This window comes from Syngnathus acus, chromosome 10 (assembly GCF_901709675.1).
Source record: "Syngnathus acus chromosome 10, fSynAcu1.2, whole genome shotgun sequence".
NCBI lineage: Eukaryota > Metazoa > Chordata > Actinopteri > Syngnathiformes > Syngnathidae > Syngnathus > Syngnathus acus.
Genome location: NC_051095.1, coordinates 25,324,802 through 25,613,159, shown reverse-complemented (window position 1 = coordinate 25,613,159; position 288,358 = coordinate 25,324,802). Strand labels below are relative to the sequence as shown.

Sequence of the window (288,358 nt, the reverse complement as noted above, 5' to 3'; positions counted from 1 at the left end):
CAGACCTCGGGGCATGCGTCGCCAATATGGAACTGTGTGTGCTAAGCGGCACTGATCGCCACCACCTGTCCTGTGTTATCCGTTGAATAGGGCGTGTATATAGACGCCGTTCACTGGTCAGTCCTCACCGTTTCGTCTGTTTTGACACACGCAGGCCTGCCACGTGGTACCCGTTTGCCTGATTCGCTGTGTAGCGTTACGCCTGGCTGGTTGTCTGCCTTGACACACGCACGCCTACATCTGATTTCCGTTTGCCTGATCCGCTGTGTACCGTGATGCAACTACGACGCAGGACGCGAGCTCGCTGACCGGTTCGTCAGTTGCCTCGGGCACCTGCTCTGCTGGTATTCCAGCCTCCCTATTCCTCTTTTCATCTTTTTGCATCCCCTAAATCAGGGGTCTCAAACTCCAGTCCTCGGGGGCCGCATTCCTACATGTTTTCCAAGTTTCCCTCATTAAACACACCTGATTGAATTATCAGGCTCCTGCAGAACGTGAGGATGAACTGATCATTTGAATCAGGTGTGTTTAACGAGGGAAACTTCGACCCCTGCCCTAAATAAACAGTCCATGTTGCACATGGTTGTCCTGCCTTGTTCATGACAGGCTGGCTGCTGCGCTTCCCGCGCTTGTCCATAGTGACACACATTGCTCAGAGGCAAGCCCCGCACTATCAGCATGTATTTAAACGCCGTTCTCCCATCACTTATAAACCCGCGAAGTAGCGCATTCGTGAAAGGTGAAGCGCGAAGTGGGGAGGGATACTTGTACTTGTTTTAGTCAAATTTCCAAAGTGCCGCGTTAGACTTTGGAGGCCCTACTGTGGTGATAAATGTACTTACCGTAATTTTCGGACTATAAGTCGCGGTTTTTTTCATAGTTTGGGTGGGGGGGCGACTTATATATGTTTTTTTTCACAAATTTTTACTTGATCATTAACACATCACTTATAGTTGACCACTTCACATGTTATTTTTAGTATAGTTGATCACTTCACATGCTTTGATATCTTTATCTTGAACATATTCAAAACATGAAAAATAGAGAGAAAAAATCAAATAAAGTAATTAACACTTTAAAGCGCCATATCCTCTGGACATGTCCTCTGTCACCAGGATGACATAAAGGACGAGAAATTTGATCGATGGATTTAATGATTTGGAGTGACACAAATGGTTTGATAATATTGTTGTTTATGTGATAGTTATTTAAAATATAGTTTATATATCGTTGTATGGGCCTGTGGAATAATTTGAACTGCGGCGCGGCACACGGCATTGTTGACAAAGGACGATCGATGGATTTAATGAATTGGAGTGACACAGATGGTTTTATAAACGTGTTATTTATGTGATAGTTTTTTTTAAATAACTGAATGTTACGTCAAGCCCGTTCTCAGCTCCTCGAGTCGTTTGTGTTTGTCACGTTAGCATACCGTATCGTTTAGCCTGTTGTTGCTCGTTCATGTCTGCTCTTGGTGTTGGATTTTGTCGAATAAATTGCCCCCCAAAATGCGACTTATACTCCGGAGCGACTTATATATGTTTTTTTTCACATTTTTGGGCATTTTATGGCTGGTGCGACTTATAATCCGGAGCGATTTATAGTCCGAAAATTACGGTAAATAGGTCAAGTGTATTGTACAACGAGAGCTGTGTGCAGTAGAACATGGAAGGGGTCAAGACATCATAAAGCCAATTGCTTCTGCTTTTACTGTCTGTCCGCTTCGTTATTTGGCCTTTATCCAGTGAATTTGTGTTGCAATGTAGCTGTCCAAACTGTTGGCAGTAAAACATTGATTCTGTCCTAAGGGAAAAATTAATGATTTCAGTGGGCACAGATGGGCTTGTAATTTATGTGCCCATTCAATAAGGGCAAGTAGAATGGGAGCAGTCACAAGAAAATCGAGGATCTGCTTTTTCCAAGGCACTGGCTTGATCTAGTTGAGGCACTGTTACTTGCTGGACCAGAACCAATCAGATGCATTGCTTTCACACCCTCTCTTTTGTTCACCCAAAATCCTGGTCTGGGTTCACTTCCTCTACCCTTTTCACAGCGATTAAAAATCAAAGACCATAAGGCTGACTACACCCATCAGATGCTTTTAATGCTGCCTTGGTGACTGTTCGAGAAAAGTGCATGGCTGGCTGAGTGGGATGAGCTGTGACAGCACAAGGTTGCACAATTTGATCTGTGAATTAGGGGCGTGAGCATTCTACAAAATTAAACAGCTCAGTTTCATACAGGCTGTCAGCCACCGTTAGCATGATCTTACTCCTAACGCACTCAAGCACATGCACACGCACAAACACGTTTACTGTGTTACACATACACATACACTTGGGATTGTCCGATGTGATAGAAATTCATTCCACTCAAAAATTAATCAGCAGAAAAAGATTAACCTTTAATAGAAAGATATGAGGGACAGTGTGGCGGCATAAAAGCCGACCTGACTTACGCAAACAACAAATACAGTATGTGTACGCTTTGAATTGAGAGTCAAGTGTGCTCTGATATACATGACATGACCAACATTAAGAAACACAGGCACACTGTTTAAAATTATGCAATTCTGTCATTAGTCTTTAGGATGACATTGTGTGAGAAATGTGGAAATGTGTTTTTATCACCAGTACTGTGTTTATAGTTAACAAGTTTTTTTTTTTAGTTCTGTCAATGAATTGCAATTAGTATTAATTTAGCGTATTGTGCAAAGTTCTTGGACTACTACTCTGCTCCTAAAAGGTCATTTCCACAGCAGGCATTTTGACAACTGTCAATAATATTGTCAGCCTGAGGCTGCACAGGGTACCACAGCTGTGGAAGACGTCCTGCGTGGTACCGGTGCCCAAGTCATCTCGCCCCAGTGACTTCAACCACTACCGGCCGGTGGCCCTGACATCCCACCTGGCGAAGACCCTGGAGAGGCTGGTCCTCCACCACCTGCGCCCCCTGGTGAGCTCCTCCGCCGACCCCCTGCAGTTCGCCTACCGGCCGAGCATCGGGGTTGAGGACGCCGTCATCTTCCTCATGCAGAGGTCTCTGGCCCACCTGGAGCGGGCTGGAAGCACTGTGAGGATCATGTTTTATGATTTCTCCAGTGCCTTCAACACCATCCAGCCAGAACTGCTGGGGAACAAACTGCACCATGCTGGAGCCTGCCAGCAGCTGACATCATGGGTCCTGGACTTCCTCACAAACAGGCCACAGTTTGTGAGGACAGGAGGCCGTGTGTCTGACACGGTGGTCTGCAACACAGGAGCTCCACAGGGGACCGTCCTGGCCCCCCTTCTCTTCACCATCTACACAGCTGACTTCACCCACCACACATCAACCTGCCACCTCCAGAGGTTCTCGGACGACTCCGCCATCGGCGGTCTCATTAACGACTGAGACGAGACGGAGTACCGAGGACTGAATCACAGATTCGTGGACTGGTGCCAGCGGAACCGCCTCCAGATTAACTCCGGAAAAACAAAGGAGCTGGTGGTGGACTTCCGCCGGCGCAAAGTCCCCCCCTCGCCGGTGAACATCCAGGGAACGGACGTAGAGATTGTGGACTCTTACAAGTACCTGTTGTTTTCTTCTTTTGCACAATTTTTTTATCTAATACTTTTTTTTATCTCCACTGTATATTGTGTATTGTGTATATACTGCCCATATATTTTTTTTATTTATATATATCTCTTACTTTTTTTAAATCTTTTATCCCCTTCCCCGCATGCGTGTGTGTGTATATGTTAAGTGTACTGCTGCTTACACAGGAGTTTCCCCATTGAGGGAATAATAAAGGATTATCTTATGTTATTTTATCTTATTGCAGTCGCATTTTGAGCATTATTGTCTCAGAATTTGTTTTCATGTATTGGACCGGGTTTAGGCTGCATGTCCAAGTTCTGATTTAATGCCTGCATCAAATTTATTTGACTGTCTCTGAGTATTGAATAGTTCAGGATTTACTGAATATTTCAGGTGACATATATCTGATATGGCTGTTTTAACATTCATTAAACCACAAGCTTGTGCAGTTTATATACTATGACAACAATACCATATTATACAGTAAACAATGTAATGTATAAATAGCAAACCAATCCCCATTTAGTTGGCCTGCACTGATTCTTAACCAGTGGTTTCTGTGCACAGTAGCTCATGATGTATCCCAGGTGGAAAATATGGAGGCGTACAAGCTTCCGGCTTGCGTTTATTCCAAGCGACTAAGACGCCCCCTGGAGGTAAAATAACTTCTCTTTAAAATTGTGTTCACATGGGCTTTGTGTAATAGACTTATTCTATTGCTGGAAGCTGGTTGCTATTCAAAGTAGAAATGTCGTCCTCTGTCCATTTGGGGATGTGTCTGGTCTGGCCCTACTGTTATTTGCTCGGAACGTTTGAGGAAGCTAGAGAGGCAACGCTTTGTTGGGGCTGTCTTACTTTGTTGGGGCTCCTCCCACACTTCTACTTGTTACAATAGTTTCATACTGACTACTGACCACTGTAACACCCTGATGTCCTTTTTTGACAATAAAATAGCCACCATCCACCAGCAACTGACCCCTTACTCATGTAGCTATCCATCTCCTTTCTTCCCCCATCCCCCCCCCCCCCCCCCTCTTTCCTGCTTCAAATTTCCCTCTGCTTCTGACCTATTTAAACTCATCCGGAATTCAAAAGTGATTAACGGCGACACAAGGCTTCATCTTGTGGTGCAATGGGGAACTGAACAGGAAGTGGAGCATGTACATGTACTGTATACTTGACCCACTTGCTTTCTTCCTTGGTCATAGCTTCTCTCCCCTCTCTGCTGCCCCTGATTACTGCCATCATCCATTCTTCACTCACCTCTGGCTCTGTCCCTTTATCTTTCAAATCTGCTGCTGTTACACCAACTCTTAAGAAACCCGGCTCAGACCTCAACATCCTCAGTAACTTTCGCCCCATCTCCAACCTGCCATTTCTCTCCAAAATTCTCGAAAAAATTGTTGCATCACATATCCACACTCACCTCACTAGTAATAATTTATATGAACAGTTCCAATCCGGTTTCTGCCCCCGTCACAGTACAGAAACAGCCCTCATTAAAATCACAAATGATCTCCTTATTGCAGCCGACTCTGGTCTATTATCCATTCTCATTCTCCTTGATTTAAGCGCAGCTTTTGACAACATTTCTCACTCCATTCTCCTTGACCGACTAGCCCAGGGGTGGGCAAACTACGGCCCGCGGGCCACATCCGGCCCACGGGACCGTTTAATCCGGCCCGCCAACCCTGAATTAATTGTATTATTAAACTTTTTTTTTGGTCATTTTGCCTGCAATGACTGCGTTTCCCCAGTAGATGGGGAACCGCTCGCCTGCGCATTTACTACCGGAAGCCGTGTCAGAAAGCTCGGTGCACACTCACAAGTGCGTGTACGTACGTACTCAGTAGTACGGACATGGCGCACTCGCGCTCTATTTGTATCAGTCCCGAATTTAGAGCGTGGGCTGTGACGACAGCATTCTTGTAATTCGCTCGCTGAGCTTTCAGATACAGTTTTACGCTAAAGCCCCCCACAAACCTTCCCCTGGAATCCTTCCATTAAAATGAGTGGCCCGAAGAAAAGAAGTGAGTGCCGAATGTTAAAAGAGTGTCCAATTTGGCTCGACGTACGCGACGTGACGTTCAGCCACATCAACCCGTCACAGATCGAGGTAAACGGATCTCTCCTAAGAATTGCCACAACAAATTTTACTCCAGACTATGATGCACTAGCAAAAAAGAGAGACCAACAACACTGTTCCCACTGAAAATGAAGGGGAGGCTCTCAAGTTTGTTGTAAAAAAATGCATTTTGAATATGATTTGTACACATAGCAGGTATTGAAACTAGCGACCATTCTCATTTTGAAACAATGCAGGATGCTCAAGGACATTGATGCACCACCTGCTTGCGACTAATCTTAACCTGTAAAGTTCTTAAGGCTTACTTTAAGGAAGTGTTTCCCGTTTCCTCACCTCTGTTACCAGGTGTTTGTGAGTTAAAACTCTGCTCTGATGTTCAGATACCCCTCACCGTGTTGCCGTTTTGATTACTTTATTTGGATGTATGCTTTCACCGATTCTTCAAGACGATATATTTGGTCAGAATGTTTGCTGTTTGATGTGATCTCATAAGATAAACATCTTTCATTAATCTGACCTGCAGGCACTGAAGTGATGGAGACTGTTATTCATAATAACAGTGTCGTATTTTATGAGAATCACTGATAGCAGTTTTTTAGTGAATTATTTTTATTTTTTTTAATGCTGTTAATAAATGCATTTGTTTTAAAAAAAACTTGTTTGGAATATCCATGCTTTACTACCTACTAAAGGCCAAAATCTTTTATGCAATGACCTTTACAGGTCGCTTATATTACTTCACACAAACACTACATCCATCTGCTCCTGGTTCGGCCCTCCGGTACAAATTTAGAACCCAGTTCGGCCCGCGAGTCAAAAAGTTTGCCCACCCCTGGACTAGCCTCTATTGGACTGTCAGACACACCCCTGCACTGGTTCCACTCATATCTCTCCGGCTGCTCTCAATTTATCCAGTTAAAATCATTCACATCTCATCCCTCCCCCCTGTCCTCTGGTGTTCCCTAGGGTTCTGTCCTTGGTCCAATCTTATTTATCATTTACCTCCTCCCACTTGGTTTGATTTTCCGAAAACATAATATCAACTTTCACTGCTACGCGGACGACACCCGGCTCTATGTCTCCTCCAAACGCCCTTCCACTCTCCCACCCTCCTCCCTCTGTGCGTGCCTTCAAGAAATTAAATCCTGGTTCACCTCAAACTTCCTTAAACTCAACTGTGACAAAACTGAGGTAGTCCTCATTGGTTCCAAATCGTCCCTCAACAAACAGCCCAGTTTTATGTTCACCATTGACAACTCCTCGGTTTCCCTTCCCCTCAGGCTAAGAGCCTGGGTGTCGTCCTCGACAGCCCCTTATCATTTAGCACCCACATCAACAACATCATCCGTTCCTACTATTTCCACATCTGTAACATCAACCGCCTCCGTCCATCACTCACTCCGAACAGCACTGCTATCCTGGTCCACTCTCTCGTTACATCTCGTCTGGATTATTGCAACTCCATCCTTGTCGGCCTCCCCCACAAACTCCTCCATAAACTGCAACTGGTTCAAAATGCTGCTGCTCACATCATCACCAGAACCCCTGTCCATCATCACATCACTCCTGTTCTGCACCAACTTCACTGGCTTCCTATAAAACAGCGCATTAACTATAAAATTCCCCTCCACATATTCAAGGCCATCCATAACCTTGCCCCTCCATACCTGTCAGACCTCCTCCACATTAACATTCCCACCCGGTCTCTAAGGTCTGCCTCCACTATCACCCTCACTGTCCCCCAATTCCGTCTGTCAACTATGGGGGCTAGAGCCTTCAGTTGCTCTGCCCCTCGCCTCTGGAACTCTCTCCCCCCTGACATTAGAAACATTGACTCCATTCTTCAGTTCACCTCAAAACCCACCTGTTTAGGCAGGCATATACGTATTTGAACCCATCATTCTGCTGCAGATGTTTCCTTGCTTTTATACTGTTTTTATATTTAATTGTGTATGCTATTTTATCTCTGTACGGCGGCGACCTTGAGTGCCTTGAAAGGCGCCTTACAAATAAGATGTATTATTATTATTTTTTTTTATTGTTTGGTTATGTTTATATCAGAATTGTGTTATACTGTACTAATTAAGTTGAATGGAGCATGGATTTGGATGATCAATATAAATCTGAATATGGTGCATCCATGATAATGAGTTACTGATCATTTCCATGTTTCCATATTCATCCCCACCCCTTTTTTAATTAAGGGATTCATTTTAACTCGATTCACTTTTACTCTATTCGTTTTACTTTTGTACCGTGAAAAGATCCTATATAAAAAAGATAAATCCACTTTTCCTAACCCCAACTCCCACCCTAACCTGACCCTACTAGGTGACCCTGGTCTTTGCCCCAACCCCAACCCTACTTCCTGACCCCAATCCTAATACTGTTCCGACCCTAGCCCAACCTTAACCCCACATTATTCATGTAATATATCTTGCATAGTCTATTCATTACTACTAATTAATAATCATTTTATTTATTATATCTATTTGTACCAATTAATTACGTGGTTTGATTCAATTTCATTTTGTATGACTTTTTTATTTTTATTTTACGTGGTTATTTTGTATATATTGATTTTTTTGGTTATTTTCTCATTAATATTTATTTATTTATTTATTTACTTTTCTCTCGGTGGACACATCTGTTACTATATTACTGTATACCCTAGTTGGGACCCACAATGCAACAGTGACATTATCTTGCACGTTTAATTTTTTTTCAACTTTACATGGTAGAAATTATTAAAGATTAAAGTCCCAATGATCGTCACACACACACCTGGGTGTGGTGAAATTTGTCCTCTGCATTTAACCCATCCCCGTGTGATTTTAATCCATCCCCTGGGGGAGAGGGGAGCAGTGAGCAGCAGCGGTGCCGCGCTCGGGAATCAGTTGGTGATCTAACCCCCCAATTCCAACCCTTAATGCTGAGTGCCAAGCAGGGAGGCAATGGGTCCCATTTTTATAGTCTTTGGTATGACCCGGCCGGGGTTTGAACCCACAACCTTCCAGTCTCAGGGCGGACACTCTACCACTAGGCCACTGAGCGTTATCACGTTATATATCATCACGATTGGTAGACCGCCGCCTACCAGCCCATACTATTTTTTTTTTTTTTTTAATTATTTTCTAATATTTTTAGTAGACACCTCAACTTCCTACCGCTCATCATGACCTTCCTGAGGGTGAGTGTAGTCTGTTAATCCAAATACAATCAAACCTCGGTTTTCGAACGTCCCGGTTCTCGAACAAATCGGAATTTGAACGAAAAATTAGAGATTTCTTTGCATCGGTTGTCGAACAAAATTTGGAGATCGAACCTCACGAGATGAGCCGAAAGGACCCGAGAAAACCCGACCGCGCGGCCCGGATACCGACTGACTCCTTTCGTGATTGTATTTTCGTTAATTTGAGGATTGTATTAACCCCTAATCGTGCCTACAAAGAAAGCAAGTGGGAGCAGTAAAGCCATCCTAAAACACAAAGACGTTCTTAAAGCAATGCGACAGTGAGCGACAGTGAGCGCCCGGCGCGCTGCTGTTGCGCGATCGGACCAAATTAAGCTCCCTGCGCACTGAGGTCCACTTAAATTTTGGAACGTACATCAGAAGTTTAAAAATATTTTCTAAATTTCAGCGACGGCTCTGTCACAATAATGCGACCAGCGCGGTGCAGTTGCGCGGTCGGCGGCGCGCTACGGTTGCGCGTTCGGCGGTGCGTTGCAGTTGCGCGATCGGACGAAAATGCGCAAATGAAAAACAACTTAAAAAAGGCGGTTTTTTTTAGTCTTGAAACGGATTAATTTCTTTTCATTATTTGTAATGGGAAAAATAGATTCGGAATTCGACCGTTTCACTTCTTGAACCACCTTCTGGAACGGATTGTGGTCGAAAACCGAGGTTTGACTGTAGAGGTCATTCAAGGTCACTGTACAAGTAAATTGTCGTCACAGTTTTTCTTAGCTTAGTGACATTTCAAAGTCAAAGTCCAAAGTTGCTGGGGTCGTGCAGTGTTTGGGTTACAGAAAATTGCTGTTGGGAGTAATATGGGAGTTTATTGGGGCTCTCCGGAGGTATGTGCTAGCACGGCGTTTCGGACCTTCTCCCACTGGGATGCTTGGGGCAGTCACGCGTCTGGAGTGGCCAGTCCCTGGTTTCCTTGGGGGATGCTCTCTTTGGCCGGGGGTGGCAGAATGCCGGGGGAGGCTGGAGAGGCAACGCTTTGTTGGGGCTGGCTGCAGTGTCCTGTTTCTTGGAGGAGTGGGGAAGGCTCCTGGAGGGGTGAGGAAGGCAGCACTTGGTCGCGGCTGGTCCCTGCGCTATCCGTTTGAAGGAATCTCTGGCCTGGACTTTTTTGCTTCTGGATCGGACCATTTGGAGGAACTTGAGACGCAATGCTTGATCGGGGCTGGCTCTAGTGTCCTCCATCCCATGTAGGATGGGTGGGGAAAGCAGCGCCCGGTCGCAGCTGGCCCCCGCTTTGTCCTGTTTGGGAATGCTTCTGGTCTGGGGATCGTGGATGTAGTGTTAGTTTTCTTAAGCTGTACGCCATAATCAGCAGTATTAAAATAATAAAAGGCTTGCAATATTTCAGTTGCTTTGTTATAATCCAGAATGTATGACATTTTTGATTTTTTAATGCATTACAGAAAATAAAGAACTTTATCACAATATGTAAATTTTCTGAGACAGTCCTGTATATATACTATATATATATATATGAGAGAGAGAGAGAGTTATATATTTATATTTCCCAAGTGCCTCACTTCAAGATTATTATTCACATCTGAAAACACAAAGCATGAAGAATTGAAGCAAACTTAATAGCCACATGTAACATGCTACATTCTGCTTCAAATCAAACCATCTAGTGTAGTGCTGCCATTCATAACCCTACCCAAGCGCTGCCAAGTGTTGCCAACTTGGCAACTCACCCTTTTTAGCTTCTTTTGAGAGCTAGTCTTCCCACAAAAAAAAGCAGAGATTCTCACAACAGAGCATCTGGTAAACCCTCTATCCCGCTGAGGGTAGAACAATTTCGAGTGTTTCCCAGGCAGCGAATATTGCATCAGGGTTCGTTCAAGGTTGAAAATGTTCATTTGTAGGGGTGTACGAATGTCCTGGGAGCATAAATGTAGGGCACTCAAACTAGCCACAATGCAGTGACCATCAGTGTTTACGGAAACTGACCACAATGCATTGCGAGCAGGAAAACAACCTGGCTCAAGAGGGAATATCAAAGTTGTGAGGTTTCATGGCAGAGTTGAGGACCCAAATGCAAGAAAGCAGTGCAGGATGAGTAATTTAATTTAAAAAAAAACTGAAACAAGGTACTGAGATAAATCAACACAAGCTTAACAGGCATCAAAAACAAGAGGAAAACAAAGTATAAAAATAAACACAGGCATGAACAGACTTGACGAGTCAACAAGACGTGTCGTCGACACTACATTGCACACTGCACTCGACAAAGGACAGCTGACAATGAACTAACAGACTGAACAGAAAGGAGGGAACTAAATATAAACAAATTGAAGAGATAACAAAAACATTTGGACTTGACACAAGTGGCTGAGGGAGCTGATTGGAAGACACAAGGAGGTGGGGCTAACGAGGATAAGTGGGAACAATTACTTGATAAGACAGACATTGAAGATGAGGAACAGTCAAAATCCAAATAAACAAAGATCATGACAAAAGTGGTGTTTTAAATACATATTTTAATTGAAATTTTTAATTGAAAGGAAAAAATGTGAATTTCTGAACACGCCCCTCAGATAAAGAATGAACAACGTGCACTTTAAATGACAGTGAGAGGCAAGTGAGGGAGGAGCGAGTTTGGCTTTGGCTAATTGTCATTACAACGTTCAACTGCTCCCTAGTGATGTGTGGTAAATTCTTTCTCAAGAGCGACTGTGTGTGTGATATTTGTTGGCCCTCTCCCTCTGGGAGCCCCTGCTGGCTCTGTGGCTACAAGCAATTGCCCGGTTTGCCAAATGGGATGCTACACGCCTCTGGACACAATGCACAGCAGTCAGTCATTTTTTATACAACTTCAGGATAACTTTAAAAATGGCAGCTAGCATGATTTTTTTTTCAATTCATATCACCCATATTTAAAACATTTATAAGGTCAAATCCTCTCTTGACTGTTTTACCACAGACCTACTTAATTTATCATCAAACACAGTTACAGATAGAATAAAACAAAAATCTCAATCATTAATGTTCTACATTTACACAACAAAAACACTTCTTTGAGATTGTAACCGTCATTTTTTGAGGAACGACTGTCTGAACACAGCATGTAAGCGACTAACTGAAATCCAAGCATGATTCCCATTTACACATTACTAAAATGTGTTACATTATTGGAGGTCTGGCAAATAAATCAAACAAGATACAGAACAAAGCTACAACAGTCCTTGGGGAGCATATTTCCACAGCCGATGGTAGTGGATAAAAAGCTCAACGATGCCGTTTCAGTCGAGCCTTATAAAACAACAGCTCCTGTTTATTACAAAGGGTGTGCAAAGCTCAATGATGCTGTTTCAGTAGAGCCTTTTAAAAGAACAGCTCCTGTTTATTACAAAGGGTGTGCAAATCTCTTGTGCTGTTTGTGTGCTTTCTGGGTCATTCTTTCTTGTATATCAAAGCAGGTTGGTGAAAGATATAAAAAAAGCAGTAACTTGTCGCTTTTGCCCTCATCGTTTCAGTTCTGCTGTCATCCAGAGGTGCAATGTGTCCTATCTCGCTAACGCCTCAGATGTGTGCCATCGGTTGCTGGAGGTAGCAGCATTGAGGCTCCCATGTTGGTAGGATGATCACAGGAGGATAACAAGTAAAATAGTTGTCTGTTGCTGTCACGGAAACAAGCTTTGTGGCTCTGCTCATGCTTTTCCCGTTTTTCAGGAGATATTTTCTTTTTTTCTGCCTCTTTGCAAGTCACTAGAAAGTTTGTGCTCAGGATTGATAGGTTTTTACAGTGTCAACAGCAAAACCACCACTGATCCAGAAACAATGACTTTTGTATGTCACGGAGATGTCCTACCCTTCCTTCCTTGCTGGGTCCCTCCCACATTCCAAAAACATCTTACTTTGCACAAGTTTTTGAAGTTTGAAGTGTACATTGTTAGAATAGGCCTCTTTGGCATATGTGATTAGCTAAGTACCTTAAGCTATGCCATTATCTTGCTGCGACCCTTCTCTTGCTTTCACTGGCCTTCTCTTCTCGATGACACTCTTTGCACAAACATATTACAGTAATCCCTCGCTACTTCGCGGTTCACCTATCACAGCCTCGGTGTATTGCGGGTTTTTCTGAAAACAAATATTGCACATATATTTGGTGCATCGCGGCTTTTTGCGGGGTCACTTGGAGCGCGGGGCTTTGTCTGCCCATATGTATTTACAGCACACTATTGGCTGGTAGGAGACCAATGGGAACATGTTGATCTGGATCCTTGCCAATGATTGGCTAGAGCTGTAAGAGCAACTTTAACCAGGCTTTATCTCAATCTCCTGTTACGTATCCACTCCTCCACTTTGTTTGTGTCAGCAGAATCAGCAGCATCTCTGATTTGTACTTCGTTTTGTTGTCACAAATGAGGCACGACATCCAAATGCAACATGGGCTCTTTATTTGGGGAAGGTTAAGGTAAACAAGGAGATCTGGAATGCAGGTAAGCTGACGAGCCGGTCAGCGAGCTCAAGTCGTGTGCCATCGAACCGGAAGGGCATAGCAAGCTTCTTAAAGCTATTTAAAAAGTATTTAAAGTCATAGGGCTGTGGACTCGGTCGGATTTTTGCACCGAGTCCGAGTCCGGCCTCTTGACCACGAGTCAGAGTCCGAGTCCGGCTGTCCATTTATTCCTGTTAATTCATGTGACTGCTTAGTCTTTATTCAAGGCTAATTTAGATCAAAATCTAAATAATTACAACAGTTTTGTGATGGCTTTGTCTTTATTAAACATATAAACGAATACAATAAACAGATACTTTCAAGTTTTAATCATTAATTACACCATTATAGCTCAGACATATATCTAAACACAAATAATTAGTGACGACCCCACAACTATCGAAACACATCAATGATATAAGCTGGGTGACATAATCGTCCTTGACATTGGTACATAATGTAAACATTAGCCTAAGTGCAACTCAACGTGGCCGCATTGATCGTAACTTACGCTCCGTTGGCTCCGTTGGTGTGTTGTCTAGAGCAGTGGTCCAAAGTCAAAGTCTGCTTTATTGTCAAACTCTTCACATGCCAAGACACACAAAGAAATCGAAATTACGTTTCCATATATACGATATACATACAAGTAAACAACACAAAATAAAAACAAGAAGGCACAAACAATGAATAATAAGAGTGATGAATAAATAATAAATACCGTAATTTTCGGACTATAAGTCGCGTTTTTTTTCATAGTTTGGGTGGGGGGGCGACTTATAATAAGGAGCGACTGATGTGTTTTTTTTCAAAAGTTTTCAAAAAAACAAAAAAAAAAGTGAAACCGCGATAAACGAACCGCAATGTAGCAAGGGATTACTGTAATTTGAATTTCAAGTGACGTCAGCAGCGCGACGTCGCGTCAGCGGCGTGGCGCGGCGGTTGTTTACATGAAGGACAAAGATTGACTCGACGGAGCTCTCTTTCACTTCCGTGGATTGAAGTCGGGGGCCGCGCTCGGCCGGGTGGCTGTCCAGGGACGGTGGATGGGGCTCGGACAATGCTTTTACGCACGCCCGGTCCTACTCTACCGAGCTGTCTTTCACCTCCGTGGATGGAAGTCGAGGGCCGGCGCTCGGCCGGGTGGCTGTCCGGGGACGGTGGATGGGGCTCGGTCATGGCTTTTACGCACGCCCGGTCCTATGCTATGGAGCTCTCTTCCACTTCCGTGGCTGGAAGTCCACGCCGCCACACGCCTGGAAGTTTGTTTTCTTAAATAAAGAGCCGTTTACCAAACCCACGTCTTTCCTTGAACTTTGTTAACGCTACAACATAGTTATATAGTAGATCTGTGGAATAACGACGAGGCTGACGTCAGGGCGCACGCGCGGCGTTGTTGACCAAGGACGGGGAATTTAAAGTTAAAGTTAAAGTCCCAATGATCATCACACACACATCTGGGTGTGGTGAAATTTGTCTTCTGCATTTAACCCATCCCCGTGTGATTTTAATCCATCCCCTGGGGGAGAGGGGAGCAGTGAGCAGCAGCGGTGCCGCGCTCGGGAATCAGTTGGTGATCTAACCCCCCAATTCCAACCCTTAATGCTGAGTGCCAAGCAGGGAGGCAATGGGTCCCATTTTTATAGTCTTTGGTATGACCCGGCCGGGGTTTGAACCCACAACCTTCCAGTCTCAGGGCGGACACTCTACCACTAGGCCACTGAGCTGAGCTTGATCGATGGATTTAATGATTTAGAGTGCACAGATGGTTTGATAACATTATTGCTTATATAATAGTTATTTGATATATAATTTATATATCGTTATATGGGCCTGTGGAATATTTTGAAGTGCAAGAGCCGTCAGCGGCGCGCACGCATTGTTGACAAAGGACGATTGATGGATTTAATGAATTGGAGTGACACAGATGGTTTTATTAACGTGTTATTTATGTAATAGTTTTTTGAATAACTCTGAATTTTACGTCAGGGCCGTTCTCAGCTCTTAGTTTGTGTTTATGTCACGTTAGCATACCTATCGTTAAGCCTGTTGTTGCTCGTTCATGACTGTTCTTGTTGTTGGATTTTGTCGAATAAATTGCCCCCCAAAATGCGACTTATACTCCGGCGCGACTTATATATGTTTTTTTTCACATTTTTGGGCATTTTATGGCTGAGACGACTTATACTCCGGAGCGACTTATAGTCCGAAAATTACGGTAAACAAATAACACAATAAATAAGAGGAGCAAAACGGAGCAAGTGTGCACACAGCAGAGAGTCAGAATATAGCGCAAAAGTACAGGACGCTACGCAGAAGGGGGGAGAGAGTTCAGGATCCTAACAGCCTGGAGTATGAAGCTGTTGGTGAAGCTGTTGGTGAGTCTGGTGGTGCGGGAGCGCAGGCTCCTGTACCTCCTCCCAGAGGGCAGAAGTTCGAACAAAGAGTGAGCGGGGTGACTCACATCACTCACAATGTGAGGCCCAACCTTTTTTGCGCCACGGACAGATTACGTGTCAGAAATATTTTTGTGGACCGGCCTTTATATATATATATAAATAATACATTCATAGAAATAATACATTCATAATAAAATATATAAATACGATGAAATAAAATGATACGACTGACATAAAAACAAATATAAACCACACGAAAATAAAACTCATCTTTACGTTGAATTAGTGGGAGCACTGAGATTGTTTCTCAGAAACGAGCCGGTCCCATCTAGGCTTAATCGGAGACGATGTCGTTCTTGTTCACGTTTTTTTCTTTCAAAAAATTCCAAAGGTTTGTCTTTTAATGCAGGATGCTTGGTTTCCATGTGCCGAAGCAGTTTTGAAGACTTCATTGCCTCGTTAGCTAGCCCGTCGCCACATATTATGCAGAGTGGGCTTGGCGGGTCAGAGTCACCTGTGGCGATAAATCCATATTTTAAGTAGGACTCCTGAGATTTTCTTTTAAATGCAGCTTTCCTTTTCTTAGAAGTCGTAGCCTCTTCTTCCATCTCCTCATTGGGCTTTTTTCCCTTTCCGAAGAAGCTTTCCAAACATCTGTTTCTTGCTCATTTTTGCTTCCTTCACGGGCTCGACTAGGGTGACATGTCGCGTGACCGGGACGAGCGTCGTTACCTGAATTAACCTGTGTCAAGAAACACAGATGCACCAACAGATGTAATTGGGAGAGAATTGCCAATTTTTTCATATTTTTGAAAATAAATTCTTACTAATTTTTGCTAGCTTTGCAGGCTCGACTGGGGAAATGTGACCGGGACGAGCGTCTTGACCTGAATGAATTGATCGTCGATAAAAAATATATATGTATATATATATATATATTTTTTTTTTTGTGCGGCTTGGTGGCCCGGTACCGGTCCCTGTGGTTGGGGACCACTGGTCTAGAGTATATCATCTATAGTTATTGGAGTATAGTGGAGCAGTTACGTCTAGTCAGTTATGTCATGTATGCCATCTAGCAATGTGTGACGTCAGAAGTCGAGCGTTGTGACTTACGTGCTGTATTTCTGTCTGTTGCAGAATCACACACACACACACACACACACACACACACACACACACACACACACACCAACGCACACAACCACACTAACACACACACACATAAGAACCACATACACACACCCAAACTAACACACACGCACCCATGTACACTACACACCTTTGCTCATGACCCACATCCACGTGCTCTCACATCCGTACGCCATCTCGTGTGCCTATGCCCCTTTTTGCCAGTTTGCCTGTATGCCCATATGAGCCACAGTGCCTGTTCCTTGTTTGCCAATTATCCATTAAAACAACCCAAACTGAACTACGTCTTCAGTCCTGTGTTCTGACCGACACCCGGGGGCGAAAAGAGCATAACCTTCCGAACCAACCCCCCTATACAGTCCTCAGGCTCCCCAACACATCTCTATCGCCACCATCAGATTAAGGCAGTGGTCTCCAAGTCACCGCCCGCGAGACGATAGTTTGTGGCCCTCCCTTAATATGAAAGTTTAGTGTGACCCGCGATTTTGAAACAAATGGTTGTGTGCAGTGCTGATTTGAATGTGTCTTTTTTGTGTGAAAAGCTCTTTTCAACATTGAACTTCAGTAAATCCAGGTACAGGCCCAGACTTACTGATGAGCAACTTCAAGCCCTACTGTCTCAACTGCTTCCTTCCTCATGCCAAATGTGGCTCAGCTATGCGAGAAGAATCCGTCAGGTTTCTATCAGCAAGAAGTAGGTAGAAGCCATGTTCAGAACAATGTTCCTTCCAAGGTTAAAGAACTGTTGATAGACATGTGAATGTGAATAATAATTTCTCTAGTCAGCAATTTTTATGGTTTTATGGTTACTTCAGTTTTCTATAGCTGCTGTATTATTATTGTTCTCATTATTATTATTGAATTTATTTCTGTTTGATGATTGATTATTTTTCTTACATTTGATAACATCAAGAATTTTTATCTAAGCCTAAAAATAACAATGCAGCCCAGCCTCACCCCAGACTCTCCCTCCAGTGGCCCTAAATTGAGTTTGAGACCCCTGGATTAAGGTGTGTACACACCAGCTCCTGCAATATGAATGGTTAACAAACCAATGTGGCTTGTGTGTGAAAAAAGTTCATATTATTTAGTGGGTTCGGTGTGCCCAGTACACCAAAATTGTAGTAGCCTTTAAAACTACGAAAAGTGAATGCTCTAGAACAAGGGTCGGGGACCTTTTTGGCAGACCGAGCCATAAATTCCCATTTTTAAAAATAATTTCCCATGAGACCCATACCATTTAAAAAAAAAACTATAGTTTAAATACAATTAAATGCATGTATTTTAATTAAAACCAACGATTTTTTTAGTGTACTACTGTATTCTTTTTAATAACGTTTTTAACATCGCCAAAAAAGCCATATCTGGCTCGCGAGCCATAGGTTCCCGACCCATGCTCTAGAACAGGGGTCACCAACTCCGGTCCTCAAGGGCGCCAATCCAGCCTGTTTTAGGTGCAGCCCTACAACAACACACCTGATTCAAATGATCAGCTCATCAGCAAGCTCTATTAAGGCTGATAGCGATCCTGATTATTTGAATCAGGTGTGTTGTTGTAGGGCTGCACCTAAAACAGGCTGGATTGGCGCCCTTGAGGACCGGAGTTGGTGACCCCTGCTCTAGAACATCCAACATGGTGCTCACGGGCACTATAGCTCACATGAGTAGCCTGCGGACCCGTTCTAAAAATAACTCACCAGTGTTGGAACAGACTTACAAGGATCATTGTAGAAGTTATCATTTAAAAATTATTAGGATCAAGTGTTGCGCAGTTTTCTCTCTTGACAAAACATTATGGATACCATAATTTCTGTACTATAAAACACACCTGATTATAATATGCACCAGCTAAAATTAGGGGAAAATCTTATTTTGTTCATATATAAGCCACACCGGTCTATAAGTCCCAGGTGTTTTAATGTTTAATTACCATTTGTAAGACAATATATAGAAAGAGGTTTGCGAGGAAAGAGATGGTTCTTTGGGGATGCATACTTTTTATCAACAACGTTTATTGAAACATATGAAGGAGCTCTGCAAACATAGAAACAGTGACGACCATAATGAACTTAATGTGCAGGGAACACTAGCAACACACAACTAATAACAAATAAAATGGGACCACTTACAGGGGTAAAGTTGACAATGCGATACGAGCTAGACGTAAATCTCCGACAAGACATGACCCGGAAAACAAATACTGAAAAGGGTTGAAGTGGGAGAAACAGCAATGTGTACATATTCTGTTAGGTTTGACAAACTCATATATTACTTTTTCATGTTCATATATGAGTAAATCCTCTTATTATTTTATATAAACATGACTGCTCAATCAAAAGCACGGACACAACTCACACACACACAGGGCGGTGACTTTCCAATACACATAGATGCCAAATGGTCAGGTGACGGTTTCAAGATTCAAGAGCTTTTATTCGCCATGTTTGAGCGTGCCAAACAAGGAGTTTGACTTCTGACCAAATTCATCATCTTGAAGAATCAGTGAAAGAATACATCTAAATAAAGTAATAAAGAAATCAAGAGTATTGTTGGTTTCCCTTTTTTGCTAGTGCATCATAGTCTGGAGTAAAATTTGTTGTGGTAATTCTTAGGATAGAGCCGAGGTGTCGGTCCGTTAACCTAGATCTGTGACGGGCTTTGTTGACGTTCATGTGGCTGAACGTCTTCTCACACACGTAGGTCGAGCCAAATTGTCCACTCTTTTTTAACATTCGGTCCACCTTTTTTTTTCTTCGGGCCACTCATTTTAATGGAAGGATTCCAGGGGAAGGTTTGTGGGTGGCATTAGCGTAAAACTGTATCTGAAAACTCAGCGCGCGAATTACGAGAATATTGACGTCACAGCCGACACTCGAAATTCGGCACTGATAGATGTAATAACTACGTACTACTGAGTACGCACACGCACTTGTGAGTGTGCACCGAGCTTTCTGACACGGCTCCCGGGAGTAAATGCGCGGACATTATACTCTTTCATCACAGCAACATCTTCAGTACAAATCAAACAGACACACTTTCTGTTGATTTATTTGAAGAAATACTCATTTTCCCAACGTGTTTGAAATATTCTACACTCACTTGCTATTTTGCGTTTCTTCGGTGCAGCCATTTCTGGGGACTCGCGGTAAAAGTTTTTCTTCACTTGATTTCATTTGTGTGGCGGGCTCCATCTAGTGTTGAAACCGAGAAGTGCAACAGAGTTGAGCTCAAGCTTCTTGTGCGGGCCATATTCAATTATGTTTTCAGAATTTGCTGCGGGCCAATAAAAACTGGGCCCGCGGGCCGTAGTTGTGACAACCCTGCGCTAGATGGTGCTGTGCTAAAGGGAATGTCAACCCAGTCAATGAGGTCAAGTCCACCTCCCATTCTGTATGAAAGTGATACGGTTTAGCTTGTTACTTGGTCCAGCAACCCCACTAATTTTTGATGATCATAAACTTTCTTTAGTTTAAAAGACAAAAGCGAGTGCGTGCGTTGATGCGTAATGCGTTGATTAGCTTGTTAGCTTTGGTGCCGGGTTTGTGTATGCGCAGCCAAACTTGCTGCGGTTCACTGTGATTGCCTCCCGACAGGCTTAACTGTATGTCAATCAAGCGATGGGATGGAGTCTAGCCTATAGAAAGAATGTTTTTTTTTTAAATGTCATTCGATCAACCAGTAGCAGCTTACTTCGGTGATGCCCCTGACCACGGTTGCCGTAATGCTGAAAGCGATGCGACCTTGTAATTTACTAGTCGTACTGAAACGTACTGAAACATTTTGGCAGAGCACTGTGTACAACCAGTATTCCACCCCTCACCATCCTCAGCAATGCTATTCCCACCACACACACCTTCAAGTTCCTGGGATCTGTGCTTGTCTTGATCGGCCTCCAAACAAGACAAGCACAGACTGCAACGGACAATCAGGACTGCAGAAAAGATCATTGGAATCAACCTCCCATCTTTCCAAGACTTGTACCTGTCCAGGATCAGGAAACGTGAGAGAACATCTCTACAGACCCTTCTCACCCAGGTTGCAGTCTGTTTGAACTACTCCCCTCCGGACGGCGTTATAGAGCTCTGTACGCCAAAACCAGCAGACACAGAGACAGCTTCTTCCCCCAGGCTGTTGCTCTGATGAACTCACACCACTCTTAGAGTCTCAGAGTCATTACTGTCCTGCTCTCCACACCTTTTTTGAATTGTCTACACTGTTTGTACTATGTGTCTTCTCTGCATCCATTGCAGCCTGGTCATCCTGGAAGAGGGACCCTCCCATCTGTGGTCTCTTCTCAAGGTTTCTCATTTCCCCTAGCTGGAATTTTGAGTTTTTCCTTGCCCTCTTGGGAGTTTAAGATCAGGGGATGTTTGAGAATATTTGCCATTTTTCACATGTCCTGAGTGTTGTTAGTCACCTAAATGTTGAACAGAGGCTGTGATTTACCGAAGTCAAATTCCTTGTTTGGCACGCTCAAACATGGCGAATAAAAAACTCTTGAATCTTGAATCCACAATCTCCCGGGACCTGAAATGGACCAGCCACATAGACTCTGTCCAGAATAAGGCCCATCAGAGGTTGTACTTTCCGAGACAGCTCAGGAGGTTCAACCTGCCTCAGGAGCTGCTGAAGACCTTCAACACTGCCATCATCCAGTCTATCCTCTTCACCTCCATCACTGTCTGGTTTGGATCGGCCACCAAACAAGACAAGCACAGACTACAACGGACAATCAGGTCTGCGGAAAAGATAATCGGGACCAACCTCCCATCTATCCAAGACTTGTACCTATCCAGGACCAGGAAACGTGCAAGTAACATCTCTACAGACCCTTCTCAACCAGGTCACAGTCTGTTCAAACTACTCCCCTCTGGACGGCGTTACAGAGCGCTGTACGCCAAAACCAGCAGACACAGACACAGCTTCTTCCCCCAGGCCGTCGCTCTGATGAACTCACACCACTCATAGAGATTTAGAGACATCACTGTGCAATAACATCCTGCTCTCGCCACTTAAATGTTGTTAGCTGCCTGAATATTGTCAGTCACTTAAATGTCGTACAGAGGCTGAGAGTCAAATTCCCCTGTTTGGCATGCCAAAGTTGGTCAATAAAGCTGATTCTGATTCTCGTGAGAACGTTAACAATTTCTTAAACACAGCAACACACATCATTCAGGCAATGGCTCACACTGCATGCACAACAGACATATACATTTGCCTTCCAACATAATAGGGTAGCCTGGATAATGTAACGCTAACACTTGAAAATTTACATCTTATCACCAAGCTGTTCTGTAAATTGTGTTATTCAGGCAGTACAAATGGGCCAGATAATTTTAACTAACTAGCTCCCAATTATGCTAAAACAAAACTCTGATGCAAACACAGGCCCTTGATTCTTTGTATATAGTGGGGTGGGGAAACTCAATGCTAGACACCAAAGGTGCATCACACGGCTGTGCTTTTTTGTTTTAATCACATATCTACAGCAATTATATTGAATGGGCGGATGTTTTTTTATTGCATTGCTATTTTGTGATATGTTTTGTAAAGCACTTTGTTACAGCGACAGCTGTTGTGAAAACACGACCGTATTTTTCGGACTATAAGTCGCGTTTTTTTTCATAGTTTGGGTGGGGGGGCGACTTATACTGAGGAGCGACTTATATGTGAATTCTTTCACAAATTTTCAAAATTCCCCCCAAAAAAAAAGTGAAAAATAAACGAACCGCGATGTAGCAAGGGATTACTGTAATTTGAACTGCAAGTACGTCAGCGGCGCGGCGCAGCGGTTGTTTGCATAAAGGACAAAGATTGATCACGGGATGACGAAGATGACGAAGGGCCCCACGTACTACTGGCATCATTAGCGGCTTTGTTTGTAAGCGACACGGAGGACGAAGAGTTTGAAGGATTTAATGATTTGGAGTGACAGAAGGTTTGAAAAACTATTATGGCTTTTACGCACGCCCGGTCCTACTCTACGGAGCGCTCTTTCACCTCCATGGATGGAAGTCGGGGGCCGGCACTCGGCCGGGTGGCTGTCCGAGGACGGTGGATGGGACTCGGACATGGCTTTTATGCACCCCCGGTCCTATTCTACGGAGCTCTCTTCCACCTCCGTGGATGGAGTCGGGGGCCGGCACTCGGCCGGGTGGCTGTCCGGGGACAGTGGACGGGGCTCGGACACTGCTCTTACGCACGCCCAGTCCTACTCTACGTAGGTCCCAGCCACCTCCATGGCTGGAAGTGCCACCTCCGAGGATGGAAGTCCACGCTGCCACACGCCTGGAAGTCGACGCCGGTGCTTGGGGCCGTGTGGCGGTGAACTATTTATGTTATAGTTAGGGGTGTAACGATTCATCGATACACATCGATTAATCGATATAATGCTCTACGATTTATTGGCATCGATGCTAAACGTAAACATCGATTTATATCGCCGTGTTTGACCTCGGACATTAGACGCGACTTTATTTTGAAATCCAGTTCATTGTTGCTTGCTTCCTCTTTCCGGGAGCAGTACGCGGCGTGTTGTGTTGTGAGCAGAGCAGGCACGTGAAAGGGGAGCCGACAACTACGCGGCTCCTGGGCTGGTGCTATGGCTAGTGTCCAAGAAGACGAGGAAATTCGCTCCCCTTTGGGCTTCAAGTCATTCGTTTGGAAGCACTTTGGATTCCAAAGAAAAGATGGCTCAACGGACAATTAAAATTATTGGAAATAAATAATTCAGTAATGCACTTTAAAGTGTAAGAATATTCATTTTTCTTTACTTATATGAGAAAAAATATAGGAATTTGATAAAGTTCAGTGTTAAAATAAGCACTTTGTATACTACAATACTCTTCTAATTTCCTAAATAAAGAGTTTGCAGTACCTTGTTGATTTTGCGTATGAATTGTTATAAATCAGGATATTGTTCTGTATTTTTTATTTAGAAAAAAATATATATATATCGATCGTGGAGCACTATATCGTGATGTATCGTGAATGAATCACAGCAGGCTTTAAGATATCGGCAAATATCGTATCGTGATTCTTTGTATCGATATTATATCGTATCGTGACAAAACCCGCGATTTACACCCCTAGTTATAGTTATTTGATATATTTTATTTCGTGTCGCAACTTGTATATGTTTTTATCGTTACAGTTCAGTAGTTGTTGGCTCATTGAACTCTTGTTTTGTTAAATAAAGAGCCGTTTACCAAACCCACGTCTTTCCTGGTACTTTGTTAATGCTTCTCCAGTTGTTTTTGGGTGTCCCTCTGCTCCCTCTGCTTCTTTTGACTTGTGGGTTCCATGTTAACGCCTGTTTGGTTATAGCCGTGTTGTTTTTTCTCAGGGTATGTCCTATCCAGCTCCACTTCCTCCTCAAAACCTGTATCTCTATTGTTTCTTGTTTGGTGCAGTCCGTTGCTGATGCGGTAGGGCCAGAAGATCCTGAGGATGCGTCTTAGGCAGTGGTTTGTGAAGGTTTGCAGTTTAGCGGTGATGTGTTTGGTGGTCCTCCATGTTTCTGATCCATATAGCAGCACTGTTTTGACGTTGGAGTTGAAGATTTTGAGTTTAGTATTGAGTGAAATGGTTTTGGTTTTCCAGATCTTATCTAATATGTTGAATGCTGTTCTTGCTTTCCCTAGTCTTGATTCCACATCTTCCTCCGTTCCACTGCAATTACACTTCCTAGGTATGTGAATTTGTCTACCTCTTCCAGTGGGCAGCCCCTGAGGTTAATGGGGTTTGTGTTTTTGTTGTTTACTCGCATTACTTTGGTTTTTGCTCCGTTTATTTTTAGTCCCAGTCCTGCTGCTGTTTTTTCGAGTAGTTGAGTTTTCTCCTGTATCTGTTGGTGGCTGTGTGAGAGTAGAGCAATATCGTCAGCAAAGTCCAGGTCTTCTAGTTGTTCTGTCAAAGTCCATTGGATGCCTGTCTTTTTATTGTGGGTAGTTTGTTTCATGATCCAGTCAATGCATAGGAGGAATAGAAAGGGGGAATGTAGACATCCCTGTTTCACTCCAGTGAGCACGGTGAATGTTTTCTGTGTTGGTCCCTGGTGCAGCACTTGGCACTGCATGTCCTGATATGAGCTTTTGATGATGTTGATGAATTTATGGGGTGTTCCGTAATGTGCCGTTAAGCTTCATAATAGCTTCTGGTCTACGCTGTCAAACGCCTTTTCAAAGTCGATGAAATTTACGTAAGCCAGGGTGTTCCATTCTCTCGATTGTTCTATAATGATCCTAAGGGTAGCAATTTGGTCAATACATGATCTTCCATTTCTGAAACCAGCTTGATTTTCTCTGAGCTCGTCAACCCCTTTCCGTAGTCTTTCTAAGATGATGCGGCTTAGCACTTTGCTCGGTGTTGATAGCATCATGATGCCTCTGTAGTTGTTGCAGTCTCTAAGGCAGGGGTGGCCAACCGGTCAGAGACTAAGAGCCACATTTTTTTACTGTGTACCGCAAAGAGCCACATCTCCCAACAACTCGAGCAAAGAGCTTACCGGTAATGCTGAGTAGGGAGATGCCACGGTAGTTGTTACAGTCACTCCTGTCTCCCTTGTTTTTGTACAAGGTGACGATGTTAGCATTTCTCATGTCCTGTGGGACAGAGCCTTCTTTCCAGCACAGGCATAAAAGCTTGTGCAGTCTATGCAGAAGAGCAGGCTTCCCACACTTGAGGACTTCGGCTGTTATCCCATCGGTGCCTGGAGCTTTTCCGCTGGGCAGGCTGTTAATTGCTTTGCTTAGCTCCTCAGTTGTTGGTTCCATGTCGAGCTCTTCCATAACAGGTAGGTGCCCTACATGCCTGAGGGCTGCATCAGAGACACTGTTGTCCCTGGCATAGAGCTCTGAGTAGTGTTCCACCCAGCGGTCCAGCTGCTTAGAGCGTTCAGCGATGGTTTCTCCCGAAGCTGATTTCAATGGGACAATTTTGCGGGGTGATGGTCCAAGTGCCTTTTTGATGCCATCGAACATGAGTCTGATGTTGCCTGTGTCAGCAGCTGCTTGAATGTTGCTGCAGAGCTGTAGCCAATAGTCATTGGCACAACGTCTAGCGGCTTGTTGGAGTTTCCCCCTAGAAGATCGGAGGGTCTGTAGAGTTTTGGTGTTTGGAGTGCGCTTGTAATTTGTGAGTGCGACGCGTTTTTCTTCAAGAATTGGTGCCAATGTTGTTAAATTGGCATTGAACCAGTCATTTGGTTTTCCCTGCTTTTTGCCAAAGACCGACAGGGCCGTGCTGTGTATGGCATCCCTCAAGCCATCCCAGTACCGCTGAGCGGAGCTGGACTGGGGTGGGCCGTGGAGGGAGACTTCTAAGGCACAGAGGAAGGCTGTAGCTTTGGTTGGGTCGGTTGTTTTGCTGCTGTCGATGCGTGGGGCTCCCTTTGATTTGGATCTGTGTAGGTTTTTTGCCTGTAGCTTGACTCTACAGAGCACAAGGGAGTGGTCTGTGTCGCAGACTGCACTGTGGAGACTGCGTGTTTGAAGGATGCCTCTGAGATCAGAAGTGCGTGTTATGATCAGGTCTAACTGGTGCCAGTGACCTGAGCGTGGATGTCTCCAAGAGACTTTGCGAATGGGTTTGGTCTGGAAGTATGTGTTGGTGATGCAGAGGTGGTGATATGTGCAGAACTCCAGAAGTCTCTGCCCATTTTCATTCAGCTTACCGATGCCATGGTGTCCCAAGCAGGATGGCCAGGAGTCACGATCGGCTCCGACTCTAGCATTAAAGTCACCAAGTAGGTAGAGCTGTTCACGGCTGGGAATGTTTTTAAGAGTCGCTTCGAGTTCATCATAAAACCTTTCTTTTATTTCCTGGGGGGAGCTAAGTGTTGGAGCGTACACACTCACTAGGTGGACAGGTCCCATAGATGTATTGAGGCAGAGAGCCAGGATTCTCTCAGAGCCACCTGTGGGTGGTACCACTGCTCCCAGGAGTGTGTTCCTGACAGCGAACCCTACTCCGTGTTCCCTGGTTTCCTCAGGGGGCTTCCCCCGCCAAAAGAAGGTATAGTTCTTTTCCTTGAGTGAGCCAGATCCATGGAGTCGTGTTTCCTGGAGGGTCGAGATGTCAATTCTGAGCTTCAGGAGTTCGTTGTTGATAACTGCAGTTTTACGGACATCACTAATTTATTGTAGGTTGTCGCTGAGCCCGGGTGTCATAGTCCTGACATTCCAGCACCCCAGGCGTAGTGCTGGAATCTTCGGTAATTTCCTTTTGTTGCTTGGTGCGTGAATTTACAGCCCACTTGTTAGGATAAATCCCTGAGCTCCAAGCACCCAATGAAGCAGGCAGGCTGTGGCGGGAAAGCACCTTATTGGCTGGGGGCTGCCCAGCTTGAGGCGGGCGGTAGCTGTCCAATGAGACCGAACATCTCTCCCACCGTCGGAGGTAGCCCCTGGCACCCATACTCTACGCCAATAAGAAAGGGCTTATAACCGGTAACTGCTAACCTCCCGTGTTGTGTCTCCACTGGTTAGTGGAGCTGAAGTTTCCTCTCCAGTGCGCAAGAAGCCTGGGCAAGTTTTATGGAAGCCTTGAGTTTCCCAGGCATCAGGGCTTCCCTCTCGGCCTTCCTGTTGTCATCCAAAGGAACGGTGAACCGATACGTTTGGCATCAGGTTGGCTGCAGGAGTTGCCAGAACAATGCCTTTTTTCTTTTAAAGCATGAGTCTGCCTAACGGAGTCCAAGCCGGGTTTCCTGTCGGGGTTTGCTCCCTTAGCCTTTTCGTTCCAGACGATACCCACAAGGCAGCGGGGGTGCTATTTCCCCCATAGCTGGGACAGTGGTTAGCGGGCGCCAGGACATCCACGCGCCGGTGGGCCTGTACGTCACGCCTAGGGGCCCACTGTTGCTCCCCCGATCGATCCCCTGCAATTTAGCCTGGAGCCGTGAGGCACCCAGTTACCATGTGTGGCCACGAGGAGGCATGCAGAAGTCTTGACGGTGGAGAGGCTATGTACCGGCTGAGGAGACTTACGCACTCGGCTCCTCTTTTCGCCCCCGGAAACAGGGGGCTAGCCGGCGGCAGTGGCTGAAAGCAGAAGGTAGCAAGCAGGAAGAAGCATGCAACATGCACTAACTACGAGCACTACTACTCCAACACCACTGCACTTCGCATCACAACGCCCTGTGTGCAAGCACACACACACACATTTAGAACTGCAACTCGCGACGAGTCCGACGTCAGCGGCACGGCGCATACGCGGCATCGTTTACATAAAGGACGATCGATGGATTTAATGAATTGGAGTGACACAGATGGTTTTATAAACGTGTTATTTATGTAATAGTTATTTGAATAACTCTGAATGTTACGTCAGGCCCATTCTCAGCTCTTCGTTTGTGTTTATGTCACGTTAGCATACCTATCGTTTAGCCTGTTGTTGCTCGTTCATGTCTGTTCTTGGTGTTGGATTTTGTCGAATAAATTTCCCCCAAAATGCGACTTATACTCCGGAGCGACTTATATATGTTTTTTTCACTTTATTGTGCATTTTATGGCGAATGCGACGTATATTCCGGAGCGACTTTTAGTCCGAAAAATACGGTATATAAATAAAAAAGTATCGTAATAAAAAGTGTATTAAAATGGTGGTCCTTACCTAACCCATACATCCCCCATTTATTGTGGCAGTCTGTCTACATATCCAAACATCTGCCTATGCATAGTATCACAGTTTCACCTTCTTCATCAGGTCATTGTGATCAGCGGGTCTATGTTCCTTCATTTGACTTCAGTATTAAGGCTTTTCGTATGTCCTTTGGTTTTAATGTGCCAGTAGAAAAAAAGTGGAGAACACTATGCAAGCATAAGATTCATTTAATCTTATGTAGATGTGAAGATTAGGGAATACACCACTGGTCAATCAGCCTTTCTGAAAGACCACAGTCATATCAGCACCTAATTTGCCTTCATCTTGTAGTACTTGTAATGTCTCTAACCTCCTTACTTATCTATTTTGCTTCAAATTGGACAGTTTTGTTCTTTATCAGTTTTCACTTTCTCCCGTGGGGATCATTAGGGTTTGTTTTGCCATGACTGGCAAATATCATGTAGCGCAACATTGCCCCCTTTAGGTAAAATATATCACTACAGTGCATGTCAACTGCAATACTGGAGGCCATATCACTCTAAACAACTGGTATAATATCCACTAGACACACAGAAGAGACAGAAGTAAGGAAAACATTTGTATATGTATTAACATGTTTAATTATGCAAACTATAAAATTTCTGACAATACTTTGGTACACGTGCTGTGATCAGACTGAAATGCAACAGACCAGAAACAAAAAGTGGAGTTGGAAAATCTATCCTTAATATCTATCTATAATTTTCTATACTGCTCATCTTGTTCAAAAATTGGGATGTGAACTGGCAAACTTGTGATATTCAGTTAGTGTGTGAGTGTGTGACAGGGTGGAACTGGTATGTTAACAAAATTCGTGTGGCTTCTATTATTATTATTTTTAGCTTTTTGTGAACAGGGATCATTTCAACGTTGCTCTAGGGCAGTGTTTTTCAACCGGGGTGCCGCGGCACACTGGTGTGCCGCAAAATATTGTCAGGGGTGCCGTGGGAAATTCTCCAATTTGTGCGCCTGTGCGGTGTAGCGCCCGGCAGAGTAATCATATCTTCCATATCAGAAGGTGGCAGCAACAGGTAGCGATTTGCCTTGTGCTTGCAGACGAGAAAATTGGTGACGCATGGATGCAGCGGCAGGTATATGGGATGCCCATGCAGGTAGCATTGACAGCGACGTTGTCATTGTGGATAGCGAGGTGAGTCGATAGTGACAGTGATGGAGAAGTTTTTTAAGAGAAAAAATGCTGACACTGTACTCAGCACACACCGGTGTGCCGTGAGAGACGTTCAGCTGTGCCGTGGGATTGTCAAATATTAATTACGGAGCGCATTGTAAACAGGATCGCCAAACCAATGGTCAGTTCGCGCAAGGCCTGGTCAGCCACTTGCTAATCGTGCATGCGTGGAGAATCGGAGAATCTTGAGATTTCATATTGTGTCGGTCTGATTGTATTGCATCGGCACATATTCAGTTTATGTGTGTGTTGCTGTGTGCTTTTGCTAACAGTGACAGACACTATGACGGTTGTGGTGCGTTTGTGGTCCAATGGAAATCAGAGCATGGAGTTCAACCGGAGAACCTGGATTGGTTATTTTTCACATACATAAAATAAACAGTCAAGTCGAGACACCTCGACTGTGATAGCCACTCAGCTGCTGTCAGAACAGCAGAGCGTCTTTAAAAGTGACTTTGTTCTTATTGTTGCAATATTTATAGACCTAGTCTAAAACAGTAAACAAAATCACATTGATTCTTTTATTTTAATCACAATCACTTTAAATAGTTTATTTCTTACACCGTCTAAAGCCTTTTTAAAAAACTGTCACTTTTATTTAAAAAAAGGAATACAATTTAAAGAATATTTAGTATTTATTTCTATTAAATTATTCGACTCTCCATACATATATATAGGAATAGGACTTTACGTCTTTCGTTGTAATATAACTGATTTTAATATAGGAGCATAACAGATTTTTGTTGGCGGTGTGCCGCAAGATTTTGTCCAATGAAAAGGTGTGCCGTGAATGAAAAAAGGTTGGGAAACACTGCTCTAGGGAGCATATGACAATGATAATGTTTTATTGTTTAGAGAGAATTGTACGGTATAAGTTAATTTAAAACATATTTGTTTCATTATGTTTAATAAATGAGCATACAGGAGGGCTGTTATGTCTTATTGTCATATTCTAAACCAGAACAAACTACAGCCCGCGGGCCACATCCGGCCCACGGGGCCGTTTAATCCGGCCCGCCAACACTGAATAAATTGTATTATTAAACATTTGTTTTTCGGTCATTTTCCCTGCAATGACTGCGTATACCCAGTAGATGGGGAACTGCCCACCCACGCATTTATTACCGGAAGCCGTGTCAGAAAGCTCGGTGCACACTCGCAAGTGCGTGTACGTACTCTATTTCTGTAGGGGATATGCACGTGACGTCACTGACCGGCTGACGGTTTGTTTGGGTGGCAAAAAGCGGCGAACGCTAATAGGGTGTGGTGAACTGTCTTTGTTGCTCCGCTGGTCTCCAAAAGAACACTTGGTGGAAGATGGCTGGCTCAGAGGAGGAAAACTTCAGTGACACACGGCTGATTGGGAAAAGATTTTATTCAACCGATGTCAGAGTGGAGTTTCTCCAAATATTCGAGTGGCCCAAAAGCAAAGATGTTAGCTGCTCTCCTTTTTTTCCATCTGCCAGGCATCGCATCTCTTATACCTGGCGAGACTCATGATCTCATCGCTTTGAGTAACAGCTGCGGTTCGAGTCTCAGTATACTTGTTGTTTTCGTCGTCCCTAAAAGGCCATCTACTCGGTTCTTTTCTGGTCACGGACAACTGGCCCTTCTATATTCTAAGTACCTATACATTACTGAAACTAAACCTCCCTGTCCAGCACAAATAACTCATGCGCAATCCCACTGCGCCGGCCTGGCCTTTTAGGGCAACATACAGAGACACATGCAGGTCAAAATTTACAACAAGGGCCAAGGCTGAATTGAGCTTTAGAGATACGTGTACTGGGGCAGATCGTGGCAGAGTTGTTACGGTGCAACTTTGACCATGGTTGACCAAGTTGTTGTGCCATAGGATGTGCCTATCGCTTCCAAAAAGGCTGTAGAAGAAGCTGTATCAGTTCCCTGCGGACCAGACCAGAAAGGATAGCTGGGTGGCGGCGCTTCGTAGGGCGGAACATGGCCGCAACAGCTCCAAGCTTTGGAAGCCAACTATCCATTCTTACATCTGCTCAGATCACTTTGTGGGAAGTACGTAAGTTTGTTTCATTGACGTCAACATTCATCTGTGAGGTATACTGGATGTAGTGCTATAAGGTACACATCCACCATCAGAGGACGCTGGCACGAGTGCCTCTCATAACATTTGAAATATACTCTTTATTTATTTTAATATATGTGATTTTTGTTTTTTACCGTGTGGGCCAAGAGCCTGTAATAAAGTTTATTATTATTGCTCGGATATTCCCTTTTTCTTCCTGCTGCTCGGCCATGACCTAAGGAATGCATAATTACATAGCTTCATTACAGTATGTTTGTCCAATTGCTAGTTTCTAATAATTAAATTGTTCACATATCTACAATTACAATATATTATTATTATATTATGTACTGCCATGGCTGGCATCTTCTCCGTTTCGCTCCACCAGCTGTGACTCAACGGAATGGACATAACCAGCAGTCAGGTAACGATATCGTTGCAAACTCTTGTAGGCTCTGAGGTCTTCCTTGGTATATAGACTTGAACAATCTATCAAATAATTGTAAATGTCTGGATAAGTTACTGGCGGAAAAGTCGCCTTATCAGAGGACCAAACGCTTGCTGTCCCAGCTCCTGCTACGCTTGAGCTGGTGGCGTTCTTGGTTTCCACAGCGGATCAACACGAATGTTATATTTTTCCAACTTTTCAATGTATCTCTTGTGGCTTTCTTGGTCCAACTGGACGAAATAATCACTCACGACACCCACCCAGGCCGCCATCCTCACGAGTCTAGTGGCAGCGGACGAGGCTTTTTGCCACCCAAACAATAATGGCCGCCCCGATCTGTGACGTCAGTGCATATCCTCTATCAGTGTCGAATTCAGAGTGTGGGCTGTGACATCAGCATTCTCGTAATTCGCGCGGTGAGCTTTCAGTTACAGTTTTACGCTAAAGCCACCCACAAACCTTCCCCTGGAATCCTTCCATTAAAATGACTGGCCCAAGGAAAAGAAAGGCGTACACTGAGTGCTGAGTGTTTAAAAAAGAGCGGGCGATTTCGCTCGACCTACGCGACGTGACGTTCAGCCACATGAACATCAACATCAATCCGTCACAGATCTAGGTTAACAGACCAACACCTCGGCTCTATCCTAAGAATTGTCACAACAAATTTTACTCCAGCCTATGATGCACTAGCAAAAAAACTGAGACCAAAAACACTGTTCCCGCTGAAAATGAAGGGGAGTTTCTCAAGTTTATTGTGAAAAAAATGCATTTTGAATATAATTTGTACAAATAACAGTCATTGAAACTACCGATCAATCTCATTTTCAAACAATGCAGGATGCTCAAGGACATTGATGCACCACCTGTTTGCGACTAATCTTAACTTTTAAAGTTCTTAAGGCCGACTTTAAAGAAGTGTTTCCCGTTTCCTCACCTCTGTCACCAGGTGTTTGTGAGTTAAAGCTCTGCTTTGATTTTCAGATATCCGTCACCGTGTTGCCGTTTTGATTTCTTTATTACTTTATTTAGATGTTTTCCTTCACTGATTCTTCAAGATGATGTATTTGGTCAGAATGTTTGCCGTTTGATGTGATTTCGCCTCATAAGATAAACATCTATCATAAATCTCACCTGCAGGCGCTGAAAAGATGGAAACTGTTTCAGGGCTGTGGACGGGACTCGGACTCGGACTCGGGGACTCGGTCGGACTTGGTCATTTTTGCCGGACTCGGACTCAGACTCGGTACTGATTTTGACCGAGTCCACCGAGTCCGACAATAAAAAAAATACGTTCAATTTTATTTTCATCATGCTGCTGAGAATGCGCGTAGGAATACTGTCCACAGCCCTGCTTACGATCAATGCGGCCGAGGTTGATGGCTCCACATCGACGGAGGAGGATGAGTTTGAAAAAGAACTTGACAGCATTGAGCGCCGCCGGCGTTTGTCGGCCGCCACCTCGCCAACCGACATAGATGAAGAAATTGGGGCAATGTTGGCACTTGGTCGAATGAAAGAGAGCCCATTTGTTACAGCTGATCGTTATCCGTCCGGCCTCAAGGCAGCGACTCGGACACTAACAGCAATGCCAATCAGCCAAGTCAGCGTAGAGCGCCTGTTTTCCGGGCTCAAGTTTATCATGTCTGATCAGCGCGGCACGATGAAGGCTGACTTGGTTGAGGCGATTTTGTTCCTAAGAACAAACTCAAGTCGTTGAATTGAAACTTGAAAGTATCTGTTTATTGTATTCGTTTATACGTTTAATAAAGACAAAGCCATCACAAAACTGTTGTAATTATTTAGATTTTGATCTAAATTAGCCTTGAATAAAGACTAAGCAGTCACATGAATTAACAGAAAAAATGGACAGCCGGACTCGGACTCGGACTCGGTGCAAAAATCCGACCGAGTCCACAGCCCTGTTCATAATAACAGTGTCGTATTTAATGAGAATCACTGATAGCAGTTTTTTTGGTGAAATATCTTTTTAATGCTGTTAATAAATGCATTTGTTTTCAAAAAGCTTTTTTTGAATATCTATGCTTTACTACCTACTAAAGGCCAAAACCTTTTTTGCAATGACCTTTACATGTCGTTTATATTGCTTCACACAAACACTACATCCATCTGCTCCTGGTTTGGTCCCCCGATCAACATTTAGAACCCAATTCGGCCCGCAAGTCAAAAGGTTTGCGCACCCCTGGTGTAGTCGCTGTAATGGCGGCAGCTCGGGGCTTGTGTTTTCTCTGGGCCTCTGCGCTGCATCGCGTTTCGGCTGCACAAACTCCAGTCGAGAGCCTGCATCGCCAGCTCGGGAGGTCCAGAGCATGCATCTCCCAGCTGTTGGTGTCAATGATGAACTCTCTGAGGGAAGCTTTCAGGCCATCTTTAAAGCGTTTCTTCTGTCCTCCCACTGTCCTAGCTAGTCCTAGCTGTCCTGGCACACCTCGCTGTACAACAGCTGTTTCAGCAGTCGGCTATCAGGCATCCTCACCACGTAACCAGCCCATCTGAGCTGTGCTTTCTGTAAGAGGAGGTAGACGCTGGGCATGCCGGCTCACTCAAGGACCTCCATGTCAGGGATTTTGTCCTGCCATCTGATGCGGAAGAGTGTGCGGAGGCAACTCAGGTGGAGATGCGTGGTAAGAACAACTGCGCAGGTGTGCAGTGTTGGGAAAGTTAAAGCTACATGAACTAGTTCCAAGTTTAGTACACAACTTTTAAAATGAACTACTTCAGATCATAGTTCATTATTGAAAATGTATTAACTAAATTCATCGTTCAAAAATGAAAAGTTCATAGTTCTTCCCCCCAATCAAAAAAAGGATGCCGAGAGCTGTTACCCTCTCGCATATTGGCAATAAGTAGCATTATATTTGCTTTCACTAATTTTTAATTTATAGTAAATGTATTGTTAGGGTGATGCTCACTCTAACTTATTTTGCAAGAACCACACGGGAGACAAGTAAGTCCTTTTTGACACCTGCAGGTGGAGAGTCCATTCGTCGCTGTGTGTACAGCGATGATCGAATGAGGTCTGACTCTGGCCTCATACAGGAGCATTTTTATTGAGAGAAACAGAGTGGGGTTGAGAGTGGGGGTGTGGGTGGACAGGATGGGGTTGAATCCCCTGGCCTGCTGATAAAAGCATAGCAGGGGGTCTTTTACGACGTTGTGTAAACAAAGCAACTTTGATTGCTTCCTCTGCAGCAGCCGTGGCCAACCCGCGGCTCGCGAGCCGCATGCGGCTCTTTGGCTAGTTTCATGCGGCTCTTTTACGTTCATATCAACATTTGTGTTTATTTTTCGTGCGTATTTGCTTCGCTTGAGTTCAATATGGTATTTTGGTCAAACGCGCATGCGCGTGAGGGGAAATCCCGCAAAGGAGGAGGGACAAACAGAGCGATATGTTTTGCTGGCTTTTTAATGAATGGCGACTGTGACTACGGGGGCCCATTAGGTCCAGAAAAGCTGACAAGACGCTTGCCAAAATGGCAAGGAAAAAATGCACAGCTAAACGAATATATGACGATGAACACAGGACGTTTTTAACAGAGTTAAAGTTGTTTTTTGTTGAACGCTATGGCAAGCCATTCTGCCTGATATGTCGGACGTCATTGGCGCATTTAAAAGCTTCAAATGGTCAGCGCCACTTCAGCTCACTTCATGCCAATATCGATAAGGACTTTGCAAAAGGGACTGAATTTCGCAAGCACAAGTTTGGAGACTTTGAAAAGTCAGGCAGAAAAATAGGTACAGTTTTTCAAAAAAATTACGAAGCACTCAGAGACTGTCACACTTGCATTGTTTCAACTGGCTTGGAACATTGCACGGGCTAAAAAGCCATACAATGAAGTGGAGTTCGTTAAAATATGCCTCAGTGACGTTATTGAAATCTTGTCTCCTGAAAACGACGAACTCAAACGAATGGTCTGTCCCGCCACACATAGTAAGTGAAAAAACTTACGTTTTTGTTTGTGGAATTTGTTGAACTGAGAGTTTGTCTGTGTGAGACAATGCACACAATGTTCATTGTTGAAAATGTGGTCTTTGGTCTGTGGTTTTAGTACTGTAGGAGTCAATTTGTCATTATCATGTTGGTGCGTGACATAATAATGTCACACAATAAATTTGGCTGAGCAGAGGGGTGTGTGTGTGTGTGTGTGTGTGTGTGTGTGTGTGTGTGTGTGTGTGTGTGTGTGTGTGTGTGTGTGTGTGCGCGCGCGTGCGTGTTTGTGTGCGTGTGTGTGTGTGTGTGTGTGGGGGGGGTGTTCATGTGTGCTCATGTGTATGATGTGGCTCTTTGCGATGACACAGTAAAAAATGTGGCTCTTAGTCTCTGACTGGTTGGCCACCCCTGCTCTGCAGCTAGTCAATAAGTTCAAAAGATCTTAGCACTTTGGTCTACTACTTTTGTTAAGACAGGACAAGCTAGGTAAATTATTACAGGTTACATTCCAACATAATCATACGATGAAGATAATCTGTAAACCCTAACATGTATTATTTCTTAACTTGTTTGCGCAAAGAAGAAGAAAATAATTTGGGACATAAAATTGCAAACCTCAAATAAATTACTAAAATAACAAAAAACAATGTCATTAAGAGTAATTTGCGGTTCAACGCCATTCAGAGCACTACAACTTCTAAAATTCATGAATGCTCTCACAGGTTGATACCTTACCGTTGCCGTTTGACAAGAAAGGGTGAGTGGGGAGCGGGGATGCTCGTCGCGCGACACGAGTTTTTGGATGGAGCATCTGTTATTGCGCTTTCATCGCATTTTGATGTGACGCTGTTCTAAAATGTAGGAACATAGTGGCGTAAAGCCTGCATTGAATGAGCTGTTCTTGATACTCAAATGATGTCAATTCTGTCAGGGTCCGGGGTGGTGTACTTCTTTTTTCCACAGGGAGCAACCATGAGCAGAGTGGCGGAGGGCTCAGGTGCGGCTCATCAGGCTCATTAAAGGAGGGCTCTTAAGGAGCGTGCTGTCAACTGCTCGTCGCCTGAGTGTCCCTACCAGTGTGATCATCTCCACGGTTGTGCCTCTAGCTCCTCGATCTTGCTCCTAGTTCTCGCCTTGCTCATCCACGCCACGTTCTCCTGATCTTCCGGTCTGCAGTAAGATCTCCGCCACAGCCACGTTGAATTCTCTGACCAAGTCTTGTATTCCGCCCGTAGATTCCCTCCACGGATCATCGGCAAGATCCATCCCATCCTGGCTGAACTCCACACGCTCCGCCATTGCTGCTCTCACTCCTTGCTCCTGGCTCAGATCCTCCCGCTCTACCTCCATCGCATCTCCTCCAATAAACACTCATCACTCAGGACAGGAGGGGCAGGAGGGATGAGCTGTTCAGAGTCCGGGTCACGCGGATGCGTGACATGGTCCCACTCACAATTATAGTTTGTATTGACCTGAGTTTTGTGTGTCTTCAAAGTCAAAGTCAAAATCTGCTTTATTGTCAATCTCTTCACATGCCAAGACACACAAAGAAATCGAAATTATGTTTCCACTATCCCACGGTGACAAGACATAGTACACGACATACATACAAGCAAACAACACAAAATAAAAACAAGAAGGCACAAACAATGAATAATAAGAGTGACTTATAGCTAACACTGTAGGTAATAAATCCCTTCTTGGCCACCACAGTCAAAGGCCACAAATCTCGGATCAAAAGTCAATTGATAGACTCATACGAAATGATTTCCATCTGGCAGGGGAGGTCCAAGGGGAGCAAGCCATTTTCTCCTGTTTATATATTGGTCAATAAATTAAGCAACCAGCACGCACGAATGAAGGTTGTTTAATTTCTGAAAAAAATACCACATTTACCACGTGGTTGTTGACCACTCAACTGGCACCACGTCAGCGTTCCGGGCAGTCCAGCCGGCAGCCCCGCTGACAGATCCACCTGCCCTATACACCTCAGCCAACCCCGCTGGCATATCCACAGCCTCAAGGTTCACCACAGCTCTTCCCCTCAACCGCACAGCAGCAGCGTTATCCTCCATATGTCCAGCATCAGGCCACCGCTCACCTTGGACCACCGCTAGGATTTCAACCTGCTTCATTTAACCAACAAATCATAAGACCAAACCCTCGTGCTTTCCCCTCTTATCAGACACCTACTGATCCAAGAGCAGCCTGTTCACCTATACCGACTGGAAATCCTCCTGCAGTTCCATCGTAACTATACCAGTCTGGATCTCAGTCAGCTGCACACTACCCACAGTTTACAACCATGGCTGCCCCACCAGGAGCACTAGGATACATTTCCCCCCACAACAATTCTGCAACTCTCACCATGAAAGAAATGGCTATCGCTGCCTCATGTGGTATTCCAAAGCCCAAGCTGCCTCTCTTCAGTTATGGATGGGAGACTGATTTCATCATGTTGAAAAGGGGACTGAATAGCTTACTTGGTCCACACCACCACTTAACGGAAGATTATAAATACCAAGTATCACTTGATCACCTCAAGCTGCCTAGTGCCTACCACAGGGGTGGGCAAACTTTTTGACTCGCGGGCCGAACTGGGTTCTAAATTTGGACCGGAGGGCCGAACCAGGAGCAGATGGACGTAGTGTTTGTGTGAAGTAATATAAGCGACCTGTAAAGGTCATTGCATAAAAGATTTTGGCCTTTAGTAGGTAGTAAAGCATGGATATTCCAAACAAGTTTTTTGAAAACAAATGCATTTAACAGCATTAAAAAAAAAATCATTAAAAAACTGCTATCAGTGATTCTCATAAAATACGACACTATTATTATGAATAACAGTCTCCATCACTTCAGTGCCTGCAGGTCAGATTAATGAAAAATGTTTATCTTATGAGATCACATCAAACAGCAAACATTCTGACCAAATATATCATCTTGAAGAATCGGTGAAAGCATACATCCAAATAAAGTAATCAAAACGGCAACACGGTAAGGGGTATCTGAACATCAGAGCAGAGTTTTAACTCACAAACACCTGGTAACAGAGGTGAGGAAACGGGAAACACTTCCTTAAAGTAAGCCGTAAGAACTTTACAGGTTAAGATTAGTCGCAAACAGGTGGTGCATCAATGTCCTTGAGCATCCTGCATTGTTTGAAAATGAGAATGGTCGCTAGTTTCAATCCCTGCTATGTGTACAAATCATATTCAAAATGCATTTTTTTACAACAAACTTGAGAGCCTCCCCTTCATTTTCAGTGGGAACAGTGTTGTTGGTCTCCCTTTTTTGCTAGTGCATCATAGTCTGGAGTAAAATTTGTTGTGGCAATTCTTAGGAGAGATCCGTTTACCTCGATCTGTGACGGGTTGATGTGGCTGAACGTCACGTCGCGTACGTCGAGCCAAATTGGCCACTCCTTTAACATTCGGCACTCACTTCTTTTCTTCGGGCCACTCATTTTAATGGAAGGATTCCAGGGGAAGGTTTGTGGGTGGCTTTAGCGTAAAACTGTATCTGAAAGCTCAGCGAGCGAATTACAAGAATGCTGTCGTCACAGCCCACGCTCTAAATTCGGGACTGATACAAATAGAGCGCGAGTGCGCCATGTCCGTACTACTGAGTACGTACGTACAGGCACTTGTGAGTGTGCACCGAGCTTTCTGACACGGCTTCCGGTAGTAAATGCGCAGGCGAGCGGTTCCCCATCTACTGGGGAAACGCAGTCATTGCAGGCAAAATGACAAAAAAAAAAAAGTTTAATAATACAATTAATTCAGGTTTGGCGGGCCGGATTAAACGGTCCCGTGGGCCGGATGTGGCCCGCGGGCCGTAGTTTGCCCACCCCTGGCCTACCAAATAGCCAAGAGATACATACATGACCCTACAGTACACCATACACCAGCGCAATGAACGCACTGCAGCAACGATATGGACAGCCAAGACAGCTGGTCCAGGGAGAATTAAGGACCATACTGAGCTTCCCCCCAGTGAAACCTGGCAACACCAAGGCTTTCGAAGATTTCTCTTCAGCAGTAAACACTCTGGTGGGCATGTTAAGCCGCATGGATAGTCCAGCCCAGTCTGAGCTGCGGTGTGGCTATCACGTCGACACCCTCTTCGGTAAGCTGCCTGGAAACTATAGGGATGGCTTTGCTGAATTCTGTATTACGAGAGGCATTATCTGCAGTGGAAGCGACCAGACATACACCTTACCTGACCTCGCTGAATGGCTGGACAGGAAGGTCCAGGTGTTTCAGGTGTCTCAACGCGCAGCATAACCCAACCCAGCTGAGTCCAGTCGCGTCACAGAGAAAGCGAGTAAAACAGATAAATCACAGTGGGTCAAACCACCGACTCCACAACAGTCAAGCACCAGCAGACTCCTCCACAGCGACAACGGACCTTTGACCTTTTAATTTGAGCCGGGCTCAAATTAAGACCAACCTGCAGGCAAAAGGAGGGAGTGATTTAAACCCTATTGTCCATATTGCACAACCATCCAGGATCATTACCTCAACGGCTACCCTGAGTTTGAGAAAATTACTACAGAGGAGAAAGCCGTCTGGATTAAAGACAAAGGAAAATGTTGGAGATGTGGGCGTGGTCATTCACCAGAGAGCTGTACTCTAAAGAAACTCTGCTCCACTTGCAACAAACAACACCTGCTGATACTCCATGACGTCATGGCCCAAGACTCACAGCTAAACATCCTCACTGTTAGCAACCCAACCAATTTAATGTACCTGGATCACACCAACGACTCAGGACACGTCATGTTAAGGGTGGTACTAGTGCTGCTCCACCATGGCAAGAGAACACTAAACACACATGCGGTGTTAGATGATGGCTCTGGGCGTACTGTGATTCTGGCTGTTGCAGTCAAACACCTCGGGGTGTGCGGAGAAGTGAAGTCACTTAAACTGAAGACTACGTATCAGATCAGACGTATTAAAGTTCCAGGGAATGGCTGTGCCCTTTAGGTGTTGGCTAACACCCAGCCACGCACCTATCACTCCAGGGGTGCGTCCTCTCCCCAATGCTCTTCTCTCTCTACACTAACGATTGCTCCTCAGGCGACTCTTCTGTGAAGCTCCTGAAGTATGCAGACGACACCACTCTCATCGGACTGATCCGTGACGGTGACGAGACTGCGTACAGACAGGAGGTGGAGCGGCTGGTCCACTGGTACAGCCAAAACCACCTGGAGCTGAACCTGCTCAAGACCGTGGAGATGACAGTGGATTTCAGGCGAGACCCTTCACCACTTTCACCCATCACTATCCGCAGTAATACTATTCTCTCCACAGACACCTTCAAGTTCCTGGGATCCACAGTCTCTCGGGACCTGAAATGGACCAGCCACATAGACTCTGTCCGGAAGAAGGCCCAGCAGAGGTTGTACTTTCTGAGACAGCTCAGGAAGTTCAATCTGCCACAGGAGCTGCTGAAGACCTTCTATACTGCCATCATCCAGTCCATCCTCTGCACCTCCATCACTGTCTGGTTTGGATCGGCCTCCAAACAAGACAAGCACAGACTGCAACGGACAATCAGGACTGCAGAAAAGATAATTGGAATCAACCTCCCATCTATCTATGAGTCTGCCTACAGGGACGAAGTGGTCCAGCTATCGGAGTGGTGCGGAGAGAACAATCTGCTCCTAAACACGGCTAAAACCCAAGAACTGGTCATTGATTTTAGGAGGAAAAATAAAACGGACATTCCACCAGTTATCATCAATGGGGTCTGTGTGGAGAGGGTGTCCTCCTTCCGCTACCTGGGAGTCCACATCGAGGAGGACTTCACCTGGAGCGTGAACACCTCTGAGCTGCTAAAAAAGGCCCAGCAGAGACTCTACTTCCTAAGGGTGCTTAGGGGGTACAGCATTACACAAAGACTGCTGGTGTCCTTCTATCGCTGCTCCATAGAAAGCACTTTAACGTACTGTATATGTTTGGTACTCCAGCTGCACTGCAGCTCAGAGGAAAAAGCTCCAAGGGGTCATCAACACAGCACAGAAGATCGTCGGCTGCCCTCTCCCCACACTGGAAGACCTACACAGAACCCGCTGTCTCAAAAAAACATTCTGAAGGACACTTCCCACCCTGGCCACTCCCTTTTCGAACTGTTGCCATCAGGCACACGCTACAGATCAATTCGGTCAAGGACTAGCAGATTCGCAGACAGTTTTTACCCTACAGCGGTAGTCACATTAAATGCCGCTAAAAAAAATGATTATGTCTGTGTATGTTCTTCTGTGGGTTTTTAGCTTGTATTTTTTTATCTTTTTATTCTATTTATTTTTTATTTTATGCCCTGATCGGTTGGCACTTTTTAAATTTCGTTGTACATGTGTGACAATGACAATAAAGATCTATTCTATTCTATCTATTCTATTCTATTCTATCCAGGACTTGTACCTGTCTAGGACCAGGAAACGTGCAAGTAACATCTCTACAGACCCTTCTCACCCAGGTTGCAGTCTGTTCGAACTACTCCCCGCCGGACGGCGTTACAGAGCTCTATACGCCCAAACCAGCAGACACAGAGACAGCTTCTTCCCCCAGGCTGTCGCTCTGATGAACTCACACCACTCTTAGAGTCTCAGAGTCATTGCTGTGCAATAACATCCTGCTCTCAACGCTTTATTTTGAATTGTCTGTATTATGTGTACTATGTGTCCACTCTGCATCCATTGCCTAGAAGAGAGATTCTCCCATCTGTGGTCTCTTCTCAAGGTTTCTCATTTCCCCTAGTAGGATTTTGAGTTTTTCCTTGCCCTCCTGGGAGTTTAAGATCAGGGGATGTTTGAGAATATTTGTCAATTTTCGCACATGTCCTGAGTGTTGTTAGTCACCTAAATGTTGAACAGAGGCTGAGATGTACCGAAGTCAAATTCTTTGTTTGGCATGCTCAAACATGGCCAATAAAAATCTTGAATCTTGAATTTACCAAGCGTTCACTGCCACTGAGCTCCAACTGGCCGAGCAGTCATGTCCAGGAGACAAACTAGGGATGAAATTCAATCACCTGAAAGAAGTCCCCCTGCACACATTCACTAAAGTGCAGCCATTACTATTTAATGGATCTGACCACCCTCACCTAATCACCCCGATCTATCCAATACGGGCAGGACCTATAGGAGCACCAGTAGGAATCTGCACCCGACTCGGCTGGACGGTGCAAAGACCCACTAAGTTTTTTCAACATCCACCCGTTGAAAGTTCATTCCATCACCTATCAGTTGATACATCCTGTTCCGAATTGCACAAGGATGTTCAACGCTGTGGCAGCTTGACGTTTTGCCATATAAAAGTGAACGGGAGGTGACGCGATCCAGCCAAGACCAAGCAGCCCTCACCATGCTGAAGGAAATGTGCACCACTGTAATGGATGGCGTCACAAGATATGCAACACCCCTCCTTCAAAAGAGGACAGTAGCTCTGCCCTGCGCATCACCTGCTCCACAGAACGGCGTCTAATGGCCAACCCTGAGCTTGCTAAAGTTTACAACCAGGAAATCAACATGCTGGTGGAGGCAGGCTATGTTGATCAGATCACTAGCGAGAAGGCTAACAGCCCCACTGAATCCTGATATATTCCTTACCACTTAGTGTATCACAACGGAAAGGCAAGGGTGGTGTTTAACTGCTCCTTTTGCTACCAGGAGACCGCTCTGGACAATGACCTGCTACCAGGACCCTCTCTCGGACTATGACTACTGGGAGTTCTGGTCAGGTTCCGAGAACATGTAGTCGCTATCAGCGGAGACAGGGCTATCAGGGCTATGTTTCACCAGATCAGACTCCTTCCTGAGGACTGCCCACTCTTCCGCTTCCTCTGGCGCGACATGGACAGAGACAGACCACCGGACATCTCTGCATGGGTCCTGCCATTAGGTACAATTTGAGGTCCATGTTGTGCTATATACGCTGTGCAACGTCACGTTCGAGACCACCAGAGGACCACGGAGGATCTGTTAGAGACGGTATTCACCTCATTCTACATAGACAACTGTCTGAAATCACTCCGCTCACCACAGCAGGCAAAGGATCTCTTGGACCGCCTGAGAGCCCTCCTTGCATAGGGTGGATTTGAGATCAGGCAGTGGGCAGCCAACAGGACAGATGTAATCGCTCACCTCCCAACCGAGGCGCAATCAACAACATCGGAGCTGTAGCTAACTGATGAAGGAGCTGACCCGATGGAGTCCACTCTCCGCCTGATTTGGTATTGCATGACAGACACACTGGGGTTCAAATGTCAGCCTGTTTCACCTAAACAGCCAACCATGAGGAACGTGTACCGGGTGCTGGCATCACAATATGACCCGCTTGGATACATCATCCCCTTTACAACTTGGGCCAAGGTCCTGGTCCAGGCTTTGCGGGCCACAGAAAGACAGTAGGACGAGCCCAGACTTAGACGAGCCACTTCCAATGTGGCAGGCATGTGAAAGTGAGCTCCCTCAGTTGCATCACATTGTTTTACCTCGTTGTTATGCTTCAGCAGCCGTCGACAACGATTCATCAGTGAGGCAGATCCACATCTTTCGTGATGCTTCTGAGAAGGTGTACGGCTCAGTGGCCTACCTGCAAGTGGAGGATCCAGATGGACACATAACCATGTCATTCATTATGGCCAGGTAACGTGTCGCATCCAAACGACAACAAACAATGCCCCAACTGGAATTATGTGCCACACTCACAGGAGCACAGCTGGCCAAGGTTATGCAGACGGAACTGACCTTGTCCATCCAGTCCATCGTGCTGTGGTCTGACTCAACAACCGTACTGCACTGGATACAGTCGGAGACCAACAAGGTATTCGTCGGTACAAGAGTTATTGAAATACTGGACCTCACCAAACCTGAATCATGGAGATACATTAATACTGACTTGAACCCGGCGGATGATATCACATGAGGCAAGACCCTCAGCGAACTATCTCAGCCAAACCGATGGAGTCAAGGGCCCTCGTTCCTATATCAATCCTCTCAGATCACTGGCCAGTGAACCGTTCATCGTACACGGAGGAACCTGACGAGTTGACAGCCCAAACCTTCTGTGATCACATCTCCACTACCAGCAGTGAGGAGCCTGATCCTGCTAAATACAACATGGGTCGAACTTCTACAGGCTACATATCAGTCTCTTCACGGGGCGGCTGCTTCAGCAATGACCGCCGCTGAACGTATTGATATGGACACTACTCTCCCATAAACACTGTGCAGAATGCTGCTCGTGGCGGAACAAACCCGTGACACCAATAATGGCTGATCTGCCTGCTGCTTGGCTCCGGATCAACAAACCCCCATTCTGGTCTACTGGTGTCGACTGCTTCAGGCCTTATACTGTAAAGATTGGAAGAAGACATGAAAACGGTGGGGTATTATATTTAAATGTCTCACCTCGAGATGTGTCCACCTCGATCTGCTGCCACACATGGACACAGGCTCATTCTTACTGGCTCTGCGTCGATTTATCTCACGACGAGGCAAGTCATACGAGATCTTATGTGACCAAGACACCAACTTCAGAGAAGGAGAGCGAAAACTCAAAGAAGCTCTGGAAAATGTCAATCCCTCATGGAAGCGACAGTTGGCAAGCCAAAGCATTACGTTCAAGGTCAACCCTCCTCTTTCACCCCATTTTGGTGGCACATGGGAGAGGGAGGTAAGATCGGTTAAAGCCTCTCTCCAAGTTGTGCTGTGGGATCAAGTCATATCCGAGGAGGTGCTGTCAACTGTCCTCGCAGAGGTAGAATCAAAGTCAATCTTTATTTGCCAAGTTTGAGCATGCCAAACAAGGAATTTGACTGCGGTAGATCATTTAGGTAGCTAACAACATTCAGGACAGCATGTGCAAAATTGACAATTATTCTCAAACATCCCCTGATCTTAAACTCCCAGGAGGGCAAGAAAAAACTCAAAACTCCTACTAGGGGAAATGAGAAACCTTGAGAAGAGACCACAGATGGGAGGATCCCTCTTCCAGGATGACCAGGCTGCAATGGATGCAGAGAGGACACATAGTACACATAATATGGATAATCCAAAGGTAAAGCATCGGGAGCAGGATTTTATTGCACAGCAATGACTCTGAGACTCTAAGAGTGGTGTGAGTTCATCAGAGCGACAGCCTGGGGGAAGAAGCTGTGTCTGTGTCTGCTGGTTTTGGCGTACAGTGCTCTGTAACGCCGTCCGGAGAGGAGTAGTTCGAAGAGACTGCGACCTGGGTAAGAAGGGTCTGTAGAGATGTTACTTGCACGTTTCCTGGTCCTGGACAGATACAAGTCCTGGATAGATGGGAGGTTGGTCCCGATTATCTTTTCTGCAGTCCTGATTGTCCGTTGCAGTCTGTGCTTGTCTTGTTGGGTGGCCGATCCAAACCAGACAGTGATGGAGGTGCAGAGGATAGACTGGATGATGGCAGTATAGAAGGTCTTCAGCAGCTCCTGTGGCAGGTTGAACTTCCTGAGCTGTCTCAGAAAGTATAGCCTCTGCTGGACCTTCTTCCGGACAGAGTCTATGTGGCTGGTCCATTTCAGATCCCGAGAGATTGTGGATCCCAGGAATTTGAAGGTGTCTGTGGAGAGAATAGAATTACTGTGGATAGTGAGGGGTGGAAGTGGTGAAGGGTCTCTCCTGAAGTCCACGGTCATCTCCACGGTCTTGAGCGGGTTCAGCTCCAGGTGGTTTTGGCTGCACCAGTGGACCAGCCGCTCCACCTCCTGTCTGTACGCAGTCTTGTCACCGTCCCGGATCAGTCCCATGAGAATGGGGTCATCCACATACTTCAGGAGCTTCACAGAAGAGTCGCCTGAGGAGCAATCGTTAGTGTAGAGAGAGAAGAGCAGTGGGGAGAGGACGCACCCCTGGGGGGCGCCAGTATTGGTGGTCTGGGTGTCAAATGTGATGGTCCCCAGCCTCACATGCTCTGTTGGACAGGAAGCTGGTGATCTACTGACAGATGGAGGCAGGCACCGCGAGCTGGATGAGCTTCTGATGGAGGATGTCAGGAGCCATGGTATTGAACGCCGAGCTGAAGTCCACAAACAGGATCCTGGCGTATGTCCCTGGGGTGTCCAGGTGGTGCAGGATGTAGTGCAGTCCCATGTTGACCGCATAGTCCACCGACCTGTTTGCCCGGTAGGTAAACTGCAGGGGGTCGAGCAGGGGGCCCGTGATGACCTTCAGGTGGTTCAACACTAACCTCTCGAAAGATTTCATGACCACAGATTTCAGGGCGACATCTGTGGTCATAAGGGTATACTTAACTCAAAGCCCCTGGGATACTTCTCCTCCGACCTGGCTGACCTTGATCCTGTAACATCTAACTTACTGTTGATGGGTCGGCATGACGCATCGCTTCACCAAGCCGCATATGGTTCTAGTGACCTTCTAGGCCGCCACCGTTGGAGGCATAGCCAGGTCCTGGCAGACCCGTCAGTACCTTTCGGACCTTCAGCGCCGCCTTAAGTGGAGGACCCCTACAGCTGGCCTCACTGCTGACCAAGTGGTAATGGTGGTGGATCCCCAGCTTCTAAGGGCACTCTAGCCCATAGGAAAGGTCACCAAAGTTCATCCCAGCCATGAAGGGACTACTCGTTCAGCGGACGTCAGCATTAAAGGGACAGTCTACACTCGCCAAGCTGGTACCACTCCCCAAAATACCAGATGATGATACACACACCGGGGATCCTTAACAGCAGTAGGGACTTGTACTCCTTCTCCACATCCATGACTGAATGTGGGGGCGGCTGTTGTGAATTCCCTGCTGCAAGGAGCACACATCACCAAATCCTACTTTACACAGTAACTGATGGTCTATTTGCGCATGCGCAGTCTAGGCAATCAAACCTCGCCATGCAGTTACGTGGTCGAGTTGGTCCTCTGACTATCGGCGCTCGTTTTCACCCCCCATTGTACTGTATGACAGTGTGCGTCAGTGATAAAGTGAGTTAGGTTGTGATGTTCCCTGTGTTATACGATCTAATACAGTGGTCTCAGACCCGCGGCCCGCGGGCCAATTGCGGCCCTCAGGACAATGTTTTGTGGCCCCCTGCCTGAAATCAAATCTTTGTGTTAGTGCGGCCCGCGCATTTTTTCTCACATGCATCTGGGGGTTTTATATTTTTTAACACCTGTGGGCTCCCGTAGCTCAGGCTCGTGACAACAGCGCGAATTAGCAATTGGTCACTTTAACATGTTTGGATGAACAAGTGGAGGGAAAATATATCTTGTCACCTAGTGCTATACAGTTTTTGTCAGCCCCAGTCATGTCTTTTTCAAAACCTGTCGTGAAGAGAAAAATTGGCGATGAGCACAGACAACTTCAGGAGAAGTGGGAGACGGAATATTTTTTTGTTGAGCACAGGGGCATCCCAACGTGTCTAATATGCATGGATAAAGTTGCGGTGCACAAGGAGTATAACATCAGACGTCATTACTCAACTAAACATGCTGAGGAGTATGGAAAATACCTGGGAGATGAGCGAGAGGACCGGGTCGCCAAACTTAAAACATGTCTACTGAAATCTACAAGATTTTTTCAAAAAAGCAAGCAAAGAGAGTGAAGCGGCTATCAAAGCTAGCTACGTGGTGAGTGAGATGATTGCTAAAGCAGGGAAGCCATTCAAAGACGGCGAGTTCATCAAACAGTGCATGTTACAGGCTGCAAGTATAGTCTGCCCGGAAAAAAAGGCTCAGTTTAGTAACATCAGCATTTCAGCCAACACAGTGGCAGAGCGCATTTCTGACATGCCAGGCAACATTTATGATCAACTGCGTGAGAAAGCTAAACATTTCCATTCATACTCACTTGCTCTTGATGAGAGCACAGACGTCACTGACACGGCGCAGCTCGCAATATACGTATGTCCGTGGCGTTGATAACAATTTTGAAGTTACGGAGGAGTTGCTCTCAGTGATTGCAATGCATGGCCAGACCACTGCCCAGGAGATATTCCGCCAGATCTGTGATTCTATTTAGGATGCCGGCTTACAATGGAAGCGTTTGGCTGGAATAACTACCGACGGAGCGCCGTCAATGACAGGGAGGAAAAACGGACTTGTGGCACTTGTTCAAACGAAACTGGAAGAGGAGGGTGTGGAAGATGCCATTGCTCTGCACTGCATTATCCACCAGCAGGCCCTTTGCAGCAAGATCATAAGGTTTGACAATGTGATGTCTGACGTTGTGAAAATCATCAACCATATCAGATCCAGGGCTTTAAAGCATCGGCAGTTCCGCGGCTTTTTGGCGGAAATAGTCAGAATACGAGGACGTGCTCTACTTCACCGAGGTACGTTGACTCAGCAGGGGGAAGGTCTTGAAGAGGTTTTTTGAGTTAAGAGCAGAAGTGAAAGCCTTCATGAAGAAGGATGGGATGACTGTTCCTGTGCTAAATGATCCTAAATGTCTAATGGACTTAGCTTTTCTTGTTGACGTCACACAGGAGCTGAATGTACTGAACAAGAAGTTACAAGGTCAGGACCAGCTTGTCAGTGCTGCATATGACAATGTCAGAGCATTCTCCAAAAAACTTGTTATGGAAAGCCCAGCTTTTCCAGACAAACCTCTGCCATTTCCCAGCATGCAAGGCACTCATGGATTCAGGCACAACATTCAGTAGTGAGAAGTATGCTGATACCATTGGAAAGCTACAGGAAGAATTTGATCAGAGGTTTGCAGACTTCAAGACACACAGAGCCACTTTTCAGATTTTTGCTGACCCCTTCTCCTTTGATGTGGAGGATGCCCCACCTGTCCTGCAGATGGAGCTAATTGACCTGCAGTGCAATACTGACCTCAAATCCAAGTTCAGGGAGGTGAGTGGAAAAACAGTGGAGCTTGGACAATTTTTGAGAAAACTGCCCCCCACCTTCCCTGAGCTTTCCAGGATGTTCAAGCGGACCATGTGCCTTTTTGGCAGCACCTATCTGTGTGAAAAGCTCTTCTCCACAATGAACTTCAATAAGTCAAAGTTCAGGTCCAGACTTAAAGATGAGCACCTTAAAGCCATACTGAGGGTCTCAGTTGCCTCCTCCCTCAAGCCAAATGTGGCTCAGCTGTGTGAGAGGAAGTGCTGCCAAGTCTCTGGCAGCAAGGATTAGGAGGAAGTAAATGAAGCCTATGTTCTAAAGAACTGTTCATGTTCTGCATGTTCTGACTTGTTAAGATTGAGAAGATTGGTTCAGTTGACCTTTTTTTTGAATACTTGAAGCCTTTTTTTTTGTGGAATACTTGCTGCGGCCCAGCCTCACCCAGACTCTACCTCCAGCGGCCCCGAGGTAAGTTGAGTTTGAGACCCCTGATCTAATAACTCTAGTAAGATAATAAGCTCATTTGGTTGCTAGTTTAGCATGTAGCATTTCTTACTGAAGTGGGTGAAACAGCAACGTGTACATATTTTGTTAAGTTAGACAAACTCATACGTTTTCATGTTCATATGTGTGCAAATCTTCTCATTATTTTATACAAACATAACTGATCAATCAGAACACGGATACAGCACACAGAACAGTGTAACCTTCCAGTGACCGGCTCGTCATTTTAAAGTGTAAATGTGCAACGGCTCCGCTCTGCTCTTGCCATGCTGACCGTCTGACACGCCCCCGCTGCCCAGTGCGAGGGCATCCGCACAAGACTTTTATAATTTTGTGATGGGCGAACAGGACGATCCGATCAGGAGTGACAAGCAGACACGCAGTTCTAATCCACTTGGCGATCGAGGGGCGGAGACGTGACAGTCTGTGTGTGTCTGAGGTGCTGCCAATATGTTGACACCAGTGACGTGCGGTGAGGTTCATGACTGGGGAGGCACTGACGTCAACCCGGGAAAATTTGTCCGGCACCTAACCGTGTCACAAAAAAGGTTGGGGAACGCTGCTCTAGTGTGGCTTATTCATTATTTAATTTGAACTATTTTAATTAAAATCTCATATCAGCAGTCTTCACACATAAAAACACTCAATAAAGCACATGGAATAGAAAACTTGTTTTCGATCGTGCGCACCACTCCGTTTGAAAAGACATGCTCCGAAGTCCCGTTGTCCGAATCAAACCTTTTAACTCCGGAGTTGCTCTTCCTTTACTGATGACCTCCTGCTTCGACCGAAAATCCATCGTTGAAAATCGTTTGGATATGTAATCCTCCATTGTTAAACGAAATGTAAAAACGGAGAAAAAAAAAAAAAACGAATGTAAAACGAAACAAATGGACGACTGCTCCTCAGTTGTTCACTGTAAATTTGAACTGGAGATCTCTTATTCTACAGGTAGGTGCATGAAGCATCCCAGGATCACTAGCACCCCCTGCCTTTTTTCGTAGCCTCCGTAAGATCTCGTTTCAAAGCAGTTTTGTTAATCTAAAGCAGAGGTGCGCAATACGTCGATCGCGATCGACCGGTCGATCGCCAAGCCACTATTGGCACTTGACGCGTGTACAAACAACGGCGCTAACAACACAACACAAACACGCTAGCTCGCGAGTTCCCTCCAATTGTCAGAACCCTGTTTTTTCTCTTAAACTTAAGAAAGGGTATAAAAATGAGTGGGGCAGCTGGCCCTCGTAAGAAGTATCACTTTCATAGGGAATGGGAGTAGGACTTTTTTTTCACGATGACATATATATATATATATTTTTTTAGTGGGTAGATCTTTGTGACTTGGTCATTTCAAAAGTAGCTCGCGAGCTGAAAAAGTTTGGGCACCCCTGATCTAAAGAAACATGACATTACAGACAGATGACAAAAAACACAAGATATTATATGCACCAGCTTAACTACGGAAATTAGTTAATATAGCGACAGTGTTTGAACACTTAAACAGCGACATAAAGACAGAGAGCAGTTCAGTCTAACTGCATAGCCTGTCAACATAGGCAGCCGTGTGTTTCCGCAATCCTCAGAGGAGGCTAGACAGAAAGTTGGCTCCTCCAAGCGAATCGTCTACGGTTTTAAAATAAATATAAAAATTCACCGATTTTGGTTAAAAGGAAAATGACTTTATAATAAAAACTATTGAATTTGTTTTTCCCCTTTTCATGATGGCAGGGGAGGCGTAGGCGTGTTAGAACTGCTAAGCCAATTAGCTGCAAGGACACAGTTCATCATATTCCCATTGGCCATTAGTGTCATATGGGCAGACAAAGCCCTGCTCTCCAAGCTCCAAGTGTCGCCGCAAAAAGCTGCGACCATCGGGGAGTCGCTGATGGTGTAGGGGTGCACTTGCCTGTCTTGTGTGCTTCATTGCATATGACGGTGTGTGTGTGTGTGTGTGTGTACGTGCGTGCGTGCGTGTGTGTGTGCGTGTGTCGACGGGATTACCACCTTATCGTGGTGAGGCACTTTGCGCGTCTCAATGACCCCGAGAGCTATGTCGGCTGGAGTCTTGCACTCCTGGCAGGGTCACCCAAGCCGAACAGGTCGAAGGGTAGAGACCAGACTAAGAGTGATCCCAAACCTACACCTGGGGACAGGCATAGGCGGAGTCCAATAGACCCTAGTGCTAGTGATAGTGCTAGTGCTAACACCACCACCAGACCTCAACGGCAGAGCAGGTGGAAGACGGTGGGTGTGAGAACCACCACAACGGCAGAAGAAGGCACCCCACAGCCATGTGGGTTAAACTGGGAGGCAGTATGGCTACGGGAGTAAACCCCAAAAGAAAAATCTGTGCTCCGGGGACACACACATTGGCAGGTTTCCAGCAGACCGGATCTCTGGCTGACTGGATCTCTGGCAGTCCCCCTGAAACTGCACTCACCTGAAGGTCGTCTCGAGTTTCTCTCGTGCCACTGGAATATGGTGGGTGCGGCCAAGATTGTGGGGGAAGAAACTGCGCGCGCCATCCCTCACTCAAAACCACTCTTTGCACAGGCTTCAGCTTCTTCTGAAAAGTCCTCTGGTGACAGGATAAAGCAACGGGTCAGGTCAAGGATGTGACTGGAAGCTACTAGCTTGAGTCCTGCACAGAGGCGGCATGGGTGTGATGGTCGTTGTGAAGATTGGGATCAGGAACATGATTGTCCTTCGGCAGCTGCCCATGTGACTGAGCAGCCCTATTTAGGGTCCGCACCGCTCACCCCAAATTAGGGAAGGGTCTGGAAAAGGTGACCCAAAAATTGTCTGTTCCTCACAGCTGGGTGGCAAACCGCAGCCACCAAGGCTTCCCCTACTGCGGTCGAAAACATAACAAAGGAAAGCATATGGCTATACACCTGGCTACCTGGAATGTCCGCACCCTCCTTGACACGCAGGATAGGACGGAGAGACCTCATAGACGGACGGCGCTGATTGCACATGAGCTCAAGAGGTACAATGTCGACATCGCAGCACTCAGCAAAACTCGGCTGTCGGGTGAAGACTCCCTGACAGAAGTCGGTGAAGGCTATACCTTCTTCTGGAAGGGTCTCCCGGAAGGCAAACGTAGGCTCCATGGAGTTGGTTTTGCTGTAAAAAGCAAACTACTCAATAACATCCCAGAGTCCCCCCAAGGCATCAGTGAACGGCTCATGACCTGGCGTATCCCCCTGGTGAAAGGCCGGTTTGCTACGCTACTCCGTGCGTATGACCCTACCCTGGATGCTGATAGTAACATCAAAGATGCCTTCTACGAGTCTCTTGCGGCTGCCCTATCCAGAGTCCCTAAGTCCGATAAGCTTGTCCTCATAGGTGACTTCGATGCCCGAGTTGGCACAGATGCGAAGCTCTGGACTAAAATAATCGGGCCTCATAGATCTGGGAAAATAAACAACAACGGTATTTGACTCCTCTCTCTGTGCTCTGAGCACCAACTTCTCATCATTAACAAAATGTTTCAGTTAAAAAAGAAATACATAACATCTTGGATGCACCCACGGTCCAAACATTGGCACCTGCTGGACTATATAATCACATGGCAACAAGATCGACAAGATGTCTGCATAACCAAGGCCCTGCGTGGGGCTGAATGCTGGACTGACCACCGGCTGATTGGATCCAAGATGAGGATGAAAATCCGCCCCCCGCACAGGAAACAGCAGCCAAGAAAGAGACTGAACTGCAGGGCCCTAGATTCTCCAGAGTGCATATCTCACTACCGCAGCAAGCTGGCTGCGGGGCTTTCCACCTTGGAGGACTACGGCACCACCTGTGACATGGACAGTGAGTGGGCAAAACTGAGGTCAACATTACACCAAGCTCCCTCTGAAACCATCGGCTTTACTCAGAAGGACTATCGAGACTGGTTCGACAACAGCTCCGTAGAAATACAGGAGCTGCTGGACGCCAAGCGTAAAGCCCATGCTGCCCTGCTCTCCAACCCTCACTCTCCATCACTCCTCCACCATTATAAAACAATCAGAGCTGAGACACAGAAACAACTGTGGCTCATGGAAAATGAGTGGTGGCTCAAAAAAGCCCAGGTGATCCATGGATATGCAGGTGCTAATAACACCTACGCATTCTACGCTGCTGCAAAATCCATCTATGGCCCACAAAAGCGAAGCATCACTCCAGTAAAATCTGCAGACGGGCACGTGTTATTCAAGGATAAACAACAAATTCTTGAGCGTTGGGCTGAGCACTTCGACTCACTGCTCAATAAAATAAACCCCTCTGATCCATTAGTGCAGGGGTGGCCAACCAGTCAGAGACTAAGAGCCACATTTTTTTACTGTGTACCGCAAATAGCCACAGTTGACCGTGATCTGCTCTGGAGCATCCTCAGAAGGTTTGGTGTCCCCCCCAAATTTCTCAGCATTCTAAAACAGTTTCACGATGGGTGTACTTGTAGGCAGTGAACAGTCCCCCTCTTTCCCCGTGAAAGTAGGGGTGAAACAGGGGTGTGTGCTGGCCCCAGCGATCTTCAATCTTTTCCTGGCAGCAGCCACACTCCTATTCCGCCAGTCCATCACGAAGGATTTCACCTGGATGGGAGCCTATTCAACATCCGGTGCCTACAGGCAAAGACGAAGATGACAGACACCAACATCCAGGAGCTGCAATATGCAGACGACTGCGCACTCGTCGCCCCCACACTCCTGATGCCATGCAGCATGCACTAGACACCACCGCTCACTAGGTCTGGTGATCAACACCCAGAAAACAAAGGTTCTCATCCAGGAGAGGTCCCCATCCCCTACACCCCCTGTCTTTACCATCAGCGGCACACCCCTCAAGGTCGTTGAGCAGTTTTGCTACCTCGGCAGTACTCTGACCCCAACATGCCAGATCGATGATGACATCCAGGCTCGTATCAACTCAGCCTCCTCTGCCTTTGGAAGACTGCGCTCTCAGGTGTTTGAAAACAACAACCTTTGAACCTCAAAGAAAGTGTCAGTCTACAGGGCGGTGTGTGTTTCAACTCTGCTGTATGGGTCAGAAGCCTGGACAATATACCGCAGACACATCCGCTGCCTTGATGCATTTAACTTCAGACGTCTCCAACGCATCCTTGGCATCACATGGCAGGACTGAGTCCCTCATACGGACATCTTACAGCGCACTGAGTCCATAAGCATAGAGGCAACACTGGCACAGTGCCAACTCCGGTGGGTTGGTTACACAATCCGGATGCCAGGACTCTGATTGCCTCGTCAGATGCTTTATGGTCAGCTCCTGTCAGCCAGCAGAAAGCCCGGAGGACAAAAGCTGCGGTACAAAGACCAACTGAAAGGGATATTGATGAGGTGCAACATCAAACCCAACGAACTAGAGACAGCTGCAGCCAATCGATCGCTGTGCCGTTCGCTGTGCCATGACGGGGTCATGTACCTGGAGGAGTGTCGGAACCAACACCGGAGGGAACAGCGGAGGCGAAGACACCACCCTGCAATTCCAGAACCATCCCAGCCCCCTGATCCAGGCCTGACATGTCCCCACTGTGGCAGGACGTGTGGTTCCAGGATCGGACTTCATAGTCATATGGCGTGGCATCGTCACCAGCAACGATAGCCACCGACCAGAGCAACAAAATGGAAGCTACGTCATCTTTGACTACAATGGACCGCCTAAGCAAACAAGTAAGCAAGCGTGTGCGTGTGTGTGTGTGTGTGTGTGTGTGTGTGTGTGTGTGTGTGTGTGTGTGTGTGTGTGTGTGTGTGTGTGTGTGTGTGTGTGTGTGTGTGTGTGTGTGTGTGTGTGTGTGTGTGTGTGAGACCGCAATGCCCCGAATCTATCGGCAATATTTGTTTAAATAAAAAAATATCGCGATAGGTGAAACACAAAGAAGCGAGTATAGCCATTGTTTGAAACTGTGATTTCTGTATATCATTACTAGCGTGTCAAATTAGCTGTATAGGTAGCCAACGGAGCCGTATCAGCCTAGCTTGGTCACATGACTTACCTGCTGCGCCAGGCTATAGTGTTTAATGATCCTACACTACGCCCTAGCGGTCAGTTCTAATACTACATGCTATTACGTCTATAGCAGTGGTTCTTGTTGGCGGTACCAAACCCCACCAGTTTCATATGTGCATTCACCAAAGCCCTCTTTGGCGAAACATTTTATTATTTTTTTCAAATTCAAGACATACATGTATTTTACTGGTGCACAAAATGAGCCGTGCATGATAATCACCTTGTTCAAAGAACAAAACCAACACAATGCATGAACTCACAACAAATTACATACCTGCAAATTAGTGTGACTTCTGCTCTTGCCTTTGCGAGACCAGTTCAGATATGCCTCATCACAAATTTATATGATAAATCAGGTGTGTTCAGACCTCCGCAGTGGAGGCTCCCTGCGAGCATTTTGACGTCTAATAGACGTCTATTAGATTAGACGTCTATAGCATAGACGCGTCTAATAGACGTCTATTAGACGTCTATACTATAGACGTCTACGGGATAGACGTCTATTAGACCAGTGGTCCCCAACCTTTTTTGCGCCACGGACCGGTTACGTGTCAGAAATATTTTCGTGGACCGGCCTTTATATAAATAAATAATACATTTATATAAATAATACAGTCATAATAAAATATATAAATACGATGAAATAAATTGCTACGACTGGCATAAAAACAAGTATAAACGACATAAAATTAAAACTCACCATTACGTTGAATTAGTGGGAGCACTGAGCTTGTTTCTCAGAAACGAGCCAGTCCCATCTAGGCGTAATCGGAGACAATGACACCCGAAGTGGTTAAAGTTTGTCTTTTAATGCAGGATACTTGGTCTCCATGTGCCGAAGCAGTTTTGAAGGCTTCATTGCCTCGTTAGCTAGCCTGTCGCCACATATTATGCAGAGTGGGCTTGGCGCGTCAGAGTCACCTGTGGCGATAAATCCATATTTTAAGTAGGACTCCAGAAATGTTCTTTTAAATGCAGCTTTCCTTTTCTTAGAAGTCGTAGCCTCTTCTTTTTCCGTGTCATTGGGCTTTTTTTCCCTTTCCGAAGAAGCTTTCCAAACATCTCTGTTTCTTGCTCGCCTCCAAATTTTGTGAGCTCGCATGTGGCGCGTCCTCGAAAAAAGGGTGGGGGTGTCGCCCTCATCTCAAATTCCGAGCTTAGATTTAGGCCTCGTTCGATCAACGTATTTAAAACATTTGAAGTTCTCACTGTCCGATCCACCGCTTTACCGTCATTTTATCTTGCTGTTATTTACCGTCCACCCGGGGCTTACACTGGCTTCCTGGATGAATTTTCAGAATTCGTGGCTGATCTAGTGACAAATGCGGATAATATAATTATCATGGGCGATTTTAACATCCACATGAATTTACCGTCAGAGCTACTTACTTCGGCGTTTCAGACTTTAACTGATACGTTTGGTTTTACGCAAGCCGTACAGGCAGCAACGCATAAGAATGGAAATACCTTAGACCTGGTATTATCCCAAGGACTTGCAACCTCAAATATAGCAGTACTGCCATACACTACTGTTCTGTCTGGTCATTACTTAATAAAATTTGAAATTTCAGTTCCTTGTCAAAGACAAGAGAGCAATCAGAATTATAGGAGCCGTAATTTTAACTCCATGACTGCAACTGCGCTATCTGAGTTACTGTTGCCGGCAACCGCCATATTTCCCGCATACATCGGCTCTATTGATAATCTTAATTCAATGCGACATTGTTAAATGCCATCGACTCTGTGGCACCGCGACGTCTGGAAACTCGCCGTAGATTGCCTACTCTGTGGTTCACAGATGAAACACGTACGCTTAAGCAATTATGTAGAAAGCATGAGCGCAGATGGCGTTTAACCAAACTTGAGGTTTTCCATCAGGACAGTCTCCTGAAATCTTAGCAAAAACTCGTTATTTTTCGCAAGTTATTAATCTCAATAAAAACAATCCTAAACACCTATTTATTACAGTGGCAAAGCTGACACTACGCCAGCCGACCCCCGATAGTTCCTTCCACTCAGCTGACGAGTTCATGAAATTTTTTGCTCAAAAGATTGAATCCATTAGGGACGAGATCAAGAATACCATTCCAATCGCCCAGTCGAGACCGCCGTTTTCCAGCGCTGATGATCATGCAATAACCCTCTCAAATTTTAAAAGCGTGTCCCTTGAAAGGCTTACACAATTGGTTAGTGCGGCTAAACAAACAACATGTTTACTCGACCCTCTTCCAGCCAAACTACTTAAAGAATTATTTCAAATTTTGGGACCGTCCGTCTTAAATATAATCAATCTGTCTGTCTCCTCTGGGATAGTGCCAACAGCCTTTTAAACCGCTATCATTAAACCATTACTGAAGCGACCAAATCTTGACCCGGACTGTCTCAGTAATTATAGGCCAGTTTCAAACCTCCCATTCATAGCAAAGCTTCTTGAAAAAGTAGTAGCGCAGCAGCTTATTGATTACATGGTCGCCAATAATCGATATGACTCTTTTCAGTCTGGTTTTAGAGCTAATCATTCCACTGAGACAGCACTTGCTAAAGTGACTAATGATCTCCTCATAGCTATGGATTCAAACACTTCATCTGTATTGTTACTACTCGAACTTAGTGCTGCCTTCGACACTGTAGACTTCGATATTTTATTAGGGCGTCTTAAAAGTTGTGTTGGTATTTCAGGGTCAGCACTAGGCTGGTTCCATTCCTATCTATCAGACAGGACGCACCGAGTGGTCCATGGCAATACGTCCTCTGAGCTCTATAATGTTACGTGTGGTGTCCCACAGGGATCGGTATTCGGACCAATTCTATTTAATATTTATATGATTCCGCTTGGGGACATAATACTAATTTTCAATGCTACGCGGATGACACCCAATTATATATGCCGCTATCGATGACAGATCCGCGGGATTGTTGTAATCTTGAGGCGTGCCTTGCGGAGATCAAGCAATGGATGTCTCTCAACTTCCTTCGTCTTAACCCAGATAAAACTGAGATGTTGATAATTGGTCCAACTCGTTATCAACACTTATTTAAGGAAACCACTATAACTATAGATAACCGTACTATCACTCAGAGCGATACTGTAACTAATCTCGGGGTAATATTTGACCAAACGCTCTCCTTTCAAAAGCACATTAAGAATATAACCAGAATTGCGTTTTTTCACCTTCGTAATATTGCAAAGATTCGTCTGATCCTCTCGACCGGTGATGCGGAAACTATTATACATGCGTTCGTCACGTCGCGCCTGGACTACTGTAATGTATTATTCTCTGGTCTTCCTAAGTCCCGCATCAAAAGTCTACAGTTAGTACAAAATGCTGCTGCAAGGCTGCTCTCAGGGACAAGAAAATCTGATCACATAACCCAATATTAGCCAACTTATATTGGCTCCCGGTCCATTTAAGATGTGACTTCAAGGTTCTTCTATTAACCTATAAATCACTGCATGGCTTAGCGCCTTCATATCTCGTCGACCTAGTTGTTCCTTATGTTCCGTCTCGTAACCTTCGTTCGCAAAACGCTAGTCTTTTAGCGACACCGAGGGCCAAGAAAATGTCTGCAGGGTCAAGAGCAGTGGTCCCCAACCTTTTTTGCGCCACGGACCGGTTACATGTCAGAAATATTTTCGCGGACCGGCATTTATATAAATAAATAATACATTTATATACATAAATAAATAATACATTTATAATAAATATATAAATACGATGAAATAAAATGATACGACTGACATAAAAACAAGTACAAATGACAAAAATAAAACTCACCATTACGTTGAATTAGTGGGAGCACTGAGTTTGTTTCTCAGAAACGAGCCGGTCCCATCTAGACGTAATCGGAGACAATGACACCCGAAGTGATTAAGGTTTGTCTTTTATTGCAGGATGCTTGGTCTCCATGTGTTGAAGCAGTTTTGAATGCTTCATTGCCTGGTTAGTTAGCCTGTCGCCACATATTAGCTTTGCGGGCTCGACTGGGGAAACATGTCACGTGACCGGGACGAGTGTCTTGACCTGAATTAATTGATCGTCGATAAAAAATGTTTTTTTCTGTACGGCTTGGCGGCCCGGTACCAAGTGACCCACGGACCGGTACCGGTCCGCGGCCCGGTGGTTGGGGACCACTGGTCTAGAGCATTTTCTATTCGGGCTCCAGAGCTTTGGAATGCCCTACCAATGGATATTAGAACTGCTACCTCAGTAGAAACATTTAAGACACGTTTAAAGACACATTTCTATGATATGGCCTTTAATTAACCTGTAGTGGCCGATTCGGCTGGAGTTTGTTTTCGGTCCCTACACATAGACCTAAAATAGACGACAAAATTAAATCTATTAAATATGAAATATTAAACCCAAAACCATTTTGTAAGTTGTATACATAATGTAAAGAAGTTGTGATGGTTTGTTTTGAACAACCATTGATCCGTGTGAAGTGTGGTTATTTATATTTCTGTAACCTGAGGCCAATATTAAATCCATCCATCCATCCATCCATCCATCCATCCATCCATCCATCCATCCATCCATCCATCCATCCATCCATCCATCCATCCATCCATTTCCTATACCGCTTGTCCCCACCATCAAATATGAAATATTAAATCCTAAACCAGCTATAAGTTGTATAAAATTTATTTCTTTATTTCCTTCTTTTCTCCTTTTTCTTTCTGTCTTTTTGTCCATTCGGCGATGCTGGTGCCTTCTACCGCACCTCGGTATCTTTTCGGATCGGATATTTATTTTTTTTCTTCCTGGGACCGGGATCATCGGTCGAGACCGGCGTAACTCTACGACGGCTTCCTGCTTATCCGGCCAGTGATGACCGGGTCCCTCGCCTTGGCCTTGCAGCCGCAACCCCTGTGGGGAGTCCGCTCCCTCGTGCTCGTCGGAACCAACGACTTTCGCCATGCTAGCCCCGTGGTGACCATCTGCACGTGCCCCGACTGGGTGCCCAGGACGCTGCTCACACATTTGCCTGCTTTGTGATGTTTTCACCGATTCACGACCACGGTCCATTGGGCGCCGTTGACCTGGACTGCCCTTACACCTGTCTATGGACCCCGTGGAGGCTATTTTGTGTGTTTTGGGGTGTTCTCTTGTATTGAGGGGTGCTGGTTGGCCGCTGTTACTTTTTTTTTCCTTTGTCTTTTAGCTTTGATTTGCTTTGATGGCTTTTATCTTGAGCACTTTCTGACTTTCTTTGTGGCGCCGTTGTGTGGCAGCCTTATGAGAGCTCATTGAGTTGCGCTCATGCCATCTGTGTCTTTTGTATACCCACTCTGTGGTATGGCTACTGCTGGGGCCTGAATTTCCCCACCCCTGGGGATCAATAAATATTCAATCAATCAATCAATCAATCAATCAAATAATGTACAGAAGTTGTATTGCATTGTTTTAAACAACCAATGATCCGTGTGAAGTGTGGTTATTTCTGTAACCTGATATAGAAGTCTATATTAGGTTATTCCATAGACGTTATATAAATGCCAAAATTAAATCCATCAAATATGAAATATTGAACCCTGAACAAGCTGTAATTTGTACGAACAATGTTGTATTGCGTCATTCGAAACGCTAGGGGCAGACACGTGCATAAATTGTGCGATACCGTAAAAAATAAATAAATAAATACATTAGTACCGTAATTTTCGGACTATAAGTCGCGGTTTTTTTCATAGTTTGGGTGGGGGGGCGACTTATACTGAGGAGCGACTTATATATGAATTATTTCAAAAATGTTCAAAAAACAGGCGGCAGCAGTTCATTAGGTTTTAACCAGGTCTCGCAAAGACCAAAAACGTTTAGATCAGGGGTCACCAACTCCGGTCCTCAAGGGCGCCAATCCAGCCTGTTTTAGATGTATCCCCCCTGCAACACACCTGATTCAAATAATCAGGATCGCTATCAGCCTTAATAGAGCTTGCTGATGAGCTGATCATTTGAATCAGGTGTGTTGTTGCAGGGCTGCACCTAAAACAGGCTGGATTGGCGCCCTTGAGGACCGGAGTTGGTGACCCCTGGTTTAGATTATGTTCCGTGATGAGGTCATTAATGAGAACTGCTTTCGTATGAAGCGATCTAATATTCATAAAACCGAGTTTAAGTGTAATCGGTCGATCAGGGTGCGTATCTATCGAAGGATTTTTAAACGAGATGCGAGTAAGGTTGTGTTCTCTAGGCCTGACATCACCTCTCAAATGTTTATTAGCGCGGTGGGACGATACGACCGTGGGAATTTGATACTAAATATTTGTTACACATGTAAAATTATCTGAAACAGGCACCGTTTCATCAGCAAAACCGGTCGGGGTGGGGTGATTGGATTTGTCTACTACCCCAGTAGAAATTGTGTTTATGTGTACTGTAGCACTATTCAAACTGTCACGCTCTAGTCTACACAAGGAGCTATGTGCATGCTGGATCTAGCCTAGCGCTAGTTAACTTTAGCTTAACAGACTCCAAACCCATCCTAACAGGTGGTCTAATCACCTGTGCCCCGGCCTGCTCTAAAGTGACCTGTCATGAGTGGCTCAAACAGTAATCTATATTCCTAGAAAGAGTGAAGGCGCCTTCACGGTTAGGGCGAAGGCCGTCCTTCCTCAGCAGGTCGGGGCGGCCCCAGAAGGAGGGCCAGTTATCTATAAAATACAGTCCCTGCTTTTTACAGAACCCAGCCATCCATCGATTAAGGGAGACTAATCTACTAAACCTCTCATCAGTGCCTCTCCCAGGCAGGGGGCCAGAGACAAATACTCGATGCTGACTCATCTTTCTGGCGAGATCACAAGTCCTCGCTATCTTTTTCTTTGTGATCTCTGATTGTCTCATCCAAATATCATTGGAGCCGACGTGTATCACTATGTCCGAGTAGCTAGTGTTGTTGGAACTACGCTGTTGACTAGACCTATTGCGAGTCAGCTCCCTAAGATTAGCTTCTATGTCGGGTGCTCTGCCCCCAGGAATACACATTACCGTGGCTGGATTTTTAAGCGTAATATTTCGGGTAATGGAGTCACCTATGACCAAAGTGCGAGGGCCAGTAGACCGAGATGACTTTGGACGGCTATGCGTCTTACCTGGCTCATCACGATTAGCAAGCCGCTTGGGGCTAATGCTAACTGGGCTAGCGGGCTGACTACAGTCCGCGTCTGTGTCCGCCACATCTACTGTTATCGCGCAATTCTGCTAACTGGCGGACACGTCCCTCTAGCAGGGACAACCTCTCTAAGAGAAGGGTGCAGTTGGTGCACGAAGCCGTACAAACCTCTTGATCCGCAGCCATACTTTGTGTCCGATGATCGACGGTAGACAAACGGCCACGAAGCCTCAGCTCTCCACATTTACCAAATTATGATTGGGAGTATTCAGTTTTGTCGCTGATAGTGTGGGGTACACTCGCCTGCCTTTAAGTGCGGACAGAGTGGGATCAATTTCTGCCCATGACGGTGTGCGTATGGCTTATTGTGGCGACCAGTTAATGGGGTATTTGGCCTTTTGTCGATTAGCTGGGATAGTATGGAAGTAAATCTGTGCCATTAGACTTTGAATCTCAATATGCCAGCAGGGCACAGCGACGCAATGACCCACAGTTTTGTTTTAGTGTCTTATTCTTGTCCTAAAAACTGAAGAAATAAAACGAGCACGCAGTGAGTGAATTGGATAACAGGTGATTAGCTGGGGCTCTTGCCGTGAGGCGCGGATAGTGCGCTTCCCAAATTGTGGACCAAATCCAACAATCTTTTTTCAAAAAAACCCCTACAAATTCAAGCTTATTAAACATGCCTGACTATGCCCAAAATATTAATAATTTATTTTGAACTTTCAGCTCTACAAACAAGATGAAGCAAGATAAAAACATGCAAAATAAAACCCTCTGGAATTTAATAATAAATCAGCTATGGACATATTGGTTTCAGCATAACATATTTGTCCTATTGCGTGAGAAAGAACCCGAATCTGGGCAAATGCAGGAAGAAATACAAAAGTATGTAGTGAGAGGCTAAGCAGGTGATCTCCCAGAACGGCCCCACGTGAACGCATTGGCCGAGCTTGTTACACTTGCTAATGCAGCTCCAGCGAGCCATTTTTCACAGGCACCACTTAAATAAGAGTTTAGCGTAGCAGCTTTTTAATAAATCGGTCATTGTCCAAGTAATAACTACTTTTCAAACTTATGAACAGAAACTGCAAATGGAGCAAACAGATTCACCGCATCGCCTCGTATTAACAGACATGACGTCGTGATGTTGTTTAGCGCGGTCGGGCGTTGCGTTGCAGTGGTCCAGCACCTCATATGGATCCGGACACACTCTGCAACTTTTTGGAACGACCATTCATCCATCCATCCGGGGTCGGGTCGCAGGGGCAGCAGCTTTAGGAGGGACGCCCAGACCTCCCTCTCCCCAGCCACTTCGTCCAGCTCAGTGGGCCTAGTGGTAGAGTGTCCGCCCTGAGACTGGAAGGTTGTGGGTTCCAACCCCAGCCGGGTCATACAAAAGACTATGAAAATGGGACCCATTGCCTCCCTGCTTGGCACTCAGCATTAAGGGTTTGAATTGGGGGGTTAGATCACCAAATGATTCCCGAGCGCGGCACCGCTGCTGCTCACTGCTCCCCTCTCCCCCAGGGGATGGATTAAAATCACATGGGGATGGGTTAAATGCAGAGGACAAACTTCGCCACACCCAGATGTGTGTGTGACAATCATTGGGACTTTAATCTTTTAATCTTTAATCATCCCAAGGGATCCCCAAGGCGTTCCCAGGCCAGCTGGGAGACAGTCTCTCCAGCGCGTCCTGGGTCGTCCACGGGTTCTCCTGCCGGTGGGGTATGCCCGGAACACCTCTCCGGGGAGGCATCTTGATGAGATGCCCGAGCCACCTCATCTGGCTCCTCTCAACGTGGAAGAGCAGAGCTGGAGATCATGGTAGTACGTCATATACATTTTTTGGATGTAAGTGATATATCACTTACGTCCAAAACATGTAATTTGTACTTTGTTCATTGTTGTATACCAATGCTGTATACTTGCTTCAGCTATATTAGTGTTTTATTTTTATTTTTTTAAAGCGTTGCAGTGACACGTGACCAGTGGAGCAAAACTTGATTGGTTGGAAATTACTTGAACAGAGACTGGGATCCTATTGCTTCTCCTTGGGTGCCTGAACGTTGTTTCTGAATTTTGCAGCTGATTTTTTTTTTTTTGCAGGCGAATTTTTTCAAGCTGAATTTTTTAAGCTGATTTTTTTTTGGCAGACGAATTTTTTTTAAGCTACATTTTTGCGACAATTTTTTTTGCAGTAGAATTTTTAAAAGCTGAATTTTTTCTTAAATGTTGAATATCGATGGTAAGAAAAATCAGTGTTGGGAATTTCAGTCTTATAAATTCAGATTCAAAGTACATATTCAGATTCAAAATCTGATGGCACAGATTTCCTTTCATAGCTCCAGCATCACCCGTGACGTGGAACAGGATAAAAGGTGTTGAAATGAATTTTCAGCCTGATGGCAGCAGGATACATTTTCATTTCTTTTGTAATTGTTTAGGGTTGAAACGGTGTTAGTTTGTGAAAACTTCTCAGAATATCAGCACAAGCTCTTAGTAGAATGCAGTGAACACAAATCCCCCATTATACACATAAATTTGGCTTGTTTTCTGTTTTTCATTTGCCAATTTTTAATTAAACGACAAACGGGAGATGACTCACTCTAATTCAATGGAGACAGAAATACTGCCTTCTTGCGGACGGACGAGGGATGGCCTTTCAACACAAATATCTGAGCCTGTATTCTCTTGAAACTGCGTGATGTCTGTGTTAAAATAAATGCGTGTACGTTATGCCACAAACTCATATTTGACAATTCACACACAGAATTAAACATTTACATATCATACATGGTCACGTAATAAAAATAACTGTAAATTCACAAATGTATTTGTGGATCTCAAAAAACGTGAAGATTGCAGATGTGTTTTTATGAATAATTTTACCAGTCTCTCGCCATACGTATACAATACTTAATTGTGTTAAATCTAAAAAAAAGAAAACTGTACTAGTTGGCATGATCATGTTTTTTATGAAATCCAGGAAGAAAAAGAATAACAAATTCCACCTGTTATTCATGATTTATTTGCGAAGTGCATTATTGACAAAAATAAAATGCAAACACATTGCTCATATGACATTTTTATGAATTACAATTTCTTGAGCAAAAAAACAAATTAAAGATGCCAAAAATAAATACCTGGTTCAAGTGGGTTTATACAGATAACACCAGACTGAGTGGGTATATCAGTTATTTGTTTGTTGAATAATCATTGTGACAGTGTTTTTAAACAACCCATGAGTGAACACCCATCATTAGGTTTATGTGTGCTCACACTACTGAAAATCTGTCCCCTACGCAAAACGCAAGCTATTACTTTTCGAGCGTGGCAAAGGAAATTATTTGATACTTTTTAATGGAAGTGTCCTTCTTTTTAGTCAGACGGTAAGCCTATGGAGCTTGGGTTGTTCCTAACCCCACTGCATTTGCATAAGCAGACAACAAACTGACCACCTGCCTGGTTTCCAGAGTAAGTCTGGCTTCATTCAGCCAGTCCTCCGCCACTCTCCGAGCCTCTCCTGTCAGTTGGTTCACCAATTTAGCGGCTAACTCCAGATCACCGTGCTCTATGCAGTAGGTGGCATACGAAAGGAGCTTGAAAGGGTCTAAATCTTCAGCGCTTAGGTGGGCAGGCGGGGCTTGCTGTTTTGCCTCAAGCAGAAGTGCTGCTTGCAGGTAGGAGAGGAAATACTGGTACAAGGAGTTGTGAGACTCATCAATAAGGGCAACCCTGCGAAGGAGTGAGTGCAAACCATGGAAGCGGGCTCGGAGAGAGGCCTCGCTGTACACGCCACGCTGCAGCGATTCTTGTGGAAGGGCTGAAGCAAGAGCCAAAGCAAATTCATTGTCATGGCAGCTGTCTCGCACAGCCTGAGCAGCGCCTTCCAATGGCTTAGTGGGCGAACCGGCATCAGCGGTTTTTAAAGTGTAGTTGAGCGCTTCCACAGAGAGCCACAGCTGATGAGCTTTTCGAGCCTCCTCCTCTGCAACCACATGGCCTGCACAGATGACAAATGTCAGTGCAGGTGCAACAAAGGCTGACACTAACATCAGAGGCTCCTGAAATGCAATTAAGTATATAGCAGACAACTTAGTAAAGATGTAGAGGCAAGCTCAAACAATATAGATGTTTAGACCAGGATTTTTAAATCTGGCCCACTGACCTTGTGAATAAAAAAAAAATCATTCAATCATTTCATATTGTCCGTGCAAATCTTGCGTTGAGAGAATCTTACTGTCTATGGCCTCCTCCACTCCCTTCAGTCTTGCATAGGCAGTATTCATATCCAGAATAAAGTTATCCAGTTGCTCCTGACTCAGTTGACGGTATTGGGTCTCTTGTTCTAGCAGCTTACTGCTTAGGACCTAAAAGGACAACACAAGGGCATTTAGGACTGACATGGAGACAAGGAGCAATATAAGCAAAAACAACAATGATATTGCCAAACCCGCCTTTGTGACAGGTTAGGGCCGCTATGGGCAAACTACGGCCCGCGGGCCACATCCGGCCCACGGGACCGTTTAATCCGGCCCGCCAACCATGAATAAATTGTATTATTAAACATTTTCTTTGGTCATTTTGCCTGCAATGACTTCCCCAGTAGATGGGGAACCGCTCGCCTGCGCATTTACTACCGGAAGCCGTGTCAGAAAGCTCGGTGCACACTCACAAGTGCGTGTACGTACTCAGTAGTACGGACATGGCGCACTCGCGCTCTATTTGTATCAGTGCCGATTTTAGAGCATGGGCTGTGACGACAGCATTCTTGTAATTCGCGCGCTGAGCTTTCAGATACAGTTTTATGCTAAAGCCACCCACAAACCTTCCCCTGGAATCCTTCCATTAAAATGAGTCGCCCAAGGAAAAGCAAGGTGGACACAGTGCCGAGTGTTTAAAAAAGAGAGGCAAATTTGGCTCGACGTACGCGACGTGACGTTCAGCCACATGAACATCAACCCGTCACAGATCTAGGTAAACGGACCAACACCTCGGATCTCTCCTAAGAATTGCCACAACAAATTTTACTCCAGACTATGACGCACTAGCAAAAAAGTGGGAGACCAACAACACTGTTCCCACTGAAAATGAAGGGGAGGCTCTCAAGTTTGTTGTAAAAAAATGCATTTTGAATATGATTTGTACAAATAGCAGGGATTGAAACTAGCGACCATTGTCATTTTCAAACAATGCAGGATGCTCAAGGACATTGATGCACCACCTGTTTGCGACTAATCTTAACCTGTAAAGTTCTTAAGGCTTACTTTAAGGAAGTCTGTCCCGTTTCCTCACCTCTGTTACCAGGTGTTTGTGAGTTAAAACTCTGCTCTGATTTTCAGATACCCCTCACCGTGTTGCCGTTTTGCTTACTTTATTTGGATGTATGCTTTCACCGATTCTTCAAGATGATATATTTGGTCAGAATGTTTGCAGTTTGATGTGATCTCATAAGATAAACATCTTTCATTAATCTGACCTGCAGGCACTGAAGTGATGGAGACTGTTATTCATAATAACAGTGTCGTATTTTATGAGAATCACTGATAGCAGTTTTTTAGTGAATTTTTTTTTTTTTTTTAATGCTGTTAATAAATGCATTTGTTTTCAAAAAACTTTTTTTGAATATCCATGCTTTACTACCTACTAAAGGCCAAAACCTTTTATGCAATGACCTTTACAGGTCGTTTATATTACTTCACACAAACACTACATCCATCTGCTCCTGGTTCGGCCCTCCGGTCCAAATTTAGAACCCAGTTCGGCCCGCAAGTCAAAAAGTTTGCCCACCCCTGGGTTAGGGCCATGGAGAATACAGGATTAGAGAATTAACACCATCACGTTGCTGTCATTTTGATGTTAAACAAGTGTAATTTAAAGGGTGAAGCAATTAATCGACGACTAATGGCTTATCAAAATATAATCAATAACCTTTGGTAATCAATCAATCAATCAATCAATCAATCAATCAATCAATCAATCAATCAATCGTATTCATTTTTAATTTAAAAAATTTCCAAATCATTGGACTTTAAGCTTCAGTAAACATGATCAGATTTCTGTGGCCTACATGAAAAAAGGCTGATTAGCTTCTTCAATCATCTGTCCTTACTCGTGAAAAGCATCAATAAACATCCGTGCTTATTTTCTGACATGTTACAAACCAAACTGGTAATTGAATCATAATGCTTGTACATTTTCTGCACTTTTTAATTGTCAATCTGAAATTATGTTCTAATTCTTACTAAAGGGATGGAAATTAACACGTTTTGATGTATCCGCTTCATGGATTAATCAACAAAATAATTGATGATTAAAAGAATCGTTAAATGCACCCCTAGAATAGTCACAGCAGATGTGTGTGTGTGTGTGTGTGTGTGTGTGTGTGTGTGTGTGTGTGTGTGTGTGTGTGTGCGCGTGCGTGCGTGCGTGCGAATGGATATAACCCCTGCTCAAACATCAGGTTTTTGTGATGACAAAATTCATTTCAAAACTTCTCCCCTCGATTAAAAAAAAACAAAAACATTTTCAAGAGTCAAAGTAAAAATAAACTGAAATAACATTGTTGCGCGCCCTTTTTTTAACTGGGGAGGTTAATTGGTGTTAGATCAGAGTCAGCACACACCCGAGAATAGTTTAAGTGTTAAATTTCTAAGCAAATCATGTGTTGGGCTCAATAACCTGCTCAGCTTCTGCTTTCAGTTCCTGCTCCTGCACTTTGAGGACATCCTGAACATGGTCTGTGTGAGCAGCTGCCTGACGCCGAAGTTGAGTCCTCATCTCTGCTTCCATCACTTCCCTCAATTCTGACAGCTAAAGAAACAGACAATTATTTACTGCAATCCATCCATTTCTGATGATGGCCAAAGAACGCAGAAGCAGTCTCTTGGTACCTTCCTCTCCTGCTCAAGTCGCGCGTCCTCCTTGATGTGCTGCAAGGATGTGTTTACAGTTGCCTCCTGCACTCTCAGGTGCTCCAATTTCTGCTGCTCCAGAGCTGCATCAATATGGATCTGCTCCCTGACTCTCTGCTCAGCCAGCTCTCGGTTCAGCTGGTCAATGCGACGATGTGCATGGGCAATTAGAGCATTCAGGTCATCTGTTGACAGCTTACCAGCTAACACACACACACATATACAAAAACACGTTATTTTTTATATTTGGATCCTTGTACTGTGTATAACAATCTTTCTAGTAATAGCAAGGGTCCTAAAAGGTTGACAACTTTGAAAACCTAAATAAAACATGTTGAAAAACCCTGCATCGCTAAATTTATTCATGAAAAACATCTTAACCGGGAATCTGGAATTTGTAACCCCAATGTATATTTCCCATAGTCTAGCTTTATAGTGACTGGGTTTTAAATGTGTTACTCAAATCATGTGACTCATCTTAGCGAATACAGCTAAGCCTCGATTTTACGTGGACTTTGGGGTCCAGAATTTGGGAAGCGCGTTAACCCTTAAACCACGTTATAGAGAAAGGTCAGAGTCACGCATATGAGTGTATCGGGAAATTTCCAAATCCCAAAAGTCGTTTTTAATTTCCATGTTTAAAATAGTCCATGATGCCCTTTTGCTTTACAGCTTTAGTCTGTTGCTTCCTTGCGAAATCCAGGATTTCTCAAAGATGCATCACTTTAGTCCACATCCTGAGTTTCTAACCATTTGGGATAGTGATCATGTAGGGACGTTCTCTTCTATTAGCATAAGCAGCCCTTACCGATCACCGTCTCTGTGGTGGTTGCGTGTTGTTTTCTAAATCTTTTAAGGTTAGCAGTAAAATGTATTTACAACAAAAAAAATTGTGGTCAATGACGAAACCACGTTAGACAGAAAGTCACGTAAAAGTGAGGCTTAACTGTACTATCATTCCATCTTCATTTTAAATTAATTTTATTTGCATGCATTAAATCATCTTTTTCTTATTTTTTAACACAGTATAAAACCTGCTTTCATACATTTGGTGATACATTTTGTTTACGTTCCTTTAGCAATATTGCAATAATACTGAAATTATAATATGGTCATCAAATTACTACAGTTATCAGATTGGGTGGCTTACTGAGTCCTTTCCAGTTGGCCTGAATCTCTGGAGTAAGGCTGCTCACTTCTCTTTGGAATTGCAGTTTGGCTTCATTTACCAGTTCACCATACTGTGAGACGATCTTAGCTTCTGACTCTGCAGACTGTACCTATCCAATAGTCAAAAGCACAAGGAAGAGAATGGTAGGATAAATATAGGGAAACAAAAGAAAAAAAAAAAGTTAGAGGGAAACTTGAGGGGACAAAAACTACGGTTTTTTTCCATGTATAATGCGCAAAATTTAACTAATTTATTGTCCTAAAATCTGGCGTGCGCATTGTACATGGGTAAATTTTTTTTTTTTTTAAAGAAAATCTCCCTCGAAATAAGACTTGAAATCACCTTTCTTCTTGTTTGTTGTCAATCGCGCATCGCATTCAGCCATCCTGCCCAACACACTTAGTCAGTAAAATTCATAATTGACGACACATCGTTTGATGCGATGGTGCAATCCTTGATGGTGTGTTATTGTCAAATATTGTTTGTTTTTTAATCTCCATCGCAGACCGGATATATAAAGAGCGAGAGTTCAGTTCTCTACCTATTAGTTTCAATTCACAGTTTAATTAGCAGTTTCAATCAGCAAATAACAAAATGCGTATTACAGGTAATATTTTATTTCACAACACTTTGCCTTGTTCCTTTCTTCTCTGCTGTTCACTTCAAACACGCTCCATACGAACGCAATGCTCTCGTATCAGACGCTTGCTCGATCACCTGCTCGTTTGCTGTCACAATGTACCCTACACAAATCCGAAACATTTGTTGCGGCGACGAGGGGCAAGTTTTGGTTTCCAAGGGTGTTTTTATTCCTCTTCAACTTCTCTCCCATACAGAGCCGCCTTTTTCACATGTCCGCACGTCACTTTCCTCTCTTTTCATTTTAACCTAACTGATCGCGGTGGTGCCTTTCTGGGCAGTCGGAGAAATCAACGCCAACAAAACAAATATACATCCAGCCTAGTTAAGAAATCACCAGAAAGATCACCATGACAATTGTGAATAATAAATAAATAATTATTATATATATTATTATTATAATAATAAATAATTGTGATAAATAACTGGAACATCACTCAAATATTGGTGATCCCGTTGAGAGTCTCACATATTTCTTCGCTATCGAGTTTGCTACTGCATGCGCAGTGATACTGACCGGCAGAATAACATCCGGTTGTTCCCAAAGATGATCTTTTTTCTGAAATAATTTTACGTTTACGGACTTAAGTAGGAGTCAAAATTTGGGTGCGTATTATACATGGGTACAGGCTTTTTTCCAGCATCCACATGCCATTTTTAGGGTGCGTATTATACATGGAGGCGCATTATACATGGAAAAACGGTATACATTCAATATTAGGATTCCCTAAAGTTTAGATAGTTGAACTGGCAACTTCCATCTATTTTATTAGTTTTGGGAAAAAACACTTCCAAATTGTTCATCTCATTGAAATAGGTGATTAGGATTGATCATTTTTTAATTCAAATGGGAATTGAAAAAGGCAGCTGTAGTTGCATGTGTACGTGTATGTGCATGATTATCTAATCTCTTACCTTTAGCACAATGGCGATTCATTTTTTTTAATGAAATATTTTGTGGCTACTTTTCTAACTCAGAATAAGAGGTTGAGTTCACTACAACCACTCCGCTGTGTTCACACGTCAGTAGACTTGAGGTGTGTTCAAGACCACTCACAAAGTAAGACATCCCAGAATTACGTGGAAATAAAGCTCATATAGTGAGTGAATGAAGCAGCACCTGTTTGGAATGATTTTGGTAAGGAATTAGCGCAAAAAAAAGCACAAAAAAGCAAAATAATAATAATTTAGTATGATATGGCCAACTAAAGACTTCCAATTAACTTGAGGTTTAAATTTATGATGAATGATTTGTAACGTATTGGCAATCTGTCCAGGTTTTACTCTGTCTCACAGCCTACATGCACTAAAATTAGTTGGGATAGACTCAAGAAATTGAATGTTGCTTATAATATCAAGCAGATAATTTAATATTGAATAAGGTGGTAACTTAAATTGCAATTCCATCAAGGTGTGTATGTTAGTACTTGACTGACTAACGTCTGAACAGATATCCTTACCTTGTTGACCACTTTATCCAAGTCCACCACCATTTTAAAGAGATTCTCTTCTGCGGCTAACGTGAGGGGCCGGACAGCAGGGACATTCAGCTCCTTGGATTTGTCAATGACAGACTTGAGATTGTCCAAGGCCTCGCTACGATAAGAGAGGAATAGTAAGACTGGTAAAATCTCACAAAATCATAATAACTCATTTTAAACTAAATTATTAAGTGTCCTATGTTATCTTTATTAAATTAATAATGTAAAAAAACAGAACACTTATATTAACATATGGATAAGCTGGTAAATTACTATGTAAACAACTCAAGTTGTCAAAAGAGATACAATTTGAAAACAGTGAATCGCTGCAATGCTGCTGTTCAGTGTTTGTTTTTCTTCCTCTGGAATGCACCTAACTGCACAGTACAATATAGAAAATTAAAATGCAATGGAAAGTCAATGAGTATATAAAATAATGGTAATTTAAGAAGACTCACTGTCTTTTTAATCTCTTGTGCTCGGATTAGCTACTTGTATTGTAATATCATGTATTCTCAGATGGAACACTCTTTGGCGATATTCACACCGCAGTTCTTTATGCTCAATTTGGGTTTTGTGTGACTGTGGTCCCATTGAAAAACATTGGATATGAATCTGATCCAGGACTACATATAAAAATGGCCTAGTTCAGATTTGAAAAAGAAAATACATAAACCAACATTGGAATTGAGACGGTCAGACTGTCTTAAAGGGAGGGTAAAGCGAGGATGGTTGATTTTTCACGAGCCCAGTTCATGTATTTCTTCTAATCAGGAAAATGAAAAAAGTTTGCATTTTCTATTTTATCCATTCATTTTGGAGCAATAATGAAACAATGAAAACACTGAATGCCCCACTGTTCCCCCTCCATGTCTTGGTTGATGACGTCATGGAAGGAAGCGATCACAATTTCCCCATTGGAAATCATTGTAAAGACTATCATTTAAAATGTACAAAAACAGCTATCAATTGGCATCAAAATTTACATGGGCATCTGAACATATGACTAGTTCAACATATCACAAGGATTAACCTCTTTGTGACTGATTTAAGAGCAATAAATGAGCAGGTTCTCTGCAGCTGAAATGCCCTGGCACGTCTGTCTATTGCCTTTCACCAGTCACCAATAGACGCAAACACGACGCGTTCCGAGGGGCTTTTTGTGAGCCAAATTGTTCATGTGTCATCATTCCTTCCGTGATGAAGTCAGGCTGATGTGTCAAATCAAGCAAACTCCACCCAAAAAGTGGGCGTCAGTAAGTGTACCACCCTTGTGTTCCAAAATGCCGTTAAATTTCTTCTCTGAGTTTTTTTTCATGGGGGAATTGTAGCACTGACATCGTTTATTAATACAGTTCTATCACATAAGTGCCAATGTTGGCTCGCTTTATCGTCCCTTTAATAAAAAAAAAATCTGATATGGGTTGCATATGGGCAAAAAAGCTGCAGTGTGAACAAAGCTTTTTTTTTTTTCCATTTTAAGATCGACGATGACACCAACTGTCTTCCATCTTACAAGGCTTCAGATAGGGAGCTTAAACACCACAGGAAAATTCTGATAATTCAGGGGGGAAAAAATCAATCAAGGTTATATATTTTAATCATTTGATAATTTGATGCGGCAAAATACGTCTGTGCAAAACTGGCCCGAGGTGCATACAATATACCGTATTTTCCGCCCTAAAAGGCGCACCGGGTTATAAGGCGCACCTTCAATGAACGGCCCATTTTAAAACTTTGTCCATATATAAGGCGCACCGGATTATAAGGCGCATAAAATAGAAGCTATACTGCAACAAACTGAGGTTGACTAGGGTTGCGGTATGCATCCACTAGCCAATAACCAACGAGCCCTCTGTAAACAATCGCGTTTCTCAAACGATCTCCTATAAAATGATCGGAACTGACTAAAGTTCAATCTAACGCATTGGTACTACTTACCTATGTTTCCCTTCCATATCGATCCGTAGATTTACTCGAAACATTAACAGAGCAGCCTATTTTGACATGAAATAGCCTGGTACGTATAGCAGCTATCGTCATAGCATTAGCCATCCGCATAGTCCCACGAGCCTCAGCTCGCAATCTCCCATGAGCCTCAGCAAAGTGTAAACAATCGCGTTTCTCAAACGATCTCCTATAAAATGATCGGAACTGACTAAAGTTCGATTTAACGCATTGGTACTACTTACCTATGTTTCCCTTCCATATCGATCCGTAGATTTACTCGAAACATTAACAGAGCAGCCTATTTTCACATGAAATAGCCTGGTACGTATAGCAGCTATCGTCATAGCATTAGCCATCCGCATAGTCCCACGAGCCTCAGCTCGCAATCTCCCATGAGCCTCAGCAAAGTGTAAACAATCGCGTTTCTCAAACGATCTCCTATAAAATGATCGGAACTGACTAAAGTTCGATCTAACGCATTGGTACTACTTACCTATGTTTCCCTTCCATATCGATCCGTAGATTTACTCGAAACATTAACAGAGCAGCCTATTTTCACATGAAATAGCCTGGTACGTATAGCAGCTATCGTCATAGCATTAGCCATCCGCATAGTCCCACGAGCCTCAGCTCGCAATCTCCCATGAGCCTCAGCAAAGTGTAAACAATCGCGTTTCTCAAACGATCTCCTATAAAATGATCAGAACTGACTAAAGTTCGATCTAACGCATTGGTACTACTTACCTATGTTTCCCTTCCATATCGATCCGTAGATTTACTCGAAACATTGACAGAGCAGCCTATTTTTAAATGAAATAGCCTCGCGGGTACAACAGCTATTCGGTGACGCCCCCTGACTACAGTTACCGTAATTTTGGGAAGCGATGCGACCTTGTAATTTACTAGTCGTACTAAAACGTACTGAAACATTTTGGCAGAGCACTGTGTACAACCAGTATGGATCAACAAATTCATCAATTGATCCATATATAAGGCGCACTGGCCTATAAGGCGCACTGTCGGCTTTTGAGAAAATTTTAGGGTTTTAGGTGCGCCTTTTAGGGCGGAAAATACGGTAAGTGTTTTAATAAGTTTAAATGTGTTTATACAAGTGGGAACTATAAGTGGGGAATTATAAGTCTGTTGTTAAAAAATTTGGTCTCTATGTCACAGTTTCACTTATTGCAAGTGGATCTGCACGGCATCCTTGTGACAAGGGTTCACTTCACTCTATCACACCTGGACATCAAGTAAACCAAACAAAGACACAAAAAAAACAAAATATACTACAATTCAAAATAAGCATTGGCATAAGCGGAACTTGTAGCTTTGGCCTATACCAATGACAAAACCGAACCGAAATTATAGGACAAATACAATTAGCCGTGGTTTTTCCAAATAGCTTGTTCGATGGTCAAACAAAATTGCTTACTTAGCTTTCTGCAGAGCTGTCCCCGCATCGCTTACTGCAGCTGCTCTATTTGCAAGACAAGCTTCAAGATCTTTCCACTGGGCTGACTTCTCCTGTGGCGGAACCTGAATAAGAGAACAGCTGTTACTGTGATGTTTCGGGGCATCAACAACTGGCCTTTTTTCGGGAGAGCAACCCAGTAACCGCCCCCCCCCCCCTCAGAAACTACACTTGCGTTTAAATGACTAACAGATAAATTGTTGAATTCTTGGAGAATTTTATAGTCATTGTACAGATATGAACCATCTTGGGATCAATAAATGCATCAGGAGCCACTGGTTGCAGTTATTGCTCAAGAGTACTTTGAAAAGGTAACCGGGGAAACCTTTTAACTGGGCCCCTAAACTCATTTGTAATACCGTATTGGCCCGAATATAAGACGACCCTGATTATAAGACGACCCCCTCTTTTTCAAGACTCAAGTTTGAAAAAAGACTTTTTGAACACCAAATTTAATTCTTATACAGGAAATGATTACATCTGAAACAAATGATTATAACAATATATTCGAGAGAAAAAGCATGTTATTTTGCCTCATTCAAATCATGCAAAAACTGTCTATCACATCTTAATGTATGAACATTTAAATATGTAAACTAAAGTGCAATCACATTTGTAAATGAATGGCTTCTGGTTTTTGAAATGTAAATAAACCAATCTACTGTGATAAAACAACAAAATTGCAATAGCTGCATTAACCATCAAAGTGAAGTCTAACTGTAACTGTAGTCTTGAAACAAATCTGAATAAGGAAAAACATTGCAATAAAATAATGCAAACTGCTACCGCTATTGTTGGGGAGCCTGAGGACCGTATAGGGCACAGGTGTCAAACGCAAGGCCCGGGGGCCAGATACGGCCCGCCACATCATTTTATGTGGCCCGCGAAGACAAATTGTGCATCAAATTCGTGTGTCATTACTGGAATTGCAAATTGTCTTCACTTTTAATAACATCTTTTTTTTAACATTTGACCAGTTTTTACTTGTCTGATTTGAAAATGAGTTATTTGTCTGTTTGTTTTGTAGCTTCTACTGTATATAATATGAGGTGCTCATACATTTATTTGGGTTGACAGTCATAATGGCCCTACGAAAGAAGCTATGACTACAATGCGGGCCGCGAAAAAAATGAGTTTGACACCCCTGGTATAGGGGGTTGGCTCGGATGGTTATGCTCTTTTCGCCCCCGGGTGTCGGTCAGAACACAGGAGGGAAGACGGGGTTCAGTTTTGATTGCTTTACTGAATTATTGGCAAAAAAGTAACAGGCACTGTGGCTCATAGGGGCATACAGGCAAACTGTCAAAAGGGTATAGGCACACGTTTGGTCGTAAGGATGTGAGAGCAGGTGTGTGCAGTGTACAGGGGTGAGTCTTTGGGTGTGTGAATGTAATTCTTGTGTGTGTGATTATTGTATGAAGTGTGTGGAGGGTGTGTGGGGTGTGTGTGTGTGTGGTTCTGCAACAGACAGAAATACAGCACGTAAGTCAACGCTCAACTTCTGACGTCACACAACACTACTAGACGGCACACATTACATAACTAACTGCGCGTAACTGTTCCGCTATACTAAATAACCATAATGAAATACTCTCGGCAACACACCATACCTAAGTCATCGAAACAACAAAATACATTTGCTGGCGACCGATAGTCGCCGTGCCGCTGCGTAACGGCTGTAGTCATGCATGTACGCTGCTCGTACGATGCGAGGCAAACTTAAAGGAGCGCGCCGGACCTGTCAATCAAATGGCGTGCACACGAAGCAAACCGCAATCGGACAAACGGCACAACAGTGGACAGTAGTAACAATGAAATGTATATACTCACTTTGTGTCAAAGACTCACACGATCACAGCAACATACTCAGTCGATACCAGCAACCTTTAACTTACCGCTGCGAATGGGTATAATGTCGAGACCCCGAATGTAAGACGACCCCCTCTTTTTCAGTCTTATTTCAATGCAAAAACATCATCTTATATTAGGGCCAATACGCTATATGAATCCACTGGCTGATGTGTGACGCGACAACCAAGGTCTTACCATGAAGTTATTTTTTTCTGTATCAATGCGATGTAGTGCTTGAAATTTTAGAGACTCAGCTAAAGCTCAGATTCTAAATCGGATGCAGAGGCAATCGATGCACCCAAAATACTCAAATTCAAACCACAGTCTTATAAACAGTGTACCTCGGCTTCCATAGCTTCCTTCAGTTTTTGAGTGTGTCGCGCAATGGCCTGCAAGGCTGCCTCCTGAGCTCCAATGGCCTGCAGCGTGGCTTGCGCTGAGCTGGCCAATGAGTCGTCCAGGTTTCCTGACACAGCTGAACAACACAAGACAAAGAAATGGAAGTAAAGTATTGTGTATGATACTGTATGTTGTGCAGCCATAGCATGAAAGAGGCATGATTTAATTTGTAATTTTGTGTACACTGTGCTCCTCTAGCTTACAGGCCAGGATTTCCTGCTCTTCTAGGTCTTGTTGAGCAAGTCGAGCTGTCACCTCTTCTACTGGACGCTCTTTGAGTGGTTCTTGTGCTACAGGCTTTATTTCAGGGGAAACTGCGGCTGTCTCTGCAGTTACATTATGGTGATGACACTCCTTGCACTCCTCTAGACAGAAACAAGCACACAATTATGGAGCCGACAGAGCGTCGGCGTGGACTATATCATACATACAATACAAATTTATTTATATCGCGTATTTTACAGCTGCTCTAACAAAGCACCTCACATATAGCAATGAGACAACCATAAAGAGAAGTAGATCTAGATGGTACTACCTTTGACCGGCATCACCTCGGTGTCGCATGGAGCAGGGACTGATGGTACTTCACTGATGGCTGAGATTATGTGAGTTGCCTCAATTGACGCCTCTGGATGGAACACAATGAAGACTACAAAATGTAGGAATGCCTGTATAAAACCTGCTACTGTATACGTATTTAGAATACAGGGGGTCCTGGGTAGTGATGGAAAATGAAGCTTCGATACTGCTTCATGAACCGTTTGTTGTATTTTTTTTCTCCTCTGGATGGCATAGTTGGCTTAAAGAAAGAAGTTTTAGAAATGGAGGGTCAATGTACTTTCAGACCCATGGTTGAACATAAAGTTCTATAGAAGTCAACAAAGACAACTGGTTCATGAAGCAAAATTGAATCTTCACTTTGCCATTACTAGTCCTCTGTTTGTAAGGGGCGTGCGTCTGCTATGGTGGAAAGTGCACTCCAATAAAAAGCACCACAGTCAGATACTACCTCTTTTCTTTTCACCTTAACCGTATCCAGCGGTAGCCACAGGAAATCATTCTCTTCCATCTCTTCATGCCCTGAGCATCTTTTGCTTTAACACCCCAGTAATCTGAGTCTTCCCTTGCATCACACATCCATGAATCCTGTTTGGTCTTCCTCTTTGCCTTCTACTTGGCAGTTCCATTTCAAGCACCCTGTGCTCAATTCCATAGTATCTAAACCTGGCCACTCAATCTTTGTCTCCAAATCTTCCAGACTGTGCTGTGCCTCTGAGCTAATTCCTTCTATTGGGATGTTTAATGCCCGACACCCTTCCTGATGCAACCTTACGTTTTATCTTATCCGGGCTTGGTTCTGGCACTCGAAATATAACGGTGGCTCATTCTGACCAGATACATTAGTATGGCTAACAATACTAGTCCATGTACAGTACACAAAGCATTGAAAAAAAATAATTACAATGATAACTGAGCACACTTTATTCCGTGTGGCAGAATGTATTGGGTCAATACTAGGGATACAACATCAAAATCTCACTGTACTGTACAATACCCTCACAGTACCAAAGCTACGGTATGGGATTGTTGCCGGGATGGTATGATTTAAGGTAATGGTAATAATACTATCAAAAAATTTTACCACTTAAAATATCCAGAATATTGCCAAACTAAATCTAGTGACGTGACTTCTCTATTATTTGTCTTCTCATGCTGCTGCCCTCATTTTTCGTTCTGATATCAGTGCATGCTATTTTTAAGGTTTTAGGTTCTGATACACGATAAAATATATAATGGCTTACTGTGCAGGTTGCTGGTGGATTACAAAGAAGATAATGACACCAGCCTAGCAACAAGAGAAATAAGACTTATGTAGCCTGCTGTAGAATGCCTTGTGGCGTGATTTTTAAGTCGTTTCACTTTTCAGACGGGCAGTGTCTGATATGCAACTGCAAAATTTGGAACCGAGGTAGCGCAATATTTACAATACCAGTGTATTCATAGCCGCTACGCACTAGCTCATTGCGCGCCATCGTAATCTCATAACCGGACCCTCTTCATATAAAAGTGTGGAGGGAAACAGGACTAAATGCTACTAATTATTTAAAGCCAACAACAATTTTCCAAAAAGCAATGAGACTTTATTATCCTATGCCCAGGCCGAGATTACAGGATACTGAAATTGAATTACAAATTAAACTCAATCCAAGGCTTGCCACTCTAAATCTGTTTACCGGGTACACTCTATATCAATACTATGTCTACATCAATTACAGATGGATCATCTGCATTTATAATAACAGACAAAAGAACATTAACCAAAATGTTGAAAAGAAGTACTACACCTACTACAGCATAGAGTCTTTATTCACTATTTACAGGCAAACTAAGACTACATTATATTTCCTAAAAAGGGAAACCGTTTTCCCAACATGTCAGATTAATTGAACCACGGATGATATCTTACCCTCAGAGATGTCAATGATTGCTTGGAAACAGAGGGCAAATGGATATTTACATTATAAAAACAATTCAAATATAATACCAATGTACATTTGTTTTCTAAATTGTCAGGGATCCATCTTGCGTTGGACGTTTCAAACTTTCAATCAAAATTAATAAAAGTAATGAGACGCGGCAGTTCTGAATGTGTCATAAGTAAACCCCACTGATAAATCAATAGTGTGCAAAATTTCAATGAGATGTTTCACACAATCTGTTGGACTAACCACCTTAAACAGAGAGACAGTGGATTTACATCTCTTATTAGAATTCTAGCCATAAAAAGATCATTTGTGGTGTACAGATTTGTGCTTTTTCTCTTTATCCCACACCTCAAAATGTGCGACTGGAATCTGAGGGAGGGTTTTGAAATATTTAAATAACTTACTTCTGATGTAAGCAATACTGCCTTGTCTTGTCTTCATGTCAAGCACTATGTCTCCAGGCCAATTCAACTGCATGTTTATTAATCAGTTGTTGTTTTTCCATTTTGTCTATAATTCTTTGAATTATGTAACTTGCACCCAATATTGTTTTCAATCAGATTGATATTAAGATATAATAGAAACAGTAAGGTGGAACATCATATTGCGACTGTTGGGCTATTTTGTGTGTCTGACTTCATAAGACCAAGACTTTATAAGACCAAGTCGGGTTGTTGTGATGCGTCTAGTGTGTTGGTGGAGTGCCCAGTGCACGTCACTTCTCACTGTCAACCCTCACCGCCGGCTAGCAGTATGCGAACGGGAGAGCCGAGTGCGTAAGTCTCTCCCTGCCAGTACATAGCCTCTCTAACAGCAAGCCCTATGTAGTGCCTCCACGCGGCGACACATGGTAACTGGGTACAACATGGACCCAGGCTAAACTACAAGGGACTCGGAGGAGGTTTGGCCCCTAGACGTGCGGCACGCAGGCCCACCGGTGTGTGGACACGCCCTGGTGCCCACGAACCAGCCCCCAACTATGGGTTAAATAGTACCACTGCCCAGTGGGCTCCTCGGGAGAGGAATGGGCTAAGGGAGTCAACCCCTACAGAAAATCAATGGCTAAAATTGATGGGAAGATGGATGGAGCCAAATACAGGACCATTCTGGAAGAAAACCTGTTGGAGTCTGCAAAAGACCTGAGACTGGGACGGAGATTTATCTTCCAACAGGACAATGATCCAAAACATAAAGCCAAATCTACAATGGAATGGTTCACAAATAGACGTATCCAGGTGTTAGAATGGCCAAGTCAAAGTCCAGACCTGAATCCAATCGAGAATCTGTGGAAAGAGCTGAAGACTGCTGTTCACAAACGGTCTCCATCCAACCTCACTGAGCTCGATGTGTTTTGCAAGGAAGAATGGGCAAGAATTCCAGTCTCTCGATGTGCAAAACTGATAGACATACCCCAAGCGACTTGCAGCTGTAATTGCAGCAAAAGGTGGCGCTACAAAGTATTAGCGCAAGGGGGCCGAATAATATTGCACGCCCCACTTTTCAGTTTTTTATTTGTTAAAAAAGTTTAAATTATCCAATAAATTTCGTTCCACTTCACGATTGTGTCCCACTTGTTGATTCTTGACAAAAAATTTAAATTTTATATCTTTATGTTTGAAGCCTGAAATGTGGCGAAATGTTGAAAGGTTCAAGGGGGCCGAATACTTTCGCAAGGCACTGTATATATATATATATATTTTTTTTTTGCTTCGGATGTCGGACGAAATTTCGGTTGTCGAACCTCGCGAGATGAGCCGAGAGCACCCGTATGGCAACTGACTCCGTTCGTTATTACATTCTTAATAGAAGGCAGAAACAAGTTACACTTGATAGGGTCTTTGCAAAAAGGAAAGAACACCCAATGGAAGAGTCTTCCCAACTGAAGAGATTTGCGAGAGAGACAACACCTACAGACGAGTTTCCCGATGTTTTTATGGGAGGGGACCAATAAACTTTTTTTTTTGGGTGAAAATACGTGCTGTACGTAAGAAAATGTTTTTGCTGTTTTTGCTCCACACGAACTTTGATACAGTAAGTATGTTGTATGTTGTCTTTCATCAGAATTTCTGCTGTTTTTTTTTGTTTTTAGAAATTAAGAAAGAAAATGTTTTTGCTGTTTTTGCTGCACACGAACTTTGATACAGTACGTATACTGTATGTTATCTTTCATTAGGGGGGGAGCGATCCAGGGCGCTTGCTTATAGCACTGTGTTGGCTCATATGTTGATTTATTTATTGATTTATTTATACATGTCTGTTGGCGCTGCGGTAGTGGCGACACGTTTGCAGCAGCTCCGTCGACTCGTCTGTATATTGTCTCGTTTTTATATGTTTTTTGGACTATTTTTTCTTTTTTCTCAGTCCTGTGTTTTCTTTTTTTACCGGGCAGAAACATGTTTGCAAAAACAGTGAGGCTGGCCCTTTTATTTTTCCTATTTTTCACCTGGTTCATCACCCCAGCAACCACCGAAGCAGGGAGTAAACGCTCCATTGTTTACACCCGTGGTCAGCTGTTAGCCCTCTGTAGCCAAGGGAAGCTAACCGGCTACAAGCCCGATGTTTCCCCCGAGCTTAAGAGGAGGAAAAGAGGACAACGCTCGGGTGTTATGTGCCGGAAAAAGAAACGCCGCTTCAAGCCCACACTCCCTACCATCATCACCGGGAATGTGAGATCCATCTGTAATAAGATGGATGAGCTAACGGCGCTGGCACGGCACCAACGGGAATACAGGGAATGCAGCATGCTGCTGTTCACGGAGACCTGGCTAACGGAGCAAACACCGGACTCTGCCGTCGCTCTGGACGGATTTAACCTGATAAGGGCAGACAGGACACGAGAGAGCGGTAAGAGGAAAGGAGGGGGGCTTGCTGTGTTTGTGAACGATAGATGGTGTAACCCTGGGCACATCACTATCAAAGAGCAACTCTGCAGCGCGGACATTGAGCTGCTAGCCGTTAGCTTGAGGCCACACTACCTGCCGCGGGAACTCTCGCACGTTATCGCGATAACTGCGTATGTTCCCCCAAATGCTAATGTCGACGCAGCCCGCGATGTCCTGCACAGCAGTGTAAGCAGGCTGCAAACACAGCATCCACATGCCCTCCTCCTTACTACCGGGGACTTCAATCATGCCTCTCCTTCATCCACACTTCCAACTTTCAGCCAATATGTCACCTGCAGCACCAGAGGAAATAAAACACTGGACCTTTTTTATGCCAACCTTAAGGAGGCATATAAATCATCCCCCCTCCCCCCCCCTTTGGAAGATCTGATCACGATCTGATCCACCTTCTCCCCCTGTATCAGCCTTTGGTGCACAGGCAACCAGCAGTCACCCACACCAGACAGATCTGGTCTTAAGAATCTCTGGAGACTCTTCAGGACTGTTTTGAGACCACGGTGTGGGACGTGTTCTGTGAGGACTACGGGGACGACATCGACGGTCTCACCAGCTGTGTCACAGACTACATTAACTTTTGTGTAGACTCCACCATACCCACCAAAACAGTCAGAGTTTTTGCAAACAGCAAACCTTGGATCACCCCTGAGATTAAAGACCTGCTCAGGGACAAAAGGAGGGTCTTTAAATCAGGAGACAGGGACCTGCTGAAGACGGTGCAGAGGGACTTGAAGAAGAAGATCAGGGAGGGGAAGAGCAACTACAGGAGGAGGATGGAAGACCAACTGCAGCGGGACGACGTCAGCGGGGTCTGGAGGAGCCTGAACACCATCTCAGGACGTAGCAACTCCAGACCTGCGCTGGACAGGGATCAGGAGTGGGTGAATGACCTGAACCGGTTCTTCAACCGGTTTGAACAACCATCCACTCCTCCCCCCACCCACCCAGCCCTGCTGCAACTTCCCCCGACTGGAGCCTCTTCTGCTCCGAGGACTCTCACCTCAACCCCGCCCCCTGCTACCTCCCCTCCAAAACCCCCCAGCCCACTCTCAACTCCACCGAACCCACCAACCATCCCCCCTGCAACCCACCCCACCCCCCCTCACCCAGCATGTTGCTCTCCACAGCCCAGGTGGAGAGAGGACTGGCCAGGCTCAAGGTGAAGAAGGCGACGGGTCCAGATGGCATCACCTCCAGGCTGCTCAGATCCTGCTCCGGGCAACTGTGCAGGATTGTGGAGCACATATTCAACATGAGACTGAGGCTGCACAGGGTACCACAGCTGTGGAAGACGTCCTGCGTGGTACCGGTGCCCAAGTCATCTCGCCCCAGTGACTTCAACCACTACCGGCCGGTGGCCCTGACATCCCACCTGCCGAAGACCCTGGAGAGGCTGGTCCTCCACCACCTGCGCCCCCTGGTGAGCTCCTCCGCCGACCCCCTGCAGTTCGCCTACCGGCCGAGCATCGGGGTTGAGGACGCCGTCATCTTCCTCATGCAGAGGTCCCTGGCCCACCTGGAGCGGGCTGGAAGCACTGTGAGGATCATGTTTTATGATTTCTCCAGTGCCTTCAACACCATCCAGCCAGAACTGCTGGGGAACAAACTGCACCATGCTGGAGCCTGCCAGCAGCTGACATCATGGGTCCTGGACTTCCTCACAAACAGACCACAGTTTGTGAGGACAGGAGGCCGTGTGTCTGACACGGTGGTCTGAAACACAGGAGCTCCACAGGGGACCGTCCTGGCCCCCCTTCTCTTCACCATCTACACAGCTGACTTCACCCACCACACATCAACCTGCCACCTCCAGAGGTTCTCTGACGACTCCGCCATCGTCGGTCTCATTAACGACGGAGACGAGACGGAGTACCGAGGACTGAATCACAGATTCGTGGACTGATGCCAGCGGAACCGCCTCCAGATTAACTCTGGAAAAACAAAGGAGCTGGTGGTGGACTTCCGCCGGCGCAAAGTCCCCTCCTCGCCGGTGAACATCCAGGGAACGGACGTAGAGATTGTGGACTCTTACAAGTACCTGGGTGTTCACCTGAACAATAAACTGGACTGGACTGGTAACACTCAGGCCCTATACAAGAAGGGCCAGAGCAGACTCCACCTGCTGCGCAGACTGAGGTCCTTCGGAGTGAGGGACGGCCTCCTAAGGACCTTCTACGACTCTGTGGTGGCGTCCGCCATTTTTTATGGGGTGGTCTGCTGGAGCAGCGGCATCACTGCAGCGGAGAGGAAGAGGCTGGACAAGGTGGTGAAGAAAGCCGGCTCTGCCCTGGGCTGCAGTCTGGACCGGGTGGAGGTGGTGGGGGAGAGGAGGATGGTGGCTAAGCTGTCCTCCATCATGGACGTCTCCCACCCCCTTCATGAGACTGTCAGGGCCCTGGAGAGCTCCATCAGTGACCGGCTTCGTCACCCACGATGCACCACCGAGAGGCATCGCAGGTCCTTCCTCCCTGCTGCCATCAGACTGTATAACCAGGCTAATCACTGTAGCTAACGGACAATAATTACGTGCAATAATAACGTGCAATAACCAAATGTGCAATCATATGTGCAATATCTGTCTACCTCATACTCTTTTTACCTGCTTTTTTTGCACTGTTTTTTTTTTTCTTCTTTTGCACTATTTTTTTATCTAATGCTTTTTTTATCTCCACTGTATATTGTGTATTGTGTATATACTGTCCATATTTTTTTAAATTATATATATCTCTTGCTTTTTTAAAATCTTTTATCCCCTTCCCCGCATGCGTGTGTGTGTATGTTAAGTGTACTGCTGCTTACACAGGAGTTTCCCCATTGAGGGAATAATAAAGGATTATCTTATTTTATAAAATAAAGAGCCGGTTACCAAACCCACGTATTGCCTGGTACTTTGGTAACGCTGCAATATAGTTATATACGTAGATCTGTGGAATAATTGGAGCCGCAACTGACGACGAAGCTGACGTCAACAGCTGTTTTTTTTGTTTTTTTAAGTGACACAGTGGATGAAGATTCTGATGGATTTAATGATTTGGAGTGACACGGATGGTTCGTTAAAATCGTTGTTTATATTACATTTATTTGATATATCTAGTCTGACGTCAACAGCTGTTTTTTTTAAGTGACACAAGAAGAATGATTCCGATGGATTTAATGATTTGGAGGGACACAGATGGTTCGATAAAATTGTTGTTTATATTATTGTTAATTGATATATAGTTTATTATATTGTTTTATGGGCCTGTGGAATAATTTAAACTGCAACTGACGACGAGTCTGACGTCAGCGGCGCGCCGCACACGCGCCGTTATTTACATTAAGGACGAACAATTCGATCGATGGATTTAATGATTTGGAGTGATACAGATGGTTTGATAAAATTGTTATTTATATTATCGTTATATGGGCCTGTGGAATAATTTTAACTGCAACTGACGACAAGTCCGACGTCAGCGGCGCGTTGCACACGCGCCGTTGTTTACATAAAGGACGAAGAATTCAATTGATGGATTTAATGATTTGGAGTGACAAAGATGGTTTGATAAAATTGTTGTTTATATTGTGGAATAATTTGAACTGCAACTGACAATGAGTCCGACGTCAGCGGCGCGCTGCACACGCGGCGTTTACATAAAGGATGAAGTCGATCAATAGATTCATTGATTTGGAGTGACACAGATGGTTTGATAAAATTGTTGTTTATATTATAGTTATTATAATTATATATATCTCTTACTTTTTTAAAATCTTTTATCCCCTTCCCCGCATGCGTGTGTGTGTATGTTAAGTGTACTGCTGTTTACACAGGAGTTTCCCCATTGAGGGAATAATAAAGGATTATCTTATTTTATAAAATAAAGAGCCGGTTACCAAACCCACGTATTGCCTGGTACTTTGGTAACGCTGCAATATAGTTATATATTGTAGTGTCTGACACTTATTATTAGTATATATAGTTCATATATCGTTATATGGGCCTGTGGAATAATTTGAACTGCAACTGATGACGAGTCCGACGTCAGCGGTGCGCCGCACACGCGGCGTTATTTACAGAAAGGACGAAGAATTTGAGCGATGGATTCAATGATTTGGAGTGACACAGATGGTTTGATAAATGTATTATTTATGTTATAGTTGTGTGAATAACTGTTAATGTTACGTCAGGCCCGTTCTCAGCTCCTCGTTTGTGTTTATGTCACGTTAGCATACCGTATCGTTTAGCCTGTTTTTGCTGGTTCATGTCTGTACTTGGTGTTGGATTTTGTCAAATAAATTTCCCCCAAAATGCGACTTAAATTCCGGTGCGACTTGTTTTTTTCCCCTTTATTGTGCATTTTATGGCTGATGCGACTTGCACTCCGGAGCGACTTTTAATCCGAAAAATACAGTGTGTGTGTGTGTGTGTGTGCGTGTGTGCGTGTGTGTGTGTGTGTGTGTGTGTGTGTGTATATGTATGTATGTATGTATGTATGTATGTACGTACGCACGCACGCACGCACGCACGCACGCACGCACACACAATTCAATTGATGAAAGACACATTATTATTAGTATATATATTATATTATGTACATTATAACCATGTTTAACGGGAATGCGACAATTATTAATAATAAAAACACCAACAACCACCACCTTCAACTCACAATGGATCATGTACACTTTGAATTGTGCTTCCGGGGATTAATTACTGCCTTACCCTCAAGGCTCTGTGCGGGCTGTGCCGGGAGTAGTTTAGCCACTTCTGTGGGGCTCTCTGCAGACTCCTTCACTTTTTTATCTTGCTTGGCTTTAGTCACCTTCATTGTTTTTTCCAACATTGAGGGAGGTAGGACCAACTCAGTCTACATAACAGAAAGTGATGCCAATTAAGATGTGAGAATTTGTAAATGTCAGGATGATACAAAATAACACCATATTATGAGATCCAATATTAAAAATCGCCTCAACAATTCCGTCTACATAGATGTTTTTGTTTTGGATGTTCGAAATAAAGATATCAATCAATCAATCAATCAATCAATCAATGTTAAGATTTTGAGTATTCCAGTCAACTTTGGGTGGTAGGCAATCAATTAACTTACAATAATTTAATTTCCCAAGATGTTCTGACACTTATTTAAAAAACATCTTCAACACATTTTTTGGGAATATGACCTGACCTGCTTTTTAGCAGAAAGACCAACTTCTCGGGGAGCAGGTCCCAATGCCAACTCCAGCAGCTGATCTGAATAAGGAACAATTTTCTCCACAGTTTCTCTGAACTTGTGGTCCCATTTGGCATAGAGTATCGTTCCTCCAATGCCACCGCCGACTGTCATCAAGCCAGCAGTGACAACTTTGGCAGCGCCACTGATGGGTGGAAAAAATGAGAATTGCATTTCTTGCTCCACACTGCATTTGCATTTGTCTGTGTATTACCTGCTTTCCCCAGCTGTGTAGTGTCTGCACGGCTGCAGACTGTTTCGTGGAGTTCGCCCATAGGTTTTCTAAGACGCAAAAGTAAATTATGTTAATCTGCTTTTAAGGAGTGTGTAGTGTTTGTAGCTGGAGAAGATGCACAGAACACTTAGGGTGGAGGAAGACTGATTAGACCCCCAAAGTGGGACTGGTGTCAAACTCGAGGTCTGGTCCAACTCTTTGAAACACGTTATGTAATATAAGTCTTTTTGTATTCCTGATCCTTGTTGAACGGGGATTGTTAATTTTTTCTTCACTTTTGACAGAAACGTTGTTTTTTCCACCAAACAGTTAAGAAAAACGGAACAATAATACGTTGTATTTTTACATATCTACGTGCACAACTCCCCATGACCTGTGATTTCAAATGAACTGATCACAAACTATGACAAACTACAGGAGCAATTTTGTCTATAATATCCTGGTTGCAGTAGTTTAATATAGTGTAGTTTTCAGTCATAACTGTGTGCGTACGTGTGTGAGGGGAGCCTAGAATAAGCAAGTATAACTCACGTGCACAACCTCTGCTGTTTTTTTACGTTTAAAATATAGATTAATATAAATCCGCGAGTTAGGTTGTGGGTCACTGAATGACAACTCCCCTAACTAGCATGCTAATGCTACTCGTGGAATTTGTGTAACGTCTTGTGGTGGAAAAGCAGCAACTGTAGCAGTGTCGAAGTCTTACCCGGAGTGTAGAATTCGCACCTCTGACACAAGCCCTTAGCATGGTCCTCAACACCCTTTTGTCCTTAAATCAAACCGATTTTAATCTGCACTGAAGCCGTGACTCTTTCCCCTTGCCCTCTGTTAAGTTCTTCTTGAGGAGAAAATAATGTATTTGCCGAGGGAAAAAAATATCAGCGCCACCACCTGGATGGAGAACAGTTGATACCCCTCTCCCCAAGTTCACAAAAAAAAATTAATGGATCTATCTTAAATCCAATCAAAGCAATGATTAGTAAATTATCTAGTCCCTTCTAAAAGAAAATATAGGAATAAAAACATTGCTTTGTTGTGGATGTTTTTCAATGCTTGTAAAAAAAAAGCCCTGCAATTTTAGTACCATTTGTTTTGTTTGTGTCATTATTTTTCACGTACAATTCGTATTTTTTCACTTCCGGTCATTTTTTATAGCAAATTACACATGCATTGGCGAGGTTGTAATCCATCCATCCATTTTCCGAACCGCTTAGTCCCCACGGGGGTCGCGGGCGTGCTGGAGCCTATCCCAGCCGTCATCAGGCAGTAGGCGGGGGACACCCTGAACCGGTTGCCAGCCAACTGCAGGGCACACAGAGACAAACAACCATTTGCACACGCACTCACACCTAGGGACAATTTGGAGTCTTCAATCGGCCTACCAAGCATGTTTTTGGGATGTGGGAGGAAACCGGAGTGCCCGGAGAAAACCCACGCGGGCCCGGGGAGAACATGCAAACTCCGCACAGGGAGGGCCGGAGGTGGCATTGAACCCGCACCCTCCTAACTGAGAGGCGGACATGCTACCCAGTGCGCCACCGAGCCGCCTGGCGAGGTTGTAATAATACATTAAAAATAAAATTACCTATTTACATTATTAGAGCACTGCAAATGGTAATTGAGCTGTGGGGGTTTAACGTTAGGCAAGGCTGTTTGTATAGCGATGGCAACTCAGTCAGCTTGGATAGGCTTCAGTACATCCATGATGAAAATGTAATAATAAATATTGATTTTTGACCAGATTGTTGCCTAAGTTAAAGCGGTATTGCCATTTGTTTCACCAAACTTCTTAACATCTTAAGCCCGATTAACTAATGTAAAATGCATGATTAGTGGAGCCTGCATGGACCGAGGCGGTGCTCGGATGTCAAATTAAAATTCTTTTCATCGTGGTACCACAAACTAGCTGTTTTATTTATTTATTTATTACAAATAAAGCAAACATTTCAACGCATTCAATTTCTCTTATAAAAAAGAAAACAGACAAATGTCCTTCCCACTTTTAAAAGTATACAATGAAATCAAGCTTTACAACAGTGATCCATTAAAAGGAACATATTTGTATTACATTTATCTGCAACAGTTCACCATCGTATGTATGTTTCAAGTGAATCTTTAAACAGCAACACATAAGCCAATTAAACTCTTATAATACTGAAAAAAACAAAAGAAAACAATCCCTGAGTCATTCGTAATTTTAGTAAGGCACTGCTTAGAGTGCATGTGTCGTGGGTTATACCTGGAGGATCCAAAGGATTGCATTTAAGAAAAAAAAAAAATCAAATAAATATTGTTGGAGGAGTGAATGTAAAATATTAAACTAGTATGAACATTTAACAACAGGACAAGCAATCAGCTATGCCATGTCAAACTCTGCTGTGGTGTCTGTCTTCTGCATTTTGACAGGAGTTCCAGCACAGTCATCATCCTGGAACAGATAACATTCAATTAAAAACTTCATGCGGGAACGTTGCGCCATCTATATTTTATCAATATGAACTATGTACTATGTGTCATTGTCAAAAGTTGCTGTGACAGTCCTCAATTCATGATTATGAATTCATGGAGTCAATGCAATGAAACTCAATGTTATCTTGTAATTTTCTAAAATGGATATTGTGTGATGTAATAAAATACAGTATAGAGCCAGTAAACTTTACACAGATCTGATCAGCTGATATTTTGCATTTTATGCATGTTTTTTAATTGACCGTAATGTCTTTAATTAAATAAAACCTTACGGCTGCAGTGTTTCCCGCATGCACATATAAATTTTGGCTACTACTAAAAGATTTTGGCACTACCTGTAAATATGCAATTCTTGCAATAAAGTTCATTGGGCCACAGAAGCCACTCTGCTGCTCATGTGGTCCCTGTGTGAGTCTGCTAATTGATACAGATTTCCTCTGTGGTATAATACAGCAAATACAGTACCTCAAACGACTGAAGCATTAGCTGTATGTACCGTAATTTTCGGACTATAAGTCGTGTTTTTTTTCATAGTTTGGGTGGGGGGGTGACTTATAATGAGGAGCGACTTATATGTAGATTTGTTCAAAAATTTTCAAAAAAATAAAGAAATAAGTGAAACCGCGATAAATGAACCGCGATGTAGCAAGGGATTCCTGTAATTTGGATTTCAAGTGACGTCAGCAGCGTGGCGCAGCGGTTGTTTTCAAAAAGGACAAAGATTGATCACGGGATGACGAAGGGCCCCACGTACTACCGGCATCATTAGCGGCTTTGTTTCTAAGTGACACGGAGGACGAAGAGTTTGAAGGATTTAAGGATTTGGAGTGACACAGAAGGTTTGAAAAACTATTTTGGCTTTTACGCACGCCCGGTCCTACTCTACGGAGCTCTCTTTCACCTCCGTGGATAGAAGTCGGGGGCCGGCGCTCGGCCGGGTGGCTGTCCGGGGATGGTGGATGGGGCTCGGTCATGGCTTTTACGCACGCCCAGTCCTATTCTATGGATCTCTCTTCCACCTCCGTGGCTGGAAGTCCACGCCGCCACACGCCTGGAAGTTTGTTTTGTTAAATAAAGAGCCGTTTACCTAACCCACGTCTTTCCTTGTACTTTGTTAACGCTACAATATAGTTATATACTAGATCTGTGGAATAACGACGAGGCTGACGTCAGAGCGCACGCGCGGCGTTGTTGACAAAGGACGAGGAATTCGATCGATGGATTTAATGATATAGAGTGCACAGATGGTTTGATAATATTATTGCTTATATAATAGTTATTTGATATCTAATTTATATATCGTTATATGGGCCTGTGGAATATTTTGAAGTGCAAGCGCCGTCAGCGACGCGCACCCATTGTTGACAAAGGACGATCGATGGATTTAATGAATTGGAGTGACACAGATGGTTTTATAAACGTGTTATTTATGTCATAGTTTTTTTTTAATAACTCTGAATGTTACGTCAGGCCCGTTCTCAGCTCTTCGTTTGTGTTTATGTCACGTTACCATACCTATCGTTTAGCCTGTTGCTCGTTCATGTCTGTTCTTGGTGTTGGATTTTGTCGAATAAATTTCCCTCCAAAATGCGACTTATACTCCGGAGCGACTTATATATGTTTTTTTTCACGTTATTGTGCATTTTATGGCTAATGCGACCTATATTCCGGAGCGACTTTTAGTCCGAAAATTACGGTATTTGTTAGCATGTTAACCCATCAACATGGCCAGATGTTCAGCAATAGTTTTTTTTTTTCTTGGGAATTTCTCACATGTTGAAATGCCCTTGCAGCAAGAAATGTCCAGGTCTGTCTATTCACGACCTTGAACGAACCCTGTTGAGAGCCCAACATTCACTACCTTCAAAAACACTTGCAACTGTTTGCAGCTCAGTTCGATTGGGACTTTGAAAAACATTCCCTTTTTAATCCATAGCGTTTAATATGTTAGTCCCTCTTTGCAGTTCTACCAGCTTAAACTCTTTTGAAGGGTTTCTACAACTTTTACAGGAATTTCAAAGTTTCTTCAAGAGGTGCATTTTAGAGTGCTCACATTGACGTCAATGAGACAGAACACATTTGGGATGAGTAGAGTGGAGACTAAGGGCTCCATTTCAATTTATTGTTTACCCATGTGCAACCATTATCAGATTTTTAAAAACTGTTTTTAAATCAGACTCGGGTCACTTTCATACGATGTGGTCTTAGATCAAATACGTACCCAATGTTCGCAATGTCTCCCGCTGTCTGAACGGCCAGGTTTATCAGACCTAGACATCATGCAAGTAACAGTATTTACTTAATATTTGACTTTTATTTAATCTCGCTTGAAATATGAAGAATCAAGTTTACATTTATAATGTTAGTAACAGCTATGTACGTTTATTCGGCGGGGTAATGGTGCGACGTCATGTTTAGTGACGTCCATGAAATGCGGCTCCATCATCGTTGACACAAATTATTTATAAGCTATTTTATAAGCTCTGCACCACTGACATTCATACCATTGACCAAAACAACAACAGAATTAAGTGACAAACCACATTTACAAAAACTCTCATTTCTGACTTTTGCCCAATGGCACTCCATACATTTGGCACAGTGCCAGTATATTTGCCGCTGTGCCATGTGTACTTTCACATAGAAGAGCTTCTTCACCCACTCACCTCCAGTGACCGACTGTGAGTGCTGAAGGAGCAAGTACCATTGCCAGCATCAGATAGTATGGGAAAGTCCAGCTCAATGTCCATGACGTCTTCAAGACGGAGTTCCTCACTGCAACAGCAGAGCACAAAGCATGTCAAAAGACTATGAATAGTTTAGGCCTGGTAAAATAAAGTGAATCATTTGCTTACACATCATTGGCATCTCCTCCCTCTTCTGCTGGGGGGTCCCACGCATGTAGTTTGACCTTCCATAATTTGATCTGCTGGTCCCAGGACCGCCGACTGTATTTCCTGAACTTATTAGGAGTTTTTGGATGAACACCTGGCTGTCGCAAGTGCCTGCAAAAGGTAGACAAAGTCGTTCAGACAAGGTTCCAGCTGCAGTTTTTTCCCTCTACGTTATATTTCCAGCAGTAAACTTACTACACAGCTATAACACTAAAGTGTGTGCGTGTGTGTCTTTGCTATGTACCTACTTGGGAACCTCTTTGATGTATCGATCATAGGCCAGTGTATTCTTGCCATAGTTGATCTGTTTTTGTCGTCGTACCAACACAGCCTCGTCCATTTCAATGTTTTCCCCCTCTTTGGAGTCACAGCTGCAGAATCATTGCGAAAAATTAAGTACCGTATTTGCCGCACTATGAGGCGCACTTAAAAACTTAAAATTTACTCAAAACATCACAGTGCGTCTTATAATGCAGAGCGCCTTAGATATGGATCAATTGAGGAATTTGTTGATCCATACTGGTTGTTGCTCTGCCAAAATGTTTCAGTACGACTAGTAAATTACAAGGTCGCACCGCTTCCCAGCATTACGGCAACCGTGGTCAGGGGGTGTCACTGAATAGCTGTTGTACCCGCGAGGCGATTTCATTTCAAAATAGGCTGTTCCGTTAATGTTTTCGAGTAGGTTTACGGATCAATATCCAACGGAATCATGCATAAGCAGCACCAATGTGTTAAATCAGTCTTTAGACGGTTCCGATCACTTTTATGGAAGAGAGTTTGAGAAACGTGATTGTTTACAGGGGGGCTGCCATGACACTTTGCTGAGCCTCATGGGAGTCTGCGAGCTGAGCCTCATGGGAGTTTGTGGGTGGCTAATGCTATAATGATAGCTGCTATACGCACGAGGCTATTTCATTTCAAAATAGGCTGCTCCGTTAATGTTTCGAGTAAATTTACGGATCGATATGGAAGGGAACCATAAGTAAGCAGTACCAATGTGTTAGATCGAACATTAGTAGGTTCCGATCATTATATAGGAGTTACTTTGAGAAACGCGATTGTTTACAGGGGGCTCATTGGTTATTGGCTAGCGGATGCATACCGCAATCCTAGTCAACCTCAGTTTGTTGCAGTATAGCTTCCATTTCATGCGCCTTTTAATTCGGTGCGGCCCATATATGAAATAATTTCTAAAATAAAAAATTCAATGAGGGTGCGCCTTATGGAGCGAAAAATACGTTAATGATAGTCCAAGATGCATACAAAAAAAGTTTTTTTTAACTGTTGGCAATCACAAATCTCAGTATTTATATTGCAAAAATTGTATCACAAATCATTCAGACTGAATGCAAAGAATGTAAAAGAAACACAAATAGAGAGGTACAACACCTGCTAGAAGAGCCAGACGATGTCTTTCTCTCTCTTTGGGTGACTTCTGCAGCAAGTATCCTCCTCCTGTAACTGAACAGTGAACACACAGTGGATTAGAAATGACCAAGTATACCATTCATAAACATTTTACTGTACATTAGTGCATCAAAATTATTGCATTGAAATTTCAGTTATTCAAATTTTGAGACCAGGATAGAAGTGTGACATGAATTCATTTACTCAATGTATTAATCAGATTTGGCAACTTCGGTGTAGTTGATGGCAATCTATAGTTCTTAAAGCAAATAGGAGTTCAACATAAAAGTCAGTCTTCATTTGCTTTTTTGATTATGCCATCCAGTGTTGATGGATTGGATTTGATATGCAATTGAAGATTTTTCAATGCATCTTTTTATTGCTTGTGTCCAATATTGCTGCTGATGTATGCTTTAGTGACGTTTCGACTTTGGCTTAGGTCTGCGGCGGCTGTGTGTAGCAGTTTGTCATCTACATCTTCCTTTCATTTTGTGATAACGCTATTTACAGAATTTTTTTTCCCTGCCCAGGAGGAAATAAATATGCTCTATAGATTCCAAATGCAAAGCCAACGTTTGCCCCCACGTCATGAGTAGGCATGTTAGCTTTCCAGCCGTAGCTTGTTGGTTAGCAGAGACACCAAGGATTCCCCAATACAAACAACAGAAAGCAGCAAGGTGAACTGTATATAACAACTTAAATAAACTTTATTTCACAGAGATATATTCATCCCCACTTTATTTTGGGGCTGGCCATACATTGATGGCATTTATGTCACATTGAGCAGTGGCACATGGAAGGGGATACAAATCAATATGCATTACCGCAATATGTCGCTTGGGTCCAGATCTCTACCTTTGGGCAAATTCACCACGACATCAATTGAATATACTGTCTCTACCGCGCATCCCCGTGTCAGAGATAATGTCACAGAGAAGGAGAAGCAGTATATTACCGCTGCATGTCTCTCTGCACATCTCTCCTCATCTTGTCGTCCTCCTCCACCCGGCTGCCCCAATCAGTGTGTAGCATTGCAATGCGAGACGCTGGGCGTCTGCTTTCTGGAGTGGTAAAACTGGCACAGAAAACCAAAGGGAACCATAAAACGTTACAATACAAACTTATCAACCAACACTTCTATTTAAATACCAGTGAGCAAGGCTGTTAGGATCCTTAACTCTCTCCCCCCTTCTGCGTAGCGTCCTGTACTTTTTCGCTATATTCTGACTGTCTGCTGTATGCACACTTGCTCCATTTTTGCTCCTCTTATTTGTTATGTTATTTGTTTATTTATTATTTATTCATCACTCTTATTTATTCATTGTTTGTGCCTTCTTGTTTTTACTTTTTGTGTTGTTTACTTGTATGTATATATTGTGTACTATGTCTTGTCACCGTGGGATAGTGGGAACGTAATTCCGATCTCTTTGTGTGTCTTGACGTGAAGAAATTGACAATCAAGCAGACTTTGACTTTGAGGTGCACTGACATCTCGTTTGGTTGCATGTCATGGGGACAAATACAGGTGGGGGAAATTTCCGATTCTTAGATTAATCGTGATTCGGCCGTGGAAGAATCGAGAACGATTCGCAAACATCCAAATTCCGATTATTTAAAAATGGCAAGTAAAGTGGAACTAAAATACAGTAAACGCATTCTCCGAGACACTATGCCGAGAGCACAGCGGCACACTCCGCACACTTCCGCAGTACACTCCTCCAGAAAAAAAAAAAAAAAAACATGGCTGATCCTGAGATATTCAACCCACTTCGCCGAGAGATCAGACCTGCTCCTAAAAATTTTACAGCAGACGTGTGGAATAATTTTGGATTCTACAATGTTGACGGAGGAAATGAATTGGACAAAAGCTACGTTGTATGCAAGATTTGTCGCGCTAAAATAAAATACTTTGGCAACACAACGAATATGAGAAGTCACACAGCACGATTCCACCCTACAGAGGAGGTGGGAAAGCCGGCTGCTGCTGTTTAAAAAGCAAAAAAACACTTTTATGAGCCGTTTGTACTGAAGTAGTAGTACACATTGTCTTTCAGTTAAGCCCGAGAGCACTTTTGAGTGGTTAAAAACAATATTTTTTTACAAAATGCTACCATTTATTTTATTGAAAATTTAATGTACTGTTAAGCTGCTGATACAAAATGAGAGTTGTTTTTTGTTTACTGTTTTGAGTTGTTGGTACTGAAGTAGTCGCTCATTTAAGCCTGAGAGCACTTTTGAGTGGTTAAAAACAATATTTTTCTACAAAATGCTACCATTTATTTGGTTGAAAATTGAATGTACTGTTAAGCTGCTGATACAAAATGTTTTTGTTTCCTGTTTTGAGCTGTTGGTACTGAAGTAGTCGCTCATTTAAGCCTGAGAGCACTTTTGTTTTATTTGTAACACATGAAACACAAAAAGCACCTTGAGCTGTACACTAGAGTTCAAATGTTCATGCATTTCCATTCCAATGGATATTTCTAATATGGTTAATAAAATATAATGGAAATTAATTCAACTCTTTGTTTCTTATTACAAATGCAGTTTTTTTAACTGCAAGTGATGAATGCTCATTCAGTGAGACAAAAAGAAATGTGGGAAAAGTGCATCATATACATAAATTAAAAATGCATTAATAATCGTTTTATAATCGTAATCGAATCGTGAGGTGCCTCAAGATTCCCACCCCGAGTGACAAACACAATGTGTGTGTGGGGATCAGACCTGCAAGTCGAGTTATTATAATATATGATTATTAAAAATACCCAAAGACCGGTGGGATAGCTCCAGCACGCACCCGCAAACCACGTGAGGATAAAGCAGTTCGGACAACGGATGGATGTTATTCAGATTTATTCATTCTTCATTTATTTATTCTATTTTTTCTTCATCTTGCATTTCAAAAGTTACATTTATTGAGTATAACAAGTAATTAGAATGAAGGGAACTGTGTGGGGATTGCAATAGCGTAAGACATGATAATTGCCCCCAAAATGAAAAATTATATTAATATTTAAAAAATGAGAACGTCAACTTTGCTTAATTTCACTTGTTGCTGACGTTTTTTGGAAGACAAGGATAAATGAGAAAACACCATGACTACTCTGTATTTATTTTTTTATTTTTTTTTAAAAAGCTCTGGAATGTTCACGCAGCATCCGTCTTGTGCACTTTTCTACACTGTCAATTGTGACAAAGGGATGAGAATTTTGGAACGTTTTTAAATCAGATTAGTTAAATGACAAAATAATCGACAAATTAAGTTAAAGTTAAAGTCCCAATGATCGTCACACACACATCTGGGTGTGGTGAAATTTGTCCTCTGCATTTAACCCATCCCCGTGTGATTTTGATCCATCCCCTGGGGGAGAGGGGAGCAGTGAGCAGCAGCGGTGCCGCGCTCGGGAATCATTTGGCGATCTAACCCCCCAATTCCAACCCTTAATGCTGAGTGCCAAGCAGGGAGGCAATGGGTCCCATTTTTATAGTCTTTGGTATGACCCGGCCGGGGTTTGAATCCACAACCTTCCAGTCTCAGGGCGGACACTCTACCACTAGGCCACTGAGCCTTGAAATAATAGATGCAGTCCTAGTACAGAAACATGCATACCTGGCATTTCTGTTGTTCGTGCGAGTGTCATCTTCACGATCGTCATCATCATCTCTCCTGGAGCGCAAGCTACCATCAATGCCTCGTTTCCTGCAGTGGGACCACCGTGATGGGCCATGAGACCTACACATTGTGGGGCGGGGAGGGGAAACATTTGATTGTCTGGCAACCAGTTTGGCGTCTACTGCCCTAAAATGGTTGGGTTTGACCCTAGCATGCCCGCAACCCTTTTGAGGATAAACCTTTCGGATAATGAACGGAAGAACAGATGGATTCCCTCAACATATCTCAACAGGATGTACATTTGTCAAATCAACTTCAAATCAAATAAATTTTTATTTGCCATGTTTGAGCATGTCAAACAAGGAATTTGACTCCGATACATCTTGTTCTTTGTACAACATTTAGGTAGCTAACAACATTCAGGACATGTGCAAAAATTGACAATTATTGTCAAACTTCCCCTGATCTTAAACATTCATGTCATGATTAATAAACCTAAACAGTAAAATGTTGAGGTATTACAGTGTGTATTTTCCTACTTCTAGATTTTTTGGGGGATATTTACCAAACAAGTGTTTTGCATAATCAAGTCAATTTTAATATGTCACAAAGTCAACTCTTGGCTTTTCCAATACGTTATAGCTGTGGTTAATTACCAATCTGTTCATAATTTCCTACACAGGATCACATTGGGATGACTAGTAATTGTGCAACATTTTTTTTGCAATCAGGCCCGTTTTTGTATAATATTGGTGCTGCTAGACTGTCTGCAAGAAGAGTTGGATCATGCACAAGGAATGGAATCACATAGCACCATAGAAACTGACTCAGCCACAGTGAACTTAAGTTATTTGCTGGCAGGTTGGGTATGCTAAATCCTACTGATCGCTTCCCACCTGAAGCAAACATGGCTTTTTCATTTCTGCGCAATCCCATCGATAATGAGGCACAACTACATCAAAAATGCCCTGAAATGGTTCACAAACTACCTCGCCAACAGAGAACAATATGTATGTATAAATGGTTGTTCTTCCAACAGATCTAAAATACTATTTGGGGTGCCGCAGGGCTCAATATTGGGTCCTCTATTATTTTTGGTGTACATAAATGATTTCTCCATGTCTTGTTCTAATTTTCTCCCTCTGTTATTTGCGGACGATACCAACCTCATTGCCACCCATGATGATTTTAATTCCCTCATTGCAAGTGTGAATGCTGAGTTGTCCGCTGTTACAAAATGGTTCAAAACAAATAAGTTGACACTCAATATAAAAAAATGTAACTTCATGATCTTCTGCAATATAAATAAATCTTACCCCAAAGAACAGACCAAAATTTACATAAACAATAACGAAATCCAACAAGTCACTAGCACCAAATTCCTAGGAGTTATAGTAGACGAACACTTAAACTGGTCTGAACATATTGATTTGGTTTGCAAAAGATCTATGAAAATGCTAGGTATTTCACGAAACGTTTGTCCCTTGGTCCATCCTTCTGCTCATCTCACTCTGTATTATAGCTTCCTGTTTCTTTTACTCAATTACTGCAACATAGTCTGGGCAGCCACATTTCCAACATACCTCAACAAATTACTCATCATACAAAAGAAGTTCCTAAGGATGATCTCATTTTCAAATAGACATGAACCATCGGCACCACTGTTTAGAAATTATTCACTACTGTCAATTGATGAAGTAAATATTCATCAAACCTGTCTACTCATCCATAAATACATATATAGGAAACACCGTCTTCCGGCCACTTTTCATAATTTCTTCACATTTGTATCAGACATTCATTCATATCCAACAAGACAGAGGGACAATCTCCACCCACCTTCCTGTCGAACATAACGCCATCAATATAATATCCACTTTAGAGAGCCATCACTCTGGAATGAGCTACCAATCCATATCCGATCCATATCTTCACAGGCTGCTTTTAGAAAGCACCTGAAACACCACCTTCTCCACTCATGATCCTACCAGTCCATAATTACTACTTACTCCACTGCACTCAGCTGATCCATACTAAGAACATCAACTTAAACCACAATTTATACTCTGATTCTTCCTTGTTTTGTTATTTTCTGTTTGCAGTTCTTCTGTTCCCTTTTAGCTATTCCTACCTGGTGTCTGTTTGATTGCTTCAACATCGCTAAGTGTTTATTTTGTTTCGCTTGTTTCTTATTTTGTATAGTGTATCTGTTTATGTACTATGTATACATACACATTTGTATATATGCATATATAAATATGATGAATATTAATATTTAGCTGGTTATGCTTTTGTTTATCTACTTATATTTTTCAAACACTTGAGTGACATTTGACTACACAGCACTTTGTTTGTTTGCACTTTGTTTGTATATATATATAACAGGAGTGGAGCTCTCTACAAGCCCTAGGCTTCGTCTCCCTCCTTGCACTGTTATTGCTGTAATAATATGTGCGAAACAATATTAAAAAAAAATTTAAAAAAATTTATATGGTGAGGAAAATGCCAGGGAACAACTAAGGTGCTTATACCAGGTATGAGTGTGTGGGGCGAGGACATCGCGATATTTGAGCTCTCACATTTAAACCGCGCGTATTTGTTTATCTAGTAGTCAACTCAATCGTATATCGTGCCTTTTGTTCAAGAAGAGAGGCCATTTGTTTCTCCCGCCATTTGCTTTCTACTTCCGCCTTTACTGGGTTCACCCAGCCATGTTGAGCGTCAAGATAACCCACATAATCAATTCCACGAACAGAATGAAATACACAAAATACAATTAGCTCAGAGGACATGTTTTAACACGCATAAAGACCAGCCAGCTCAAGTAGCGCCGCAAATATTGCCATCAAAGTAGACAAAAAGCTACATCAAAAGCTATACAATGAGTGAACAAAAGAGCACGGAAACGACAGTCTAGCAAACGTCGCATTACAAGTGTACTCGATAAACACTAATAGAGTGATTTAGGCAGAATCATTAAATGTAATTAAATCAATCTGTAAATGCCCATATTTTTCAAACACACGACAATTTAGGCCGACTCAATATGGTTACCTGTCCCCTAGTTCGGTGTTATCATCCAATCTTCTACCTCTGGTCAGGTCAGACATGTTTTTTATTTATAAGTGACGGCAGCGATAAGTAGGATAACAGTGTCACAATAAAACGTGAGGCAAACCTTCCCCGAGTCTGGCAGTCAACAAACACCCGCCAACAAAAGAAGACGCGCGGAACAAACTATCCTAAACGTCACATGACCGGAAAGGGCGGTTCCAAGGCCCACGTTTTTTTTAATCGTTAAAAGGAAAATCTTTATTTGGGTTGTGGTTTAATTTATGAACATTTAAGGGCCATTTATGTCGTTAACGCTGCATTTTGTCGTGTTGTAAAATCATCACGCCGCACAAGGGCTAGTTTTATGTGCCTTGACTACGCCGCTTTATCACTGCAGTGTCCAGTGGGAGTTGCTGCTGGTGTCGGCAGTGGAACGCTTCCCTATCTTGTGTGCCGACACCGTGAATTCGATTCCTGCATATAACGGTGTGAATGTGTGTGAGCAAACAGATATTGCAAGTTTTTGTTTTTTTTTTCAAACTTTTAATTCAACTTTTTGGGGTATTATGGTGATTTCGCATCGTTATGATCCTCTTCTGCAGAGAAGGTAATTTCTTTTGTAAATTTAATGACACCGTGCATCAACTATCCTGTCTGTTACCTTATATTTATGTCTTTGTAATACATTTCTTGATTAGTCCCTGCAATGTGCCTTGCGTTAATGCATGTTTTCAGCATAAATGCCGTGTGACTATATTTGTGGTTTGAGCTAATATTATGCTAAAAACTCACTTTGTTCTGTTACTTTCAGTCTGAACACTAGTTATATAGCTCTCAGGTACTCTCTCAAGGGCAGCCAAAAATAATAATAATAATCATAATACCTAAAAGTAACTTATAAACATAACAATTGGTCTTTAAGTGGAAAGATTAGCAAGAATATATTAGTACCATAACAATAATATGTTGAGGGTTAGTTTAAGAAAAATAAGAAATAAATACATGAAATGAATTTGCTTTTGCAGTTGTAACATGGATTCAACAGATGGCAGCAGGGTAGCTTTGACAGACGGTAAACTATGAAGAAGAAGAAAAAGTAAACACGGAAGCCTTTGTGTTTTCCATGACAACAGAGAAGCAAACGCCTGCATGGATTGGCTACTGTCTTCGTTCTAGTCTCGCGATCAAGCGCTTTTTTTTTTAACACCCGCGAGGATTAACAAATACACGGATGGACATTTCTCAAACCTGATTGTTGTCCAACATGCCACTGCAGGATTATTGCGGTCTGTTTCAGGACTACGGATATAAAGATGATATTTGCTGCTTTGCCCAAATCTGTCGTTCTCGGACTAGTGTCATCTGGTTGTGGCGTTAGCTCTTTCCACGATGAATACATGTTTTTGATCCAACGACTTGGTCATGTTACTAAGGATGGACCAGACTTGGACCTAAAGGAGCATTTTCTCGGGGTGATTCAGAAAGATGTAAGGTTTAAGGCTTCAACTCTCCAGTTTGTAAAACACACATTGCTAAATGGCAGACGTTAATTACATAGCAGATTAGATAGATAAACTAACTATATAATCAAACCCATTTCATGTTTTCTGCCATTTGACTTAAATGAAGTGCTTGATCATTGTGAATGTAAATTATTCTAAATCCACGGAAGTTACTTTTCTTTTTCCACTTTGCACTACGTTATATATTTATTTCAACATATAAATACACAGAAGACAGAATCATATGCTTTCTTTTCAGACGAAGCTGATACTGCAATGGATGAAAACAATTTCGATATCTTGAAAGACCGTGCTGGAAAGCCTGGTCTAACAGGTGATCTTGACATAAACGCACGATCAATATACCACCTACTTACTGCTGTTCATGTACAAGTATTTGGTGTTGCCTTCCAAGGTCGTCTTACAAAGTGCAGGTTAAAATACAAAACAAAAGTCCCATTGAAACAATAAAAGAACAGCAGAAACAAGTAATGTACAAATGACCTTAAACAAGTCCTATATATGCATTATACCTTATAAAGTGTACAGACAGAAACAAGTATTGTACAAGTGACCGTATAAACAAGTAGTATATCTGAATTATACTTTCTAAAGTACACTCAAGTGTAAATACTATATAATAACGTAGTAGTATATAAAATGTACTCTGAACTATGTACTTGTAGTATCTGTTTGTCTATCTAATCTTTTTTAACACAGCAATATTACCAAGCTATTTCTGTCATGGTCCAGTCTTTCTTGCAGAGCCATAGGGATAATATAATGACAATTAACCTAAATTATTACCAAGTGAATCCACTTGTTCTGCAGGCCTATAGCTATTCCACGCTATACCCCAAAATAGTTGGGCTTGTGAAGTGTCCTCTCCGTAACCAATTTCATAAGTTGTTTAGCTAATCAATAAACAACTGGATTGATCACTGGCTGACCAATCCTTTGGTTAATCTAATTGTGTTAACCACAGATTTATAGGGGGACTCAGTGTTGGTCATCATGTTTGTACTTGGAGCGCTCAGTTTTTTTTAAGTGATATTTTGTTGTTAAAGATCTGGAAACCACTGTGGTAAAATGTAAGGTCCATGCATTGACATGCAATTTATCAAATTTCTGAATATTTTCACGACCCACCATCACAGAATTTCATGAAAGAAAATCTAGTAGAAAGATAGAAAAAAAAAAAATCAAGTTTCCACTGTCAATGGTTTTTGTCAAGAAGGGAGCAGAACGATCAAATGCGACACAAACAAGATTTATTGGTATTGGGGAAAAGGGAGATGGAAGACTGGAACACGCTGGGAGGCAGAAGTCTACATCGTCCAGGAACAGGAAATGGTACTGACCGTGGGGTGAGCAGGCAAACTTTGTGGGAGCCGAGGGAGCAGAAAGCAGAGACGTGGTCGAGGACGGGCAAAAGGTCGGACCAGGCGGCGTTCAGAACAAGTCACCTAAACAGGCATGTAGGGCCAGTGAGTGAGCGAGCAGCATCACAGACGATCCGACAATGAATGGCAACTTAAGGTGTTTTAAAATAGGGGACTGAATGGCCAGATAATGAGGAGCAAGTGACAGGCAATGAGTGTTGATTAGCGTGTGTGTCATGGAAGAGTACTGGCTGAGAGGAGAATGTGTGGCAGAATAGAGCTGTCCCTATTACTGATGGTGCGGACATTTGACAGACTTCACATGAAAAATCATTGAATAGATGATAATTTAGATCAGTGGTTCCCAAACTTTTGCAGGCTGGCGCCCCCTTTGGCTCCCCAGTGAATTCCTAGCGCCCCCCCCCCCCCCCCAAGGCATTTATATAAATAAATAATACATTTATATAAATAAATAAATAATACATTAATAATATCATTACCAATACGTTGAATTAGTGGGAGCACTGAGTTTGTTTCTCAGAAACGAGCCGGTCCCATCTAGACGTAATCGGAGACAATGACACACGAAGTGATTTAAGGTTTGTCTTTTATTGCAGGATGCTTGGTCTCCATGTGTTGAAGCAGTTTTGAATGCTTCACTGCCTGGTTAGTTAGCCTGTCGCCACATATTAGCTTTGCGGGCTCGACTGGGGAAACATGTCACGTGACCGGGACGAGTGTCTTGACCTGAATTAATTGATCGTCGATAAAAAAAAAAATTCTGTGCGGCTTGGCGGCCCGGTACCAAGTGACCCACGGACCGGTACCGGTCCGCGGCCCGGTGGTTGGGGACCACTGCCCTAACCAGCTCAACACAACACAACACGGCGCGTTCTGGCGAGTCCCCAATTTCATGTTGACTTGAACTCAAGATGATGTTGACCGCCAGAATGCGGTTTTTATTATAAGATAAAATTCTGAACATTACAAGCTTGAAATTACAAACCTGAGCTTTTACTTTTGTAGTCTATGCTGTCGGATCTGACTGGGCCAGAGCGGCGTGTTGTGTACAAATCGACTGCCGCCCCCCTACCGCCCCCCTACCGCCCCTTTCTTCCTCACCGCCCCCCCAGATCTTTCCACCGCCCCCAGGGGGGCGGTACCGCCCACTTTGGGAACCACTGATTTAGATGGTGTTTGGTATCATACACTGAAAACCCATTTTTAAACAGTATGACAAAATGTGCAGATTTCAATATTCTGACATGTTTTTTCATGTTTTAAGACTGCTTTCAGAATGTTCAACTCCCCATTCAATGACTTATTGCCTTTGTAAATAGAACTGTTGTTAATTTTAATGCTTTGGTAAGGCTATGTTTAGCAGTAGCATCTAGTCACAGGTATAAGTCTTTGAATACTAGTAAAAAAAAAAAGGAAAAAAAGAATTGCCCTGCTGTGATGTTTACTAGTAGACCACAGGTGTCAAAGGCCCATCATACAATTTTAAGCAAACTTCCATGATCCTCACTAAAATCTGTACCAATATTTCAAATTGACATGTGAAATAAATCACAATAACCTTGAGATTTTTTGTTACACTTTTGACAGTAATTTGAACAATAATTTCACAAACTGATATTGCTGATTTCAATACTCAATCAATTTGTTGTGTATATGCAATAGTACGACGAGACAATTTAACAATTTATTTGATATAACCGTCAAGCCGTAACTGTAGGGTGGCCCGTACCAAAAGGAGTTTGAGACCCCTGTTAGACTCTTAAGACATGCAGTACCAAAAACAGCCACAAACCCCCCAATAACAGGATTTCAACAAATCACTGCGACGGAATGTGGCAAAGCACCCTCCCAATTTTTAAATATGTATTTTAAAAGAATATATCAGTCAAATAAAGTAAGTTTGGAGTTGATAGTCAGTATTTTTTAAATTGCAGTGAATGTTATGACTTCCTTTTTGGGCCTTAATATCTGTGAAACTGATCAACTCAGAGAAATAATATTTTGGAGGTTATTAGTAGTAGCAGATATTGACAGTAGAAATTCTGAAGGCTATAGATGAGATCGTTTTCCAGATTTTGCTTTTTTTTTTTTAAATGATCACAAAAACTGTAAAAATGACCCTATATTTAATATATTTTCCTAAGTAAAGTATTGAAAATAGAGACCTAATATTTGATTTTTTTCCATATAACAAGTGCGTCTTTTGACTAGATGTTTTACGGGACATTCTGAGATGGTCAGGTGGGAGGGAGGCATTTGATGATATGACATGGATTGACCGATACCGTAAGTGAAGTGTTTCAAATGTATTTTAAACAAAGAAACAATTTTGATAGAGAACACTTTTTGTCCGATCGCCAAGGGGCACTGAAATGGGCGATCATATGTATATTTTCCTTATGTAGTATGCAATACCTGCATCTCACTGGTGTTCTTAACACTAGAACAGCGGCTGTTTTGATCTAACTCAGGGGTCTCAAACTCCAGTCCTCGGGGGCCGCATTCCTACATGTTTTCCAAGTTTCCCTCGTTAAACACACCTGATTCAAATGATCAGTTCATCCTCACGTTCTGCAGGAGCCTGATAATTGAATCAGGTGTGTTTAACGAGGGAAACTTGGAAACCATGTAGGAATGCGGCCCCCGAGGACTGGAGTTTGAGACCCCTGATCTAACTCAAACAGCGGGGTGCGTCAATTGACGCTCCATCGATGAGACACGTTACCATCGCACATCACATGTTGCGCACGTCATGTTATCGCGATCGTCTTGTTCGAGCGCACGCCCCGATAACGTAATTGTGTGAGGATATTGTAGCGGAGTGACGAGTGTAATTGTATCATAGTTTATGGAGAAAAACTATTTAAAAGGGACATTCGACGTGCTGTCAAATCAGTCATATTTAAACTTGCGCAATGACGTCGGCATGCGGTCGCGGAGGAAAACGTAAGTTTTGGGGGTGAATTTTTAGCAGCATGGGCGATAATTAGAGGTATCAATGTTTTTTATTTATGTCATCGCGAAGACACACTGGGCGATTATTAGAATATGGGCGATAATTAGAATAAATACGTAATTTGGTTATAAAAGCTGACTTTTTATTTTCTCAATTACATATACAATATGTCAAAATAGTAGCAGCGTCTCGAACGAATATACGAAATGAAATGTCATAATCGTAAAACAAGTTCAACTAAAACTTTCTGGGAAAATATACTTCAAATGTGAAACAGATTTGAAAAGAATGATCATGATTGCTGCTATGGGGAATCTGTGAAATAATTTTTTTGAGACTTCAGCTCATTCAACCATTGATGGTAAAGATGAAAAATTGATACCATCGAAAAGATGATTATTAAATATGAATATTATTACTGTAATATTATTTAATTAATTAATCCCTCGTTTATCACGGATAAGTGGTTCCAAGACCACCCGGTGAAAATCCGCGATGTAGAGGAAATATATTGTTACAATGTCCATAAAAGGCTTTTATAAACGTTTATTGTACAGTGATCCCTCGCTACTTCGCAATTCGTTTATCGCGGCTTCACTACATCGCAGATTCTTTTCAACCCAAAAAAAAAAAGATTAAAAATTGAGCAATTTTGGCACGAAAGTTGCCCGCATGCCAGCAGAAGGCAGGGAGTGCCCACACAATCGCTGATTTTTCAAAATAAATAAATGCATAAAATAAAAAATAAAAAACATTCAAAAAAATAATAATTTGCAATTATGGCATGGAAGTTGCCCGCACGCCACAGAAAGCAGGGAGTGCCCACACAATCAAAGTTTAAAGGAATTACCGTTTTTTCCATGTATAATGCGCCCCCATGTATAATACGCACCCTAAAAATGGCATGTCAATGCTGGAAAAAAGCCTGTACCCATGTATAATACGCACCCAAATTTTGACTTTTTTTTTTTTTTTTTTTTAAGTCCCAATGATCGTCACACACGCATCTGGGTGTGGTGAAATTTGTCCTCTGCATTTGACCCATCCCCGTGTGATTTTGATCCATCCCCTGGGGGAGAGGGGAGCAGTGAGTAGCAGCGGCGCCGCGCTCGGGAATCATTTGGTGATCTAACCCCCCAATTCCAACCCTTAATGCTGAGTGCCAAACAGGGAGGCAATGGGTCCCATTTTTATAGTCTTTGGTATGGTCTTAACTAGGCCGGATGTATTTTTTTTGTTGGCGTTGATTTCTCCGACTGCCCATAAAGGCACCACCGCGATCAGTTAGGTTAAAATGAAAAGAGAGGAAAGTGATGTGCGGACATGTGAAAAAGGCGGCTCTGTATGGGAGAGAAGTTGAAGAGGAATAAAAACACCCTTGGAAACCAAAACTTGCCCCTCGTCGTGACTCAGAGCCGCAACAAATGTTTCGGATTTGTGTAGGGTACATTGTGACAGCAAACGAGCAGGTGATCGAGCAAGCGTCTGATACGAGAGCATTGCGTTCGTATGGAGCGTGTTTGAAGTGAACAGTAGAGACGAAAGGAACAAGGCAAAGTGTTGTGAAATAAAATATTACCTGTAATACGTATTTTGTTATTTGCTGATTGTATGTATTAAACTATCACATTCATTGTCAGCCAAGAAGAGAAGAGGACTATTCGCATCGGATCCATAGTGCGCATGCGCAGTGATACTGCCTCCGTATGACGTCCAGTCCGCGATGGAGATTAAAAAACAAACAATATTTGACAATAACACAGGTTTCTGTTCCTGTCTTTGGTAATGTCCCCCTGTCTTTTTGTTCCACGTCTTTGTCGGTCAGTCCTGTTGTTGGTTTTGTTAGAGAGTTATGTTAGTTTACCAAGTCTGTGTTTTGAGTTCCTCCAATGAACCCTGGTTCAAGCTGCACTTGGTCGCCCTCTTCCTTTCCACACTCCATCCGTGACAAGATTTTCTTCAAATCTTCAAATCAAATTATGCCAGTCGTTTTTCTTCTTCAAAAAAAAAATAAAAAATTTAAAAAAAAAAAAGAAAATTTAAAAAAAATTGGACCCATGTATAATGCGCACCCAGGATTTTAGGACAATAAATTAGTTAAATTTTGCGCATTATACATGGAAAAAAACGGTAATAATAATAATTCAAAAAGAATTACAAAAGTTGCCCACACGCCAGCAGAAGGCAGCGAGTGCCCAGACAATTCAAAATCCACGTCTCTGATCATCCATCTCACCATTCGATATCGCTCCCGCAAGCTGATTGGCGCAGACGTTAGCCCCACCTTCGCTCTTTTCACTTGAGTGCTCGCGCCTTTGAAAATCGCTCCTAAACGTCCTTCATCCTCGAAATCCTCCGGTGAGCCAAAGAAAAAGAGAAAAATGATGACGGTGATCGAAAAAGTCAAATTATTGGACATGCTTCAGGTGGGCTGTAGCTATGCCTCTGTTGTGCGCCATTATGATTTGAACGAATCGACGGTCCGCTATATGAAAAAGGAGGAAGTGAAGATCCGCAAAACTGCCTCGATGTCTTTCGTTTAGGACACGAAGCAAGTTGTGACTTATTGCAATAAGCAAATTGTGAAAATGGAGAACGCTTTATCAGTGTGGATATCGGACTGTCGGGAAAAGAAGGTTAGTCTCGATACCAATATGTTTCGGACTAAAGCCAAAGCCCTTATGATAGTCTCGTTCCCAAAGGAGAATTGAACGAAGATTATGATGGATGACGATGACGAAAATGAACCTCAGCCTAGCACCAGTGCCTCGAGTGATCCTACCTCACAAGAAAAATGTGGTTTTGTTGTCAGCTGGTTTGAAAAATTCAAGAAGAGATTCGGACTTCGCAGCTTTCTTTTGTATGGGGAGGCTTCCTCGGCAGACCACGAGGCAGCTCTTCGTTATGTCAAGGAAGAGTTTCCAAAGATAATTGATGAGGGTGGTTATCTCCCGGAGCAGGTATTTAACATGGATGAGACTGGCCTCTTCTGAACGAGGATGCCGTGCCAGACATTCCTTTATAAGGACGAATTGAAGAGGCCAGGGTTCAAGGCCCACAAAGATCAGGTGACTCTCGTCATGTGTGGGAATGCTGTGGGCTTCATGCTCAAGCCCGGCTTAGTTTACAAGTCCCTGAATCCTCAGGCTTTGAAAAACAAAAACAAAGCCTTGCTGCCCGTCTACTGGATGCACAACAAAAAGGCATGGACAACAAAAGCCCTCACACTCAACTGGTTCGTGAACTGCTTTATCCCGCAGGTGAAGCTGTACCTCGCTGAAAAAGGGCTTCATGGACTGTGCAGGAGGACATGCAACCAATCTCCATTATGACGGGGTCCAAGTGGAGTTCCTGCCCCCCAACACCACTTCCCTTGTACAACCCATGGATCAGGGGGTCATTCGAGCCTTCAAGGCCCTCCACACGAGGTCCAAAATGGAGGGCCTCATCTCCTTCATCGACGAGAACAACGTGGCCTTCAGCCTGAAGAACAATTGGCGGGGATACAACATTGCAACGTGCCTGGTCAACATTCAGACGGCTCTTAATGAGATGAGAGAGCAGACACCGATTGCAAGTTGGAGGAAATTGTGGCCAAAAAATGTCACCCATGACTATGAGGGATTTACGCTTGACGAAGTTCACCACTCCTCCGTAGATAAGACTGTGAGGGTGGCTCGGTTGGTAGCCACTGATGGGTTCTCGGACATGAACAGAAGACGTGACCACACTGATCGACTGCCACTCGAAGCCCCTAACTGACGAGGAACTAGTCGAAATGACAAGATTGGCGAGTGAGGAAGAAGAGGAGGTAGCTGAGGACAATGAAGCTGAAGAACATGGCCTCACCTGGAAAATCTGCAAGAGCTCTGCAACATAGCACAGACCCTGCAACAAATGGCCCAAGAAATCGATGACAACATGATCAGAAATGTAGAATTCAGCAACCGTATTGACCGTGTCATGGAGTTGTACAAGAACATCTTTGCTCTAAAGAAAAAACAACGCTTACAACTCCCCATCACAATGTTCCTTGTACCCCGAAAACGTTGTGCCTCCACGCCATCTCCTACAAGTACCCCAGCTCCATCCGAAGTTGCCTGCGATGATCCACCTGAAGATGAGGTGTCATCTGAGGAGCAGTAAAGCTCTCACTAACTTTAAAATTTGTTATAATAAAAGTTCTAAAAAGACATTTACCACATGTTCACTTGTTTTAAATAATGTTATAATAAAATAGTTCTAAAACATATTTGCAGTGTTGTACTTGGTTATAAAAGAAGTTGTCACAAAATCATATTTACCATGTGTGTACTTTAGCTACATCTACATATATGTTACACACACGTATAATATTTATACAATATTTTCTGTATGTTATTTATATTATTAATGTATTATTTACATTTTTTAAACTATTTAATGTTCTAAAAATAACATGCACTGAAATGGTTTCATATACTACATTTATTGACAAAACATTTACATACGAGAGGGTGACACTACGCGGATTTTCACTTATCGCGGGTGGTCTTGGAACCAATTCTCCGTAATAAATGAGAGATTACTGTATTTTTAAACAGGGCGGCTCGGTGGGGCACTGGGTAGCACGTCCGCCTCACAGTTAGGAGGGTGCGGGTTCGATTCCACCTCCGGCCCTCCCTGTGTGGAGTTTGCATGTTCTCCCCGGGCCCGCGTGGGTTTTCTCCGGGCACTCCAGTTTCCTCCCTCATCCCAGAAACATGCTTGGTAGGCCGATTGGGCACTCCAAATTGTCCCTAGGTGTGAGTGCGAGTGCGTATGGTTGTTTGTCTCTGTGTGCCCTGCGATTGGCTGGCAACCGGTTCAGGGTGTCCCCCGCCTACTGCCCGATGACGGCTGGGATAGGCTCCAGCACGCCCGCGACCCCCGTGGGGACTAAGCGGTACAGAAAATGGATTTTGGTAAATGGTATTTTTAAACACTGTATTGTACTTTTAAATGCTTTTTTTGTATTTTTAAACACTTGTGTTAACATTTTAAAGTCAAACTGATTTTCATAAACATTCTCCTTTATTTAAATAAATAAGAAAATAAAGAAAATAAATAAGAGCAAATATATTGTTTCAATATCCACACAAGACCTTTATGAACCTTTATTATAGTTTTATATACACTTGATTGTTTTTTAAACACGTTTTTGTATTTTTAAACACCTTTGTAAAAATTTTAACGTCAAACTGACTTTCAGAAACATTCTCATTTATTTAAATAAATAAGAAAATAAATAAGAGTAGATATATTGTTACAATATCAACACAAGACTTTTATTAACCTTTTTTGAAGTGTAAACGTGTCTGGCTCCTCTCTGGTCTTGTCTGTTGGCCGACTGACGCACCCCTGTGGCCCAGCGCGAGGTTGTCCATACAAGCCTTTTATCATTTTACTTTTATACACTCTATTAAACTTTTAAATACGTTATTGTATTTTAAACACTTTTTTAAACATTTTAAAGTGTAAAGGTGTCACGGCTCCGCTCTGCTCTTGCCGTGCTGACCGGCTGACGCGCCCCTGTGGCCCAGCGCGAGGGCATCCACACATTGTTCAGACCCACGCCCTGCGCTATTCGTGCTCATTGCCGGCCGCTGTCCCAAATCCTGGACGGCAGTGCTTTTTTCCTACGCCGCTTGTCCTCAGTGCACGCCCCGCGCTATCAGCGCTCATTGCCGTTGTCCCAACTGTTTCTGCACGGCGGTGCATTTTTCCTTTGTGCGCAGGTGTGTCACATCGCCGCTCAAATCCCTACTGGCCGGCTCACGCGCCCTCCGCACTCGACCTCTGAGGCATGCGTCGCCAACTGTCAGTCTTCACCGCTTTGTCTGCTTTGACGCGCTGACAAGGATTTGTGATATAAACGAATGACATAATTTAAAATGTTGGCTATGGAAATAGTCTCTTTTTTTAATACAAAAATAAACTGAACAATTTGTGACACTGAAAAGTCACAAATTGTTTGCCTGACCCGCTGTGTAACGAGATGCCCGCACGACGCGAGCTCGCTGACCGGCTCGTCAGCTTGCCTCATCATCCTGCTCTGCCGGCATTCCAGCCCTCCTTGTTTCTTTTAAAATTTCCCCAAATAAAGAGCCCGTGTTGCATTTGGTTGTCCTGCCTTGTTTGTGACAACAAAACAAAGCACGAATCAGAGATGCTGCTGATTCTGCTGACACAAACGAAGTGGAGTGGATACGTAGCAGGAGATTGAGACAAAGCCTGGTTAGAGCTGCTCTTACAGCTCTAAGCCAATCATCGGCAAGGATACAGATCAACATGTTCCCATTAATCCCCTCTTGGCCAGTAGTGTTCTGTAGTCATATGGGCAGACAAAGCACCGCGCTCCAAGTGATGCCGCAAAAAGCCGCGATGCACCGAATATATCCGCAATATTTGTTTTCATATAAACCCACGATGTACTGAGGCCGAGATAAATGTAGCGAGGGATGTTAGGGATATTACTAGTCAATGCAAAATGTAGTAATCCCAACACACCTATGATAGACTATCTGTATTTACATTCACATTGACAAGATCCTATGCAGTACAAATACACTTTTGCTGTGTGTTATCAAAATAAACACAGTGGGGGGAACACATTCATTGTATACACATTTGTATTTGTTTATATAATCCATATAATAAACACTTACAGTCAAACCTCGGTTTTCGACTACAATCCGTTCCAAAAGGCGGTTCGAGAAGTGAATCGTTCGAATTCCGAATCTATTTTTCCCCATTACAACTAATGGAAAAAAGTTTAATCCGTTCCAAAAAAAACAAAAGCGCCTTTTTTAAGCATTTTTCCATTTGGGCATTTTTGTCCGATTGCGCAACTGCAGCGCACCACCCAACGCGCAACCGTGGCGCGCCGCCGACCGCGCAACTGCACCGCGCTGGTCACATTATTGTGACAGAGCCGTTGCTGAAATTTAGAAAATATTTTTAGAGTCCTGATGTACTTTCCAAAATGTAAGTGGACCTCAGTGCGCAGGGAGCTTAATTTGGTCCGATCGTGCAACCGCAGTGCGCCGGGCGCTCACTGTCGCATTGCTTTAAGAGCGTCTTTGTGTTTTCGGATGGCTTTACTGCTCCCACTTGCTTTCTTTGGAGGCATGATTAGGAGTTAATACAATCCTCAAAGTAACGAAAATATAATAACAACGAACAGAGTCAGTCGGCATCCGGGCCGTGCGGTCGGGTTTTCTCGCGTCCTTTCGGCTCATCTCACGAGGTTCGACCTCCGAATTTTTGTTCAACAACCGAAGCAAAAAAATCTCAAATTGTTTGTTAGAATTCCGATTTGTTCGAGAACCGGGACGTTCGAAAACCGAGGTTTGACTGTATTTGTATTGCACTACCCTACATGTTTCACTTCCACTTAAGATTAATTTTCTGTGCATTTCTTTTCTTCTCCCTTTCAGAAAAGTCTGGATCATTCACTTCAGAAGAGGAGAAGGTTGGTTGTTTTTTGGAAAAGAAATACGTAAATGTGAAAAGCCTTTGAGATATTGTAATTATTTTTACGTCTTGACAATAAAGTGAGCCCAACATTGATAGGAGTTTAATTTAATGACAGTACGACAATTCCCCCTGGAAAAAAACTCAGAAGTGATTTAACGGTATTTTAGAACAGAGTGGCGGTATACTTACTAACGCCCACTTTTTAGATTGAATTTGCTTGATTTGACACATCAGCCTGACTACTTCACGGAAGGAAGAGATCATGATTTTTCCATTGGAAATCATTGTCAAGACTATTGCTTAAAGCGTCCAAGTCAGCTATCAGTTGGCACCAACATTTACATGGACATCTATACTTGTGACTACTTCGACGTATCACAAGGATTAGTCTTTCTGTGGCTGATTTAAGAGCAAGGGCTATCCTTCAGTGCAAAATAGAATAATATTCCACCAAAGCAGTGGTTCCCGAGGTGCTTCTTGGTTATAATGGTGGTCCCTTGGACTAAACCAGTTGAAAACCCCTGCTGTATGTCATTGTTGGAGATACTCAGGGAAGGATCGCTAAATTGGAGGCACAAATTTGTGTTACAACCTTTCCTGTGAAACGGTAGAAACATTTTTCATCTTTCTGAAGACACTAATTTTGATTACCCTCACGATCTTGCAGAAGGCGTGCGTATCCTGTACGACAGAAGATCTGAACACGAATGGTACAGTGTGAACATGTGCTAAATGTACTAACATACCCTGTTTGAAATTAGGCTTTTTTTTTTTTTTTACCTGTCTGAACCGCTTATCCTCATGAGGGTCATGGTCATGCTAAACCCATTGAAGAAACATGTTCATAAATCAGAGAAAGCAAATTTTGGAATTGGGTGTGAAGGTTGAGAGGCTAAGGTGGCTCGGTGGCGTACTGGTTAGCACGTCCACCTCACAGTTAGGAGGGTGCGAATTTGATTCCACCTCCGACCCTCCCTGTGTGGAGTTTGCATGTTCTCCCCTTGCCCGCGTCTGTTTTCTCCGGGCACTCCGGTTTCCTCCCGCATCCCAAAAACATGCTTAATAGGCCGATTGAGCACTCCAAATTGCCCCTAGGTGTGAGTGCGAGTGCGGACGGTTGTTTGTCTCTGTGTGCCCTGCGATTGGCTAGCAACCGGTTCAGGGTGTCCCCCCCGCCTACTGCCTGATGACAGCTGGGATAGGCTCCAGCATGCCCGCAACCCCTGTGGGGACAAAGCGGTACAGAAAATGGATGGATGGATGGATGGATGGATGGATGGATGGATGGATGGATGGATGGATGGATGGATGGATGGATGGATGGATGGATGGATGGATGGATGGACGGATGGATGGATGGATGGATGGATGGATGGGCTGAGAGGCTAAATGAAATGGAATTATATTGAATGACAGACTGATATACCTGTACAAAACACGTGGAAGGTGTGAACCAGTAAAAAAAAAAAATCCAAATAAAGGACAAAACATCTTAAATTCTGGCTTTTGTTTTGGAATTTTGGAAAACATATATAGGTGAACAGTTTAATGATGTAATGATTTGAATCAGTCAAAAAAATTGAAGGAGAAAAAATAAATAGTAATATTTGGCTTATATTTTAAAACGTTTAAAAATATGCAGAAATGGAAACGAAATCAAGAAAGCTAGTAACTAGTAGTAGTATTACTACAAGTAGTACTCGCACTACTTGTACTGTATTGGTCCGAATATAAGACGGTGTTTTTTGCATTGAAATAAGACTGAAAAAGTGAGGGTCGTCTTACATTCGGGGTCTAGACATACCCATTCACAACGCTAGATGGTGCCAGATATCTTTAAAGCGAATGCTGAACTTAACTCCCCAGGCCAAAGCAAAACCCTGTCACGAAGAAGAAAAATAAAAATAGCGGTAGCACGAAGAAGAAAAATAAAAAATAGCGGTGAGGAAGAAAAGCAAAGAAAATAAGAGAAGAAATAACAGAAAATGGAGAAACGTAGCGACAATTTGGAGAAAAGTGGGTTGAAGATCGGCCAGGTTAACCGGCAGCTGAGGAGAAGTTATGATGACATTTTCAAGATGATGGTGATAAATGAGGCAGAGTCTTCAAACAATTGCAAAGCGGCTGTGAAATATGGTGTCACAGAGTGTAATGTGCGGAGATGGAGAGCTCAAAAAGATCGCCTAAAAAGTGCTAACAATCAGAGAAAAGCTTTCCGTGGTCCTCAGAGCAGCCGCTTTCAAGAGCTCAACAGGATGGTGTGCGCGTACGTGGACGAGAAACGAAAAGACGGGATGCCCATCAGCAGAGCTGTCATTCAGCTCAAGGCCGTGGGAATAGCCAAAGAGCTAAACATGCCCACCGCTGACTTCAAAGCAAGCCTCGGCTGGTGTAAAAGAATGATACGGCGTAACGGACTAACGCTGCGACGCAGAACAAGTCCAGCCCAGTGTTCAGATATTAAGAAGATTTGAATGAGGCAAAATAACATGCTTTTTCTCTCGAATATATTGTTATAATAATTTGTTTCAGATGTACTGTAATTATTTTCTGTATAAAAATTAAATTTGGTGTTCAAAAAGTATTTTTTCAAACTTGAGTCTTGAAAAAGAGAGGGTCGTCTTATAATCAGTCGTAGTCGTAGCTGTCATACTTTGTAGTCAAAATTAGTAGTAGTAGGAGTATAGTACATACCGTAATTTTCGGACTATAAGTCGCAGTTTTTTTCATAGTTTGGGTGGGGGGGCGACTTATAATGAGGAGCGACTTATATGTCAATTTTTTCAACGATTTTCAAAAAAAAGTGAAACCGCGATAAACGAACCGCGATGTAGCAAGGGATTACTGTAATTTGAATTTCAAGTGACGTCAGCAGCGCGGCGCGGCGTGGCGCTGCGGTTGTTTACGAAAAGGACAAAGATTGATCACGGGATGACGAAGATGACGAAGGGCCCCACGTACTACCGGCATCATTAGCGGCTTTGTTTCTAAGTGAAACGGAGGACGAAGAGTTTGAAGGATTTAAGGATTTGGAGTGACACAGAAGGTTTGAAAAACTATTATGGCTTTTACGCACGCCCGGTCCGACTCTACGGAGCTCTCTTTCCCCTCCGTGGATTGAAGTTGGGGGCCGGCGCTCAGCCGGGTGGCTGTCCGGGGACGGTGGATGGGGCTCGGACATGGCTTTTATGCACGCCCGGTCCTACTCTACGGAGCTCTCTTTCACCTCCGTGGATGGAAGTCGAGGGCCGGCGCTCGGCCGGGTGGCTGTCCGGGGACGGTGGATGGGGCTCGGTCATGGCTTTTACGCACGCCCGGTCCTATTCTATGGATCTCTCTTCCACCTCCGTGGCTGGAAGTCCACGCCGCCACACGCCTGGAAGTTTGTTTTGTTAAATAAAGAGCCGTTTACCAAACCCACGTCTTTCCTTGGACTTTGTTAACGCTACAATATAGTTATATAGTAGATCTGTGGAATAACGACAAGGCTGACGTCAGGGCGCACGCGCGGTGTTGTTGACAAAGGATGAGGAATTTGATCGATGGATTTCATGATTTGGAGTGACACAGATGGTTTGATAATATGATTGCTTATATAATAGTTATTTCAAAGTCAAAGTCAGCTTTATTGTCAATCCCTTCATATGTCAAGACACACAAAGAAACCGAAATTCCGTTTCCTCCATCCCACGGTGACGAGACATACAAGTAGGCGACACAAAACAAAAACAAGAAGGCACAAACCATAAATAATAAATAATAAATAAAATAAAATGAGCGATGAATAAAAACAGACCAATAACCCATTGAATATGAGGGGCAAAACCGAGCCAGTGAGCATACAGCAAGAACAGGACGCTACGCTGAAAGGGGGAGCGAGTTCAGGATCCTAACAGCCTGGAGTACGAAGCTGTTGGAAAGTCTGGTGGTGCGGGAGCGCAGGCTCCTGTACCGCCTCCCAGAGGGCAGAAGTTCAAACAAAGAGTGAGCGGGGTGACTCACATCACTCACAATCTTGGTCGCCTTGCGAGTGAGATGGGAGGTGTAAATGTCCTTCAAGGAGGGGAGAGAAGCACCAATAGTCTTACTAGCCGTTTTCACAATGCGCTGCAGGGCCTTCAAGTCTTGGTCAGTGCAGCTGCCACCCCAGACAGCAATACAGCTGGAGAGGACGCTCTCAATGGTGCCGCGGTAAAAAGTAGTCATGATGGCCGGAGGAGTCCCCGCTCGCCTGAGTTTCCGAAGGAAGTACAGGCGGCGCTGGGCCTTCTTCGCCAGCGACGCGGTGTTGGTGGACCAGGAGAGATCCTCACTGATGTGCACCCCCAGGAACCTGGCGCTGCTCACTCTCTCCACCACAGCACCGTCGATGGTCAGCGGCAGGTGTTGGGCGTGACCCTTCCGGAAGTCAACGACAATCTCCTTGGTCTTGTCGACGTTCAGCAGGAGGTTGTTGTCCCTGCACCACGCGGTCAGAAGGTCAACCTCCAGCCTGTATGGAGTCTCGTCTCCCTTGGTGATGAGACCCACCAGAGTCGTGTCGTCAGCAAACTTCACTATGCGGTTGCCGCTGCAGGTGGCAGCGCAGTCATGCGTCAGGAGGGTGAAGAGCAGCGGACTGAGCACGCAGCCTTGGGGGGCCCCTGTGCTCAGCGTGATGCTGGCGGAGATCTTGTCGCCAACACGTACCACCTGTGGCCTCTGACAGAGGAAGTCCAGTAGCCAGTTGCAGAGGCCGGTACTGAGGCCCAGCTTGTCAAGTTTGCTGATGAGACGCTGCGGCACAATGGTGTTGAAGGCAGAACTGAAGTCCACAAACAGCAACCTCACATACGAGTCCTTCCCCTCCAGGTGGGTGAGGGCCGAGTGGAGGGCAGAGCAGATGGCATCCTCAGAGGACCGTTTGGCTCGGTACGCAAACTGGAAGGGGTCAATGGTGGGAGGGAGAACTGACCGGATGTGCTCCAAGACAAGCCGCTCAAAGCACTTCATGACGATGGGCGTAAGTGCCACGGGGCGGTAGTCATTGAAGCAGGACGGAGCAGGCTTCTTCGGCACAGGTACGATGGTGGCTGCTTTGAAACTCGACGGGACGATGGCCTGCTGCAGGGAAGTGTTAAAGATGTCCGTGAAGACACCCGTCAGCTCACCAGCGCAGTCCTTCAGCGCTCGACCCGGGATGTTGTCCGGGCCCGCCGCCTTACGGATGTCGATAGCGGCAAGCGTCCTCCTCACGCTGTCGGCGGAGAGGCACAGGGGCAGCTCGTTATTTGTTATATGTTATTTGATATATAATTTATATATCGTTATATGGGCCTGTGGAATATTTTGAAGTGCAAGCGCCGTCAGCGGCGCGCACCCATTGTTGACATAAAGGACGATCGATGGATTTAATTAATTGGAGTGACACAGATGGTTTTATAAACGTGGTATTTATGTACCGTTTTTTTCCGTGTATAATACGCAAAATTTAACTAATTTATTGTCCTAAAATCTGGGGTGCGCATTATACATGGGTACAATTCTTTTTTAATTTTTTTTTTTTAATTAAATTTTTTTTTTTTTTTTTTTTTAAGAAAATCATGGTACTGGTACGAGTATTGATTTATGTATTGTTCTCTTCTTGTCATGTTGTGAAAGAATGTGGGTTGAATAAATACCGAAAGAACAATAGTGTGTTTGTACTGTGCTCTGGTCATTTCGTCAAAGAAGGGATAATAGTCCTCTTCTCTTCTTGACTGACAATGAATGTGATAGTTTAATACAATCAGCAAATAACAAAATGCGTATTACAGGTAATATTTTATTTCACAACACTTTGCCTTGTTCCTTTCGTCTCTGCTGTTCACTTCAAACACGCTCCATACGAACGCAATGCTCTCGTATCAGACGCTTGCTCGATCACCTGCTCGTTTACTGTCACAATGTACCCTACACAAATCCGAAACATTTGTTGCGGCTCCGAGTCACGACGAGGGGCAAGTTTTGGTTTCCAAGGGTGTTTTTATTCCTCTTCAACGTCTCTCCCATACAGAGCCGCCTTTTTCACATGTCCGCACGTCACTTTCCTCTCTTTTCATCTGATCGCGGTGGTGCCTTTACGGGCAGTCGGAGAAATCAATGCCAACAAAAAAAATACATCCAGCCTAGTTAAGACCATACCAAAGACTATAAAAATGGGACCCATTGCCTCCCTGCGTGTGTGACGATCATTGGGACTTAAAAAAAAGAGAAAAAAAAAAAAAATTTAAAAAAAAAAAAAAAAAATTGGGTGCGTATTATACATGGGTACAGGCTTTTTTCCAGCATCAACATGCCATTGTTAGGGTGCGTATTATACATGGGGGCGTATTATACACGGAAAAAAACGGTAATCGTTTTTTGAATAACTCTGAATGTTACGTCAGGCCCGTTCTCAGCTCTTCTGTGTCACTTAGTAGTAGAAGTACTTATAAGAAGTAGTTAGTAGTAGTAATAGTACTTAAAAGCAGGGCTGTGGACTCGGTCGGGTTTTTGCACCGAGTCCGAGTCCGGCCTCTTGACCACGAGTCCGAGTCCGGCTGTCCATTTTTTCTGTTAATTCATGTGACTGCTTAGTCTTTATTCAAGGCTAATTTAGATCAAAATCTAAATAATTACAACAGTTTTGTGATGGCTTTGTCTTTATTAAACATATAAACGAATACAATAAACAGATACTTTCAAGTTTTAATCATTAATTACACCATTATAGCTCAGACATTTATCTAAACACAAATAATTAGTGACGACCCCACAACTATCGAAACACATCAATGATATAAGCTGGGTGACATAATCGTCCTTGACATTGGTACATAATGTAAACATTAGCCTAAGTGCAACTCAACGTGGCCGCATTGATCGTAACTTACGCTCCGTTTCCCCCCCAAATCTAGAGGCAAAACATTGTTCTCTCGCTACTCCCGGGTTCTTCCATCTTGGCTGCGCGCAGGGCATTGTGGGTCTTGTACGTGCACGCACGCAGGCAGGCAGGCGCGGGCGCGCACGCAACAACTAAATTTGTCTTCATAACAAGCAAGCAGGGCTGTGGACAGTATTCCTACGCGCATTCTCAGCAGCATGATGAAAATAAAATTCAATAACGTCACTGAGGCATATTTTAACGAACTCCACTTCATTGTATGGCTTTTTAGCCCGTGCAATGTTCCAAGCCAGTTGAAACAATGCAAGTGTGACAGTCTCTGAGTTCTTCGTAATTTTTTTGAAAAACTGTACCTATTTTTCTGCCTGACTTTTCAAAGTCTCCAAACTTGTGCTTGCGAAATTCAGTCCCTTTTGCAAAGTCCTTATCGATATTGGCATGAAGTGAGCTGAAGTGGCGCTGACCATTTGAAGCTTTTAAATGCGCCAATGACGTCCGACATATCAGGCAGAATGGCTTGCCATAGCGTTCAACAAAAAACAACTTTAACTCTGTTAAAAACGTCCTGTGTTCATCGTCATATATTCGTTTAGCTGTGCATTTTTTCCTTGCCATTTGGCAAGCGTCTTGTCAGCTTTTCTGGACCTAATGGGCCCCCGTAGTCACAGCCGGCGGCGCTCAATGCTGTCAAGTTCTTTTTCAAACTTGATCGTAAGCAGGGCTGTGGACAGTATTCCTACGCACATTCTCAGCAGCATGATGAAAATAAAATTTAACGTATTTTTTTTATTGTCGGACTCGGTGGACTCGGTCAAAATCAGCACCGAGTCCGAGTCCGGCAAAAATGACCGAGTCCGACCGAGTCCGAGTCCCCGAGTCCGAGCCCACAGCCCTGCTTAAAAGTAGTAGTAGTACTTAGTACTAGTACTTGGCAGTAGTAGAAGTAGTTAGTAGTAGTACAGCTAAGTGTTGATTTTACACGGACATTATTATAATTCCGAAAGCTTATCATTAAGAACAGCTATATCCAAAACCTGGCCCGCGGGCCAAATCCGGCCCCCGGTCAGATTTCATACGGCCCGCAACTTCGGTCTTATAACGTATTATTTATGGCCAGCCTGCACTGTCAAAGTGAATTAAAAAAAAAAAATCATGAAACTTGAAACTGTAATTCATCCTTTTACCAAAAGGTGGCAGCATCACTTTAATAATCTCAGTCTGCATCCATGCTGCGAACCCCTCTCCGCTCATTTCTGCCATGGCGACTGCAAAGAAAACGAGGAAAGTTGACATTGAGGGCCGTCGCTTTCAAGAGAGATGGGAATTACAATACTTCCTCGCTGAAAATCAAGGCAATTGTGGTTGTCTAATTTCTAAAGAGAGTTGCCTTGTTTAAGGATTTCAACCTAAAGAGACACTATCAGACTAAACATGCTAACACATACGACAAGCTAACAGGGAGTGACCGTGCTGATAAAGTGAAGCAGCTCCAAGTTGAACTGGCATCACAACAGCGATTCTTCACGCGGGGTTGTGAGTCAAAAGTAAATATTACTAAAGCAAGCTACAAAGTGGCCATGTTAATACTGTTGATGTTATAAACCTGTAGACGTGACACAAACTATTACTTTCTGAAAGATATTGTAAATGACAAGACCAAAATTCAGTTGTTTTAAGTTTTATTAATAACAGACAACTTTGCATTACTTATAACTAGGGCTGTGGACTCGGTCGGATTTTTGCACCGAGTCCGAGTCCGAGTCCGGCCTCTTGACCATGAGTCCGAGTCCGGGCCCGAGTCCGGCTGTCCATTTTTCCTGTTAATTCATGTGACTGCTTAGTCTTTATTCAAGGCTAATTTAGATCAAAATCTAAATAATTACAACAGTTTTGTGATGGCTTTGTCTTTATTAAACATATAAACGAATACAATAAACAGATACTTTCAAGTTTTAATCATTAATTACACCATTATAGCTCAGACATTTATCTAAACACAAATAATTAGTGACGACCCCTTATTTGGAAAGCGAAAAACCCATGTCGTACGGCGTCAGCACTATGTTGTTTTCAATAAAAACATGAAGAACTCACGTTTGCGTCAGTCAATTTTAATTTTTATAAAGGATTATTCTCATTTGATGTCTTTAAATTCATCCGCGTTCTGCCATTGAAGCGGGGTGCATTCAAAGACCAGTCGTACAGACGGAACACTCATTCACTTCACCAAAATGCAACAATATAATTACGTGAGCTCTTTGCATAAACCTCGATGCAAAGAAACTCCTCTTTTTGGGTACAGGCTACAAGGAGTATATATTACAAAGGAGACTTTATACTTAATTGTGATCATCATTCATCCATCCATCCATTTTATTTTATTACTCAGGCATTTTCAAAGCAAATTAATATTGTTGCATTTATTAATTTGCTTTAACATGACAGCGCAATATAATTAAAAGCTGACACGATAGCAATGTCAAACGTGTTCATTTAAGAAAAAGCCACACACGTTTTGTGATCAAATCTTTCATAACGAGAATGATTTGAGTGAATTGATTTTACAATTTTTATCCCCCCTCCCCACCATCTGTCACTTTGCTTGGGACAAAAGGAGCCTTCAGAACTGAAATTTCTTCTCAATTATTCATTCAAATCAATTCACTCAAATCATTCTCGTTATGAAAGATTTGATCACAAAACGTTTCCGTCTGTACGACTGGTCTTTGAATGCACCCCGCTTCAATGGCAGAACGCGGATGAATTTAAAGACATCAAATGAGAATAATCCTTTATAAAAATTAAAATTGACTGACGCAAACGTGAGTTCTTCATGTTTTTATTGAAAACAACAGTGTTGACGCCGTACGACGCCGTACGACATCGGTTTTTCGCTATAATTCGGTATAATTCGAGGTAGTCCACCCTCACCCAAAGTTAAGGTTTCATGGGAATATTATTGTCATAATTGTCTGGAGTCTGGACCATATATGATAATTGTTTAATGGCAGTTATTGATAGATCTTGAAGATGTCAAGTTATAGGTGCATAAGACTATGTTGTTCATGCATATAGCACGTTCATTGTAAGAGGGGAAGAGATGTTGTGTATTTTGGGCTAACTCAAATTCCGTAGTAGAAAAACCCCGGAAGTGGGATGGGCATTCTGTGTTGTTCTGGTACGCCCTGTGAACGCACTGTGAGTAAGGAATAAAGCAGTTATCATTCACGTCGTTGTCCGACCTATTCTTGCTATCTAAGAACCTGGAAAATAGTAAGGATATAACATATATCACGGGTCATTACGACGAGTTTGGTGGAGTTTTTACTGCTTCTTCCAACTCCTACCGCGCTGACTGTAACCTGACACTCTCTGGCTGCGTCTTTTCTCTTTTTTTTATTGTCGGACTCGGTGGACTCGGTCAACATCAGCACCGAGTCCGAGTCCGGCAAAAATGACCGAGTCCGACCGAGTCCGAGTCCCCGAGTCCGAACCGAGTCCACAGCCCTACTTATAATTCCTGTTTAAAATGTTCATGAGGCAAAAATGATTTTAAACTCATGTAAATTTGAGGTATTTCATACAGTTTGTTCAATGTTATCTGACTTCAGATATGAATGAAAGGCAGAATTTGTGTTTTTAGAGTTTTTCACATCTGCCTGAGTGGCTTGTATTTGGTTATTTTGTCATTTGAAAAATAAAGACAATTGTGACAATGAAAATTGTTTTATAACAGTGTGTATTTGCATGAATTTTTCTAGTTAAAAAATGTCTGAAAAAACTATTGGCCCCCGGGCCCCTTCACTTTATCAAATCTGGCCCTCCTTGCAAAAAGTTTGGACACCCCTGATCTAGAAAGTCTTGGAAGAAGAAAAAAATTCAGAGCCATGCATACGAGTGGATCGAGAAATTACCATAAGGAAATACGTCGATGCACGTGTTTGCATTTGGGGAATAACATCATTGTTCTGGGTAAAAATTAATGATACAATTCACCATGTAGTTTTTGTTGGGTCGTTACCCTGTCTCTGCTTACTGCTTGTGTGTGTGTTTGATTGTGCTAATGTAGAACCTTTATGTTATTGCTGCGGTCTATTTAAGAGCGATGGACAAGGGGTTGACGGGAGTGAGGAACGCGGAAGAAGAAAAAGAACAACACGCCTTTGCGTCGTCAAAAGTAGAAACTGCCTCTTGTCTTTTTGCACTGTAATTTCTACGGTATCATCGATTTAAAATATGACAAACAAATTGGGGTCCATGACCAAACCGCGTTAGACAGAAAGTCTTGTCATAATAATACTAATAATACATTTTATTTATAAGGCGCTTTTCAAGGCACTCAAGGTCGCCGTACAGACATAAAATAGCATAAAAAATTACCGGAATCAATGTAGAATCAAAGCGCGTAAAATCGAGGCTTAGCTGTTTTAATAGTACGTAAAAGTAGTACTTAGTAGTAGAAATAGTATAGATGTAGTAGTAGTAGGAGGAATAGTACAGTAAAATCGCTACTTAGGAACTTAATTTGTTCCGTGATTGGGTTCGTAGGTAGAAAGGTTTGTAAGAAGTGATTCCCCCCAAGCGATTACCGTGTTTTTCCATGCATAATGCGCAAAATCTAACTAATTTATTGTCCTAAAATCTGGGGTGCGCATTATGCATTGGTACAACAATTTTTGAAGAAAATCTCCCTCGAAATAAAACTTGAAATCACACCTTTCTTCTTGTTTGTTGTCAATCGCGCATCGCATTCAGCCATCCTGCCCAACACACTTAGTCAGTAAAATTCATAATTGACGACACATCGTTTGATGCGATGATGCAATCCTTGATGGTGTGTTATTGTCAAATATTGTTTGTTTTTTAATCTCCATCGCAGACCGGATATCATATGGAGGCCGCCATTACAGTATGCGCAGAACGGATGCGGAAGACACGTCAGCTATATAAAGAGCGAGAGTTCAGTTCTCTACCTATTCGTTTCAATTCACAGTTTAATTAGCAGTTTCAATCAGCAAATAACAAAATGCGTATTACAGGTAATATTTAATTTCACAACACTTTGCCTTGTTCCTTTCTTCTCTGCTGTTCACTTCAAACACGCTCCATACGAACACAATGCTCTCGTATCAGACGCTTGCTCGATCACCTGCTCGTTTGCTGTCACAATGTACCCTACACAAATCCGAAACATTTCTTCGCTATCGAGTTTGCTACCGCATGCGCAGTGATACTGACCGGCAGAATAACATCCGGTTGTTCCCAAAGATGATCTTTTTTCTGAAATAGTTTTACGTTTACGGACTTAAGTAAGAGTCAAAATTTGGGTGCGTATTATACATGGGTACAGGCTTTTTTCCAGCGTCGACATGCCATTTTTAGGGTGCGTATTATGTACGGGGGCGCATTACGCATGGAAAAACACGGTATTACAAAACCTCATGACAAACTACGAAGGAACTTATCAATACAGTATGCTGACACGCCGAGACGAACACAGGAAGTGGCTGAGCGAAGGGTGGAGATAAAAATAAATTACTCAGTCACCTCACGGGTCATTTTTTAAATTGATCAACTTCGGAAATCAAATTTCATTCGTAAGATAAGGCAAAAAAAATCTTGGGCCTCCAGTTTGTGTCTCACAAAGTTTGTAAGTTGAGACGTTCTCAAGAGGTTTTACTGCAGTAGTAGTAGTACGTTGTAATAGTAGTACTTAATATCAGCAGTAGTACTTAATATTAGTAGTACTTAGTATACCAAGTTCTGTAGTATTATATAGTATATATATATAATATATATTATATAGTTTTGTATTACTATAGTAGTTGTAGTATTTATAGTTGTAGTTGTAGCAGTATTTGTAATCGTAATAGTATTTAGCTGCTGACTTAGTAGTATTACCAAAAGTAATGATAGTATTATTTAGTACTAGTAGTAGTCTGAGTAGGCCTCAGCCTTCACACAGCAATGTTTATTTCTGTACAATGTTTAATAAACAATAAAGAGGCCTACCGCTGTTTAAATAGAATAGGACCAGCATATTGGTATTTCGAAAAACAACTTTATTGCAGAAGCCTTTACTTAACCTTTATTTGCCAATCATTTACTTCCTTATTTCTTTTTTGTATTTGCTCCCTTTAGGGTCGTGGTCACAGAGGACCATCTGTCATTTACTCAGAAGCACCTTCAATCCTCGTATGAAATGGTTATTACCTGACCATAGTCAAGATGATTATGAAGAAGGAGAAGAAAATTTTGTCGTGGCCTGCAACTTAGTGTCCAGATCTTCTGCTCGTATCCTGCGTTTGCAACATGTTCTTACAAGTGTGTCAATGCAGTGGCAGCCTTTCAGCGGGGCACAAATGGGTTCTCCCAAGGTGAGCTGCTGGAGCAATATTCATTGTTATTTGGTTTGTACAAAGGCCATGCGGCTAGCTTTTATGTATGTATGTATGTATGTATGTATGTATGTATTTATTTATTTATTTCACTTACGAGCGCTGTGTGGTGCCAGTAAACTTAATTTAATTTACTTCACAAGCAGCCGTTTGGCATATATTGAACAATTTGTGACAGACTCTTGGACCAGGCCGTACATGTGAAAAACAAAAAAATACCGTATTTTTTGGACTAAAGGTTGCTCCGGAATATAGGTCGCATTAGCCATAAAATGCACAATAACGTGAAAAAAAAACATATATAAGTCGCTCCGGAGTATAAGTCGCATTTTGGGGGAACATTTATTCGACAAAATCCAACACCAAGAACAGACATGAACGAGCAACAACAGGCTAAACGATAGGTAAGCTAACGTGACATAACACAAACGAAGAGCTGAGAATGGGCCTGACGTAACATTCAGAGTTATTCAAATAACTATTACGTAAATAACACGTTTATAAAACCATCTGTGTCACTCCAATTCATTAAATCCATCGATCGTCCTTTATGTCAACAATGGGTGCGCGCCGCTGACGGCGCTTGCACTTCAAAATATTCCACAGACCCATATAACGATATATAAATTATATATCAAACAACTATTATATAAGCAATAATATTTTCAAACCATCTGTGTCACTCCAAATCATTAAATCCATCGATCAAATTCCTCGTCCTTTGTCAACAACGCCGCGCGTGCGCCCTGACGTCAGCCTCGTCGTTATTCCACAGATCGAGTATATAACTAGATTGTAGCGTTAACAAAGTACAAGGAAAGACGTGGGTTTGGTAAACGGCTCTTTATTTAACAAAACAAGAGTTCAACGAGCCAACAACTACTGAACTGTAACGATAAAAACATATACAAGTTGCTACACGAAATAAAATATATCAAATAACTATAACATAAATAGTTCACCGCAACACAGCCCCAAGCACCGGCGTTGACTTCCAGGCGTGTGGCGGTGTGGACTTCCATCCCCGGAGGTGCCACTTCCAGCCACGGAGGTGGAAGAGAGCTCCATAGAATAGGACCGGGCATGCGTAAAAGCCATGTCCGAGCCCCATCCACCGTCCCTGGACAGCCACCCGGCCGAGCACCGGCTCCCGACTTCCATCCACGGAGGTGAAAGAGAGCTCCGTAGAGTAGGACCGGGCGTGTGTAAAAGCCATGTCCGAGCCCCATCCACCATCCTCGGACAGCCACCCGGCCAAGCGCCGGCCCCTGACTTTCATCCACGGAAGTGAAAGAGAGCTCCGTAGAGTAGGACCGGGCGTGCGTAAAAGCCATAATAGTTTTTCAAACCTTCTGTGTCACTCCAAATCATTAAATCCTTCAAACTCTTCGTCCTCCGTGTCACTTACAAACAAAGCCGCTAATGATGCCGGTAGTACGTGGGGCCCTTCGTCATCCCGTGATCGAATCTTTGTCCTTTATGTAAACAACCGCCGCGCCGCGCTGCTGACGTCACTTGGAATTCAAATTACAGTAATCGCGGTTCGTTTATCGCGGTTTCACTTTTTATTTTTTAATTTTGAAATTTTTTGAAAAAATTCACATATAAGTCGCTCCTCAGTATAAGTCGCCCCCCCCCCACCCAAACTATGAAAAAAAACGCGACTTATAGTCCGAAAATTATTACAATCTTTTTATCCAAGGCTGAAAAATTTGTGATTTTTAAAAGAGACCAGATTTTCTCCATCACATCTGTCTGTGACTGACTCTTGACGCATGTCACGTTATCGCGGTCACGACACTGGTATTGAATTCACAAGCTAGCAAGATGAGTAAACTTAACAGACATACCGTATTGGCCTGAATATAAGACGACCCCAATTATAAGATGACCCCCTCTTTTTCAAGACTCAAGTTTGAAATAAGACTTTTTGAACACCAAATTAAATTTTTATACAGAAAATAATTACATCTGAAACAAATGATTATAACAATATATTCGAGAGAAAGAGCATGTTATTTTGCCTAATTCAAATCATGCAAAAACTGTCTCACATCTTAATATCTGAAGATTTAAATATGTAAACTAAAGTGCAATCACATTTGTAAATGAATGGCTTCTGGTTTTTGAAATGTAAATAAACCAATCTACTGTGATAAAACAACAAAATTGCGATAACTGCATTAACCATCAAAGTGAAGTCTAACTGTAGTCTTGAAACAAATCTTAAGGAAAAACATTGCAATAAAATAATGCGAACCGCTACCTCTATTGTTGGGGAGCCTGAGGACTGTATAGGGGGTTGGCTCGGATGGTTATGCTCTTTTCGCCCCCGGGTGTCGGTCAGAACACAGGAGGGAAGACGTGGTTCAGTTTTGATTGCTTTACTGAATTATTGGCAAAATAAAAAAAACAAAATACATTTGCTGGCAACCGTTAGTCGCCGTGCCGCTGCGTAACGGCTACTCGTAGGACGCGAGGCAAATTTAAAGGAGCGCGCCAGAGCTGTCAATCAAACGGCGCACACACGAAGCAAACCGCGATCGGACAAACGGCACAACAGTGGACAATAGTAACAACGAAATGCATATACTCACTTTGTGTCAAAGATGCACACGATCACAGCAACATACTCAGTCGATTATGAGCGAGCCGGAGCTGTCAATCAAATGGCGCGCATACGAAGCAAACCGCGATCGGACAAACGGCACAACAGTGGACAGTGTAACATCCATCCATCCATCCATTTTCTGAACCGCTTAGTCCCCACGATAATATATATACTCACTTTGTGTCAAAGACGCACATGATCACAGCAACATACTCAGTCGATACCAGCAACCTTTAACTTACCGCTGCGCACAAGTGAAAATGGGTATAATGTCTAGACCCCGAATATAAGACGACCCCCACTTTTTCAGTCTTATTTCAATGCAAAAAACATCCTCTTATATTCGGGCCGATACGGTATTTAACAACATTCTTTGAAATGGGAAAAAGGCCCAGGAGAGCCAATGCCCAAGAAGAAAAAGAAAGATTCATTTCACAGAAAATACCAGACGACCTACTATGGATTTATGGTGACTGGTGATTCCTACGCACCAAGTCAATGAAGCCTTCAAAACTGATTTGTAAGCTAGCGTAGTATAAGTGCTTTGAGGGCTTCATATTTGGTGGCTAACTCCTTTGCTAATGCTAAAAGGCCATTCAATATAGGTGGGAACAAAAAAAACGAGTGGATTTTGGTTTGTTATAGCATTTCAATACCCCCCAACCCGCAAATGGTATGAATAGATTTGGATGAAACATTGTGCAGCGAAAAAAAGGTTGGGGCCACTGACTTACAGTAGTAGAAGGAAGAATTTGTGTGTATACAACCTCCCGGTGGCCATAGTGGGCACACTAGTAGGAGCAACACAATGACTTGAACTGCAACAGAAATCAATGATATGCATACTGTTAGGTTCTTTCCATTCAATTTAATTATAGTATTATTTTTGTACGTCAATAGAGTGCAGTATTGTCGAGTTATATATTTGCTTATTAAAAACACAATCGTAAAAAGTTATTAATGGGAAGGGCCTGCAAAGGTTGAATGGCATTTCCATTACTTTCAGTAGTGAAAGATGATACATATGTGATGTGAAAGTTTTGCTTTAAGATCGTGATGACAGAATGAAACACGCCTTCCAACAAATCAATTATGTCCTAGACACCTTTGGCTCCGAATGCTATTTTTTTACTTGGCATGTTTTCTTCATTTAATGTATAGTTGTTGGGGCTTCCCTTTTGTATAGTGATGAATTAAAACCAAAATACAATACATTCACAATTACAAAGTAAAACTGATGAAATGGGCATGGATTTAAGCCAGGTGTCACGTGCTTGTTTTCTGACTTGGACTAAATCCTTGTTTTCTCCCATAATCCTCGTCAAGATCTGTGTCAAGGGCAGGACTGTGTTAGGTGATAGTGTTCTCCTCGTGCCCGCTTCAGCCTTCCTGAATAAGCATTACCAAGCTCTGTGGAAGCTCTTGGAGCAGAGATCACTGCTGCTCTTCATCCACGAGTACACCAGGAGGGCTCATTTAACTACTGCGTACATCTCAAAAGTGGGCCACCTGCTTGAGGATCACTTGAGGAAGTCACACCTCTCATCTAACCTGGTATGTACAAAAGGTACACCGTCTGTTGTCTTCCGGGTTAGAGCACGCTGGCGTCAGATTTGTTGACTGCCGCTTCTGTCCCGTTACTTGTTTTTCGTTTTCCCGTTTTCAGTGCACCCGTCTCTTTTTATTTTTCTCGTGTTGTCTTCCGTCCACCTCGCATCCCCACAGCTCCGCTCTCACCTATCTGTTTCCCTCGGACTACCAGCTACGTTAGCCAGCTAGCCAACAGCCAACTGGCCAAAACCACCACCGGACCCTCCTGCCTCCCGACTCGGAGCCTGTGGCCGCCTGCTGTGGACTCGACGGCAGCTCTGGCCCGGCTCTCTGGCCTTCCGTCCGGCGTCCCCGGGGGACGGGCTCCACTCCCTGCGGGCTCGCCAACCGTGGCTCGGCTGTGTGCCGCCGTGGTGCGTTGGGGCCTGCCGTTCGAGCGGGTGCAGTCGAGGTCGACCGGCATCACCACCTGGTCCACTGCTGCTTCCACACGAGACTGGGATCCTTCGCCGTCGCCGCTACATCTGGACCGGCATTTCCCCGATGGCTCACCCATCTCCTCTTTTTGGACTACCAACCCCCCGTCACCCCCACCTCCCGTACTGGCAACCTCAACAACCTCCGCTCCCGCCCCTCCTGCTCCTCCATCCATCTCCTTCGCACTGCTGACCGATGTCCTGTTAACTATAACCTATTGTCTCCCCCCCCCCTTTTTTATTCCCTGTAAAGCGTCTTTGGGTCATTGAAAAGCGCTATATAAATTGAATGAATTATTATTATTATTACAAGAACAATATTATGTTAAAGTTTTAGTTTGACAAACCACACTAAGATAAGCATATTATTGGAACTGTATGCTTTCACAAAGATAGTGTCACAAAAAGGCAAAGCAAGGCAGCTTTATTTACATATACATTGATCCCTCGTTTATTGTGGGAGATGCTTTCTAGAACCACCCGCAATAAATGAAAATATGCGAAGTAGAACCGGTATATGTATTCATTAGGAATTTAAATACCACTGTATTGAAATTTCCAACGCTTAGTGTTTCTTGTTGGCTGCAAGTGGGCTTGGGTGTATTGCAAGTTCATTTGAAGTTTGGTTTACCTTGCCAAGAAATGCCAAGTGTCCACCTTCAGGATTAACAAACGGCACTAACCCGAGGGACATGATGCATAGCGAAACCATAGTGAGTCACAGTTGCGCATGAATCTCCTGTTGCATTGTGGTCCTATACACAATATTAAGGCTTTGTAAACCCTCCCCAATACTTTTACGCAACATATACGTACCTTTCCCATTCCCTTAACAACCATTCCCACACTGTTCTGTGCATGTATTGTACTTTTACAGTAAATAAAAGAACAAAGACGTAATATTATGTCCGGCTCCTCCTGCACTAGTTGGTGCTGTACGGTCGCACGTGGCCGGCTGTCGGCCTCATGTGCTTGTCCTCAGTCACATATGCAGTGATTCACATTGCTCAGAGGCATGCTCATTGCTCAGAGGCATGCCCTGTGCTGTCAGCGCTATTGCCATTGTCCCAACTGCTTCTGCACCGCGCTGGTGTTTTTTTCCTTTGAGTGCGGCTGTTTCACGTCTCCGCTCCATTCTCGCCCTGCTGACACGCCCTCCGCGCTAGACCTTGGGGGCGCGCGTCGCCAATGCGGAACTGCGCGTGCTAATCGGCGCTGATCGGCGTCGTCTGTCCAGTGTTACCCGCTGATTAGGGCATGTATATAGACGTAGATTAATCTAAGATTTGGATAAAACCATTTTAATATCCATTCCTGCACAATCATGTTCTTGTCACGTGCCTGCGCCACCTGCCAACCGGTAAAATTCCATTGACGTCAATTGTTCTCAGCCACGCCCACGTCAGCTAATCACTGACACCTGTTCCCGCATGTTACCGGCCCTACTTAAACTCTGGACTCCCAGTCACATTCTGTCAGTTTGTCCTGTTCTCCTGCCCGTATTGCTTCCAGTTGGTCTGCAATGTACGCATGTTGCCGACCTTTCCTGTAACAATTACAGATCAGATTAGCCCTGAACGTCCCCCATCCTGGCCAACTGCCCATCCCTGACCACGCTTTGAACGTCGCCCATCTTGACCAACTGCTTGCCCCCGACTCCGCTCTGAACACCGCCTGCTTTGAGCAACTGCTTGCCCCCAACCACTTTTGCACGCGGCTTCCCGCTGCGCTCCCCACCTGCTCTGCTTTTCTCTCTTCCAAGTTGCTTCCTGTGGCCAGCCGGCTTGTCCTCCCACGGCCAACTACCAGACGAGGAAGCCTCCAGCCAGCCATGGGTCACCAATCATCCACTCAGTCACTCCAGTCTGTCCAGCCACTCAGCCATCCACTTTCCCTATCCCTACATTCAATACCCCGGCCGGGTCATACCAAAGACTATAAAAAAATGGGACCCATTGCCTCCCTGCTTGGCACTCAGCATTAAGGGTTGGAATTGGGGGGTTAGATCACCAACTGATTCCCGAGCGCGGCACCGCTGCTGCTCACTGCTCCCCTCTCCCCCAGGGGATGGATTAAAATCACACGGGGATGGGTTAAATGCAGAGGACAAATTTCACCACACCCAGATGTGTGTGTGACGATCATTGGGACTTTAACTTTTTTTTTAACTTTAACTTTTAAAGTCTGTGTCGTGCTGCACTTGGTTGGTCTGCCTCGTTTATCACAGTACAAACTGACCAACAACATGCAGACAGCGCACGACCAGAACACATTGACCCGTCTGGAGAGAACCAAGGGAGCCATCAATAGCTTGTCGGAGGACATCCGCACCCTCGTGCGAGTAGGCCAATGGCAACAGCAGCAGCTCCAGCAGCAATAGCTCCAGTAGCAGCAGCAGGAGATGGCCCAGATCCTCCCTGCCATCCTCCACCCCGGTGCTACTGTGTCTGTTATGTGGGGGCGAGAGTCATCAAGTGCCCGTTAAATGTGCCCGTTAAAAGGCCAGAGCTCACATGATGACAGGGGATCTGCGTAAGTTCAAACAAGTTCCCCTGCACACAATAAAACTCTACTCCATGCTCGCAACCTGCTCTTGAACAGGACCATGACAGTGGCAGCTTTGGTGGACTCCGGGGCAGAGGCCAACATCATGGACATTGACCTCGCTCAGCAGTGGGGCATCGAGCGTCTCCCTTTGTCACCACTAATGGTTGATCGGCGAGGTGATCTCCGTCACGGAACCTGTCACGCTGCTGCTCTCAGGTAATCATCGGGAGGAGATCCAATTCCACCTGGTGTCTGTTCCAGGTCAACCCCTTATCCTGGGCCACCCATGGTGGCGACAACAAAACCCCGTGATGGATTGGGAGACGGGCACAGTGCGGGAGCGGAGTGAACGCCATCAACACTGCTTAAAAGAGGCATCTTACCTTTCTCGGAGCCACACTTCCAGCCCGCCAACCGACATCTCCAACGTTCCCACTCGCTACCACGGGTTCAAGGAAGCGTTCAATAAAACCAAGCCCACCTCTCTCCCTCCTCATTGGCCTTACAATTGTGCCATCGATCTCCTGCCCGGCACCTCCCCACCAAAGGTCCGCCTCTATTTCTTGTCCAGTTCAAAACGGCAGGCTATGGAAGAATATATCCAAGAATCACTGGCGGCCGGTATCATTCGCCCATCATCCTTGCCCACGGGGGTGGGCTTCTTTTTTGTCGGGAAGAAGTTTAGCTCACTCCACCCGTGCATAGACTTGGGGACTCAACGTGATCACCATGAAGAGCTGCTACGCACTTCCCCCCCTCTCGTCTGCATTCGAGAGCCTCCAAGGGGGCGGGCCACTGTCTTCACCAAACTGGACCTTTGGAACACGTACCACCTGGTGCACGTCAGGCAAGGAGACAAGTGGAAGACGGCATTCAATACCCCTAGCGGCTGTCAAGTGGCATGGTGGTACAAGATGGTGTATAATTGGGTGTCAAATTTGGCCCGGGCACATTGGCTATCCTAAAATATGTAGTAGTTCCAAAATTTCACCAGGAGATGGTGTTAAAGCTTGACTAGGGGTGACCTGATGGAAACTAACAAATCTAATAAATTAAATTGTTAGCAATTGGGAGGACACGACCTGTTCAAACACGTAGCAACACAATTTTGGAATATGATTTTGCTATGCCATAATTTTAATCTGTAACAGCTTGAGCTATATCAATATATATGTTAACGTTAGAAGAACCCAATATTATGGCTAAGTATGATGATTATCAGAGTCAGAGAGTCAGAGTCAGAGTCATTATGTGTTAAGTTGATAATTACTGGACAAGATATATGTGTTATTAATGTTGCAATGTTTTATCCAACCTGTATTTAACATTGTTGTTCCATCTATACATAAATGTATTGAGTTGAGAGGAGACATCAAGGGTTAATAGTGATATTAAGTGGTGGAAGACTGTGATCCCACGCATGAGCCTGACCCAGAGGTCACCTCATCCGGTCGAGGATGCAGCTGCAGTCTAGTTTTAGTAAAAAATATAGGTGTAGGATTTATGGGGACCTATAATGGCCTATAGGGAAATCCCCATCACGTGCAGGGAGACCTATAGGGGAAGTCACGTAGATGGGAAGCCTATAAATATGTCGTCCTGACAGAGCGAGGCTGCTCTTCCTGGTCTGGGCGATGGCCCTGACGCTACCTGGAGTAAAGAACGCCGTTTAGACGAAGATGGATTTTTCATTCTTTCTGAGATTGGACCGAAATCTACTAAAATGAATTTCCAGAGTCTTCGAATTGGACTTTGTCAAATTTTAAGCTTCGAATTGGACATTGTCAAATTTTAAGCTTTGAGGAAGGCAGAGGAGACAGCCGCTTCTGGCAGAAAGGGGAAGACGCCAATGTAACGGCGTTGGCTAATCTCATCGGCAGACCTTTCCTCTTTTTAAACAGAATTCGGATTTTGGAACAAAGGAGAACTGATCACTCCACTTGTTCAATCAAATAGCATTTTAGACCTTTAGTCTCCTCTTTTGTTCTGAGATTGGTGAGTGGAATTATTGTTGTTTGTTCGACTTGTAATTATTTTTCTTGCTTATTCATTAAATTTCTTCTTAATCCTTAATTCGGTTATCGATTATTCACATTAACTATGTTGAGCATGGTTTAATATGCAGTAATTAGAACTTTAAATTTCCCTATCACAGTCATTCTTTAAATCCGTTCAATTCTTTTTAAAATGAAGACAGCTTTAATCCTTAACATCAGGTATTGTCAGATCTAGTTCGAAATAGTTATCTTAAGCTCAGCTAGGGCGAATGCGAGCTAGTGTAAATAACGAATCCCTGAGGTCTTAACAAAGACATCTAAATGTATCCGAGATTTAACAAAAGCCCCAAATCAGAAGAGAGCTGCCAGTAGGGCGCGGTCATTCTGACGACGTGTCTTGACCGTAGTTACTCTGCACGAGCGTCGCTTGATTTTAACGGGATTGGCGTCATAAAGAGATTAGATTGATTTCTTCAGAATTAATTTAATAAAGGTGGTTAGCAACTCGGACGAGTCTCTTCACCCCCGACTCATTTAACCCTTTAATGAAAAGCCGGTCGCTTAAATATAATAAGTGCAGATTTGACAGTTTAATATCAAATTTCACTCGTGACTCCAAGAGAACCTGTGTGGAGTTAATTCATTTTTTTTCTTCCCGAAAGCTGTTAGGATTCCACTCATTGATTGATATCATGTCAGACGGCCTTGAGTTGAGTCTCTTTAAGGAATAGAGTTTCCTAGAAAGGAACCTTGAATCTTGAATCTTGAATCTTTTGTACCACGGAAGGACTAGAACTGTTTTGTGTCATCATAACGGTGGCCAGTACCCCTCACCTCAAAGCTTTCAAATATGATTGATGATCAGTTTCATGTGAACTGGTTAATTTTTGCAGAACTGAGAGTAATGTTTTTGGTTATGCGGAAAACACAAGAGGTGCATCCCGCCGTGGAGGGAACCACCTAGCGAGGCGTGGGTCCTCGAGTTGATGTTCCTGTGTGAGTAGAGTCGACGCAAAATATGCCGTCGAGTAACTAAGATGCTGCCATCCCAGCCCCGAAGTACAAGGGGGGGCTTTGGAAATGAACAGCTTCGACCTACAACTAAGCGTTCTCCCATTCAGGAGACCGGTTTGTGTAATACTTTTTGGAGACGGTGTGTGAAGCTAGCCTCCGGACTGGGCTGAATACGTTGTAGAGCTAGCGTGGAAGCGGTGCCTTGTTGCAGCGTGTGTGCGCTTTTTGGGGAAGGAAAAATAGAGAAGGAAAAAAAGAGAAAGGAAAAAGAGGAAGCGCAAATCAGGCCGTTTGCCCGGTGGGGGCTGAGTGTGATTGAGGAGGATATTAAAGGGACAGTCTATGTTTCCCACAGAGTGTTTGAAGCGGGGAGAGGACAACGTTTGCGCTGCGTTGCTTGTGTGTGTGTATGTTGTCTGTCGGTGTTATGTGTTGTAAAGACTAAATTTGCTATAATGGTGCGCTAAAGAATTTGCTAGACTGTAATCCAGTGGTTCTTAACCTTTTTCCTTGTTTGCACCCCATTCAATTCACCAACCAGTTCTCGCACCCCTAACCCTAAATAATTATTATAATAATAATTGGTTTACTTTACAGCTATAAGGCTTAATTAGCACCCCCGGTTAAGAACCACTGCTGTAGTCTGTCTGGTTTGCACCGCAAAACAAAACAAAAAAAGAGTGGGATTTGTTGTTGACGGAAACTGGTCCAGACTGGTGATCAAGACGCTAGAAGAAAATAATCCAGAGGGTGAGCAGTTGAAACCATTGCCAGCTGACCCGAGCTAAGAAGTAACCAACCAACCAGGTCGCAGCTGACAACTTAGCTGTCCCCGCATTGGTGTGTTTGGTTATCATACGGAGAACATAGAACTGAAAAATGGCCGGTCGGGCCCTGGACCTGCTGAGAAGAGCCACACGGGGCTGTCCCCTTAGGCGACGTGACTCTTTTTATTGGAACAGGGACGACGAAACACCGTGTGAGCATCTGTGAGCATCGTTGTCAAGTGGAAGAAGTCTAAAGCAAAGACCCAGGCCTCCAGGAGGAAGACGACGTCGGTGCTTCGGAGACATGACACGTGGACTGACTTTTTGACGACTTTGCCTTGGACATTGGTCCGGTGACGGTTTCTTCTTCAAGCCATCGCTGAGGCGGCCGACAACGTCGATGACAACGTCGATGACAACGACGATGACGTCGATGACAACGTTGGGGACGGCAACGTCGACGGCAACGTCGACGGCAACGTCGACGGCAACGTCGACGGCAACCGTCGACGGCAACCGTCGACGGCAACGTCGACGGCAACGTCGACGGCAACGTCGACGGCAACGTCGATGACAACGTCGGCAACAATGGCAACGGCAGCGACGACGACATCAGCGTCCGTCGCGGCGGCGTGTTCATTCAGGACCGTGTGGAGCGCTTGCTTCGGACCCTGGAGTGACTTGCGGGAAAGGGCTGTTTCAGCCCGCCCGACGGACTGGTCCCTGATTCCTCTACCAGGGAAGTTGTGGACATTTTTTGACTCTGAGGACGAGATGCCAATGTGGCTCCCGACTCTGGTGGAGGGCAAGGCAGTTCTGTTGCCTGTCCGAAAATTCGAGGAGGGGGTGTCAAGTGGCATGGTGGTACAAGATGGTGTATAGAAGAGAGCCACCAGTAGGGCGCGGTCATTCTGACGACGTGTCTCGACCTTGGTTTTCATGCACGAGCGTCGCTTGACTTTAACAGGATTGGCGTCATAAAGAGATTAGATTGATTCCTTCAGAATTAATTTAATAAAGGTGGTTAGCAACTCGGACGAGTCTCTTCACCCCCGGCTTATTCACCCCTTTAAATATAATCAGTGCAGATTTGACACGGCCAATATGAGTATCTGGTGGTTCCGTTTGCACTCACCAATGCTCCGGCCGTGTTTCAAGCATTGGTCAACAATGTGCTTCACAACATGCTGAATGACTTCGTGTTCGTCTACCCTGATGACATCCAGATCTTCTCCCGAACGCTCGCGGAACACATCAACCATTTCCAGGCAGTGCTACACCGCCTGTTGGAAAACTCTCTATGTCAAGGCGGTGAACTGCGAATTCCACGCCAAGTCTGTAAAGTTCCTGCGCTACGTCGTCAGAGAGGGCATGGTCGAGATGGACCCATAAAAAGTGAAAGCAGTCACTTGTCATCCTGGCCGAACAGTTCCTCAGCTTCACCGACTTATACCGGCAATTCATTCACGGGTATAGCACCGTAGTCGTGCCGCTCAACGCCCTCACCAGCCCTGCCTCACCTTTTCAGTGGTGGCCCGAGTGTTCAGGCGTTCAGGGAGCTGAAGAAGCGTTTTACCTCTGCCCCCATCCTCAGGATGCCCGACCTGGAGCGGCAATTCATTGTGGAGGTCGACACATCGGATGTGGGGGTGGGAGCCGTGCTGTCTCAGTGAAGCAGCCAGGACGGCAAGCTCCATCCTTGTGCCGCCCATCATTCTCTCCCGAGTTCTGCCACAGAGATGTCCCAGTTCCACTGTGTGTTCGGGTATTAGCCAACGCTTTTCACCTGGCAGGAGAAAGACACAGCCTGCCCGTCAGCACTCGTGTTTGTTCGTTGATGTCACCGAGCCAGGGCCCGGACCAACCTCCTCTGAGCCTGCTATTCACGCAAGGCGAACAAGCATTGCATATCAACCCGACCTATTGGGTCGGTATGGTTGTTGGCAAAGGACCTCCAGCTACGTGTAGACTCCCGCAAGCTGGCCCCATGGTTCGTGGGTCCGTTTCCCATCCGCAAGGTGAACAACCCGTCCGCTGTCTGTCTTGGTCTTTGGCGCTCCATGAAGGTCCAAATCACCTTCTACGTCACGGGTCAAGCCTACCCTCAAAAACCCGCTGGTGCCTGCCTCTGCCTCCCTGGCTCATTCAAGGCGGTCCTGTGTACACTGTTCAGAGCCTGCTCATGTCCCGTCGTCGTAGCGGAGGCATCCAATACTTCGTTGATTAGTGGGAGGGATTATCCCTGAACGCCGCCCATCCTGACCAACTGCCCGGACCTGACTACGCTTTGAACGTCGCCCATCCTGACCAACTGCTTGCCCCCGACTCTGCTCTGAACGCCGCCTGCCCTAACCAACTACTTGCCCCCCGGACCACGCTTACACGCAGCTTCGCACTGCGCTCCGCACCTGCTGTGATTTTCTCTCTGCTGGCCGGCTTGTCGTCCCACGGCCAGTTACCGGACGAGGATGCCTTCCAGCCAGCCGTGGGTCACCAATCATCCTCCCAGTCACTCAAGTCCGGCCAGCCACTCAGCCATCCACTTCCACTCTCCATACATTTAATAAAGCCTGTGTCGTGCCGCACTTGGTTGCTCTGCCCCGTTTGTCTCAACTCCAATAAGTTACTTCCTTTAGTTACGACATAAGGATGAAAATATTGGACGCATATTTCTACACTAAGCAGTGTAATTCTAGAATCACAGTAATCAACATGCATTTTATCATATACATTCAATGTAAATCAGACACTAGGTATCCCAAAAGTTTGGTTTGTAAAGGTTCATACTGTCTTCTTAAGTTCACTATTTAAACAGTTCTTTTAGTCAGACAGGGAAGATAATTTACCTGTTTTACATGTTTCGGCTACTTCCTCAGAAGCGTCACAAAAGTTTGTTAGGTGAAATGCAGTGAATAATCAACACTGAGCATAACCTTTGTAGATGATAAGATTTATTATTCACTATTTGATGAGGTAGATTCTGATGTAATATGTTGAATTGATTTTCATTTAACATTTCTTCTGTCCTCTGCAGATGCCACACCTCTGCTCATCAGCCAAGGTGCATCTTGTCTCCTTGTGCCAGGAGTTTCGCATTCATCTCAACCACTGGTCTTGTCTTTATGCAAAAGTCCAGTCTGACCTCTACCTCAGGCGTGCCCTGGCCCAGCAGAACAAGTTGCTGGAAGAAATTAGACGAACTCTTGACTTGCTTGGCCTGCAAGTGCTCGTTGTAATGGAACGTTATGTCCATGCTGTTCTGTTTGCCATGGCGCAATCTGATTCAGACCACACACCAAGGGAAGTCATGGCAGATGTTTTAGCTTGCACAGAGCTGTATAACAAGGCACTGGATGAGCAGAGAATACAGTACAGCACCACCCATCTGAGGACTAAATTATTACAACAGATTTGTTACACCACGCTGACAAACAGTCTGAGACATCAACCTGCTGCTGTCTCATTTAAAGACCTGCTGAGTATTATGGCAGCACATCACGCAAATACGGCAGCCAATCAACTCCATTTGTGGACCGCACGGCAATGTGTTTGTGAATCTCATGCAAAGCCGGGAATTTCTGCCCTCTTGCTGTCCAGATCCCCTTCAATGTTAACTTGGGAGCTGTTACAGGATACGTTCTTAAACTCTTGCTCCTCCTTTCACACCTGCCATCTTCACACCCCCAAACTTCACTTGGAAAACACTGACAATGAAAATAATCAGCATCATTTGGATTCAGAAAAGGCCACATTTTCCCTCATCAAAAATACCCACAGGAAGAACTTATCCTTTCAGTGCCAAATATGTACCTCCAACAATGTCACAGTACGGACAGATGTAGACCATAACAACCCTTTAAGAAACTTTCAACATTTGCAGGAGTCAAATCAACCCACCATTTACTACCATTTGTCAACTAGCCCATTGTCAGACTTTTGCCAGCAGGACCAGTCCAAAGTTGAGCTTCTATTTCATGTGCTTGTTTCCTCTGGTGACTTGCTCGGTCCACTGCTATCACAGCCTTTGACACCTATTATACAACTATTTCCTCACACTGTAACAATAGAGGAGCTACCACCAAATGGGAAGGCTGATACCAACCAAAGAATCAGGGACTGCGGTATGGAGGGAACTTACCAAGACATTGTTGAACTGGACATAACCACCAGGCAAGCAGTCAATCCCAGGTAATAATTTCAAACATGTAGGGCTGCTCAATTAATCAAATTTCGATCACAATCACAATTTTGGCTCCAGACGAGCTCAAAATCCATATAGTTAAGGACAAACGATTATTTGGTGTTGCCAAAATTTCACTGCTCAATACAGAGTGTGTTGCAATAATTTTTCCATCCATCCATCCATCCATCCATCCATCTTCTTCCGCTTATCCGGGGTCGGGTCGCAGGGGCAGCAGCTTTAGGAGGGACTCCCAGACTTCCCTCTCCCCAGCCACTTCGTCCGTTCCCAGGCCAGCTGAGAGACATAGTCTCTTCAGTGCGTCCTGGGTAGTCCACGGGGTCTCCTACCAGTGGGACATCCCCGGAACACCTCCCCAGGGAGGCGTCCAGTAGGCATCCTGGTGAGATGCCCGAGTCACCTCATCTGGCTCCTCTCAACGTGGAGGAGCAGCGGCTCTAGTCCGAGTCTCTCCCGGATGACCGAGCTTCTCACCCTATCTCTAAGGGAGAGGCTGGACACCCTGCGGAGGAAACAAATTTCGGCCACTTGTATCCGGGATCTTGTTCTTTCGGTCACGACCATAGGTGAGGGTAGGAGCATAGATCAACCAGTAAATTGAGAGCTTTGCCTTTTGGCTCAGCTCTCTCTTCACCACGACGGACCGGTACAGAGTCCGCATTAAAGCCGACGCTGCACCGATCCGCCTGTCGATCTCCCATCCATCCTGCCCTCACTCGTGAACAAGACCCCAAGATACTTGAACTCCTCCACTTGGGGCAGGATCTCATCCCCGATCTGGAGAGGGCATTCCACCCTTTTCCGACTGAGGACCATGGACTCAGATTTGGAGGTGCTGATGCTCATCCCAACCGCTTCACACTCGGCTGCGAACCGCTCCAGTGAGAGCTGGAGATCACGGCTTGAAGAAGCCAACAGCACCACGTCGTCTGTAAAAAGCAGAGATGCAATGCTGAGGTCCCTAAACCGGAAACCCTCAACACCTTGGCTGCGCCTAGGAATTCTGTCCATAAAAGTTATGAACAGAATCGGTGACAAAGGGCAGCCTTGGCGGAGTCCAACCCTCACTGGGAACGAATCCGACTTACTGCCGGAAATGTGGACCAAACTCTGGCATCAATGATACAGGGATCGAACCGCCCTTATCAGTTGGCTCGCCACTCCGTACTCCCGAAGCACCCTACACAGAACTTCCCGAGGGACACGGTCGAACGCCTTCTCCAAGTCCACAAAACACATGTGGACTGGATGAGCGAACTCCCATGCACCCTCGAGGATGCTGCCGAGGGTATAGAGCTGGTCCACTGTTCCACGGCCAGGACGAAAACCACACTGCTCCTCCTGAATCCGAGATTCGACTTCCCGACTTCCTCTCCACCATCCCTGAATGGACCTTACCAGGCAGGCTGAGGAGTGTGATTCCTCTGTAGTTGGAACACTTCCTCTGGTCCCCCTTCATAAAGAGGGGAACCACCACCCCAGTCTGCCAATCCAGAGGCACCGTCCCCGATGTCCACGCAATGCTGTAGAGGCGTGTCAGCCAGAACAGCCCCACAACATCCAGAGCCTTTAAAAACTCCGGGCGGATGTCATCCTCCCCCGGGGCCTTTTCCCCGAGGAGTTTTTTAACTACTTCGGTGACTTCGACCCCAGAGATTGGAGAGTCCACCTCAGAGTCTCCAGACCCTGCTTCCACAATGGAAGGCGTGTCGGTGGAATTGAGGTCTTCGAAGTAGTCTCCCCACCGACTCACGACGTCCCGAGTTGAGGTCAGCAGCACGCCATCTCCACTGTAAACAGTGTTGACGGTGCACTGCTTCCCCACTCCTGAGACGCCGGATGATTGACCAGAATTTCCTTGAAACCATCCGCTTTTCTTCTCCATGGCCTCGCCAAACTCCTCCCACACCCGGGTTTTTGCCTCAGCAACCGCCGCGTTCCGCTTGGCCACCCTGTACCTGTCGGCTGCCTCCAGAGTCCCACAGGCCAAAACAGCCTGATAGGACTCCTTCTTCAGCTTGACAGCATCTCTTACCGCCGGTGTCCACCAGCGGGTTCGGTGGTTGCCGCCACGACAGGCACTGACCACCTTACGGCCTCAGCTCCGGTCGGCTACCTCAACAATGGAGGCACGGAACATGATCACTCGGACTCAATGTCCCCCGCCTCATTCGGGACGTGGGAAAAGCTCTGGTGGGAGTTGAAGCATTTTCTGACATGGGATTCTGCCAGACGTTCCCAGCAGACCCTCACGGTTTGCCAGGTCAGACCGGCATCTTCCCCCACCATCGGAGCCAACCCACCAGGTGGTGATCAGTTGACAGCTCCGCCCCTCTCTTCACCCAAGTGTCCGAAACATGCGGCCGCAAATCCGATGACACAACTATAAAGTCGATCATCGAACTGCGGCCTAGGGTGTCCTGTTGCCAAGTGCACACATGGACACCCTTATGTTTGAGCATGGTGTTCATTATTAACAATCCGTGTCGAGCACAGAAGTCCAATAATAGAACACCGCTCGGGTTCAGATCAGCGGGGCCGTTCGTCCCAATCACGCCCTTCCAGGTCTCACTGTCATTGCCCACGTACGTGAGCATTGAAGTCCCCCTGTAGAACGATGGAGTCCCCAGAAGGAGCGCTCTCCAGCACTTCTTCCAAAGACTCCAAAAAGGGTGGGTACTCTGAGCTGCCGTTTGGTTCATAGACACAAACAACGGTCAGGACCCGTCCACCCACCCGAAGGCGGAGGGAGGCTACCCTCTTATTCACCGGGGTGAACCTCAATGTGCAGGTGCCCAGCCGGTGGGCAATAAGTATACCCACACCTGCTCTACGCCTCTCACCGTGGGCAACTCCAGAGTGGAAGAGAGTCCAGCCCCTCTCGAGAGGGCTTGTACCAGAACCCAAACTGTGTGTGGAGGCAAGTCCGACTATGTCTAGTCGGAACTTTTATGCCTCGCACACCAGCTCGGGCTCCTTTCCAGCCAGAGAGGTGACATTCCATGTCCCAAGAACCAACTTCTCCAGCCGGGGATCGGACCGCCAAGGTCCCCGCCTTTGGCCGCCGCCTAGCTCTCTTTGCACCCGACCCCTTTGGCCCTCCTACAGGTGTTGAGCTCATGGGAAGGGGGACCCACGTTTCCTTTTTGGGCTGTGCCGGGCCGCATGGGCGAAGGCCTGGCCACCAGACGCTCGCCTTCGAGCCCCAACTCCAGGCCTGGCTCCAGAGTGGGGCCCCGGTGACCCGCGTCCGGGCGAGGGAAAACGAAGTCCATCTATATTTTTCTTGATAAGGGCCGTGCTTTGTCTGGCCCCTCACCTAGGACTTTTTTGCCATGGGTGACCCTACCAGGGGCATGAAGCCCCAGACAACATGGCTCCTAGGATCATTGGGACACGTAAACCCCTCCACCACGATAAGGTGACGACTCACGGAGGGGTGCAATCATTTTTGTTTCTGGAATTTCAAAAATGTTTACATTAGCGGAAATGAGCTGTCCTCAATGTCGCTCACAAAGGTGAGTAATTCCTGGTAGCAGGTGCAACTCAGGATATAGCAATTTTGCACAGCAAGGTTGCAAGGCTTCAAAGTGATCTTTTCATCACTTTTTGTGACCCTTAGGACATCGTATAGGATTTGCCTGGGAAAGCATTGGCAAGGTATAGAGTTTACATGCCTAACTCAGTGCAGATTGTTCTGAGCAAGGTGCATGGCGATGCTGGGTGTGTGTGTCTGGTAAAAAATTTCAACATAGGGCATGCTGTCTTCCCAGCAGTGTTGGGAATTTTCATTTTCTAAATGAACTAGTTCAAAGTTCAGTTCACAACTTTTAAAATGAACTAGTTTAGTTCATAATTGAAAATTTATGAACAAAGTTCATCGTTTCAAAAATGGAAAGTTCATAGTTCTTTTTCTCCAATAATCAAAAAAAGGTTGCTGAGAGCTGTTACCCTCCAGCATACTGGCATTTTCTCATTGTTTTCACCCATTCCGTTCACACTAGTATCCAGGTGCTGCTATCACCCTACAATCTGAAATACAGGAGAAAAATGCTTGAATTGTATTTTTCTCTAATAAATTGAAACAAAAACAAGACTGTAGTCCAGAATGTGCAAACACAATCAATCTGCTGTAGGTGGCAGTCTGAGGTAGGAAACAAAAGATATACAAATGAAATACAAAATATTTAAACTAACATTATATTTGCTTTAACCATCTTTAACCATTTTTAGTGAATGTATTATTCCTTAACTTGTTTGCCTTAAAAAACAGAAAACATTTATAATTTGATACATAAAAAGTGCAAAGGTAAATGTGCAAAGCCCAAATAAATTACAAAAATAATAAAAAACAATCTCATTAAGAGTAATTTGTGGTTCTACGCCAGGGGTGGGCAAACCTTTTGACTTGCGGACCGAAATGGCTTCTAAATTTTCACCGGGGGGCCGAACCAGGAGCAGATGGATGTAGTGTTTGTGGGAAGTAATATAAACGACATGTAAAGGTCATTGTATAAATGGTTTGGGCCTTTAGTAGGGGAATAAAGCATGGATATAAAAAAAAAACGCTTTTTGGAACAAATGCATTTATTAAGAGCATTAAAAAAATATTTAACCAAAAAACTACTATCGGTGATTCTCACTAAATAAGACACTGCTATTATGAACAACAGTTTCCATCACTTCAGCGCCTGCAGGTCAGACTTATGAAAGATGTTTATCTAATGAGGTGAAATCACATCAAACGGCAAAAATTCTGACCTTATACATCATCTTGAAGAATCAGTGAAAGAATAGATCTAAACAAAGTACTAATATAGAAATTACTAATAAAGAAATCAAAAAGGCAGGACGGTGACAGATGTACTGAAAATCAGAGCTTTAACTCACAAACACCTGGTGACAGAGGTGAGGAAACGGGAAACACTTCCTTAAAGTCGGCCTTAAAAACTTTAGAAGTTAAGATTAGTCGAAAATAGATGGTACATCATAAACTTGCCCCTGTACTTGACTTTTGATCCGCAGTTTGTCGGTGAAAAAAGTTTTGCTGAGTCTTCAAATTAGCTGTCAACCTCTCCACTGTAGCCACTCGTTCATGTGTTGACTCCTAGCATAGTCGTAGCAAAGTGACGGTTAATATTGTACTCCTTGCAACTATTTCTTGGAATATCAGACATAACGGCATTGATCGGACTTCAGCGAAAAAATATTTTGTTGTCAACTCTTTTTTAAACACTCGGCACTCAGTGTCCACCTTTCTTTTCCCTGGGCCACTCATTTTGATGGAGGGATTCCAGGGGAAGATTTGGGGGTGGCTTTGGCGTAAAACTGTATCTGAAAGCTCAGTGCGCGAATTACGAGAATGCTGACGTCACAGCCCATACTCGAAATTCGGCACTGATGGAAATAGCGTGGAGTGCGCCGGGTCCGTACTACTTAGTACGTACACGCACTTGTGAGTGTGCACCGAGCTTTTTTACATGGCATCCGGGAGTAAATGCGTGGGCGGGCGCTACTGGGGAAACATAGTAATTGCAGGGAAAATGACCCAAAACAATGTATAATAATACAATTTATTCAGGTTTAGCGGGCCGGATTAAACGGCCCCACGGGCCGCATCCGGCCCGCGGGGGCGTAGTTTGCCCATGTCTGTTCTACACACTACAACTTATAAAATTCCTGAATGTTCTCACAGGATGATATCTTATCGTTACTCTTTGACAAGAAAGGCCGAGTGGAGACTGGGAATACTCGTCGTGTGACATGAATTTTCATTAAATAGAGCGTCTGTTATCGCGCTTTTGTCACGTTTTGATGACGCACACGCTGTGCGACTGTTTGTGGTCGGGTTTGCCAAATCCCCCTCGCCTATTTAAACCTCGTTTACAGTGTGTTTAGCGTGGTTTTATTTTGAAGTCTAAGAAGAGAAAACCTGGCATCCTTGAACGAAAGTGAACTGCCATTCAAAACCATTCATAAGTCCCAGAATGAGCGTGTTCCCAAAAAATATTCACAAAGCAAAAATGCGCTACGTTTAGTTCATGTTCATCCAAATTATGAACGAATTCATGTACTTTTGTTCATTGAACACGTTCAGGTACAACACTGATGTGGATACTCAGGATCAGATGCGAAAGGCCTCGACGGGTTTGAATGTGCCCCACATCGGGCGTTCAGGTTTACGAGCCATACACTGATACAGGAAGACACAGTTCCATGTATACTGCTGCTTTGATGGAAATGGTGAAGTTCCTGCTCTGAAAGATCCTGTAGCTAAGCCTACCAAAAGGAGCAGAGGCCAGGCTGATGTTAATGTTGTCATAGATGTTGTAGAAGGGTTAAAGAATGCTGCCTTGGTATGTAGATGAAATATAGGATGACAACAAGGGGATGAGCATCGAGGCAAAAGATGGGCTCCTATAAATTGTTCTATAAAGTTTTTAGACTAATGGTCTGCAGCATTGGTTATAGGATGGAACCACACTTAGTGCACTGTAATGAGCCGTTTGTGACTCTTTTCATTCGTGACTAGAATAAATTGTGATGAGAATTAATTGTCATAGGATATAATATGCCAATGTTTCTCATACACAACATTCTCTTGATGTCCTGACAGAAGTCTGTTGTTTTTGCCTTTTTGTTTATAGCTCAGGCTCTGGACAGCCAAGTCCCAAAAAGGCTGCTGAAGATGGTCAAAACGATAAGGATGGCTGTGCTTATCATCCTCGCTCCGTTCAGTGGTTGGACCTCAGTCAGTCAATGCTGTTTGATGATCTGTTTGGAGAGTACCGCACACTGCTGTGGGCTCGCTGCAGCAAAGCATTGTGGCTCCAGATGCATGTACCACATGGAGCAAGAAGTACAGGGAGCATCAATCTCCATGACAATCACAGGATCTTCCAAGTTCTTCAGATTTTCAGACAGGTTTCAACCACAGGTGAGAAGATAACTACTGTGCAGGGTACGTATATTATAGTCAACTGCTACAAGCATCCTGAAAATTGTCAGGTTATGCTATTGTTGATAAGACCACTTCACAATAAAATGCTGTTGTGAGTCATTTTCAATTGCACGAGTATTCAAGCATTGCTCCCACTACTGGTGAAAAAATTTAATGTTTGTTTTACGAAGGAACGCTTTTACTTCTCATACTCAAAGCAAAGTATTTGCAAGATTTTAGACACAAAATAGTGACTCGCTCTGCTGTCATGCTGCGGCTGACGAAAGAGGCTTTCACACTGCAGTAACCAATTCAGGAACCTCCCCATCTATCTGGGTAGTTTGTGTACTTCCCTTGTTCACACACAGTATTGGAAGGTTCCCCCAGGGTCTATGAGCCACTGGGTTCTTCATCTACCTACTCGGAATGTTTGAGGGAGCATGCTGTCGGCGTGCTGTGCTGACGAATGCTGTTTGGTTGCATTAACTTGGGAGTGTGTTTTTGGTTTGTGTTGTTCTATGCCTACGCTGCAGATGTCGGCTAGTCGGCCACTGCCATTACGTGACTCAGAGTTAGTTGCAGTAGGGTTGGGCATCAATAACCAGGACGATCCATCGTTCAAATTTTAGAATGTTGAATTTAGATTTCTACTTAGCTGCGTCTTCACTGGCTGCTGCTCTCAACAAGCACGACCCTAGTGTGCAGTTAGTTTCAGTCTCACTGTAGCAATAATTTCACCATTGCAATATTAAAGGAAGGGAGAAAAAGAAATTGACAGGTTGAACAGATGGAGGTACAGGCTTTCCTCTGCAATACCCCCTCCCCTACTGACACATCATCCATACAATTTGAATAAACTACCTCGCCCACTGTTGCTCGGTGTGAACGCAAACTAGCAGGCGCACACGCACACACACGCACACACACACACACACACACACACACACACACACACACACACACACACACACACACACACAGAAAATTCCTGCTATCAGGAACTTCTGCTACCAGTAACTCAAAGTTCTTGGGCTGTTTTGACAGTGGTTTAGGACAGGCATTTACAAATGGCAGGCGACGGCTCAGGTCGGGTTAGCGAATTACTGTCAAAGATTAAGGATATGAAGAGTTGGACGATTTTGGAAAAATAATGCATGGCCGATTGACCATTGCAAATTGTCCATAGGTGTGATTGTGTGTGTGAATGGTTGTTTGTCTACATGTGCCCTGCGATGGGCTGGAAACATGTTCCGGATTGTACCCTACAACCCTGGAGAGGATAAGTGGTAGAGAAAATGGATAGATGGAGCAGGAGACTGCAGGCAAAACAAGCCAAAAATGTATTGTCAAAAAGAGGAAAAAAAAAAAAAGAAAAATAGGTATCAGGAACAAAAATGAAACACAAGAAAATGAGTGCACCGCTGGCCTTATCTTAAAAAGTCTGGGGTAATCGGCCTCTAGGTGTGGCAGATCGGAGCTAATTAGCTGGACGAAGGTGAGGCAAGGCCAATAGTTTTACAGAAAACGGCCTAGGGCCTTATCGGGAATGGAAATTTAAACATTTCCCAACTGATTCATCAAGTAATTGACAAAATAATCAACAGATTTGTCATTTATTAAATCATCAGTTGAAGCCCAGATGTACACGATAAAACAGGGGACGGGAACCTTTTTGGCGGACAGAGCCATAAATGCCCATTTTTTAAAAATAATTTCCCGTGAGAGCCATACCATTTAAAAAAAAAAACAATGGGGCTAAATACAATTAAATGCATGCATTTTAATTAAGACCAACGATTTTTTGAGTGTACTAATGTATTCTTTTTAAATAACGTTTTTATATTGAAGCCTAGAAAAAAAAACTCACCATTAATGAGACTTCTGGGGCTGCATCGTTTAGCTGATGGCTTTGTAGTCCGGTTGATATGCGGTGAGGTTGAGCTTCAATTTTGTCATTGCATATGAGGCACGTAGCAGAGCCTCCTCTCTCCACAAATGCGAATTCTTTGGTCCACTCACTCTGAAATGTTCGGTAATCGTCATCTTTTTTTCTCTTCGCCATCTTTCTTGCTTGCCTGGCACACACCAGCTAGCTAGCTGAAATTTTAAATAAAGCGGATGGAATTTTACCTCTCACGACTCCGTAGGCACCGTATTGTCCAATAAAAATCACGCTTTTTTTGTCCGACCTGGTGTCACCCTTCTGTACACCGAAGGGCAGCTGGGATTGGCTGATATGACGCAACCGTGGATTTGAGCGGTAGAAAACAGATGGGATGGATTGCAAACGTGATCATGTTTTATATTTTGAAAGCTAATTTAACATTTTGATTTCAATAGGTCTATTTTTTACTTTGATAATATAACAAAATTATTTATGACCTCAATTGTGTAAACAAATGTCAGATTTGTCCGCGAGCCAGACGCAGTCACCAAGAGAGCCATATATGGCTCGTGAGCCATAGGTTCCCGACCCCTGCTATAAAACATATTAACTCCAGATGGATTCTGCTTTTCTGATTTATTGTGTCCGAGGTGAATGGATTGAGACAAGTTCATTAGTAGAGCTGTAATAGGTCAACAAATGGATCTCTTCTGCACATTGGTCAAACATTGGAGTGATTTATACTCTTATTTGATTAAGTTACCGTATTTTTCGCTCCATAAGGCGCACTGGATTATAAGGCACACCCTCATTGAATTTTTTATTTTGGAAATTATTTCATATATAAGGATTAAAAGGCGCATAAAATAGAAGCTATACCGCAACAAACTGAGGTTGACTAGGGTTGCAGTATGCATCCACCAGCCAATAACCAATGAGCCCTCAGTAACCTATCGCGTTTCTCAAACTATCTCCTATAAAAGTGATCGGAACAGACTAAAGTTCGATCTAACACATTGGTACTGCTTACTTGTGTTTCCCTTCCATATCGATCCGTAAATTTACTCGAAACATTAACGGAGCAGCCTATTTTGAAATGAAATAGCCTCGTGTGTATAGCAGCTATCATTATAGCATTAGCCACCCGCAAACTCCCATGAGCCTCAGCTCGCAGACTCCCATTAGCCTCAGCAAAGTGTAAACAATCACGTTTCTCAAACGATCTCCTATAAAATGATCGGAACTGACTAAAGTTCGATCTAACACATTGGTACTGCTTACTAAGTGTCATGGCGGCCCCCTGTAAACAATCACGTTTCTCAAACTCTCCCCCATAAAAGTGATCGAAACTACTAAAGACTGATCTAACACATTGGTGCTGCTTCTTTATGATTCCGTTGGACATTGATCCGTAAACGTACTCGAAAACATTAATGGAACAGCCTATTTTGAAATGAAATAGCCTCGCGGGTACAACAGCTATTCAGTGACGCCCCCTGACCACGGTTGCCGTAATGCTGGGAAGTGATGTGACCTTGTAATTTACTAGTCGTACTAAAACGTACTGAAACATTTTGGCAGAGCGCTGTGTCCAACCAGTATGGATCAACAAATTCATCAATTGATCCATATATAAGGTGCTCTGCATTATAAGGCGCACTGTAGTTTTTTGAGTAAATTTTAAGTTTTTAAGTGCGCCTAATAGTGCGGAAAATACGGTATTTCTATTTAGTAGGTGTCAAGAATAGTTTGTATTCAAAAGCCATTTTTATTGTGTCTAAATGACATTTTTATTTATTGCAGATATACATCCAAAGGAGTGCAAAGCCATGCTGGAGGAGTTCAATGTAAATATGTTGGTCAGTGCAGCACATGCTCAGTGGGACTCTGGTTAGTGTCTAAAACAAACACACACATACACACACACAAAAGACAAAAGGCTAGATTTCATTAGCAATCGAAAGTGAGGGAATCTATACTGTTTGGCGTTTACATATTAGTTTTGATGCTAAGTAAATCATTTGGGGTTACGTACATTTGACTTTCGCTTTTTCTTTTACTATGGGTGGTAAATCATACTTGCTGAACATTCTCATGTCTCTTTTAGTATCGATGAAAAGAACACCCTGTCTATGTCTTTTCTATTGAGGTTAAGGCTAATGATCCTTCTTGTTGATTGGGGAACACATTCATACTAAGAATAGACACATTATCAGATTTGACAAGTTAAATGTCACTACAAGCACTCTTTATTGCAATAGGAAATCTAGTGAAGTCAATAAATTGAAGTGTAATTAAGTCAATAAAATAAAAGCTCGTTGTGTACCTCAAGTATATTTTTTGTAATATGTGTAGACCGTACCATCCCCTCATGTTGTCCTTCGCTCATCATTTGTCTTTTCTCAGTGGTGTGCCAAGGTTTGGGAGCAGCTGAAAAAGACAAGTGTCTTCTGACAGCCAGAAAGCAACACAGCAGGTCTTTCGCACCTTCATCAAATCAAGATGACAGTGTGATGATGTCTGAGACCGCAGAGTACTTGATAAAGCTCACTCAGCCTCTGCTGTCCTCTCTTTCTTACTGCAATGCACCAGGTAAACTTGACTTGGTCAATACCAGTGTCTCAGCCTGTCGCTGATGTCTAAATGTACCTTGGATTGATGAGTGACAACAATTTTAGATCTTTGCTCAGGACAACATATCATGGAAAATCCACTTTTTTTGCTTTCATATTCATTTTATCGTGCACTTGGAGTCTCCAAAATAGTAGAAAAGTGTGATCTATCCCTCCAGGTGTTGCAGAGATACTTTTATGATCTGTTCGGGTGCTATTTTTCACTCCGTTCAGTTTTCTCCATTTTCTACGTATTTTTATCTAACACGTCACAGTCTTTGGGGCGGGACTACCAAACAAGCTAATGGATGTTGCCAAACGGTTTCGCAAATCTGCCATTAATCACGGCGACTTTTGTATTCCAAAGTCAATATGCCAAAAGTACAAGTGGAAAAATCAAAATCTTTCGTTAATCTTCACAATTGTTACACCATACCCCAGCATCAGAACCTCAACGAGCCTGTGGACTACAGTTAACTAAGATCCATATTGTGGTAACGCGGGGTTGATCGGTGAGACTGAAACAGTAAAAAGTGAAACAGTAAAAAAAAAGCTCCGTCGTGTTCAGTGTCCTCTCGCTCTGGGTCAGAACATGTATGGTTTTGTGGATAAGTCTTCTTTTGACATCTTTTAATCAATTAAAAAGTTTATGCTACAACGCAAGATAACTGTACCTAACTGTAACACACTACAAATATGTCCGACCGGAGAAGACACGCCCACCCCGTGGCCTGGAGGGGTTGGGGTGTGAACTATCTCATTTGCATTTAAAGAGACTGCACCAAAAACAGCTTGCTCGGAGCCGCACCTCAGAACAAGTATAAAAGAGAGACTTGTGATGCTATCAAAATGAGGAATTCAGACAAAAGCATCGCTGTTCCACTTTATACAGACCACAACTGAATGAGTAAAATGGAAGAATAAATGTGATTTGTAAGCTTTAAAAACTTTCAACCAAACAAGCAACTTCAACAGAAGTGAATAAACGTGTAACAGTAGGTTAGATTTTGAATAATAAGAAACAAAAAGGTTTGAAGCCAGTCACAGATCCTGTTGAATACAACTCAAAGGGGAAGTCAAATAAAAAAAATCCTTACAATATACTTTATGCACCCCCACGAGACTTGATGTGCGATATGATTTAAGCAGAAAACTCTACCTGTTTCTGTCCTCAGGGATCTGACATTTTGCCTTGTATTGCTACTTCTTTTTGACCAAAATTACGTCACAGTGCCTCAGCTCGCTAACATCACACGAACAAACCCACAAAACAAGTGGAGCCCTTGGGCACCGTGACACAATGTTATGGGCTTTTCAAACTACACATTTTTGTCATTCATGAAAGTCGCACTGTTCGACTATGAGATAAACGTCATTCTGTGTCTTAAACTGGGCGAAACGTCACCGACCAGACCCCGCCCAATTGTCGCGTGCTTCTGTCAAGATTCAGTCCATTGGTGCAGGTCCCAGGGGGGACAGGACAAGGAATTGTTAAAGTCATGTCGACAGAGGCACTCTGTGCGTGTGCGTTCTCTGCTCAGAAAAGCAAAAGAAAGAAACTATGGACACCATCCCGAATGATGGGGTGAGTGTAGTATGGTCTATTTCTTGAATTACACCACATATGCTAATCAGCTTTGCAGTTAACGTAGCCCGAGTTGTGACATGACTGAGGACTCAGGCGTAGAGATGAGCAGCAATTTATTTAAACAAAAGATTAACATCTTGTAGAGACGGGAAAAAAACAGGGGCTGCAAAAAGTTCAACAAAAAGTGCTCCAAATGGGAGGGTTCTTAACAAAAGGAATAAACAAATGATGACTATGAAAAGTATCAACAAAAAGGTTCTCTCTGTGGCATGTGGATGCTATAGTTATCATGGGGAAAATTTTGGCACAAGACAGGGGCGATGCAGACAATTTAACACATGATGATGATTGGAAACAGGTGGACACAATTAGGAATCAGAAAGGAGTCTGACGGCATATTAGGAAAAGCAAGTGACTTGGAATGAGGAGAATCAGGACTTCAAAATAAAACAGGAACAAGGAAAACAAGGAAAAGTCTGAATCAACACTAATTAAAAAAAGGACATGACAGACAGGACATGACAAATTGACAGATGGACATAATTAGGAATCAGGAAGGAGTCTGACGACACATTAGGAAGAGCAAGTGACTTGGAATGAGGGGAATCAGGATTTCAAAATAAAACAGGAACGAGGGAAACAAGGAAAAGTCTGAATCAAAGCTAATTCAAAAAGGACATGACAGACAGGACATGACAAATTGAAGTGCTGCATATCTTTTTCCTGTTCATTTTTTGACCATTAATTTTTGTGCATGTTACATCCAGTCTCTTGTTATAAGGAGGGCTCACTCTTCCTATTGGTCAATGCCAAAGAACCAATCGAAAGACGACGTAGTACCGTATTTTCCGGACTATAAGTCGCTCCGGTGTACAAGTCGCACCAGCCATAAAATACGTACTAAACAAGAAAAAAACATATGTCGCACCGGAGTACAAGTCACATTTTTGGGGGAACTTTATTTGACAGAATCCAACACCAAGAACAGACATGAATAGGCAACAATAGGCTAAACAATACGGTATGCTAACGTTACATAAACACAAACGAGGAACAGAGAACGTGCCTGACGTAACATATTAACAGTTATCCAAATAACTATAACATAAATAACAAGTTTATCAAACCATCCGTGTCACTCCAAATCATTAAATCCATCGAAATCTTCGTCCTTTGTGTCACACACAAATCACAATTATATAACTGCGACATAACTGATACATTTCTACTACCGGCCTCTTAGACACTTTACAACTCCAGCACAGTTGTTAGCTTCTTTTGCTGTTTCAGCTACTTTGAGCTAGCTCTTTTTCTGTTTCAGGTACTTTGAGCTTCTTCCCAACAAGGCTCCCTTTCCACAGGTTGACTGTTAGCTTGACATTAGCTACATTGCAATTGTCCACAGTGTGGGTCATGTCAAAGGCCTACCAGTTCCTCTCCTCTTGGAGCCTCAACAAGTTCTTACTCATCACACAAGGAGACCTCAAAGTAAGCTGTCAAATGAAAAACAATATATTGTCGCACAATATACTATACATTTATCAAAAGTCTTGTCAAAAGAGTGCTCCAGAGGTCACTGACATTGAATGAATGGGCCAGGCTGTGTCTGCGTTCCTTTGAAAATGTTTGATGGGTTAGCGCAAAGGTTCTGAACAGTCATTTTCCACAATATCTTGTCGTACTGAAAGCATTGAGATGAGGTGTCAAAGTAATTTTCATCATGGGCCATATTTTATTTATGGCTTCCCTCTCAAGGGTGTTATGACAGAAACTCTCAAAAGCATACAGTATAATCACCACACTTACATGATTGCCCGTATATCATTGTGATTATAATGTACCGTATTTTCCGCCCTAAAAGGCGCACCTAAAAACCTAAAAATTTCTCAAAAGCCGACAGTGCGCCTTATAGGCCAGTGCGCCTTATATATGGATCAATTGATGAATTTGTTGATCCATACTGGTTGTACACAGTGCTCTGCCAAAATGTTTCAGTACGTTTTAGTACGACTAGTAAATTACAAGGTCGCATCGCTTCCCAACATTACGGCAACTGGAGTCAGGGGGCGTCACCGAATAGCTGTTGTACCCGCGAGGCTATTTCATTTAAAAATAGGCTGCTCTGTTAATGTTTCGAGTAAATCTACGGATCGATATGGAAGGGAAACATAGGTAAGTAGTACCAATGCGTTAGATCGAACTTTAGTCAGTTCCGATCATTTTATAGGAGATCGTTTGAGAAACGCGATTGTTTACACTTTGCTGAGGCTCATGGGAGATTGCGAGCTGAGGCTCGTGAGACTTTGCGGATGGCTAATGCTATTGCGATAGCTGCTATACGTACCAGGCTATTTCATGTCAAAATAGGCTGCTCTGTTAATGTTTCGAGTAAATCTACGGATCGATATGGAAGGGAAACATAGGTAAGTAGTACCAATGCGTTAGATCGAACTTTAGTCAGTTCTGATCATTTTATAGGAAATCGTTTGAGAAACGCGATTGTTTACAGAGGGCTCGTCGGTTATTGGCTAGTGGATGCATACCGCAACCCTAGTCAACCTCAGTTTGATGCAGTATAGCTTCTATTTTATGCGCCTTATAATCCGGTGCGCCTTATATATGGACAAAGTTTTAAAATGGGCCGTTCATTGAAGGTGCGCCTTATAACCCGGTGCGCCTTTTAGGGCGGAAAATACGGTATGTATTTATGTTTAACAAATTTAGTTTGAACTCAAACGTTATGGAAAGATTTGGTATAAAAAAAATACTTGAAAGATCTGCAGATTGGTATAAAAAAAATACTTGAAGGATCTGCAGATTGGTATAAAAAAAACTTAAAAGATTTGCAGAAAGCGAAGAAAAATAATTGTAGTGCCTCATTTATGCCATATATTTTATGACAAAATGAACAAAGCAAATTCATTTAGCAACAAGCGTGCAGTAGATGCAATTTATTGACTTTTGTGGGCTACTAAATATGATGACTCAGGCGTAGCTTACATATTTTACCGTTTTTTTCCATGTATAATGCGCAAAATGTAACTAATTTATTGCCCTAAAATCTTGGGTGCGTATTATACATGGGTACAACAATTTTTGAAGAAAATCTCCCTCGAAATAAAACTTGAAATCACCTTTCTTCTTGTTTGTTGTCAATCGCGCATCGCATTCAGCCATCCTGCCCAACACACTTAGTCAGTAAAATTCATAATTGACGACACATCGTTTGATGCGATGATGCAATCCTTGATGGTGTGTTATTGTCAAATATTGTTTGTTTTTTAATCTCCATCGCAGACCGGATATCATACGGAGGCCGCCATGACAGTATGCGCAGAACGGATGCGCAAGACACGTCAGCTATATAAAGAGCGAGAGTTCAGTTCTCTACCAATTGGTTTCAATTCACAGTTTAATTAGCAGTTTCAATCAGCAAATAACAAAATGCGTATTACAGGTAATATTTTATTTCACAACACTTTGCCTTGTTCCTTTCTTCTCTGCTGTTCACTTCAAACACGCTCCATACGAACACAATGCTCTCGTATCAGACGCTTGCTCGATCACCTGCTCGTTTGCTGTCACAATGTACCCTACACAAATCCGAAACATTTCTCCGCTATCAAGTTTGCTAGCGCATGCGCAGTGATACTGACCGGCAGAATAACATCCGGTTGTTCCCAAAGATGATCTTTTTTCTGAAATAATTTTACGTTTACGGACTTAAGTAGGAGTCAAAATTTGGGTGCGTATTATACATGGGTACAGGCTTTTTTCCAGCATCGACATGCCATTTTTAGGGTGCGCATTATACATGAAAAAAACGGTATGTCGCTTCCACGCTGATATGAATTTTATTGACAACACAATGACAAATGTCTCTTTGCTGTCCTGTATTTCATACCATCTATTTCAACAAGTTGTGCAGTGTTAAATCTCATGTTTTAATTTATTTTCCTATGCGTGTTTTGTGTGCAGCATTCTTTAGGGTTAATTTTGTTGTACATCAATTGTAAAATGACAATAGTCATTCTGTTCTATTCTATTCTAAAAAACAATAAGACACTATTTTTCTACATAAACGTAGCTGTGTTTACTCCTGTCTTCCGTCCTGTTGCCTCCAATGTCATTTTCTTTTGCCTCCAATTAACACCGTGATGTCATGTAGGCCATGAAGGGGTCTATACATTCAACTAGCATTAATTAGTAAATAAGAGTCAACCCAATAATATGTCAGTAACTACCAAGAAAAAAAATCAAATCTTTATTTTCCATAGGTGTTGAAAGAGTCATTGGACAATTTGGTGAAGCAGACAAAATCTTTGACGATGAGCTCAGAGAGTAATTGTCTTTCCACTCTTCATATCCATAATCAACTTGGACTGAAGCAGGAGCTCCACAAGGTTGATGTAGCTATCTGCGACCTTCAGGTAACAAGCTTTTTCCTTTGTAGTTGAGATGTACAGTAATCCCTCGCTACTTCGCGCTTCACCTATCGCGGCCTCGCTCTATCGCGGATTTTTTTTTCGAAACAAATATTCCGGATAGATTCGGTGCATCGGGGATTTTTTTTTTTTTAAATTATTTATTTATTTATTTATTTATTTACCTACCGTATTTTTGCGACCAAAGGGCGCACCGTACTAAAAGGCGCAGTCTCAGTTATGTGTGCCATTACTGTATTTAACACACACATAGGGTGCACCGCATCATAAGGCACATGCATGCCATGCTTTATGGTAAAGAAAAAAAAACATCACGGGAGCAAGAAAGTGAGTTCGGTTGTACTTTATTCTACTGTTTAACCATGCACTCTACTCACATTATTGTTGATCGATATTCATATGCAAATCCGTCCAAGTCCTCATCTTCTTTATCCAAATTAAACAGTTGGGCAAATTCGCCATCTGACATGCCAATTTCCCTCGTCATTGTCTCGTCGTTGTCACGTTGCTCTTCGGCAATGATCCCGGCTTTCCAGGAAGCTTGAATTGTGCCCCATAAGCATGTCTCTTCGCCTATGCCATTTTAGAGGGTCCAAATGCTGTTTTCTTTGCACAAACAATTGTATTTAATTATCAATGGCGGCGGAGGTACGTACTCTACGTGTTACGTGAAGTCCTCTGATTGGTTTTCTGCCCCAATCTACGTAAAACATAATGTCCGCTGATTGGTTCATCGGGGGACTTAGATTTCCCTCGCCCAGACACGGGTCACCGGGGCCCCCCTCTGGAGCCAGGCCTGGAGGTGGGGCTCGAAGGCGAGCGTCTAGTGGCCGGGCCTTCGCCTATGGGGCCCGGCCGGGCACAGCTCGAAAAGGAAACGTGGGTCCCCCTTTCCATGGGCTCACCACATGTGGGAGGGGCCAAAGGGGTCGGGTGCATTGTGAGCTGGGCAGCGGCCAAAGGCAGGGACCTTGGCGGTCCGATCCCCGGCTGCAGAAGATGGCTCTTGGGACATGGAATGTCACCTCTCTGGCTGGAAAGGAGCCCGAACTGGTGTGCGAGGCAGAAAGGTTCCGACTAGATATAGTCGGACTTGCCTCCACACACAGTTTGGGTTCCAGTACTAGCCCTTTCGAGAGGGGCTGGACTCTCTTCCACTCTGGAGTTGCCCACAGTGAGAGGCGTCGAGCAGGTGTGGGTATACTTATTGCCCCCCAGCTGGGCGCCTGCACATTGGGGTTCACCCCGGTGAACGAGAGGGTAGCCTCCCTCCGCCTTCGGGTGGGGGGATGGGTCCTGACTGTTGTTTGTGTCTATGCACCAAACAGCAGCTCAGAGTACCCACGCTTCTTGGGGTCCCTAGAGGAAGTGCTGGAGAGCGCTCCTTCTGGGCACTCCATTGTTCTACTGGGTGACTTCAATACTCACGTGGGCAATGACAGTGAGACCTGGAAGGGCGTGATTGGGAGGAACGGCCCCCTCCGATCTGAACCCGAGCGGTGTTCTATTATTGGACTTCTGTGCTCGACACGGATTTTCTATAATGAACACCATGTTCAAACATAAGGGTGTCCATGTGTGCACTTGGCACCAGGACACCCTAGGCCGCAGTTCGATGATCGACTTTGTAGTTGTGTCATCGTATTTGCGGCCGCATGTTTTGGACACTCGGGCGAAGAGAGGGGCGGAGCTGTCAACTGATCACCACCTGGTGGTGGGTTGGCTCCGATGGTGGGGGAAGATGCCGGTCCGACCTGGCAGACCCAAACGCTCTGTGAGGGTCTGCTCGGAACGTCTGGCAGAATCCCTGTCAGGAAGAGCTTCAATTCCCACCTCCGGCAGAGCTTTTCCCACGTCCCGGGGGAGGCCGGGGACATTGAGTCCGAGTGGACCATGTTCCGCGCCTCCATTGTTGAGGCGGCCGACCGGAGCTGTGGCCGTAAGGTCGTTGGTGCCTGTCGTGGCGGCAATCCCCGAACCCGCTGGTGGACACCGGCAGTAAGGGATGCCGTCAAGCTGAAGAAGGAGTCCTATCGGGCCGTTTTGGCCTGCGGGACTCCGGAGGCAGCTGACAGGTACCGGATGGCCAAGCGGAACGCGGCTTCGGCGGTTGCTGAGGCAAAAACCCGGGCGTGGGAAGAGTTTGGCGAGGCCATGGAGAATAACTTCCGGACGGCTTCGAGGAAATTCTGGTCCACCATCCGGCGTCTCAGGAGGGGGAAGCAGTGCACCGTCAACACTGTTTACAGTGGGGATGGCGTGCTGCTGACCTCGACTCGGGACGTCGTGAGTCGGTGGGGAGAATACTTAGAAGACCTCCTCAATTCCACCTACACGCCTTCCATTGTGGAAGCAGGGCCTGAAGACTCTGAGGCGGACTCTCCAATCTCTGGGGTCGAAGTCACTGAGGTAGTTAAAAAATTCCTCGGTGGCAAGGCCCCAGGGGTGGATTAGATCCGCCCGGAGTTCTTAAAGGCTCTGGATGTTGTGGGGCTGTCATGGCTGACATGCCTCTACAACATTGCGTGGACATCGGGGACAGTGCCTCTGGATTGGCAGACTCGGGTGGTGGTTCCCCTCTTTAAGAAGGGGTACCGGACGGTGTGTTCCAATTAAAGGGGAATCACACTCCTCAGCCTCCCTGGTAAGGTCTATTCAGGGATGCTGGAGAGGAGGGTCCGTCGGGAGGTCGAACCTCGGATTCAGGAGGAGCAATGTGGCTTTTGTCCTGGCCGTGGAACAGTGGACCAGCTCTACACCCTCGGCAGGATCCTCGAGGGTGCATGGGAGTTCGCCCAACCAGTCCACATGTATTTTGTGGACTTGGAGAAGGGATGAGCTGGATGAAGTGGCTGGGGAGAGGGAAGTCTGGGAGTCCCTCCTAAAGCTGCTGCCCCCGCGACCCGACCCCGGATAAGCGGAAGAAGATGGATGGATGGATGGTTCATCGGGTCTACATATTACACCTGTTTATTACGTCTCTGTGTGGCGGAAGCCACACAAAACAACTTTACAGATTTGCACAAACGGTAGTATTTATTTATCAATGGCGGCAGAGGTACGTACTTTGCTCAAACGATAGTATTTATTTACCAATGGCGGCGGCGGTACGTACTCTTCTACGTGTTACATCCAGTCGTCTGATTGGTTTACCGCCCCGATCGACGTAAAATGTAATGTCCTCTGATTGGTTCATCGGGTGCCTGTATAATATGTCTCTATGTGGCGGAAGCCACACAAAACAATGGCGGCGAAGGTATGTACTCCTTTACGAAACACGTCTAGCCCTGTGAATTTTTTTTTCTTTTTGTCCCGATCTACGTGGCGGAAGCCACACAAAACAATGGCGGCGAAGGTACGTACTCCTGTACGTGTTACGTCTAGTCCTGTGATTGTTTTTTTTTGGTCCCGATCTATGTCTACGCCTGTATATTACGGAAGCCACACAAAACAACTTTACAGATTTTTGAATTTGGTTCACACAAAAGGCGCACCGTCTTAAAAGGCGTACCTTCGTTTTTTGAGAAAATTAAAGGCGTTTATGTGCGCCCTATGGTTGTGAAATTACGGTATTTATTTTTATGTCTCACTCACACACATTCACATCGTCATATGCAGGAATGAAGGACATAAGACAGGCAAGTGCACCCCTCCACCATCAGCGACCTCCGGCGTCACTTGGCGCTTGGAGCGCGCGAGTTTGTCTGACCATGGCCTAATGGCCAATAGGAACATGTTGAGCTGCGTCCTTGCAGCTGATTGGCTTAGCAGTTCTAACAACAATTTAGCTCAGCCTACCGCACTGTCTGTGCCAACATATCAGACTTGCGCTTCATCACGGAAGTTTTTTTTTACTTCGAGACTTTAGTGAAAATGTTTACAAAAGTGTTTCAGTAGTTAGTTAGTAAATAAGAATGTCTCTGAAAGTCAGCTTGTCTTTAAAATGTTCACAAAAGTGTTTAGTAAATAGTTAGTAAACAAGAATATTTCTTGACTTTAAGATGTTTGCAAAAGTGTTTAAAAATGCAAACAAAAGTGCTTAATGTATTGTAACAATATATTTACTCTTTTATTTTCTTTATTTTCTTTATTTAAATGAATAAGAATATTTCTAAATGTCAATTTTGTCATGTCTCGTCCCCAGTTTTGTTAGGTGTTCAGGTTGCCATGGTTTCTGTTCGGGTTCTGTCATGTCTCGTCCCCCCTTTTGCTATGTGACCCTGATCATGTCCATAGTTTGTCAGTGTGTCTGTGTGCTCGCCCCTCCCTTCCTGTGTACCCATGATCAGTGTAATCACACTCACCTGCCTCGTTACCTGTGTTGTATTTAAGTTCTGTTTGTGTGTCACTCTATGTCGGAGCATTGCTTGAGATGTGTGGACAATGCATGTCTCACTGTCACGCGGTTTGTTTTGTTCCTGTCTTTTGTTTCACGTTTTGGGCGGTTAGTTTGTTGTTTAGCCACGTCAGCTTGCCGAGTCTGTCCTTTTGGTTTTGCTTAGTCACGTCAGTTTGCCGGGTTTGTATTTTGGTTTCTGCAATAAACCCGGGTCCAAGCTGCATTTGGTCGTCCTCGCTCCATTCCTCCACCCCGAAGCCTGACAAATTTGACTTTAAAATATTTACAATAGTGTTTAAAAATACAAAAAATGTTTAAAAGTACATAAAAGTGTTTAAAAATGAAATAAAAGTTCATAAAATCCTTGTGTGGATATTGTAATAATGTATGTTCTCTACTTCGCGGTATTTCACCTATCGCGGGTGGGCGTGGAACCAATTAACCGCGATAAACGAGGGATTACTGCAATGTGTTTCCCCGTAGGAACATGTACTGAATGTCATCTTAACAAACACAAAATATTTGCAACATTAACAAATAGCTGCCTGGAGTTGGGGCTTGAAGGCGAGCATCTGGTGGCCGGGCCTTCGCCCATGGGGCCCGGCTGGGCACAGCCGTGGGAAACGTGGGTCCCTCTTCCCATGGGCTCACCACCTGTGGGAGGGGCCAAAGGGGTCGGGTGCGAAGTGAGCTGTGCGGCGGCCAAGGGCGGGGACCTTGGCGGTCCAATCCTCGGCTGCAGAAGGCTGCAGAAGCTGGCTCTCTCTCATGGAATGTCACCTCTCTGGTAGGAAAGGAGCCCGAGCTGGTGTGCGAGGCAGAAAAGTTCTGACTTGCCTCCACACACAGTTTGGGTTCTGGTACAAGTCCTCTTGAGAGGGGCTGGACTCTCTTCCACTCTGTAGTTACCCTCGGTGAGAGGCGTCAAGCAGGTGTGGGCATACTTATTGCCCCCCGGCTGGGCGCCTGCACATTGGGGTTCACCCCAGTGAACAAGAGGGTAGCCTCCCTCCGCCTTCGGGTGGGGGGACGGATCCTGACTGTTGTTTGTGTCTATGCACCAAACAGCAGCTCAGAGTACCCACCTTGTTTGGAGTCCTTGGAAGAAGTGCTGGAGAGCTGGGGACTCCATCGTTCTGCTGGGTGACTTCAATGCTCACGTGGGCAATGACAGTGAGACCTGGAAGGACTTGATTGGGAGAAACGCCCCCCCCCTGATCTGAACCCGAGCGGTGTTCTAATATTGGACTTCTGTGCTCGACACGGATTGTCCATAATGAACACCATGTTCAAACATAAGGGTGTCCATGTCGGCACTTAGCACCAGGACACCCGAGGCCGCAGTTCAATGATCGACTTTATAGTTGTTTCATCGGATTTGCGGCCGCATGTTTTGGACACTCGGGCGAAGAGAGGGGCGGAGCTGTCAACTGATCACCACCTGGTGGTGTGTTGGCTCCAATGGTGGGGGAAGATGCCGTTCCGACCTGGCAGACCCAAACGCACTGTGAGGGTCTGCTGGGAACGTCTGGCAGAATCCCCTGTCAGAGCTTTTCCCACGTCCCGGAGGAGGCGGGGGACATTAAGTCTGAGTGGACCATGTTCCATGCCTCCATTCTTGAGGCAACCGACCGGAGCTGTGGTCGTAAGGGACGCCGGCGGTAAGGGATGCCGTCAAGCTAAAGGAATCCTATCAGGTTGCTCTGGCCTGTGGGACTCCGGAGGCAACCGACAGGTACCGGATGGCGAAGCTGAATGCGGCTATGGCAGTTGCTGAGGCAAAAATCCTGGCGTGGGAGAAGTTTGGTGAGGCCATGGAGAATGACTTCCGGACGTCTTCGAGGAAATTCTGGTCCATCATCCGGCGTCTCAGGTGGGGGAAGCAGTGCACCGTCAACACTGTTTACAGTGGAGATGGCGTGCTGCTGACCTCGACTCGGGACGTCGTGAGACGGTGGGGAGAATACTTCAAAGACCTCCTCAATTCCACCGACACGCCTTCCATTGTGGAAACAGGGCCTGGAGGCTCTGAGGTGGACTCGCCAATCTCTGGGGTCAAAGTCACCAAGGTAGTTAAAAAACTCCTCGGGACAAGATGAGATCCGCCTGGAGTTCTTAAAGGCTCTGGATGTTATAGGGCTGTCCTTGCTGACACGCCTCTACAACATTGCGTGGACATCGGGGACGATGCCTCTGGATTGGCAGACTGGGGTGGGTCCCCGTTTTTAAGAAGGGGGACCGGAGGGTGTGTTCCAACTACAGAGGAATCACACTCCTCAGCCAGGTCTATTCAGGGGTGCTGGAGAGGAGGGTCCGTCGGGAGGTCGAATCTCGGATTCAGGAGGAGCAGTGTGGTTTTCGTCTTGGCCGTGGAACAGCTCTATACCCTTGGCAGGATCCTCGAGGGTGCATGGGAATTCGCTCAACCAGTCCACATGTGTTTTGTGGACTTGGAGAAGGCGTTCGACCGTGTCCCTCGGGAAGTTCTGTGGAGGGTGCTTCAGGTGTATGGGGTGCCGAACCAACTGATAAGGGAGGTTCGGTCCCTGTATCATCGATGCCAGAGTTCGGTCCGCATTTCCGGCAGTAAGTCGGATTCATTCCCAGTGAGGGTTGGACTCCGCCAAGGCTGCCCTTTGTCACCGATTCTGTTCATAACTCTTATGGACAGAATATCTAGGCGCAGCCGAAGCGTTGAGGGTGTCCAGTTTGGGGACCTCAGCATTGCATCTCTGCTTTTTGCAGACGACGTGGTGCTGTTGGCTTCTTCAAGCCGTGATCTCCAGCTCTCACTGGAGCGGTTTGCAGCCGAGTGTGAAGCGGTCAGGATGAGGGTTAGCTCCTCCAAATCTGAGACCATGGTCCTCAGTCGGAAAAGGGTGGAATGCCCTTTCTGGATCGGGGATGAGATCCTGCCCCAAGTGGAGGAGTTCAAGTATCTTGGGGTCTTGTTCACGAGCGAGGGCAGGATGGGTGGGAGATTGACAGGCGGATCGGTGCAGCGTCGGCTTTAATGCGGACTCTGTACCGGTCCATCGTGGTGAAGAGAGAGCTGAGTCAAAACGCAAAGCTCTCAATTTACTGGTTGATCTATGCTCCTACCCTCACCTATGGTCGTGACCGAAAGAACAAGATCCCGGATACAAGTGGGCGAAATTAGTTTCCTCCGCAGGGTGTCCGGGCTCTCCCTTAGAGATAGGGTGAGAAGCTCGGCCATCCGGGAGAGACTCGGACTAGAGCCACTGCTCCTCCACGTTGAGAGGAGCCAGATGAGGTGACTCGGGCATCTCACCAGGATGCCTACTGGACGCCTCCCTGGGGAGGTGTTCCGGGCATGTCCCTCTGGTAGGAGAGCCCGTGGACTACCCAGGACGCACTGAAGAGACTATGTCTCTCAGCTGGCCTGGGAACGGACGAAGTGACTGGGCAGAGGGAAGTCTGGGAGTCCCTCCTAAAGCTGCTGCCCCTGCAACCCGACCCCGGATAAGCGGAAGAAGATGGATGGATGGATGGATGGATGGAAAAATTATTGCAACATACTCTGTAGTGAGCAGTGAAATTTTGGCAACACCAAATAATCGTTTGTCCTTAACTATATGGATTTTGAGATCGTCTGGAGCCAAAATTGTGATTGTGTTCGAAATTTGATTAATTGAGCAGCCCTACATGTTTGAAATTATTACCTGGGATTGACTGCTTGCCTGGTGGTTATGTCCAGTTCAACAATGTCTTGGTAAGTTCCCTCCATACCGCAGTCCCTGATTCTTTGGTTGGTATCAGCCTTCCCATTTGGTGGTAGCTGCTCTATTGTTACAGTGTGAGGAAATAGTTGTATAATAGGTGTCAAAGGATGTGATAGCAGTGGACCGAGCAAGTCACCAGAGGAAACAAGCACATGAAATAGAAGCTCAACTTTGGACTGGTCCTGCTGGCAAAAGTCTGACAATGGGCTAGTTGACAAATGGTAGTAAATGGTGGGTTGATTTGACTCCTGCAAATGTTGAAAGTTTCTTAAAGGGTTGTTATGGTCTACATCTGTCCGTACTGTGCCATTGTTGGAGGTACATATTTGGCACGGAAAGGATAAGTTCTTCCTGTGGGTATTTTTGATGAGGGAAAATGTGTTCAAGTATCTTGGGGTCTTGTTCACGAGCGAGGGCATGATGGCGCGTGAAATCGGCGGGCGGATCGATGCAGCGTCGGCCGTGATGCGGACTCTGTACTGGTCCATCGTGGTGAAGAGAGAGCTGAGCCAGCATGCGCTGGAGAGACTATGAGCTGGTCTGGGAAACGCCTTAGGATCCCCCGAGGTGAGCTGGACGAAGTGGCTGGGGAGAGGGAGGTCTGGGCATCCCTCCTAAAGCTGCTGCCCCCGTGACCCAACCCCGGATAAGCGGAAGAAGATGGATGGATGGACAAATAGCTGCAATAGGACAGATGCTATGAATTGGTCTAAAGTGATTTTTTTACGGAGTTGGTACATATTGATGAGCAGACATACTTTAGGTGTTGTTACCTTCGTTCCATTTCAATTCAAACATCCTTAGTGTACCAATAACCAACCCACACACGGACACTGAAGATACTGATGTGTTCTTCTTGAATTAGGCTTTTTCTTCTCTGGTGCTAAAAAACTTTTCCGATGACTGCAAAAGGATGTCTGCCCATCTCTTTGAGCAGACCATGCCCTCTGCTGGACACTGGAGACTCAACCCCAGGCCAGGTACAGTACTGCCATATCATGTGCAATCATTTTTTTTAGCTCTTATCCATGTTAAAATGCTAATTCCTCACCCAAAACACTCCCCAAGTGGTGTTTTCCTCCAATCACTCATCTTGGAGCATTCCTGCTCATTCTTCTTCTCTCAGAATTAGCCCCGCCCGATTCAAGAATCCGTACTTTGACATCACTAAACACGCGCCCAGTTTCTCAGAACAGCTGTGGCTGTTTTGATTTTGGTGCATCAAATAATTTGTCAAATGTATGCAGTGTGAATGCATTGAATGAGTTTTTTCTATGTAGTTTTGAGATGTCCTACTTTATGAGTGCTCACTGAACACACTTCGAGTGTAATGACGAGCCTGTGTGAGTACAGTGTAGGTGGGGTTTTAGTGACCCAGTTGCAATGTTCCCTCTAAGCTGCGCGCGTGCGCAATCGCGCACTGCCCGCACGTTCTCAGCGCACAAGAAATCTATCCAGCGCATAAACATCCCCCGCCCCCCGAAGCGAAACGAACACGCTGCGTTGGACGTCCCATTTGCAACCCCCCCCCCCCCCCCCCCCCCCCCCCCGCGAAGCGACCTGATGTTGCTCACTGTAGTCCTCAGTTTGCTCAGGGAGCGTGTGTCTATGCCCAGATACATGAAAAATTAGAGGGAACATTGCCCAGTTATCTTGCTTCCAGGTTAGGAAAATCCCCACCAAAATAACTTGTTTCATCAGAAATTTAATTGCTATTGTCCCAGAGGTAATATTGTCTATAATTGACTGTGGAAAAGTTAAAGAAGCATGATACAGCTTCTTTAATATGATGCAAAGCCACAGAAAAAATCCCCCTTGTGTTCAAGTATTTCACACATTACTGTATCCTTTCTTCTAACTTAGTCCAGAGGATATGAATTGTAAAATGAAACTAAAAATGATGAATTTTCACGATATGCTGGCACTGTAGTTGTGCTGAATGTGAAACTAAAATGTTTGTTTTGATGACGTTTTAACTGCTCTCATAAGCAAGTATTTTATGGCATTATGCCTCAGAGTTTTTAGATTGGCTGTCTGGCGAATGATATTTTTATAATTATTCCCCCTCAGTCAGAATCGTTGACATATCCCTCAATAGCTGCCATGTCTAATAAATAGAAAACATTGTTTTACTCCATATTTATACATACATACATACATACATACATACATACATACATACATATAGACAGACAGACAGACAGACAGACAGACAGACAGACAGACAGACAGACAGACAGACAGACAGACAGACAGACAGACAGACAGACAGACATGATTTTTTTTCTTATTGGAAGGGCTGCATGGAGTACAAAATTGTTCCCATTTTCTAGAGCTTCACTGGTTCCTGCAACGATTATACTCTTTACAATGAAAAGTCAGAGGTTGGGTGTTGTCCGATTGTGTCATGATTCTGAGCAGATGGGGTTTTGGTGCCTTTATGCTTTACCTTTGGATTGTCCATATTACGTGTACTGTGTCCTCTCTGCATACATTGCAGCCTGGTCATCCTGGAAGAGGGATCCTCCCATCTGTGGTCTCTTCTCAAGGTTTCTCATTTCCCCTAGTAGGAGTTTTGAGTTTTTCCTTGCCCTCCTGGGAGTTTAAGATCAGGGGATGTTTTAGAATAATTGTCCATTTTTGCACATGTTGTCCTGAATGTTGTTACCTACCCAAATCTTGTACAGAGGCCGAGATGTACCGGAATCAAATTCCTTGTTTGGCATGCTCAAACTTGGCAAATAAAGATTGATTCTGATTATTTCTCAAGACCAGTGGTCGGAATTCTCAGTCATTCCATATGCCAGTCAGTATAATTTGATACAGACTGGCTGGCATATCCAGTTTCTAAAAGGTTATTCACAGAACATGAAGAACCGTGCGTGATTAGCTGGAGGCAGAAATTTAACCGATAGAAGGCACTTAGGTTAGAACATCCACCGCCCAAATAATCCTCATGAATTATATTTTGTATGACGGCAGTCTCTTCTATTATGAAATACTTTCCATTCAGATGGGTGGCTGTGAATTGAATTGACACTTTCTTTTGGTCACCAGGCTTTCCTATTACTCCCAGTGAGTATGCATCAGAAGCTGCTCAGAATGTGATTGGTCAGGTTTTGGAGGGTGTGGCATTACTGTCTGATGATGTCCGCGTGCAGGCTCTAAGTTTAACTATGACGGCTTTTATGGAGGCATGGATGGAACACATCCTGAAACAACGGATAAAATTCAGGTATATTCCTCTGACAATCAGGTTACCAACCTAAAAAGAATATACACTAAATAATATATGTATCATGTATTTTACTTCCTCCTTAGTGTACAGGGAGCGCTTCAACTGAAGCATGACTTTGACTCTATCAGAGAATTTATCTCCTCTGACAGATATGGCCTGCCAGAGGAACTCCTTCAGCAACTACTCAGCCTTAGGTAACCTCATGCCTTGGTGTAACTTAACTTTTACAAACTAGTGTGCCAACCACCTTTAACAATAGGAAGGATTTGCCAGGTTGCCCCATATTCTAGACCAGAAGTCAGCAAACTTTATGAAACTGAGAGCTCATCTTTGGGGTACTGATTAATGCAAAGACATATTGGTTTGATACTCACAATTAGAGCAAATTTGCTCTAGTTTGGAGGTAGATTAGCCCCTCATTCTTGTTTCTCCTGCTAACATTTCTTCATGAACGCTATGATTTGGTCATTCGCAGAAATGCTTTTGATCTATACTATTTTTCCTACCCCAAATATTCCAAACACATTTATACTAATGCAAGTATGATTAAAAAATAGCACCAAAATAAGATTTGATACAGCTTACTGGCAACTGACTGGAGGTATTCTTAGTGACAGCCCACGAGCTACTCAAGTGATCCTTGGGGGCTACCTGGTGTCCACATACCACATTGGTGACACCTGTTCTAGACCTTAATTGAGATGATTTAACTATACCCGAGCTAATAATTTAAAAGTTTAATTATTTTTGTTCGACTCACTTTAACACCTGTACAACTCATTATCAAATTTTAAGAAAGTATCACATATGTATAATGAATCAGTATGTGAAACTGGACTGATGTTTCTGAAACAGTTTTGATGAGTAGGTTGGTTATTTCCCTTGTCTTTCTACAGAGTATTTCAACAAGTGGACTCTGCGGTATTATGTCTACTTCAGCAGCCACAGGTCAGACCATATCTGCAGAGCAGTACCTGGGAGCCTTTCATACGCTGCTGTGAGTTGGGTACTATCAAGTATTGTCATGTCTTTGTTTTATAGTCTGTGATCATTGTTACGATACTCTAGTAAAAATCTACTGGCCCTTTAAGAGTAGGTCACGTGACTAGAATCAGGAAGTAAGCGGGGCAGTAAGCATACGTTTCAGCACGGTGTTGAAAGCGAACACTGCTTGTTCCATTTTCTCCTGCAGTTCGGCAAATCTACTGCCTACATTTTGTGTTATACAAGGCATCGTTGGTATGTACCTTTGTTTTAAGTTATGTATCAAAATACATCTTTTGAGTTTTGAAATTATAGTTTCCTGTGATGTTAGACGATCTGTTGGGAAAGCTAACGTCATGTTGGTTAGCCAGTCTCCTGTCGCCCTATAGTGGCCATAGTCAATGTGTTCATGTGTAATAAATATATAAATAATGATTCACTAATTCATAGTTTAAACAGACAAATACAATTAATAAACACAGTGATTGTGTTACTATACAGTGATTCATAAGATAACAGTTCGTTTGTTACAGTCACATGATACATATTTCATATTGTGAATGTTAAAGGCATCATTGAGATTTCATATTGATTTAATTCATTTAGTTCATATGACTGATTATACAAGGTGGTTTGTATTCCCCCAGTTTCACCCTTTCCCTTGTTATTAAACCTGGAGTCAACCTTCAACCTGGGCTTCAAGAGTCTTGATGAGTGAAAGTGGTTGAGCTTACTGTCTTCGGATATTCAACATATTTGGATGGCAGGATAGTGAAACGTCTTCATCGCAGAAGGGAACAAAGTTAAACGCCAAACTCAGACTATGGATGGACAAAAAGAACAGTCACTGAAGTCTAAATCTTACAAATCATGTTCTACAAAAGCATCCTCTGGCAATGTTGCTGCCATGGCCCGCGCCGAAGCCGAGGCAGCGAAAGTACTCCTTTCCTTCACAGATAAAGAAATGATTCTGAAAATGGAAAAGGCACAATTAGAGGCACGCATGGAGAAGCTATCATTAGAGAAAAACGTGGCTGCGGCTGAGGCCAAAGCAGAGGCTCTAGAAGCAGCGGCTAGCATCAACGGTAGTGAGCGAGGTAGCAGGAAGATTCAACTTGATGAGAATCCCTTTAACCCACTGGAACGGACCAGAGAATATGTCGCTCAGCAGTCCAAGGAGCATTCAACCGCCGCGCTGGAAGAATACGCTCTTACCGAAACTGACCTGCTAAACGTATTATCCAACCCGCCTCCGCACCTTCTCACTCAGGATGACACTAACCAGCTATACACAGAGCCCCCAGCGCCGCCACATGTACTCTCCCAGGATGAGCCTGTTCAGCTACGTACTCAGCTAACCTTGGCATCACAACCATTTTCTCAAGACGAGCCTGGACAGCGATTCACAGAGCCAACAATGGCACCACATCTACACTCACGACGAGGCAAGATGGCTACACGTAGAGTCTGCATCAGCACCTTATCTTCCCCCGCAAGGTGACGATTCATATCTACGTGCAGATACTGTGCCAGGTAACTCTATTACAGCTCCACGGCTCATATCAGAGAATGGTCCGGCCGATGCCAACCTCACCTATACACCAGCGAACAGATTACCAGCTCATTGGCCACAACAACATGCCCCTATCACATCTATTATTCCAAGAGATACACAGGGCCATCAGGGCACATATACAGCTACATCCAGATACCGGGGTCCATCACGTCCTACCGTGCCCAACTACACACCTCAAAGCAACCAGCACGACCAATCAGGTATCAACGACGTCAGATATTTCGCCTGTCGCGAGCTGGTCACTACAGGTATGACTCCATTCAACGACAAGCCTGCAAGCTACAGAGCTTGGCGACTGTCCTTTCAAAACGCAGTGAGAGGACTCAATCTCACTCCCAGCGAGGAGATGGATCTACTGGTCAAGTGCCTCGGGAAAGAGTCGGGAGAGCATGCAAAACGTATCAGGGATGTCAATGGCAATCACCCCCAACGAGGACTCCAGATGACATGGGACAGACTGGACGCATGCTACGGAGCCCCTGAAGTAGTCGAAGAGGCTCTCTTCCAACGCATCAACAATTTCCCAAAAATCACCAACAAAGACTGTGAAAAGCTCCATGAGCTCAGTGACCTCTTAATGGAATTAAGAGCAGCCAAGGCAGACGGAACCCTTCCAGGCCTTCAGTACCTAGACACAGCCAGAGGAATAAGTCCCCTGGTTCAAAGGCTGTCCTTTAGCCTGCAAGAGAAGTGGCGGACTATTGGATTCAGCTACAAAGAACGTTATGGAGTTTCATTCCCCCCCTTCGGAATTTTCGTGGACTTCATCTTCCATCAGGCTAAAATCATGAATGACCCGAGCTTCAAGCCCATTAGCCAAACGGACATTCCTGAACCAAGCAAGAACACGAAAATGCACAGACAAAGGGAGATCTCAGTCAGTCCACAAGACAGACGTCAGTGCTACGGAACGCAGCGCTGGAGCCAAGAACCCCGATCGTCAGTGCCCTATTCACAAAAAGCCCCACCTGTTAAGGAAATATCGGGCTTTCCGGGAGAAACCCATAGAGGAGAGGAGAGCGTTCCTGAAAGAGCACAGAATCTGCTTTAAATGTTGCACGTCTACTAAGCACATGGCCCAGGACTGCAAGTACACAGCCACATGTATTGAATGCGGGAGTGAGAAACATGACTCTGCACTTCACCCTGGACCAGTATCGCAGACCAGGGAGCCAGCCCCCACTACAGAGCATGGCGGGGAGCCAGCCCCTACAGCTCCATCGGAGGTCACAAGCAATTGCACCGATGATGTCTGCGGTGGCGATCAGAGTGACAGATCATGCTCTAAAATCTGCCTTGTCAGGATCTACCCTGTCAACCATCGTGAGAAAGCGACAAAGGTCTACGCAATCATCGATGAACACAGCAACAGATTCTTGGCTCGTTCCGAGTTCTTCGACACCTTCAATGTCCAAGGACCCCCTTCTCCATACTCTCTCCGCACATGCTCTGGAGTGACAGAAACCATTGGGAGAAGAGCTTCGGGCCACCAAATCAAATCCATGAACGGCAAAGTTAGGCTTCCCCTACCAAGCCTTGTAGAATGCAACGACATCCCAAACAACAGATCCGAGATACCAACTCCGAATGCTGCATCCAACCACCCACACCTGAAACCAATCGCTCATCTCATCCCAGAACTTGAACAGAGCACCCCCATAATGCTTCCCTTGGGCGAGAATTCATCACGGCCCATAAAGTCCGTGAGCAGGTGCACGGTCCAAGAGATGCTTCATTCGCCCAGAAACTCGACCTTGGATGGGTGATCGTCGGAAATGTGTGTTTGGGAGGGGTTCACAACCCTGACACCATAAACGCCCTGTAGACCAGGACTACAGAGCAGAAACGCCCCTCCATCTTCGAACCCTGCCCGAACGTCCTTCAGGTGAAAGAGAGGTACAGTCAATTCCAAGCTCCGATCATCCTAAGCTACAGTCGACAGAGAAACTTACCTGCAACAGAGAAACCGACCAGCTGGGTTCTACAGTGTTTCAACAAACAAAGGATGATAATAAGGTGGCTCCCTCCATTGACGACCTCTCGTTCCTGAACATCATGGAAAGGAACCTAAAGAAAGACAAAGATAATAGCTGGGTGGCCCCGCTTCCATTTAAGTCACCAAGGCGTCGCCTCCCTGACAACAAAGTCCAGGCCACAAATCGACTTTCATCACTGAGACGGAGTCTTGAAAGGAAACCAGCGATGAAACAGCATTTCCTCACCTTCATGGAGAAGGTCTTTCGGAACAAACACGCAGAAGTGGCCCCTCCTCTGAAGGAGGACGAAGAACGTTGGTACTTTCCAACCTTCGACGTTTATCATCCAAAGAAGCCCGGCAGCATCCGTGTGGTGTTCGACTCAAGCGCCCAGCACGGAGGAGTCTCACTGAATAATGTTCTGCTGACCGGGCCCGACCTTAACAATACCCTGCTCGGGGTACTTCTCAGGTTCCGGAAGGAGGCCGTGGCAGTGACAGCGGACATCGAACAAATGTTCCACTGTTTCCTCGTCAGGAAAGAGGACCGCAACTTCCTGAGGTTCCTGTGGTTCCGGGACAACGGCCCATCCAAATATATTCTCGAGTACCGCATGAGGGTCCACGTATTCGGGAATAGTCCCTCCCTTGCGGTAGCCATCTACTGCTTCCGGCAGAGCACAGAGAACGGGGACCCCGACGTCAAACAGTTTGTCAAACGGGACTTTTATGTGGATGACGGCTTGAAGTCGTTCCCTACAGTGCAAGCAGCAGTGGACCTGCTCAAGAGAACGCAAGACACTCTCTCAGAATCAAACTTGCGCCTGCATAAAATCGCCTCAAACAATGGAGGCCTTCCCAGCCCGAGACCACGCTACAGACTTCAAAGACCTGGGCCGCAGGGGGCCACGGGCAACGCCCCGGAGGGGGCTCAGGGGGAAAAGCTCCTTGGAAACCCCTGGATTTTGGCAGTATAGCAACCCCAAAACCATTAATTTCATTGCTCAATTTCAACAGTTTTGTTAAAATAGTATTCCTGCTTGGTGGGCTACCAAGGTGAATATAATACAGTCAAGCATCGGTTTTCGACCACAACCCGTTCCAGAAGGCGGTTCAAGAAGCGAATCGGTCGAATTACGAATCTATTTTTCCCATTACAAATAATGGATTTTTTTTAATCCGTTCCAAGACTTTTTTAAGCATTTTTTTCATTTGCGCATTTTTGTCCGATCGCGCAACTGCAGCACACCGCCGAACGCGCAACTGCACCGCGCTGATCACATTATTGTGACAGAGCCGTCGCTGAAATATAGAAAATATTTTTAAAGTCCTGATGTCCTTTCCAAAATTTAAGTGGACCTCAGTGCGCAGGGAGCTTAATTCAGTCCGATCGCGCAACCGCAGCGCGCCGGGCGCTCACTGTCGCATTGCTTTAAGAGCGTCTTTGTATTCCGCGTTGTAAGATGACGCTGCTCTCGAGCCATGCCCATCTGAAGCAGTTCCTGATCCCGTACTACTTGTCCCCCCCATATCTCAACGGATCTACACGATTCACGAAAATGATCCTCCCGACGGAAAAAATAACGGAAATCCGCAGATCCGCAGAAGATTCTCATCCTTGAGTAACCGAGTCCTGCGGATAAGGAGGTCCTCTCGCCCGAGCAGTGGCAGCACGTGTCTACGGAACTGAATCCTTCAGATATCGCCACGAGGTCCGTTACTGCTGCATGTCTCTCAGACTCTAGCTGGCTGTCTGGACCTGCGTTCCTGAAGCAGCCCTTAAGGTCCAGCCTGAAGAAGACTCCTTTGAGCTGGTGAATCCTTCATCAGATCCAGACATCCGTCCCCTAGTGTCGACTATGAGCACAACCATGTTGAGCAAACAACTCGGGTCTCAGCGCTTCTCCAAGTTTTCAAGTTGGACATCGTTGACCCACGCCATAGCTCGCCTAACCCATGTTGCTCGTTGTTTCTAGAAGAGTTCTACAACCGAAGCTAGTGGCTGCAAAGGTTGGCATCACTGCCACGCAACAATCTCAATCGACGAACTCTCTCAGTCTAAAAGAACCATCATCCGGGCAGTTCAAGAGGAGATCTACCCTCATGAGTACGCCTGTCTGCGAAAGAAGGAGAAACTTTCTAAAGACAGCCCTCTCAAAACCTTAGATTCCTTCATCGACGCTGTTGGTCTCACACCTGGCAAACATCACATAGCAACGCTCTTGGTTCGACACCACCATGAGAAGACAAAACATCAGGGACGACTGTTCACTGAGGGCGCTGTGCGGGCCGCCGGTTTCTGGATAAGTGGCAGCAAAAGGCGTGTGAGCAGCATGATCCACGGGTGTGTCACATGTCGCAAACTGCGTGGCACCCCCCAAACAGAGAAGATGGCCGACCATCCGCCGGACCGCCTCTCTACCATTCACAAACATGGGCATTGATGTGTTCGGACCATGGACCGTATCTTCACGCCGTACAAGAGGTGGCCTCGCTCACAGTAAGCAGTGGGCAGTGTTATTTATGTGCATGAGTGTACGAGCCGTCCACATCGAAGTCATTGAATCCTTAGACACCTCAAGCTTCATCAACTCCCTCCGGCGTTTCCTTGCCGTCAGGGGCCCTGTGAAGCTCATCCGTTACGATCGAGGAACCAATTTTGTCGGCGCTTGTAAAGAGCCGAAGATCCCCTCGAACGTCGACAACGCTTCGGTCGAGAAGTTCCTCCTGGACCAAGGATGTGCATGGAAGTTCAACGTTCCACACACCTCTCACATGGGTGGTTCATGGGAGAGGATGATTGGAGTAGCACGAAAGATCCTGGACTCAGTGATCCTCCAACTTGCAACTTCGAGACTCAGCCACGAAGCACTCTCCACACTGATAGCAGAGGTCGCTGCGATCATCAACGCCAAACCTCTGATTCCAGTGTCTACTGACCCGGACGATCCTTTCATTCTTACTCCAGCAACCCTTCTCACCCAGAAGGTGAGTGTACTTTCAGCCCCAGTCGGTGAGTGGATCAAAGACCTCGACAAGTCCCAGTGGCGCCAAGTCCAACATCTGGCCCAAACGTTCTGGGATAGATGGAAGAAGCAATACCTCGCATCACTTCAGCCGCGACAGAAGTGGCAGGCTCTCACCCCAGACATTCAGCCTGGGAGCATTGTCCTTCTCAAAGACAATCAGCTCGTGAGAAACGAGTGGCCTCTGGGACTGATTACTCAGGTCTTCCCCAGCAACGATGGCATGGTACGTAAAGTCGAGGTCAAGGTCTCCAAGACAGACGGGACAAAACTGTACCAGCGTCCCATCTCCGAGACGGTCCTCCTTCTTGCCCCTGATAAGAAACAGTAAGAACTGTTTAATGGACCTTTAAGGTTGTGGCAAAATGCCAGACGGGGAGTGTCATGTCTTTGTTTTGTAGTCTGTGATCATTGTTACGATACTCTAGTAAAAGTTTACTGGCCCTTTAAGAGTAGGTCACGTGACTAGAATCAGGAAGTAACCGGGGCAGTAAGCACACGTTTCAGCACGGTGTTGAAAGCAAACGCTGCTTGTTCTATTCTCTCCTGCAGTTCGGCGAAACTACTGCCTACATTTTGTGTTATACAAGGCATCGTTGGTATATACCTTTGTTTGAAGTTATGTATCGAAATACATCTTTTGAGTTCTGAAATTATAGTTTCCTGTGATGTTAGACGATCTGTTGGGAAAGCTAACGTCATGTTGGTTAGCCGGTCTCCTGTCGCCCTATTGTGGCCATAGTCAATGTGTAATAAATATATAAATAATGATTCACTAATTCATAGTTAGTTAGTTAAATTGCCTGACATTACATTCACCCCACCAAAAAAAAAAAAAAAACAGTATGGGATGAAGGTCTTTTTGGGGGGGAAGGGAAAAAAAAAAAAAAACAGCTAGTATATAAATACAAACATTTTGGAAAAGCTGCTCGTGTAATATGTTCCAAGCGTTTTTTTTTTATTTTTTTCACATTCATCCAGTGAAAAAAACTCAAGAGTGGTCTTTTGGAGACATGATAATAGAATAATTTCATAAATAAATGTTTTCAGTGTACGAAAGTAGCGTACTGTACATTGTGCCAAGTCAACGGCAAGTGGCCGTGATTCCATTCCCATTTAGGATCACGTTTTCCCTCGCCCGGACGCGGGTCACCGGGGCCCCCCTCTGGAGCCAGGCCTGGAGGCGGGGCTCGAAGGCGAGCGTCTGGTGGCCGGGCCTTCGCCCATGGGGCCCGGCCGGGCTCAGCCCGAAAAGGAAACGTGGGTCCCCCTTCCCATGGGCTCACCACCTGTGGGAGGGGCCAAAGGGGTCGGGTGCATTGCAAGCTGGGCGGCGGCCAAAGGCAGGGACCTTGGCGGTCTGATCCCCGGCTGCAGAAGCTGGCTCTTGGGACATGGAATGTCACCTCTCTGGCTGGAAAGGAGCCCGAGCTGGTGTGCGAGGCAGAAAAGGTCCGACTAGATATAGTCGGACTTGCCTCCACGCACAGTTTGGGTTCCGGTACAAGCCCTCTCGAGAGGGGCTGGACTCTCTTCCACTCTGGAGTTGCCCACGGTGAGAGGCGTCGGGCAGGTGTGGGTATACTTATTGCCCCCCGGCTGGGCGCCTGCACATTGGGGTTCACCCCGGTGAACGAGAGGGTAGCCTCCCTCCGCCTTCGGGTGGGGGGACGGGTCCTGACTGTTGTTTGTGTCTATGCACCAAACGGCAGCTCAGAGTACCCACCCTTCTTGGAGTCCCTGGAGGAAGTGCTGGAGAGCGCTCCTTCTGGGGACTCCGTCGTTCTACTGGGTGACTTCAATGCTCACGTGGGCAATGACAGTGAGACCTGGAAGGGCGTGATTGGGAGGAACGGCCCCCCCGATCTGAACCCGAGCGGTGTTCTATTGTTGGACTTCTGTGCTCGACACGGATTTTCAATAATGAACACCATGTTCAAACATAAGGGTGTCCATGTGTGCACTTGGCACCAGGACACCCTAGGCCGCAGTTCGATGATCGACTTTGTAGTCGTGTCATCGGATTTGCGGCCGCATGTTTTGGACACTCGGGCGAAGAGAGGGGCGGAGCTGTCAACTGATCACCACCTGGTGGTGGGTTGGCTCCGATGGTGGGGGAAGATGCCGGTCCGACCTGGCAGACCCAAACGTTCTGTGAGGGTCTGCTGGGAACGTCTGGCGGAATCCCCTGTCAGGAAGAGCTTCAACTCCCACCTCCGGCAGAGCTTTTCCCACGTCCCGGGGGAGGCGGGGGACATTGAGTCCGAGTGGACCTTGTTCCGCGCCTCCATTGTTGAGGCGGCCGACCGGAGCTGTGGCCGTAAGGTCATTGGTGCCTGTCGTGGCGGCAATCCCCGAACCCGCTGGTGGACACCGGCGGTAAGGGATGCCGTCAAGCTGAAGAAGGAGTCCTATCGGGCCGTTTTGGCCTGCGGGACTCCGGAGGCAGCTGACAGGTACCGGATGGCCAAGCGGAACGCGGCTTCGGCGGTTGCTGAGGCAAAAACCCGGGCGTGGGAGGAGTTCGGCGAGGCCATGGAGAATGACTTCCGGACGGCTTCGAGGAAATTCTGGTCCACCATCCGGCGTCTCAGGAGGGGGAAGCAGTGCAACGTCAACACTGTTTACAGTGGAGATGGCGTCCTGCTGACCTCGACTCGGGACGTCGTGTGTCGGTGGGGAGAATACTTCGAAGACCTCCTCAATTCCACCGACACGCCTTCCATTTTGGAAGCAGGGCCTGGGGACTCTGAGGCGGACTCTCCAATCTCTGGGGTTGAAGTCACTGAGGTAGTTAAAAAACTCCTCGGTGGCAAGGCCCCGGGGGTGGATGAGATCCGCCCGGATTTCTTAAGGGCTCTGGATGTTGTGGGGCTGTCATGGCTGACACGTCTCTACAGCATCGCGTGGACATCGGGGACAGTGCCTCTGGATTGGCAGACTGGGGTGGTGGTTCCCCTCTTTAAGAAGGGGGACCGGAGGGTGTGTTCCAATTACAGGGGAATTACACTCCTCAGCCTCCCTGGTAAGGTCTATTCAGGGGTGCTGGAGAGGAGGGTCCGTCGGGAGGTCGAACCTCGGATTCAGGAGGAACAGTGTGGCTTTCGTCCTGGCCGTGGAACAGTGGACCAGCTCTTCACCCTCAACAGGGTCCTCGAGGGTGCATGGGAGTTCGCCCAACCAGTCCACATGTGTTTTGTGGACTTGGAGAAGGCGTTCGACCGTGTCCCTCGGGAGGTTCTGTGGGGGGTGCTTCGGGAGTACGGGGTACCGAGCCAACTGATAAGGGCGGTTCGGTCCCTGTATCACCGATGCCAGAGTGTGGTCCGCATTTCCGGCAGTAAGTCGGATTCGTTCCCAGTGAGGGTTGGACTCCGCCAAGGCTGCCCTTTGTCACCGATTCTGTTCATAATTTTTATGGACAGAATTTCTAGGCGCAGCCGAGGCGTTGAGGGTGTCCGGTTTGGGGACCTCAGCATCGCGTCTCTGCTTTTTGCAGACGACGTGGTGCTGTTGGCTTCTTCAGGCCGTGATCTCCAGCTCTCACTGGAGCGGTTCGCAGCCGAGTGTGAAGCGGTCGGGATGAGGGTCAGCACCTCCAAATCCGAGTCCATGGTCCTCGATCGGAAAAGGGTGGAATGCCCTCTCCGGATCGGGGATGAGATCCTGCCCCAAGTGGAGGAGTTTAAGTATCTTGGGGTCTTGTTCACGAGTGAGGGGAGGATGGAGCGCGAGATCGACAGGCGGATCGGTGCAGCGTCGGCAGTAATGCGGACTCTGTACCGGTCCGTCGTGGTAAAGAGAGAGCTGAGCCAAAAGGCAAAGCTCTCAATTTACCGGTCGATTTACGCTCCTACCCTCACCTATGGTCACGAGCTATGGGTCGTGACCGAAAGAACGAGATCCCGGATACAAGCGGCCGAAATGAGTTTTCTCCGCAGGATGTCCGGGCTCTCCCTTAGAGATAGGGTGAGGAGTTCGGTCATCCGGGAGAGACTCGGAGTAGAGTCGCTACTCCTCCACGTTGAGAGGAGCCAGATGAGGTGGCTCGGGCATCTCATCAGGATGCCTCCTGGACGCCTCCCTGGGGAGGTGTTCCGGGCATGTCCCACCGGTAGGAGACCCCGGGGACGACCCAGGACGCGCTGGAGAGACTATGTCTCTCGGCTGGCCTGGGAACGCCTTGGGATCCCCCGGGATGAGCTAGATGAAGTGGCTGGGGAGAGGGAAGTCTGGGAGTCCCTCCTGAAGCTGCTGCCCCCGCGACCCGACCCCGGATAAGCGGAAGAAGATGGATGGATGGATGGATGGATAATTCATAGTTTAAACAGACAAATACAATTAATAAACACAGTGATTGTGTTACTATACAGTGATTATAAGATAACAGTGCGTTTGTTACAGTGATATGATACATATTTCATATTGTGAATGTTAAAGGCATGATTGAGATTTCATATTGATTTAATTCATTTAGTTCATATGACTGATTATACAAGCTGGTTTGTATTCCCCCAGTTTCACCCTTTCCCTTGTTATTAAACCTGGAGTCAACCTTCAACCTGGGCTTCAGAGTCTTGATGAGTGAAAGTGGTTGAGCTTACTGTCTTCTGATATTCAACATATTTGGAGGGCAGGATAAGTACAGTGCCTTGCGAAAGTATTCGGCCCCCTTGAACCTTTCAACATTTCGCGACATTTCAGGCTTCAAACATAAAGATATAAAAGTTTAATTTTTTGTCAAGAATCAACAACAAGTGGGACACAATCGTGAAGTGGAACAAAATTTATTGGATAATTTAAACTTTCTTAACAAATAAAAAACTGAAAAGTGGGGCGTGCAATATTATTCGGCCCCCTTGCGCTAATACTTTGTAGCGCCACCTTTTGCTGCAATTACAGCTGCAAGTCGCTTGGGGTATGTCTCTATCAGTTTTGCACATCGAGAGACTGGAATTCTTGCCCATTCTTCCTTGCAAAACAGCTCGAGCTCAGTGAGGTTGGATGGAGAGCGTTTGTGAACAGCAGTCTTCAGCTCTTTGCACAGATTCTCGATTGGATTCAGGTCTGGACTTTGACTTGGCCATTCTAACACCTGGGTATCCAGGTCTATTTGTGAACCATTCCATTGTAGATTTGGCTTTAGGTTTTCGTTCATTGTCCTGTTGGAAGATAAATCTCCGTCCCAGTCTCAGGTCTTTTGCAGACTCCAACAGGTTTTCTTCCAGAATGGTCCTGTATTTGGCTCCATCCACCTTCCCATCAATTTTAGCCATCTTCCCTGTCCCTGCTGAAGAAAAGCAGGCCCAAACCATGATGCTGCCACCACCATGTTTGACAGTGGGGATGGTGTGTTCAGGGTGATGAGCTGTGTTGCTTTTACGCCAAACATATCGTTTTGCATTGTGGCCAAAAAGTTCGATTTTGGTTTCATCCGACCAGAGCACCTTCTTCCACATGTTTGGTGTGTCTCCCAGGTGGCTTGTGGCAAACCTTAAATGAGACTTTTTATGGATATCTTTGAGAAATGGCTTTCTTCTTGCCACTCTTCCATAAAGGCCAGATTTGTGCTGTGCACGACTGATTGTTGTCCTATGGACAGACTCTCCCACCTCAGCTGTAGTTATCTGCAGTTCATCCAGAGTGATCATGGGCCTCTTGGCTGCATCTCTGATCAGTCTTCTCCTTTTTGAGATGAAAGTTTGGAGGGACGGCCGGGTCTTGGTAGATTTGCAGTGGTCTGATACTCCTTCCATTTCAATATAATTGCTTGCACAGTGCTCCTTGAGATGTTTAAATCTTGGGAAATCTGTTTGTATTCAAATCCGGCTTTAAACTTCTCCACAACAGTATCTCGGACCTGCCTGGTGTGTTCCTTTGTCTTCATGGTTCTCTCTGCGCTTTAAACAGAACCCTGAGACTATCAAAGAGCAGGTGCATTTATACGGAGACTTGATTACACACAGGTGCATTCTATTTATCACCATCAGTCATTTAGGACAACATTGGATCATTCAAAGATAGACTTAGACTTAGACAGAACTTTATTGTCATTTTGTCAACACTAGGTGTGTACAAAACGAAATTTCGTTGCATACGGCTTTCAACAATGTAGTGGTATTTCGGCTGGTTAAAAAGTGACATTCTATATAAAAATATGAAATAAGATAATTATAAAGTACAAAGTGCAGCAGTGATAAAGTATGTAAACAGTGCAGGAGACAAAAGCAGTATTTACAAGTGTGCAGAGGAATGCTACGTTTGAATGTTCAACAGTCTGACGACAGCAGGGAAAAAACTATTGCAGAACCTGGTGGACCTGCAGCGGATGCTGCGAAACCTCTTCCCAGAGGGCAGCAGGGAGAACAGTCCATGGTGGGGGTGTGATGGGTCACTGATAATATTACGGGCTCGGGACACCCAGCGCTGGGATGACAAGTCCTGAATGGAGGGAAGAGGAGCCCCGATGATCCTCTCTGTTGTCCTCACCACTCTCCTCAGGTTCTTCCAATCGGAGGCGCTGCAACCTCCACACCACACCGAGAGACAGCTTGTCAGAATGCTCTCTATGGTGCTTCGGTAGAACGTCCTCATGATGGGTGGGGGCAGGTGGGCTCTCCTCATCCTCCGCAGGAAGTACAAGCGCTTCTGTGCCCTCTTGACCAGTGTTGTGGTGTTCACAGTCCAGGTGAGGTCGTCTGTGATGTGGACTCCCAGGGATTTAGTGCTGCTGACCACCTCCACAGCTGAGCTGTTGATGATCAGTGGAGCGTGGTGAGGCTGGTTCTTCCTGAAGTCGACGATGATCTCCTTCGTCTTCTCCACATTCAGGATCAGGCTATTTTCTCTGCACCAGCCCACCAACTGCTCCACCTCCTCTCTGTAGTCCAGGTCGTTGTTGTCCCTGATGAGGCCCACCACCGTTGTGTCGTCTGCAAAGTTCACGATGTGATTGGTGGTGAACCTGGGGGCGCAGTCGTGTGTCATCAGGGTGAACAGCAGGGGGCTCAGGACGCAGCCCTGAGGGGAGCCTGTGCTGAGGGTGATGACATCTGAGGTGTTCTGTCCGACCCGGACTGACTGAGGTCTGTTGGTGAGGAAGTCTAGCAGCCAGTTCCGAAGGGGGGTGCTGAAGCCCAGGTGTTCCAGTTTTTCCACCAGATGTTGTGGAATGATGGTGTTAAACGCTGAGCTGAAGTCCAGGAACAGCAACCGCACGTGGGTGTTCCTCTCCTCCAGGTGAGCCAGGCTCAGGTGAAGAACGGAGGAGATGGCATCCTCAGTAGAGCGGTTCTGCCGGTAGGCAAACTGGAACGGATCGAATGTTGGGGGGAGTCTGGAGACGGTGTGATCTTTGAGCAGCCTTTCGAAGCACTTCATCATGATGGGAGTCAGTGCCACAGGTCTGTAGTCATTCCATGAGGTGATTTGAGGTTTCTTCGGCACCGGAATGATGGAGGCAGCCTTGAAGCACACTGGCACTTTGGCTTGGTCCAGCGAGATGTTAAAAATGTCTGTGATGACACCAGCCAGCTGGCCTGCACATTCCTTGAACACCCGCCCAGGTATGTTGTCGGGGCCTGGGGCCTTACGTGGGTTGACTCTTCTCAGAGTCTTCCACACGTCGGCTGAGTCAAGGCAGAGGGCCTCCTCTTCCTGGTGGGGAACAGTTTTAACTGCAGGAGTGCTGTTTAGTGCCTCAAAACGCCCAAAGAAGTTATTTAGACCATTTAGGAAGTCAGCATCAACCTCACCCACCAGGGGGGAGGGTAAGTTGTAGTCCGTGATCGCCCGTATGCCTTGCCACATGCTCCTGGTGTTATTGGCGTCGTGGAAAAAATCCTGAATTTTCCGACTGTGGCTTCGCTTCGCTAGCCTGATGGCACGGTTCAAGTTGGCTCTCGCTGTCCTCAGTGCCTCCTTGTCGCCAGACTTGAAGGCTGAGTTCCGTGCTCGTAGCGTATGACGTACATCCTCAGTCATCCAGGGTCGTTGGTTGGCTCGGGTGATGATGTTCTTAGTGGTGCTGACGTCCTCGGAGCATTTGTTGATGTAGGCTGACACAGTCATGGCGTACTCATCAATGTCGATCTGATTGTCATATGTTGCTGCTGACTTGAACATGTCCCAGTCAGAGCACTCAAAGCAGTCCTGGAGTGCCTCCATGGCCCCCTCAGACCACACCCTCACCTGCTTCACTGTGGGTTTTGCTCTGATCCGCAGGGGCCTGTATGCAGGGATTAGCATAACAGATAGGTGGTCTGAAGAGCCGAGGTGGGGGTGGGGGGCTGCTCTGAATGCATCCTTTATATTGGTGTAAACCAAGTCCAGAGTGTTCTCTCCCCGAGTTGGAAAATCCACGTGTTGGTAAAAATGAGGGAGAATAGTCTTCATGCTAGCCTGGTTGAAGTCCCCAGCAATGATGAAAACCCCCTCTGTGTGCGTGGATTGCAGCTCACTGATTGTCCGATAGAGAACACTCATGGCCTCTTTAGTATTAGCGCTGGGAGGCACATACACAGCCGTGATGCTAACAACAGTAAACTCTCTGGGCAGGTAGAAGGGTCTGCAGTTAACAGTCAAAAGCTCGATGTCCGAAGAGCAGAAGCTGGCGACAGATCTAGCATTTTTGCACCAGTTGTTGTTGATGTAGACACACAGCCCACCTCCTCGGGATTTACCGCTTAGCTCGCTGTTTCTGTCGGCGCGGAATGTAGCGAGCCCCTCCAGGCTAACGGCGTTGTCCGGCATTGATGAGTTCAGCCATGTCTCCGTCAGGATGAGAGCGCAGCAGTTTCTAACTTCCCTCTTTGAAGAGAGTTCCAGTTTTAGATGGTCCATTTTATTATCCAGTGAGCGGACGTTGGAGAGGAAGATTGATGGAAGCGGCGGTTTGTAGGGGTTAGCTTTAAGCTTAGCCGTTAGCCCACCTCGACAGCCGCGCTTTCGCCGCCGGTCACACCGCCTACGCTTACTCCTCCTCCGGCGTGTGCTGCCCGGCGAGCCCGCTGCGTCGTGAGCTTCTGGGGCTAGCGCCCTAAGCACTCCGAGGCTACGCAAACAGACTAGGGTAGTTGTGGCTACGAGTCCGAAAACACTTGATGACCGTACCTCCAGCAGGCGCTGGCGATCATACACTAATCTACTGGATGGATAAACTAAACTTTGTGTTGTTTGTAGTGTCCTAGGCGACATATTTTGTGAAAATACTCGTCGGATGTTGAGACCCGTCGCGGCCGCGGCCAACTGGGGCGCCGCCATCTTGGTTGATCCTCACTGAACTTCTGGAGTGAGTTTGCTGCACTGAAAGTAAAGGGGCCGAATAATATTGCACGCCCCAATTTTCAGTTTTTTATTTGTTAAAAAAGTTTAAATTATCCAATAAATTTCGTTCCACTTCACGATTGTGTCCCACTTGTTCTCTGTTCTATGCCACGATAGCACAGTGGTTAAGGCTCTGCTCGGTACGCTGCAATTTACTTATAACCAGCTCAGTGGCCTAGTGGTAGAGTGTCCGCCCTGAGACTGGAAGGTTGTGGGTTCAAACCCTGGCCGGGTCATACCAAAGACTATAAAAATGGGACCCATTGCCTCCCTGCTTGGCACTCAGCATTAAGGGTTGGAATTGGGGGGTTAGATCACCAAATGATTCCCGAGCGCGGCACCGCTGCTGCTCACTGCTCCCCTCTCCCCCAGGGGATGGATCAAAATCACATGGGGATGGGTTAAATGCAGAGGACAAATTTCACCACACCCAGATGTGTGTGTGACGATCATTGGGACTTTAACTTTAACTTAACTTTTGTTGTTGATTCTTGACAAAAAATTAAAATTTTATATCTTTATGTTTGAAGCCTGAAATGTGGCGAAATGTTGAAAGGCTCAAGGGGGCCGAATACTTTCGCAAGGCACTGTATATTGATGAGGGAACTAGGTAACACATGCACGTTGTCTAAACACGTTCTGGGCGGGCCATCTCACAAAGTATCCTTGAGCAAGGTAGTTAACTGCTAGTTGCTCCTCATGTGTCATCAGTAGGAGATTTTACAGCTTTAAAGTGCTTTCAATACATTAAGGTACAAGTAAAAGCCCATGTACTACAGTAGAGTAGCATTTTATAAATTCTAGTCATAGATATCGTTCAAAACCTGTTGACTTCAGAACAAATCGCATTGAATCCTTTTTGGTTAGGTCAAGGTTTAGGCAAAGACACCATGACGAAAGGCGATATCTTGTTAGTGTGTCAAGTGGAAGGCAATAGTCATGGTTAGGATTAAGGTAAGGCTCTTCAATGCGCACACAAAAACATTTGTAGTACACTCACAGTTCACATCAGCGAAACATGTGTTTCAAGCATCTGCATCGGTCCGCATCAAAAAGAAACAGACCTTGTTTGTTGTAAAGTTTGGGATAGTTCACGCCATAGGTTTTGAGTCATCAAGCTAGATACTACATATTTTAATTACCACAATTGAGATATGAGCGAATCTCATATAAGCTTGAGGCAATGTGGTTGTTGTCCTGCACATTGATGATTGTTATATATGATCAGTCTGTGTGGTTACCCAAAATAACAGGTTCACACAGGCCAAAATGCACTATGATGGATAATGACAATATTTATGTCAGCTGGATCAACATGCACCATGCGGAGCGCGGAAATAGGCTTAGCTACACTAGCAAGTTGATTTTCCAACACGAGGTGACAGCTTCCTGGACCTGGTCTACACTACACATAAAGGAGCTTTCAAAGCCACCCCCCTCCCCCACATTGGACTTTCTGACCATATCACTGTTATGCTAATGCCCGCATACAGACAAAGAGTGAAAGTGTCCAGGCCGGTTCGCAAGCGGGTTAAAGTGTGGCCTGAGGGAGCCTCTGATGCTCTTCGAGACTGCTTTGACACAACAGACTGGGAAATGTTTAAGCAGGCAGCCACTTACAACAATCAGACATAGAGGAGACTGTGTAACAGACTGTGTAACCTCTTACATCACAAAGTGCATTGATGATGTGACCCACACAAAATAGAAGCTGGCATGAGAACAGCGAGAGCCAACCTGTCCCGTAGCATCAAGGAAGCAAAGAAGGCATTCACTTGCAAGATTACCGCCCACTTCAAAGACAGCAGGAACGCACAAAGCCTATGGCAGGGGATTCAGACCATCACAGACTACAAGCCCGCGCCGCAGAGCTGTGAGAGCAACATCCCTCTGCTCAACGAACTGAACCGCTTCTTTGCTTGCTTTGACGCTCAGAACAGCACTTGCCCGCTGAAGACCCCTCCACACCAGCAGCCCCTGTGCCTCTCTGCCGATAGCGTGAGGAGGACACTTGCTGCTATCAACACCCGTAAGGCGGCAGGCCCAGACAACATCCCAGGTCGAGCGCTGAAGGACTGCGCTGAGGAGCTTAAGGGTGTCTTCACAGACATCTTTAACACTTCCCTGCAGCAAGCCATCGTCCCATCATGTTTCAAGGCTGCCACCATCATACCTGTGCCGAAGAAAACTGCTCCATCCTGCTTCAATGACTACCGCCCCATGGCACTGACACCCATCATCATGAAGTGCTTTGACCCCTTCCAGTTTGCATACCGGGCCAAACGGTCCTCTGAGGATGCAATTTTCTCTGCCCTACACTCAGCCCTCACCCACCTAGAAAATAGAGACTCGTATGTGAGATTGCTGTTTGTGGACTTCAGTTCTGCATTCAACACCATTGTACCACAACGACTCATCTGCAAACTCGACAAACTGGGACTCAGTACCTACCTCTGCAACTGGCTACTGGACTTCCTCTGTCAGAAGCCTCAAGTAGTACGTGTTGGCGACAATATCTCAAGCAGCATCACGCTGAGCACGGGGGCCCCCCAAGGCTCAGTCCGCTGCTTTCACCCTGCTGACGCATGACTGCACTGCAACCTACAGCAACAACCGCATAGTGAAATTTGCTGACGACACGACTCTGGTGGGTCTCATCACCAAGGGCGATGAGACTCAATACAGGTTGGAGGTCGACCTTCTGACCACGTGGTGCAGGGACAACAACCTCCTGCTGAACGTCAGCAAGACCAACGAGATTGTTGTTGACTTCCGAAAGGGTCACACCCAACACCTGCCACTGACCATCGACGGTGCTGTGGTGGAGAGAGTGAGCAGCACCAGATTCCTGGGGGTGCACATCAGTGAAGACCTCTCCTGGACCACCACCACCACTACATCACTGGCGAAGAAAGCTCAGCGCCGCCTGTACTTCCTGCGGAAACTCAGGCGAGCAAGTGCTCCACCAGCCATCATGACCACATTCTACCAAGGCACCATTGAGAGCGTCCTCTCCAGCTGTATCGCTGTGTGGGGTGAAAGCTGCACTGAATACAACAGGAAGGCCCTGCAGCGCATAGTGGACACAGCTGGTAGGATTATTGGTGCTTCACTCCCCTCCTTGAAAGACATTTACACCTCCCATCTCACCCGCAAGGTGACCACGATTGTGAGTGATGTGAGTCACCGCGCTCACACTTTGTTTGATCTACTGCCCTCTGGGAAGATGTACAGAAGCCTGCACCACCAGACTCACCAACAGCTTCATACTCCAGGCTGTTAGGATCCTGAATTCTCTCCACCCTCGGCTGCATAACGTCCTGGCTAGGGGTGTAAATCGCGGGTTTTGTCACGATACGATATCATATCGATACAAAGAACCACGATACGATATTTGCCGATATCTTAAAGCCTGCTGTGATTCATTCACGATACATCACGATATAGTGCTCCACGATCGATATTTTTATTTTTTAAATAAGAAATATAGAACAATATCCTGATTTATAACAATTCATACGCAAAATCAACAAGGTACTGCAAACTCTTTATTTAGGAAATTACAAGAGTATTGTAGTATACAAAGTGCTTATTTTAACACTGAACTTTATCAAATTCCTATATTTTTTCTCATATAAGTAAAGAAAAATGAATATTCTTTCTTTTTTTGTAATACCATTAACTTTAAAGTGCATTACTGAACTATTTATTTACAATAATTTTAATTGTCCGTTGAGCCATCTTTTCTTTGGAATCCAAAGTGCTTCCAAACGAATGACTTGAAGCCCAAAGGGGAGTGAATTTCCTCGTCTTCTTGGACACTAGCCATAGCACTAGCCCAGGAGCCGCGTAGTTGTCGGCTCCCCTTTCACGTGCCTGCTCTGCTCACAACACAACACGCCACGTACTGCTCCCGGAAAGAGGAAGCAAGCGACAATGAACTGGATTTCAAAATAAAGTCGCGTCTAATGTCCGAGGTCAAACATGGCGATATAAATCGATGTTTACGTTTAGCATCGATGCCAATAAATCGTAGAGCATTATATCGATTAATCGATGTGTATCGATGAATCGTTACACCCCTAGTCCTGGCCTTTTGGGCCACGTTGGCTGCCTTGCACTACTCCACTTGCACTACTCTTCCTGTACTTTTGCGCTATTATACTGACTGTCTGCTGTATGCACAATTGCTCCATTTCAACCATGTTGCTCTTATTTATTCATTGCTCTTATTTATTCAATGTTTGTGCCTTCTTATTTATACTTTTTGTATTGTTTACTTGAATGTTTTGTTTGTCTGTGGACCAATTGGGTGTAATATGTCTTGTCACCGTGGGATAGTAGGAAACGCTATTTCGATCTCTTTGTATGTCTTGACGTGAAGATATTTACAATAAAGCAGACTTCGACTTTGACATGGTGACACAACTGGGTAAATGGAGGACTCAGGCACAAAGATGAGTTAGCAATGAAGGCAGCGATTTATTTTGGTCACTCACATTGCAGCAGGCCAACATCACAGATAAAGAAAAAGGAGTAAAGAAAGAAAAAAGAACACTTCTGGGAGACAACCACTCAAGATGGCGCCATAAAAGTCATCAAAGCAACAAAGGACAAATGTTTAGCGCATTTTAAAATAGAACCAAATTATACACTATGCTGAGTTGCACTAATACTATAAAACTATGTGAAACTACGTGAAAGTTATCTGGGGCATGAAGCCCCTGCAGGGTCACCCATGGCAAACAGTTGCTAGGTGAGGGGCCAGACAAAGCAAGGCTCACAGATCCCTTATGATTTCGTTTACCCTTGCACTCAAGAGGGGGGTGCCAGGCCTGGAGGTGGGACTTAAAGGTGACCGAGCCTTGACCCATGGGGCCCGGCCGAGCACAGCCAAAAAAAGAAATGTGGGTCCCCCTTCCCATTGAGGGACCACCTGTAGGGTCCGCAGTGAGCTGGGCGGCTAATTAAGGCAAGACCTTTGCGGTCCAGTCCGGCTACAGAAACTAGCCCTAGAGACATAGTGAAGGTGTCACCATGTCAGTATATCAGAAATGAAATGAGGCTGACATTAATCAATAATATTTGGCAGCCCTTTTTGACAATATAAATACTGTTCAATAAGGCAATATCTGAAATAATTTAAATGCATTCTCTCCCACGTGATATTACCAGAATGAACCTGTATGTGTTTATTTCCAGGTCCCGCTAAGAGCAGTGGAGACAGCTTGAGTGCAGCTGTGGGGAGCAGCATAACCAACCTGAGGGGTATGGAAGGGGACTACATGACTCAGTCTAATCCTTCCGTTCTAAGCACTGGCATTCCTTCAGTGGACCCATTTATCCCAGGAGAGCCCTACCTTGCACCAAGGTTCAAATTGAATTCTGTTAACAATAACTGTTGAAAATCACACTTTTTACCTATGAAGTTACCTGTGTAAAGAGACAGACAAAGTTTACTTCTTGAATCCAAGCTTCTATTTTATGCATTTGCACCAAAACTATTATTATATTATATTATTATAATAAAACTTTACGCATTAGGATTTGCCCGCCGCCAAGACAAATATACTTAATGAAGTCGATTATAGCAATGGTGAAGCTTCGCACTTCCGAGCATGTTTCAGCTGAGCGTTGAGCAGTGAATTGCCGGCGCCGCAGTCTGTGTGTGTTAAAGCGAGGATGCAACCGGCCGCATCACTCACCTCCATGCTGCACCGACACGGAACGGTCCATCCTTTCCCATCAAGTGAAATCATGCTAAAAGGTGTTCGCCTTCACCATCGCGACAATACACTGTACGCTGTGTTTTAGAACAATACTTACTGGTGGCCGTATTCATAATTTCATGAGTGAAATTGCTAAAGCTTGTGGCCAAAATATGGCGAGCATTACATTACATATAGCATCGGGTACATACATCCCACTTTATCTCAATCACTCTTCCAGCTGTCATTCTTGGTGGCAGACCTTGCGTTCTTGAAAGACAACTACAAGGAACGAAGATAACATAAATACAACTATTTATCTTTGTTCATTGTATTAGTCCTAACGTTGTTCATTGTGTTGTTCATTGCAAAGTGCATTTTGTAATATTTATTCATTGTTTAAATACTTTTTTGGAATTGTTAGGAAATTTAAGAAAAAAATGTAGGAAATGTTATACCTTTAGTTTTACTCCTTCCTCTGGGTTATTTGGTTTGAATTCATGATGGTGTTTTTCTTACACAAATACGTATAGTGAAAAATATTTGTTGAATTCAAATCTTTTAAAATATCTTATTATTAAAGAAATGAACATTTATGATCACAACCAACAGAAAAAAAAGTACCGAAAGTTGGTACCAGTGAGTCTGATTCCCAAGTACTGAAAGTTGGAACGAAACCACTTCAAATGTGAAAGGTACCCATCCTTAGTGCTAATAACGCAGATTTTTTGCTGTTCAACTCAGGGCTTGGTACCTACGTATATCCCGAAAATAGCAGAGATTAATTGTACTTGATTATTTAATTTCATTCTCTGTAGTATTTACTATTATTTTGATAATAGTACAGTATATGGACAATGCATACAGTAACATACGTACAATGAGGTTTACATTTTGCATTTTAATGTCTCAAATTACCAGTGTTTTGAGCACCTGAAATTAAATTTGTGCTTTCTCTCTTTAACTTCCAGTTTAGCTCTGGGTGCTTCTCAACAAGACTGGTTAGACTTGAGGTTCCATACGAGTTCTCGCCGCTGGCGGTTGCCAGGACTACAGTGTCTTTCCAAGTCTGAACCCTGAACAATAAAAGCTGAACTAATTTTCTGTTTTTCACAGAGATCAAACTCATTTAATGGGTCACTATATTTTACAAGCAATAAAAATGTCAGAAAGGTATGATGGAATAATGCAATGATATAGTCATCAAACAAGTTGTTTGGTAAGGGGTTCTCAGAGCCATAAATAAACATTGGAAGCCTGTTGGTCTGTTGTGATTTTTTATTTATTTAAAAAAGATTTAAGTCCCAATGATCGTCACACACATCTGGGTGTGGTGAAATTTGTCCTCTGCATTTAACCCATCCCCATGTGATTTTGACCCATCCCCTGGGGGAGAGGGGAGCAGTGAGCAGCAGCGGTGCCGCGCTCGGGAATCAGTTGGTGATCTAACCCCCCAATTCCAACCCTTAATGCTGAGTGCCAAGCAGGGAGGCAATGGGTCCCATTTTTATAGTCTTTGGTATGACCCGGCCGGGGTTTGAACCCACAACCTTCCAGTCTCAGGGCGGACACTCTACCACTAGGCCACTGAGCATTTGATTTGACTTGTTTATTTTGGCAAGTACAACACACTTATTATAACATTTCACATTTTGTTTTACATGACTTGTCGAAAAGGGAAGCGAGTTGAAGCAATTCTGCTTCCCGATTACAACCGAGGGTTTTACTGCCAGACACACAGTCTACACTACTACAGTACTACCTATAATACTACCATAACCATGGAAATAAGGAGGTTCTTGCTCTGACCCCAACTTAGACTTAGACTTAGACAGAACTTTATTGTCATTTTGTCAACACTAGGTGTGTACAAAACGAAATTTCGTTGCATACGGCTTTCAACAATGTAGTGGTATTTCGGCTGGTTAAAAAAAAGTGACATTCTATATAAAAATATGAAATAAGATAATTATAAAGTACAAAGTGCAGCAGTGATAAAGTATGTAAACAGTGCAGGAGACAAAAGCAGTATTTACAAGTGTGCAGAGGAATGCTACGTTTGAATGTTCAACAGTCTGACGACAGCAGGGAAAAAACTATTGCAGAACCTGGTGGACCTGCAGCGGATGCTGCGAAACCTCTTCCCAGAGGGCAGCAGGGAGAACAGTCCATGGTGGGGGTGTGATGGGTCACTGATAATATTACGGGCTCGGGACACGCAGCGCTGGGATGACAAGTCCTGAATGGAGGGAAGAGGAGCCCCGATGATCCTCTCTGCTGTCCTCACCACTCTCCTCAGGTTCTTCCAATCGGAGGCGCTGCAACCTCCACACCACACCGAGAGACAGCTTGTCAGAATGCTCTCTATGGTGCTTCGGTAGAACGTCCTCATGATGGGTGGGGGCAGGTGGGCTCTCCTCATCCTCCGCAGGAAGTACAAGCGCTTCTGTGCCCTCTTGACCAGTGTTGTGGTGTTCACAGTCCAGGTGAGGTCGTCTGTGATGTGGACTCCCAGGAATTTAGTGCTGCTGACCACCTCCACAGCTGAGCTGTTGATGATCAGTGGAGCGTGGTGAGGCTGGTTCCTCCTGAAGTCGACGATGATCTCCTTCGTCTTCTCCACATTCAGGATCAGGCTATTTTCTCTGCACCAGCCCACCAACTGCTCCACCTCCTCTCTGTAGTCCAGGTCGTTGTTGTCCCTGATGAGGCCCACCACCGTTGTGTCGTCTGCAAAGTTCACGATGTGATTGGTGGTGAACCTGGGGGCGCAGTCGTGTGTCATCAGGGCGAACAGCAGGGGGCTCAGGACGCAGCCCTGAGGGGAGCCTGTGCTGAGGGTGATGACATCTGAGGTGTTCTGTCCGACCCGGACTGACTGAGGTCTGTTGGTGAGGAAGTCTAGCAGCCAGTTCCGAAGGGGGGTGCTGAAGCCCAGGTGTTCCAGTTTTTCCACCAGATGTTGTGGAATGATGGTGTTAAACGCTGAGCTGAAGTCCAGGAACAGCAACCGCACGTGGGTGTTCCTCTCCTCCAGGTGAGCCAGGCTCAGGTGAAGAACGGAGGAGATGGCATCCTCAGTGGAGCGGTTCTGCCGGTAGGCAAACTGGAACGGATCGAATGTTGGGGGGAGTCTGGAGACGATGTGATCTTTGAGCAGCCTTTCGAAGCACTTCATCATGATGGGAGTCAGTGCCACAGGTCTGTAGTCATTCCATGAGGTGATTTGAGGTTTCTTCGGCACCGGAATGATGGAGGCAGCCTTGAAGCACACTGGCACTTTGGCTTGGTCCAGCGAGATGTTAAAAATGTCTGTGATGACACCAGCCAGCTGGCCTGCACATTCCTTGAACACCCGCCCAGGTATGTTGTCGGGGCCTGGGGCCTTACGTGGGTTGACTCTTCTCAGAGTCTTCCACACGTCGGCTGAGTCAAGGCAGAGGGCCTCCTCTTCCTGGTGGGGAACAGTTTTAACTGCAGGAGTGCTGTTTAGTGCCTCAAAACGCCCAAAGAAGTTATTTAGACCATTTAGGAAGTCAGCATCAACCTCACCCACCGGGGGGGAGGGTAAGTTGTAGTCCGTGATCGCCCGTATGCCTTGCCACATACTCCTGGTGTTATTGGCGTCGTGGAAAAAATCCTGAATTTTCCGACTGTGGCTTCGCTTCGCTAGCCTGATGGCACGGTTCAAGTTGGCTCTCGCTGTCCTCAGTGCCTCCTTGTCGCCAGACTTGAAGGCTGAGTTCCGTGCTCGTAGCGTATGACGTACATCCTCAGTCATCCAGGGTCGCTGGTTGGCTCGGGTGATGATGTTCTTAGTGGTGCTGACGTCCTCGGAGCATTTGTTGATGTAGGCTGACACAGTCATGGCGTACTGTTATAGATATATTTCCATCCTGCCCTGCTTTGCTAAGGTCTTAGAAAAACTGGTCCACAAACAGCTCAGTCTTCTTTTGGCCTCAAATAACATCCTGTCCGAACTGCAGTCTGGGTTCCGGCCTGGCTATGGATGCACGACAGCTACTTTGAAGGTCCTAGAGGATATCATTACTTCCCTGGATTCCAAGCAGATTTGTGTTGCTGCCTTCATTGACCTGACTAAAGTCTTTGACTCCGTCATCCATTCCATCCTCCTGCAGAGGCTCTCTATTATTGGCCTGTCATCACACGCATGTGATTGATTTGCCAGCTACCTAAATAATTGACTCCAGCAAATTAAATTGGAAAATATTCTTTCTGACCCTCTCACCATCTCCAAAGGGGTTCCTCAAGGCTCGATCCTAGGCCCATTGCTGTTCTCCATTTACATTAATGATGTAGTCAAGTATGACGGCAGTTCAAAGATCCACCTTTATGCTGATGATACTATCCTATACTCTGACGGTCCTTCTCTCCATTCTGCAGCATCCTCATTACAACTGAACTTGAGTTTGTAAATTGTTACAAATATTTAAAACTGGAAGTTAGCATATCAAGTGATATACATTTGTTTTGATTACAGCAATGCCAAGTAGATTTAGTGATAACAGTTTGATTGAATACAACAGTGACAGTTAAATCAATTTCGAGAGAGTTGGAATCACAATCCCGAGGCACCCCGGGCATCGTCCCCAGCAACAGGCGGCACTTGCACCGACCGATCACACAGCTAATCGCCTCCCATGCTCGTCTCACATAAGTTTGTGTGTGTGGGTGGGAGTGGCCCAGTTATAGTCTTTGCTATAGCTTTTATCGTTTTCATGTCTAGCTCATCACATCTATTGAGGTTTTGGATGTATAATTTGTTAGAATAGAAAATACTTCTTCTGTGACCGGTTCGAGCACAAGTGGTTGGGCGGAACACATTTGATTCTTTCACTTTCAAATTCACTCAACCATGCTTCTACTTCCTACCCATCATTCATCTTTAGTAAATATATTATGAAAACTGAGTCTACATACTGTGCAATCAACATTTAGTAAATGACTTTGTCTGGGAATGAGCCATTTGCAGATTTTGACTGCCTGTACGTGAGAATTTTTTTTTTTAAATGATGGGTACCAAATTACTGTCCGGTTCCGGGGTGGCATACTTATTTTGTCCACAGGGAACAACCGTGAGCACAGTGGCAGAGTGCAGAGGGCCCAGGTGCGGCTCATCAGGCTCGTTAAAGGAGGGCTCTTAAGGAGCATGCATTCAACTGCTCGTCACCTGAGTGTCCCTTCAGTGTGATCACCTCCACGGTTGTGCCTCTAGCTCAGGGGTCTCAAACTCCAGTCCTCGGGGGCCGCATTCCTACATGTTTTCCAAGTTTCCCTCGTTAAACACACCTGATTCAAATGATCAGTTCATCCTCACGTTCTGCAGGAGCCTGATAATTGAATCAGGTGTGTTTAACGAGGGAAACTTGGAAAACATGTAGGAATGCGGCCCCCGAGGACTGCAGTTTGAGACCCCTGCTCTAGCTCCTTGAGCTCGCTCATAGCTAGCGCTCTTCCTGCTCATCAACGCCACGTTCTTCAGTTCTTCTGGTCTGCCCTAAGATCTCTGCCACAGCCACATTCATTCTCTGACCAAGTCTTGTAGGTTCCCTCCACCGATCACCGCCAAGATCTACCCCGTTCTGGCTGAACTCCTCACGCTCCGCCACTGCTGCCCCCGGCTCCGTGCTCCTGGCTTCGATCATGCCGCTCTACCTCCACCGCAGCTCCTCCAATAAACACTCCTCACTCATTCTGGACGTCTGAGTTGGTTTTTCTGCATGTGGGTCAAATCAATTGCTAAAATGATGACAATTACAAGTTTTATGATAGCTCATAGGTGTGTGTCTAGCATATCATGCTTAAAAATCCTTCCTTTTTACATTTTAATCATTCCGTTCTGGTCTATATAAAGTGGAACAGCAATGCTTTTGTCTGAAATTGTTATAACAGCACAGGCCCCCCTTTTACCCCTGTTCTAAGGCACCTCTGAGAGCATATTTATGAGTTTGTTGCCCCTTTAAGGTTAAAAACAAGAATGGCACCTGTATGATATGAGATAATTACAAATAATGTGAATGATTTGGGTACGTTAGACACATAACAGTGGAATAATGAGGCATCTGGTGCTGAGGTGATGGTAGGGAGGCCCCCAAATGAAATTCTGCTAAATGCCCTTCAAGGATTGGGCCAATTTTGATCACAACTGTATGTGTCTTGTATTTTAAGGTGGAGGCAGCAGCTGATTTCTAACAGATAAAATCAAACTGTGGCTATACAGGACCACTGCAGGTGGACGAAAAGGATGCCATAATATAATTTTCATAGAGGTTTGTCGCCAGGATTCCTGCTACTCTTTCATTGTAGTGCCCTCAACACACATGGTCACATAATTCATAAATACATAATTCACTAATGTTAGTTACAGCGTGTACTCCAGTGGCATGATACATCGTGATATATCATGTTATTAAAAATAATGTAAAATGTGAGAAGTTGTTGTCACCATCTCAATCCTTCACAATTTATAGTATACATTTTAATTTGATTTATTTTTAAGCAATATTCTTCTACTCAACAGAGCCATTGTTCTCCATGCAACCTTGCGCCTCACACCAATCCTGCAACAACTAAGAAATGGCCTCAAGGTCTATGACTTCCTCGGGGTCATTGAAAGGCAGACACTGATCTGTGCACCACAGTTTGTCCCCAAACAGGAAATCAATATTGTGTAATGCTAGAAATGACAATGAAATGCTTTGAAAAACAATCTCACTCTTTCTATAAGTGAGACATACTCCAGATCATCCTGAATATTGCCAACAATCATCCCACTTTGTGAATGCTACTTCAGTCAATCAGCAAGCACTGTAAGCATCCCACTTTGTGAATGCTACTTCAGTCAATCAGCAAGCACTGTAAGAATCATATAAAGCAGCATACCAAATTGCTCAGTGCAAAAAAACAAAAAAAAACACCATTGCAGAAGAGCTGATACTAACGACCTGCAGCCGTGGATATGGTCTCCGTCATGTTGCCCCATTTTGATTAAAAAAACAGCACAAATTGTTTTATTCATTTTTGTTTTGTAGGTTAAAATGTTTTATACATTGTGCTCCTGAGTTAATGTTGCTGATTACTTTGAATTGAATATTATTTATTGCTGTTATTTAATTTAATATTATGTATGTTTATTATTATTTTATTGTATTTTTTTCAGCATAAAATGGCAGTTGGTCAAGAATGTTTATCGTTTGAATAATTATAATTTCTTTTTTAATTTCAGGCAAAGTGATGCACTTTGAATCTGTTCTGTTACAGACTAAAAAACAATGTTATTAAGAAAGTTATTCTTTATTGTAAGTTGATCTTTCTTTTTTATTTCTTTTTTGTTTTCTTTAATGTTAATAACAGGGGGGGCGCGCGAAATGTTTTCTTCTACCTAGGGGGAGGCATCACAGAAAATGATTGTGAAGCACTGTTTTAAACCAATAGGTGGCAGTAATATCTTTTCAATCCCCGCATTCATTAGCACAAAGAAGACACATCCCGGAAATCGTAGCAACATGGCGGAATGCGAAAGAAGCGGTAGTGAAAGACACGATTCGCGTTTAGGCGCCGAAGCTCCCAAATTATCGGATTTATTTGACCGTGGGTGGAAGATTCTTGATGAGGTAGACAATACAAATGATCCCCTTGCTTCTAACAGTGTTCAGGTGCGAGTCAAACGTGCCATAGGTTTGTTAGAAGAAACATCCCGAATGGCTTCTCAGCTGGACTTGTTCAGTCCCAATGAAGAGTTGGAGGAGATTGCCACAGCGGACCTCAAATATTTGCTGAGCCCCGCTCTCTTAGGCGCCCTGACCATGAAGCTGACAGGTCGAGACAAACGATTGGAAATTGTCCAAACAGCCCGGGCTTACTTTATGGATTTTCTGAAGAGATGTAAAGACTATAACATATCTCAGTTTCATCTACCGGAGTCCGTGAATGAAAGCCCAATTTCGGACGAAGCAGCAAAGAACGCTCCCTCTGCCTGCACAGTAAGTGCCACATTGACCATTACTACCATAATTTGGGTTTTTATTCATTAGGCGCACTTCAAGGGTCTGGCCAACGATAGTTGCTACCTCCCCCATGTTTTAGTTTGGGAATAGTTATTTTGCCCTATTTTTCAAATTGCAACTCTCCCACGACCATTATTGTGGTGACGTAAACGGCCGTGATTGGTCAGTCACTAGAGAGGCATTCAGGGCAAGCCGTGAATCAACTATACTACCGTGATTACAGTTAGTTGACCGTGAATAGATTAGCATGATATGCAAGCTGCGGAATTACGGCATTGCTGGCTCCTTTAAATTATTAACTTACTACTTATCCTTACACCTCCTGTGTGGAGTTTGCATGTTCTCCCCGTGCCTGCATAGGTTTTCCACGGGAACTCCGGTTTCCTCCCACATCACAAAAGCATGCTTGGTCGGCCAATTGAGCACTCCAAATTGCCCATAGGTGTGAGTGCGTGTGCAGATGGTTGTTCGTCTCTGTGTGCCCTGCGATTGGGTGGCCAGCCAGTTCATGGTGTCCCCTGCCTACTGTCCGATGACTGCTGGGCTAGGCTCCAGCACGCCCACGACCGCCGTGGGGACAGGATGGATGGACGGACGGATCATCAGGCAATAGGCGGGGGGACACACTGAACTGGTTGCCAGAATAATGTTATGCCAACATTTTATTTTTACTTGGGGGGCCGGGCCAAGTGATTGTTGTGATTGTCACAGAAGTGTTACTTGTTTTGCGGTTCTGCGTGAGTGAGAAACGTGGCTAAATAAATGTCTGTGACATCGTCGTATATAGGAATTTACATTCATCACTGTGTTCTGTCAAGCCACGTTTCAATTGAGTTGATTAGTAACGGGCCAGTTTCCAATTATGAACTATTTGTGTATTTTTATTTTTATCTTTTTATTATGAATTAGTAACTCAGATATTCATCAATATTTGTATCAACTTTTTAAACGATGCAATGTATTTTCCCAGCCTATGCCCAGCACATCCAACTTGGTTGCCATGGCCGCACAAAGACAAGCTAAAATTGAGCGATACAGTCAGAAGAAGGAGCTGGAGGCCAGACTGTTAGACGTGCGAAGATCCGTGGAGAGTGGACAGGCCGACGATGAAACAAGCAGAGATTTTTACTTGCTGAATGTCCGGAAATGGGTGATTCTGTGCCTGGATGAAGTACAGAGCATAGACCAGGAGATGGAAATATTGAAGAGTATGGATCAGATGCAGCTTGGTGCTGCACAGCCTGCTAGACTGAGCAGGCCTCCGATGAAACCATTTATTCTCACAAAGGATGCTATGCAGGTTAGTTTGGGTATGGTGTCAAATCAAATTAACATTTGAATGTAATAGAACGCAATTTTGGGGAAAAGACAACAAGATGAGGTTATGGTTTGCGGCTGTTTTTAAGACCCACTATTTAAAGATGTGTAATTGGCACGTGTTCCACTGTTTATTACCCGTTGCCACTGAATTGTCCACTAACCAAAGACTATAAAAATGGGACCCATTGCCTCCCTGCTTGGCACTCAGCATTAAGGGTTGGAATTGGGGGGTTAGATCAACAAATGATTCCCGATCGCGGCACCGCTGCTGCTCACTGCTCCCCTCTCCCCCAGGGGATGGATCAAAATCACACGGGGATGGGTTAAATACAGAGGACAAATTTCACCACACCCAGATGTGTGTGTGACAATCATTGGGACTTTAACTTTAAGTTTTTTAACTTTAACCGCATATGTTGTGATGCGGGTGATAAAAGAATAACTTATTGCTGATTTAATAGCGTCTCATAATCTTTGTTTATTCCCCAGGCTCAGGTGTTTGGAGCTGGCTACCCCAGCCTTCCCACCATGACAGTGGATGACTGGTATGATCAGCACAAGAAACACGGAGTGCTGCCTGATCAGGGAGTTCCCAGAAGGGGTGCGGCGGAGGACGACACTGATGCAAAGGAGCGTGAAGAAGAAGAAAAAGAGAAACAGACAGAAAATGATGATGATGAGTCTTTGATGAAAGCCAGGAAGTGGGATGAGTGGAAAGACGATCATCGCAGAGGTTATGGCAACCGCCAAAACATGGGCTAACTGGTCCGAACACCAATTACCTAAACATGCCTTGTTCTGTGGACATGCTTCAGAAACTTTCAGAAAAAAAACTGTTGGTATTTAAAGATCACCAAAACATATTGTGCACCTTGTTTCTTTAATTTGATGATTTATAGATGTGACGCTGATTTATTCATGTTGCAATTTCTGTTTTTAGTTTTCTTTAAATTACTTATGTTAAATTTTTGGTATGTCTTTAACTTTTTTTCAGTTTTTTTTCATCAGGTGGCATCCAGCTTAAATGCATTTATTAGTACTGCTACAAAAACCAACCACTACAGTGAAATGCAGAAATTCAGCTGTTACATAACATTTTCTCACAACATTAAGATTAAGTGGGTGAAAACTCCAGAATACTTCCAAGTGCCTCACTTGGCAATTTGAATTATGTTAGAAGAATCTGTCAAACATTTATAAAAATGCTTTTGTTTTGATTTGTGTCATTCACTGTATCTTTGGCTTCAGAGAAAATACAGTATGTCCAACTTTGTAAAATGCAATGAAAGGAGCAGAAATAGTCAAGTCAGTGTATCATGTACCCGAATTGCTTCACAGCTCTTGTGTGCAACACTACTGTTGTCAGACATGTGCAAAAAATGTGATCTTGTTAAGTGAAGTCATATGAAAGATTAACACATTACATCAGTCTATTTGACAATAAATGTTCAAAGAAATAATGTAACAACTTGTTAATGGTGTATGAATGACACCAAATATTCTATATGTTCAGAAGTGAAGGCAACTTACCGTATTTTTCGCACCAAAAGGCGCACTGGATTATAAAGCGCACCCTCATTGAATTTTTTATTTTAGAAATTATTTCATATATAGGGCGCACCGGATTAAAAGGCGCATAAAATAGAAGCTATACTGCAACAAACTGAGGTTGACTAGGGTTGCGGTATGCATCCACTAGCCAATAACCAATGAGCCCTCTGTAAACAATCGCGTTTCTCAAACTATCTCCTATAAAATGATCAGAACTGACTAAAGTTCAATCTAACACTGGTACTGCTTACCTATGTTTCCCTTCCATATCGATCCGTAAATTTACTCGAAACATTAACAGAGCAGCCTATTTTGACATGAAATAGCCTTGTGCGTATAGCAGCTATTATCGTAGCATTAGCCACCCGCAAACTCCCATGAGCCTCAGCTTGCAGACCCCCATGAGCCTCAGCAAAGTGTAAACAATCGCGTTTCTCAAACGATCTCCTATAAAATGATCGGAACTGACTAAAGTTTGATCCAACACATTGGTACTGCTTACCTATGTTTCCCTTCCATATCAATCCGTAAATTTACTTGAAACATTAACGGAGCAGCCTATTTTGAAATGAAATAGCCTCGCGGGTACAACAGCTATTCGGTGACGCCCCCTGACCACAGTTGCCGTAATGTTGGGAAGCGATGCGACCTTGTAATTTACTAGTCGTACTATAACGCACTGAAACATTTTGGCAGAGCACTGTGTACAACCAGTATGGATCAACAAATTCATAAATTGATCCATATATAAGGCGCTCTGCATTATAAGGCGCACTGTGGTTTTTTAAGTAAAATGTAAGTTTTTAAGTGCGCCTAATAGTGCGGAAAATACGGTAAGTATAATTTGAATTCCAATAAGTTGGCTTTCTGTCACACAAATATCAACTCATGGTAGTGCATTTCAGTGACCACTGTAGGTAAATGTGGCTCAAGCATTCTATCTTGACAAATAGCTATGAAGCTGACAACAGAGTACAGCCTGTGGAATATACCTTTCATGCAAGCGCAGTATGAAATGCATACCAACCCAACAATCATTAGTGTACCAGGTTGTGTACAGATGTTTGTATTAATGGGCAAGCAAATTACCAATAGGCCTCTCGCAGCTTAAGCAGCCATCTTACATTGCCACTGTTACTGACCCCCCGAAAACATTGCCATAAATGCGTGTTTTAGGCTATAATCCTTTATCAGTGCTTCCCCAGTCATGAACCTCACCGCACGTCACTGTCCCAGACTTATGTTTCAACTGTACACGGTGTCATTTTCGCCATAGAGACAAAAACTAACGTGAAAACACCGCGGGGAAATTAATGGATTTGTTAGGCCGCTGAAATGATTGGCAACGTAAGATGGCCGCCGGCGGCTTCGGCTTCACTCCTCCGGCGCGAGGCCTGTAGTTCTCGGCTGTTCCGACATACGAACTGACATACTGTACTGTTCATTAGTTTGAACAGCACATGAAGAAACGCTTGGTTACTGTCGATCGAACTTGCCTTTGCTCACTTGTTTTGCATTTGTGTCAATGAATGAATTTCATACGAGTATTTACTATAATTTTGGTTTTACTAATAGGGCGGGTACGACGAGTGTGTTCCGACCTGCGTGCATTTTTGTGTTACTATGACGTCATAGGACTACTACGGCTTGCAGTTCAAGCTGCCAATTTCGGAGTTGCCCAGAAGATAGCAGTAATGTAACATTAGCTACCGCAATACACAGAACTGTGACAAATACTAAGTCATCCAACCTTGTGACCATAGCTCATTTGGCTCCGTTACTCTGATACGTCAACAAGTCCACCATATTGAAGGTGTCAGCAGACCATGAACTTCGTTAAAAGATAGTAAACAAAGTGCAATGATGTTAATGCCTTTCGTTCACCGATCCCCGTGGCACACGCAATTTCATATATTTCTTCATAAATCACACGAACAAGAGCGTGTGATTTTGAATACGATGATTTTGCCCAGACTGCTCGCTACTAGTGGTATTAATGAAACGCTAAGTGATGACAAGTAGATTTTTTGTCGACAATACAAGTTCATGAAGCATTACTAGAAATTATAACCACAGCCTGCACCGTGCCACGTCCAATATGGCGGCCACGTTGACTTACAGTTCAGAATCAAAGATCGACATGACATCCTATTTAGTCTGGATGGTTGCTGACTGTGAATCTGTTCTATCAATAAATTCGCCGCAAGACAACTACGTTTGTACACAAAGTGAGGTAATGTTAATTATTACTTTCTTATAGAAACATATCTGCGGGTTTACTTTAATTGACATATTACTTAACCCAACCCACACTCGGGGTACTGAAAATCTTAGCGAGAGCAACGCTTAAGCTACTCGTAGCTCAAAATGAATGTTGGATAACGAACATAGTTTCACTCCACGCGGAAATAATGTTTGAACGTTGTTCGTTCAACCGGAAGCGTAGGGACCTGCGCGTAAAAGATACTGACTTGCATTCAGAGCAGGAATTTGCGTTGTAGTATTGCGGATGTATCTGTCCGTAAATCGTACCCATTAACCATACGCGTTAACTTATCATTTTCTTGAAGCATTTTGGCATGTTCGTATTCTTTGTTCATCCTTCTGGTGTTTTAACCTCTTGCGCTCTGAGCAGTCGAGCTGTGTATACTGTTGTCTCGCAAATAAGTGCAGTTACGGTAGTTAGGCTCATTGCGAATTCAGATTAAAGGTCACCTAAGTTATTTCAACTGACCTTGTGCGTGACAATGTTAAATCTGGCTACTTGCTCTCGCAGTTTGTGTGATTACTGACTATTTTTCGGACCAACCGTCTTTGGCTTGGCTAACAAGTTGTTGTGAGTCAGGAGTGCAGAATTGCAACACTTTAACACTTGATTTTACGTTACATTTTCACGTTTCTTTCTGTTCAGATGCCTGTTGCTGGTCCATGGGTGTGAGTCGACTGGATGTATTTTACAGAAGGCTCCTCCTCAGCAAACTCTTCATTGGGGGGTGGGGAAAGCCTGAAGATCTCAAGAGGTAATGAGGAAATTATGCCAAGATTCTTTTGGTTGTGTGCCATTGTTGACCGCCTCTATACACATACCTATATACCAGTGGTCACCAAACTACGGCCCGCGGGCCGGATACGGCCCACGGGACCGTTTAATCCGGCCCGCCAACCCTGAACAAATTGTATTATTAAACTTTTTTTTTTGGTCATTTTGCCTGCAATGACTGCGTTTCCCCAGTAGATGGGGAAGCGCTCGCCTGCGCATTTACTACCGGAAGCCGTGTCAGAAAGCTCGGTGCACACTCACAAGTGCGTGTACGTACTCAGTAGTACGGACATGGCGCACTCGCGCTCTATTTGTATCAGTCCCGAATTTAGAGCGTGGGCTGTGACGACAGCATTCTTGTAATTCGCGCGCTGAGCTTTCAGATGCAGTTTTGCGCTAAAGCCACCCACAAACCTTCCCCTGGAATCCTTCCATTAAAATGAGTCGCCCAAGGAAAAGCAAGGTGGACACAGTGCCGAGCGTTTAAAAGAGAGTGGCCAATTTGGCTCGACGTACGCGACGTGACGTTCAGCCACATGAACGTCAACATCAACCCGTCACAGATCGAGGTAAACGGACCAACACCTCGGATCTCGCCTAAGAATTGCCACAACAAATTTTACTCCAGACTATGACGCACTAGCAAACTTTAACAAAAAAGACAGCGGTGTCTACAAGCCTACTGGAACCTACAAAAGGATTATAAGGAAGGAACACAATAACTTTAAGAGACTGCTCATATGTGTCAGAGAGATTCTGCTCTGACAACTGAGCTGAACTTTTATCTGTTAAGATTGTGCATGGCACAACAGAAAGTTAATGTTCCATGGCTTTTTTTTCTATGAGGAACCCAGAGAGAGTTATTTAGTTATTATTTATTTCCTGTTTTTTCTGTGAAGAACTCAGAGAGGGTTATTTAGTTATTATTTATTTCATTAATAGTGTTATTATTTGTTTCCTGACTTTTTTTCTGTAAAGAACCTGGAAAGGGTTATTAAATAACCGTTATTTGGTTATATGTGGCTTTCTGGAAAACAATAAATTTTTTAAGCTCCCCTACGATCGTCACACTTTTTCTGTTACAAACTGACACCGGCCCCCCATCAGAGAAGGGAAAAGTTATGTGGCCCTCACAGGAAAAGGTTTGGGGACCCCTGCTATATACCATCTCAAACCCTACTTTTAATGTAAGAGAGCCGATGCAATATGTGTCATCACACTTCTTAAATGTGTGGTGGACTCGAGAAATCCATATTATTAGCCTAATACCGTATTGGCCCGAATATAAGACAATGTTTTTTGCATTGAAATAAGTGAAAAAGTGGGGGTCGTTGACATGCTGTATTTCTGTCTTGCAGAACCACACACACACACACACACACACACCCCACAAACCACACACACACACCCTTCACACAATACCTTTTTGCCAGTTTGCCTGTATGCCCCTATGAGCCACAGTGCCTGTTACGTTTTTGCCAATAATTCAGTAAAGCAATCAAAACGGAACCACGTCTTCCCTCCTGTGTTCTGACCGACACCCGGGGGCGAAAAGAGCATAACCATCCGAGCCAACCCCCTATACAGTCCTCAGGCTCCCCAACAATAGCGGTAGCAGTTTGCATTATTTTATTGCAATGTTTTTCCTTATTCAGATTTGTTTCAAGACTACAGTTACAGTTAGACTTCACTTTGATGGTTAATGCAGCTATTGCAATTTTGTTGTTTTATCACAGTAGATTGGTTTATTTACATTTTAAAAACCAGAAGCCATTCATTTACAAATGTGATTGCACTTTAGTTTACATATTTAAATGTTCAGATATTAAGATGTGATAGACAGTTTTTTTATGATTTGAATGAGGCAAAATAACATGCTTTTTCTCTCGAATATATTGTTATAATCATTTGTTTCAGATGTACTGTAATTATTTTCTGTATAAAAATTAAATTTGGTGTTCTAAAAGTATTTTTTTCAAACTTGAGTCAAAAAGTCTTTTTTCAAACTTGAGTCTTGAAAAAGAGTGGGTCGTCTTATTATCAGGGTCGTCTTATATTCGGGCCAATACGGTAATTTACCATCACTAAAATAAATAATAATATGTTTGCTAAAATATTGTTTTACTTTGGTTTGTTTTTCTCAGAGCAGATCCTCTCTCACCCAGGTCATAATTTGCATAGTTTGAATCAAGGCAACCAGGGATGTCTTCTTTGTTGAATTTGTTGTATATTTCTCATGTTCAAAACATTCAAATGTGCTATTGGGCAAACAATATTGAAATCTCTGAAAAATACTCCCAATCACTTTTTTTCCCTGTGACACAAGTAAACGTATTTGTTTGCATCTTGAAACAACAACTTGCAAAACAAACTGCTGCCATCGTGTAAACATTATACAGCTAAACATATAATGTAAGGTTCTTAACGGTCATACCAACGTAAAGACAATTTATCCAATACAACACAATATATACTTTCCAAACTTTAATGAGAAATGACAAAGCCATGCGCCATGTTTTTAATATATGTACGTATGTTTGTAAAAACATTTGATAATGAGAATAAATCATGGTACTGCATTAGTTCTCTGAGTTGTTGCTGATAATAAGAAATGGAGCAAATAGATTTGTACTGATGTTCAACTTCTGGGGCTGTGCTCTACAGAATTTTTGAGTTCCGTAAGGTCATTGCAGACAGAGAGAGTTGTAAGTCTCTGGTGCCCAAGGACTATCCGGTTTCAATTAACAAGGTAGTGCAGCTTCTCTCTTTACAAGTGTGGTGTTTCTGTTGTTTTTTTAAAATATATATCTAGAGGTGTGTTCTTTGCATTTTTTGCACAGACAGAGGCACATGCTGATTGTTACATCCATGACGGTGTCTTCATTTCACCTTTGGAGCACTTAGTACCTGGAATCCTGCCAACGGAGGCTGTGAAAGCAAGGTAATAAACCTGATACATTCCAACAGGAGCTGACATGACATCGATACATCACAACAGGAGCTGACATGACATTTGTATACATGTGCACAATTTAATCTATAGTCATTTGAAGTGATTCAAACTAAAAGTTGTGCACAGATTTTAAAAGCATTCAGTGTTGAGAAATAATAACATACTTAGTCCCTTTTTGCTACAGAGCAGCCAGCTCAATACAATACAATACAATACAATACAATACAATACAATACAATACAACTTTATTATATAGATCATTTTATAACAGCCACAGCTATAACAAAGCCCTTAACAGATAAAATAATGATACAACTACAAAGACAGTACACCTGATCCTCAATTTTACATAACGTAATTTTCGGACTAAAAGTCGCTCCAGAGTACAAGTCGCATCAGCCATAAAATGCCCAAAAAAGTGAAAAAAAACCATATATAAGTCGCTCCGGAGTATAAGTCGCATTTTGGGGGGCAATTTATTCGACAAAATCCAACACCAAGAACAGACATGAACGAGCAACAGGCTAAACGATAGGTATGCTAACGTGACAAACACAAACAAAGAGCTGAGAACGGGCCTGACGTAACATTCAGAGTTATAAAAAAAACTATTACATAAATAACACGTTTATAAAACCATCTGTGTCACTCCAATTCATTAAATCCATCGATCGTCCTTTGTCAACAATGGGTGCGCGCCGCTGACGGCGCTTGCACTTCAAAATATTCCACAGGCCCATATAACGATATATAAATTAGATATCAAATAACTATTATATAAGCAACAATATTATCAAACCATCTGTGCACTCTAAATCATTAAATCCATCGATCAAATTCCTCGTCCTTTGTCAACAACGCCGCGCGTGCGCCCTGACGTCAGCCTCGTCGTTATTCCACAGATCTAGTATATAACTAGATTGTAGCGTTAACAAAGTACAAGGAAAGACGTGGGTTTGGTAAACGGCTATTTATTTAACAAAACAAACTTCCAGGCGTGTGGCGGCGTGGACTTCCAGCCACGGAGGTGGAAGAGAGATCCATAGAATAGGACCGGGCGTGCGTAAAAGCCATGACCGAGCGCCATCCACCGTCCCCGGACAGCCACCCGGCCGAGCGCCGGCCCCCGACTTCTATCCACGGAGGTGAAAGAGAGCTCCATAGAGTAGGACCGGGCGTGCGTAAAAGCCATGTCCGAGCCCCATCCACCGTCCCTGGACAGCCACCCGGCCGAGCGCCGGCCCCCGACTTCAATCCACGGAGGTGAAAGAGAGCTCCGTAGAGTAGGACCGGGCGTGCGTAAAAGCCATAATAGTTTTTCAAACCTTCTGTGTCACTCCAAATCCTTAAATCCTTCAAACTCTTCGTCCTCCGTGTCACTTAGAAACAAAGCCGCTAATGATTAGAGATGCACCGATCCGATATCTGGATCGGATATCGGCCCCGATATCAACAAAATTGATGGATCGGGTATCGGAAAATGCAGCCGATCTGTGAGCCGATCCTTTCCTTAATCTATTGGGACGCGGGCTACGTCATACGTCAGCAGCACGTGTGCCGCGGGACGCGGCTACGTCATACGTCAGCAGCACGTGTGCCGCATCCACGAGAGTTTTCTAAACAAACGCAAACATGGAGCGAACGAAAGAGTCAGCTGTGTGGAGGTACTTTAAACTGAACACGCCAACTAGCTCGACGGCAGTTTGTAATGTCCGCAAAGCTAATGTTGCCAGGGGTGGTGGTAGTACTGCCAGTTATAGTACTAGTACTAAGCGGAGCTTGTTTTCAGGGAGCACTTCTCATTGCTGCTTAAATGAGCATTTAGACTCTAAATTTTAGAGCATCAACAGGTCATGAGTGATGTGGAACGGCACCTAATGTTTACATGTTTACTATTTATTTTAATATTTGGTTACTGTGTGCTTGATCACCCTTTCTATATTTGCCCAGTGCAGTTTCAGCTGCAACATTTGTATTTATTTTTTTAAGAAGTTTGTATCCTAATTTACTTGAATTTAAATGCTGATACACTTTATTGCTGCTGTTGCACAATTTTTGTTACAAATAAATAGTTCATTGCATGAATCTGCTTTATCTTGTTACATTTTGTCTTAGAAATGAACTGTGTAGTCATGCCTGATGCCATTGCCTTTAGTCTTTTCTGTTCCACATGTAGAGGTATGTAGCTTGTTAAGTCAACCATAATATCGGATCGGTATCGGGTATCGACCGATACGCAAAGCCACGGCATCGGTATCGGTATCGAAACTGAAAAAGTCGGATCGGTGCATCTCTACTAATGATGCCGGTAGTACGTGGGGCCCTTCGTCATCTTCGTCATCCCGTGATCAATCTTTGTCCTTTTTGTAACAAACCGCCACGCCGCGTCGCGCTGCTGACGTCACTTGAAATTCAAATTACAGTAATCCCTTGCTACATCGCGGTTCGTTTAGCGCGGCTTCACTTTTTTTTTTTTTTGAAATTTTTTGAAAAAAAACATAAGTCGCTCCTTATTATAAGTCGCCCCCCCACCCAAACTATGAAAAGAAACCGCGACTTATAGTCCGAAAATTACGGTAATTGCATACGTGACATGGTTGCTGCAATGCAATGCCCCAAACAACTATCATGGCTGCAATACTGCTATCTAAAGTGTTTTTATGGATACTACACAAGATGCTGTGCTGTCGTATGTCACCCTTTAATTAGTACAGTGAAAGTGACTAAAACCTGCTGCATATTCTATAAGGAATTTATAGCAAAACGCTTGTAATGGCCAATGGATGGCAGCAAATCACTTTTTCTATTAAAAATGGCTATTGCATGTCTCAATGAAGCTCGTCCCACAGTTCAACATAGTGCTTGGCCCCCAAAATGCCAACAGATTTGGACTTTTGACGATTGTAGATTTCTTTTTTTAGTGTTTAATCACCTAATCACCAATAAAAATTTGCTAATGCCAAATTGTGAACATGCAGAAATTCACAGTACATGTTCTTCCACTATTATATATAAAGTAATTGTAATATTATAGTTATCATGACTAAGCCATGAACTATATAGAAATTCAAGGCCAACGCTGATTTTCAGGAGAGAAAGAAAAATACGGTTGACCGATTAATCGGTCAATGTAATTAAAACAATATTGCTATTACGGTCATGTGTGTGAATGTATTCACTATTTCTATATTTGAAAAAGAATAATTTTTGAATGTGATTCATCTTTATTTGGGTACAAGTGCAAATAGACTTCATTTTTAATGTGTGTGCGTGCGTGTGTCATAAATTATGTAAAATGAGCAGCAAGTTGGCCAAGAAGATAAAATGAACACGTTTCTAATGTTCCTAATTTAATTGACACATCAATATTTTCAGGTTCCAGTTTATAGTGCCTAAAAGATGGCAGAGCAACAGACCAGTATGCATTCACTTAGCTGGGACTGGGGATCATGTAAGTTGTTTTCCTCACCAAAGTTTTTAACCCACTTGTACATGTCATTTTAACCTGATGTTGTCGTTGTAGTTTTTCTGGCGCAGAAGGACCCTGATGGCCAGGCCTATGGTCAAAGAAGCAGGGATGGCTTCTCTACTTTTGGAGAACCCTTATTATATCCTTCTGCTGCTTTTGCACACTAACAATGTTTTATGCAACATGTTAACATAAGTTGCAGTTCCCAAGTTTTTGTTATTATTGAGATGTAGTTTTCCCGTTTCAAATCTGCCTGATCTCTACTACAGTTCAAGTTTTTTCACAAGAGCTGCCCTATTTTTATGCAGTTTATCATTGATTTATTTTTAAAATTGAGTGGGTTGCCCTCTGACTGAATCCTGTGTGCTGGACTTTTACCCATCTTTCGATTTCCAAAAATGTTATCTCTTAACTCTCAGTTTCACATGGCTATCGAAAACCAAAAGACCAGTTGTAAGTTTGAACTTTTTTACTCACTGAAACAGACAACCTTTCCACACTCATTCCCATCTACAGTATGGAAAGTTTAATATTCAATGGACCAATGTTTTTTTTTTTCTTTAAGAGGAAGCTAAAGCACACTCCGTCCGAGAGAGTTTTGATGAGAATAAATTAAGAATGACCATGAAATACCATTCAACCGATTAACACTGCAGTATAGGGATAATTCGAATGACTTTTAGAATAAGGTATACACGAGCACACATTCTTGTGTTTGGATTGTGGCTGAATCTAATGGCAGTTTCTGCAAATAGAGAGTCATGTGTGATTTTCTGTTTTTTAGGCGGTCCTGCCTAAAGAATGTGTCAGACCTGTTTGTGATGGGTGGCGCTCTGATTTTGGAGTCATCTGTGCTTCTCCATTGGCTTGAGAGTGAGGGCTACTCACCTGTTGGAATGACCGGTATCTCCATGGGAGGATACGTAAGTGACATACCGTAATTTTCGGACTATAAGTCGCGTTTTTTTTTCATAGTTTGGGTGGGGGGGGGGGGGGGCGATATATAATCAGGAGCGATTTACCGTAATTTCCGGACTATAAACCGCACCGGACTATAAGCCGCACCAGCTAAAATCCGGGGATATTTCCGTTTTTTTCTTATATATACCGTAATTTTCGGACTATAAGTCGCACCGGAGTATAAGTCGCACCAGCCATAAAATGCCCAAAAAAGTGAAAAAAAAACATATATAAGTCGCTCCGGAGTATAAGTCGCATTTGGGGGGGCAATTTATTCGACAAAATCCAACACCAAGAACAGTCATGAACGAGCAACAACAGGCTAAACAATAGGTATGCTAACGTGACATAAACACAAACTAAGAGCTGAGAACGGCCCTGACGTAAAATTCAGAGTTATTCAAAAAACTATTACATAAATAACACGTTAATAAAACCATCTGTCACTCCAATTCATTAAATCCATCAATCGTCCTTTGTCAACAATGCGTGCGCGCCGCTGACGCTCTTGCACTTCAAAATATTCCACAGGCCCATATAACGATATATAAATTATATATCAAATAACTATTATATAAGCAATAATGTTATCAAACCATCTGTGCACTCTAAATCATTAAATCCATCGATCAAATTCCTCATCCTTTGTCAACGCCGCGCGTGCACCCTGACGTCAGCCTCGTCGTTATTCCACAGATCTAGTATATAACTAGATTGTAGCGTTAACAAAGTTCAAGGAAAGACGTGGGTTTGGTAAACGGCTCTTTATTTAACAAAACAAACTTACAGGCGTGTGGCGGCGTGGACTTCCAGCCACGGAAGAGGAAGAGAGCTCCATATAATAGGACCGGGCGTGCGTAAAAGCCATGACCGAGCCCCATCCACCGTCCTCGGACAGCCACCCGGCTGAGCGCCGGCCCTCGACTTCCATCCACGGAGGTGAAAGACAGCTCGGTAGAGGAGGACCGGGCGTGCGTAAAAGCATTGTCCGAGCCCCATCCACCGTCCCTGGACGAGTCGATCTTTGTCCTTTATGTAAACTGCTGACGCGCGACGTCGCGTCGCGCTGCTGATGATCACTCGACGGAGCTCTCTTTCACTTTCGTGGATTGAAGTCGGGCGCCGGCGCTCGGCCGGGTGGCTGTCCAGGGACGGTGGATGGGGCTCGGACAATGCTTTTACGCACGCCCGGTCCGACTCTACCGAGCTGTCTTTCACCTCCGTGGATGGAAGTCGAGGGCCGGCGCTCAGCCGGGTGGCTGTCCGAGGACGGTGGAATTGTATGGAGCTCTCTTCCTCTTCCGTGGCTGGAAGTCCACGCCGCCACACGCCTGTAAGTTTGTTTTGTTAAATAAAGAGCCGTTTACCAAACCCACGTCTTTCCTTGAACTTTGTTAACGCTACAATATAGTTATATAGTAGATCTGTGGAATAACGACGAGGCAGCGCGGCGGTTGTTTACATAAAGGACAAAGACGAGCTGCTGCTGACGCGACGTCGCGCTGCTGTCGTCACTCGAAATTCAAATTACAGTAATCCCTTGCTACATTGCGGTTCGTTTATCGCGGTTTCATTTTATTTTATTTTTTTGAAATTTTTTGAGAAAAAAAAACCACATAAGTCGCTCCTGAGTATAAGTCGCCCCCCCACCCAAACTATGAAAAAAACCGCGACTTATAGTCTGAAAATTACGGTATAAGCCGCACCGGACTATAAGCCGCACGTGCACACGAGTTTTTTACAAAGAAAGACAGTACACAGAAAGCCTTTTTAAAGTTTTAATAACATACTTTAACATGTCTTTCTAAACATTGCCTGTGACGCAGCAGTAGTACCGCAGCAACACGGAAGTGTGCACGCGAGTTATTAACAAAGAAAGACTGGACACAGAAAGCTTTTTTAAAGTTTTAATAACATACCTTAACATTTCTTTCCAAACACTGCCTGCGACGGGGCAGTAATACCGCAGCAACACGGAAGTAACACAGCACTAATAGGGTTTGATTAAATAAAACATACCGGTAAAAGTCACTGAGACGCGGCGGTAACACAGCAGCAACACGGTAGCACAGCACTAACAGGGCTGATTAAAAAAGCATACAAGTAAAAGTAAAAAAAAGAGCTTCATCGTCTTCATCTTCCTCCTGTGCATTGAAACCATCGAAGTCTTCCGATTGGAATAGCGTTAGTTATCCTTTGCCACACACTTTCTCAGTATCTCTTTCGTCGTCGGTTTTATGCATTTCTTCTAGCATTTTCCATGATGAGGGTCTGTTCATGCTAATTTTATTCATGCACGAAGCGCTAAATTACATTAAACTAGCGAGCGACACGTATAGCTCCAGAGTAGACGGGACCACGAAATAAAGAAAAGGGTGACGCAACACAATGTCATCAACATCGACTGCCTTTAGCTTAAAAGCGGCATCATATGCATTTCTTTTGTCCCCTGTAATGACGGTTTGTGTATAAAAGCTTCCTTTCAGTAATGTCCGTCTTGATCTCGTTCTGTCTCTTCTTTGTGTGAATTATACGGCACTATTTGCCTGGCGGATGGACATGCGATCAACACACCACTTTTCTCCCCAGTGACCGTGTCCATATATCCCTCCGCCCAGCAAAGCGGTGCCGCACAACAGCGGTCCACAGCCTTTTTACAAGTGTATAAAAGTGATCAAGTCATCACAAAAATCACGGAAATAATCATATATAAGCCCCCTATAATGATGGTTTGTGTATAAAAGCTTCCTTTCAGTAATGTCCGTCTTGATCTCGTTCTGTCTCATCTTTATGTAAATTTTACGGCACTATTTGCCTGGCGGATGGACATGCGATCAACACACCACTTTTCTCCCCAGTGACCATGTCATATCCCTCCGCCCAGCAAAGCGGTGCTGCACAACAGCAGTCCACAGCCTTTTTACGAGTGTATAAAAGTAATCAAGTCGTCACAAAAATCACGGAAAAAATCATATATAAGCCCCCCATAATGACGGTTTGTGTATAAAAGCTTCCTTTCAGTATTGTCCGTCTTGATCTCGTTCTGTCTCATCTTTGTGTAAATTTTACGGCACTATTTGCCTGGCGGATGGACATGCGATCAACACACCACTTTTCTCCCCAGTGTCATACATCCCTCCGCCCAGCAAAGCGGTGCCGCACAACAGCGGTCCACAGCCTTTTTACGAGTGTATAAAAGTGATCAAGTCATCACAAAAATCACGGAAAAAATCCTATATAAACCGCACCGGACTATAAGCCGCAAAATGTGTTTGTTTTTCAAAAATTTTCAAAAAAAAAAAAAAAAGTGAAACCGCAATAAACGAACCGCGATGTAGCAAGGGATTACCGTTTTTTTTTCATGTATAATGCGCAAAATTTAACTAATTTATTGTCCTAAAATCTTGGGTGCGTATTATACATGGGTACAACAATTTTTGAAGAAAATCTCCCTCGAAATAAAACTTGAAATCACCTTTCTTCTTGTTTGTTGTCAATCGCGCATCGCATTCAGCCATCCTGCCCAACACACTTAGTCAGTAAAATTCATAATTGACGACACATCGTTTGATGCGATGATGCAATCCTTGATGGTGTGTTATTGTCAAATATTGTTTGTTTTTTAATCTCCATCGCAGACCGGATATCATATGGAGGCCGCCATTACAGTATGCGCAGAACGGATGCGCAAGACACGTCAGCTATATAAAGAGCGAGAGTTCAGTTTTCTTCCTATTAGTTTCAATCAGCAAATAACAAAATGCGTATTACAGGTAATATTTTATTTCACAACACTTTGCCTTGTTCCTTTCCTCTCTGCTGTTCACTTCAAACACGCTCCATACGAACACAATGCTCTCGTATCAGACGCTTGCTCGATCACCTGCTCGTTTGCTGTCACAATGTACCCTACACAAATCCGAAAAATTTCTCCGCTATCGAGTTTGCTAGCGCATGCGCAGTGATACTGACCGGCAGAATAACATCCGGTTGTTCCCAAAGATGATCTTTTTTCTGAAATAATTTTACGTTTACGGACTTAAGTAGGAGTCAAAATTTGGGTGCGTATTATACATGGGTACAGGCTTTTTTCCAGCATCGACATGCCATTTTTAGGGTGCGTATTATACATGAAAAAAACCGGTACTGTAATTTGAATTTCAAGTGACGTCAGCAGCGCGACGCGGCGTGGCGGTTGTTTACAGAAAGGACAAAGATTGATCACGGGATGACGAAGATGACGAAGGGCCCCACGTACTGCCGGCATCATTAGCGGCTTTGTTTCTAAGTTAGACGGAGGACGAAGAGTTTGAAGGATTTAAGGATTTGGAGTGACACAGAAGGTTTGAAAAACTATTATGGCTTTTACGCACGCCCGGTCCTACTCTACGGAGCTCTCTTTCACCTCCGTGGATGGAAGTCGAGGGCCGGCGCTCGGCCGGGTGGCTGTCCGGGAACGGTGGATGGGGCTCGGTCATGGCTTTTACGCACGCCCGGTCCTATTCTATGGATCTCTCTTCCACCTCCGTGGCTGGAAGTCCACGCCGCCGCACGCCTGGAAGTTTGTTTTGTTAAATAAAGAGCCGTTTACCAAACCCACGTCTTTCCTTGTACTTTGTTAACGCTACAATCTAGTTATATACTAGATCTGTGGAATAACGACGAGGCTGACGTCAGGGTGCACGCGCGGCGTTGACAAAGGATGAGGAATTTGATCGATGGATTTAATGATTTAGAGTGCACAGATGGTTTGATAATATTATTGCTTATATAATAGTTATTTGATATCTAATTTATATATCGTTATATGGGCCTGTGGAATATTTTGAAGTGCAAGCGCCGTCAGTGGCGCGCACCCATTGTTGACAAAGGACGATCGATGGATTTAATGAATTGGAGTGACACGGATGGTTTTATAAACGTGTTATTTATGTAATAGTTTTTTTTAATAACTCTGAATGTTACGTCAGGCCCGTTCTCAGCTCTTTGTTTGTGTTTATGTCACGTTAGCATACCTATCATTTAGCCTGTTGTTGCTCGTTCATGTCTGTTCTTGGTGTTGGATTTTGTCGAATAAATACCCCCCCAAAATGCGACTTGTGCTCCGGAGCGACTTATATATGTTTTTTTTTCACTTTTTTGGGCATTTTATGGCTGATGCGACTTGTACTCCGGAGCGACTTTTAGTCCGAAAATTACGGTAATCATCCCACGTTCTGTCATGAGAATCACTGAAGGTCATCTTCCTTTGTTTACCTGACAGTTTGGTAAAATGAAATGTTTAGAAAAAAACTCATTCAATGGTTCAAGCATTTCTAGTAACACCAATGGAAAGTAGGATTGTGACTGACAAATTGCGTAGCAGCTAATATAAAAACAACAACAAGGCTAATGAGTGGTAAAGCAAAGCTTCAGTTTGCTTGGGAACATAAAGTTTGGACGAATAAGTCCGGCAGGATTTAATGTTTTCTATAGCGACTGGCATGTCAATGTAAGAAGAGGGGCAATTGAAATGAGGCAAACATTAAACTGCTTGTCCACTAACTAAGGTCCGATGACAAAGTGAAGTATGAAGATTTTTCCACTTGTGTGTTTCCCCCCTTGTCTAATGGCACATGCTAGATCACCAGGTAGTACACACAGATGATGACAGTAATATGGTATTTTGTTTGTGTCAAGATGTCGTCCTTAGCAGTGACTAATTGGCCGAAGCCTATCCCTCTGATTCCCTGTCTGTCATGGTCCACTGCCTCGAGTGTCTTCACCACGGTAATCCACACACTCTTACTAGCTAAGGTGGAGATGTCAAAGGGGAAGTCACTCCCAAAATTTGGATCTGTGGAATACAAATTAAATGGGCAAAATCCACCTGTTATCCATCTCAGAGGGCGGCCATTTTCCCACTTGCTGTCGACGGCTCGCCGGTTTTCTGAAGTTGATTCGTGATTGGTTGTGACCTGAGACCTGGCAACTCATTTCAATCAACAGCAAGTGGCAAAATGGCTGCCTCTTGAGATGGACAGAAACGGTTGAATTTTGCTGTTTAAAACATATTCCACAAATGTAATATTAATCAGAATGCCATGTTTAGATTTGTAGGGGCACATACAACATATTATTGTAAAGACTTTTTAGGATTGACTTCTTCTTTAACATTAGTAATTTTGGAGTTGAAATTCATTAAACTCACAATTCTGTGAAAAAGATAATGATCCCCATGACGATTTTCATGTTCACCAGCCTGTGTCCGATCGAATGCATTATTTTCCTCCCTGCAAGTTGACAAGATGCACTCATTCCCCAACCCTAACTCATGGAAGACACTCATCTTGTTGCAAATACATTTGAAGAACAGTTAAGTCTTGAATTTCTGTTTCTTCCTTTTTGTGTTTTTCATGTCTGTATAGGGTGTGCTAAGTAAAGCAGTGAATTGGTCGGAGCTGGAGAAGCAATATGCTATCAATTCAGTGTATGAAGAAGAGATCATTAAGCTGTTGGAGTATTGTGGGGTTTGTTGACAGTTTTTTTTCCTTGCATACAACAACCAATAAGTACACTGGTCAACAGCAAATTTTAACCAAAGATTGCTTCATGTGTCCCTATATGTATTTTAGGGCTGCTCAATTAATCAAATTTTAATCATAATCATGATTTTGACTCCAGAAGATCTCAAAATTGATATAATCGACAGGTTTTCTCTTCTTGGACTTCAAAATAAAACCCCGCTAAACACACTAGTAAATGAGGCTTAAATAGGCGGGGGAAAAGGGGGAAAGGATTTGGCAATCTCTGTCACAGTCGCATGGCGCGATGACGAGACGAAATATAAACTGAACAAGTTCATTTTAAACTTTGTGAACTGAACTTTGAACTAGTTTGTGTAGAAAAAGAACTTTCCCAACACTGTTAACAGGAGACAGGATGTTCAATAAATACTGTTGCAAACATGTTCAATAAATGCTTTCGCAATTTCAAAAACATAATCATGCAAATAATCGTGATTTCAATATTGAACAGAATAATCGTGATTATAATTTTTACCCATAATCGACCAGCCCTAATGTGTTTTTGAAGCTGATTTAAAAAAAAAAGGTCAGGTTTTTGAGAGATGTTTTAATTTTGGGGGTTTTAGGTTTGACCGATAACAGCTTGCACAATACATATACACATACATAAATTTTTTATCATGCGTTGTAAATAATGTGTACAATATTTCAGAATAAAAACCATAAAAAGTTGATTAATCCTGTTGTTTCAGCAGCTCACACAGACCGCAAGATTCACACATTAAAAATCCAAAGGAAAAATCGTCATCATAAACCTTGTGCATTGAATAGTCTAATAACAGCTGGAATGAAAATATTTCTGAAATACTCAGACTTGCACTTTGGTGCCATCAGTCTGTGACTGAAGATGCTGCCATTGATCACCTCCAAGGCATGAAGAGGGTGGGCAGGTTAGAAACCACTTCCACCTTGGTGTCCCTGATAGTGATGGTTGAGCTCTTCTCCTCCTTCGCCCTAAAATCCACAATCATCTCCTTAGTTTTTATAATGTTAAGGATGACATGATTGTGTTCACTCCAGTCGATAAACTTTGTGCTAATTTCCTGGTACTCCTCGTCGACTCCTCTGATCTGGCCGACAACTGCTGTATCATTTGAAAATTTCTGAAGAAAGCAGTTGCTGGTATTCTGCTGAAAATCCGTTGTATAGATGGCATAAAGAAACAGTGCCAGCACTGTTTCCCGTGGTGCTCTCATGATACTTGAGATGATATTTGAAGTGGAGTTCTGAAGACGCACAATCTGTGGTCTACAGGAGAGATAGTCCACACACCACTGGAGCAAAAATGCATCCGCCCTGATTCGAGTTACATTTTCATCCAGCAGCACAGGACAGATAGTATTAAATGCACTCGTAAAGTCAAAAGATTAACCTCACAGAGGCATCACCTATATCCTGGTGTGCATAAGGCCAGGGGCAGCAGATAGAGGAGGGCATCTTCAAGACTAATATTACATGTAGAACTGTCCATGTGATGTGCTACACTGGTTTGGATGTAAGGGAGAATCAACCTCTAACACTTAATAATGTGAGAGGTGTGGGCTACTAGCATATCGTGCGTAACACTCTTCTAACCCTTCTACAGTCTACAATTTTCATACATACACCACTCAACTCACTTATGTGTTACTGAAACTAATCCGTAATTCATAAATATTGCTAAATGTATTACTATTAGGGGTGTAAATCGCGGGTTTTGTCACGATACGATATCATATCGATACAAAGAACCACGATACGATATTTGCCGATATCTTAAAGCCTGCTGTGATTCATTCACGATACATCACGATATAGTGCTCTACGATCGATATAGAACAATATCCTGATTTATAACAATTCATACGCAAAATCAACAAGGTACTGCAAACTCTTTATTTAGGAAATTACAAGAGTATTGTAGTATACAAAGTGCTTATTTTAACACTGAACTTTATCAAATTCCTATATTTTTTCTCATGTAAGTAAGTAAAGAAAAATGAATATTCTTTCTTTTTTTGTAATACCATTAACTTTAAAGTGCATCTTTTCTTTGGAATCCAAAGTGCTTCCAAACGAATGACTTGAAGCCCAAAGGGGAGCGAATTTCCTCGTCTTCTTGGACACTAGCCATAGCACCAGCCCAGGAGCTGCGTAGTTGTCGGCTCCCCTTTCACGTGCCTGCTCTGCTCACAACACAACACGCCGCGCACTGCTCCCGGAAAGAGGAAGCAAGCAACAATGAACTGGATTTCAAAATAAAGTCGCGTCTAATGTCCGAGGTCAAAAACGGGCGATATAGATCGATGTTTACGTTTAGCATCGATGCCAACAAATCGTAGAGCATTATATCGATTAATCGATGTGTCTCGATGAATCGTTACACCCCTAATTACTATACTACACAGTACTCATCATATTCTTTGGATGTGCTAGATAAAAAAAGAGAGCAGATTCGAAAAAATAATATCTAGGGAAGTTTACTTGCATCGCTGATTAATTTTTTTTGTTGAAATCATGTTGACCGTTGTTGTAGAAGGATTTATATTTTGACATGTAAGCTAATCAGGTGTGTTTCCTTTGTTAGGCTGACTCCTTCAAGGTGGCTCAAAGGTTTGCCAAACATTCTTTAGAGCATGTACTAGACCAGCCTAGAGAGGACAACTTGTCAGTGGGCTGCTACTCCAGCGCAGGGGCAAAGGCAGGAATTGGGCCTGGCCTGTGGATCAGAGACGGAGTTGCTGGGCACCCTTTAGACACATTGTCAGTGGACAACACCAAGACAGGTTTAGACCCTTTACCAAGGTATTTGTTGCCAAAGTGACTTTTGTCATTCTGTATTCAGATGCACTTATGATACATTGCAAGTTGTACTTTTGGGATGCATATCTTTTCTTGGTAGATGTTCATAAGTCGTCGTTACTGTTTTTAAAGTGACTTCCAAGCAAACAAATCACTGATTGGGAACAAGGCGGATTCAGCCCCAATTGGTCGGCCATCATTACACAGTGAGTCGATAAGCTTCATGAAGGGAGTGATGGACGAGTGTACACACATGGCCAACTTCTCCGGTTAGTGCTAATGTACATGCAGTCATATGCAGAAATCTCATGCTTTCTTTTCACTTTACCTGATGAGTGCCCGCAATACATACGCATTTGGGCAAACATTTAATTCTCTTGTCCCAACTGCGAAATTATCCTTCTTTTTCTGTCCCCCCTAGTCCCCGTTGACACCAGTCTTATCGTCGTGGTTCAGGCCAAAGAGGACGCCTATATCCCTCGGACAGGGGTCCTCAGTCTACAGGAGATCTGGCCTGGATGTGAAGTTCGTTATCTGAATGGAGGACATATCAGTGCTTATCTTTTTAAACAGAACGTCTTCAGGTACCACCCACTACTTTGATAAACTTACAATCATAGGATGAAACGCTCCGTCGCATGTTAATGCAGTAGTCTTTTTCATTTGATGTTGAAAGAAGTGTTGTCAAACAAAATCTACCGTAATTTTCGGACTATAAGTCGCGTTTTTTTTCATAGTTTGGGTGGGGGGGCGACTTATAATACTTATGTTTTTTTTTCAAAAATTTTACAAAAAAAAAAAAAGTGAAACCGCGATAAACGAACCGCGATGTAGGGATTACTGTAATTTGGATTTCAAGTGACGTCAGCAGCGCGACGCGGCGTGGCACGGCGGTTGTTTACATAAAGGACAAAGATTGATCACGGGATGACGAAGATGACGAAGGGCCCCACGTACTACCGGCATCATTAGCGGCTTTGTTTCTAAGTGACACGGAGGACGAAGAGTTTGAAGGATTTAAGGATTTGGAGTGACACAGAAGGTTTGAAAAACTGTTATGGCTTTTACCCACGCCCGGTCCTACTCTACGGAGCTCTCTTTCACCTCCGTGGATTGAAGTCGGGGGCCGGCGCTCGGCCGGGTGGCTGTCCAGGGACGGTGGATGGGGCTCGGACATGGCTTTTACGCACGCCCGGTCCTACTCTACTGAGCTCTCTTTCACCTCCGTGGATGGAAGTCGAGGGCCGGCGCTCGGCCGGGTGGCTGTCCGGGGACGGTGGATGGGGCTCGGTCATGGCTTTTACGCACGCCCGGTCCTATTCTATGGATCTCTCTTCCACCTCCGTGGCTGGAAGTCCACGCTGCCACACGCCTGGAAGTTTGTTTTGTTAAATAAAGAGCCGTTTACCAAACCCACGTCTTTCCTTGTACTTTGTTAAGGCTACAATATAGTTATATACTAGATCTGTGGAATAACGACAAGGCTGACGTCAGGGCTCACGCGCGGCGTTGTTGACAAAGGACGAGGAATTTGATCGATGGATTTAATGATTTAGAGTGCACAGATGGTTTGATAATATTATTGCTTATATAATAGTTATTTGATTTCTAATTTATATATCGTTATATGGGCCTGTGGAATATTTTGAAGTGCAAGCGCCGTCAGCGGCGCGCACCCATTGTTGACAAAGGACGGTCGATGGATTTAATGAATTGAAGTGACACAGATGATTTTATAAACGTGTTATTTATGTAATAGTTTTTTTAAAATAACTCTGAATGTTACGTCAGGGCCGTTCTCAAAATGCGACTTATACTCCGGAGCGCACTAGTCCAGACAACCCTAATGGCATTCGGAATAGCTTGAACCGCACTCGGGCGGCGACTTGGGGCACAGAATCGCACCGCACTCAGGCGGCGACTTGGGGAACCGAATCGCACCGCACTCGGGCGGCGACTTGGGGAACCGAATCGCACCGCACTCGGGCGGCGACTTGGGGAACCGAATCGCACCGCACTCGGGCGGCGACTTGGGGAACCGAATCGCACCGCACTCGGGCGGCGACTTGGGGAACCGGATCGCACCGCACTCGGGCGGCGACTTGGGGAACCGAACCGCACCGCACTCGGGCGCCAACGAGGGGAACCGAACCGCACCGCACTCGGGCGGCGACGAGGGGAACCGAACCGCACCGCACTCGGGCGGCGACGAGGGGAACCGAACCGCACCGCACTCGGGCGGCGACGAGGGGAACCGAACCGCACCGCACTCGGGCGGCGACGAGGGGAACCGAACCGCACCGCACTCGGGCGGCGACGAGGGGAACCGAACCGCACCGCACTCTGGCGGCAACTCGGGGAAACAGAACCGCAATCGGCGGCAACTCGGGGAAACAGAACCGCAATCGGCGGCAACTCGGGGAAACAGAACCGCAAATCGGCGGCAACTCAGGGACAGAACCGCAAACGGCGGCAACTCAGGGACAGAACCGCGCTCGGCGGAAACTCGGAAAGTCAGAGCCGCAATCGGCGGCGGGTTGAAGTCCGGACCGCAATCAGCACCAATTGGAAGGCGGAGCTGTACGCAGCGGCAAGAGTCACCACGCGCTGCAGCAGTAGGGGTGGGGCCATGGACGATCGCGGGTCCGGCGCAGCTGGCTTGAATCTGGCGACCGCGAGTCTGATGACGTCGGGAGGCACTCCGATGGCGGCCGCGAGTCTGATGACGTCGGGAGGCACTCCGATGGCGGCCGCGAAGCCCATGGCGCTGGAACCTGCTCGGACGATGGACGTGGATCGGGCGTCGCTGGAGCGAAGTCCGATGGCGCTGGTACCTTCTCGGACGATGGACGTGGATCGGGCGTCGCAGTGGGAGCTGGTGGTGGAGGGAGGTCCAAGCGCTGGTCGCTGTGATGGTCGGAGCATTCTGTCAGGCTTCGGAGTGTAGAAATGGAGCGAGGCGACCAAGTGCAGCTTGGACCAGGGTTTATTGCAGGAACTTAAAAGACAGACCCGGCAAACTGACGTGACTAAACAACGAAACCAATAGGACTGATCGCCAAAACGTGAAACAAACGACAGGAACCAAACAACCGAGTGACAGTGAGACATGCATTGTCCACATCTCATGCAATGCTCCGACGGCGAGTGACACGCAAACAGAACTTAAATAAGACACAGGTAACGAGAGGCAGGTGCGTGTGATTACACTAATCAAGGGCACACAGGAAGGGAGGGGCGAGCACACAGACACACAGAAACGATGACAACCTATACACAGCAAAACTGGGGACGAGGCATGACAGGATTTTGTCGAATAAATTGCCCCCCAAAATGCGACTTATACTCCGGAGCGACTTATACCGTTTTTTTCCATGTATAATGCGCCCCCATGTATAATACGCACCCTAAAAATGGCATGTCAATGCTGGAAAAAAGCCTGTACCCATGTATAATACGCACGCGAATTTTGACTTTTTTTTTTTTTTTTAAGTCCCAATGATCGTCACACACGCATCTGGGTGTGGTGAAATTTGTCCTCTGCATTTGACCCATCCCCGTGTGATTTTGATCCATCCCCTGGGGGAGAGGGGAGCAGTGAGCAGCAGCGGCGCCGCGCTCGGGAATCATTTGGTGATCTAACCCCCCAATTCCAACCCTTAATGCTGAGTGCCAAGCAGGGAGGCAATGGGTCCCATTTTTATAGTCTTTGGTATGGTCTTAACTAGGCTGGATGTATTTTTTTTGTTGGCGTTGATTTCTCCGACTGCCCATAAAGGCACCACCGCGATCAGTTAGGTTAAAATGAAAAGAGAGGAAAGTGACGTGCGGACATGTGAAAAAGGCGGCTCTGTATGGGAGAGAAGTTGAAGAGGAATAAAAACACCCTTGGAAACCAAAACTTGCCCCTCGTCGTGACTCGGAGCCGCAACAAATGTTTCGGATTTGTGTAGGGTACATTGTGACAGCAAACGAGCAGGTGATCGAGCAAGCGTCTGATACGAGAGCATTGTGTTCGTATGGAGCGTGTTTGAAGTGAACAGCAAAGAAGAAAGGAACAAGGCAAAGTGTTGTGAAATAAAATATTACCTGTAATACGCATTTTGTTATTTGCTGATTGAAACTGCTAATTAAACTGTGAATTGAAACTAATAGGGAGAGAACTGAAGTCTTGCTCTTTATATAGCTGACGTGTCTTGCGCATCCGTTCTGCGCATCTGTAATGGCGGCCTCCGTATGATATCCGGTTTGCGATGGAGATTAAAAAACAAACAATATTTGACAATAACACACCATCAAGGATTGCACCATCGCATCAAACGATGTGTCGTCAATTATGAATTTTACTGACTAAGTGTGTTGGGCAGGATGGCTGAATGCGATGCGCGATTGACAACAAACAAGAAGAAAGGTGATTTCAAGTTTTATTTCGAGGGAGATTTGTCATGTCTCGTCCCCAGTTTTGCTATGTGTCTAGGTTGCCATAGTTTCTGTTCGCGTCGCCCCTCCCTTCCTGTGTCACCTCAATCAATGTAACGTGTTTTGTATTGAAGTCCTGTCTGCCCCTCGCTCACCGTCGGATCATTGCATGTGTTACTGTCATGATGTCTGTTTGGTTTCTGTTCCTGTCTTTGGTAATGTCACCCTGTCTTTTTGTTCCACGTCTTTGTCGGTTAGTCCTGTTGTTGGTTTTGTTGTACCATGATTTTCTTAAAAAAAAAAAAGAAAAAATGTAAATAAATTTGTACCCATGTATAATGCGCACCCCAGATTTTAGGACAATAAATTAGTTAAATTTTGCGCATTATACACGGAAAAAAACGGTATGTTTTTTTTCACTTTTTGGGCATTTTATTGCTGATGCGACTTGTACTCCGGAGCGACTCATAGTCTGAAAATTACGGTACTATAATTGTGGCTACTTCTCTTAGCATAGACGAGAGCGTACGTTCCAAAGTTTTGACACTGCGCTTACGACAAAAAGTCACTACTTTTTTGTGTTTTTTTTAAAAAATATTCTAATGGATTACTCTTTTTGCTTTTAGACAGGCCATCTATGATGCGTTCAACAGATTCTGCCTGAAGTATCCCCACCTTGTGTAGCCATGGAAACCCTAAAGGCCCTTAGCCCTGTAACAGTAGCTTGCACTGTGCTGGGTGTGTGTTTGCGTGAATTTTTTTCCTCCTTGTATACAGTACACAATACAGTTCTTCCAAACCGTCCACTTGCAACTTCTCTCTCAGCCTTGCTTTTTGGTTTGTCAAGTGATTGTGGCTATTTGTGGCTTCCCTAAAAGTGAAATAATTTGCCTATGTGAATCTTTTAAAGCATTTTAGACTGAATATGACTTACTGAATCATGTTTCCTGGCTGTCCGGGAACGGTCCGGGAACGGTGGATGGGGCTCGGTCATGGCTTTTACGCACGCCCGGTCCTATTCTATGGATCTCTCTTCCACCTCCGTGGCTGGAAGTCCACGCCGCCGCACGCCTGGAAGTTTGTTTTGTTAAATAAAGAGCCGTTTACCAAACCCACGTCTTTCCTTGTACTTTGTTAACGCTACAATCTAGTTATATACTAGATCTGTGGAATAACGACGAGGCTGACGTCAGGGTGCACGCGCGGCGTTGACAAAGGATGAGGAATTTGATCGATGGATTTAATGATTTAGAGTGCACAGATGGTTTGATAATATTATTGCTTATATAATAGTTATTTGATATCTAATTTATATATCGTTATATGGGCCTGTGGAATATTTTGAAGTGCAAGCGCCGTCAGTGGCGCGCACCCATTGTTGACAAAGGACGATCGATGGATTTAATGAATTGGAGTGACACGGATGGTTTTATAAACGTGTTATTTATGTAATAGTTTTTTTTAATAACTCTGAATGTTACGTCAGGCCCGTTCTCAGCTCTTTGTTTGTGTTTATGTCACGTTAGCATACCTATCATTTAGCCTGTTGTTGCTCGTTCATGTCTGTTCTTGGTGTTGGATTTTGTCGAATAAATACCCCCCCAAAATGCGACTTGTGCTCCGGAGCGACTTATATATGTTTTTTTTTTCACTTTTTTGGGCATTTTATGGCTGATGCGACTTGTACTCCGGAGCGACTTTTAGTCCGAAAATTACGGTAATCATCCCACGTTCTGTCATGAGAATCACTGAAGGTCATCTTCCTTTGTTTACCTGACAGTTTGGTAAAATGAAATGTTTAGAAAAAAACTCATTCAATGGTTCAAGCATTTCTAGTAACACCAATGGAAAGTAGGATTGTGACTGACAAATTGCGTAGCAGCTAATATAAAAACAACAACAAGGCTAATGAGTGGTAAAGCAAAGCTTCAGTTTGCTTGGGAACATAAAGTTTGGACGAATAAGTCCGGCAGGATTTAATGTTTTCTATAGCGACTGGCATGTCAATGTAAGAAGAGGGGCAATTGAAATGAGGCAAACATTAAACTGCTTGTCCACTAACTAAGGTCCGATGACAAAGTGAAGTATGAAGATTTTTCCACTTGTGTGTTTCCCCCCTTGTCTAATGGCACATGCTAGATCACCAGGTAGTACACACAGATGATGACAGTAATATGGTATTTTGTTTGTGTCAAGATGTCGTCCTTAGCAGTGACTAATTGGCCGAAGCCTATCCCTCTGATTCCCTGTCTGTCATGGTCCACTGCCTCGAGTGTCTTCACCACGGTAATCCACACACTCTTACTAGCTAAGGTGGAGATGTCAAAGGGGAAGTCACTCCCAAAATTTGGATCTGTGGAATACAAATTAAATGGGCAAAATCCACCTGTTATCCATCTCAGAGGGCGGCCATTTTCCCACTTGCTGTCGACGGCTCGCCGGTTTTCTGAAGTTGATTCGTGATTGGTTGTGACCTGAGACCTGGCAACTCATTTCAATCAACAGCAAGTGGCAAAATGGCTGCCTCTTGAGATGGACAGAAACGGTTGAATTTTGCTGTTTAAAACATATTCCACAAATGTAATATTAATCAGAATGCCATGTTTAGATTTGTAGGGGCACATACAACATATTATTGTAAAGACTTTTTAGGATTGACTTCTTCTTTAACATTAGTAATTTTGGAGTTGAAATTCATTAAACTCACAATTCTGTGAAAAAGATAATGATCCCCATGACGATTTTCATGTTCACCAGCCTGTGTCCGATCGAATGCATTATTTTCCTCCCTGCAAGTTGACAAGATGCACTCATTCCCCAACCCTAACTCATGGAAGACACTCATCTTGTTGCAAATACATTTGAAGAACAGTTAAGTCTTGAATTTCTGTTTCTTCCTTTTTGTGTTTTTCATGTCTGTATAGGGTGTGCTAAGTAAAGCAGTGAATTGGTCGGAGCTGGAGAAGCAATATGCTATCAATTCAGTGTATGAAGAAGAGATCATTAAGCTGTTGGAGTATTGTGGGGTTTGTTGACAGTTTTTTTTCCTTGCATACAACAACCAATAAGTACACTGGTCAACAGCAAATTTTAACCAAAGATTGCTTCATGTGTCCCTATATGTATTTTAGGGCTGCTCAATTAATCAAATTTTAATCATAATCATGATTTTGACTCCAGAAGATCTCAAAATTGATATAATCGACAGGTTTTCTCTTCTTGGACTTCAAAATAAAACCCCGCTAAACACACTAGTAAATGAGGCTTAAATAGGCGGGGGAAAAGGGGGAAAGGATTTGGCAATCTCTGTCACAGTCGCATGGCGCGATGACGAGACGAAATATAAACTGAACAAGTTCATTTTAAACTTTGTGAACTGAACTTTGAACTAGTTTGTGTAGAAAAAGAACTTTCCCAACACTGTTAACAGGAGACAGGATGTTCAATAAATACTGTTGCAAACATGTTCAATAAATGCTTTCGCAATTTCAAAAACATAATCATGCAAATAATCGTGATTTCAATATTGAACAGAATAATCGTGATTATAATTTTTACCCATAATCGACCAGCCCTAATGTGTTTTTGAAGCTGATTTAAAAAAAAAAGGTCAGGTTTTTGAGAGATGTTTTAATTTTGGGGGTTTTAGGTTTGACCGATAACAGCTTGCACAATACATATACACATACATAAATTTTTTATCATGCGTTGTAAATAATGTGTACAATATTTCAGAATAAAAACCATAAAAAGTTGATTAATCCTGTTGTTTCAGCAGCTCACACAGACCGCAAGATTCACACATTAAAAATCCAAAGGAAAAATCGTCATCATAAACCTTGTGCATTGAATAGTCTAATAACAGCTGGAATGAAAATATTTCTGAAATACTCAGACTTGCACTTTGGTGCCATCAGTCTGTGACTGAAGATGCTGCCATTGATCACCTCCAAGGCATGAAGAGGGTGGGCAGGTTAGAAACCACTTCCACCTTGGTGTCCCTGATAGTGATGGTTGAGCTCTTCTCCTCCTTCGCCCTAAAATCCACAATCATCTCCTTAGTTTTTATAATGTTAAGGATGACATGATTGTGTTCACTCCAGTCGATAAACTTTGTGCTAATTTCCTGGTACTCCTCGTCGACTCCTCTGATCTGGCCGACAACTGCTGTATCATTTGAAAATTTCTGAAGAAAGCAGTTGCTGGTATTCTGCTGAAAATCCGTTGTATAGATGGCATAAAGAAACAGTGCCAGCACTGTTTCCCGTGGTGCTCTCATGATACTTGAGATGATATTTGAAGTGGAGTTCTGAAGACGCACAATCTGTGGTCTACAGGAGAGATAGTCCACACACCACTGGAGCAAAAATGCATCCGCCCTGATTCGAGTTACATTTTCATCCAGCAGCACAGGACAGATAGTATTAAATGCACTCGTAAAGTCAAAAGATTAACCTCACAGAGGCATCACCTATATCCTGGTGTGCATAAGGCCAGGGGCAGCAGATAGAGGAGGGCATCTTCAAGACTAATATTACATGTAGAACTGTCCATGTGATGTGCTACACTGGTTTGGATGTAAGGGAGAATCAACCTCTAACACTTAATAATGTGAGAGGTGTGGGCTACTAGCATATCGTGCGTAACACTCTTCTAACCCTTCTACAGTCTACAATTTTCATACATACACCACTCAACTCACTTATGTGTTACTGAAACTAATCCGTAATTCATAAATATTGCTAAATGTATTACTATTAGGGGTGTAAATCGCGGGTTTTGTCACGATACGATATCATATCGATACAAAGAACCACGATACGATATTTGCCGATATCTTAAAGCCTGCTGTGATTCATTCACGATACATCACGATATAGTGCTCTACGATCGATATAGAACAATATCCTGATTTATAACAATTCATACGCAAAATCAACAAGGTACTGCAAACTCTTTATTTAGGAAATTACAAGAGTATTGTAGTATACAAAGTGCTTATTTTAACACTGAACTTTATCAAATTCCTATATTTTTTCTCATGTAAGTAAGTAAAGAAAAATGAATATTCTTTCTTTTTTTGTAATACCATTAACTTTAAAGTGCATCTTTTCTTTGGAATCCAAAGTGCTTCCAAACGAATGACTTGAAGCCCAAAGGGGAGCGAATTTCCTCGTCTTCTTGGACACTAGCCATAGCACCAGCCCAGGAGCTGCGTAGTTGTCGGCTCCCCTTTCACGTGCCTGCTCTGCTCACAACACAACACGCCGCGCACTGCTCCCGGAAAGAGGAAGCAAGCAACAATGAACTGGATTTCAAAATAAAGTCGCGTCTAATGTCCGAGGTCAAAAACGGGCGATATAGATCGATGTTTACGTTTAGCATCGATGCCAACAAATCGTAGAGCATTATATCGATTAATCGATGTGTCTCGATGAATCGTTACACCCCTAATTACTATACTACACAGTACTCATCATATTCTTTGGATGTGCTAGATAAAAAAAGAGAGCAGATTCGAAAAAATAATATCTAGGGAAGTTTACTTGCATCGCTGATTAATTTTTTTTGTTGAAATCATGTTGACCGTTGTTGTAGAAGGATTTATATTTTGACATGTAAGCTAATCAGGTGTGTTTCCTTTGTTAGGCTGACTCCTTCAAGGTGGCTCAAAGGTTTGCCAAACATTCTTTAGAGCATGTACTAGACCAGCCTAGAGAGGACAACTTGTCAGTGGGCTGCTACTCCAGCGCAGGGGCAAAGGCAGGAATTGGGCCTGGCCTGTGGATCAGAGACGGAGTTGCTGGGCACCCTTTAGACACATTGTCAGTGGACAACACCAAGACAGGTTTAGACCCTTTACCAAGGTATTTGTTGCCAAAGTGACTTTTGTCATTCTGTATTCAGATGCACTTATGATACATTGCAAGTTGTACTTTTGGGATGCATATCTTTTCTTGGTAGATGTTCATAAGTCGTCGTTACTGTTTTTAAAGTGACTTCCAAGCAAACAAATCACTGATTGGGAACAAGGCGGATTCAGCCCCAATTGGTCGGCCATCATTACACAGTGAGTCGATAAGCTTCATGAAGGGAGTGATGGACGAGTGTACACACATGGCCAACTTCTCCGGTTAGTGCTAATGTACATGCAGTCATATGCAGAAATCTCATGCTTTCTTTTCACTTTACCTGATGAGTGCCCGCAATACATACGCATTTGGGCAAACATTTAATTCTCTTGTCCCAACTGCGAAATTATCCTTCTTTTTCTGTCCCCCCTAGTCCCCGTTGACACCAGTCTTATCGTCGTGGTTCAGGCCAAAGAGGACGCCTATATCCCTCGGACAGGGGTCCTCAGTCTACAGGAGATCTGGCCTGGATGTGAAGTTCGTTATCTGAATGGAGGACATATCAGTGCTTATCTTTTTAAACAGAACGTCTTCAGGTACCACCCACTACTTTGATAAACTTACAATCATAGGATGAAACGCTCCGTCGCATGTTAATGCAGTAGTCTTTTTCATTTGATGTTGAAAGAAGTGTTGTCAAACAAAATCTACCGTAATTTTCGGACTATAAGTCGCGTTTTTTTTCATAGTTTGGGTGGGGGGGCGACTTATAATACTTATGTTTTTTTTTTCAAAAATTTTACAAAAAAAAAAAAAGTGAAACCGCGATAAACGAACCGCGATGTAGGGATTACTGTAATTTGGATTTCAAGTGACGTCAGCAGCGCGACGCGGCGTGGCACGGCGGTTGTTTACATAAAGGACAAAGATTGATCACGGGATGACGAAGATGACGAAGGGCCCCACGTACTACCGGCATCATTAGCGGCTTTGTTTCTAAGTGACACGGAGGACGAAGAGTTTGAAGGATTTAAGGATTTGGAGTGACACAGAAGGTTTGAAAAACTGTTATGGCTTTTACCCACGCCCGGTCCTACTCTACGGAGCTCTCTTTCACCTCCGTGGATTGAAGTCGGGGGCCGGCGCTCGGCCGGGTGGCTGTCCAGGGACGGTGGATGGGGCTCGGACATGGCTTTTACGCACGCCCGGTCCTACTCTACTGAGCTCTCTTTCACCTCCGTGGATGGAAGTCGAGGGCCGGCGCTCGGCCGGGTGGCTGTCCGGGGACGGTGGATGGGGCTCGGTCATGGCTTTTACGCACGCCCGGTCCTATTCTATGGATCTCTCTTCCACCTCCGTGGCTGGAAGTCCACGCTGCCACACGCCTGGAAGTTTGTTTTGTTAAATAAAGAGCCGTTTACCAAACCCACGTCTTTCCTTGTACTTTGTTAAGGCTACAATATAGTTATATACTAGATCTGTGGAATAACGACAAGGCTGACGTCAGGGCTCACGCGCGGCGTTGTTGACAAAGGACGAGGAATTTGATCGATGGATTTAATGATTTAGAGTGCACAGATGGTTTGATAATATTATTGCTTATATAATAGTTATTTGATTTCTAATTTATATATCGTTATATGGGCCTGTGGAATATTTTGAAGTGCAAGCGCCGTCAGCGGCGCGCACCCATTGTTGACAAAGGACGGTCGATGGATTTAATGAATTGAAGTGACACAGATGATTTTATAAACGTGTTATTTATGTAATAGTTTTTTTAAAATAACTCTGAATGTTACGTCAGGGCCGTTCTCAAAATGCGACTTATACTCCGGAGCGCACTAGTCCAGACAACCCTAATGGCATTCGGAATAGCTTGAACCGCACTCGGGCGGCGACTTGGGGCACAGAATCGCACCGCACTCAGGCGGCGACTTGGGGAACCGAATCGCACCGCACTCGGGCGGCGACTTGGGGAACCGAATCGCACCGCACTCGGGCGGCGACTTGGGGAACCGAATCGCACCGCACTCGGGCGGCGACTTGGGGAACCGGATCGCACCGCACTCGGGCGGCGACTTGGGGAACCGAACCGCACCGCACTCGGGCGCCAACGAGGGGAACCGAACCGCACCGCACTCGGGCGGCGACGAGGGGAACCGAACCGCACCGCACTCGGGCGGCGACGAGGGGAACCGAACCGCACCGCACTCGGGCGGCGACGAGGGGAACCGAACCGCACCGCACTCGGGCGGCGACGAGGGGAACCGAACCGCACCGCACTCGGGCGGCGACGAGGGGAACCGAACCGCACCGCACTCGGGCGGCGACGAGGGGAACCGAACCGCACCGCACTCTGGCGGCAACTCGGGGAAACAGAACCGCAATCGGCGGCAACTCGGGGAAACAGAACCGCAATCGGCGGCAACTCGGGGAAACAGAACCGCAAATCGGCGGCAACTCAGGGACAGAACCGCAAACGGCGGCAACTCAGGGACAGAACCGCGCTCGGCGGAAACTCGGAAAGTCAGAGCCGCAATCGGCGGCGGGTTGAAGTCCGGACCGCAATCAGCACCAATTGGAAGGCGGAGCTGTACGCAGCGGCAAGAGTCACCACGCGCTGCAGCAGTAGGGGTGGGGCCATGGACGATCGCGGGTCCGGCGCAGCTGGCTTGAATCTGGCGACCGCGAGTCTGATGACGTCGGGAGGCACTCCGATGGCGGCCGCGAGTCTGATGACGTCGGGAGGCACTCCGATGGCGGCCGCGAAGCCCATGGCGCTGGAACCTGCTCGGACGATGGACGTGGATCGGGCGTCGCTGGAGCGAAGTCCGATGGCGCTGGTACCTTCTCGGACGATGGACGTGGATCGGGCGTCGCAGTGGGAGCTGGTGGTGGAGGGAGGTCCAAGCGCTGGTCGCTGTGATGGTCGGAGCATTCTGTCAGGCTTCGGAGTGTAGAAATGGAGCGAGGCGACCAAGTGCAGCTTGGACCAGGGTTTATTGCAGGAACTTAAAAGACAGACCCGGCAAACTGACGTGACTAAACAACGAAACCAATAGGACTGATCGCCAAAACGTGAAACAAACGACAGGAACCAAACAACCGAGTGACAGTGAGACATGCATTGTCCACATCTCATGCAATGCTCCGACGGCGAGTGACACGCAAACAGAACTTAAATAAGACACAGGTAACGAGAGGCAGGTGCGTGTGATTACACTAATCAAGGGCACACAGGAAGGGAGGGGCGAGCACACAGACACACAGAAACGATGACAACCTATACACAGCAAAACTGGGGACGAGGCATGACAGGATTTTGTCGAATAAATTGCCCCCCAAAATGCGACTTATACTCCGGAGCGACTTATACCGTTTTTTTCCATGTATAATGCGCCCCCATGTATAATACGCACCCTAAAAATGGCATGTCAATGCTGGAAAAAAGCCTGTACCCATGTATAATACGCACGCGAATTTTGACTTTTTTTTTTTTTTTTAAGTCCCAATGATCGTCACACACGCATCTGGGTGTGGTGAAATTTGTCCTCTGCATTTGACCCATCCCCGTGTGATTTTGATCCATCCCCTGGGGGAGAGGGGAGCAGTGAGCAGCAGCGGCGCCGCGCTCGGGAATCATTTGGTGATCTAACCCCCCAATTCCAACCCTTAATGCTGAGTGCCAAGCAGGGAGGCAATGGGTCCCATTTTTATAGTCTTTGGTATGGTCTTAACTAGGCTGGATGTATTTTTTTTGTTGGCGTTGATTTCTCCGACTGCCCATAAAGGCACCACCGCGATCAGTTAGGTTAAAATGAAAAGAGAGGAAAGTGACGTGCGGACATGTGAAAAAGGCGGCTCTGTATGGGAGAGAAGTTGAAGAGGAATAAAAACACCCTTGGAAACCAAAACTTGCCCCTCGTCGTGACTCGGAGCCGCAACAAATGTTTCGGATTTGTGTAGGGTACATTGTGACAGCAAACGAGCAGGTGATCGAGCAAGCGTCTGATACGAGAGCATTGTGTTCGTATGGAGCGTGTTTGAAGTGAACAGCAAAGAAGAAAGGAACAAGGCAAAGTGTTGTGAAATAAAATATTACCTGTAATACGCATTTTGTTATTTGCTGATTGAAACTGCTAATTAAACTGTGAATTGAAACTAATAGGGAGAGAACTGAAGTCTTGCTCTTTATATAGCTGACGTGTCTTGCGCATCCGTTCTGCGCATCTGTAATGGCGGCCTCCGTATGATATCCGGTTTGCGATGGAGATTAAAAAACAAACAATATTTGACAATAACACACCATCAAGGATTGCACCATCGCATCAAACGATGTGTCGTCAATTATGAATTTTACTGACTAAGTGTGTTGGGCAGGATGGCTGAATGCGATGCGCGATTGACAACAAACAAGAAGAAAGGTGATTTCAAGTTTTATTTCGAGGGAGATTTGTCATGTCTCGTCCCCAGTTTTGCTATGTGTCTAGGTTGCCATAGTTTCTGTTCGCGTCGCCCCTCCCTTCCTGTGTCACCTCAATCAATGTAACGTGTTTTGTATTGAAGTCCTGTCTGCCCCTCGCTCACCGTCGGATCATTGCATGTGTTACTGTCATGATGTCTGTTTGGTTTCTGTTCCTGTCTTTGGTAATGTCACCCTGTCTTTTTGTTCCACGTCTTTGTCGGTCAGTCCTGTTGTTGGTTTTGTTGTACCATGATTTTCTTAAAAAAAAAAAAGAAAAAATGTAAATAAATTTGTACCCATGTATAATGCGCACCCCAGATTTTAGGACAATAAATTAGTTAAATTTTGCGCATTATACACGGAAAAAAACGGTATGTTTTTTTTCACTTTTTGGGCATTTTATTGCTGATGCGACTTGTACTCCGGAGCGACTCATAGTCTGAAAATTACGGTACTATAATTGTGGCTACTTCTCTTAGCATAGACGAGAGCGTACGTTCCAAAGTTTTGACACTGCGCTTACGACAAAAAGTCACTACTTTTTTGTGTTTTTTTTAAAAAATATTCTAATGGATTACTCTTTTTGCTTTTAGACAGGCCATCTATGATGCGTTCAACAGATTCTGCCTGAAGTATCCCCACCTTGTGTAGCCATGGAAACCCTAAAGGCCCTTAGCCCTGTAACAGTAGCTTGCACTGTGCTGGGTGTGTGTTTGCGTGAATTTTTTTCCTCCTTGTATACAGTACACAATACAGTTCTTCCAAACCGTCCACTTGCAACTTCTCTCTCAGCCTTGCTTTTTGGTTTGTCAAGTGATTGTGGCTATTTGTGGCTTCCCTAAAAGTGAAATAATTTGCCTATGTGAATCTTTTAAAGCATTTTAGACTGAATATGACTTACTGAATCATGTTTCTTTTTAATTATGGTGTTATGTGCAACCTAATAGAGCATCTGATGAGGATGTTTTTTTTGTTGTTGTACACCTTCTTCTTGTTTTGTACCCCATTTGTAATCACACCTATTTACAAGGCTGCTACCCACATGGTCTATATTTACACATCAGTCCCTAATGTTAAAAGCAAGCCGCACATGAAATTACACTTCATGGGAAAAAGTAACCTACAGAAACAGAAATATTGGTCGTTTAAAGTTATAATACATATGGAATTCCCCAAATGTACAAGTGTGTATTTTGTTTTGGTATCGTTGATCCATGAAATGCTTTGCTTTCTTTTTCACTTAGATTTTTCCAAAATATTTTAAGACATTTCTATCAGTCTAGCTTTTAAACAGCTTGGGTGTACTTATTGCCCGAAGACAGCTGGTATAGGCGCCAGCACATCAGCGACCCTCGTGAGGATCAAAGTCAGTTTTATTGTCAATTTCTACATATGAACCAGACATACAAAGGAATTGAAATTACATTCCTCACTATCCCACGATGATAACAAGACATGGACACATGGTAACCATAAAGTAGAGCTAAGCTTCAGTGACAATCAGGTAAAAGTGCCTGTAATGAGAGTCTCGGAGCAAGTACTAAAATGACTCAAAATGCATAACATTCAGTAATATGGCATATGGCAGCAACAAAGACTGTGCATGACATTCAGTGATAAATATAAATATATATATAATATATAAATATCAAAGTCAAAGTCAAAGTCAAAGTCAAAGTCAGCTTTATTGTCAATCCCTTCATACGTCAAGACACACAAAGAAACCGAAATTCCGTTTCCTCCATCCCACGGTGACGAGACATACAAGTAGGCGACACAAAACAAAAACAAGTAGGCACAAACCATAAATAATAAATAATAAATAAAATAAAATGAGCGATGAATAAAAACAGACCAATAACCCATTGAATATGAGGGGCAAAACCGAGCCAGTGAGCATACAGCAAGAACAGGACGCTACGCTGAAAGGGGGAGCGAGTTCAGGATCCTAACAGCCTGGAGTACGAAGCTGTTGGAAAGTCTGGTGGTGCGGGAGCGCAGGCTCCTGTACCGCCTCCCAGAGGGCAGAAGTTCAAACAAAGGGTGAGCGGGGTGACTCACATCACTCACAATCTTGGTCGCCTTGCGGGTGAGATGGGAGGTGTAAATGTCCTTCAAGGAGGGGAGAGAAGCACCAATAGTCTTACTAGCCGTTTTCACAATGCGCTGCAGGGCCTTCAAGTCTTGGTCAGTGCAGCTGCCACCCCAGACAGCAATACAGCTGGAGAGGACGCTCTCAATGGTGCCGCGGTAAAACGTAGTCATGACGGCCGGAGGAGTCCCCGCTCGCCTGAGTTTCCGAAGGAAGTACAGGCGGCGCCGGGCCTTCTTCGCCAGCGACGCGGTGTTGGTGGACCAGGAGAGATCCTCACTGATGTGCACCCCCAGGAACTTGGCGCTGCTCACTCTCTCCACCACAGCACCGTCGATGGTCAGCGGCAGGTGTTGGGCGTGACCCTTCCGGAAGTCAACGACAATCTCCTTGGTCTTGTCGACGTTCAGCAGGAGGTTGTTGTCCCTGCACCACGCGGTCAGAAGGTCAACCTCCAGCCTGTATTGAGTCTCGTCTCCCTTGGTGATGAGACCCACCAGAGTCGTGTCGTCAGCAAACTTCACTATGCGGTTGCCGCTGCAGGTGGCAGCGCAGTCATGCGTCAGGAGGGTGAAGAGCAGCGGACTGAGCACGCAGCCTTGGGGGGCCCCTGTGCTCAGCGTGATGCTGGCGGAGATCTTGTCGCCAACACGTACCACCTGTGGCCTCTGACAGAGGAAGTCCAGTAGCCAGTTGCAGAGGCCGGTACTGAGGCCCAGCTTGTCAAGTTTGCCGATGAGACGCTGCGGCACAATGGTGTTGAAGGCAGAACTGAAGTCCACAAACAGCAACCTCACATACGAGTCCTTCCCCTCCAGGTGGGTGAGGGCCGAGTGGAGGGCAGAGCAGATGGCATCCTCAGAGGACCGTTTGGCTCGGTACGCAAACTGGAAGGGGTCAATGGTGGGGGGGAGAACTGACCGGATGTGCTCCAAGACAAGCCGCTCAAAGCACTTCATGACGATGGGCGTAAGTGCCACGGGGCGGTAGTCATTGAAGCAGGATGGAGCAGGCTTCTTCGGCACAGGTACGATGGTGGCTGCTTTGAAACTCGACGGGACGATGGCCTGCTGCAGGGAAGTGTTAAAGATGTCCGTGAAGACATCCGTCAGCTCACCAGCGCAGTCCTTCAGCGCTCGACCCGGGATGTTGTCCGGGCCCGCCGCCTTACGGATGTCGATAGCGGCAAGCGTCCTCCTCACGCTGTCGGCGGAGAGGCACAGGGGCAGCTCGTGGGAAGGGGGAGTGGCCTTCAGCGGGCAAGTGCTGTTCTGAGCGTCGAAGCGAGCAAAGAAGCGGTTGAGGTCATTGAGCAGACGGACGTCGCCATCACAGCTCTGCGGCGCGGGCTTGTAGTCCGTGATGGTCTGAATGCCCTGCCAAAGGCGCCGTGCGTCCCTGCTGTCCTTGAAGTGAGCGGTAATTTTGCCCGAGAACGCCCTCTTCGCTTCTTTGATGCCCCGGGACAGGTCGGCCCTCGCAGTCCTCAAGCCAGCCTCATCCCCCGCCCGGAAGGCTTTGTCCCTGGCCCTCAGCAGCCTGAAGACAGCCCCTGTCAGCCATGGCTTCCGGTTTGCCCGAGTGACGACGGATACTGAGTGTGTCACATCATCAATGCACTTCCCGATGTAGGAGGAAACAGAGTCAGTATACTCCTCAATGTCCGCCCGACCGTCGCAAGTGGCCGCCCTCCTAAACACGTCCCAGTCTGTAGAGCCAAAGCAGTCACGAAGCGCATCAGAGGCACCCTCAGGCCACACCCGCACCCGCTTGCGAACTGGTCTGGATGTTCTCACCTTTTGTCTGTATGCGGGCAAAAGCATAACAGTGAGATGGTCAGAAAGGCCAAGATGGGGGAGGGGGGCGGCTTTGAAAGCTCCTTTATGCGAAGAGTAGACCAGGTCCAGGAAGCTGTCGCCACGCGTAGGAAAATCAACATGCTGGTGAAGCCTCGGAAAAACAGACTTCAGATTAGCATGATTAAAATCCCCAGCGAAGATGGTGAAACCGTCAGGGTGCGCTGTCTGTTGGTCACTGACAGCCTGGTACAGTTCACTAAGAGCCGCGACCCTGTCGCCTCCGATGTTGGAAGGCGGGATGTAAACCGCGACCAGCAGAATCGCGGTAAATTCCCTCGGCAGGTAAAAAGGACGGCACTTAATGATCACAAACTCCGCCAGTGGCGAGCAGTGCCTGCATACCACCACAGAGTCCCGGCACCACTCGTCACGGATGTAGACGAGTATATATATATAATTGAAGGAGTAAAGACTTCATGACAGCCTTGATGGAGATGAGGGGAGAGAGTTCAGCATGCTAAACCTGGTGTACAAAGCCGTTTGTCAGCCTGGTGGTGCGGGAATGGAGGCTCTGTACCTCTTCCCAGAGGGCAGCAGGCTGAACTTGTCGTGGGCTGGATGGCTTGCATCCCCCACAATAGTGATTGCTTTGCGGGCGAGGTGGGAGCGGGACACCAATGATCTTGGCAGCAGTGTTCACTATGCGCTGCACGGCTTTCCTGTTATAGTCCGTGCAGCTTCTGCCCCACACTGATGCAGCTGGTCAGGATGCTGTTGATGGTGTCCCTGTAGAAGGTGCCCGTGATGGGTGACTGGGCACTTGCCTTCTTGAGTCTGCGCAGGATGTAGAGGCGTTGCTGGGATTTCTTTGCCAGCGAGCGAAATTTACAACATCCATCCGTTCGTTTTCCTCACGGAGGTCTCAGGTCTACTGGAACCTATCTCAGCCGACATCGGGCAGTATGAACTGGTTAGCCAATCGCAGGGCACACAGAGACAAACACTCGTCCTCATACCGGGTAATTTGGAGTGCTCAATCGGGCTACCACTCATGTTTAATGGACGTGGGAGGAAACTAGCTACGGGGAGAACATGCAAACTCCATATTAACCATTTTTAAATATAACAGATGAAAAACAGAAATATACATAAAGAATCAGACGCTCCAGATCAGTTACATCATCATAAATTTAAAATAAAGTAATAAATATTGACACTTAAAATAAATAAAATATTTTATTTATAAGCCTTTGAGACTTAACGGAACAATGAATGTCATTCAGTCATTCATTTTCAGAAGAAAAATTTAGTTCAATTTGCTTTGTGATTATTAAATTGTCTAACCGAAAACTAACAAATGGTCCATTTCTACATCTCTGTGTACAAAACAAGGGATTATATTTTTACCTTCTTAGCATAGCCAGTCTCTTGAAAACTTATTCCGCGGCGCTGCATTTTCCCAGAGTCTATCATAAAACAAAATCATAGCTCATTTTTGGACCGCCTTTATGCGATAGTGTGGACGGAAATGACGCCACTCTCTCATGTCAGCTGATCTGAGCAATTTCATGTGTTATTGTATTTTATTTGTCGTGTGCTGAGAACATATGAGACTTGAAACTTGCGTTGCTGTCAAGGCTCCACTTGTGCATTTGGACACCTTTCTGCTGGCACGACGCAAGAAAAACTGTTTGATTTGGTTGTTACGTCTTTAGGGCCTCACAATCACCTGGGATGGATGCTAAGCTAATAGGCTAGCTGTTGACGGCGGACAGGCTTCTTGTTGGCCAGTGATAGCCTCCCCCGACCAAACATGTACGTTCTTGACGCAAACCCATCGATTTTATTTTGAGAATATCTTATCGGCCCGTCAAAGAAGACTTCGGAGGCCCATGTCAGGAATCCGCGCAGGCTGACAGGAATTCTCTCGCACTCGGCGCCGTCGTCCAACTGTACGATGTGGCTCAAGTTGTTCTTTTTGCTCCTGTATTTCATCATTTTGTTTACGTTAGCTCGGATATTCGAGGCGGTAGTTTGGTATGAGACTGGTGTGTTCGCGACACAACTGGTCGACCCGGTTTCGCTCAGCTATAAGAAGCTGAAGACCATTCTGGAGTGTCGTGGGCTGGGGTACTCTGGATTGGCTGAGAAGAAAGATGTCAGCCAGCTGGTGGAGAAATCAGGTAGACCTTCATTGTGCTCCTCTTGTCAATCGGTTGTTTACCGACACCTTCCTGAGTGTGTTTCGGTCAACGAATTACAGTGTAACCTACAATATTTGCTTTAATGCAACAAGAAAAAAAGCCATCATCCAATGTTACAATGCAGCCAGACAAAATGATTTTACAGATTTGAAGCTTCAAAATGCGACACAAGTGCAGCAAAAAATGCAGAGCCCATCTTTAAAACTCGTAAAAATTGATGGAAAAGCAGAGATAATCATAGAACCAGAAATTTAACTTAAGCAGACTGTACAATACAGTATAATACTAAGAAATTTTAAAGGCAGTATAACCTCAAAAGACAACCTGTATCAAAAGGAGAAAAATCAGACTTCCATTTTACCTTGATGCACTTGTAGTCTCAACGACTAATTGGCCTGCCTTTTAATTCAACCAATATTAGCTCTTTTAAAATGAGCAAAAAAGCTTAATTTTACCCTGTTTCTTTTTAAAAGATTAACATAAGAAATGTTTCAAAGTCCTCCGACCCTCCCTGTGTGGAGTTTGCATCCCAAAAACATGCTTGGTAGGCCAATTAAGCATTTCAAATTGCCCCTAGGCATGAGTGCGAGTGCGGATGGTTGTTGGTCTCTATGTGCCCTGCGATCAGCTGGCAACCGGTTCAGGGTGTCCTCCGCCTACTGCCCGATGACTGCTGGGATAGGCTCCAGCACGCCCGCGACCCCCGTGGGGACAAGCGGTCTTGAAAATGGATGGATGTTTCAAAGTTCATGACATTCAACCACCACCCCTCCCAAAAAATCTGCAGTATTCTCTCTGTTGTACACACTAAAGAACAAAGTATTGTATTTCATATCTATTGTTTTTAAATTAACTCTTCAAATGCCAAGCGTTTTCAGAAAAGACAACCCCTAAAAATCCCAGCCAATTTTGAGCATTTTCACTCATGTGCTATATATATATATATATATATATATATATATATATATATACACACACACACACACACACACACACACACACACACAGTGCCTTGCGAAAGTATTCGGCCCCCTTGAACCTTTCAACATTTCGCCACATTTCAGGCTTCAAACATAAAGATATAAAATTGTAATTTTTTGTCAAGAATCAACAAGTGGGACACAATCGTGAAGTGGAACGAAATTTATTGGATAATTTAAACTTTTTTAACAAATAAAAAACTGAAAAGTGGGGCGTGCAATATTATTCGGCCCCTTTACTTTCAGTGCAGCAAACTCACTCCAGAAGTTCAGTGAGGATCTTTGAATGATCCAATGTTGTCGTAAATGACTGATGATGATAAATAGAATGCACCTCTGTGTAATCAAGTCTCCGTATAAATGCACCTGCTCTTTGATAGTCTCAGGGTTCTGTTTAAAGCGCAGAGAGAACCATGAAGACAAAGGAACACACCAGGCAGGTCCGAGATACTGTTGTGGAGAAGTTTAAAGCCGGATTTGGATACAAAAAGATTTCCCAAGCTTTAAACATCTCAAGGAGCACTGTGCAAGCAATTATATTGAAATGGAAGGACTATCAGACCACTGCAAATCTACCAAGACCCGGCCGTCCCTCCAAACTTTCATCTCAAACAAGGAGAAGACTGATCAGAGATGCAGCCAAGAGGCCCATGATCACTCTGGATGAACTGCAGATAACTACAGCTGAGGTGGGAGAGTCTGTCCATAGGACAACAATCAGTCCTGCACTGCACAAATCTGGCCTTTATGGAAGAGTGGCAAGAAGAAAGCCATTTCTCAAAGATATCCATAAAAAGTCTCGTTTAAAGTTTGCCACAAGCCACCTGGGAGACACACCAAACATGTGGAAGAAGGTGCTCTGGTCAGATGAAACCAAAATCGAACTTTTTGGCCACAATGCAAAACGATATGTTTGGCGTAAAAGCAACACAGCTCATCACCCTGAACACACCATCCCCACTGTCAAACATGGTGGTGGCAGCATCATGGTTTGGGCCTGCTTTTCTTCAGCAGGGACAGGGAAGATGGCTAAAATTGATGGGAAGATGGATGGAGCCAAATACAGGACCATTCTGGAAGAAAACCTGTTGGAGTCTGCAAAAGACCTGAGACTGGGACGGAGATTTATCTTCCAACAGGACAATGATCCAAAACATAAAGCCAAATCTACAATGACTGCAAAAGGTGGCGCTACAAAGTATTAGCGCAAGGGGGCCAAATAATATTGCACGCCCCACTTTTCAGTTTTTTATTTGTTAAAAATGTTTAAATTATCCAATAAATTTTGTTCCACTTCACGATTGTGTCCCACTTGTTGTTGATTCTTGACAAAAAATTAAACTTTTATATCTTTATGTTTGAAGCCTGAAATGTCGCGAAATGTTGAAAGGTTCAAGGGGGCCGAATACTTTCGCAAGGCACTGTATGTATATATATATATATATCCTTCATGAGTTCTCGGATGTATTGTGATGGACCTCATTTGAACAATCTTAAATTGGCAGATTACCCCAAACTTGAAATTGCAAGTCTTAACTGTGATTTTTACCCCGTAATTTTCGGACTAAAATTCGCTCCGGAATATGCGTCGCATTAGCTATAAAATGCACAATAATGTGAAAAAAAAACATATTAGTCGCTCCGGAGTATGTCGCATTTTGGGGGAAATTTATTCGACAAAATCCAACACCAAGAACAGTCATGAACGAGCAACAACAGGCTAAACGATAGGTATGCTAACGTGACATAAACACAAAGAGCTGAGAACGGGCCTGATGTAACATTGACAGTTATCCAAATAACTATAACGCAGAACGGATGCGCAAGACACGTCAGCTATATAAAGAGCAAGACTTCAGTTCTCTCCCTATTAGTTTCAATTCACAGTTTAATTAGCAGTTTCAATCAGCAAATAACAAAATGCGTATTACAGGTAATATTTTATTTCACAACACTTTGCTTGTTCCTTTCTTCTCTGCTGTTCACTTCAAACACGCTCCATACGAACACAATGCTCTCGTATCAGACGCTTGCTCGATCACCTGCTCGTTTGCTGTCACAATGTACCCTACACAAATCCGAAACATTTGTTGCGGCTCCGAGTCACGACGAGGGGCAAGTTTTGGTTTCCAAGGGTGTTTTTATTCCTCTTCAACTTCTCTCCCATACAGAGCCGCCTTTTTCACATGTCCGCACGTCACTTTCCTCTCTTTTCATTTTAACCTAACTGCTCGCGGTGGTGCCTTTATGGGCAGTCGGAGAAATCAACGCCAACAAAAAAAATACATCCAGCCTAGTTAAGACCATACCAAAGACTATAAAAATGGGACCCATTGCCTCCCTGCTTGGCACTCAGCATTAAGGGTTGGAATTGGGGGGTTAGATCACCAAATGATTCCCGAGCGCGGCGCCGCTGCTGCTCACTGCTCCCCTCTCCCCCAGGGGATGGATCAAAATCACACGGGGATGGGTCAAATGCAGAGGACAAATTTCACCACACCCAGATGCGTGTGTGACGATCATTGGGACTTTAAAAAAAAAAAAAAAGTCAAAATTTGGGTGCGTATTATACATGGGTACAGGCTTTTTTCCAGCATCGACATGCCATTTTTAGGGTGCGTATTATACATGGGGGCGCATTATACATGGAAAAAAACGGTGTATATATATATGATTCAAATGATCAGTTCATCCTCACGTTCTGCAGGAGCCTGATAATTGAATTAGGTGTGTTTAACGAGGGAAACTTGGGAAACATGTAGGAATGCGGCCCCCGAGGACTGGAGTTTGAGACCCCTGCGTTAGGACAATGTTAAGTAGTCACTGTAGAGCAGGGGTGTCCAAACTGCGGGCCAACTGCGGCCCGCGGCCCAGTTTTTATTGGCCCGTAGGAAAGAAGAAGTACTGGGCAGGCTAACGAGTTAGCGGAAAGATGCTAATTCGCGATCGTGCTAACACGCGCAAACGGACCTCTAAAGGAAATTAAACGAACATTTGGGGCAATACTACATTGTCCTAAAGGTTAGACACATGTGATCATTCATTTCTCTTGTTAGGAGACACACTTACATCGCCAATGACTCCTGTACCACTGTAACCGACATATGTACAAGAACGTAAAAAAGGAAGTGGTATGCCTGAAAACGGCCTTCAAAATAAATCATTTAAGGTATTTCATACAGTTTGTTCAATGTTATCTGACTCTTCAGATATGAATGAAAGGCAGAATTTGTGTTTTTAGAGTTGTTCACATCTGCCTGAGTGACTCATATTTGGTTATTTTGTCATTTGAAAAATAAAGACAATTGTGACAATGAAATTTGTTTTATAACAGTGTGTATTTGCATGACATTTTTGTAGTTAAAAAATGTCCTAAAAAACTATTGGCCCCCGGGCCCCTTCACTTTATCAAATCTGGCCCTCCTTGCAAAAGGTTTGGACACCCCTGCTGTAGAGCTTTGATAGCAGAGTAAGTGTATTTTTACTTCAAAGTAACTCAAAATACAACAATGAATGTGTAAAATGCTGGCAACAAAAGTGAGTACACCCCAACTGAAAATGTCAAAATTGGACCCAAATGTCAATATTTTGTGTGGCCACCATTATTTTCCAGCACCGCCGTAACCCTTTTAGGCATGGAGTTCACCAGAGCTTCACAGGTCGCCGCTGGAATCCTCTTCCACTCTTCCACGATGACATCACGGAGCTGGTGGATGTTGGCGACCTTCCTGAAGACAAGCAGACTAAGGATATGGGTTACTGGAACCATGTCCTGTGGTCTGATGAGACCAAGATAAACATATTTGGTTCAGATGGTGTCCAGCGTGTGTGGCGACAACCAGGTGAAGAGTACAAAGACAAGTGTCTTGCCTATAGTGGTGGGAGCGTCATCGTATGGGGCTGTATGAGTGCTGCTGGCACTGGGGAGCTACAGTTCATTGAGGGAACAATGAATGCCAACATGTACTGTGGAATACTGAAGCAGAACATGATCCCCTCCCTCCTCTAAACTGGGCCGCGGAGCAGTATTCCAACACGATAACGACCCCAAACACACCTCCAAGACGACCACTGCCTTCCTAAAGATGCTGAGGGTGAAGGTGATGGACTGGCCAAGCATGTCCTCAGACCTAAACCCTATTGAACATCAGTGGGGCATCCTCAAACGGAAGGTGGAGGAGCGCAAGGTCTCCAACATCCACCAGCTCCGTGATGTCATCATGGAAGAGTATTCCAGCGGCGACTTGTGAAGCTCTGGTGAACTCCATGCCTAAAAGGGTTACGTCAGTGCTGGAAAATAATGGTGGCCACACAAAATACTGACATTTGTGTCCAATTTTGACATTTTCAGTTGGGGTGTACTCACTTTTGTTGCCAGCATTTTACACATTCATTGTTGTATTTTGAGTTACTTTGAAGTAACAATACATTTACTTTGCTATCCAAGCTCTACAGTGACTACTTAACATTGTCTCAAAGTGTCATTTCTTCAGTGTTGTCCCAACATTGCAGAAATGAGAGGGGTGTACCGTAAATTCCGGACTATAAGCCGCGACTTTTTTCCAAAGTTTTGAACCCTGCGGCTTATAGTCAGGTGCGGCTTATATAAGGATTTTTTTATGTGATTTTTGTGATGACTCGATCACTTTTATACACTGCGGTATCTTGAAGAAAAAAACAACAACAAAAATACTATTTTGAAACACTACTATGGCTGCTGCTTATTCTGGCTGTGTTGCTTGTGACTATTATGAGCTTTAGTAGGAATGCACGCTAGGTGACCTGCGTCAAAGGGTTCTAAACCCTTTCTCTTACTCTGCCATGTGACTCAGAGATTACACAAAGCAGTGGCGCTGTTTGGACCATCTCCATTGTATTAAAACCCAATCAATCAGCATTTAAATTAAATTCTTCTGACATTTTGCTCACCAAAAACAAGTTGTAATGAACGTGAACTTTTAATGCGTTTTATTCAGAAGGTTACTTTGAACCCCGAGGCTTAAATGGCGGCGCGGCGTATTTATGGATTTTTACGGCCTCCAGGGGGCGCTCTAGCAGGAAGCAAGAGCGAGACAGACGAAGAAGAGAATGCGCCGAAGAAGACGTGCTAGTTTGTGTTTTGAACATTTCGCGCATCACGCACACACCCTCATCATGGAAAACACACGAAGAAATGCATTTGATGCAGCTTTTAAGTTAAAAGCAATCGATTTGGCTGTCAAAGAGGGAAATAGAGCTTAAATGGTGGCGCGGCGTATTTATGGATTTTTACGGCCTCCAGGGGGCGCTCTAGCAGAAAGCAAGAGCGAGACAGACGAAGAAGAGATAATGCGCCGAAGAAGACGTGCTAGTTTGTCAAGACGGACATTACTGAAAGGAAGCTTTTATACACAAACCGTCATTATGGGGGACAAAAGAAATGCATATGATGCCGCTTTTAAGCTAAAGGCAGTCGATGTTGATGACATTGTGTTGCATCACCCTTTTCTTTATTTCGTGGTCCCGTCTACTCTGGAGCTATACGTGTCGCTCGCTAGTTTAATGTAATTTAGCGCTTCGTGCATGAATAAAATTTGCATGAACAGACCCTCATCACGGGCGGCTCGGTGACGCACTGGGTAGCACGTCCGCCTCACAGTTAGGAGGGTGCGGGTTTGATTCCACCTCCGGCCCTCCCTGTGTGGAGTTTGCATGTTCTCCCCGGGCCCGCGTGGGTTTTCTCCAGGCACTCCGGTTTCCTCCCACATCCCATAAACATGCTTGGTAGGCCGATTGAAGACTCCAAATTGTCCCTAGGTGTGAGTGCGAGTGCAAATGGTTGTTTGTCTCTGTGTGCCCTGCGATTGGCTGGCAACCGGTTCAGGGTGTGCCCCGCCTGCTGCCCGATGACGGCTGGGATAGGCTCCAGCACACCCGCGACCCCCGTGGGGACGAAGCGGTTCAGAAAATGGATGGATGGGAGACCCTCATCACACTCGCAGAAATGCATAAAAGCGACGACGAAAGAGAGACTGAGAAAGTGTGAGGCGAAGGATATCTAACGCTATTCCAATCGGACACTGAGGAGGAAGACTTCGATGGTTTCAGTGCACAGGAGGAAGATGAAGATGGCTCTTTTTTTTTACTTTTACTGGTACGTTTTTTAACGAGCCCTGTTGGTGCTGTACTACCGTGTTGCTGCTGTGTTACCGCTGCGTCTCAGTGACTTTTACCGGTATGGTATGTTTTTTTTAATCCAGCCCTATTAGTCTTGTGTTACTTCCGTGTTGCTGCGGTATTACTGCCGCGTCACAGGCAGTGTTTGGAAAGGAATGTTAAGGTATGTTATTAAAACTTTAAAAAAGCTTTCTGTGTCCAGTCTTTCTTTGTTAATAACTCGCGTGCACACTTCCGTGTTGCTGCGTCACAGGCAATGTTTAGAAAGACATGTTAAAGTATGTTATTAAAACTTTAAAAAGGCTTTCTGTGTACTGTCTTTCTTTGTAAAAAACGCGTGTGCACGTGCGGCTTATAGTCCGGTGCGGCTTATATAAGAAAAAAACTAAAATATCCCTGAATTTTAGCTGGTGCGGCTTATAGTCCGGTGCGCCTAATAGTCCGGAATTTACGGTACTCACTTTTGTGAGTACATACCGTAATTTCCGGACGATAAGCCGCACCTGATTATAAGCCGCACCAGCAAAAAAGCGAGGATTTTTTTTTTCTTTTCATAAATAAGCCGTACCGTACTATAAGCCGCATGTGCACGCGAGTTATTTACAAAGAAAGACGGTACACAGAAAGCCTTTTTAAAGTTTTAACAACATACTTTAACATGTTTTTCTAAACACTGCCTGTGACGCGGCAGTAATACCGCAGCAACACGGAAGTGTGCACGAGAGTTATTTACAAAGAGAGACGGTACACAGAAAGCCTTTTTAAAGTTTTAATATGATACCTTAACTTTTCTTTCCAACCACTGCCTGTGACGCAGCAGTAATACCGCAGCAACACGGAAGTAACACAGCACTAATAGGGCTGGATAAAAAAAAAACATACCGGTAAAAGTCACTGAGATGCGGTGGTAACAAAGCAGCAAAATGGTAGCGCAGCAATAACTGGGCTGGTTAAAAAAAAAACATACTAGTAAAAGTCACAGAGCCGTCTTCATCTTCCGCCTGTGCACTGAAACCATCAAAGTCTTCCTCCTCAGTGTCCGATTGGAATAGCGTTAGATATCCTTCGCCTCACACTTTCTCAGTCTCTCTTTCTCTAAAAGCTTCCTTTCAGTAATGTCCGTCTTGATCTCGTTCTGTCTCTTCTTTGTGTGAATTATACGGCACTATTTGCCTGGCGGATGGACATGCGATCAACACACCACTCTTCTCCCCAGTGACCGTGTCACATATCCCTCCACCCAGCAAAGTAGTGCCGCTCAACAGCGGTCCACAGCCTTTTTAAGAGTGTATAAAAGTGATCAAGTCATCACAAAAATCATGAAAAAATCCAGACACGCTGCACCGGACTACAAGCCGCAGGGTTCAAAACTTGAGCAAAAAGTAGCAGCTTATAGTCGGGAAATTACGGTATATATAATTTTTTAAACTTTGCTGTCAATCAACTATTGTCGCAAATTGTGTGCCCGTCAGTGACAGGCTGGCAAACTTTCCATCAGTCTGAAGGAATACCCAACCTCTGGTTTTGTTTTATTATTCATATTTGTTAGCCTTCAGGAAGGTGCTGCAGGAAGTTTCAAGTGTTCAAATTACATGAATAGTTCATTTTCATTCACTTTACGATGCCACATGCAAAATCTTATGCCAAGAGTTGTGGGTATTTTTTTATTTTTTTTTTTGTCTGTGTAAAAAAACAAATTTTCTCAAAACCACAGGCGAGCTGACACACGGGGAGTTATATTCAGCCATAAAGAAGGAGAATGAGCAAACCGAGGCAGGTGATGCCAGCGGCACACATTTTAGTGGAGAGATGCACTTCTATGAGTTGGTGGAGGACACTAAAGATGGCATCTGGTTGGTTCAGGTAATCTCATTTCTTGGCACTATGAAATGATTTCTGCATTTTTGTTTAGATTTTATTAGTTTTAGTATTCAGGGTTTTTTTATGTTTCTTGTCTGCAAGATTTAAAAAAAAAAAACATGGTAAATTATGTGTAGTTAAAACAAAATTTATTTTAAAAAAACAGCATCCACAAATTAAATATAGATACTATATATGTATAACAGTTCACAAAAATTGAAGTACATTAAGTGCAGTGCATCATGCTGCTTCTTAAGTTAGATGCATTGAATTGAATTTTATTTTATTCGTTTCAAACAGGCAAAACACACATAACCAATCAAATGAAGACAAATACATTCTAAAGCACAAGCAAGGTGAAAGTCATGCAAACTATGACTCTGTACAGATACAAACATAAAACAATCCACTGCACAAAATAGGCAGAGCCTACCTGTTTGAAAAGGAATGGGAAGAAGTAAGACTTATTTAATCCCACCCCCTATCAAATTTAAGACAGAAAATAAAATTTGCAGTTACCTCTAAAATATATATGCCCGCGGTCCAGTTTTTATTGGCCTGCAGCAAAGAAGAAGTACTGGGCAGGCTAATGAGTTAGCGGAAAGATGCTAATTTGCGATCGTGCTAACACGCGCAAACGGACCTCTAAAGGAAATTAAACGAACATTTGGAGCAATACTACATTGTCCTAAAGGTTAGACACGTGATCATTCATTTCTCTTGTTAGGAGACACACTTACATCGCCAATGACTCCTGTACCACTGTAACCGACATATTTACAAGAACGTAAAAAAGGAAGTGGTATCGCCTGAAAACGGCCTTCAAAATAAATCACCCTACCTCAAATCAAAGCATGGCTGAATAACATAAATAATATGGAGAATTCTTAACACAAACTGTAAATATGTTTTTAGAACAACTTTTATTATTATACATTTTTTTATAACAAGGTAGAAGTGTACATACTGTAAATATGTTCTTAGAACTCTTTTATTATTATAACAATTTTCTATAACAAGGTACAACACTGTAAATATGTTTTTAGAACTCTTATTATAATAACCTTTTTTTAAAAAAAAAAAAAAAAAAGGTGCAAGTGTACGCACTGCAATTGTGTGGGCACTCCTTGCCTTCTGCTGGCGTGTGGGCAAGTTTTGTGCCATAATTCCTCAATTTAGAAGTTTTATTTTGACTTTTAATTCTTTTTTTCAATTTGGGAAAAAAATCCGCGATGTAGTGAAACCGCGATAAACAAACCGTGATGTAGCGAGGGATTACTGTACATCACTAAAAATCAAGGCAATTGTGTTTGTCTAATTTGTAAAGAGACGGTTGCCTTGTTTAAGGATTTCAACTTAAAGAGACACTATCAGACTAAACATGCGAACACAAACGACCAGCTAACAGGGAGTGACCGCGCTGATAAAGTGAAGCAGCTCCAAGCTGAACTGGCATCACAACAGCGATTCTTCACACGAGACTGTGAGTCAAAAATAAATATTACTAAAGCAAGCTACGAAGTGGCCATGTTAAGACTGTTGATGTTATGGACCTGTAGACCTGACACAAACTATTACTGAAAGATAATGTAAATGACAAGAGCAAAATTCACTAGTTTTAAGTTTTAATAATAACAGACAACTTTGCATTACAGGGCTGTGGACTCGGACTCGGGGACTCGGACTCGGTCGGACTCGGTCATTTTTTGCCGGACTCGGACTCGGTGCTGATTTTGACCGAGTCCACCGAGTCCGACAATAAAAAAAATACGTTCAATTTTATTTTCATCATGCTGCTGACAATGCGCGTAGGAATACTGTCCACAGCCCTGCTTACGATCAAGTTTGAAAAAGAACTTGACAGCATTGAGCGCCGCCGGCGTTTGTCGGCCGCCACCTCGCCAACCGGTCAAACGCGCATGCGCGTGAGGGGAAATCCCGCAAAGGAGGAGGGACAAACAGAGCGATTGGTTTTGCTGGCTTTTTAATGAATGGCGACTGTGACTACGGGGGCCCATTAGGTCCAGAAAAGCTGACAAGATGCCAAAATGGCAAGGAAAAAATGCACAGCTAAACGAATATATGACGATGAACACAGGACGTTTTTAACAGAGTTAAAGTTGTTTTTTGTTGAACGCTATGGCAAGCCATTCTGCCTGATATGTCGGACGTCATTGGCGCATTTAAAAGCTTCAAATGGTCAGCGCCACTTCAGCTCACTTCATGCCAATATCGATAAGGACTTTGCAAAAGGGACTGAATTTCGCAAGCACAAGTTTGGAGACTTTGAAAAATAGGTACAGTTTTTCAAAAAAATTACGAAGCACTCAGAGACTGTCACACTTGCATTGTTTCAACTGGCTTGGAACATTGCACGGGCTAAAAAGCCATACAATGAAGTGGAGTTCGTTAAAATATGCCTCAGTGACGTTATTGAATTTTATTTTCATCATGCTGCTGAGAATGCGCGTAGGAATACTGTCCACAGCCCTGCTTGCTTGTTATGAAGACAAATTTAGTTGTTGCGTGCGCGCCCGCGCCTGCCTGCCTGCGTGCGTGCACGTACAAAACCCACAATGCCCCGCGCGCAGCCAAGATGGAAGAACCCGGCAGTAGCGAGAGAACAATGTTTTGCCTCTAGATTTGGGGGGGAAACGGAGCGTAAGTTACGATCAATGCGGCCACGTTGAGTTGCACTTAGGCTAATGTCAAGGACGATTATGTCACCCAGCTTATATCATTGATGTGTTTCGATAGTTGTGGGGTCGTCACTAATTATTTGTGTTTAGATATATGTCTGAGCTATAATGGTGTAATTAATGATTAAAACTTGAAAGTATCTGTTTGTTGTATTCGTTTATATGTTTAATAAAGACAAAGCCATCACAAAACTGTTGTAATTATTTAGATTTTGATCTAAATTAGCCTTGAATAAAGACTAAGCAGTCACATGAATTAACAGGAAAAAATGGACAACCGGACTCGGACTCGCGGTCAAGAGGCCGGACTCTGACTCGGTGCAAAAATCCGACCGAGTCCACAGCCCTACAACTCCCGTTTAAAATGTTCATGAGGCAAAAGTAATTTTAAACTCATGTAAATTTAAGGTATTTCATACAGTTTGTTCAATGTTATCTGACTCTTCAGATTTGAATGAAAGGCAGAATTTGTGTTTTTAGAGTTGTTCACATCTGCCTGAGTGACTCGTATTTGGTTATTTTGTCATTTGAAAAATAAAGACAATTGTGACAATGAAATTTGTTTTATAACAGTGTGTATTTGCATGACATTTTTGTCATTAAAAAATGTCCGAAAAAACTATTGGCCCCCGGGCCCCTTCACTTTATCAAATCTGGCCCTCCTTGCAGAAAGTTTGGACACCCCTGATGTATACAGTGCCTTGCGAAAGTATTCGGCCCCCTTGAACCTTTCAACATTTCGTGACATTTCAGGCTTCAAACATAAAGATATAAAAGTTTAATTTTTTATCAAGAATCAACAACAAGTGGGACACAATCGTGAAGTGGAACAAAATTTATTGGATAATTTAAACTTTTTTAACAAATAAAAAACTGAAAAGTGGGGCGTGCAATATTATTCGCCCCCCTTGCGCTAATACCTTGTAGCGCCACCTTTTGCTGCAATTACAGCTGCAAGTCGCTTGGGGTATGTCTCTCTCAGTTTTGCACATGGAGAGACTGGAATTCTTGCCCATTCTTCCTTGCAAAACAGCTCGAGCTCAGTGAGGTTGGATGGAGAGCGTTTGTGCACAGCAGTCTTCAGCTCTTTCCACAGATTCTCGATTGGATTCAGGTCTGGACTTTGACTTGGCCATTCTAACACCTGGATACGTCTATTTGTGAACCATTCCATTGTAGATTTGGCTTTATGTTTTGGATCATTGTCCTGTTGGAAGATAAATCTCCGTCCCAGTCTCAGGTCTTTTGCAGACTCCAACAGGTTTTCTTCCAGAATGGTCCTGTATTTGGCTCCATCCATCTTCCCATCAATTTTAGCCATCTTCCCTGTCCCTGCTGAAGAAAAGCAGGCCCAAACCATGATGCTTTCACCACCATGTTTGACAGTGGGGATGGTGTGTTCAGGGTGATGAGCTGTGTTGCTTTTACGCCAAACATATCGTTTTGCATTGTGGCCAAAAAGTTCGATTTTGGTTTCATCTGACCAGAGCACCTTCTTCCACATGTTTGGTGTGTCTCCCAGGTGGCTTGTGGCAAACTTTAAACGAGACTTTTTATGGATATCTTTGAGAAATGGCTTTCTTCTTGCCACTCTTCCATAAAGGCCAGATTTGTGCAGTGCACGACTGATTGTTGTCCTATGGACAGACTCTCCCACCTCAGCTGTAGTTATCTGCAGTTCATCCAGAGTGATCATGGGCCTCTTGGCTGCATCTCCGATCAGTCTTCTCCTTGTTTGAGATGAAAGTTTGGAGGGACGGCCGGGTCTTGGTAGATTTGCAGTGGTCTGATACTCCTTCCATTTCAATATAATTGCTTGCACAGTGCTCCTTGAGATGTTTAAAGCTTGGGAAATCTTTTTGTATCCAAATCCGGCTTTAAACTTCTCCACAACAGTATCTCGGACCTGCCTGGTGTGTTCCTTTGTCTTCATGGTTCTCTCTGCGCTTTAAACAGAACCCTGAGACTATCAAAGAGCAGGTGCATTTATACGGAGACTTGATTACACACAGGTCCATTCTATTTATCATCATCAGTCATTTAGGACAACATTGGATCATTCAAAGATCCTCACTAAACTTCTGGAGTGAGTTTGCTGCACTGAAAGTAAAGGGGCCGAATAATATTGCTTGCCCCACTTTTCAGTGTTTTATTTGTTAAAAAAGTTTAAATTATCCAATAAATTTCATTCCGCTTCACGATTGTGTCCCACTTGTTGATTCTTGACAAAAAATTAAAATTTTATTTCTTTATGTTTGAAGCGTGAAATGTGGCGAAATGTTGAAAGGTTCAAGGGGGCCGAATACTTTCGCAAGGCACTGTATATACATATATATATATATCGTCGTGAGACAGGTTAGTTTTACCCTACTGATAATGTGTCGTCGGAATTATATATATATACACACACACACACACACACACACACACACATACATCCATCTTCTTCCGCTTATCCGGGGTCGGGTCGCGGGGGCAGCAGCTTCAGGAGGGACTCCCAGACTTCCCTCTCCCCAGCCACTTCATCTAGCTCATCCCGGGAAATCCCAAGGCGTTACCAGGCCAGCTGAGAGACATGGTCTCTCCAGCGCGTCCTGGGTCGTCCCCGGGGTCTCCTACCGGTGGGACATGCCTGGAACACCTCCCCAGAGAGGCGTCCAGGAGGCATCCTGATGAGATGCCCGAGCCACCTCATCTGGCTCCTCTCAACGTGGAGGAGTAGCGACTCTACTCCGAGTCTCTCCCGGATGACCGAACTTCTCACCCTATCTCTAAGGGAGAGCCCGGACATCCTGCGGAGAAAACTCATTTCGGCCGCTTGTATCCGAGATCTCGTTCTTTCGGTCACGACCCATAGCTCGTGACCATAGGTGAGGGTAGGAGCGTAAATCGACCGGTAAATTGAGAGCTTTGCCTTTTGGCTCAGCACTCTCTTTACCACGACGGACCGGTACAGAGTCCGCATTACTGCCGACGCTGCACCGATCCGCCTGTCGATCTCGCGCTCCATCCTCCCCTCACTCGTGAACAAGACCCCAAGATACTTAAACTCCTCCACTTGGGGCAGGATCTCATCCCCGATCTGGAGAGGGCATTCCACCCTTTTCCGATCGAGAACCATGGACTCGGATTTGGAGGTGCTGACCCTCATCCCGACCGCTTCACACTCGGCTGCGAACCGCTCCAGTGAGAGCTGGAGATCACGGCCTGAAGAAGCCAACAGCACCACGTCGTCTGCAAAAAGCAGAGACGCGATGCTGAGGTCCCCAAACCGGACACCCTCAACGCCTCGGCTGCGCCTAGAAATTCTGTCCATAAAAATTATGAACAGAATTGGTGACAAAGGGCAGCCTTGGCGGAGTCCAACCCTCACTGGGAACGAATCCGACTTACTGCCGGAAATGCGGACCAAACTCTGGCATCGGTGATGCAGGGACCGAACCGCCCTTATCAGTTGGCTCGGTACCCCGTACTCCCGAAGCACCCCCCACAGAACCTCCCGAGGGACACGGTCGAACGCCTTCTCCAAGTCCACAAAACGCATGTGGACTGGTTGGGCGAACTCCCATGCACCCTCGAGGATCCTGCTGAGGTGAAGAGCTGGTCCACTGTTCCACGGCCAGGACGAAAGCCACACTGTTCCTCCTGAATCCGAGGTTCGACCTCCCGACGGACCCTCCTCTCCAGCACCCCTGAATAGACCTTACCAGGGAGGCTGAGGAGTGTAATTCCCCTGTAATTGGAACACACCCTCCGGTCCCCCTTCTTAAAGAGGGGAACCACCACCCCAGTCTGCCAATCCAGAGGCACTGTCCCCGATGTCTATATATATATATATGTACATATACATATATATATAATAGGGGTGTAACGATTCATCGATACACATCGATTAATCGATATAATGCTCTACGATTTGTTGGCATCGATGCTAAACGTAAACATCGATCTATATCGCCCGTTTTTGACCTCGGACATTAGACGCAACTTTATTTTGAAATCCAGTTCATTGTTGCTTGCTTCCTCTTTCCGGGAGCAGTGCGCGGCGTGTTGTGTTGTGAGCAGAGCAGGCACGTGAAAGGGGAGCCGACAACTACGCGGCTCCTGGGCTGGTGCTATGGCTAGTGTCCAAGAAGACGAGGAAATTATAGGAATTTGATAAAGTTCAGTGTTAAAATAAGCACTTTGTATACTACAATACTCTTGTAATTTCCTAAATAAAGAGTTTGCAGTACCTTGTTGATTTTGCGTATGAATTGTTATAAATCAGGATATTTTTCTATATCGATCGTAGAGCACTATATCGTGATGTATCGTGAATGAATCACAGCAGGCTTTAAGATATCGGCAAATATCGTATCGTGGTTCTTTGTATCGATATGATATCGTATCGTGGCAAAACCCGCGATAAATGTGCTAATTTTTGACCAATGTCCGCAAAGTACTTGTTAAACTTGTCAGCGATTTCATTCATGTTGTCAACTGTTTCTTTATTCTCAGTAAAGTAAGAGGGGAACATTTTTTGTGGAGTATTTTGGTTTTTAATTATGGAGTTGTATGTTCCACATGCCTCGTACGTTGTTTCTGTTATCTTTTAGTAATCTATGGTAATAATCTTTCTTACCAGTCTGTATGATAGATGTCAATTTATTTTTGTATGTCTTGTATTTGCTTTCAGCTTCAGGTGTTCTTGTTTAAATGAAGTCTCTATAAAGTTTTTTTTTTTTTTTTACATGCATTTCTAATTCCTCCAGTAATCAACGAGTAGTTTTTATGCTTACAATTTATTTTCAGTTGTTTTAATGGACAGTGATCACAATGATGCAGTGATGCATCACAACTCTAACATCAATAAAGCGAGGATGGTCTCTTGTTTGACGTCAAATGAGATTTGTCTCATCTAGGACAATATATGAACGTGATCCACGTCAGATTTGAGTTTAGTTTTAGTTTAAGAGTTTAGTTTAAGTTTTATTTTAGTTTAAGAAAATCTGATCCAGATCAGATGTGCCTACAGTATGAACCTCGTCATAGTTCAATTGGATGGATGAATAGAATGATGAAAAGTCCTTGTGGTTTATTTGAATGAATTGCAAACCCAAATGTGCTGTGTACAGAGAGTACTTGTTACAAAGTGTCACGTTTCGGGCAGACTTAAGTGACAAAAACAGGGAAGCCACAAGACCCACGTTAGTTCAAAGCAAGCACGACATGTTGCTTTTGAGTGACGTCATCTGGTGGCACTTGTCACATCTAGGCGATTTACAGTAAAGAAACTACAACCCCACAACCGATGTTTGACCTTCCTTCCTCTGGTTATCGGCCGTGTAGTAATAAATACATTTAAAAGCAACCCAAAAAGACCAGGTCTTGAATTAGTTGAAAAAGATGACAAAAGACATTTTTACATGTTTATTAAACATTATTTATTTTTGTAAAGAAAATGTATTTAATTTTAATTTTCATTATTTTATTTTTTTTTCTCAACATTATTTATTTATTTTTGTAAAGAAAATGTATTCTATTTTAATTTTCATTATTTTGTTTATTTTTGTTACCGATGGCGATCTTGGTGTCTATGCAGGTCATTGCGCAGGACAGAGACGCTCTGCTCAGTAAGTCCAACTGGCGGAAGATGGTACAGAAAGTCTCCCAGTTTGGAATCCGAACTGGAACATTCAACTGCTCTCATGACTACAGGTGGGAATGACACCATTACAATAAGGGAGCAAAATTCAAGAGCAAAATTGATTTTATTGTTTCTGATCTCTTTATTCTTGCTCATATCTCACAAATTCTTGAAGTTACTCAAACACAACAATTCAAGAGTAGAGGTTGCAGGAGTTTATTTGGTAATGGCTTGTAATAATAGTAATAAAATGGTGTAATAATAGGTGTAAAAGAAAGGGGGTATCTGCAAAACATCTAGCACTATTTAGGAAAGTACAATTCATTGTTTGACCTTAATCTTTTTGTTGGCACTTGTGGGGTGGTTTTTAATATTGTACTGGACAGGACAACCAGGTGCTTTACGAACTCACTTTCTTTAAAAAAAGAGAAAAGGAAAGGAGAGTCGGGGCGGGGGACAAAAACAACTAAGTAGCCAAGGAATTGTCAGGGCCAACCAATGACAGGTGGCACGACACAGCTGGACGTTTCACGGGGCAGAAGGTAGGCAGGCAAGCAGGATAGCGGGCAGGCAGATAGTCATGTAAGACAGCAGGCAAATGGGCAGACAGGCAGGAGAACATTGGGGCGGGGGAACAGGCGTCTTCCGATCAGGCAGGGAACGGCGAAGGTTGGGTACAATCGTCAGGCCAGGCAGCAGTCGATATCAATCACCGTTAGGGCAGGCCATCGAGGTTAGGCCAGGCGGAGGTCGGGATCAATCGTAATCAGGTCAGGCAGGGTTGGTAATGGAGATCAGTTTGGAAAACAGCCAGCAAGGAGGAATGAGTAGCAACGCAGATGAACTGACGGGGAGTGATGGGAGAACGGTGTTTGAATACACACCCTGATGAGCGGGTAACGAGGAGGCAAGCGATGAGCGCTGATTAGCGCGCGGGGACGTAGCAAAAAGTTAGTGGGCAGGGTGCAAGTGGAGCGGGGACGTCACACACTGTATAGAATATTAATAGTGTTACAACACGTGTTAGTGAGGCATGAATAGGAAAATAATAGCAAGAAAATAATCAAAACCCAACATATGTAGTCGCGCTATTTTTAGTTGTTTGGAGTCAAGTGCTACAAACCTAATATTAACTTTGTACAGTAGTGTTTGGAAAAAAAAAAAGGTAATGCTTAAAATCCTTGTAGTAGCTTTGATTTCCATACATGCCAATGTATTGAGAATATTGTACTTAAGATGTGCGATATGTACAAAAATGTATTGGAGGTAATTTTCTGTCACATTCAATGCAGGATTTAGACCCAGAGGCAGAGGCAGACAGTAGACATGAGTAGGAAACCAAAAAGTGTATGTACAAAATTCCAAAGTAACAACAGAAATGTATTGGAGGTAATTTTCTGTCACATTCAATGCAGGATTTAGACCCAGAGGCAGAGGCAGACTGTAGACATGAGTAGGAAACCAAAAAGTCTATGTACAAAATTCCAAAGTAACAACAGAGAGCAGAGCTGGACGCGGAAGGCATAGAAGGCAAAACGTTCTGACAAAATAACTGAGTAACTCAAGTATATATAGAGAGAAAATGATGTATCTAATCCTATGTGAACAAATAAGGAACTAACAATGATCGTCTGTGACCAAATAAAGGACCAAAGCCTAGCATGTCAAGGACCGACAGTCATAAAGGACCAAAGCCTCTAGCATAATCAAGGACCGACAGTCATAAAGGACCAAAGCCACTAACATAGTCAAGGATCGACAGTCATAACAATTTCCATCAAGATAACGATATAAATCCTGATATTAATTCCTTAACATGTCATGAAAATAATGGAAATTTATTTTATTTATAAAACACATTTTATATCAACCACAAAGTGAAATGGAGATTAAGATTGATACAGAAATATCCAGTGGCCAAAAGGGTTAAGTCACACTAGACAACTCCCTTTAGCCTTGTAGGGAGAAAAAGGTTTAACCACAATTATGTCAATTGTGATCAAATATCTGAAAAGGACCTTTCCTGTCTCATATTTGAATGTCAAAGTAGAAAAGTGCAGTCGCTGTATGTAACAATATTCTCTCCACAAGGTCGTGTGTGAGACGCGGATGGCAACGTTCCACTCTGGTCATGTCAGTCCCACAGACGTCAGCATCGAAGGGCAAAGTCATGCTGAAAGAATACAACGGCCGTCGCATCGAACCCGAACACATCTTCCGTTGGATGACCTCCCAGATGTCTCACCGCATCAAGACATTGTGTCGTTGGGAGAAGCTGCAGGAGGAGTGGCGCCCCGACCCGCTCCACCCGTTAAAGATGTTTCTGTTCGCTCCCCTGCCTCAGCCGCCTGTTTTCTTCTCCTCGCTCTCTGTTAAGTTCACCGGCAGGATTGAGTTCATTTTCGTGGATGTAAGGCACTGGGACAATGACAGCAGCCTATTAGAGATTGGTGTAACGCAGAGCCCCGCCTACATCCTGAAGATGCCAGAGGGCATATATCACTATGGCAACAGGTGACCCTTCAGTGTGAAACAGATCCTGTGTCATTGTTGAATATTGACAAGGATTTCTGTTGCTTTTGTTTTTTTGCGCTTGTTCTGTTCTCTGCAGTACTGGCGAATTTTTGTCTGTAGCGGCGATGGACACCTTCCTGCGATCAGTCCAACCAGAAGTCAATGACCTTTTTGTACTCAGTCTTGTCCTGATCAACCTTTTGGCATGGATGGATCTCTTCATTACACAGGTAAACTTTGCTTCACATGAGTAGTGTGATTTAAATACCATTGAATGTATGATTTACTCTTGATCAAGTGAGAGATTAATTACAAAGGCCTACACACAAACTCAGGGACTAGAATTTTCCGCGGATCTGCGGATTTCCATATTTTTTTCCGTCGAAAGTATCATTTTCGTGAATCGTGTAAATCCGTTGAGAATTTTTTTTTTGTATATTGGGGGTTATGGAAGCGGCCGGCCAGAGCGTCATATATATATATATATATATTATTAAAAAAACAAAAATGTCATACATTCTGGATTCCTTACAAATTAACTGAAATATTGCAAGCCTTTTATTATTTTTAATATTGCTGATTATGGCATACAGCTTAAGAAAACTCAAATATCCTATCTCAAAATATTAGAATATCATGAAAAAGTACACTAGTAGGGTATTCAACTAATCACTTGAATCGTCTAATTAACTCAAACCACTTGCAAGGGTTTCCTGAGCCTTGAAAAACACTCAGCTTGGTTCAGTAAACTAAATCACAAGCATGGGGAAGACTGCTGATCTGACTGCTGTCCAGAGGACCATCATCGACACCCTCCATCAGGAGTGTAAGACACAAAGAAATTTCTCAAAGAGCAAGCTGTTCACAGAATGCAGTTTCAAAGCACATCCACAAAAAGTCTGTTGGAAGGGGGAAATGTGGCAGGAAACACTGCACAACCAAGAGAGATGACCGCAGCCTTTTGAAGAAGAGTCGCTTCTAGAATTTGGGGGAGCTTCAAAGACAGTGGACTGAAGCTGGAGTCCAGGTATCAAAAGCCACTGTTCACAGACGTTTCCGGGAAATGGGCTACAATAGCCGTATTCCTATGGTCAAGCCACTTCTGAAATCAAGACAACGGAAGAAGCGTCTGACTTGGGCTATGGAAAAGAAGCACTGGATATCCCCAGAGTGGTCCAAAGTCCTCTTTTCAGACGAAAGCAAGTTTTGTATTTCATTTGGAAGTCAAGGCGCCAGAGTCTGGAGAAAGGCTGGAGAGAAGCAAAATCCAAGTTGCTTGAAATCCAGTGTGAAGTTCCCACAGTCAGCGATGGTTTGGGGAGCCCTGTCAGCTGCTGGTGTTGGTCCACTGTGTTTCATCAAGTCCAGAGTAAATGCAGCTGTGTACCAAGAGATTTTCGAGTACTACATGCTTCCGTCTGCTGAAAAGCTCTATGGAGATGATGATTTCATTTTCCAGCATGATCTGGCACCTGCCCACAGTGCCAAAACCACCAGTAAATGGTGTACTGACCATGGCATTACTGTCCTCGACTGGCCTGCAAATTCCCCTGACCTGAACCCCATAGAGAATTTGTGGGGTATTGTGAAGAAGATGAAAGACACCAGACCCAACTATGCAAATGAGCTCAAGGCTGTTATTGAAGCATCCTGGGCATCCATAACAACTCAGCAATGCCACAGGCTGATTGCCTCCATGCCACGCCGCATTGATGCAGTAATCCGTGCAAAAGGATTCCCAACAAAGTGCTGAGTGCATTAATGGACATTTTCAAATGTTTGATTTTGTTTTGCTGTTATAATTCTTGTTTTTTTACTTGGTCTGAGGAAATATTCTAATTTTTTGAGATAAGATTTTTATTAAAATAATAAAAGGCTTGCAATATTTCAGTTGATTTGTAATGAATCCAGAATGTATGACATTTTTGTTTTTTAATTGCATTACAGAAAATAAAGAACTTTATCACAATATTCTAATTTTCTGAGACAGTCCTGTATATATATATATATATATATATATATATACATATATATATGTGTGTGTGTGTGTGTGTGTGTGTGTGTGTGTGTGTGTGTGTGTGTGTGTGTGTGTGTATATATGTATATATTAGTATTAGCCCGGATATAAGACGATCCTGATTATAGGACGACCCCCTCTTTTTCAAGACTCAAGTTTGAAAAAGACTTTTTGAACACCAAATTTAATTTTTATACAGAATATAATTACAGTATATCTGAAACAAAATATCCTGTCGAGCTCTTGAAAGCGGCCAGTCTGAGGACCACGGAAAGCTTTTCTCTGATTGTGAGCATTTTTTAGGCAATCTTTTTGAGCTCTCCATCTCCGTACGTTACACTCTGTGACACCATATTTCACAGCCGCTTTGCAATTGTTTGAAGACTCTGCCTCATTTATCACCATCATTTTGAAGTTTGCATCATAACTCCCCCTAGCTTCCGGTTAACCTGGCCGATCTTCGACCCACTTTTCTCCAGATTGTCGCTACGTTTCTGTTGGGGAGCCTGAGGACTGTATAGGGCAGTGGTCCCCAAACTACGGCCCGCGGGCCGTATACGGCCCCCCTCCGCATTAGACCCGGCCCCCTGAACAATACCAGAGACGGAAAAAAATGCTAAACAATACCAGACCCCCTGAACAATAACAGAGACGGGGAAAAAAATGCTAAACAATACCAGAGACGGAGAAAAAAATGCTACTACGACCTCACTTTGCCCCAGCACGTTTTTACCCTTATGGCCACCCATACCCCAGTCATAGAACGTGAAAGAACGGAATAATGGCAAAAAGGTTGGGTAAGAGAAAAATTTATTCCGAATGCAGGGTATTTAACCCGCAGTGGACGCACTTTTTTTTTTTTGTTCAATTCAAAGAAAAGACTGCTTGTCTCGTCTGTCAAGAGATGGCGGCGGTATTCAAGGAATACAACCTGCGCCGACATTATGAATCCCGTCACAAAGACAAGTACGCCAGCTTGCAAGGCCAAATGCGAGCAGAAAAGTTCTGAAAGGGGGATCCTTCCATCTGTGGTCCCTTCTCAAGGTTTCTCATTTTTCCCCCTGGTAGGGTTTTTTTGAGTTTTTCCTTGCCCTTTTGGGAGCTTAAGATCAGGTGATGCTTTGAGAATAATTGTCAATTGTTTGTCTATGTGAAGCCCTTTGAGACTGCTTGTGATTTAGGGCTGTACAAATAAACTTAACTTGACACCGCGGAGCTTCTTATTTGTATTCGTGGAGTTACCGCAAACTTTGAGATGTGCGAGGAGCTGGCATCCCTACAAAGCCTGAAAGGCACTACGACTGGGGAGGATATTTTCGACAAAGTATGTAAAACCATGCAACGGTTGGATCTGGACTGGGCAAAGGTTGCCAGCGTCACGACTGACCAAGTATGGTGGGCGCGTCTCGGGGTTTAATAGGACGCATGAGCCGGGAGATGGAAGAATGGGGTCTCAAGCGAAGTTGAACTTTTACCTAGGATTGTGCACGGCACAGCATAACTTTCTTTCTGTTAAGAACCCACTGAGGGTTATTTGATTCTTTATCGAGTTCATAAATAGTGTTATTGGCCTATATATTTTCCGCGTTATTTTATTCTGTGAAGAATCCAGAGTGGGCTATTTGATCTCAGAAAGGGTTATTAATATTTGGATATGTGTGGTGCGCTGGAGTGTCAGCATGTTTTCTGGAAAACACTAAATGATTACATTTAGGGACACCTGTGATTGTCACACTTTTTCTGTTCGAAACTGACCCCGGCCCCCCATCAGAGAAGGGAAAAGTTATGTGGCCCTCATTGGAAAAAGTTTGGGGACCCCTGGTATAGGGGGTTGGCTCGGAAGGTTATGCTCTTTTCGCCCCCGGGTGTCGGTCAGAACACAGGAGGGAAGACGTGGTTCAGTTTTGATTGCTTGACTGAATTGTTGGCAAAAAAGTAACAGGCACTGTAGCTCATAGGGGCATACAGGCAAACTGGCAAAAGGGTATAGGCACACGGTGGTCGTAAGGATGTGAGAGCAGGTGTGTGTAGTGTACATGGGTGAGTCTTTGGGTGTGTGAATGTGATTCTTGTGTGTGTGATTATTGTATGAAGGGTGTGTGGGTGTGTGTGGGGTGTGTGGTTCTGCAACAGACAGAAATACAGACAGAAATACATACGTAAGTCAACGCTCAACTTCTGACGTCACATATTACATAACTGACTGGACGTAACGGTCCCATCCATCCATCCATTTTCTGTACCGCTTTGTCCCCACGGGGGTCGCGGGCGTGCTGGAGCCTATCCCAGCCGTCATCGGGCAATAGGGGGGATACCCTGAACTGGTCGCCAGCCAATCGCAGGGCACACAGAGACGAATAACCATTCGCACTCGCACCTAGGGACAATTTGGAGTGCTCAATCGGCCTACCAAGCATGTTTTGGGGATGTGGGAGGAAACCAGAGTGCCCGGAGAAAACCCACGCGAACACGGGGAGAACATGCAAACTCCACACACGGTGGCTGTGCAATCGAACCCGCACCCTCCTAACTGTGAGGCGGACGTGCTACCCAGTGCGTCACCGAGCCGCCCGTAACGGCTTTACTATACTAAATAACCATAAATGAAATACTCTCGGCAACACCAAACATAAGTCATCGAGACAACAAAATACATTTCCTGGCGACCGTTAGTCGCAGTGGTGCTGCGTAACAGCTACTCGTACGATGCGAGAAAAACTTAACGGAGCGTGCCGAAGCTATCAATCAAATGGCGCACACACAAAACAAACCGCGATCAGACAAACGGCACAACAGTAAACAGTAGTAACAATGAAATGTCAAAGTCTGCTTTATTGTCAATTTCTTCACGTCAAGACACACAGAGATCGAAATTACGTTCCCACTATCCCACGGTGACAAGACATAGTACACAATATACATACAAGTAAACAACACAAAAAGTCAAAACAAGAAGGCACAAACAATGAATAAATAAGAGTGATGAATAAATAACAAATAAACAAATAACATAACAAATAAGAGGAGCAAAAATGGAGCAAGTGTGCATACAGCAGACAGTCAGAATATAGCGCAAAAGTACAGGACGCTACGCAGAAGGGGGGAGAGAGTTCAGGATCCTAACAGCCTGGAGTATCGCACCGGCCGGCCTCCGACGGGAGGCTGCCACCCTCGCCCTGGCCAGGAAGGCACAAAAATATGACTGGCACATCTTGCACAACACCACAATAACACCAGCACCTCCAAGCAGACTCAAGTCCCGCCACCCCTACAACAAGGCAGCACAAGAGATGCTCAACTCCACCTCTGAGGACATCTCCAGAGATGCATGGTTGGCAGCAGCTTGGAAGCAGGAGTGGGAGTCGGCCGGACCCTCCCGAGTCCACCGCTACATCTGGGACCCAGGAGATGGCGCCATCGGAGGAGACGACCTACCACGCCGGCAATGGACCACGCTGAACCGCCTACGGACTGGGGTCGGTCGCTTTGGGTCATCAATGAAGACGTGGGGCTTGACGGACAGTGCGGCATGCGAGTGTGGTGACTCTGAGCAGACCGCCGACCATATAATCAACATCTGCCCCTTATATGGACCACCCTCGGAAGCCAGCCTCTTCGACCTAGGACCAGAGATGCGGGCATGGCTACGCGACACCGAGTTGGACATCTGACGTCACACGAAAGAAGAAGAAGAAGCCTGGAGTATGAAGCTGTTGGTGAGTCTGGTGGTGCGGGAGCGCAGCCTCCTGTACCTCTTCCCAGAGGGCAGAAGATCAAACAAAGAGTAAGCGGGGTGACTCACATCACTCACAATCGTGGTCGCCTTGCGGGTGAGATGGGAGGTGTAAATGTCCTTCAGGGAGGGGAGTGAAGCACCAATAATCTTACCAGCCGTGTTCACTATGCGCTGCAGGGCCTTCAGTTCAGCTCAGTGGCCTAGTGGTAGAGTGTCCGCCCTGAGACTGGAAGGTTGTGGGTTCAAACCCCGGCCGGGTCATACCAAAGACTATAAAAATGGGACCCATTGCCTCCCTGCTTGGCACTCAGCATTAAGGGTTGGAATTGGGGGGTTAGATCACCAAATGGTTCCCGAGCGCAGCACCGCTGCTGCTCACTGCTCCCCTCTCCCCCAGGGGATGGATTAAAATCACATGGGGATGGGTTAAATGCAGAGGACAAATTTCACCACACCCAGATGTGTGTGTGACGATCATTGGGACTTTAACTTTAACTTCATGTTGTATTCAGTGCAGCTACCACCCCAAACAGCGATACAACTGGAGAGGACGCTCTCAATGGTGCCACGGTAGAATGTAGTCATGACGGCTGGAGGAGCACTTACTCGCCTGAGTTTCCGCAGGAAGTACAGGCGGCGCTGAGCTTTCTTCGCCAGTGATGAGGTGTTGGTGGACCAGGAGAGGTCCTCACTGATGTGCACCCCCAGGAATCTGGTGCTGCTCACTCTCTCCACCACAGCACCGTCGATGGTCAGTGGCAGGTGTTGGGTGTGACCCTTCCGGAAGTCAACAACAATCTCCTTGGTCTTGTTGACGTTCAGCAGGAGGTTGTTGTCCCTGCACCACGTAGCCAGAAGGTCGACCTCCGACCTGTATTGAGTCTCGTCGCCCCCGGTGATGAGACCCACCAGAGTCGTGTTGTCGGCATATTTCAGCACGCGGTTGGTACTGTAAGTCGCAGTGCAGTCATGCGTCAGCAGGGTGAAGAGCAGCGGACTGAGCACGCAGCCTTGGGGGGCCCCCGTGCTCAGCGTGAGGCTGGCGGAGATTTTGTCGCCAACACGTACCACCTGAGGCCTCTGACAGAGGAAGTCCAGTAGCCAGTTGCAGAGGTAGGTACTGAGGCCCAGCTTGTCGAGTTTGCAGATAAGTCGCTGTGGTACAATGGTGTTGAATGCAGAACTGAAGTCCACAAACAGCAATCTCACATACGAGTCCCTTCTCTCCAGGTGGGTGAGGGCTGAGTGTAGGGCAGAGCAGATGGCATCCTCAGAGGACCGTTTGGCTCGGTACGCAAACTGGATGGGGTCCATGGTGGGGGGGAGAATGGATCTGATGTGCTCCATGACAAGCCGCTCAAAGCACTTCATGATGATGGGCCTCAGTGCCACGAGGCGGTAGTCATTGAAGCAGGACGGAGCAGGTTTCTTCGGCACAGGTACGATGGTGGCAGCCTTGAAACATGATGGGGCGATGGCCTGCTGCAGGGAAATGTTAAAGATGTCCGTGAAGACACCCATCAGCTCCCCAGCGCAGTCCTTCAGCGCTCGACCTGGGGTGTTGTCAGGGTCCGCCGCCTTACGGGTGTCGATAGCGGCAAGCACACTATCGGCAGAGAGGCACAGGCGCTGCTCGTGTGGAGGGGGAGGGGTCTTCAGCGGGCAAGTGCTGTTCTGAGCGTCGAAGCGAGCAAAGAAGCGGTTTAGATCGTTGAGCAGACGGATGTTGCCCTCACAGCTCTGCGGCGCGGGCTTATAGTCCGTGATGGTCTGAATGCCCTGCCATACGCTCCGTGCGGCCCTGCTGTCATCGAAGTGGGCGGTAATCTTGCAAGAGAATGCCCTTTTCGCTTCTTTGATGCCCCGGGACAGGTCGGCCCTCGCTGTTCTCAAGCCAGCCTCATCGCCCGCTCTGAAGGCTTTGTCCCTGGCCCTCAGCAGCCTGAGGACAGCCCCTGTCAGCCATGGCTTTCAGTTAGCCCGAGTGACGATGAATTTTGTGTGGGTCACATCATCAAATGTATATACTCACTTTGTGTCAAAGACGCACACGATCACAGCAACACACTCAGTCAATACCAGCAACTTTTAACTTACCGCTGCGCACAAGCTTCAACAACCGCGATAAGCTGAGGTAACTCACGCGAGACTTAAGGCGCGGTGACGAAGTAACTGTCCAACATTTTAACATCAACATAGGAACCTTTCTGTTTCTCCATTTTCTTTTATCTCTTATCTTATTTTCTTCTCTTTTCTTTATTACATATTTTTTATTTTTCTTCTTCGTGCTACCGCTATTTTTATTTTTCTTCTTCCTGACGGGTTTGCTTTGGCCTGGGGAGTTAAGTTCAGCATTCGCTTTAAAGTGTCTGGCGGCATCTAGCGTTGTTAATGGGCATAATGTCTAGACCCCGAATGTAAGACGACCCCCACTTTTTCTTACAGTCAAACCTTGGTTTTCGAAAATTTCGAAATATTTTGCTTCGGTTGTCGAACAAAATTCGGAGGTCGAACCTCGCGAGATGAGCCGAAAGGACCTGAGAAAACCCGACCACGCAGCCCGGATGCCGACTGACTCCGTTCGTTATTGTATTTTCGTTACTCTGAGGATTGTATTAACCCCTAATCATGCCTCCAAAGAAAGCAAGTGGGAGCAGTAAAGCCATCCTAAAACACAAAGACTCTTAAAGCAATGCGACAGTGAGCGCCCGGCGCGCTGCGGTTGCGCGATCGGACCAAATTAAGCTCCCCGCGCACTGAGGTCCACTTAAATTTTGGAAAGTACATCAGGACTTTAAAACTATATTCTAAATTTCAGCGACGGCTCTGTCACAATAATGCGACCAGCGCAGTGCAGTTGCGCGGTCGGCGGTGCGCTGCAGTTGCGCGATCGGACAAAATTAAGCTGCCTGGGCACTGAGGTCCACTTAAATTTTGGAAAGTACATCAGGACTTTAAAAATATTTTCTAAATTTCAGCGACGGCTCTGTCACAATAATGCGACCAGCGCGGTGCAGTTGCGCGATGGGCGACGCGCTACAGTTGCGCGTTCGGCGGTGTGCTGCAGTTGCGCGATCAGACAAATATGTGCAAATGGAAAAAATGCTTAAAAAAGGCGTGGGGTTTTTTTTGTCTTGAAACGGAGTAAAATTTTTCCATTATTTGTAATGGGGAAAATAGATTCGGAATTCGACCGATTCGCTTCTCGATCCGCCTTCTGCAATTGTGGTCAAAAACCAAGGTTTGACTGTATTTTTGCTATTCTTGTTAAAATCACACTTACATGTGAATTGGAAATGACAATAATAACACATAGTGAAAGCCAAATTGAGCAAATTGGCTATTTCAGAAGTTTGTGTCAAACTGGTAGCCCTTTGCCTTAATCAGTACCCAGGAAGTAGCTCTCGGTTTAAGAAAGGTTGGTGACCCCTGTGCTATACGCACGAGGCTATTTCATGTCAAAATAGGCTGTTCTGTTAATGTTTCGAGTAAATTTACGGATCGATATGGAAGGGAAACATAGGTAAGCAGTACCAATGTGTTAGATCAAACTTTAGTCAGTTCTGATCATTTTATAGGAGATAGTTTGAGAAACGCGATTGTTTACAGAGGGCTCATTGGCTAGTGCATAGGTCGGCAACCAATGGCTCCGGAGCCACATGTGGCTCTTTCATCCTTCTGTTGTGGCTCCCTGTGACTTTGGAAAATAATGAGTATTTTATAAAAATTAAATTTTATTTTAGTTTGTTCATTTTAAAATATAATTGTGAATTTGAAGATTATGGTAAACTTGTAACATTAAAATTAAACATTTTTAATATTTTTACCGCCCAAAATATGCGTCACATCCGCCGATGTGCGACATTCGAATTCCTGGCGTCCCTCACGTCTGGCAGCCGTCGTTTTTCCAGCACACTACCAGCGTGATAACTATATATTAAGTGAAGTAGTCCTTTTTTTTTTAATTCAGGAGGACAACTGGCTGCACACTCCAGTACACGCGATGGGACAGAAGCAGACTGCGCATTTTTTTGGTTTGCATTGTTCGTTCAGTGCTGGTGGATAATATTTGGATAAGTTTGGATTTTTATCTCATAAATAAGAGGACAGGTGACTGCAGGCTGTTTACATTTTATGTTCAGTGGGTTGGGTAAGTTTGGATTTTTATTTCTTAAATACGAGGACTCAAATAGACACCGGGTATTTTATTTGAAATTAAGCATCAACCAAGTGTAAAATGCTTTTTGTTACATGCAGAAATAAAATTTCTGCATGTGTTCTCTGCAGCAGTTCGTTGATTTCACAGTCATAAATGCAATAGTTTTTTGTACATAGCATAATATATACATGCATAATATATATAATGATGTCAAAATGGGTTGTGGCTCCGGGTGCTTTCTTTTCATTGGGGGGCGGTCCCAAATGGCTCTTTGAGTAAAAAAGGTTGCCGACCCCTCTGCTAGTGGATGCATACCGCAACCCTAGTCAACCTCAGTTTGTTGCAGCATAGCTTCTATTTTATGCGCCTTTTACTCCGCTGCGCCCTATATATGAAATAATTTCTAAAATAAAAAATTCAATTAGGGTGCGCCTTATAATCCAGTGCGCCTTTTGGTGCGAAAAATAGGGTATATATTCCCCGCCGTGCTACTTTTCCGTGCTTTTTCACATTTGCCATTCTCACATTTGCCGTGTGTGTGTGTGTGTGTGTGTGTGTGTGTGTGTGTGTGTGTGTGTGTGTGTGTGTGTGTGTGTGTGTGTGTGTGTGTGTGTGTGTGTGTGTGTGTGTGTGTGTGTGTGTGTGTGTGTGTGTGTGTGTGTGTGTGTGTTGTGTGTTAGTTGTGTGTGTATATGTGTATATATATATATACAGTGCCTTGCGAAAGTATTCGGCCCCCTTGAACCTTTCAACATTTCGCCACATTTCAGGCTTCAAACATAAAGATATAAAATTTTATTTTTTTGTCAAGAATCAACAACAAGTGGGACACAATCGTGAAGTGGAACGGAATTTTTTGGATAATTTAAACTTTTTTAACAAATAAAAAACTGAAAAGTGGGGCGTGCAATATTATTCGGCCCCCTTGCGCTAATACTTTGTAGCGCCACCTTTTGCTGCAATTACAGCTGCAAGTCGCTTGGGGTATGTCTCTATCAGTTTTGCACATGGAGAGACTGGAATTCTTCCCCATTCTTCCTTACAAAACAGCTCGAGCTCAGTGAGGTTGGATGGAGAGCGTTTGTGAACAGCAGTCTTCAGCTCTTTCCACAGATTCTCGATTGGATTCAGGTTTGGACTTTGACTTGGCCATTCTAACACCTGGATACGTCTATTTGTGAACCATTCCATTGTAAATTTGGCTTTATGTTTTGGATCATTGTCCCGTTGGAAGATAAATCTCCGTCCCAGTCTCAGGTCTTTTGCAGACTCCAACAGGCTTTCTTCCAGAATGGTCCTGTATTTGGCAACATCCATCTTCCGATCAATTTTAGCCATCTTCCCTGTCCCTGCTGAAGAAAAGCAGGCCCAAACCATGATGCTGCCACCCCCATGTTTGACAGTGGGGATGGTGTGTTCAGGGTGATGAGCTGTGTTGCTTTTACGCCAAACATATCGTTTTGCATTGTGGCCAAAAAGTTCGATTTTGGTTTCATCTGACCAGAGCACCTTCTTCCACATGTTTGGTGTGTCTCCCAGGTGGCTTGTGGCAAACTTTAAACGAGACTTTTTATGGATATCTTTGAGAAATGGCTTTCTTCTTGCCACTCTTCCATAAAGGCCAGATTTGTGCAGTGCACGACTGATTGTTGTCCTATGGACAGACTCTCCCACCTCAGCTGTAGTTATCTGCAGTTCATCCAGAGTGATCATGGGCCTCTTGGCTGCATCTCTGATCAGTCTTCTCCTTGTTTGAGATGAAAGTTTGGAGGGACGGCCGGGTCTTGGTAGATTTGCAGTGGTCTGATAGTCCTTCCATTTCAATATAATTGCTTGCACAGTGCTCCTTGAGATGTTTAAAGCTTGGGAAATCTTTTTGTATCCAAATCCGGCTTTAAACCTCTCCACAACAGTATCTCGGACCTGCCTGGTGTGTTCCTTTGTCTTCATGGTTCTCTCTGCGCTTTAAACAGAACCCTGAGACTATCAAAGAGCAGGTGCATTTATACGGAGACTTGATTACACACAGGTGCATTCTAGTTATCATCAGTCATTTAGGACAACATTGGATCATTCAAAGATCCTCACTGAACTTCTGGAGTGAGTTTGCTGCACTGAAAGTAAAGGGGCCGAATAATATTGCACGGCCCTCTTTTCAGTTTTTTATTTGTTAAAAAAGTTTAAATTATCCAATAAATTTCGTTCCACTTCACGATTGTGTCCCACTTGTTGTTGATTCTTGACAAAAAATTAAAATTTTATATCTTTATGTTTGAAGCCTGAAATGTGGCGAAATATTGAAAGGTTCAAGGGGGCCGAATACTTTCGCAAGGCACTGTATATATATATGTCACGTACTGGCGCCACCTGTGACAGGACCACGCCCTCCCCTATCAGCGGAATCGCCGCCACCTGCCACAGGCTCATGGACAGCGCTATATCAACGCCGCCAGCGCAGACCCGAGTGTCAGTCTGTCCCGTGATGTTGCTTCGCTCTCCGGTCCACGAGAAACTGACTTCCTTGAAGAGTCAAAGATCCAGCAGAATAGCCTGTCTTACCCCCAGCCAGATCGCCGCTCCAGCGTCAGCTCCAGCTGCTCCCACCTTACCCCCGCCCGCGATAAAGTCTCTGTCGCTACGCACTTGGCTGTACTGTCCGATCCCTTACAGTACAGACTGACCAAAAAAGACGTGGAACAACGAGACAGGGTGACATTACCAAAGACAGGAACCAAAATAACCTCATGACCGTAACAAACATCAATGCTCCGACAGGGAATGATACACAGACAGGACTTAATATACAAGACAGGTAACAAGAGGCAGGTGAGAATGATCGCACTGATCATGGGCACACAGGAGGGGAGGGGCGAGCACACAGACACACAGACAAAACTATGACAACATGGACGTGACCGGGGACGAGTCGTGACAATATATCGTACACCCAGTCGGCCCCCCCAGACCCCCGGCTACTATTCAGTGTTTTTTCACATTTGCCATTCTCATCCCTGCAAACTCTAACACATCATACAACCGTATGTATGGTCAGCAGAGAGCACAGAAGCAATTTGTTTATTTGGGCATTTAGGCTGCGCAAGTGAAATGAATAGTCACTCAAATTTGGGGAGAGGAAATAATACATTATCTTTATTTGCAACACCGTTTGACTATGCGCGTTGAGTTTGAGCTGTATATTAATGGTGATATATTTTTTTATCGGCAGGGAGCAACAGTGAAACGGTTTGTTGTTTTAATCCGAACGCTCGGGACCTACAATTCCATCCTGTTGGTGTCCTGGCTTCCATTTCTGGTAGGAAAATGTGTATTCTGCAAAAACACTCATTGTGCATTCATAGCCTGCAACACACTTCTAATTAATCAATGACAGTCACACATAGGGTTGTCACGAAAATCAACTTATGGACTTTTCGTTTGATGAATAAAATGAACAGAAAAGTTATTTTCCCGAGTCAATAAATAGTCATTTATATGTATGTTTGTTTGCATCCGTCATCACCGGTTATTTGCGCTACTTCTTCCTTCTCCTGTCTGTCACAAGTCGGCAGTCACATGCACACATAAACACCAGGTGTGGAGCGGCTTGTGAAAAAATGGTTCGGTTCACCTCTTACATTTCAGTTCGCTTGTGTTCTGTCAGTTCATTGGCACGCCCAACTTATTTTCTCGTTCATGAATGAGGCATAGTTGTGTACAGTAGTGTGAATGGTTGCTAAGTAGTGCAAATGTGAGCTGATGCAACCATGCTATCATCTCTACTATTTCATTGCTTGTTTATGCAATATTGGTTCTGTGAACATTCGCGACATCAATCAGGAAGATGGTTAGTCAGATTTAAATCAGGGCCCATGAAAGGCCACTTCCGAATAAACCATACTTTGCTCTCTGTCCTTTTTTAAAGAAATATATTAATTGGGTCATTATCCTATTTGCTGGCCCGTGACCCACAACAAACTATTTTCAGTCTTTTCTTGGGGTCCCATTTTTTTTCCCACAGCTGTTTTGTTGGGGTTTTTTTTTTCTAATTATTATGATTGACCTCATACACATCAAAATTGCGTTTTTTTAGTACACAATGCCTAATTATATTTCCAGTTTATACCTCTATGTGCCGAGGAGAGTTTAACTTGGTCACTAATCCCTTCCTCTTTTTGCCAAGGCCCTCCTTCAGCTGTCCTACCTGGACGCTCTGTATGGTTACAGTCTGAAGTTGCTTCGCTACGCTGACACAACCACTCTGGCAAGCGTGGTGAGAGCCGACTGGACCTTCTATTCGTCTCACCCGGCTTTCTTCCTATCCACCTACCTGGCCCACGGTCTGCTGGTCGATTATTTTGAGAAAAAACGTCGCTGTGGCATCAGAAGCCAGGAGGACAGCAGCACCAACTTGGAGTGGCTGGCCAGTTTGTGGGAGTGGTACACATCGTATCTGCTTCACCCCATCGCATCGCTACAACAAGTGCCATCAGACTGGGAGGATGACCCCAACTTCCTTTTTGAGCGTTTGGCTTTCCCCGATCTCTGGCTCCGCCCATTAGTGAGCATGGACTACATTAAAGCTTTACCCGCATGGAAGTTCCAATGTGGCGGCGCAGACGTGCCGGAAAAGGAGACTGATTGTTGTTACTCAGATACGGACAGCTGTGGGTCAAGTGACTGTGCGCCACCAAGCAGCCAACAGCAGGAGAGCGCACAGGATAGCAGCACACACTGTCTCGACAGTAACGCGGAGTGCACGTGTACTGCTGAGGCCTCGACGTGCCTCTGTTGCCAAGGCAACTTGGATGCATCAGCTGAGAGAGTTTCTCGGCGCGAGCGCTGTGACCGGTCAGGGTGGCCCCGTGACGTTCTGCGGTGCTCCGAGTGTGTCGTGTGCCTGGAGAACTTTGTGAGTGAAGAACTTCTAATGGGTCTGCCCTGTGGCCACGCCTTCCACCAGCACTGCATTGTGGTATGGTTAGATGCGGGGCGACACTGCTGCCCTGTGTGCCGCTGGCCCAGCTACAAAAAGAAACAGCAGCACCCGCCGCATGTGCACGGTAGTCTTAGTTGGGACACTTAATGGAAAGGAGCCTTCCTTTTTCCCTGTCTTCTCTTTCTCTTCTCTAATCATGATTTTTGGCTTCATTAGCGCAAGAAGGAATTGTGTTGCACAACTTGCTTGGGGTTAGGGTTAGACATGGAAGGGATGGATGCCAAAGCTAACTTTGTGTATGTGTGTGCGTGCATGCGTGTGTGCGTGCATGCGTGTGTGTGTGCGTGCGCGCCCGCGAAGGTACCGTCACGACAGTCAATCTGCTTGTTTCCATTTCTGTGCTGAATATGCTTCCAAGAGCTAATAAATTTGTAATGGCCAGTCACCACCTGTCTCTGTAAGAGTTAGGGTGTCAGAATTTGGGGCATACATCGATTCCGGATACAAGCGGCCAAAATGAGTTTTCTCCGCAGGATGTCCGGGCTCTCCCTTAGAGATAGGGTGAGAAGCTCGGTCATCCGGGAGAGACTCGGAGTAGAGTCGCTACTCCTCCACGTTGAGAGGAGCCAGATGAGGTGGCTCGGGCATCTCATCAGGATGCCTCCTGGACGCCTCCCTGGGTAAGTGTTCTGGGCATGTCCCACCGGTAGGAGACCCCGGGGACGACCCAGGATGCGCTGGAGAGACTATGTCACTCAGCTGGCCTGGGAACGCCTTGGGATCCCCCGGGATGAGCTGGATGAAGTGGCTGGGGAGAGGGAAGTCTGGGAGTCCCTCCTGAAGCTGCTGCCCCCGCGACCCGACCCCGGATAAGCGGAAGAGGATGGATGGATGGATGGATGGATGGATGGATGGATGGATGGATGGATGGATGGATGGATGGATGGATGGATGGATGGATGGATGGATGGATGGATGGATGGATGGATTCCTAAACATACTAACGTCAACAATGCAGTATGTTAATGTACTCAAGGCTATGTACTTGAATTAACTTGCTTGAATTATAAACAAAAATACATTGAACAATCACGACAGCTAGTTAGACCATGCTTGCCATCAAATAGCAGAAATTATGTTTAATGTTTATTTGAATAAAGACTTATGGGGGAAGTTGGTTGTTGAACAATGTGGAGCACCTCAATACAAATAAACAAGTGTCACACTCAAACAAGAGCCAGTGCAACAATACATCAAACCATTCATGTTCTAAACCACCTTTCCTTACGAGGGTCGCGGGCGTGCGACATTCCAGCCGTCATCGGGCAGTAGGCGGGGGGGCACACTAAACTGGTTGTCAGCCAGTCGCAGGTCACACAAAGACAACTATTCGCACTCACACCTACGGGCAATTTGGAGTGCTCAATCGACCTACCATGCATATTTTTGGAATGTGGAAGGAAAATGGAGGGGGGGGGGAATAACATGCGAACCCCACACAGAAAGGCCAGAGCCGGAATTGTACCTGCAATCTCTCTGCACTGTGAGGTGGACGTGCTAACCAGTCAACCATCGTGCCATCTTTGCAAAGACTACAATGTAAGACAAATTAATAATACACAGTTCGCAATTGACTTAGAAACACGGCAGAGTATGATGTCATGAGGTGTTTCTAACATTTTGCTCCTTTATTGTTAGTTGAAATAATCAAAACATGACACCTCTGAATGTTCACCAAATCTCTTATATTTATACAAGCACAACATTTACCCCCTCTGCTGTGTGTGTGTGGATGAAAAACTGACGGGTCTCCTGCTATCCTATACTGTATTAGTCCAGAAAGTATGACTAAATGTGTTAAAATGAAAGATTATTTTCACATGTAATCTCCTTTATCATGAAAGAAAAAACATTTCAAAAAATATTACCATGAATTTCTGTCTGTTTTTTAAATCAGGGAACCACAAATCCATGTTGATAAGCAAAAACATATAGGGTGTTTCATAAAGTACGCAGTTTTTTAATTGCGCGGGATTTTTTTGTTTGAAGATCGTCAGCACTGTTCCTATCATTTTCGTTATCTATTATCACTCCGATTAGAAGACCATTCGTCGTTTTTCCATTTTGTAGCCATGGAGCGGTTCAGTATCGAGCAACGCATTCTTATTGTGAAAACTCATTACAAAAACGGGGAGTGCTACGCAGAGACTGTCCGTAAACTTCGCGCGATCTTTGGACGTGACAATGCCCCGACCGCAACAACAGTTTCGAGGTTGGTACAGAAATTCGAAGAATCTGGGTCAGTTGCAACCAGAAAATCGTCCGGTCGAAACCGTAATTCCCTGAGCATCTGATCTCACTTCGCGGCGGCGACCAAGAATGGCCTCCGAGGTCATGTGACCTCACACCTTGTGACTTCGTTTTATGGGGATATGTGAAGTCACAAGTTTACGTGAACAAACCTCAAACGATTACCGAACTGAAGATGGAAATTCAACGGGTAATCGGCGAAATCGACAGGGACGTCTGCAAAAGAGTTATCGTTAATTTCAACGATCGGATGACTGCCTGCAGAGAAAGTGGAGGTGGACATATGCTCGATATCATTTTTCATTATTAAATTGAAGTATATGTTGAATGAAATTAAATAAAAATTTTGAATTTTGCATCGATTTTGGCTGATTTATTACATTTTTAAAAACTGCGTACTTTATGAAACACCCTATACAACACTGTCTTCAGAGAAATATTCATGTTCTGTTTTCATGAACGTTTTCTTTTTTTTTCTTTTTGATGCAGCCCTGCAATAACACCATGACATGTTAGTATGCCCCTACATCAATGTAATGTCAATTAAGAACGAAAGCATATTAGTCCTTTAGGAGACACTGAACCGTAGTAAAACGGTTTGAATATAAATATATAGAAACACGTTACAAATTAATAAATAAGTCGACTAGAAACTACTGTAACTTGTAAATGGTTCTGATGGATCTGACTTCGAAGTCATTCATAATATAAATAAAATAACCTATCTTGGTAGCCTTGAAGACAACAAATGAATATTATTATTGGTATCATTATTATTGATCCATCCATTTTCTATACTCGTAGAGGTTATGTCACCAAAATAAGCCTTAGACATCTCGTTGTGATGCAAAGGTCTGTTTTGTGATATGAATACCAAAAGGTTTTTTTTCTCTATTTCTCTCACCTGGACAAAGGGGGCTGTGAGGATTACTTTCCTGGATTTCTCCAGCACCTTCAACATCATTCAGCCTGAGCTCCTGAGTGACAAGTTGTGTTGTTGATGATGATGGGCATGAGCTCACACCTAAGGCCGTGGGTCATGGACTACCTGACAGGCAGACCCCAATATAGGCGCATGGGAGGCTGTAGGTCAGGCATGGTGAGGATCAGCGTAGGAGGTCCGAGGGTAACGGTGCTCTCTCCCTTCCTATTCATCCTGTACACCTCTGACTTCCAATACAACTCTTGAGTCTTGCCATTCGCAGACGTTTGCGGACGACACTGCTATTGCTGGCGATATTAGCGATGGACAGGAGCCTGTTCTGGCGCTTCGTGTAGCTCCAAACACCTGCACCTAAACATCGCCAAGTCCAGGGAGATGGTGGTGGACTTCAGGAGGCCCAGGCCTTGTCCTGAGCCAGTGACTATCAATGGAGACTTGGAGTGTTGCTGGACGACAAACTCAACTGGTCTGCGCATGTGGACGCTTTGTGCAAGAAAGGACAATGTCGACTGTACTTTCTCAGGCGGTTGACATCCTTCAACGTCTGTGATGTGATGATGTTTTATCAATCTGTTGTTGCGAGCGCCCTCTTCTTTGCGGTGGCGTGCTGGTGGAGCAGCGTCATGAACAGAGATGCCTCCCACCTGGACAAACTAATGAGGAAGGCAGATTCTGTTGTGGGCACAGAGCTACCTGATCTGGCGTCTGTGGCAGAACAGTGGATGTTGACCAGGCTGCTGTCCATCAAGGACAATCCTGTCCACCCACTGTACAGTACTGTCACTAGGTGGATGAGCAGATTCAGTGACAGGTAAACAACACCATCTTGCTCCACGGAAAGGCTAAGGGGTTTCATTCCTTCCCCATGCCGTGAGACTTTTTAACTCATTGCAGTGGGTAGGGGCACGTTCACGGTCATGACACTGTTAATGTTTTGTTTATTTGATCTATTTAATTGTTAATTATTATTAGTTGTCAAATATTAACCTATCTATTTAATTTAATCAGCTCTATTCTCTTCCTCTCTTTGGTTATCATTTTTGTCATGTCCAATGTTTACATTGTCTGTTTGTTTATGTATTTAACTGCTGGGAACTGAATTATTGATATCGAAACTATTATTTAATGTTCTATTGATAACATATGCACTTACCGTGTTTTTCCATGCATAATGCGCCCCCATGCATAATACGCACCCTAAAAATGGCATGTCGATGCTGGAAAAAAGCCTATACCCATGTATAATACGCACCCAAATTTGGAGGCAATCAGCCTGTGGCATTGCTGAGTTATGGATGCCCAGGATGCTTCAATAGCAGCCTTGAGCTCATTTGCATAGGTGGGTCTGGTGTCTTTCATCTTCTTCACAATACCCCACAAATTCTCTATGGGGTTCAGGTCAGGGGAATTTGCAGGCCAGTCGAGAACAGTAATGCCATGGTCAGTACACCATTTAATGGTGGTTTTGGCACTGTGCCAGATCATGCTGGAAAATGAAATCATCATCTCCATAGAGCTTTTCAGCAGACGGAAGCATGTAGTACCGTTCTTTTCCATGTATAATGGATATACTAATGGAATAACAATAAATATAATTTTTGGAACTTGAAACTTGGAATTTAAAAAACAAACTTTAGTTTACCGTAATTTCCATGTAAAATACGCCCCCGTGTATAATACGCACCCTAAAAATGGCATGTCGATGCTGGAAAAAAGCCTGTACCCATGTATAATACGCACCCAAATTTTGACTCTTACTTAAGTCCGTAAATGTAAAATTATTTCAGAAAAAAGATCATCTTTGGGAACAACCGGATGTTATTCTGCCGGTCAGTATCACTGCGCATGCGGTAGCAAACTCGATAGCGAAGAAATGTTTCGGATTTGTGTAGGGTACATTTTGACAGCAAACGAGCAGGTGATCGAGCAAGCGTCTGAT

General features: G+C 44.5%; 7 protein-coding genes and 2 long non-coding RNA genes across 19 annotated transcripts; 6 read left to right on the top strand and 3 right to left on the bottom strand.

Annotated features, from left to right (window-relative positions):
* Positions 1 to 4,238: 4,238 nt before the first annotated feature.
* LOC119129579 lies at positions 4,239 to 6,897 on the bottom strand. Its single transcript, XR_005099274.1, has 3 exons — positions 6,777 to 6,897; positions 6,411 to 6,417; positions 4,239 to 4,250 (listed from the first exon to the last, which is right to left on the bottom strand). It is a non-coding gene; the product is annotated as an uncharacterized LOC119129579 (long non-coding RNA).
* A 59,739-nt stretch (positions 6,898 to 66,636) lies between these two features.
* Positions 66,637 to 91,202, bottom strand: immt (inner membrane protein, mitochondrial (mitofilin)). The gene is made up of 14 exons (XM_037262822.1): positions 91,042 to 91,202; positions 90,315 to 90,382; positions 90,056 to 90,245; positions 89,593 to 89,737; positions 80,043 to 80,135; positions 79,711 to 79,872; positions 79,450 to 79,583; positions 77,219 to 77,322; positions 73,816 to 73,951; positions 71,696 to 71,825; positions 70,525 to 70,748; positions 70,313 to 70,444; positions 67,872 to 68,001; positions 66,637 to 67,634 (listed from the first exon to the last, which is right to left on the bottom strand). Exons 1-14 carry the CDS (start codon positions 91,081 to 91,083, stop codon positions 67,027 to 67,029), a joined length of 2,298 nt encoding a protein of 765 aa, XP_037118717.1. The 5' UTR covers positions 91,084 to 91,202; the 3' UTR covers positions 66,637 to 67,026.
* Positions 91,203 to 92,323: 1,121 nt separating this feature from the next.
* LOC119129527 (stem-loop binding protein) lies at positions 92,324 to 104,000 on the bottom strand. 3 transcript variants are annotated; one of them, XM_037262876.1, is made up of 8 exons: positions 103,776 to 104,000; positions 100,719 to 100,841; positions 98,064 to 98,183; positions 97,091 to 97,162; positions 95,947 to 96,069; positions 95,660 to 95,809; positions 95,471 to 95,579; positions 92,324 to 92,763 (listed from the first exon to the last, which is right to left on the bottom strand). In XM_037262876.1, the coding sequence occupies exons 1-8, from the start codon at positions 103,829 to 103,831 to the stop codon at positions 92,692 to 92,694; spliced, it is 825 nt and encodes a 274-aa protein (XP_037118771.1). In that variant the 5' UTR covers positions 103,832 to 104,000; the 3' UTR covers positions 92,324 to 92,691. The 3 variants fall into 3 exon arrangements, with proteins under 3 accessions (XP_037118771.1, XP_037118772.1, XP_037118773.1); XM_037262877.1 differs by having other exon boundaries at positions 97,091 to 97,156; XM_037262878.1 differs by lacking the exon at positions 98,064 to 98,183.
* Positions 104,001 to 104,864: 864 nt separating this feature from the next.
* Positions 104,865 to 198,245, top strand: ccdc142 (coiled-coil domain containing 142). Of its 5 annotated transcripts, XM_037262814.1 has the most exons (18): positions 104,867 to 105,262; positions 105,537 to 105,611; positions 117,094 to 117,128; positions 117,801 to 117,843; positions 130,179 to 130,414; positions 134,373 to 134,600; positions 144,433 to 145,586; positions 152,247 to 152,536; positions 156,228 to 156,314; positions 156,831 to 157,016; positions 159,946 to 160,112; positions 162,902 to 163,054; positions 172,017 to 172,131; positions 174,209 to 174,386; positions 174,473 to 174,583; positions 175,286 to 175,386; positions 196,477 to 196,645; positions 197,954 to 198,245. In XM_037262814.1, exons 2-18 carry the CDS (start codon positions 105,554 to 105,556, stop codon positions 198,060 to 198,062), a joined length of 3,420 nt encoding a protein of 1,139 aa, XP_037118709.1. In that variant the 5' UTR covers positions 104,867 to 105,262; positions 105,537 to 105,553; the 3' UTR covers positions 198,063 to 198,245. The 5 variants fall into 5 exon arrangements, 4 of the variants coding, with proteins under 4 accessions (XP_037118710.1, XP_037118712.1, XP_037118709.1 ...); XR_005099206.1 differs by lacking the exons at positions 196,477 to 196,645; positions 197,954 to 198,245 and having other exon boundaries at positions 104,865 to 105,262; positions 174,209 to 174,226; positions 174,313 to 174,386; positions 175,286 to 175,382; XM_037262815.1 differs by lacking the exon at positions 156,228 to 156,314 and having other exon boundaries at positions 104,866 to 105,262; positions 152,247 to 152,560.
* LOC119129585 lies at positions 163,807 to 168,024 on the top strand. The gene is made up of 2 exons (XR_005099280.1): positions 163,807 to 163,871; positions 167,960 to 168,024. It is a non-coding gene; the product is annotated as an uncharacterized LOC119129585 (long non-coding RNA).
* Positions 198,246 to 204,482: 6,237 nt separating the features above from the next.
* On the top strand, positions 204,483 to 207,794 carry igbp1 (immunoglobulin (CD79A) binding protein 1). The gene is made up of 3 exons (XM_037262871.1): positions 204,483 to 204,985; positions 205,980 to 206,309; positions 206,819 to 207,794. The coding sequence occupies exons 1-3, from the start codon at positions 204,509 to 204,511 to the stop codon at positions 207,089 to 207,091; spliced, it is 1,080 nt and encodes a 359-aa protein (XP_037118766.1). The 5' UTR covers positions 204,483 to 204,508; the 3' UTR covers positions 207,092 to 207,794.
* Positions 207,795 to 210,000: 2,206 nt separating this feature from the next.
* Positions 210,001 to 232,992, top strand: LOC119129519 (protein ABHD18-like). Of its 4 annotated transcripts, none has more exons than XM_037262866.1 (14): positions 210,001 to 210,113; positions 210,792 to 210,900; positions 213,585 to 213,669; positions 213,761 to 213,861; positions 217,249 to 217,324; positions 217,397 to 217,481; positions 217,768 to 217,795; positions 218,127 to 218,265; positions 223,982 to 224,071; positions 224,710 to 224,811; positions 227,435 to 227,652; positions 227,782 to 227,918; positions 228,071 to 228,233; positions 232,695 to 232,872. In XM_037262866.1, exons 2-14 carry the CDS (start codon positions 210,809 to 210,811, stop codon positions 232,750 to 232,752), a joined length of 1,374 nt encoding a protein of 457 aa, XP_037118761.1. In that variant the 5' UTR covers positions 210,001 to 210,113; positions 210,792 to 210,808; the 3' UTR covers positions 232,753 to 232,872. The 4 variants fall into 4 exon arrangements, with proteins under 4 accessions (XP_037118761.1, XP_037118760.1, XP_037118759.1 ...); XM_037262865.1 differs by having other exon boundaries at positions 210,028 to 210,108; positions 227,782 to 227,855; positions 232,695 to 232,992; XM_037262864.1 differs by having other exon boundaries at positions 210,033 to 210,108; positions 232,695 to 232,992.
* Positions 232,993 to 233,792: 800 nt separating this feature from the next.
* On the top strand, positions 233,793 to 243,770 carry LOC119129528 (protein ABHD18-like). Of its 2 annotated transcripts, none has more exons than XM_037262880.1 (6): positions 233,793 to 234,354; positions 234,993 to 235,094; positions 237,718 to 237,935; positions 238,065 to 238,138; positions 238,354 to 238,516; positions 242,979 to 243,770. In XM_037262880.1, exons 1-6 carry the CDS (start codon positions 234,229 to 234,231, stop codon positions 243,034 to 243,036), a joined length of 741 nt encoding a protein of 246 aa, XP_037118775.1. In that variant the 5' UTR covers positions 233,793 to 234,228; the 3' UTR covers positions 243,037 to 243,770. The 2 variants fall into 2 exon arrangements, with proteins under 2 accessions (XP_037118775.1, XP_037118774.1); XM_037262879.1 differs by having other exon boundaries at positions 238,065 to 238,201.
* A 4,125-nt stretch (positions 243,771 to 247,895) lies between these two features.
* Positions 247,896 to 283,611, top strand: rnf103 (ring finger protein 103). Its single transcript, XM_037262823.1, has 7 exons — positions 247,896 to 248,459; positions 257,331 to 257,479; positions 265,760 to 265,875; positions 267,896 to 268,318; positions 268,416 to 268,548; positions 281,457 to 281,543; positions 282,411 to 283,611. Exons 1-7 carry the CDS (start codon positions 248,234 to 248,236, stop codon positions 283,311 to 283,313), a joined length of 2,037 nt encoding a protein of 678 aa, XP_037118718.1. The 5' UTR covers positions 247,896 to 248,233; the 3' UTR covers positions 283,314 to 283,611.
* The last annotated feature ends 4,747 nt before the right edge of the window (positions 283,612 to 288,358 follow it).

Excerpts from the sequence above, each read along its gene's own strand:
- immt (XM_037262822.1), bottom strand. The coding sequence starts at position 91,083 with ATGCTAAGGGCTTGTGTCAGAGGTGCGAATTCTACACTCCGG. Across the intron at positions 79,584-79,710 it reads AGAGCAGGAAATCCTGGCCT|CTGTGTCAGGAAACCTGGAC; the intron begins GTAAGCTAGAGG and ends TGTGTTGTTCAG. Across the intron at positions 70,445-70,524 it reads GACTTGAGCAGGAGAGGAAG|CTGTCAGAATTGAGGGAAGT; the intron begins GTACCAAGAGAC and ends CTGTTTCTTTAG.
- LOC119129527 (XM_037262876.1), bottom strand. The coding sequence starts at position 103,831 with ATGTCTGACCTGACCAGAGGTAGAAGATTGGATGATAACACCGAACTA. Across the intron at positions 100,842-103,775 it reads AACACCGAACTAGGGGACAG|GTCTCATGGCCCATCACGGT; the intron begins GTAACCATATTG and ends CACAATGTGTAG. Across the intron at positions 95,810-95,946 it reads TACATCAAAGAGGTTCCCAA|GCACTTGCGACAGCCAGGTG; the intron begins GTAGGTACATAG and ends TACCTTTTGCAG.
- ccdc142 (XM_037262814.1), top strand. The coding sequence starts at position 105,554 with ATGGATGAAAACAATTTCGATATCTTGAAAGACCGTGCTGGAAAGCCT. Across the intron at positions 117,844-130,178 it reads AGAAGATCTGAACACGAATG|GGTCGTGGTCACAGAGGACC; the intron begins GTACAGTGTGAA and ends TGCTCCCTTTAG. Across the intron at positions 145,587-152,246 it reads AGGCAAGCAGTCAATCCCAG|CTCAGGCTCTGGACAGCCAA; the intron begins GTAATAATTTCA and ends TTTTGTTTATAG.
- igbp1 (XM_037262871.1), top strand. The coding sequence starts at position 204,509 with ATGGCGGAATGCGAAAGAAGCGGTAGTGAAAGACACGATTCGCGTTTA. Across the intron at positions 204,986-205,979 it reads ACGCTCCCTCTGCCTGCACA|CCTATGCCCAGCACATCCAA; the intron begins GTAAGTGCCACA and ends GTATTTTCCCAG. Across the intron at positions 206,310-206,818 it reads TCACAAAGGATGCTATGCAG|GCTCAGGTGTTTGGAGCTGG; the intron begins GTTAGTTTGGGT and ends TTTATTCCCCAG.
- LOC119129519 (XM_037262864.1), top strand. The coding sequence starts at position 210,042 with ATGGTTGCTGACTGTGAATCTGTTCTATCAATAAATTCGCCGCAAGAC. Across the intron at positions 217,482-217,767 it reads ACTTTTGGAGAACCCTTATT|ATGGCTATCGAAAACCAAAA; the intron begins ATATCCTTCTGC and ends TCTCAGTTTCAC. Across the intron at positions 224,812-227,434 it reads AGCTGTTGGAGTATTGTGGG|GCTGACTCCTTCAAGGTGGC; the intron begins GTTTGTTGACAG and ends TTCCTTTGTTAG.
- LOC119129528 (XM_037262879.1), top strand. The coding sequence starts at position 234,229 with ATGATGACAGTAATATGGTATTTTGTTTGTGTCAAGATGTCGTCCTTA. Across the intron at positions 235,095-237,717 it reads AGCTGTTGGAGTATTGTGGG|GCTGACTCCTTCAAGGTGGC; the intron begins GTTTGTTGACAG and ends TTCCTTTGTTAG. Across the intron at positions 237,936-238,064 it reads GGTTTAGACCCTTTACCAAG|TGACTTCCAAGCAAACAAAT; the intron begins GTATTTGTTGCC and ends CTGTTTTTAAAG.
- rnf103 (XM_037262823.1), top strand. The coding sequence starts at position 248,234 with ATGTGGCTCAAGTTGTTCTTTTTGCTCCTGTATTTCATCATTTTGTTT. Across the intron at positions 248,460-257,330 it reads CCAGCTGGTGGAGAAATCAG|GCGAGCTGACACACGGGGAG; the intron begins GTAGACCTTCAT and ends TCAAAACCACAG. Across the intron at positions 281,544-282,410 it reads TGTCCTGGCTTCCATTTCTG|GCCCTCCTTCAGCTGTCCTA; the intron begins GTAGGAAAATGT and ends CTTTTTGCCAAG.